Source organism: Pygocentrus nattereri, chromosome 5 (assembly GCF_015220715.1).
Source record: "Pygocentrus nattereri isolate fPygNat1 chromosome 5, fPygNat1.pri, whole genome shotgun sequence".
Taxonomy (NCBI): domain Eukaryota; kingdom Metazoa; phylum Chordata; class Actinopteri; order Characiformes; family Serrasalmidae; genus Pygocentrus; species Pygocentrus nattereri.
In genome coordinates, this window is record NC_051215.1 from 14,705,799 (window position 1) to 14,948,097 (window position 242,299).

The 242,299-nt window shown below is 38.4% G+C and overlaps 4 protein-coding genes across 7 annotated transcripts; 3 read left to right on the forward strand and 1 right to left on the reverse strand.

Annotated features, from left to right (window-relative positions):
• Window positions 1-25,395: 25,395 nt before the first annotated feature.
• ednraa (endothelin receptor type Aa) lies at window positions 25,396-56,122 on the forward strand. The gene is made up of 8 exons (XM_017701440.2): window positions 25,396-25,649; window positions 27,133-27,653; window positions 34,078-34,205; window positions 40,322-40,520; window positions 45,260-45,412; window positions 47,705-47,838; window positions 49,442-49,550; window positions 51,669-56,122. The coding sequence occupies exons 2-8, from the start codon at window positions 27,189-27,191 to the stop codon at window positions 51,801-51,803; spliced, it is 1,323 nt and encodes a 440-aa protein (XP_017556929.1). The 5' UTR covers window positions 25,396-25,649; window positions 27,133-27,188; the 3' UTR covers window positions 51,804-56,122.
• Window positions 56,123-64,568: 8,446 nt separating this feature from the next.
• On the forward strand, window positions 64,569-77,989 carry tmem184c (transmembrane protein 184C). The gene is made up of 11 exons (XM_017701441.2): window positions 64,569-64,834; window positions 65,975-66,136; window positions 66,263-66,393; window positions 67,246-67,282; window positions 67,642-67,847; window positions 71,506-71,580; window positions 72,149-72,242; window positions 72,864-72,976; window positions 73,994-74,093; window positions 74,618-74,789; window positions 76,729-77,989. The coding sequence occupies exons 2-11, from the start codon at window positions 66,020-66,022 to the stop codon at window positions 77,013-77,015; spliced, it is 1,332 nt and encodes a 443-aa protein (XP_017556930.1). The 5' UTR covers window positions 64,569-64,834; window positions 65,975-66,019; the 3' UTR covers window positions 77,016-77,989.
• A 1,865-nt stretch (window positions 77,990-79,854) lies between these two features.
• On the reverse strand, window positions 79,855-100,738 carry prmt9 (protein arginine methyltransferase 9). Of its 2 annotated transcripts, none has more exons than XM_017701442.1 (15): window positions 100,650-100,738; window positions 98,973-99,080; window positions 98,269-98,485; window positions 97,943-98,091; window positions 96,941-97,177; window positions 95,356-95,523; window positions 92,679-92,781; window positions 90,673-90,782; window positions 90,286-90,478; window positions 88,780-88,963; window positions 85,931-86,246; window positions 84,900-85,265; window positions 84,019-84,172; window positions 81,389-81,511; window positions 79,855-80,576 (listed from the first exon to the last, which is right to left on the reverse strand). In XM_017701442.1, the coding sequence occupies exons 3-15, from the start codon at window positions 98,473-98,475 to the stop codon at window positions 80,283-80,285; spliced, it is 2,604 nt and encodes an 867-aa protein (XP_017556931.1). In that variant the 5' UTR covers window positions 98,476-98,485; window positions 98,973-99,080; window positions 100,650-100,738; the 3' UTR covers window positions 79,855-80,282. The 2 variants fall into 2 exon arrangements, with proteins under 2 accessions (XP_017556931.1, XP_017556932.1); XM_017701443.1 differs by having other exon boundaries at window positions 100,574-100,738.
• A 71-nt stretch (window positions 100,739-100,809) lies between these two features.
• On the forward strand, window positions 100,810-228,039 carry arhgap10 (Rho GTPase activating protein 10). Of its 3 annotated transcripts, XM_037538884.1 has the most exons (25): window positions 100,810-101,351; window positions 139,222-139,317; window positions 141,035-141,096; window positions 145,269-145,340; window positions 145,541-145,642; window positions 149,974-150,084; window positions 150,702-150,806; window positions 154,411-154,540; window positions 156,480-156,586; window positions 156,686-156,780; window positions 159,584-159,665; window positions 159,954-159,993; window positions 160,189-160,239; window positions 161,069-161,137; window positions 164,764-164,838; window positions 174,065-174,149; window positions 181,665-181,723; window positions 183,518-183,623; window positions 190,049-190,208; window positions 197,405-197,540; window positions 202,978-203,146; window positions 220,163-220,282; window positions 222,666-222,757; window positions 226,302-226,359; window positions 226,833-228,039. In XM_037538884.1, the coding sequence occupies exons 1-25, from the start codon at window positions 101,198-101,200 to the stop codon at window positions 226,846-226,848; spliced, it is 2,352 nt and encodes a 783-aa protein (XP_037394781.1). In that variant the 5' UTR covers window positions 100,810-101,197; the 3' UTR covers window positions 226,849-228,039. The 3 variants fall into 3 exon arrangements, with proteins under 3 accessions (XP_037394781.1, XP_037394780.1, XP_017556933.1); XM_037538883.1 differs by lacking the exon at window positions 226,302-226,359; XM_017701444.1 differs by lacking the exons at window positions 160,189-160,239; window positions 226,302-226,359.
• Window positions 228,040-242,299: the final 14,260 nt, after the last annotated feature.

Sequence of the window (242,299 nt, forward strand, 5' to 3'; positions counted from 1 at the left end):
GGTAAAATACAACCCCATTTACAAAAAGTTGTGCAAATGCTGTGCAAAATGCAAATTAAAACAAAATGCAATGTGGAAATCATTTAAATCCTAGGTTTCATTATAAGTAGCACAAAGACACCATATCAAATGTTGAAACTGAGAAATTCTTTCATTTTTTGAAAAATATTTGTCTGTTCTGAATTTGATGCCAACAACACATTCCAATAAAGTTGGGACGGGGTTGCTGCCACTTTCTCAGGGCCAGAGCTCATTTAAAATAGACTGAGGGGAAGTGGAAAAGTGTCTTGTGGTCTGACAAATCAACATTTCTAATTATTTCTGGAAATCATGGACACTGTATCCTACGGGCTAAAGACCACTCAGCTTGCTCCCGAGTGGTGCAACCGTCTAAGCGTTGGCCCTATCATCAGGAAATCTCGATTTCGATCCCCGGTGATGCTACAGCCATCTGTAGCCGGGAGTCCAAGAGAGCACAATTGGCCTCATTATTAGGTTGTATATTGTAACTAACTAATGTGCCGATGTCCTCTTAATCATTGCTTCACAGAAAACAGCCACTACAAAATAAATATGTTCAACACTCTTCTAATGAACCCTTCTACTTTAAAGTGCATCCATTGCTGACACATATGTACATACACCTTATATAATCTTCACAGGAAAGCATTGCCAATGGAATAGGACACTCGGGAGCAGCCACACATATGGCCAAGGTCAACATGGCCAATGCCACCCATCGGTTAGAGGGGTACAAACCACCCAACATTAAAACTGTATTCTCTGGAATGATAGAGCTCTATTCAGTATCTTTGAGATGGCATTTGTGATCCAAAACTAAATATTTAACATCAGTATCTGACTTAATTTGTGCTTTTTTTGTCACTGAACGCAATCAAACCTGCACAGTAATGTTCCAACATCTAGTGTAAAGCCTTCCTTGATGAGTTTACTGCAGCAACAGGGGACAAACTGTATTAATACCTATGAATGCCATTGATTTCAGAAGAAACAGTATTTAAGCATTTGTCTACAAACTTTTGGCCTTTTAAAATGTAAAATATTTAAATATGGGCGCTTAAAGAAAAGTCTTTAATTGCTATTTCTGCAACCATTTTCCCTAATCTCCCAAATGATTCCAGGCCATTTATTTTTTAACTGGGACTAATTTTCCGAATATTCTCAAACCTTTGAGAAATAAACATTCAGATTTTTCTCAGAATGTAGGAGCTGTTAACATCTAAATGGTGTTTTGGTCTATTTGACTTAACTACTTTTTGGACTTTCATAGCATAGCACAGAGCATAAGTAGTGGTGATTAACAGCTCTTCTATTGGAAAAGAAATATGTGTGGTTGGATTTGTAAAGGGGAATTCAGACGTTTCAAGATTTCTACATAATTAAACCACTTAAACCACTAACCAAACATCATTTAGAGTGGTTTGAAGTGAGATGTTCAGTTCTAGAGAAATAGAGTAAGAACTGTTCACATTGGTGGTGATGGGAAAGCCTCTAAAAGCTACCTTGCAAAAATGCATCATATCAATGGTTATAAATACACTGTCTGATGCCATAAGACATTGCTTTATGATGCACTCTTTAAAAAGGTGGTTTTTCAAGGGTCCTGTAGTGAAGATAACAGTTATATTTAGAACCCTGAGTTCTATAACAAAATAATTTCTTGCTTAAATAGTCCTTTGCATGGAGAAATGGTTCTTCAGATTGATGGAGAATGTGTTGTATATAGTTCTATAGGGAACAACTTGAAAATGGTTCTATAGAGTACCAAACGTATGTGTAGGTTCACTGCTGGTTTTGGGTAGTAAAAGAGTCTATATTTGCATTGTAGACATCACAACCCCTGGTCCCGATCACCACCACTGTAAAGAAATCAGAGTTTCTCTACCATGCACCACTGCATATTAGAACACTCTGAAGAACCTCTGTGAGATATCCACTACTGCATTAAAAAGTGAGTAACCAGACTGGCTTAAAGCTTTTATTCATTTTATTTATTGATCTTATTGTCCAGGCAGTTTCAGTTTTTTGTGATTTTAGAGATTTAGATACTGCCACTATGAGTTTTAGTGTGCAGAGTTCACAGTTAAAGTTTAACAAAACTTCTAAAACATTGTTTACAGCATGGAACACAGTGTTTGCTGTTGAAGTGTGTGTTTAACATTCAGTAGCTTAATTGGCTCAGTCATCTGCTTGTTTATACCTTGTGTGTGTGTGTGTGTGTGTGTGTGTGTGTGTGTGTGTGTGTGTGTGTGTGTGTGTGTGTGTGTGTGTGTGTGTGTTGTTTTGTGTTGTGTTTCACCCTAAGATTACTGGACTTTTCTATGCTTCATTTCACCAGATCCACAAAGACCAGCCCAAGAACGAGAGAGAGAGAGAGAGAGAGAGAGAGAGAGAGAGAGAGTGAGTGAGTGAGTGAGAGTGAAAAGAGAGAAGGAAGAAAGCAAAAGAGAAAGTGAGAGAAAAAAGGAAAAAGAAAAAGAGAGAAAAAGAGAAAAGAATGAGAGAAGAAAGAAAGAGATAAAGATGGGAAAGCAATGGAGAAAGAAAGAGAAATTGAAGGAAGAGGAACAGAACGAAAAAAGAGAGAGCTTTTATCACGCTTTTAAATTCCTAAACTCACTGAGTGTCTATGAGGACTCAGGTAAACGAGATGATGCTGCTGCAAGAGGTTTTTAAGGAGGCGTTGGAGGAATTAAACAGTTTACAGCAGCAGCATCCCTCCATCTTTCATCCTTCATCCTTCACTGCTGAGATGTTCTCTACAAAGGCATCTGCTGTAAACACTAACAGGAAATGATGACTGTAGTTAGACGCAGGACATGAGTGTTTCTGCCCTAGCAAGTTCCTGAACTCTGTCTGGAAATGATAGAGAAATGTGTGTGTGTGTGTGTGTGTGTGTGTGTGTGTGTGTGTGTGTGTGTGTGTGTGTGTGTGTGTGTGCTTGTCTTGTCCTCACAATGAGGACAGCAGCAGTGCTGTCTGATCCACTCGTACCAGCATAACACACATTAACATCAGTATCTATTAACCAGAGTACTGCACAAATTAGAGATCACCCTTTATTTATTTATTTTTCCCCCCAATCAAAAAAGCCCCAAGTTATTATATTAGTTAGGAAGTACAAGTTGTACATTTTTTAGCATCAGGAAAACAAAGGCTCAATTAACTTAATTACACAGAAGCTTGGACAGCTAGATAAAATGTCACACTTTTAGTATTTAATATGTCCATCTTTTGACTTTATTGCTTGCAAGCCTGCAAGGATGTCTTTTCATCTCCAAAGTTCTGTCTTAGAAGTTGGTTGCAGTTTCATTTTCTTATGATCCAATCAATTAAATTTTTGAAAACTCCTGTTTGTTCATTTATTTTCCGTTGACTTTTGCAAGTGAAATATCTTATATCTAATCTCCTCAGAAATATCTCCTAAAAATGAATAACTTGTTCTTCATGGGTGTTTTGACTGTAGATTAAATAAATGACAGGTGGTCATTGCACAGTACTATATGGCACATCATTTTATCATTCGTCGGTGTCCAATGAAAAACAAGTATCTCCAAAATAGTAACTTTACAGGAGAAGGCAAAAACTCTCTTACCTTTTAATGTAAGTCAATATAAAGAGATTTTGTTCCAAGTGATTTTAGAGCATTTCTACTGGTCCATTCATCACACAATTTTACACAATGTAAAGGACAGCTGGTGTATTGAAATGAAGTAGAAAACTAAATATCAACAAAAATGGAGATACATGGATTTCATTGGACAGCGATGCATTACATATAGGTACTGACATGCATCTGTAATATGTTTTGGACATAAATATGATGCCTGTGTCCTGACACTGTTTTAAAACCAAAATCTCTGCCCTTTGTGTGTGTTTGTGTCTGTGTGGGGTTGTATGTGTGTGTGTGTATGTGTGTGTGTGTGTGTGTGTGTATGTGAGTGTGTGTGTGTGTGTGAGGATGAGTGGGTTCGTGTGTGTGTGTGAGCATTTGTGAGACATCTGGTCAGCTTACTCATGAAAGCCAGCATGTTTTGAATTGTCCTCTCACGATACAGAGGAGTGACGAGCTGAAACACATTCCCTAAAACTTCGAAGATAAAAATTTGACTGCTTTAACAAAAGACTGCTGTTATTGTTTCAGTGCGTAAAACTACCTTCACCTGTCCACTCTGCCTTGTACTTACACTTCCTACATACTTTATGAGCTTTATCTGCCTAACAGCTTCACTATACACACATTGTAGTCCATCTATTGCTGTACAGTTCATCAGCCTCATTTCCTCAGTTCCTGTATCTTATTCATCATTAGTCAGTTTCTGACCACAGGATCTCTGTCAACCAGACAGTGGTGGACTATGGACTCTGCTCAGCACAGCAGTTACACTGACATGGTAGTGTGCCTAGTTCAGACATGTATACTTCTTACTTGTTGATAGATGCTAGAAATGAAAGCTCAGCAAAACAGAAAGAAATGTGAGCTTTTTAAACCAGCAAATAAGAAAAAACCTGGTACACTGAGACCAAAAACGCATTCATTGCTGAAGGATTATTCAGTTCTACAACTATGCAAACACAAATCATGTTAAAAACTATGTTGGATTTTGCCTTATTTGTGAAAAATTCCTCTGCTTACCATACCAAATTCAAAAGATCAATCTGGTGGACATCTTCTATTTAGACTTCTCATCAAAAATAATCATAAAAAGTGGTCATTCTAAAAACCCAGATTGCCCATCAGATGTATTCTATTTGCTTAAAGGCCTAAATTTGCCTATAAGGCTTCATATATGTGTGTGTGTGTTCTTCTTAGACTTTAATGATCATAACTTGTAGAAGGTCCATTAGCTTTCAGCAGTTCTGTAAATACAACAAAAAAACAAGTTTAAAAGGCTTTAATTTCACACAAAAACTAAGTGAGAGTTTATTGTCTTAGTTACGAATAGTGCTGCTTGACACAGCTGTACATTTTGCACCAATCATTTGAAAGCCCTTGAAGAAATAAAGCCGCTTTACCGCTCACAAGACTCACCCATGTTTACCACTCACAAGATGCATGTTTCGAAACTGTTAGCATACCTAAGCATTATAATCTGGCAGGTTGACCTTAGCCAAAGTTTGATTAATAGCTAGTTGAACAGTAGAAATGTATGTAGCAGTAAATAAGAATGAAAGAGATCACAAACATAATCTGAAGACATGGAAAACCAGGGTAAATGCACCCAAACTGATATGACACATTTATCATTCAAACCAGCTAATTTTGATGCATTTGCTGTTTTTATAACTTTCATGAAACCTGATTACAGTCTTTTTTGTCTTACTGTAATGAAATACAGCAAAATTTTTTTGTTATTCTGAATATGTAATGTTGTGAAATGTATTCCATTCCTAACATGGTAGTAGCAAGTGAGTGTAACTTAGAAGAGAATCAAACAATTAATGATGTTAGTGGTAAGCTAACAGCATGCACTGTAGAAATAATGTTTTATGTGTTTATCAGGTACAGTAATCTGTAGCGATGAGCTACTTGGCCACCCAACAGCAAGAAACACACCAGTCTACCAGCACAGAAAGATCAGCGTGTACAGTATAAAGGCCACGATCAGTCACCCATGTTTCCACGTTCCAACCTGTACTGATGGCCCATGCTGAACCCTCTAGTACAGCTCCAACTCCTCTGCCAGATCTTTTATCTCAAAGCAGGTTTGATATGACAGAGCCACTGTTTGACTGATATGAGCCATTTCAGAGATGGAACAGGAGAAAATGAGGGTCTACATGCAGTCATTAGGAACAGCAATATAAACAGTGTTCTTCTGAGCCTCAGTCTATGAATCCTGTACTGGAGACCCAGAGTCTTTCATTTTCTCTGCTTTTTCTTCTGCATTTTGCACAACTGAAATAAATGACTTAAATGGACATGGTAAATATAAACTCTTGAATATAAAAGTGCCAAAAAAGTGGTCCTTTTGATACCATAGAAGAACCACTTTGGTTCACTTTAGTAGCATTTCAATTGGGTGATTTCAAAATGTTAAAGAACTGTCAATTGAAATGTTCTTTAGAGAAGCAAAAGTGGTTCCCCTATTCCATTCCAAAGAATTTCCTCTTTAAAATGTAGATTCTAACCTTTAGAATTTTAGTTTAGAAAGCTAACATCCGTTTTTATTAAATCACTCATACCAAGCATTTTGTAGCACCTGTCTATGGCATCTCTAGCACAGTTGGGTATATTTGGAGTGGTGTATTTCTGTGTGAAAGAAAAAAACTGTATACTGGCAAAATTGCAGATTTGAAAAGAAAAAAAAAAGATTTTATCAGGGCTGGCTTGGGAATGAGCCCAGGCCAAAATAGTAAACAATATGTACTCTAACTAGGGATACACATCACTATCTAATCTCCACCAAAACACAAACAATAAACAAATTATTCACTACCCTAACGCAATCTCCAAAACCCAACACAGCCAGTTCCTACCATTGGTAAAGTGTTACTCACAGTGCAAGAAATGCATTCATATACACAGTTTTACCCAAACATTTGAACACCTCCAGTCATGACATGCTTTGTTGATTTTATGAGTGAAAATAAGTTTACACATTCTCAGCTGAAAATATATAACAAAATATAAAATGAGCTTTTAAATTTTAACTAGTCAAAATCATATTAAACCTTGTGCATTAAACCCACATAAAAATTAAAGTTGATTGTGAATAAAAAATATGATAATTATGTAAGAAAAATTCTAATATGTTCACGGTATAACTTTATTAATGCACTTGCTATACGGTTATAAGGGTTCATCACAAAAAACAGATTTAGATACTACATTTTAATGATGTATATAATAAAATACTTAGAAAGTAGTACTAACATTTGAAAATAGTAAAGAAAGTACAAATCCACCCTAAATTTACAAACTTAATTTAACAAATATTGGGAAATTGGTGAAATGTCAATAAAAACACATAGCAATGATCTACAAATCCTTCCAGACTTGTATTCTATTAAAAACAATAGACAAGAGATTTAATATTTCAACTATTTAGCTTTATTGTTTCTATGTTTTTGTATCTATCATTGTCCAATGAAATCTCCAAAATAGTAATTTTACAGGAGAAGTTGAAAACACTCTTACCTTTCAATGTAAGTCAATGAAAAGAGATTTTGTTCCAAGTGATTTAGAGCATTTCTACTGGTCCATTCAACATGCAATTTTTACCCATTGTAAAGGACAGCCGGTGTGTTGAAATGTTGCAGAAAACTAAAAATCAATGAAAATGGGGTTTTCATTGGACAGCAATGATGTACACCTATTCTAAATTTGATGCCTACAACATGTTCAAAAACATTGAGACAGGGACATGTTTATCAATGTGTTACCTCACCTTTCCTTTGAAAAATGTTCAGTAATCATTTGGGAACTGGGGACACCAGTTGTTGTAGTTGTTTTTTTCCCTTGCTTGATATAACATGTGAATTGTTCCACAGTGCAGGGTCTATGCTGTTGTTTATTGCACTTTATAATGTGCCATATTTTTAATGGAGGTCAGGCCGGTCTAGTCTGAAGCCATGCAGAATGTGGTTTGTCTTGCTGAAACAATCCCTGAAAAAGATCTCATGATGCAGATGACAGCATACATTGCATTCAAAATGTTTTTTATGCACAGATATTTCTCCTGATTCTCTGAATCTTTTGAAGACATTATACATAAAAGAGAGCAAAACACCTGAAATCCTTTCAAAAACTCATTGAGGAACATTGTCGTTAAACTGCTAACACATTTTTTGGCAAAGTTACCCAAAGTTAACCCTTGAAAGGCCAGAACCCAGAGCTCTACTTCTATCACCTAAGAATAGCTCAGCCTGTTTGCATTCAAATCACTGTAGTTATAGAATAATAAGCTTAAAATTGTAATAAGCCTGGGATTTTATGGGGTTAAGATGTTTTTTTAAACATTTCAAACAACAGTTCTGGTCTTAAATTGCAACTTTCTTAGAATGTGTTGCAGACCACAGTTTCAGAATAAACATTTATTTACAAAAAAGTAGTTTAAAAAATAGTTACCAAAGGTTTGAAAGGTAAAACATTAAATACCTTGTCTTTATATTATTTTCACTTGAATAAAGCTCAATGTAAATTTGCTGTAAATTTACAAATTTACAAAGTAAATTTACAGTAAATTTTCACTTCATTTCTTTTTATCAGTTTTTTGTTTGCTTTTTGCCTCCTGTTCCAAGTTTTCTGGAACTGAGTTAGTACTTGAGTGCATGGAGCTGAGAAAAAGTAGCTAGTTATGGCCTGCCACTTAAGACACCTTCTGTAGCTCTCCTCCAACACGAATCCCATTTGTAAATGACAAATAGAGGGGCGTGGTGTTACAGAGCTTTCAATTAAGGGTCAAAGGTCAGACACGCTGAACCTTGATTGCTGATAGCATTTCCGTACCTGCGAGGCTAATTGATTAAACAGCTTGCTAGAATATGTGGGTGGTTTTTCCTGCAAGTGTTAAATCACTATGTGTTGAATGAGGCCAGAAAAAATATTGTTTATCATCAGAAGAGCATAAATGGAACAGAGCAGTCTGGAAAACAAATTCAAAAACAGAGATGAAAGTATGCTCACTTTTCAGTGCTATGAAAGGTTACACATTCATTTGAAAAACAAGTTGTACAGCAGTAGAACTACATAGCAAAACTGCAGCTTGAAGCATATGTCAATTTTAGCTTAATGACATATTTGAAATGTAAAAATCAATGTAGTTGATTAGTGTTTTCAGTCAGAGCAGGGCTAGTATATGTAATATTGCTTTTCATACTAGCCTGAAATAGTGGGTGTAATGTGACCGACTGACAGCAGACTAGCATAGCTAGCTAGCTATTACCACCTAAACCAACTTAAACACTCAGCAATAGTAGTAGTAGTAACCATACGACTATTTTCAATGAGTCAGCCAGTTATGAAGAGATGGAGGGTAGAGTTTTATTTCCATGGCATGTTCAGAATTAGTTTCAGTGTTAGCTCACTACTTTTCTAGATTTGGTCAAAAATTCATTTGCAATTGTACTATTAGAAAAGTAGATTTCATTGCACATTTTTAAGTGAGAAAATCTAATTTCTCATGATTTTTGTGGGTGTATATGATCTACATTATGTTCTGTTGCTCTTATTAAAAACTGTCATTTCCTGATCATGAAAACAGGTGGCACAACTTTAACCCAACTCCCACTATCTCCTTCCTGTCTGTCCCATTTCTGAGCTCCAGAGCTGGAGGGCTTATTTCTGTGTAGGGAAAGAACTTAACTGCAGCTCTTCTTTGTAACCACTGGAAAGACTGACACTAGCTGGCCAATTAACAGTTTCTCTTAAACAGTGATTGTAAAATCTGTTACTGGAAAATTGATTCCAATGTAAAGGTTTATAATATATATATATATATATATATATATATATATATATATATATATATATATGTATAGCTGAATTGCTCAGCTAGTTTGCACCAAAGCCCCTATAGTTACTAAATAAAGGGTTAAAATATTCTTTAATGTTCTTAAAGCAAAAAGGAGTTGACTTTAGCAGAATAGCCTAACTAGAGCTGCTGCAGAAAAGATTAAAGAGAGTCTCATTCTTTTTATGCTTAGTGACCTGTCTATTACTTGCAGCAATAAAAAGGTCATTCTAACTACTCAAATGTTTCCTTTACCTTTTGTTTTCCATGCATGTTTTGCTTCTGATCTGTTTAGACTGGGTGAGGGAAACTCCACTATGTCATAACTGTCCAAAGGCTCATTAATTACAGTGGAGAGTTCAGTAACTTGATATAGATATAATATAATATTTATACATATCAATTTAGTGTTTTACTTGGAGTCCAGGAATTTTCTTAAAACAACAGACAGTCAAGTTCTGCGGCTGTAAAATAATAAAATAATGTTGAGTGAAAGAAGCTTTCCTGCCATGGGCTGGGCCTCCTATGCCGTGTTGTCATTGGCTGAGGGATTTCGAGAAAGAGCCAATTGACGTACCATGGCGAAGCAGGCCCAGCAGCAGGAGCAGAAGAGAGCCGGAGTTGTTTAACTCTTACAAATGTTCATCACTGTAATAAAAAGTGCTGAAGGCAGATAAAGTCATCAGGAGAGCTTTCATAATGGGTCTCTAATGAGTCTGTGCAAATCGCCCATGTGGTAAACATCGGAGCATAATGTCACACTGTTTGCTGTTGCAAGAGATAGAGAGAGAGAGAGAGAGAGAGAGAGAGCAAGAGAGAGAGAGAGAGCGAGAGAGAGAGAGCGAGAGAGAGTATAGAGAATAAAATGATCTTGGTTGAAAAAAAAGCACTCAACAGGCTGGGATATTCACATGGGAAGCAACTGGGCATTGTGCCTGAATGGAGCTCAGAGGGAGGAAAATGGTGGCAGAGGAATACAAGAGGCCTTCTAGTTGTTTAGTCAGGGGACCGCACCCCGCAGACTGATTACACTCATTTGGCACTTGTTTGGAAACTGCGGCAGCAGCTCAAAGTATAGGAGGGGCGTAATTTGTGTCTAGACACCTGCTGATTGCTGGATTATGATACTTCATGAACAATTCAGGCTAAATGAGGTTTGGAAGATTAGGTGGTGAAAATGTTCTGCTTAAACATTAGGTCTCCTTCATCGTGATACATAGCTTTAGCCGCAATGCACAATCATCTGTCCAAACTTTTGTAGATACCTCCTTTCCCAAGGTTTTTTTCTGTAATGAAGGGTATTAATAGGGAGTTCATCCCCCAAGTCTTTACGTTTCTGGTAAGGTCTTACATTAGATTGTGGATCATTGCTATGACAATTTAATTATGTTCAGCCGTGTGGCCATTAGTGAGGTACTGAAGTTCTGGATCATAAATGCCACTACTATTCATCCCAAAGGTATTGGATGGAGCTCCATCACTCCAAAGAACATAGCTGCAACACTCCCCAGCCCAGGCCTAGGGGAGGTTATACCCTTCTAGCAGACTTTTGGCATTGGGCATGGTGAAAATAGGACCTGGTCCAGGATGTCCCATGCTATTGGCAATACTTCTGGTAGTACAAAAAATCACTGGGGCAGTACCCCTCTTGTCACTGAGGTGGTACCCTCAAGGGTACGTCTTCAGTCTTTCAGTTAGGGAACATTATTGAACCATATTTTATTTAAATTATATATTTAATTTAATGATATTTTTTAGTTGTATTGGCTCCACAAACCCTGCCTTCCCTCCAGTCTTTTTATTTTATTGTTGTTTTAAAACATTAGGTTTTGAAAAGGTACAAATATGTACTTTTCTCCAGGGACAAATTTATGTAGAGCACACAGTCAGACCTTAAAACCACTGTTGTACCTTTGAGGGTACATTGTTTATACTTTGATGAATGAAAAATGTACTTGTACCTTTTAGTTTTAACAGTAAACATTCAACTCGCAGTTGCTGGGTCAGCAATTGGTGCACCTTAAAGTATTTGCATTCACAAATATAGTGTATATAAGGGGTTTTGTAGCTAGCAAGTGTTTTAGCTACATTGCTACATGGTAACTTAGATAGTCTAACCTGCCAATCATATGCAACACATGGCATTATGTTCTGGAGACCAGATTATTGTCATGAAAATTACTCCAAAAAATAGTTAAATCAACAAATGTTGAAATGTTGTTATGTGGTACATTCACACAGCCACATCTGTAACTATTCAAAAACTCCCTTTGATGAGATCTATGCAAGGATGAAAAAAAAAAAAAACAGGAAGTAAAATTAATGGAGTGCACCAGAGCTCAGTGTTCAGCCCCTTGCAGCTTTTATTTATTGGCCTTTTCTCCTGTTTATAAATATCTGTTGTCTGCACAAAAATGTTCTTTGTTTACCAGATGGATGCAATTGGAGCGGCAGGCAAAGGCCCCCTGCTTAAAATTCTGTCTCTGCTCATCTCCATGCCTTCCTCTGTCCTGGAACTGAGAACGATTCTTTTCCTTGCACTGGTGTCCAGCAGCTGTGGTGATAGTTCAAACACTGCTTTCTAATTGTCTGCAGATGTATCAACAAGACCTGAGCAGTCAAACAAGTCTTGCAGCAGATCCTGTTTGTTAAAGGAGGACTTTTTCCCTGCAGTGGACAGTGATGAGTGAGTGTGGTTGAACTCATGCTGCTTCAAGCAAAAGAATGAATTTGGTGAAGAAAGATGGGATGTTGAAATGCTGTCTGGGGGTCAGTGATTTGCTTGCATTGATCTACTGATTTTATTCTAGCTTGGAAAGTATTGACAGTGTTTCTCTACAGGGCACTGTCCTAAAAGGGCAAAATTTCCTTGAATGATTAGAGGTCATGACGATGCTCTGGGGAAAGGGGTCTTGTTATGAACAATATTCGAAAGAAATATCAAAGACCTTTTGGCACATATATTGTTACTTTTCTTTAATTACACTTTGAACAGGGGTGTTTCATCCATTTGTTGCATAATGAGTTAATATGTGTAAACATAACACAATTTGAAAACTATTTCTCAACTACATTCAGAATTTTGGGTGAAATATATTTGTGAAATATGCAACTCTGTATTATATCACATGACCATTCACCTAAACCCAATTCCAAAAGAGTTGGGACAACATGTGAAATGCCATTAAAGAGAGAAAGCAGTGATTAAAAAATTCCATTTGACTTGAGAAGTATAAAAACACAACATTTGATGTTTGACCTTATGAGCTTAGCAATAGGTAAATACAGGTAAATGCTCTTTCCAAATTTGATGTTTAAAACACATTCTGAAAATAATGGAACATGAGTGTGTTTACCACACTGTTACTTCACCTTTTCTTTTAATAGCACTTAGTAAACATCTTGGGACTGAAGAAACCAATGGATTCAGTTTCAAAAAGCAGAATTATTTAACCATATTTCAATTGTACAAGTCTTCAGCTGCACAACTATGTGGGACCATTGTCATAATGTCCCACATGTTTTTAGTGGAAGTCAGGCAGGACAGTCTAGCTCCCGCACTTTTCACTACACAGCCATGCTGTTGTGACACCTGCAGAATGTTTCATGGCATTGTCATGTTTAAATAAGCATAGATAACCCTGAAAAGTATCTTGTCTAAAAGGCAGCATATGTTGCTCTAATATGTATATATATAATTTAGCGTTAGTGGTGCTTTCATTGATGTACAGGATACCTGTGCCATGGGCACTAATACGCCCCCCCCCCATGCTGACTTTTGAACTTTACACAGGTAACAAAAAGTGTTTAGTGCCAACAATTTGAATGTGTGTATATTGTGTTTATACACAAAAACACTTTGTATTATGAGACTAAACATATAGATCTTGTCTTTTGTTTCAATACAAGTGAAAGTAGATTTACAAATTACTGCATTTTGTTTTGTTTTTGTTGTTTTCTTTTCATATATGTGTGTGTGTGTGTGTGTGTGTACATTTTGTGGTATTATTTGTGTATTCAGTTGGTATTGGATGATATGCTTTATACTATTATACTGACAATATGTGGTGTCCAGCTGTTTTGTCACATGTTGTCACATTTTCTGTTCTGCCTGCTGCTTTGTCTGTCATTTTAAATGGTTTAAATGCACAGGTTCTACAACATTGGTGAGGCACAAGCTGTTCAGGGTGAAATGTGGGACAAATAGTTATGTCTGGTCTGGAATCTTCAGAGACATCAAAAAAAAAAAAAGCTTCAGCTGCTTCTTTTAAATATGTGGATCCTTTGAAAGGCTGCAGTGATCTGTTTGCTTCCTGACAGCCAGGAACAGCATAACATTTAATTATTTTACCACATCTTTCACTGCAGTAATCATCTGCAGTAACAATCCTCCACCTCTACACTGGAAATGAATGGGAAAATTCAGCAGTAGAGCAGTCATATATATCACGCAGCCAAAGGCCTCACAAAAACAGACAGTTTTCGTTTCTGCTTATTTCTGTATATAGACTGTAAGGACTGGTAAGATGTGCAGTCTATGTTAGAACTTAAATAACAAAAGAAGCTATTTGTTTTTCTTTTGTATGATCCTCTTAATTACTCTCCCATTTGCTTATCATTTATCCACAATGAAAGCTGAATCCAAACAATGAGTTCACCAGCTTTTCCCCAGGAATGTTATAACAGCCAAAGGCTGGACTCTCAAAGGACTAATACAACTATGCACTTTCACTTATGAGACATAGTTTACCGCAACTCTGCTTTACAAGAAGAAAATCTGTTAGTCACAATTTCAGTAACAATTTCCTGGATGATGTGCAGTTTGGGGGCTGAAGGTGTCTGCAGAGTGTTTGTATAGCAGTGACGCAGATAGTACACTCCAGACATGGACATGTGCTTGGTCCTATCAGGGCCAGCACACATCTGAGGAGAGGATGGAATGTGTGTCGAGTTCAACTACGTTCCCACTATCAGTCAGACTACTTTTAAAGGGCTGACAAGGCATTGAAAGATAGAAGATTAGAAAGAGTTATTGTAGGATGTTAAACAATTTATAGGGTGTTTATATTTCTGTGAATATTGTATTTTAAACATAAGCACTTTATAGGTCTATGGAAATGTTTATTTAAATAGCTCATATCATAGAAACTGCCTTTCCTTATTTTCTATTTTGGGGACTAAACCTAGAAGTGGCTGCCTGAATAAATCTCATTTTTTGACCCAATGCTTTTGTACTCCTAGAATACTTCTAGTAACAAAGTCTTTAAAATACCAAAGTAACAATACTGTTACTTAAGTGTGGATGGCGACTCTACCCACCTCTGATCTGATTTGACTCAGCGTTTCAGTAACACCAGGTAAGGAATAAAATTTACACATTATTAAAATATTTTCTATTTTTTCCTGTTCTATTTTTAGGAATTCTACACTGCTGTCTACTAAAGACCACCCTTTATTTACTTAATTTCAGTCAAAATGCCCATTTATTACAACTTATTCATTTTTTGAGGACAATAAAAGTTTCCAAATCAGAAGTTCTAAAATGATTGAAAGACAAAGAAATTGGGGCTTAAATCAACCCTGTCAGACCTGGCAGACCACCAAATCTGTCACCATCAGATAAGCAGTACTTAAAGCTTTCATCTTTGAGAGAGAGGAGAAAACCAAGCAAGCGAGAAGACAATTCATCTCTATAAGTTTGACAGAATGTATAGCTGTTAAGAAGCTGAGAAAAGGAAACAGACAAAAAAAGAACACAATTTGCTAAATCAAACAAAGAAGCTGCTGGTGTTCTCAGAGCAATGGACTCACCATCCCAGTCCAGACCTGAACTTCACTGTGAGGTGACTTGGTTCGTGAGAAGCAGAAAATGCAACCAACTTCTAAGACTGAACTTTGTAGGTGTTGGAAAATGTCCCTTCAGAAGCAGTAATAAAGGCAAAGTGTGGATACACTAAGTACTGAATAAATAATATTAAAATAAGTTTTTGAGGCTTCTGTGTAATTTTTACTTATTGGTCATTCTGACTGCAAATGTAATCAATTAAATTGAAATGCATGACATTATGAATAATAATTTTATTATATCATCATGCAGTCATTTTAGAATGACCTACATTTATCGTCATCATGGGTCATGGTGGTGCAGCAGGTAGGGCTGTCACCTCCCAACAAGATGGGACTGAGTTCGATTCCCTGGCCAGGTGACCAGGGTCATTTCTGTGTGAAGTTTGCATATTCTCCCCATGTGTGCGTGGGTTTCTTCCCACAATCCAAAGCCATGCAGTCAGGCTAATAGAACGTGAATGTATGTGTCTTTGTGTCTGTCTGCCCAGTGATGGTCTGGTAACCTGTCCTGCCAGGATAGGCTCCAGCTCCCCCTGCAACCCAGAAGGATAAGCGGCTTAGAAGGTGTGTGTGTGTGTGTGTGTGTGTGTGTGTGTGTGTGTGTGTGTGTGTGTGTGTGTGTGTGTGTGTGTGTGTGTCTTTATCATTCTGGGTCTAAAGTTGTCTTAAAATAATAGAAATATGTAAGTCTCACAAGACTAGCTTTTATATTATTAAAACGATAATTGAAAAGTTTTAAATGGCAGGGTTTTTATCTTCACTAAGCTCTAAGCACATGTGTGTCTGCCTTCTTGAGAATAATCACTCTGCTGCATTGTGAAAGAGATAACCGCAACACTTCTCATGACCTTTGACCCACCCGGTCTCACAGTGAGATAAATAGATACTAGTGCTTTCCTAGAGCACACACTAATGGAACGTACATCATACATCATGTCTGGATGTCTGCTCTAGGCTTTAGGAGGTGAAGCTGACGAATTGTTGGGGAGTTTGAGGAGGCAGTAATGTGGCTGATGCATTGTCTTAACATTAGCCAGCTGTTTTTCTCTTCTGCTGTCAGACTGCTTTACAGGAACTTTGATCTGCTTTTAAGGAATGTGCGTTTAAACCTTAAAACACTAAAGTTATCACTGTTATATGTATTATTGATTTTTTTTATGACAGAATTATTCTAGTTGTGTCAAAAGATCCACACTTTAATCATGTGTCAATAATATGTTAACATAATAAATTAATAACAATACAATCACTAATGCATTTTCCATGGTTTGACCTTTCAAAGCATCTGTATGTACACCCTATAGTAGTATGCGAGCAAGAGAGCTTATAATCACAGAAGAGTTGGGAACATTTCTCTCTGGTCTTTAATGGTAAGGACCCCACAGGATCACCACAGAGCAGATATTGTTTAGGTGGTGGAATATTCTCAGCCCTGCAGTGACACTGACGTGGTGATTGCACATTATTGTGTGTTACACTGGTACGAGTGGATCAGACAGGTCAGTGCTGCTGGAGTTTTTAAACATATCACCGTCCACTTTATTAGAGTAGCCTACCTTTCTGGTCCACCTTTTTTAAAGTCAGAGACTTTCTCCTTTGTTGCTGCACAGTTTGTGAGGGTCATCCTCTAGTCCTTCATCAAAGTACATAGGACATTGTTGGGTGGCTATTTTTAGTTGGTGGACTATTGTCAGTCCAGTAGTGACACTGAGGTGTATAAAATCTCCACTCTTACCAGCTGATCCAATGTCTGATCCAGTCTTACCAGCACAACACACACTAACACACCACCACCACCACATCAGTGTCACTGTAGCGCTGAATATGATCCACCCCTCACATGATACCTGCTCTGTGATGGTCCTGTGGGGGTCCTGACCATTGAAGAACAGGAGGGCATACAAATTATGCTGAGAAACAGGTGTGCTACAGTCTGTAGATATGAAGTGCACTTAATGAAGTGACCAGTTGATATATATTATGTATACAATGATCCCAACTCTTCTGCAATTGTAGCCCTCTTTGTCTGCTATAGTATATCTTCTGTGGTTGTCCTGGAGGTTCTGACCATTGGTGAAAGGGGGCCAATAAAGTATCCAGAGAAACAGATAGACTGCAGTCTGTAACTGAAACAAAGTGCACCTACATGGTAAGTAGAGCCGATAATAATGGACAAGGTGTGTAGAAACAAGGAGGCGTACATAATGAAGTAGCCGGATTGGTGTATATATGATATATACATTTATCAGCTGGAACATGCTGTCACATTTGCTCTGGCTGGATATTGGTGATAGAAATCAGAAACAGTGTTTACTCTCTGGAAATTCTGAGACGTTTACGCGATCTGGCTTCACATGATATAAATAATGTTACTCAGTTATTCAAAGTATATTCTGATCTTGATTTAATTTAGCAAGGTTAAAATTAGAAACTCTTTGGAAGGAAAGAATACTTTGAGTATTGCTTTGAGAGAATATTCACCATGATGCTATTCAACTAAAAACTAAAAATATATAATTGCATGATTAAAACTAGACTTAAATGTAAAAAAAAAAAAAAAATCAAAGAATTTTGATGAGTAAAAACAAGAACTAGCTCTGCTAGGTAGTGGACCATTTTGCTTTTTTAACCTTCAGCTTTTCTTGAACTCTAACTCTCTAACTAACATCTATCTGCTGATACATTCAGGGTATTTGCCTTTGGCCACTTTAACTCGTTAAAATCTGCCCACAGTAGTTGGCCAACGTAATATTTATATATTTATTGAGACTGTATTAATGAGACTGCTCATTCAGAGCTCAATTTGACTTATTATAGCTTTATTTAATCAGAGTAAGGATAAAACATGACTGAAGTTGTATGCCTATTAAAAAGTGTGCAGCAAAATATTTTATTTTTTTTTTAATCCTTGTTAGACTGCACTGTTTGCACAGCAACAGCATTGAGAAATCATGTTATTAACATAGCAGTGTAGATTTAAGAGCAGAAACAGCCATTGTCTTGCCTCTACCTTAGAAGTGAACCTGGTTAAACTGGAGCTGTAGTTGTTTCTGAAGTTATTACATATAGGATTATGTATAGTAACTACAACGTCCACACCTTTGTACACGTGCTCCACTATTACCTTTATCTGAGGGAGGTCCCAGTTGTTCTTAGCTATGAATTTACATTTGCAGTTATGAACTTGAAGAATGGGAACAGACCACACGTGCCAAACATGCAGGTGCTAATGTCTATCCAATAAAAGTTCTCTGCGCGCTGCTAATCATAACCTCCAAGCAACTGCTGAAAGCAAGGCTGTACATCAGTTGCAGGCGGCACACACAAGACAATCAAAATGGTCCTTCATATCTTCGTATCCATGCCCCCACCCCCCCACCTGCACCATCAACCCCCACCCATTCCCTCCACCCCCAATCCCCCTTTTTGGAGCAAGTGCCCCAGTTAAGAAACCGCTTACACCCCTCTCAGTCAGAGGTTTCAACTCTTGCTTTTTCCCACAGGGTATGTACCAATATGCAGGGAGCACATTTCGACAGATGCCATCAGAGAACAAGCATATGAATTACCAGGCAGGCTGCCATCTTTGAGTTCAGACAGAATGGCATTAATACCAGATGAAGAGCCCAAAACAACAACAGCACAACAACATGAAAGCCCAAAACAACTGGGACCAGGTAAAGGTTTCATCATTTTATATATTAATGGCTTGATTAACAAAGACTCCGAACTCAACCACCACCAGCGAGCAGCTCCCCCTCAACCCTGCAAAAGTTGTGACACCGCTCGCAACTGCTGGCAGAGTTGAGGGACTTTGCGGAGAGAGAGAGAGAGAGAGAGAGAGAGAGAGTGAGAGTGAGAGAGAGAGAGAGAGAGAGAGAGAGAGAGAGAGAGAGGGGGGGGGGAAAAAGATCCAGTCAGCAAATCACATCCCGATTAATAAAATATATGCCACTGTTGACCATGACTTATTCAAGAGCCATTATATATTCATGGCTACAATTAAAGAAAACACAATCGTTTTAAAATTAAATGGCTGTAAATATTAGCATTACCCAATTAAGTCACAATTCGTATATTAAGAAGGCAGATTAGCTGCTGAAGTGCATTCCAGCGAAACAGTTTGAGTTATCATGTTATGAGAGAGAATGCGTTCGTGTCGATGCGCTGTGCTGTTTATCCGGGTCATTTTTTTCTTTCAGAGTGGATTCTATTCAGCAAAAAAAGGGATGGGAAATACTGAAGTGATTGTAGTTTTTTCTTAAGTCTTATTTTTATATTTATATTTTACTCATGTATTATTAAAATTATTACATGGCAAACTTTTTTTACTGCTTAGATTTTTGTTTAGACCCTCAAAGCACTTTAGAAACCTTGAAGGCCATTTCTCTCTTTTTCTAGAAATTTCTCTTACCAGTCAGTCAACTTTCCACACATTGTTTTTTACTGTTTTCATGAAAACATCCAATCAAATTCATATCAGTGTAAAATGATGCTCCCTACAGCTACACCCTTAAAAAATTAGTTTGTCAAAGGTTCTTCAGTAAAGGCAAAGGTTATATGTTGCAGCATCTCACTACTGGCTCATGCTGCCATGGCAGCGTGGCCATGCAGGGTGGCCCACATGCTGAGACTCTCTAGTGTGGTAGGAGAGATATTTTTGTAAATAAGTTGTTGTTAGCTTAATCATGTGTGCATGTGTTGTTTATGCTATTACGGGCTGTGGGGTTGTTGGTGCATTATTAGCACTGTCAGGTAAAAGTGTATGGCTAGAAGTGACCAGCCTGCTATCTCAGCCATTTCAGTAGTGCTGAATGACGGATCTCCCTTGCTGCTGTGTTCAATAAAAGAGCATTCATCTTTCAAGCATGATGTTTCCCATATCTTCTTCTACGCTGACGTAACAATATCATCACTGTTAGAAACCTTGTATCTCCATAATGTTATTTCTACAGAGGAAAAAAAACTTTCTTAGCTTGTAATGGAAGTTGATGTAAAGGAAAACTAATGTAATAATTTGGACCATTTCTGTTTGCCTCTTCACACAATACAGAAAGAAACTATGCAAAAATGACATGGAGATACAAGGTTTTTGCGTGGTGATGATGGAATTAAGCAGTAACCACTCAAAGATGTATTTTAATGCTTACATGCGTCTCTATGATGGAGAGCCCCTTATATACGGCGGTGGTTCTCAATGTGGTCCCAGGGACCCCTAGATCAACCTTTTTTAAAAAGGTTCTATATAGCACAAAAACACTCCGCTGTTGTTATGAGTCAGAAAACCTTTTTCAATAATACCTAGAACACTTTTTGCTAAGAATGTATAATATATAGAACTGTTCACATATAGAACGGAATATAGAACTCTCCTTTTTTGCTATACACTTATAGTATATATACCATTTTTAAAGAGAAAGAGGAAGTGGACAAAGTAGCACAGGTGTTCCTTACTAGAACTATTTACATGGTTCGTGAAGGTTTGTGGTTTTATACATAATCATTGCTTTACTAAAGAACCCTTGAAGAACTATTCTTTAATGTAAGAATAATGTAATGTAATTACATGTAATGTAATGTAATTGTTTTTTTTTCATATCACTCATAGTTTTGCTAAAGGGTCATTTTTCTGGGCTTTTTACACCTCAGCAAATCATTTGTTGTGGAAACCAATAAAGAAATTTTAAAAAGGTCCATGAAAATCCCTAAAAAAAGTTTTCATTTTTCATAATCTTGTAATTGTGATAGGATGAAGGACAAACAAGACCGTAGTTACATGTTCTATGGAAAACAAAAGCTCTCCAAGCGCAGTAACATAGTGAATGGAATAAATTAGGTTCAACATGAAGCAGGGGTTACTCTGGCAAGAATACACAAACATCAACCCTGCAGGAGCGTCAGTCTTCTGCTGAAAATGAGAGAAATGGAAAGAGAGAGGGGGAGGGGGAGGGGGATGGGGGGTCATTCCGGTTTGATGAATTTGATGTTCAGTGCATATTCCCACATACTTAGTTTTCAGCAAGGCAAAACATACTGTTCATTTTTTTGGTTTAACCAAGATTTTGTTTAACATGAGACACTTTCTTGGGGAGCTGCATGTAGCGCCACATCACTAAACATTCGTCCTTGTTTATTTTACTTTACTTTATTTTAATCTAAGACATGAATAATTCATTTGAAACTGGCTTGATACCACATGAAGTAGAATCTTTAGGTTAAAAAAACTTTTTTTAAACAAAAGAGTTCTTTGAGAAATAGACCATGTATGCTTCCCTAAATAACCATATTTGGAGACATTTGTGACTATGGGGAAAATTTTACATTTTAAAAGGACCTTAAAAGAAAATTAAAAGAACTTTTTACAAAAATGATTGACCCATTCATTTGAAAGGTTTTCTAGGGAACCCAAAGATTTTGGCACCTTTGTATTTAAAGGTATACTGTAATAATTATTTTCAATTCTTTCAAAATATCGAACCTAAACAATGTGGAGTGAAGCAGTTTCATAGTTCAGTTCCGGCCAAATGAGTCCTTCGAATGAAATGAATTAAAGCAAAGTAACAAAAAGCTAGATTTTTCATCTTATAAATCTCATACACATGTAAAATCAACCTATTTTCTATTTATTAGAGTGAAATAGACCACACAGTATAATGGCAGTTTATAAATGATGTTTCATTTTTGACTTAAAGTTGTCTATTTCATGTAAATATCATGGCTATGACTTGTGTTATAGAGTGAGTGTTGCACCTTGTTTTCCACTGTGGAAGACTCAGCAGGGCTCTGTTTACAGCATGTGACGTGAGCGACTAAAACAAGCTTCATCCCTGCCTGATAATGAAGATGTAATGTAATGCAGTAATTTCTGCAACAAGCCCTTATAAATAAATAACAGCTAATGGAGCATTGTCCATATAGAAAGAGATGCCTCCCCCACCATACCCCCACGCCAGCCCCCACCTGGTGGTGTATTTGGGTGGCATGTCCTGTTAGAGAGGAATGAATGGTGATAAACAGGCCTTAGTGCTGTCTCAGCTGCTCAGCGTGCAGCAAGGCGTCTGATAGCTGCCTTCCTGCACTTACCTCCCTTATTGATAATGGGTCAGGCTGCTAAGGATTAATGCCCAGGTTGTGTAATGGACAACGATGCAGTCATGAAGGCGCTGAGCTTTCCTTGCTCTGTGTTCAATTCAATCAGCTTATCATCAGAGAGGATTGATTTTCAAAAAACTACAGCACCTGTTAAAGCTACTCTGAGAGCATCTAAATGGAAACAAGTTTCCATGTTCTAGAATGTCCTGAATGTTTTCCGTGCCAGTGAATTTGTCCCATACAAGTGCAGTGAAAAGTCAGACCTCTCATTATTTTATTTCCAGTCAAAATAGCCACGAGTAAAAGCATTTTTTCAGGAGATATTTTATTAGTTATAAGATAATCTACTTGCATAAGGAAGGGGAAAAAAGACAAGACTTTCTAGAGTTGGAGTTGAAAAAATGTTTTTAAAATGTAGCAAAAATTGGACTCCTAACAATCATGCAAGACCTAGTAGACCACCAAACTGGCATCATCAGATAAACAGAACTTTCATCCTTGGGAGATGGGAGGAAATCAAGCTCCAGTCTTGCTTCACAGCTGAACAAATCCACAGGTGATTCTTTCCATCCTTCCACTGTGAGAAGACGACTCAATGCTATGGGCCTGAAAGGATGTGTAACTGTCAAGAAGCTGTTACGGAGAAAAGGGAATAAACAAAAAACAATAAATCAAACAACGCTGCTGGTGTTCTCAGATCAATGGACTGACCACACTAGAATCCATACCTTAACTTTGTCAAATTATTTCTTACACTAACAACTATATTTTTTAGAACAACAAAAATGCATTTAAATCAGAAGTAACATTTTGTTATTATCTGTATATAGTCATTTATTTATTTACAAAGCTTTTGTATGCAGTGTGGATCCCACATTCACACAATAAACTAGGGCATAGGCACGGGACTTTCCATTGAATTTGACCACCCACTATCTGATATTTCGAGCAACAGAGGTTAAAGAGACAGTTTGGGTACTGGGCTATTTGGCTTGTCTTTGATTTTCTGGGATCAAACAGCGAGTACAGAGCATGCAGGCAGGCTTGCAGAAGGAACCATGAGAATTAACCCCTTATTGTTCAGTAAGTTTTAATCACTCGCTCTACTACCATACAACTCACATTTAAATACAATGAAAATATCTGAGAGCTCTTCCATGAGACAGAGTTCTATCTATAACCAATTTCTCATCCCTCTCTCTCATCTATATTAATCTCATACATCAAATCATTTTTACAGTGAAATAAGCCACACAGTATGCTGTGTTACACTGCCGTTTTAATCAATGACATTTGATTTTTCTTTCTGCTGACAAATTCCATAATGTAAAATAATTGCTCCTTTAATTGAGCTTTTAAACTGCATCCATAGCTTTTTGGTTATTGTTTTTGGTTATTAATATATATATATATATATATATATATATATATTATACATACATACATTTTCTAAGCCACTTCTCCCTCAGGGTTGCGGTGGGGGGGGGGGGGGGGGGGATGTTGGGGTGCTGGAGCCTATCCTAGCAGTCATTGGGCGGAAGGCAGGATACACCCGATACACCCATCGACAGGTTGCCAGTCCATCACAGGGCAATATATATATATATATATATATATATATATATATATATATATATATATATATGTGTGTGTGTGTGTGTGTGTGTGTGTGTGATCAGTACTTTTGTTCATTAAAGTGAGGAGCTCATTGGAATTGTTGTATGGTTCTAGGAAAACATAAAAGAAACGTTTTCAGGCACTTTTTGGCTTTGTTGTTTAGTATACCTGCAATGACTGTGTATTCTTAAGTAAAAAAAAATAAAATGTACTCAGGCGCCACAATTTAATACCATTATTATTTTGCAGCACAGCCTTTGTTGACTCATACATTTTGGAGATAATAAATAATCCACTTTTTGCAGCATTGTGTTTTAATGTTTATTCATTTCTCTCAGCAAACTGCCTTCAGTTGCTTATGAGGTTCCCTCTGTTTCAGAAGATTGACTAGGCCAAGCACTTTCACTTTCCTTTTATAAAACCTATCTTGAGTTCTTTTGGTTGAATATTTGACTGCGTAGTCCAACTTCTGCCCAGTTTCTCGGTAGCTGAGATTTAATTCTCCACTAATATGTTCAAGAACATTGCTCCATATTTCCTAAATGATGTGTAATAAGCCAGTCCTGTTTACAGAGAAGCAGACCCAGGTCATGATACTCCCACCTCCTTACTTCACAGTAGATGTGGTGTTCTTGAGATCATGTTTGCGACCCTTCACTTTCCAAACATGGCATAAGAATGACCAAAGGGTTATTTGTCTCCTCTGACCAGGGCACACTGTTCTAAAAGAGTTCTGATTTGTCTACTTGCTCATGTGTTAAGTTTTGTTGTGTCTTGTCTTATAAGAGAGGAGTTTTGCACTTGGCCTAGGAAGGGAAATGATTGTGGTGCAGTTCATTGCTTATTGCTACTTTCAGGTTGTCCTTATATGTGCACAGGACATGAATACTTGTATCCCTTCACTGTAAAATTATATTGCTTTAGGTGTCTTTTAACTTTAAAAAGTTCTTCACACTCCCACATCTCATTTATAGATATGGTCCTTTAAAAAAACATCTCAGTGAAATGTTCAAAAGTGGCTCCAAAGAACGATCTATAGTACCCTTATTTTAAGAATGTAGCCATGAGAGTGAGTTATGAGAATAAGGCCTTTAGGGTTTGAAAGGGATTAAGAGGAAAGAGGAGGGGGCCCTGTCTGATGAGGGGCAGCATAGTCCCCCCCTGCCCTGTCTCAGGCACACCATACACACACACACACTGCAAATCTCCAATGATCCTCATCAGCAGTAGACAGGCAAGGCGGGCTGTGAACCGCTGCCGTTTCCTCTGGGGCCTCCCTCCTGGCTGGGGTTGGGGTGGGGTGGGGGGGTGGAGAACTGCAATCCCACCCAGTCAAAGTGCTCACTCAGACACACGCACACACAAAAACACACACACACACACAGAGCAACTCTCCACAGGAAAAGCTGGAGACAGAATGCAGAGCAGCACCTCACAGCAGCCTCGGCGTGCAGTGGCAGCCCAAAAGGGATCCTCCTCTACTTTGATAGTTGCTTAATTACTCATGTGATGCCACACAGATGTCTGGGGGGGCTCCAGCCGAAAGTTTGCCCCACTCGTTCGCTGACTGACTGACTGAGTGACAGGATCCAAGGGAAGGCAGACATTTAAGGAGCGGTAGGTGAAAAACCAGGAGTCATTCATAATTTATCAGCGGAGCAGTTTACGGGCTGTCACGGATCCCTGTAGTGCCAGGCTGATGCTAAACTGTGATGCTACTTGAAGGGCTGTCTGCTAAATAGTTCTTTGTGTACCAGGTGGCGGCAGGGACTTTGAACAGGAAATGCATCTCGCCTCTGAAGTGTTTCTCTGCTGTCACCATTATGAAAAGAGGCTCGAAAGTAGTCTGAAGGAGATGGGACCTGATTAACTTTTGCTTTTAGTGAACGTTTATCTTGGTTTTACTCATGTGACGTGATTGCTACGAAAAATCTTAGATCAAGAATAAGGGTTTTTTTGCATGCTCTGATGGCTTCGCTACTTGCTTTTAGCCCTTAAATGGCCAGGACCAGCTAGCTTGTCCAAACTTTAATTACACACATCTATAATTTGAGAGTAACTCAGCCAATTTGCATTGTAGTTAGTGAATAATGAGCATTAGGGTGTAATAAGACTGATTTTAGGGGTAAATGTAAATGTTTATAATGGCTTGTGATTAGAAACAACTGTTGACTGGTTACTGCTGACATGCATGTCATACTTACTTGAACTTCAAAAGCTGTGTCTAGAAAAATGTTACAGGTTCAGAGATTCCCAAGAAGACTATTTCCAAAAGTTTCTGATTAAATAGATTTTTTTAATCCCTAAATTGTATTATCTACTAAAAAGCCACAAAACAGCTGATGCTAATAGCTCTTCACTCTTCCCTATTACTCATCACGTTGTTTATAGATTGGGAGACAAGATTGAGTTGTTTCGATCTTCTTCAAAACCTTGTGTTGTTGAGGACTATCAGTCATTGGAGTACTTTGTGACTGACTGGCTGTGCCTAGATTCACAAACATTCTACCCCCCTCCCCACCCCACAAATCCCTCTATTGTGTAACCCGGCTGCGGAGGGATCTAAAAAGTTTGCCTCTTTTATGTTGAAGTGGCCCTTTGTTTGGGAAACCGCCAGTCCGAAATCTCAAATCAGAACCAGAGAGAGAAGAAGCTGCAAAAAAGAAATAAATAAACAGAAAAGGAAAAGGAAGGGGGTGGAAAAATAACGCAATAGGCCTGCCACAGCGCATATGTGCCATTAGCACCATGCCAGCGCTGATGGGTATTTGCAGGGGATGATGGGAGAGGCGACGTCTCGTCCCGTAGCATCACAGTAACTCATGCTGGCATGCTCCATCTGTGCTCCTTCACTAAATCCCTTTTGAAGTTGCGAGGAAGTTTCACTGATCTGTTGTTGTACTTTTAAACAATTCTCTTTGATTTTGTCACATTCCGAAGCCCTTTCACAGCAGTGCTGCCGTTTGTCTTTGTGCGCATTGTTCCAACAAGAGACAGAGTCAAATTATGCTTATACAAAAGAAATGAAACCTGTCTCAAACTAAGATTTGCTCTAAATTAAGCCTATCTTACCTTCTCCTGTTTCTCTCCTGTCCCTCAGCCTTGCCGTGTCTATAATTGGACTCTTATCAGCTTATCTGCAGATCGGAGAGTGGAATGTGTTCAGCAATGGTCTCTACGACACTACATGTGTTGTTGCTAATGGCCATCATGGCCGCTGGTGGAATGGCTCAGATAAACAGCACAGAGGACCTTCCTGGCTCTTCCTGGCCTTTCTCCACCACCGTTCAGCCCAGGGAGAGCCACAGCGGGCCAGGGAACCTCCCAGGCCCAAGGCCCACTTTCAGAGTAGCTACAACAGGGAACAGCACCATGGGTATGAAGGACAGGACACGCCCCCCACCCTGTGTGGTTTCGACCTCTGTTAAGGCCGCTTTCAAGGTCATAAACACTATCATTTCCTGTGTGGTGTTCGTGGTGGGCATGGTAGGCAATGCCACCGTGCTAAGGATTATCTACCAGCACAAGTGCATGAGGAATGGACCTAATGCCCTCATCGCCAGTCTGGCCCTAGGTGACCTCATCTACATCGCCATAGATATTCCCATAAACGTCTACAAGGTAGGCACCAAGCCCTGAACTACTCTATCAACAGCTCTATCTGGTAGCGAGATCTAGCTCTGAACTCTCAAATATGTCCCCATTAATATTTACTTAGATTGTCTTGAAAGCCTAAGCACTCAAGATAATTAAAAACTCACTCCAAATGTGGCCAATCATCAATGTTTGGTGTCAAAGCTTCTTTAAGGACTGTAAGCTTGTACTTTTTTGATTAGTTTCATGCTAACCACACGTCAAATGTCACACATTTGACTAAAACCATAAGTCGTTAAGTAATCTCAATTGCAAATGCTTCTGTGATGTCCGCTGCTGTATGGCATACTGTTACATAATAATGACCTTTAGGTTTCAAGATGTCTATTGCATATTTTGGGAAAAATACTTTTCCATACTTTTCTCCATAAGAAAAAATCTGTGTTTGTCCAGTTAGCAGCATTGAAATCCCTATGAGGTTAAGTGTAGACTGCTATAATTCAGTGGTATGTGCATCTATATTGAGTGGACAAAATACTAGTCTTTATTATAGTCTACATTCTTTTTGAAAGACTTGCTTCCAGATATTTTTCCACAGTACAAGTTCAGTCTTAGAAGTTTGCATTTCCTGTGTACGTATTACAATCCAAGTGATCCTGAACATATTTCATCATATTGAGGTCTGGACTCTGGTGTGGTCAGTTCATTGCTCTGAGAACACCAGCAGCTGTTTGATTAGCAAATGTTCTTTTTTTTATCTATTTCCTTTTTTTAGTAACAGCTTCTTGACAGCTTGACAGCACATTCTTTCAGACTTTCATTCAGTGTTGAGTTGTCTTCTCACAGTAGAGGGAGTGTTCTTAGATCTTAAGCAAAATTGGAGCTTGATTTTTTAATTTCTTTAAAAGATGAAAGCTTTAAGTAATGTTTTTTTGATGGTAACAGTTTTGGTGGTCTACCAGGGCTTACATAGTTATTAGCCTCATTTTCTCTAAAGCTTTTAATGGTTTTTGGAACTCAAGTTTTGCTGACTCCTTTTTTTTACTGATTTTCTTTTTCCTTTTCCATATTCAAGTGAATGATTATTGGATTTATCTTCTAAGCTATTAATAACTTGTACTTAATGGATGTTTTGACTTAAAATAATAAAAAGTAAGGGTAGTTTCTGCCTTCTGTACAGTGCTGTTGGTCTCATGTTTCAGGAGACCATAACAAGTAAGTCAAATGAACATATTCTAAAATCAATTGTACAAGCATCGTGTTTGGTTTTACATCTTTTATTGACTTTCTTATGTATGTGATCCATGGTGTAGCCATTTCCAGATCCTGCTTGATTTTGGATTCCATGCTTAAATGATTCTTTGCATGGTGATGGAAAATGTGTTGTCTGTGGTTGTATATGCTGTGTATATGTTGTGTATGGTTCTATATAGAAGCTTTCTGCAAATGATCCTATGTAGCTCAAAAAACGTTCAACTATTGTTAAGATATTAAGAATGTAACAATAGAAGAACCCTTGCTTGGGCTGTATAGGACCATTTTCAAAAAGGTTTTATACAGAACCATATACAACACATTCTCCATCAACTGTAAGAAACATTTCTTCATGCAAACCATTTAGAATTGGTTCCAAACAGAACCATTCCTTTTACTAAAGAACCCTTGAAGAACTTATCAAATAAATACATAGTGCTTGGATAAAATACTTTTTTAAACCAATTTATGTAGGTGTCTAAAGTGTTTGCACTGTACAGTACATGCTGTACATGGAGAGAGAGGGATGACAAAAGGTTCTAGGACTGAGAGTCAGAGAGTGTAAAGCAGGAGGACACAGTGTGAAGTTTAACAGCTACTCAGAATCTCCCAGCACACTGTGCTGTGGCCACAGAGTGTAGTGATGATGGCAGCAGGGACAGGGCCAGCTAAAATAAGCACAGAGGTTTGGACAGAGTGCATCAGCCCTACATGGCCTGATGTGTTGTCACTTCTTAAACTCTGCTCTTATCTCCTCTCATCCTTCAGGCCAGCATTCAGCAACATCCGCTAAGCAAAGACCTGCAGTGAAAAAAATCATTCAGTGTTAGGAAGCTGCTTACAAAGGTTGTATTCACTTATTTTGAAGCAGAGTGGACTCAAATCTGCTCCAAAGGTCATTTCTTAAAGGCAGAGATCAATTGATTGTCATAATCTTTGAGTGTGAAATAGATGGCATGGAATAGAAGGGCTATTTTGGTTAGAATATAATTTTTTTGTGTCTGATAATAAAGAGCTTTTCCACAACTAATGCAGTAGGGAATTTGACACCAGGGATGCAAGCCTGGCTTTTTCCGATTTGCACCTTTACCAACAAGATGATTGGTTTATTTTGCTGAAACAATGTCCATGTTAACCATTATACACTGTTCCATTCAAATTTTAGCCAATGAACTTCCTTTCTTCCTTTCTGATAACCTTTTGATGTTTTGGTTGTGTCAATTTCCTTCTTTTCAATGATGCACACCCTTGGTGTAACGCCGGGGAGCAAGGAGGCGGATGCATATGCGGAGATAAGCGACGTTTATTATGGGCAAATCCAAAGTCAGGGTCGAGACAGTCCAGGGTCATAGAACAAACACATAGAGATCGCGGGACAGACATGACAATAAAGAACACAAAATCTCAAAGATAGAAACAGTACAACCAGAACATCAAACTCCAACAAATCAAACAAAGACCAGCAAAACAAAGGGCAAAGCACAGGGCTTAAGTAACAGGGTAAACGAGGGACAGGCGGGAAACAGGTGGAGACAATCAGGGATGGAGTCATGAAACGAGGGGGCTGGACTAGGAAACCAAATCAAACGCATATGGCCTAAACCAAAACAGGACTGGGAGGGGCCAATCGTGACACTTGGGCCAGTTTCCTCCTTTTCAATGATGTACCCTTTTTGGAGCATCTGCAGCTTTATGTTAATGGTTCACTGGGGATGCTTTGTAGATGCTCATCTGTGGCTACTTCTGTAAAATACCTTAAGTACTTATCTTGAGTTAAATACTTAAGAGCTAAATTTAAAGTTCATGTTTATACTTCTATGTAAATTTTGTAACTGCAAAAAAAAAGGTAATGTTAAAGCTTAAACTTCAGGTCTAAACCTCAAATTACAATTATATTTGTTTTTTGTTTTTTTTCTTCTTTCTTTGCTGAAGATATTTTATGTGGCTCATTTAAGGTAAAGGGACAATTTATGGCCAAAATTTATTTATTATTCATATTGTTAAATAATGTTAAATACACCTCATATCTGAACAACTTTTCCTGCCACTATCCTAAACTCAACCCAAAACCCAAAACCTTAAGTTCAAGGTATTAACCAGAGAATTGTGAGGTACAAACCTCAAAGTACTAGGTCATTATTTTGGATAACATGATGGTAAGTCCCGAAGCAGTCTAACAAAATTACCCTAGAATGCCCAGCAGGTTCTTGGCATTAACTTTCCAATTCGATTTCTTGCTTGAGTGTTTGGGTTTACAGTACAGTTTTTACACCCTTTATCAGTTTAATAGCTAGAACCTGTCAGTGGAGTTTATACCCCACTTCACAGTTTGGACCCAAGTTAATGTCTAGAATTTAGGGGACTGTAAAAAGAAAGCATTTAAAAACCAGGAACTAATCTTTACCACAGCACTAGCCTTAATCCTTATCCAAAACCACAGAGTTTCACAGAACAATTTGTTAACAATTTGAGCATATCGCTGCTGTCAGAACAAAATGTTGTCTCTCCATTTTTGCTAATTATGATTTTTACCTAATTTGAAAGTGTATGTTGGCCTTTGCATTGTATGTAAACTTCATGAAGGATGGACAAAAAGAAATGGCCCAAAATGATTTTGAAAAAAGTCTGGTTCTATTGACTTACATTAAAAGTAAAGTATGTTTTTTCCTTCTCCTGTAAAGTTATTATTTTGGAGACACAAGGTTTTGTCCCACCAGCAGCAACATGTAAATAAGTTGTAGGGCACTTTCAAAAAGTTATGACTAGATCTTCAGCTTGCCTGACTTGTGTGAGTGAATAAGGGACTGAGTAAGTTATTTACGTATGTATTAAAAAAAGTCTGTAAATTTGTAAAGTTACACATCTCAAAATGCTCTTAAATGCAGCAGTTTGTTAAAGCAAGATCATACGTTTTCTCGTCAGGCAGAAGTGATGAGCATGACCTGTTTTAGATTAATGACATCTGAGTGACTCAGTAGTCCTTCAGACACTTCTCACGCACAAACTCAGAGCTCTCCTGCTATGACACACCCTTCTATGATGAACCGCTGGGCTGTGTATAAACACAGGCAGTCAGGATGCACCCGTGAAGAGTTTCCTCCCCAAACTAGGGTATGATTCCTCCTTTCCTCCTATTTAACATAAGCCAGTTTCTATTCACACGCCACTGCCAAGACCATGAGACAAACAGAACACAGGAAGATACTTTTGTTCTGCTTGTGCTCTGCAGGAGCCTGAGGATAAAGGATGTGAAGCAGGTCCAGCGAGTGGATTTCACTCTTTCTTTAACAAACAGCTAATGGCATGTTCTGCGCTATCCAGATCAGACTAGTGAACATATGGACCATGGAACTGAGGAAGCCAATAAAGTTTAGAGACAAACCTGCATTTTATTCTGGTTTTTGGCTGATTCTCAAAAAAAAAAAGATATTGCACAACAGATGCTACAGTGCTTCTTTTTACATGTGTATTCACATATTAATACACTAAAATGGATAAATATTAAAGTGAAATTACCCCAACTGTACTTGTTCAGCTAAGACATGTTTCAAGACCAAAGTTTGCTACATTAGTTTTGCATTGGATCTATAATGGTAATATAGCTAAAAAAAGTTATGGAAATTTTGACTCTGACAAACTGCATGCCTAAATCATCACATGCTTACCTCAACCTACCCTGGGCCAACACAGATTGTAGCCTAGCAAATCAAATGAGGGAAAATATTTAAGTTTTTGTTGCAAAATACCACTTTTTGAATACCACATTTTCTCTTTATCCATGCTATATTATGATATGATTGATGAAATGAACATCAAAGTGATATTCTTTTCAAATTTCTAGATATCCTAAATTTGTAATTGAAATGAAACCCATTTATTGACTTGCATTTTTTGAAATAATGAAAATTGGTTTATTTCCTGAGAATGCTGTGGTTGTGCTATGGCAGTATATTGTATACATGTATATTAGGTTCTGCATCATTCCTAAATCTGCAAAATATAGTCCATTCAACCAATCTTAAGCTCTGTTTTACTTTCCCAGCCCTCTTATTACTCCTTAGTTTTCACTGCTATCTGTTGTTGCCTCAGGTCATCAGTTCTTTATAAACATGCCAGTGTTGGAATCTGACTCTGTGGTCAGAAGATGCAAAAGTGCAGTCCAGTCCCCAGTTGGGTACAGCCATTGGGTCTCATTCAACAACCATTCTTAACCCACTTAAATCTTCCAAGAGTCTTCTTGTTTGGGATTTGTTTTTAGGTAAAAACAGAATCTACACACACTCTAGAGCACCATGGTGCAAACAATTCTGCAGTTTAAGAATGTGTTTAGAATCTGACATAGACTTTTTCTTAAAGAACAAATTAAAGAAAGAACTTATGAATGTATTGATGTATGAGGCCCATTGTCATCAGTAGTCAGTAGTACCATGCTACTTTTATTACAAAATATAAATATTTACATCGTCATCAGTGGTGAGACATAAATAATCCATTAACAGGGTGGGGTGATGACTGCACTACTGTCTGGAAAAGGCTATAATCTAGTGTAATGGGAGTGTGGGATATAACACATTTGGCAATCGTATCTGTCAAGTTAGCCTCCCCACTTCTTCACAGGCCTACACAAAAATGTATTTCTGCCTAGTGAACAGCCCCAAACTGTGTTGACTTATTCAAGAAACTCACTTGCTTACATGGTTTCTGGCACTGTGTTAATATAGTGTATTGCATTACTAAAAATAATAGTAGCATCTGTCTTGAAGTCTATATTTGGTCTAGATTTTTTGCCCAGTTTTATAGATACCAGTATGCCATACCATGTCAAAAACCACATAAGAAAGTCTATTTGGGTTTACTTAACAATTTGATTTGTTGTGAGGACAATGTGTGACAATTTAGCTGTGCAGCTTGTACAATGCTAATTGGTGGAGTGTATTATTAGCTACATTAAAGTCTAGTGAATTCTTCAGTGAAAAAGTAAAGGAGAAAACCTCATACATGAAATATTATTGACTACATTTGGAGTGACAGGAAACCTGTGTAAAAGTGATTTTTGGTTATTGCCAGATACTCACATTGTATGCGGCACATTTGTCTTCCTTCACTGACTGAGCCTGATTCCTGATTAAGTTCTTGTTCAGCAGTGGTAGACATTGAAAGGGGATAAACCAGTTTTGTGCTCCTATCTTCCTTGCAGCTCCTGATGAGTGAATTCCCATTGGCTCACACCTCATTTGGTCAGTTCCTGTGTAAGCTGGTGCCCTTCCTCCAGAAAGCGTCTGTAGGCATCACAGTGCTGAACTTGTGTGCTCTCAGTGTGGACAGGTATGTCAAGAGTTATACCTCTGAAGTCTCTGCGTGTTTGTTGCAGCTTGTCTTTTATAGTACACTTTCATTTTGAAAGAGTGTGTTTTATACACAGTGGTTCATAATCCCAGTGTAGACAAACTGGTATACTGTTTAATCCCTTAACCTGCCAGCTAAATGTTCAGTTGTTCATCTTAAATTGCCCATAGTTCACTTTTTTGAAAAAGAGTTTGTGGAAATACGTCATTTTTTTCTATAATATGTCAAAACAAAGTTCACTTCACAGTCCATACAGTCCATATATGGAAACTTAACTGCTTATGTTTTGAGTTGGTTGTCAACTATCATATGTAGATACTGTATCATATGTAAATACTGACATATTCACACTACAGAAATGAAGCCCTGTCAATTCTCGCTGAAGTTATAAAGAGTGTTTCTAGCTGAACTGCTTTTTGGTGCAATACAAGGTAGCCAATCAGAGCAAAGTTCATTTGCATATATCAGTCTTTTTAAATCACAGTAACAAAAACACTTGTTCAATTCTGTGGGATAAAGAAATGTTGGGAAAAACTTAAAATGAATTATTATGTTTTAGTACGTAAAACCACACAAATGTAAGTGTACTTGTGACATTCCCATATAAATAAAAGTAATGCATGACCATGTTGTATAAATGCATGGGAACAAGATCCTAATGCATGTCCACGACTTAGTCATGGGGGCAAGATAATTAAGTCTTACTAAGGTATGGGAACAAGAACCTTATTAAGCTGTGGTTTTGTTGTGTTCTTTTGTTCCCATGCCTTACTAAGTCGTGGCCACGCAGTAGGACCTGAAGTAAATGAAAAACTGGCAAAAGTCCTCAGAGCAAACCTGTAGTAAGAACAGCAGTGGCCATTAGAAGTCAGTTATTTGCAATTTGATGATGTTCACTAATAATATCTAGACTTCCTGTTAACAAAGAATGTGAATCAAATGCATGTAGCTCATTGTAATTCATTATGTAAGTATGTGATTAATTATGCTTTCTTATAATTATGTTTAAACCACGCACAAGAAAAATAGTCCCTGACATGAGAAGGTTAAAATGATAGACTGACATTTAATATTTAGGCTTAGAGAGGCAGAGAACTGTGATTTATTCTTTCTGCCTTTCTTTAGTTTGGCCCATTGAACTTTCCCTCATCTGATATTTAACCCTGAGGCCAGGCTGAGGTGAAGGAGCAGGTTTTTGGGGATCAGGTTAGTGTTGGGGTCAGACTCAGGGCAAATGGTGGAATGAAGAGTAATGGTTTCAAACTGAGGTTTATATTGTGCCTTTTCACTCTTGTGAAAAAGTGTGTGCGTGTGTGTGTGTGTTTTATCCACACAAGAACAATGAAGGCCTACATAAAACCCTATACATCTATACGGATGCTTCCCATTCACTTCATGCAGTCTGTAGTCTTATGTGTCTTGTAGCTTGCGCTTTCTCATTTGCTCAGTATCTACCCCAAATCAGGAACATATGGCTCTCGCTGAGACGAAGGTTGTTTTCTCAACCCAACCAAATGGAATGCATGCCCTCTGACTTCATATATTTTCACTGTGACATCAAACATATGCTGTGCTGACATTAACATGGCCTGGAAATATTCACATGGAGGCATCATAGATGAATCTTTTGCAATAGGCAGCTCATTAGCTACTGTTTTTTGTTTGGAAATTAAAGTAAACATGAAAGCTGATTTATTCCAAGTAAAGTTAGGAGGCATTTTTTTTAGTTTTATAGTTTTGCTATACAATTTAAATATAATTACAATGCAATCACATATAATTACTACATAATTACTGTATAATTACATAAAATATATTGCTTTATAAAAGCAATTCCTTTCATATTTGCTCTTTTGACTTTTTTCCAGCTTTTCAAAGCATTCAAATCATAAAAAAACACTCCTTCTCTGCTGACAAATATGAATGTGTTGTGGATTGGAAGTTTTAACAGAAATTCACAGCCTCAAGTATGAAGCAATATCAAATTACACTTTGCTTTTGTTTTTGAAAATGCCTTAGGAAGTAGTAATATCACTGTGTACAGCATAAACAGATGAGTGCAGATCATCTTTTTTTCCCTCTGACAAGTTAAATGATAACTTACAAAACGACTTAATCTCAAGCTTTCTATGCAGTGGCTTTGTAAGAGCAGTTCCCATGAAATGCTCCGGAGGAAAGATTAATGGATTTGCTAATTTGGGGTGGGGTTAGGGGGGCAGGATGCTGAGTTGTCGGGCCTCTGGTTCAATCAGAGCAGTCCCACAAGTTTGTAAGGTCAGCTGTAATGGCCACCTCTTCCTCTTTGGGGACCAAACGTGCTCCGCACAAGTTTGAGTACATGCTTTCCGTAAAAAAAGTCTATGTTCAGCTTGTCTATTTAGACCAATAAAATGGTACATTTGACTTTTTTAAGATTTTCAACTTTTGTTGGATGTGTTTCTTCATTTGTTCTTCACAAGGTGTACTAACTTATCTGCAAATCACTTACTATAGACAAATGGAACATTCATCTAAGCAATGTTTGTCTGTGTTTTTGCTGTTTTAATACTTTTAAGATATTGTTGTTGCACTCACTCCATCCAAACATTATGCCAAAGTAGTACACCATCAATACATTCAGCTGTGTAGTATCTATAGTATGGTAGTATGTGGTTTTGGATGCAATTTTGTCAACAAATCACTATTTTCTTATTTTGAATTTCAACCATTATTACTTACGGCATGAGAATGGGTTTCTTCATACTTAGCACACTAAAAAATCACAAGGCAGGACAGACAAAGGCAGAAACAGAGCAAAACTATAGTAAGAATGCAGCAGGCTGACCATTTGCTGGTTTTACAGAGTGAGCCGTCTTAAGGATATTGACACATATGTAATCGCGCCTTGCCATTGGGAAAGAAATGCAAGACTGGCTTAATTTCGTCAGAGCACAGCTGCTTTTGATTTGTTTCCAGTCAGCAACGAGGAAATGTTGAGCATATCTTGTCTGATTCATGTCCCCGAGTAGTGTTAGTCTGGCTGCTTTTTCTCCCCCCGCTGTTCGAGCGTTTAAAAGGTAGATACAACACCACTTAGTAAAATAGTAATGCACCATTGTTGTTAAACAGGAATATTCAAGTGTGTCATGAAAAATATATACTTACACATAAAATCTTGATGCACCATTTTATGGAAACATGCACTCGAGAGGAGTTATTAATGAAACAGACAAGCAAACACGAGTTTGAGCAAAGGAAAAACAAGCAGACTCCTAAACCAGCCAGTAAGAGTCTTTCTCCAAACCATCACAACGAGTGAGCATCACCGCAATATTAACGCACAAACCGCTCTTTTCATTAAACTTAAATTAACCTTTTCTGAGATTGCAGGCTTGTTGCTGTGAGTCAAAGTCAACATTTGAACTGTGCTGCAGCTGCGTTATTCTGCTATCGGTACACTTGCTGCAGCATAAGTCCCTGTTTGGTTTCAATTTACAGATCTGATTGAGTCCTTAAACCGGTGCGCAGGTCCTGGACATCTGCAAAATTATAACAGCATGATACTGTTCAGGAAACATAATATGCGTTAAAATATTTCATTTTTTGGAGGTTTGCGAATGAGTTGGAACAGCAATGACATCGTTTTCAAGAGTTTCTCAATATCTGTGATGCCCAATGTCTATGATAGATGCTCAGAAATGTTTACTTTGATGTTTTATCATAAAAATAGCATATTGTCACATTGTCCTGCATGTGGGGCTACATTTCCATTGATAACTACAGTATTGTGAAAAAGTCATAGTGAGCCATCTCAGTGGTAAGCTCATTTTTGCTAAGACTATAATAACATTGGAAACATAACAAATTTACGTAAATATAGCAAAGTGTGTGAAATTCCCCCGGTACTGTGGGGGATCCCATGTTGGCTGGCTGCTAACTCACTTGCCATAGTGGCGCTGATGCTAGCTTCAATTTCAACAAAATGTTTGGTTTAACAATTCTTGTTTTTCTTTCTAGCCACACATTAATTGAGATTTTATACATTTCCCTTTTCCGTCTTTAGTTTTAGAAATAGCAGTTCAATCTTTTAACCAGTCTATTGGGAAACTGGGTTTTCAGAGATGCTAATGTGCAGTGGCATATCGTAAATGTTTTACAGTAATCTTGTTTGTAGTTACAGGACTAGGGGTTTAGGGTCTCGCCTTAATTTTTCATCTTGAGTAAAACAATAATACATTTAGAAGAACACACCCTTAAAACTCAGCTTTTAGTAAGATTCTGACATTCACCAATGTTTTCTTATTTGAGATTTGTTTTTAGGTGAGAACAGAATCTACACACACTCAAGAGCACAAAGGGATGAGCAATTCTGCAGTATAAGAACACGTTACGAACGTAGACTTTTTCTTAGGACCATCCTCAAGATGTGACACTGCAGCAGAAATCAGATGCTAGCAAATCGTAAAATTAGAGTTTTAATCTCATACTGGGGATTGATCAAAATCATAAATGGTAAACAGTCCACGAGTCAAAACACAGATCAAAAGGCACAGGGAACCGTATCAAAAGGACAAGGCAAAAAGACGGGAAACAGTTAATCCAAACAATGGTCACAAAAAAACACGAGAAGGCAAACATAACAAACGCTTAGCAAGATCTCAGAGATACAACGCTTCACAGCCTCTCTATACTAAGCCCGGGCTTATGTACAACATCTAAGAAGTCATTTGATAATGTATATAGGTGAACACGATTAGAACTCAGGAGACCTCGAGTGCTGATAGGTACGTGAATCAAGGTTAAGTGTCACATGACTCTTGGGAAATGGAGTCTGAGCTGGACTCCAGTTGTGGCAAAGCAGTCAGATGATCACCCAGAGTCTGATGGGAAATGAAGCACTGAAGAGAGTTCGACGGAAGCGTGACACAAGAACAGTTAAAAAAAACAACTTGGGAACATATTTAGTGAATGAGGCCAATTGAGTTTAAGGTATGAAGATAAACATGCCGGCGCTGATATTCTGACTCCAAGCTCTGTTCAGTTTATTGGTGCATCATTTTACTCAGCATTTCAATTAACCCTTTTAAATTAAGCCCAAAGACTTACAAAAGTACAGCAAGGAAATTGCCCTCTGATTTTGTTCTGTTTGACCAAGAAGCTTGGTTATGTTTCATAATTTTAATATTAAATATTTTAATTGTAATATTTAATATTATAATATATTTTAATCCTTTTTGTTGATTTTTTTTTCATAGAAAAAAAATTAAAAAACAAAAGTGGTTGGGATAGTGTAGTGGGTAACAACTCTGCCTTCTACACTGTAGACTGGGGTTCAATCCCCACCTGGGCAAACACCCTACACTATACCAATAAGAGTCCTTGGGCAAGACTCCTAACACCACCTTGGCCTACCTCTGTAAAATGATCCAATTGTAAGTCGCTCTGGATAAAAGCGTCAGCCAAATGCCGTAAATTAAGCCGAGGTTTTGAAAAAAAAGGAAAAATTCAGAATCAGGTGGTACCATTTTTTTATTCCTTTGTAGTTTTGTCATTTTCTTCTTGTACTTTTTTGGTCTACACTCCGAAAGGGTTACTTTACCTGTACATTTTGTATATTTTATATATATTTATTTTTGTATATTTTCATGAACATAAACGTTCCATTCATCTCAAATTGATCATTTCTTATGATGTAATAAAATAGGCCAATATCTCAGAAAATCATCATTAACATTTCAATTACACATAACCCCCCCCCCAGACACACACTGTGTCCTTCAGTAAAATGAGCAATTTCAGAAGCATTGCAGCTGCATATTTGTACAACTTGTGCTGTGCATGTGCTCGTACATCTCCCTTCTATATGTGCTGTTAGACTAAAACAGCTGATATCATATCTCGTATTAAACGAGAGGTTTGTTTAGTTAAACCAAATTGAGCTCATGTCAAAATATTTCAAACAAAAATGATCTAAATTTGTACAGTGTAAATGTGACTAAGCACTAAAGTTCAAGTGTATAGCGACAGTGTTTAAAAGCATGTCCCTAGTTCTAGAATGAGTGTTGCTCCATGATGTAGGTACATGTGTTCTAAGGAAGTGTTGCTCCCTGTTGCAGGTACAGGGCTGTAGCCTCATGGAGCCGTGTGCAAGGAGTGGGAATCCCCTTACTGACCGCTGTGGAAATCGTGGTCATCTGGGTGCTGTCCATCATCCTGGCTGTGCCAGAGGCCATAGTGTTCAACACGACGTCCTTCAACTACAGCAACACGCAGATTTACACCTGCATGCTAGTACCCACATCAACCTTCATGCATGTAAGGCTTTACTACTGAAATACAAGCAATATACTCTCTTCATAGTGTGTATATGGCAGATATATCATCTCAGTTCCATTCAGTTGTATACAATCATATTTTATATTGATAGCACTTTATTGAATCACTAATTAGTGGGTAAAAATATGATAATTGTACTGTAAAAAGAGGCGCTTGAACATTATATGCTAAGGTGTAGTTGTCATTAGATAAGTTATTAAATATTTGTGGTGGCTATTACTTGGTAATGAAAAAGTAATTCTAACAATTTTAACTACCTATAAATAATGATGTTGTTATGTCTTTAAATGCTCAAGCGCCATGGGGTGTAAAGACACGATTACAGGCTGTAGTTAAAGTGAAACTAAATGGTACAGGAGTTACTGTGTCTCACATGGTGATAACATCTGTTCTACAAAATAAAGTGGGTAACTGCACTGAACTGATGACAAAGCCACTGTGTTATAATCATGTGTGGTTGCTCTATTGCTTTCAGATAGAGGCCCACCTACAGACAAGTGTTGTTACCCAGATTAAGAAGAGATAAATATATAGATATTACACAGAAACATGGCTGATAAAAGCAACATCACATGTTACTTCTGCATAGCCTGTAAACAAAACACTGTTACTCTGTTAAAGAGAACAGACCTGGGCTCTGAAACTAGTTCGAAACTCAAATCACACATATATTTATACAGTTTAGTTTGGTTTTCTTTATTTTATTTTATTTATTAGCAGCTAGGAAATTAGCATGTAACATTTAGGTTAGAACAGTTGCAATTCTTTTTCCACTTTATTAAAGTTTTGTCACTCTTAAAAGTAGTGACCTATTATTTGGTAACAACTTTAAAATTAGTGTGTCAGTGTTTAGGGAAGTATAACATGTTACCATAATATTACTATATTATTACCCACCTATTACTGAACTGCAAAGTGCTACTTAAATATTTATGAAGTTGACACCAGTATTTGGTTTCCTGTTACTGAAATGTATTTTATTGATTCCAAATTTTGATTCTAAATCTTGATTAGAATTTTTTTTTACAAAGTATGTTAAGAACTTTTATAGATTGTAGTCCTTATTAATGATGATCTTCCAAAAACTGTGTGAAGGCTGTTTGAAACTGAAACTTGTTTTTTTTCCATAAAATCTCTTCAGAACATATAAAAAATGTGTTCACTCACATTTTTACCACTGTATATCAGTTATGTCAGCAATACAGTTTGAGTTGAGTTTACTCAAAAAATTGGATGTGTTGCCTATTTATATGCTAAAATTGTTTAGATTTTATGGCATTAGTGGGATTTCATGAAATTTTAGAAAGAAAACATAACAAAATGTTCAACATCATGATTTTTTAAGCAATTTGCTCTCCTAAAGAATACTGTCACTTATAAACACACACACACACACACACACACACACACACACACTTTCTAAGCCACTTCTCCCTCAGGGTCGCAGGGCACTTCTGAACATCCCCAGTCAAATTACATGTTTTGTTGATTTTATATTGAAAATAATTTAACACATTATCTACAGGGAACAAACTTTTTTGCGAACTTTTACTGCACAGTTATATTTATATCTGCTACGTTTAACATAGTGGAAAAAAATGAAATATTGTATATAAATATTTTTAACAAAATGTTTTTTGACCAAAACTATTGCACATGATTGTATGTTTCAGCAAATTCAATCACAGAAAAGACTTTTTCTGAGCATACAGACATTTTTGTTTGATCTTGGCCAAAAAAGTTTAATGAACTAATCGCTTGGTCATCAGTAAATTGTGAACTCAAATCCCAACAATTTCTCATGGGGCTGAGAAAAGAGGAGGGACTCCACCTGAAGTTAATAAAGGATAGTAAACGCTGCAAAAGCAATTAATCTGACCCTGTTTCACCATCACCTTGCACTAATAAGGAACAGCTCAGAGTGAATCATCTTCAAGAAGAAGGCTTGTTCTGCCGGTTTGTTTGTTTGCTCTTCATGATGATGCGTGTAGTTCATTTACGTGATGTTATTGATTAGGATGAATGCATGCAAGTCGTTTATCAACATTAATGACAGCTTTGTGAGTTCAGGCCATGCTTTTAGCATATGGCAGTAGTATGAAGGAGGACTGAGTGAGAACTCAGAGAACTTGGGCTGGAGCTCTGGGCAGTCTTCTTGCTGGAGCTGGAAGGCCAGACCCCCCCTCCAGTTTTTACTTGTGATAGGACCTAAGAAGGGGGAGGAGATGGGATGGTGGTGGAGGCTGTGAAACTTTGTCATGGAAAAACAGAAAGAAGAGACGAGAATTTATAGGGCACAAGATTGGAAGGAGCAGAGGTTAAAGACATAGCCCTGCTCCCAAATTTCAATTATTCCATAATTTCATTTTGATTCCCATGCCTACACGAATGTGAACCATCATCATGTTAGAAACATTGGATCTGAGCTAATCGGGTCTGTCTTTTGGTCTTTTGGTTTAAAGCTGCTTGAAGTCAATTATGCATGTGCTCTACAATTATGTACAGCACATACATAATTGTTTCCATGTTGTTGATGCATTTTTGTACTGTTATGAAATTTCTTTTAACAAAAGACAAAAGACCACATATGAAAGTGGCTCAGATCAAATTTGAAAAGATCAGACTTGTGTGTTCACACAGCTTGGAAAAATTCAGATCTGTGTCACATTAAAACAAATTCAAATTTGTACCACTTCAGGCTGGTACTTGTAACAGGGAGCAAGGAGGGAGACGCATATGTGAAGATAAGCGAGATTTATTATGGGCAAATCCAAAATCAGGGTCGAGACAGTCCAGGGTCAGAGATCCAGCACGGATTGATTGGGGGACAGACATGACAGACACCAGAATCAAACAAGCAAAACGATACAAAGACTAGTACAAACAACACAACCAATACAGCAGATAACACCAGCAGTACAAATCAAACAAAGACCAGCACTAGATTAATGAAAACACAGGGCTTAAATACAAGAGGGCTAACGAGGGTTCACAAGACACAGGTGGAAACACAGGTGAGAATAATCAGGGGAGGAGTCACCAAAACAAGGAGCCGGACTAAACCAAAAACAAATGCACACGGAAGATCAAAACACAACACGAACACATGGACAGGACTGGGAGGGGCCAATCGTGACATTATTGCAAATGTAGCCTTTGGGAAAATGTGGAAACAAAATAAAAGCCCCACAAAATGTAAGCAATTTCAGCAAATGTGGAGGCAACTACATTCACTGTTTATTTTTTGTTGTTGTTTTGTTTTGTTTTGTTTTTTGAGTACGCTCAAGCCATTAAATGGCCAGGGCCCACCAGCAATTCCAAAATTGTATTAAACCCTTCTATAATCAAAGATTAGCTCAGCCAGTTTGCTCTGAAGTCTCTGTAGTTACTGAATAATAAGCCTTAGTCTGGAATAAGTCTGTGATTTTAATGTGTTAAACAGTATTGCTGTCTTGACTGAGATGCAGTACTAAAGAATTTGCTTTCATCTAGACTAAGCTAGAAGCACTCAAAAGATCTTTTCAGTGAGTTGCCCTATAATGTTAAGTTGACCTAAAACGAACAGAAAACAACTTGCTTAGGACAAAAGGAAGATGAGAATACGGAAATGATGTGTGAAAGCTCAAGGGGAGTATCTGGAGCTGAGCTTCTTTGTTCACGAGCTTGGAGAAGTTAATTGATAGCAGACCACAGGCGCAATTACAACTTGCTATCTGCTCCAAAACACAGCCATATGTGTGGATTAGGAACACGTAGCCTTTTCTCCACATGACATCCACCATAAAACACATTACAGCCATTTACAGCCAGAGCGTTCATGGGTTTTACAAGACGTAAATATTCCCATGTCGGCCGTACCCATCATGATCAAAATCTTATCAGCTACTCAAGTTAAGCTACTCCAGTGGCTTTGTGTAGGGCTCTGATTGTATGGACGTTATTCAGTGTAGTATACATTTATACTGATTCCTTTGTTGCTTTATCATGGCTCATATCTTTCCAAGGACAATTTCAGCAGTTCACATGGTTCAAAGGGCTTGGAGCCAGTCTAATATACAGCACATAAATAATTGTTTCCATGCTGTATGATGCATTTTTGTACTGTTATATTTGTTTGCAGCTAAATATACACTTACTGGTCACTTTATTGGTTACACCATCCTTGTAGCACCTGCTGGAGACTGTCACTGCAGTCCTGTGGTCAACTAACCAGTGATGAATGGGTTGGAGGGCCGCTTACCAAGATATAGATATAGATATACCTATATATCTATCTATCTATCTAGATAGATAGATAGATAGATAGATAGATAGATAGATAGATAGATAGATAGATAGATAGATATAGTCAAATATGTAGAAAAATGCTAGATTCGAGTTCTTTGTAGAGCATGCAGAGATGAGTGATGCTTTAACATTAAAACGTGTCAAATGTTTGCACATTAATAAAACTAATAAACCACATTGATGTAAAATATTTCCTTTGCGTGCGACCATTTGACACTACACAATCACACACTACTGTTTTAGTTCATGTTCACTGAAAAGAATCAGCAATAATCACATCATTTGTCCAGGGGTATTTAAACTTTTGCATACAAATGTATGACCTACGTGAAGCTTATAAAGTGCCCAGTGAGTGAAAGCACTCAGTAGGGATTTGTAACAAGGTGCTTGTTGGATGACTCTGCACTGAAATCTGTTCTCTCTGTCTCCAGCATTACATTCAGTGGAAGGACTGGTGGCTCTTTGGCTTTTATTTCTGTGTGCCGCTGGCCTGTACGGCCTTTTTCTACACCCTCATGGCCTTTGAGATGCTAAACCACCGGAAAGGAAGCCTCCGAATCGCTCTAAGTGACCACCTCAAACAGGTAAAGCATGCTGATTTGTGTATTCTTCTTTTCGAGAAGGGCGGTTTCTGACTTTGTATCATAATGTAGGCAGAGCTCTCATGGCAGACTGTCTTTGTCCCACAGCCTTTATGTATCATCACATCTAAATGAATTCCAACTCAGACTGAACTGTAAAAATTCTCATTTATTTTGTAGCCAATAGCAATGGAGTCATTCTAGAACTGTGAGTTCATTTAATGTGCATTTTATTTTATGATGTGTGATATACAGTTGTGTGCAAAAGTGTAGGCACCCCATCACAATTACTGAGCAATTGTTTCTTTGCCAAAATTGTTTATGGCAAATTTTATATTTTATGTTTTGTTTTTTCAATATATTTAACCTTAACAAATAGGTAGAAATCGTGCACTAAAATTAGCAGGAAAATGCCATATTTAAATGTGCTGCCTGTAGAGAATATGTTAACTATCATCTATATCTAAAATTAAATACTTATTTTCATTATAAAAATCTGCAAAAAAATGAAAAGTAATTCATTTGAATGTTCAATTCTGATCAGATTTTATCAAATAGCCTGGCGACATATCAAATAGTCTATGGCTTATTCAACTTTTATTAAACATTTCATCCATGATGCAGGGTCCAGATTCTCAAAGCTTCTAATGGCAACTTACTAACAACAGCTGTCATAACAGCCTTATGACCTTTGTAACCTGAGACCACTCTGTGACAAGCTAGTGACCTTTCCTGGGCCTCATTCTCAAAAGAAGGATAGGATACACTAAGGTACTGCTGGTAAAACTACTGGGCCAAATCTTTAAAGGAAGGTGGCTGACAGCTTAAAAAGAATACAGAAAAAAATGGTTATTCTTTTATTTTTACTGCTGTTAAGCAAATTCAGCCTTCGTCTGGTCTAAATATTATCCTGTATGAAGTCTGGTGGCTTTTCAGGATATTTTCAATGTTGCTTACAATAAGTGGGAGTGTCCTCTTCATGATGTTGTTAAAAGATTACCAAAATTTCCTGTAAAATCTAGAATTTACAACAGTCGCACCTAAACCATTCCTTTTTTACAGGCAGCTTAACTTCTTAACATCTTCCTTAGTGTCTTCTTAAATATGTTCTTGAGAAAGGTCCTAAGAAAAGTCTATGTGAGATTCATGATGCGCTCTTAAACTGCAGAATTGTTCTCATCATGTGCTCTTGAGTGTGTGTAGATTCTTACCCCTCGAGTGTGTGTAGTTCTTAACCAAGAACAAATCCCATATAGGAAAACAATGGTGAATGTCAGAATCTGTGTGAAAACTGCATAAGTGTGTTTAAGTAGAAGTTTCTTTTAAAGAACAGTTGGTGGATGAGGTCCAGTGCTTCTTGTTATGATTGTCTTCTGACTGTTAAGGTAATTTCAAAACTTTATTTTGGGCAAAATTGAAGGCAAGACTTCATTAAATTTGAAAAGCAAGGGTTTGTAGTGAAATCCATCTTTCTAATTCGAGATGAAATTAAGTCGAGATGAAAACGTGTTATCTGTTGAACAGTGAGTGTGTTTACATGCACTTATTAATACAATAACAGAAAATCTGATTTTGTCAGTAGTATGATCAATGCGTTTATGTGCACTTGAGTAATCAGATAATGTGAAAACTCCAGGTCTGCATGAGTCAGACAGTAATCGAATTTCTGCTTTGAAACCGACCAATACACTCACAGAAGAAGACATCAGTGATGTAAATGTACTGTAAACTCAAACTTCAAGCCACAGCCTTTTTTTAAAACAATATCACGAAACTTTGCCTGAAAATATGAATGTACATCATCTAGAAGATGAAGAACATTTAAGTTCTGCATTTCATCAAGCATGTTTCAGTGTCTCTCCAAAGCTGTTTTGCTGCCATCTCACAGCAATGGTGTTTGTTTATTTCCAGTACTGCGATCTGTTTTTGCATATGCACAGTCTAAGAAATCCGAAAGAAATCAGAATAAGAGTTACATGCACTGATAAATCTGATTACTGAGCTAAAATCCAGCTCTCTTTATTGGATATTTTAATCAGATTTCTAGACCTTACAATGATCTAAGAAATTAGAATATGCTGTTTACATGAACATGTGAATAATCAGATTACTGAGTGCATGTAAACACACACCATGATTATGCAATAACATAATAACTATTAAAATTGTATTATTGAAAGAGTATTAAAAGTGCATCCCAAGGACAGAAATGACCTATTAAAGGAGTTTTTAATGTAATCTAAGTGATTATGTTTTTGAGGATGATGATGGAGTTTGGGGTTTTGTGTCCTGCAGAGGAGGGAGGTGGCCAAGGCCGTTTTCTGTCTGGTGCTGATCTTCGCGCTCTGCTGGTTCCCCCTGCACCTCAGCAGACTCCTGAAGAAACTGATGTATGATGAAAGAGACAAAAACCGTTGTGAACTATTAAAGTGAGTGGAAACTCCTTTGTCCACAAACCATACATTTCCTGCTGCTGCTGGTGTTCAGTACACAGAGTGACCTGGTGTACCTCACCCATTGTTTCTGAACACTGAGTAGCATCTTGGAGAAACTGCAATAGAAAATGTTACATTTACATTTATAGAATTTAGTAGAGGCTCTTACCCAGAGTGACTTATAAAAGTGCATCAGTGTCCACTCAGATATTCTATCATAGCTAATACAAATAGGTTAGAGTCCAAAATATCCTTGAGTTAAGACGCTGCCAGAAACAAAAGCCAGTGGTGATACCTAGAAATAAAGACAGAAAATGAAGACATAGCATAAGTGCAATTCAATGCATTTCAATATGTACTTAGGTTAGTGCTCACTTAAGTGCTCTACAAAGACATGGGTCTTCAGTTTGCATTTAAAAACCGCAAGGGAACCTGCTGTTCAGACAGCCAGTGGAAGTTTGTTCCACCATCTCAGTGCCAGGACAGAGAGGAGCCTTGATGCCTATCTTCCACGTGCCAAGTTGTACATGCAGCTCAAGTATGGATCAAGTTTTAACCACTGACATAATGCAACAGCCACTGCCATGAAGTAGAAGTTACTAAAAATATGATTGTAATTGGACCTTTAACTAGAGCTGACATTTTGGGAATTTTGTGTCCGAGCTTGACCCAAACCAACACACAGCCCTGTGTTTTTTGTCTGAACTCAACCCAAGCCAAACAAAATTCTCTCCAAACCTGAACCACATCATTGTAATGAATTTCAAACTGACCCAATACAACAAAGTTCTCTGCAAAGTTCACTGACCCAAACTGACCATCCACTACCCAAAGTGTAAAAGAAAATCTGACAGTACAGCACCGATTTCCTGGCAGTGACAACAATAGCCATAATTAGTACACATATGAATAAAATATAAAGCAATATGAAATGATACCTTCCCTCTCCAACATAGGAGAAGGAAAAAATACTCTTAATTTTCAGTGGACGTCAATGGAGAAATGATTCATTCCAAGCAATTTTGGACCATTTCTGCTGTGTCAACATTTTGATAAAACGCAATTTCAAATTAAGTCAAAAGAAAGATTGTGATATGTGGACAAAAATGGAGATACAAGGATACAAGAGAAGGGTAAACAAGGTACAATGCTACTTCAAGGTATTAACAAGATATGACTTACTTGCAAGATATTAGCTTCACCTGTTTAATCCTAAAGTTCTGCTTCTGCACAAAGAATGTAAAAATATTTTTTGTACAAATAAATAAAATGTACTTTCAGCTGTGCTAAATTGTACTTACTTAACTGACTCCCTGTTTATGTCCTGTTGTCTCATGAACATGGGCCTCATGGACCTCAGACTTAAATTAAAAGTGATGTAAGTTTGTGAAAGTAGTTAAGAATGAAGTAAAGACTGAGCAGATAATGGAAATCTAGATAAAAGCTGGTGAGAAATCTAGAACTAGAAGATGAGTGCCTACAGGTCCTGTAAAGTTTGGACAAATATGTTAAGCTCTAATACTAATATCCACAAAAAATAGTTGTGGCTGTGCAGCTGCCAAAACAATCAATAATAAAAAAAAATCTTTTTTTTCAGCTTCCTGTTGATCATGAATCACTTTGGCATGAACCTGGCCACTGTCAACTCCTGCATCAACCCCATCATCCTCTACTTCATCAGCAAGAAGTTTAAGAATTGCTTCAACGTGAGTTGCACCATTCACCCATTTGCTAACATGCTAACACTAACTGGCTAACACGTGCTAAACATTATTGCTGCTCCCTCTGAATGGGCCCCTCCAACCTGAAAGCTGCTGATCTGAAACATTCCTATGGGAAAAAGTAAACCAGTGCTTGATTCATTTAGAGATCAGGGTGGATCACATCATGCATTGTGCCAGAAGAGCTAAGAAAGCTAAGAGATAAGCCATGTCTGATGCTAAACCTCACATGTGACTCTAACCATCACAGGCATATAGAGAGATTAGAGTGAGCAGAAGAAGCTAATAATGGGTCTCATGTTATCAAGGCCATTGTGTCTTAAAGCCGCGATCAGATTACAGAACAAAGGGGCTCATCATTGAATTTTTAAATAAGCATAGATAACCCTGAAAAGTATCTTTTCTAAAAGGCAGCATATATTGCTCTAATAAGTATATATATAATTTAGCATTAGTGGTGCTTTCATTGATGTACAGGATACCTGTGCCATGGGCACTAATACCCCCCCCATGCTGACTTTTGAACTTTACACAGGTAACAAAAAGTGTTTATTGACAACAATTTGAATGTGTGTATATTGTGTTTATACACAAAAACACTTTGTATTATGAGACTAAACATATAGATCTTGTCTTTTGTTTCAATACAAGTGAAAGTAGATTTACAAATTACTGCATTTTGTTTTGTTTTTGTTGTTTTCTTTTCATATATGTGTGTGTGTGTGTGTGTGTGTGTGTGTGTGTGTGTGTGTGTGTGTGTGTGTGTGTGTGTGTGTGTGTGTGTGTGTGGTTGTTTGGCGTATATTTTTCCTGCAAATATGGATATCTGGTGTAGTCTAGTATGAAGTAGAGGTCATACTGAAATGATCTGATACCCCCCCCACACACACACACCCATATACATAGCTACAGATACAAGAATTGACTGCTATATGTTGCCCCACAGTTAGCAAGACCAGCTTAGCTAGCACATAGTAACAGAGCTAAAACTTCTTAACATTACATTTATGATGTTTTTACACTTTAAATATAAAGAGACCACTTTTGAAAGTAACTGAAGTATGTTTTTACAGATTTTCAGCATAAGTGTTTTCTAATTTTTTCACGTATGTCTATTTTTTATGATCACGCTCTTACTGGCTGTAAAATGACATGTACACAATGTTGTTCCGCAGTTGTTCCGCAGTTTGCCGGTAACAAAAAAAACACTCTGTTAAAGAAGTAAATACTCAGCCCACAGTGAGGTGGAAGCCAATGACGTGGGGGAAATTTTGGGGTGGGCCAGATTTTGGGAAGGCAGACACCACCCCAACCATCCCTTTAAAAACACGCATGGGTGGTACACTTCCTCTAGTCACAAAATATGGTCACTTAAGACACATGAGACAGGTGTAAACAGTTACATGTCTCGCTGTCCACTTGATCAGATCACTGGAGATAGATTTTAATACCAAGTGCACGAGGTCAGGGATGTGCAGGTTGCTTGTTTGAATAAACATTTAATCTTTTTTTAACACCCTCATTCAATAACATGTTTGTTGATTTTTTGGGGTTTTTTTAAGTGAAAATAAATTTTAATGCATTATTTTAGTTTAACATATTAAAGAAAAATAAAACATAGCATATAAAAGGTGCCATAACTTAACCTCTTATTCTCCAGGATATATTTGGTTTTTGTCTGAATTTTCATAACCACATCGTAAGGCAAATTATTCAGTAACTGCATGAAATAAATGTAAATTTTTATTGTATTTACTTGTAAGGTATTTTTTGTAAAAGCTCTCATATGACACCCACTTTTTGAATATAGCTTATGAAATATGAATGCTAGAAAGAATATGACAAAGTGCGTTTTGGAACCACTGGTGGTTCCAAGGAGTTGAAGAGGTTATGCACTGGCCACATTTAATGTTAAATTAAGCAAATAAACAGTTATTGTGCATTAAAATGTGCGGAGGTATGTTCTCTGTAGAGGATGTAACTTATGTTCACTTAGAAAATCAACAAAAACATGTTATTGAAGTTTGTGTATCATGTAGACCACACCTCTGGTAATGTCTTCATAATCCTAAACAAATTTTATTTATGTTTCAATCCTACTAGTCTTGCCTGTGTTGCTGGCGCCGCTCCAAGAGCCAAGGCACCAGCTTAAGCCCAATGAACGGCACGAGCATCCAGTGCAAAAACCAAGAGCCCAACAATCACACTGATCGCAGCTTGCGCAAAGACAGCGACTGATCTGCGCTGCACGGCGCTGCCTGTGGCCTGGAGGACCCACTGCGATTCATCTGTACCTAGCTTTGTTGACAGGATGAAAGCCACCACCTAGTTCAACTGCAGACCTTGACATGTGAAGCTTTAAAGACAAAAGTGCAGAGGAAACTAGCGCTTTTCTGTGCCGGGCACAGTATGAAAAGAAGCTGCTGTTATATATTTATATATATCTATATATAACCAACCACAGACTAGACAATGGGACTGATGTATTTAAGGTCATGTTCCCAGAAGCTTCTGGAGTTATGTTTTGCTGTGAGACAGGAGGCAGTGGGTGGAGGAGAGGGGGGCAGGATGCAGCTGAACGTCAGTTATAAATGAACCCCAATCAGGGGCTTAGCATGGCCCATGAACACACAAATACTAGGACCTGCACACACACAAACACATGTGTGGGCTGTTAACATACTTTCTCAAGGGGCAGGAAACTGAAGGAAGGAAGAGTGGAGTGGTGTGTATGACGTTCTCTCTCTGTCAATTTGGACTAAGCCAAAGAGGCCACCATCACAAATTTTCCTGATGCTGCTCAGGATTGAAACTCCCAATTGGTCTCTAAATATGGACCTAGAACATCTGATGGACTTTATATTGTGCCTGGCGAGCTTGATCCCACTTATTTAAAGTCATCCTGATTGCACCAGACTGTTGAAACAGTTGGTAAGATGGACAGCACTTTAGTTTATTGAGGTGGACTGAGTTCAAAGGGCTAAGTCTTGTTCTTTACAGTGCTTTGAAAAATGGATTTGCTTTTCTTCATTTTATCATGCTGTTTCTTCTCAGATCCTTAATGGATCCAGAGACTATCCAAATTAGAACAAGATGCAGTGTTCAGTTTCTGGATAACAAAAAAGAATCATCAATCTGTCTGTGTGTAGAACATTGCTGCAGAACTCAGTAAACATCCAGGTGCTTTTTTTCAAAGCTAACATAAGCTATTTCTATGAATTTTAACCCAATTTTCTCCTTCGTTTTAGTCATAATCAGTTCTCACCCAGCTAGGCCCCCCTTCCTAAACACATGCTATCCAGCAGGGAGGGTTTAGGCCAACATATAAGTTAAGCACCACCACATCTTTTCAAACTGCCACAAATGTAGCATCATTGGACGAAATGCTTGGAGGAGAGCTTTGATACTTTTATGTAGGCTAAGGGATGCCAACGTTGGCTGACATTGATTGGAGCAGAAAAGGAGGGCGATTCTACCCAAAGAGAGAGAATAAGGCCAATCATGCTCTATTGGCATTGCTTGGAAACTACTCACAATCTCCTAATGACAGGTTGAACGTTTAGACTAGTGGTCACCAACCCAGGTCCTGGAGGTCTACCTTCCTGGAGAGTCTGGTTCCAATCTCAATCTGCCACACCTGCTCCAGCTAATTCACTTGTTCTGAAGTTCTTGATTGGCTGAATCTGAGGCATTTGTGTTGAGTAAGCATGTTAGCTGGAGGTTAGGACTAAACTCTACAGGAAAGTTGATCTCTAAGAGAAGGGCCGGGTACCACTGGTTTTGATGGTTGCACCACTCGAGAGCCTAAAGTTAATATAAACATAAATGTAAGCTTTTAGATGCCAGAATTGGTATTTATTACTCTTGAGGTCCTACAGTTTTAGGTCGCCTTCATACCACTGTTGTAAATAAAAATTGTGCTTTGAGCCATCCCTCACAGACAGCTGTACACATGCATTTGTTGACAAGCCGAAGGTCAAGCAATCTGACTCCTCTTAGGTTACAGCCTACATTGCAATCATTAATATATAACATTGGCAGTGATGTACACTCTGCTGCTGGATTTTCGCCGTTCATAGCTCCATTAGCTATCCATTAACTATCTAGCATCCTTATATATCTCGCCAACAAGTAAAAGACTGATATTTAGTCTTGTTCGGTCTCTTGATTGGTCACTCTCTCGTTTGTCTTCTTCGCTTCCTCCAACATCTTCTTCAGGCTCTTTAATGTGTGATGTGGTGCCATAAAGCGTTGTGCGTTTATCGATAGAACTTTCGTGCCCGCTCCTCCAAAGCTACATAGCAGAATAGCAAGCATTCTGGAGTGAAAATGACAGAGATATGATTCTCCCAATTGTAAGTCAGTGTACCACTAAAATGATTTTGAAACTCTTATTTTAAGGTAAAATTGTTACATAACGTTGCAGCTGTTTGTGTCTAGCAACTTTTGAAGGTTCATAAACTTATACTCTTTACTAAGGTATGGTTTGGAAGTTGTATTTTGTTATTTTTGTCTCCCAGGTACCTTTTGTACCCATCGTCCAAATCAAACCTAGTAACTGACCAATGTTTCCCAGGAACTAAACCTTTTCATCCCTGTAACTGGAATTTATTTGAATTTACAATGACCTTTTCTTACGCAAAGAGCTGCTAGAGTCTAAGAAAATGCATCCATTCACTATGTAAATCACACAGAAATGCAGAAAACCTTTTTTCACTGCATTCTACATTTACGAATTTTACCACTTCAAATTGTTTGGACACTGCAGTATTGTGTTCTATATAAATACACTTGATCCATGCCCAAATAATGCGTTGCTATACTGCACCACATATTCCAGAAACATTTTAAACTTCACGTATAACCAAAACGAAAAGGTGCTTTTTGATCCTTCATAAGGAATGCAGGCCAAAGCTAATGCTTTCTGTCCCACAGCTGGGCTTGCTGACCATCAGCTCCAGTTAGCAATGCAGAGGCTAATGACTTCTGACCCTGTTCGAATTTTAGACTTAGCTCTAGGAGGCTGTCCAATTGCAACAAACCCTTGGTAATAACGTTGAAAAAAAAAGAAGAGAGAGAGAACATTTCTAAGTTCAGCGCGAGGGCTTGGGAAAAAGGGGGCCTCTCTGTCGAACCAAAAAACAACCACACCGTTTAAACATCTTCCTTTACTCGCAACACTGTGAATTCCCTATTCCTAAGTATTACTCATTGTGTATACATTAGACTACCTTAGTATGAACATTTGTAACCTTTCTATTGTCTTTATTTATGTCGGATCATATTATGTCACTTGTTATGGAATTTAGCAGCAGTCTGAGATGAACCAGCCTAAAGACCCTTTTCCAGGAATATGGTGTCATTTCTGTTTCTTCATATGAGCTTCAGAGACAGCTGGGATTGGTTTCAATCACATTCAGGAGGCTTCAGTTTATAATATTTTTTAGTGAGAATATAGTGGTTTATACAACTTTTGGTTGCATTTCAACTGAGAAAGGTCTGTGTTACTCAGATTGCAGTTTTAGATCAATGCAACACTTTTCTTTCATGCTTTTACATTATGCAAAAAGTGCTGAATTTAAAGGAATACTACAGTATTTTTCCTAGTCTATATCTGTAGTGCATCATCAGTTATGATTTAACTAATCTAGGTGTGTTTAGAAAAGAAGAGAAAACAATGCAATGCCATGTAAAATGCAGCACTGTCAAAACCCCTATTCATAAAGTCACCATGGTGATGATTTGCTGATGTCATTTTTATAATGCAGTTTTTAACAGCTTCCCAGGCAAAAGCCAATCAGAACTGACACGTAAATGAAGGAAGACATTTTAAGGACCCACACCATGTAAAGCTCTGGTTAGCTCCTAAATCAGATACAGTAAAAGAAATAAAAACAAAGAAAATTCTCATTAACACAACTGCAAACAGTTCTTCACTAAATATGGAGAAACACATGGAGATGATTGTTTATGTTAATGAGTCATATGCTAAAGATTTGACAGATGAGGCTGAAAAACACTGAAGTATTCCTTTAAAGTTACCAGAAGTTGTAATGGGCAACCTTTTATATCTCAGCTCCTCTTCTAAATGTACCTGTTGCAGCTCAGATTACTAGCAGTGGTGTTTGATGCGTCAAACTAATCTAGATAATCTGCTGCTCTGACATAAACATAACAGATGCCACTATTGATCCAGCCATTCAAGTGACGTCTAGAGACCCGTGAGAGAGCAGCCTGCTTCTGGCTCAGTTTCCGCTGGGAAGAAGCTCCAGTCTGGAACTTATCTGAGCCACATTTTGACCTGTTTGGCAGTAGAATTGTCAACGTCATCTGTGTCCAGTTTAACGACATGTGCTGCATTCGTGGAAGGGTCTCAAAATGTGTCTGTAAAGTGTGCTCAGCAAATGGTTCTTACAAGATAATTTGGCTTTTATTGGTGTGGCATCACTATGTCCTGACAAATGTGTTTTTAATTTGTTTAAGAATGTTTATGTATGTAATTAAAGTTCTTTTTCCAGTAAAGCTTATATAATATAAAAGCATTTGTATTGCTCCAAGTGCAGGCCATTGTTTTTCTGTGATGAGACATATTACCACGTCTGTGGTAGATTAGACAACAATGTCAGGATTATGAATACGAATGATAGAGGCAATGTCAGAAGGATTATTTTCAATTATGAAGTCATTACAATGCAAACTCCTAAATTCCTGTTAAAAACCCAAGCCAAGCAAAACACGCACTTAATCACTTAATCATATTTCTGCATTTTGCTGGTTGCAACATGTGTCTTTATCAGAGCCTAATTTATAAAGACTGGTGCAGCTCTCTAAAAGCCGCTTGTCAGATTTTAGGAACCCTTCTCTCTGGTGGCCTCATGAAATAGCTCAAAAGAGAAAAAGAAGAGCAGATTCCTGCCTTTCGGGAGAAGGGAGGAAGGCTTTAGGTCTGAGGAATTCGGTGGGAACGTTTACGCTTGCCAGAGAGGAACTGACCACAGCTCACACACTCAAAAGAGGTGAAGCTGTCCTTTAAAAAGCGCCATTCAGAGCAGAAGAGCTTTTGTTACTGCGCAAGCTTCACTCTTCACTGATCCGAAAGAAGCACAGCCATCATTATGTGGACTTCTCTATTTCCGAAATCTATCAGGCCTCTGTCTTCAGTCTGTCACGTTATGCCGAAAACTCTTTGTGCTAGTGTTAAATTTCACTTCAGATGCGCTCAATCCTGGTCCTGGAGATCTACCACACTGCAGAGGGTCCAACCCTAACCCAAACACACCTGAACCAGGTAATGATTGCCTACTGGGGCTTATAAAACTTAAAGCCAAATGAATTGGATTTGAACTCTTCAGAATAGTAGATCAGGACCAGGACTGGGCACCATTGATCTAGTTGAACTTTGACACTACACATTACAACAGGAGGGAAATGGGGACTCGCAAAATAGTGTTTAACCCTGGAAAAATACAGCGCTTAGAAATAGGTTAAGAACCCCCTGTAATATGCCGTCAGGCCTTAAGTCGCATGAGCACCTGCGCAAAGATTTCCTTGTTTATTCAAAATAAACCTTAAGTTTCTCTGCTTTAACCCCTTAAATGGCCAGGACCCACTGGCAGGCCCAAAGTTTTATGATACACTTCTGTAACCTAGGTGGGTTAAAAATGAACGGCTGTTTCTGCATGTCTCAGATTAGTAGCTGTGAGACACTTATGCAATTGCGGGACATAAAGCGGGACACAAAAATCTGTACTTATATTTTGTTTACCACTATTCTGAGAAGTATGATGTCATTATAATGCTGTTTTGAATTGGTAGATGAACTCTCCCGCTGTTCTTTTTCTTCACTGGGCCTCAATCATGAAGTTCATGGATATCATTTTTCTAATTCCCACTGCAAGTGAATGTGAATCAGCCTTGAATGATGAATTGCTGGAAGTTTGGAGAGATATTCCAATGTTCTTTCCTTCCAATAAGACTCTATTTTTGGATATACATTGACCTCATCTCTCATGCAAGAGATTTCGAAACCCTACAGACATGAGCAGCCTGCAATATGTGACTGAGCCAGATCCAAACTGACAGAAAGCAGAGGGAAGTGTGACTCACTTTTGGTTTGTACTATAAATATATATTTTATATAAAGCAGGTAAGATAATGGAACCAATTTCCAGACAAGCTGGAAGTAATGTTCTGTTCCTGAGCTTAACTCAGTATTTTTAGTGTTGTTTTTATATGCTGTTAATGTTATGTGTTCTGCATGAAAGCACTGCTATTAAGACTGCAGTTTCACCAAATGGAAACATTGTTAAGTGTGCAGAGCTGTGTTGTAGTTCTGATGCTCTAAAAAGGTGAGTTGATGGTAGGTTGAAGGTAGTCATAACATAAAGCTTCTCAAGCTTCTTCTTTAAACATCTTAAAAGATTTTTCCCATTGAAAGTTCTAGTGTATGATAAAGTGTGTGGAAGCAGCATCTTTCGGGATAGTTTGAAGGATAGGTAGTCTGAAGAAAAGCATCTGGTAGTCATTACAATACTACTTTAAACATGTAACAGAAAATATAAAAAAAATCTGCTGTGGATGGAAATAATATGAACATATAAATCTTTAACCTTTCTCAGCTTCAGATGTCCAGTTAACTCAAATAGAAGTCTATATATGTTACAGTTTTTATGCATTTAGTTTCTTCCAAAATCCCCAAAAGGTTCTCGAGAAATATATGAAAATGTTTCCTCTTGGAGTTCTGAAGCTAAAGTGCTTGATGGAAACCAGTCAGGTTCCTGCAAGAGCTCATTTGCTCTCAAGGGTTCCTTCAGTAACTTCATCATATGGGATGTTATTTTGAGACATCTGAAATCCATATTTACTTCCCAAGTGCCTGATTGGATATTCAGGCACCTTATATTTTCATAGAATAGCCTTCAGGAAAGTTAGTTCTGAGTGACACCTGCCAAACCTATCTTGCCCATGTTTGAATTAAAGGGGAATTCCACCTATTTCTCAAAATTTCTGCATAAAACAATCATTAAGATGATAAAACGTCTGCTGGAGGAGTTTGATCATCTGGAGCTTGATGAAACTGTTTGTAGAAACTTTCTGCCTCAGATTTCTTCACAGTGGTGGTGATGGGAACCAGGGGTTACAAAGCAAATTTATTTACTATGCAAATTTACCAGTGAACTTATCCACGTTTTCTGTAATGTTAATAATGGTAAAATAGTGGTAAATGGGAAAAAAATATATTTTCTTTGGGGGCGCCCTGAATGTACCTCTCCACAATGTTTAAAAACACATTTTAAGCCAACAACTTCTCTCAGAACCATTGTAAAACAACATTAGGCGGTGTATCCATAACTGTTTCATGTCATAGTTTTCTGTGAGAGAGCTTTTATAGGCATTAAACTCCTCAGACATCTGGTCTCATTCATCACCACTGTTTCTCTTGAACAGCACTTTCACAAATGACTGAATTATAAGAAATTTAATTCAAAAGAAATTTTCAAACATCAGTTGAGTTCCCCTTTAATGGGGCTCCTTATTTTTTTCTACCTTTACTTGTTTTGAAAATGTTTAAATATCATTCCTTATGTTCTCATTAGATCACTAAAATTACATAAATAAAACATTGTCACAATCATTTTGGGTATTTTACATTAAATTACTTATACTGTGTAGATTTAAATATTCTAAACAACAAGCGTCAATGTTATTCTGAGCCATTATCAAAGCCGCTCATCCTCCTGGGTCATTTGTCGGGGGGTGGGTTGTGGAAACAACAAGTATTTTGGAAACAACAAGAAATGTGAAAATGATAAACAGTTCAGGATCATTAACCATTTAAAATAATCTTCAGTTAGATTTGGTTTGTTGCATCACCACTTTTGAAATATGATGAAGAGTATAAATATAAATGTATTTGTCATATGCTTATATATATATATATATATATATATATATATATGAGTGTGTGAGTGACTGTCTGTGTCTGTCTGTCTGCCCTGCGATGGACTGGCGACCCATCCAGGGTGTATCCTGCCTTCCGCCCGAAGACTGCTGGGATAGGCTCCAGCACCCCCCCCGCGACCCTGACGGAGAAGCGGCTTAGAAAATGGATGGATGGATGGATATATATATATATATATTATACATATATTATATTTGGAATTCAATGGATTTCTCTGACATTATAGAATCTTATACCGCTCTGTTCATCATTCTGGAACCTTCTATAATGTCTTTTTTCAGATCTTCAGTTTATTATTATTATTATTATTATTGTTATTATTATTCCTATTACAATTGATATGAAACCTGTGGTTGCACAAGACAAGCATATTAGAATCATTTATGCGTTTATATGTTAATACCCACCAAATGGGATTTATATTATTGAAAAGATTGATTCCAAACGTTTAAAGAGTAGTACGGTTTGGTTTAGAGTGAGTTAAACCAGTGGTCCTCCTCAGGGAGAGAGCCTGTTCATTTACTCTATTCCTGTGTTGCAAATTAGGTTGGAGCAAAAATATGGACTGTCTAAGGGTCTCTCAGAACTGGTTTGAGAACTGCTGGGTTAAACCTCTCTGCATGTTCTGTGACGTTCACTTGTGTTTCAAACAAGACCCTGTTAGTTTGTCTTTAAACCATGACCCCCTGTTCTCTCTTTAAAACCCTCTCATAATGTATCAAACATGTGCGTACGAAACAGTTCTGTAAACACATGAAAAGAGGGAATGTGATCTTATTAGTTCTGTCTTATAAGTGGTGTCTCAGCTATGACCGGTTGTGGTGTTTTTGAACTGCTGTGAAACAGTGCACATGATTTTCCTGCATGTTGAAAAACAGAGTGCTGTTTCTTGTTTAAAGTGGAATGACTGGATTGCTTTAAATCTTTTGCTTACACAAACCATTTTCCATCAAACACCCATAAGCTGAATCATACACCCATAAACAGAGTCATAGGACTGTTCACTGTTCACATCAAAAACACTGCACACTTTGCTTTCTGCCTGTATATGTTGCAGCTCCAGTCCAATCCACACACACACACACACACACACACACACACACACACACACACACACATATATACATACATATGTGTGTATGTTATTTTCCAGCCACCTCTACACGCAGGCCTAAACACACTGCTCCTGTCCCGTAGGCCTCCTGGGAGATTAAGTATGGACGTCACGAGGCGCTTAATGTTTAAATGTGTCTCCAGTTTTCTCAAACAGAGCGGCTGTTTGTCTATCCCTGCCCTAACATGGCAGCACCCCTCGTGCGATTTTGCAGAGCGATCGCTCGCAGCCATCCAGCGAAAGGCACTCGCATGACTGTGGCAAGAGCCATTGCTAATTTATAAAAGCCAAAAGGATGGATTCAATATTCATGAACAATCTGTCCCACCACAACCAGTCATTTCTGAGACTTGGGGGCAGTGCGATAGCTGCACAGCGACACAAAGGAAAAGTTGTGCCTCCTTGCATTCAGAAACGAAAAAACGTCCCATCCCGACAGCGCACTGAAAGACACGGCAACCCAAACTCTGCCCCAAACCCTGCGCTTCATCTGATGTCTGCTATATCAACTGTTTCAGGGAAGAAGAAGAGAAGAAGCTGCAGAGCAAATTGCTGGTGGAGTGCCAAGCAGGGACTTGATTCCTTCCCAGGAAAAGTAATGAGAGAGTGAAGAGGAAATGCTGAATATTTTTGTTTTATGGGCCAGACCCCTGCCTCTGCTTATATCATGGAAAGGTTGAGCCTTTTCCATGTAGCACATCATTAAATTCTTCATGACTATTCAGAGCGTAATTGAAAGTGACCCCGAAGGGCCCTGTAAAACCACTCCGTTACATGCCTGGGTCAGGTCCTGAGACGCTGAAGGAGAAACAGCGGAAACAGACAGAAACAACTGCCAAACAAATTAGATCAGTTTGTGTAACATGCTTAAAGTCCCACCATATAAGTAGAGTTCTCAATGTGCTAGTTTGGGGCAAAGTTCTCTCAGTTCTCTGCTTTCTAATAAACAAAGGAGTTCACTTAACACGTCATTGATTCCTGTGGCATCACACTGCGGCTCCTCTGGCCGTTCAGACATTGTCTGTAAGTTTCATCCCAGTAAAGTGTTTTGAATAGTTGTGATTTTTCATTTCTCTCTTAACAGCTCTGAAAACCATGACTTCTTTTGTAAAGGACGGAGCTGCAGAGTGTATTTGAGTGAAAGGTAACAGAGGTGGAGCTGCTTGTTTCTGTCGGCTGAAACCAAGCACTTCTTCTTCTTGAAATAATTATTCATTTTTATATTGTATTGAAATGCATTGTGCTAAAACATACATTTAAGCTTATAGAAATTTAATAAATATAAAAATAATACAATGAAAGCAAGAAACTCCAGACAAAAAAATAGTAGTGTTGGGGAAACAATATATAATATTTTAATATATAATATAATATATTTAAGGAATGCAATTTTTTGCAATAATGACCTTCTTAGGAATATTTGTACACACACACACACACACACACACACACACACATATATATATATATATATATATATATATATATATATATATATAATTTTTTTTTTACTTTATATGGTATGTTTCATGCAGAATGGACCAAAGAAATAACTTTAAGGTTCCAGTGACTTCTGTTAAAAGTGATGCAAGTTTTTTCTTTTTCCTGTAAAGCTCTCGTTTTCTTCCAACAACAGTGATATATATCCTAACTATGACAGACCTTGTAAGTCAGGCTGCCTCCTGACTAGATTAGGTTTAATGTTTGATTTAAAAAAGGCAAAACTCTTTATTTTGAATTTGCCTTGCTAATAAATCTTAATCCTGAGTTTGGGCACACAAAGTGCTGCATGTGCATCTTTTAATTAAATAAACTAACTGGAAAATGTTTGGCTTTCCTCACTCAGTAGGAATGTTAACTGCTAACAGACTTCACTGGCTGTTCGGATTATGCTTCATGCTGTGCTTTTACAAATAGGATTATTTGTACATTGTGTGCCTTGCAATAGCACAGCATTACAAACAGACGTCATTTGTCTTTATTATGGTACCAATGCCAATTGAAATGCTACTCTTAACTTTTATTTTTGAAGAAAACTAGTTCTACGCTATACTTTAGAGGGCCCTAGGTGACATAAAAGGGTCTTTCATTTTACAATACTGATTTTATTCTTACAGAAAATGTAATGTTTGAGAGTGCACTGGAATTTCATTGCTGAAGCTTCAGTCCACACTGGTAAACTCTAAGTCCACACTGCCATCTTAAGGCCATCAGCTGAGATCGGTCCTGCTTTATCTCTAGCTCCTTAGCACACAGTGTACAAACTTTATACAAGGTGTATCTAAATTGAATTCAGTATTTAGGTAGATATTGTTGAAACTGTGTCATCTGCATTGTGTTTAATTTTTTAAGGTAAACCTTTTTTGTTCTCAGCTGCAGGGTAGAGAGCAGTAAAGCACTGAGCTATTATCATTTTCTTGCTCAGAGACTCATCTTTCTAAAAACCTTGTACTTAAAATGATCAGAGAGTCTTTATTTGCCAGTATATGTCAGGAACAGAAATTTTATTTGGGATTTATCAGAGATGAACTGTTACTTTTCAGGCCACAAGTGTTACAGAAAAAAAAAATATATATATATATATCCATTATAACTTCTGCTAGCACCTCTATGAGATTGTAGTAGTTTATTAGAGCTAACCCAGGTTCACATAAAATATTTTCTGGCTGCTGTAGATTAAACACAGCACTTCATTCTACATTATAGCACTCTATATAACTTTTTCGGTAGCGAGGCCTGGAATAAAGCTGCTGTTGCTCTTTTCCATTCTAACAACTTATTGATTAAGCTGCTGTCTTTTTTTGTTTGTTTGGTTTTTTTTTTGCTGGACTTTCAGGAAGCCTAGAGCAGTGATTGTCAGCCCTGCTCCTGGAGCTCTGTCCTCCTGAAGAGTTCACTTTCAACCCTAATTGAACACAACTGATCCAGATCAGCAGTCCAGTTAATTAGTTGGATCAAGTGAATTACATTTGGGCTGGAGCTGAATTCTACAGGAAGATAGCTCTCCATGAGCAGGGTTGGTGACCACCAGATCAGAGTGATGTTTCTTTCACATGAAACTGGTGGAGCCTATTCAAAATCAACATGTGATTTCTCTGTCATTTGGCAATTATGCTGATAGTCAATCTAATGCTTTACTGCTGTTGAGCTCCTCAATTCCTAACCTGTTTGAGAGCTTGCTATACAAGTGTGTAGTTGCTGCTGTGTTATCCGTTTGCATTTAAATACTAAAATATTTAAATGTGTCAGGGATCAAAACTGTCATTAATTTCATGCATGTGCATGTGTTTAGAATTTAGTTATGTAGTTATTATACTAATTTTCACTTCATTAAGAAACATGTCGCTGTTGTCGGAACAAAACCTTGTATCTCCAAAATGATAACTTTACAGGAAAAGGAAAAAAAACCTACTTTACTTTTAATGTAAGTCAATGGAACCAGACAATTTTCCAAGTCATTTCCTTTGGTCCATTCGTCATGAAATTTACACAGAAGGTAAAGGGCCACAGGCATTTTCAAATTATGTCAAAAACTGGAAAACGTCAAAAAGGGAGATTTTCTTCTGACAGCAGGGATGTGGTAAAGACACATGATAGTATTTGTTGGTGTATGGCTTGAATGTTGTCCAATATTTGAATATGACTATTTTTAAATAAATTGGCATATAGGCGACTAATATGAGTTGGACATAAGGGAATTTCATATATGCTAATGTATATCATGTATTTGAAATCCCTGTGGGCCATACAGCACATTTTTGTATGGGATAAGTGTCAAAGCTCAATTCAAATCTTTAAAAAAAAAAACACTCAATACAGTCAGAAGGGCAGAAACACGTTCCCCTGTAAACTATCTTGCAGGTCAAGTTCAGTGGTGATCGTCTAGTGTGTTTCACTCCGGACGCTAGGTGGCAACAATGCGGTCTTGCCGTGTTTTGTTTGCCGTAAAGCCCCAGAAAGAAGAGGGCGACTGCGTTGTTTGGGCGAGTTTTCTCTCTCGGCTGCTGTTTAAATTGCTGTTTCTCTGACCACTAAACGGACTAATTACACTCTTACGGAGCATCATGGACTCGCACATAGTGTGCAGTAACAGACAAGGAGGTGCAGACTCAGTTCTTTGAGAGCTTTGGGAGGCGGCTGCATTTGTTTACAGTGAATCAGCTGATATCCCAGCCCGACAAAACTCAGACGAATGTAAGTGCTGCTGCTCTATCTACTACACTTATTCCCTCACCTGACATTACTGTTAGACGCTGAACAGTAGAATAATTTAGCACCTAAGTGTCAGCTATATTGTGAGTGTGTTGCTGCTACACGCTGGGAGAAGACTGTAGCTAGGTTACCTTTCTTGGTGAAAACGCTGTCACTGTGGTGGTATCGTTACCCTCAAAGTACACCTTCAGTAGCTCACCCTTAGTTAGGGAACACGACTTAACCTCATTCCTTTGCAATTTTTAAGTTATGAGTTATGTTATGTTGACTCCACACAGCCTGTCTCGTCTCCAGCCTGTTTATTGTTCTGTTTTAAAATATTACATTATGAAAAAGTACAAATAAATACCTTATCCCCGGGACAAATGGTATTTTAGGTATACAACTGCCCCTCAGAACCATTGTTGTGCCTTTGAGAATACATTTAACATTGTTTGTGTCTTGCTGAATGAATAATGTACCTGTGCAGTGTTGTGTGTCATAGGGAACCACAATTTTATCAGGGCTGTGTCCTTTTTCCAGACAGTGTACTGCTGAATAATAGTTTGAATGTCCTAAACATCAAAATGTGGTCCCTGTAGTGGAGCCCTTAGCCATGGTCCACCAAGGAGAGTTGCTTGGGTCCCCTAGTATATTTTCATGACGTACAATACATTTCGTGTTTAATTGCTGAGGTTTAAAGAGGTGGAACAAGCAAAAATGCATTAATACAACTTTAAAAACTGCTGTCATATTTATACAGTGTTTCTAGAAGTACTGACAATATCAGTGCTAACCTATACTCCGTACACTGGAGTGTGATGTAATTTATCATGATAATGATAATATGTCATCACATTGCTTCATTCAGAGATGCAGGACACACTAAATATTCCACAGTAACAATCAGAATAATAAAAATATCCAGAATAGGGTGTCATAACTTAAAAACATTTTTCTTGATTCCTGATTGTTTTGTCTTTCTGAAAACATAGTGAAATCACATGCTTCTGGAAGAGAATTAAGGATTTTGCCACACAGAAACATTCTAAATTATTGGTTTATTATAATGACCGAACCTCTCAGTTCGAGAGATTGAGACAGTCACTAACTGGCCAGTAATAGGTGCCTTGTTGATTTCAGGTGCCTTTACAGTAAGTGAAGAAGCTCTGATTGTTGTGGGAGAAGATGCCATGTACATGTGGGAACTGGAGGAGGTGGATCCGGCCTCTCGTGGTTCTCCTCTATATTTTGCTCCTTTTGGTGGTCCTCCCTCTGTGTATATGGGAGCTACAGAAATCAGAGGTCAGTCTCTTTATTTGCTGTATTGGCCTGCTTTCAGCAAGGAAATATGCCCAACATTTAACCAGCCTTATCTCTGACTCTGACAATGAGCTGTGAGTTTTACTGACCACACTTTTTTGTGCTCAGGTTGGCACCCACAACAAAGCATGGTTCATCGCTGGCATTTTTGTCTTTATGACAATACCAATATCACTGTGGGGAATTCTTCAGCATCTGGTCCATTACACCCAACCTGAATTACAGAAGCCCATTATCAGGTAAGAATATGTAATAATAATAATAACAATAAATAATAATAATAATAATTAATAATAATAAAAAGGATAACTACACAACCTGGGTGAGTAAAACGAAATGCAAAATTTCCTGGTCTTTATTTAGTTTTTAATGGGTAATCTCAATCAATAAAGGAATATTTAAAGAGGAATTCCAATGATTTTTTGAAATCAATGAGATATAAAGAAAGTCGTTCAGAGTGCTGTGATTTGAAATGATTGATTGTAGACGAACTTACCGATTCAGATTTACCTTGCAGAGGTGGTGATAGGAACCAGGAGTTGCCATGTCTACAACACAGATACAGCCATCTACTTTCCAAAATCACCAGTGAAGCCACACATGTCTTCTGAGTTTTTATATATAATGTTGACAGAAGTACATGTTTTTTTGGGGACTAATTTATCTCTCCACCATAAATGGTTTTCAGAAGACACAATTTAGGTCAAGACAAAATCTCCAGCTATTGTAAAACAACATGTCAGGCATCAAGCAGCATATTTATAGCAGTTTTGTCTAATAAATTTCTCTTAGGGAGGTTTTAGAGACGTTAAACTCTTCAGACGTCTGGTTCCATTCACCATCACTTTGAACAATTCTGATTCTGTAAGTTTCCCAAATAGAAATTTTCACATCAAACCACTCTGAATGACTTTACATCTTAATGGTTGAGCTATGCAGAATTTCCCCTTTAATATCTGTTCTGATACACCTAAACCTAGTATTATATTAACAATAAACCCTTTTAAAAAACAATAAACCCATTTTAATGCTTTTAAAAATGTCTAATTTCAGTGTTTCTACTATCAATTCCTTCCTCTCTCCTTTTTCAGAATATTGTGGATGGTTCCTATATATAGCTTGGATAGTGTGAGTATCATGTTCTAATACTCTGAAATGTTGCCTCAGAGTCATATTTGTCATTCTATGTAATTACAAGGAATTTTACCTTTTTTACCATTTTACTTTTTTTAGCTTTGTGTGTGTCTTTGCTGTCATCCTTATCATCCCTGTCAGTAATTGAAGGCCTAACGTTGCAGAGGCACATGACTTGAAGCATCTTCAGTCATGCTTTCTGAGCTTTGAGCTTTGACTGAAGTCACATGCTTCTCTTCCTTCACTAACAGATGTTTTGTTGTTTTTGAACCTAACAGCCGCAGTAATCTCTTTAACCTGACCAATAGTCTTTCAGTGCCGCTCAGTCTGCCTTTCTCTCTTCTGCCCTGTAGTGGATAGCACTGAAATACCCCAGCATCGCTATCTACGTAGACACTTGCAGGGAGTGCTATGAGGCCTATGTCATCTACAACTTCATGATCTTTCTGTTGAACTACTTGGGGAAGCAGTATCCCAGTCTAGTGCTGATGCTGGAGGTTCAGGAGCAGCAGAAACACCTTCCACCACTCTGCTGCTGCCCACCCTGGCCAATGGGAGAGTGAGTGGCATCTTACATGGGCCTTTTCACATGCATTTTGATTCATGAACTTTATTAATGGTCATTGTTTAATAAATCAATAATAATCGAAAGTTGGGGCTCTGCACAAGACGTTCAAGAAAAAGAGCAACAGTCTAAATGAAAAGCAATGAAGGAATTTAAACAGAAACAGCTAATTAAAGAGCACAGTTTACAGGAACGCTCTGGCTAACTATAACTACTTGCTACATCTGTTGTAAACATGGTTGTGTACATCATACTGTGGTGCTACAGTAGCCTTTAGAGCGAGATTTTCCAGTTTGAAGATTCTCCTGATAATGTATCTTGAAGTTGGGAGGAACTTAGAAAAACTGAAACAGCTTTGGTGCAGAAGGAATGCAGATAGCAAAAATTTCAGCAAGGAAGCTGGATCTCTTCTTGCCATGTAACTGTAGCAACTATCTTCAAATTCTCTGTACATTGGAGAGAAAGGAAAACTCAAACAACAGAACTGTGTCATTAGATGTGGATTACAACAAGCTCGAAGCTGAAGTTAGCAAGATACCTGTCTAAATAAAAAAAAAAGCCTAAAAGCAGACAAAATGTCTGATATTATTTTGTGCTGATAAAGATTTGCTGTTTTTCACGTTTGTTTGACAGCCTAGGTAAGAGTTACACTACGGCTAACTTTGCTCTATTTATTAGCCTATAGATCACTGGTCAGGAACGGTTGACACAGCAGTGAATCCCAATGGTAGGGTGGTGTATTTGTGCAGTGCATGTTGGGTGTTGTTGTGAGAGAACAGTGATCAACAATAATAAATAAACAATATTTTTAGATTCTGTCAAACCAATGAGGCTGAGGGATACAATGCTGCGTTACAGAATACTGCATGATGTAACATGACACATTCAACTCTAGTTTAAGGCCTTGGTTGACTGAGTCTAGTTAAATGCAGTATTTAATAAATGTGGTTTAACAGTCTTTGTACTAAAAGCCCAGTCATACTTTACACTCAACATTACAAGTTTGACATTCAAGTTTGCATCTTCTTCCAGTAGCTTTGGCTGCCTTGACCCCTGAAGGGGTGGCTCTTCATAGCACTGCACCTTCAAAAAGGGAGGAAATGCTAATTTAACTGCTATTTTAAGGGCCTAAGCATGAGCCTTTCACCATTTCTTTCCCTTTGACTGTCAGTAAGTGCATAAAAGAGACTGCATGATACATTCTCTGTCAGAAGGCTATACTTCTGTGGTTTTACTGTTTGCTTTAGATACGTTAGCCACACAAGACACCCCAGTGCTGCCACAATGCCAGTTATTTACACTGTTTTGTTACTGATAAGTGCATAGATGTGATTATCTGATATAAATATATCAGTTTTGTGTGTTTTTTATTTATTGTAGGTAAGTTAGCCAGCTTGTTTATAGCTTAGCTGCTTGGCTTACCACAGCTGCACACATACCTCTCTGTCACAAACCATGGCAGTTATCTTCATTCTTACGTTTACATTTACATTTACTGCATTTGGCTGACGCTCTTATCCAGAGTGACTTACAATTTGATCATTTTACACAGGGGGGGCCAAGGTGGTGTTAGGAGTCTTGCCCAAGGACTCTTATTGGTATAGGGTGTAGGGTGTAGGGTGGGTGTAGGGTATAGTGTGTAGGGTGGTTACCCAGGTGGGGATCGAACCCCAGTCTACAGTGTAGACTGTACAGTGTAGACACTAACCAACCACCATGTTTCCAACCACCATTCTTCTGGTATGACTCCTATATTCCCATGTGTATATATAAGTATATTACACAATTATATGGCATTATTGTTTGTTGATAGCAAGTTAGCTACCGTGCGCCAACTAACTGCGCCAACAGCTTGCTAACTGCACAGATTTTTTTCATTGCCAATGTCCCAGACCAGTCTTGGTCACGTTCATTTCACGAGGTGACACAAATGACAAGAAAACTGCGTCGAAAGTGTCAGCTTATTGTTTTAGAACAGGAACTAATGAATAATGTTTCTTATTTTAAGAGAATTTAATAGGATGTTAATCTTGTAGTTCCAGTTGATACTACGACAGAGTATAGAACAATCAGTCTTGAGGCCTGTTAAATTCTAGAACGCAGAACAATCTGGATAGTTTATAAAGATGTGTCATAAACAACATAAACTGTGTCCAGATATTGTTCATGGTGTCTGGATTCTCATTAATGATGGCTTTATTGCAAGTTTCAGTGCATGACAGACTTAGGGAAGCTTTTTTTGCTGTGTTAGATTTTAGTTCCTGGATTGCCTTCAGTCTCACTGGTAGGACATATTGAGGGCTAATTTTCCCACTGCTTAATTATCATTGCGTTAAAACAAGGCCCTGGGAAAGTTCTTTTTGTTTCCCTTGTCTGTTTATTCCGCTGGCTGAACCCTTATAGCTGTGTGAATTTCAGAAACATGATGAGACAGTTTGTTTGTTTCTCAGTTGCCTGTAGACAGTAAGGAAACCTGCTGGAAGGTTTTTGGACATGTGGCGCTCCACAGCAGCCAGTTTTAAATGAGCTTCATTCAGGCAACAATGGAAATGCTTAACATGTTTTTCTGTTACTGATTAAAATCAGTTCTGTTTTGTTGTTCGTGAGAGAGTTGGTGGGTTTTGAAATAACATCTCATTCTGTTTTGTACTTCTCTGTTGGCTGCTTTATATTATAAATATCACCTTTCAGAATTTGTGCCAACCATTTAGCTTTATTACAGCTTTCATTCCTTTTCGGGAGACTTGCTTTAATTTTCCATAAAATCTGCAGGGTTATTTTTCCACACCTCCAAAGTTCAGTCTTATAAGTTGGTTGCAGTTTCTGCTTCTCACAATCTAAGTAATTCCAAACACATTCAGAGATGTTGAAGTCTGGACTCTGGGGTGGTCAGGCCATTGTACTGAGAACATCTGCGGCTTCTTTGTTTGATTTCTTCTTTTTTTTTCTCCCTTTTTTTCTTTTTTTTTCCCTTTCTCTGTGAGAGCTTTTTGGACAGAAACCCCTGTGGATTTTTATAGGTTCTAAAGCAAAATTGGAGCTTTTTTTTTCCCCCATTCTGTCAAAAATGAACATGGAATAAAACTGTATATCTAGTGCTGACAGTTTTAATAGTCTTGCACATTTTGCACGGTTGTTGAGGCTTATTTTCTTTATATAGTTTTATGTTGATTTAAACTCAGTTTTGGAGATCATGTTTTTTTTTGTTTGTTTGTTTTTTGTTTTACCCCTTTCACTTATTTTTCTTTGGTTTTCCACTTTCTTAATGCAAGTAAATTGTCTTATATCTAAAATATTTCCTGGCAAATGAATAGCTTGTACTTAATGGCTGTGTTGTCTAGATAAATGATGGGTGGTTCTGACTTTTGAACAGTAGTGTATTTGTAGGTGTAGGTCAAAATATTCTAGACTATTTTTCAATATCAGAAGTAATGTTTTGAGACCAAAATTTATTAAATGGTAACTAACATACTGTATATATGTGCTTTACAGAATCTAACTACTAGCTAACTGCCTTTGTCTGGGTACTTGAAGGTGAAATATTCAGCAGACTTTTAACCGTGTGTTTAACTGAAGTTAATCAGGCCATTGAGGATAATGTCTTAATATTTCTCTGGGCTTCCTATGTCATAAATAATGATTGTGTTTGCAGGGTGCTGTTGCTGAGATGTAAGCTGGGTGTTCTGCAGTATACTGTAGTGAGACCCGTCACCACAGTCATTGCTTTGTAAGTGCCCTATTTATCTCCTGGGTTCTGCTGGTCCAGTAATACTTTTCAGGCCTTGAACATACAACAGTCTGGTTGTGTTATATGTATAGTTTAGGCACAATGTGAACATTTATAAACAGTCATATGCAAAAGTTTGGGTTCCCCTGGTCATATTACAAATTTTGCCAATTTAACTGACAAGAATTTCAACATGTCCTCTACAGAGAATAAACCTAATATGGCTTTTTTTCCAGAGCAGACACAACATATAAAATGCAGCTTTTGCACAAGCCATATTTTTTGTTTTATTATATATTGTCTCCAATATATGAAAGTAAGCAAATAAACAGTGATTATGCATTAAAATGCATTAAAAAGTCTGTTCTTTGTAGAGGATATGTTTTATTTACACTTAGCAAATCTCTCATAACTACAGAACTTATGCATTAATAGATTAGTGTTAGTAATTCATAGTAGTTATTGAATGGTCTTAAACCTGCAGTTTAAGAGGTCAAGGATTTAACCTCAAAGTATTTGCAAATGTGTACACGATATCTCATTTATGCTTGTGTTTTAATGCTATTAGAATCTGTCAGCTTTGCGGGGTCTATGATGAAGGAAACTTCAGTTCCAAAAATGCCTGGACCTACCTGGTGATTGTGAACAATCTCTCCCAGCTTGTACGTTACTCTCCTTATTAATCTTCACTCTTATTACTGTAACACATTAAACAGATAAGAAGTGTGTTGTCCGATGCATCCTGTTTAGAATTGTAACTGAAGTAAACACACACAAACACACACACATACACAGATATACATATACATATATATATATATATATATATATATATAATTACATTTATTCCTATGTTATATAGGGGGTTTACTAGCAAAACCACGCCAGCCTAAGACCTTTGCACAGTGCTGTGTAATGAATAATGGTTAATGGTTAATGAATATGACCAAGCTTTGGAGAGGTAGGCTTTTAATGCTGTCAGTGAAGTGGTACTAGATGTTTTATGACTGTAGAGGTTGCAAGCATGCTATATTGAACCTGCACATTGGACCTGGAAGATTTATAACTGAGACTTATCCAGATCACTCTTTCCATGATTATCTATTGGAGCTTTCCAGAAGCTTACATGAGATCTCTGGGATTTTTCAAGGCCAACCACAAGCTAGTGCAGACGTAAATGCCCTGTTTTATTCTCAGTTGCACTTACAGCTGATTTAACTAAACTTTTAACACTTCTTTATTCAGCATGTATTTATATATAGCGCACTTATTTTTCCCCCCAGTTTGCCATGTACTGTCTGGTGCTGTTCTACAAGGCATTGAGAGAAGAGCTGAGTCCTATCAAGCCTGTGGGCAAATTCCTCTGTGTCAAACTTGTTGTGTTCGTGTCATTCTGGTAAGCCAGTTCACTATGCCATGCTTCACCAAACATGAAAAATATCAAACCATAACATTATTAGACCTAAGAGCACTCACGCATATTCAAGCATTTCATTTCATTGCATTTCACATGTGTCATATCTGGATAAGATTTATCTACATTCCAGTTGCAGATTTAAAGTGCTGGTTTTTGACATTACATGCAAATGAATTAAACAGAACTTAAGGGAAAAAGTGATCCAGTGTGCATAAAGCGTTCAGGGTAAAAGGCCACCAGCTTTTGTTTTGCTGCATATGATTTCGTTAGTGAAAGAGATGTGTATACAGTAGTGATGCGGATTATGTATGTGTCAGGCCTGTGACCAGTGACAGTTATCTGATTTACAGCGTTAACTGCCCTGAGTGACAGCAAACACTCATTTACACTTTCATGGTCAAATTAAAGACGAGTATATATTGCGGGAATTTTTTATTAATTTTTTTTTTTTTTTTTTTTTTTTTTTTTTTGGACAAAGCCTAAGCTTCAACTTGGGCACCTTGCTTGCTCCAATATTCATTTAAGAAAATGAATTTAAAAATTACCAGAAGAAAAAGTGTTGCTTTTTATTTTTTTATTTTTTAAATAGACATGGTGGTGAAGTAGCAGTAATAAGAGCTGAGTCCTATCAAGCCTCTGGAGAAGTTCCTCTGTGTAGTAGTAGTAGTTGTTCTTGTTGTTTTTGTAGTGTCTCTGTGATTGCATCTGGTAATGCTTCTTTACACAACAGATATCGTCATAGCCCCCAAACCAAACCAGGCTTAACTGGTTAATGTGGATGTTGTCCACACGGTTATTCAAATAAGATGATTCTGTTACTGGCACAGGTCTAGCGTGGCTTGAAGAGACAAATATTTACAACAATGTGTTGGTTGTCTTGGTTGCTTTTTCATGATCATACAGTCATCGAATCAGCTACATGGAATGGCTGAGTGTAAATAGACTCTTCATAACCACTGTATGTTATAATTCTCGACACACATGTACCACATACAGGCAGGCTGTGGTCATTGCCTTATTGGTGAAGGTCAGAGTGATTTCAGACTCTCATACCTGGGACTGGGACAGCGTGGAGGCTGTGGCCACTGGACTGCAGGTGCACTCTTATTTCTCTTCCACTAATTAGTATTTTCATTAGACACTTAAACAAGCAGAAAACTCTGTGGCGTTGAATTTTCTTGCAGTACCTGCTGATGTTAAATGCGTTCAGCTTAAATATCTTTGAAGGAAATTTTCTCCAAAGCTATCCATATCCTTTACAGTGAATCTTGTAATAGCATTTGTTCATTCCTTGCATCCCAAACTCTGACGGTCCTTTTCACAAAAAAGCTCTGGTAATTGGTGACTGTATCTGAGTCTGACTGTTAGATTCTTTTAGGCTGTTGAAGTTGCCAGACACTGTCTTAGTCGTCCAGACCTACTGGGGTCCTCTAGACAGTTCACATTTTTGATGTACTCCAACCTCCAACATAACCTAACCAAGCAATCTGGACCACTCAGTATCTATTAATACCTGAAACATGTTTGATAGCACTCACTGGGGTTCCGCAAGGATTGAATTGCAAAAAAAGAGAAAGGTTTACTCTTCAAAGTGTAATTATGGTTGCTTTGCCGTTGCAGGATTTTATAATCTGTGTAGAGATGTTCCTGGCAGCCATTGCCCACCACTACAGCTTCACCTACAAGCCTTACATCCAGGAAGCTGAGGAAGGCTCCTGCTTCGACTCTTTCCTGGCTATGTGGGATATCTCAGACATCCGGGCCGACATCTCTGAGCAAGTCCGCAACGTTGGTAAGTCAGACGTTTTCAGGTATTTCCCAGAGGTGTCACCAGAGTGAGAATTCTGCCGCCAGATGCCTGCAGTTGTTCATACACTGCATAACCCAAACAAAGCTCATTTACACCTTTTGATGCTCTTTAGAAGTTTGCAGTCATTTGACTGGTACCAATTACAGCAGGAATTGTTCAAGTGTTCTGTGATTGGTTGGCAGGCTTGTTAGAAGGTGATATGGCCATTGGTAATGCTGGAAATGCTAAGTAAATATGCTTTTGTCATGCATTTTCCATTCTGAATGATATTCAAACCACTGTGTGCTTTCCACATTACACACACGGCACTTTCTTTTGATACAGAAAATGATTATTTTTATGACTCAGATAACCTCCAGCACACTTGAGCTGGAGCATTTTACTCATGTCACACACATTAGCTTCCAGGTTACAGCTAACTTAGCTGCTTTAGAGTAACATCCTGTCTTTTTAGCTCCTTTTTTATTTTTTTTTGTTTAGCTACAGTCATTTTTAGGCAATTTTCTGTCTTAAAGCCCCCAGTTTTCATGAAGATTCTGATGTTCACCACTGTTTTATTTGGATTTATGTTCTTACGTCATGAATCTGATGTAAACTTTATTTTAGGACCTTTCTCAACAACATATTTAAGAAAAAAGTTAGGAAGATATGGGTTGAACGAGGCCCATTCATTTCAAACTTTTGAACAGTACTATATTGCTCAAAAAAATAAAGGGAACACTCAAATAACACATCCTAGATCTGAATGAATGAAATATTCTCATTGAATACTTTGTTCTGTACAAAGTTGAATGTGCTGACAACAAAATCACACAAAAATCATCAATGGAAATCAAATTTATTAACCAATGGAGGCCTGGATTTGGAGTCATACACAAAATTAAAGTGGTAAAACACACTACAATCTGATCCAACTTTGATGTAATGTCCTTAAAACAAGTAAAAATGAGGCTCAGTATTGTGTGTGGCCTCCACGTGCCTGTATGACCTCCCTACAACGCCTGGGCATGCTCCTGATGAGGTGGCGGTCTCCTGAGGCATCTCCTCCCAGACCTGGACTAAAGCATCCACCAACTCCTGGACAGTCTGTGGTGCAACGTGGCGTTGGAGTGGATGGAGTGAGACATGATGTCCCAGATGCGCTCAATCAGATTCAGGTCTGGGGAACGGGCGGGCCAGTCCAAAGCTTCAATGCCTTCATCTTGCAGGAACTGCTGACACACTCCAGCCACATGAGGTCTAGCATTGTCCTGCATTAGGAGGAACTCAGGGCCAACCGCACCAGCATATGGTCTCACAAGGGGTCTGAGTATCTCATCTCGGTACCTAATGGCAGTCAGGCTACCTCTGGCGAGCACATGGAGGGCTGTGCGGCCCTCCAAAGAAATGCCACCCCACACCATTGCTGACCCACTGCCAAACCGGTCATGCTGAAGGATGTTGTTGCAGGCAGCAGATCGCTCTCCACGGCGGCTCCAGACTCTGTCACGTCTGTCACATGTGCTCAATGTGAACCTGCTTTCATCTGTGAAGAGCACAGGGCGCCAGTGGCGAATTTGCCAATCCTGGTGTTCTCTGACAAATGCCAAGCGTCCTACACGGTGTTGGGCTGTGAGCACAACCCCCATCTGCGGACGTCGGGTCCCCACCTGCAGAACCACTCCTTTATTGAGTGTGTCTTGCTAATTGCCAATAATTTCCACCTGTTATCTATTCCATTTGCACAACAGCATGTGAAATTGATTGTCAATCAGTGTTGCTTAATAAGTGGACAGTTTGATTTCACAGAAGTTTGATTTACTTGGAGTTATATTGTGTTGTTTAAGTGTTCCCTTTATTTTTTTGAGCAGTGTATATCCAGGAGAAAATTACCTTTCTTTATGGTTTTGAAGTCTACTAAAGTCTCATTACCCTCTTACAGGGAGAACAGTTATGGGCCGGCCGAGGAAGAACTATTTTGGTGAGGAAGCAGAGCAGGATGAGCACACCGGCCTGCTTTCAGATCCTGCCCTCGAGTCTTCGTCCACACCCCCATCACCAACAGGACGCTACCAAGGCCTGGGCCGTACAGTCACACCCCACTCACGCTCCGCCCCTGCTGAACTGTGCTCCACACCATGGGATGGAGATGTGGATGACATCACACCCAGTGTGCTGTCCGGTGAACCTAATAAACAGCTGCATACAGACTACGCTGCAATCACTTAGCTAGGCTTTTACTTAAGCCACCAAAGCCAATGCAGGTAACTCGCACGAGCCTGAATGAGTGTTATCTGCTGTTTCAGATGTGTGATTACTCTGTGCCCCAGCAGCTAATATTCACTGGTTACTTGCAGTAAAAATATTTAAGCTAGGGCATATTTGGGATCTTTGTTGGCCACCATTAAGGCTAGGTCATCTGTTTTATCATGCCTTTTAAGTTTTTTGCTGACCAAAATAAACAGGGCAGAAAACAAAGCACATTGTAGTTGTAGTGCAGCAGTATACATTTTTCTCCATAACCCCTGCCTGATTCTACTAGACAGCTGTATGAATGTGAATGGTCAACAAATTGAGACTACATAGCCATTCCCTTCTGTTCAGAAATTACTTTAAGTTGTTGTTTTTGTTTTGTTTTTAGTTAGTTAATCACTCGATGATCTTATGACATTATTGTTATGGTCACAGTTTATCTGTCGATTGAGACTCTAGTGATGATTTCACGTGGCCCAAATCGGTACTGACCGCTTGCAGATTTTTGAGAGAACTGACTGTGACTCAGAAGGAACTGTGTGCATTATCAATGTTAAGGATGTGTTCAATTTTTTGACTCAGAAAATCAACATTCAGTTTCACTAGGAGCACCCAAACGTTTGCATATGACGGTACTTACATTTTAAAAGGATATTCCAGCATTTTAGTTTGTTTTATTCATTCTATTGTGAATAGTAATGTTTTATTGAGGGCTATGTTTCAGCCAGTATATGATGTGTCAATTTCCGTCTAATATAAGCTTTTATTTTATCTAAACACACATTGATGGACTACAAGAGACCAGAAATAGCTTTTTTTATGCAGAAAACATGGGATATCACTTCGATATAAAGTGTGCCTGACTGACACTTCATCAGTTTTTTGGTCCTGACTGGGTTATGCTGTTTTATGTAGGAGTTCATTAAAAATGTCTGTTTTTCTCTTCTGAACTGACATTTTAAATTCTTTTATAAAGTTATTGCAGGAATACTGTGGTAATGTTTATCAACCAAAGCATACACTTTCATGATTTTCATAAATTTTACATAAATTTAATGTCTTGATTTACAACCCCAATTCCAGTGAACTTGGGACGTTGTGTAAAACATAAAAACAGAATACGATGATTTGCAAATCCTTTTCAACCTATATTCAATTAGATATCTTGTCTTTATAGTGTATTCAATGTTGAAACAGATAAACTTTGTTTTCTGCAAATATTCACTCATTTTGAATTTGATGCCTGCAACATGTTCCAATGAAGTTGGGACAGGGGCATGTTTACCACTGTATTATATCACCTTTCCTTTTAACAACACTCAATAAGCGTTTGGGAACTCTGGACACTAATTGTTGAAGCTTTCTAGGTGGAATTCTTTCCCATTGTTGCTTGATGTACAACCTCAGTTGCTCAACAGTCCGGGGTTTCCGTTGTTGTATTTTGTGCTTCATAATGCGCCACACATTTTCAATGGGAGACAGGTCTGGACTGCAGGCAGGTCAGTCTAGTATCCGCACTCTTTTACTACGAAGCCATGTTGTTGTAACACGTGCAGAATGTGGCTTGGCATTGTCTTGGTGAAATAAGCAGGGATGTCCCTGAAAAAGACGTTGCTTGGATGGCAGCATATGTTGCTCCAAACCTGTATGTACCTTTCAGCATTAATGGGGCCTTCACACACCCCCATACCATCAGAAATGCTGGCTTTTGAACTTTGCGCTGATAACAATCCGGGCAGTCCTTTTCCTCTTTGGCCCGGAGGACACGACGTACATGACTTCCAAAAACAATTTGAAATGTGGACTCGTCAGACCACAGGACACTTTTCCACTTTGCGTCAGTCCATCTCAGATGAGCTCGGGCCAGAGAAGCTGGCGGCGTTTCTGGGTGTTGTTGATATATGGCTTTCACTTTACATGGCAGAGTTTTAACTTGCACTTGTAGATGGAGCGACGAACTGGGTTCACTGACAATGGTTTTCTGAAGTGTTCCTGAGCCCATGTGATAATATCCGTTACAGAATGATGTGGGTTTTTAATGCAGTGCCGCCTGAGAGATCGAAGATCACGGGCATTCAGTGTTGGTTTTCTGCCTTGCTGCTTACTTGCAGAGATTTCTCCAGATTCTCTGAATCTTTTGATGATATTATGGACTGTAGATGATGAAATCCCTAAATACCTTGCGATTGCATGTTGAGAAACATTGTTCTTAAACTGTTGGACTATTTGCTCACGCAGTTGTTCACAATCGCAGCTGTGAACGACTGAGCCTTTCAGGGAGGCTCACTTTATACCCAATCATTACACTCACCTTTCATCGTTTCCAATTAACCTGTTCACCTGTGGAATGTTCCAAACAGGTGTTTTTTGAGCATTCCTCAACTTTCCCAGTCATTTGTTGCCCCTGTCCCAACTTCTTTGGAACGTGTTGCAGGCATCAAATTCAAAATGAGTGAATATTTGCAAAAAACAATAAAGTTTATCCATTTGAACATTAAATATCTCGTCTTTGGTAGTGTATTCAATTGAATATAGGTTGAAAAAGATTAGCAAATTATCATATTCTGTTATTTGTTTTACACAATGTCCCAACTTCATTGAAATTGGGGTTGTATTTTGTATGTTTTCATAATGCCTGATGCAGACCATTAACCCATTTTCGTATCTGATATCAGCTCTGTCTGTACCTGCAAAGAATTTTATTTGTTTACTTCCATATATTTGCTGTTATGTCTGTTGAAGATGCTAATATATGGGGTAGCAGTGTCTTTAACACTGTCACAAATCAATAAATGTAAGAGGGGAGTCTGTGAGAAATGGACAGTGCTTTCAACTGTTTAATGATCTGACAGTATACAGCACATTGAAAAGGGTCAGTCTAGAGCATGAAATGAGTCACCGTAGCATAAACTGTATTGCATTTTCCAGAGAACAGTTAAGACAATTAAAAGGTGCAAGCCAATACTAAATTAATATCAATTTATACTGTATATACAGGAGTCCATGGCAACATGCCCAGCCTTCCTTTCGGTCAGGGGTACCCAACTGTGGTCAAGCAGAACCACAATTCAGTGCGGTCTGATGATTTCACTGCTCAAAACACACGTCAAATATTAGTTAGAGAATTACAGAATTAGTGAGTGCGTTAGAGCAGAGAAATCACCAAACTGTGCTGGATTTCTGTCCTAGAACACACCCTGGTTCTTCTGGCACTAATAACAGGTCCTGCCCTGCCCCTCCATGTCAACAAAGGCCACCTTGTGGATGGTCCATAGGAACAGGCTCTTCCTCAGCAGTGGCATCATCTGCTGTGACTGCCTCCTCTCTGACAGCTGTTATAGAGATGCTGCTTTTGTGTAGTTGTATGGTGAGCTGGACCCAGTCACCCGTATTTACCACCAAGGGGCACTGCAGGACCACAGCGGCCTGCTTCCAATGTGAGTCCTGGCTGAATGTGGTGACTGTCAAATCCGCATCCAGATAGATCTGGTACCAGAATGGGACGGCAGTTACTTTGCCAGGGGCACTGACACGTACCTATAACAGATGAGAGAGAAGTGAGAGTTTAAAATAATATAAATTTAAATTGTTTTTGATTGTCAAGTCTCAGCATGGCCTGTAAAAGAGCAGTACCCATCTATCTGTTCCTGTCACTACCCGAAGCAGCTGGAATGTGTGTCACCTGTCCACAGTAACCCATTTCCATTCAGCAGGTTGTGTCATAACTGCACACTACCCGCCATGCCTGCTTAAACTGGAGAAAATAAACACGCTTCCTGACCAGAAACCTGTAAGTAAACTTTGTTCTTGGTATGCTTTGCAGGTTTTTGCTTTAGGTTAAATAAACTGTGTTTACAACCTATAAATCACTTCTTGTTAAAATAATAAAACCATAATTGTTCAAAACTCCAAAAACAAGTGAAGTGGACTAAAGACTGTGTTTACATGTTAGCGTTGGGAAAGGGGGGAAAAAAAAAAAAAAAAAAAAATCTCCCATTCCACACCTCATAGGCTACATGGTGACAGGGTTATCAGAAGGATGCTCCGTAGTCTCATTTTTTGTGAAGTCATACTGGAATTCAACAATGTTTGGTATCACATCCAGTTTATTTCACCACTACGGTATATGGCAAAAGGTGGGAAAATGGAACTCGATGTAATGTTCTGCTTATTGCAGGGGAATTTTCTGTCATCACATGTTCTGCCAACATGTGAAGCCTGCATTACAGGAACTATGTGACTGATGCTATGACAATGTAAAAATCCTTTAACTTCCTGTTCATTTTTCATAGGCGAAGGCTGCTGCACAATCTTATTAGTTTAACAACAACACATCTAGATGGCCTTACTCTGATGCCTCGGCTGATGTAGTTGGCACTGCTGTTCATGAGATCGAGGGTGAAGAGCTCCACTGGATCACTGAGGTGTGTGCACTCTAGTGTAGACAGGTCCAAAAATACATGAACAGGCACCTAAAAAAAACAAACAGTACAGACAACTGTTATGTTAGCATTTAAACAGACTGAAATTATCCCTTTGAAAAGAGTGTTTTATCAGGTTAAATCAAAGCATGATTTATCAAATCTCAAAGTTTTATAACTGTCCACCTTGTATAGAACCACCACATCATGTCCTAAGCGAAAGCAACTTCAGAGAGAGACAATAAAATCAAAAATGAAGCTACAGCGACAACACAATGTTATTTTTGGCCTTCTACCATTCAAATTTCCACCTTAAAATGGATAACAAAAACACTCCTCATGAAGTGTGTTTCAAGCAGGAAGTATAAATAACACAAATATTTGCAGTTCCTACTATGCATGACATTGGCTGATTACCACAGTGCAGTTGTGATATGCCTTGCAGTACATACTAAAAATGTTATTGACCAAAATAATTTGTTTCATGTTAAATAAATGAAGATCACAATGATTGTTTAGAGGCTCATGGCATTGCAGCTCTCTGCATTATACCTCTTGTCATATCTTGATCATGATTAGCAAACAATATATTGTGCAATCACAGCGCATAGCCTTCATATCCTAATACAATATTTGCATAGTTTTGTTTTTTGCCTTAACAAAGCAGCACTTGAAGGAGGTCTTAAATAACGTCCTACAGGTGCTATCCTTTATATGTACTTTACACATGGGTTCAGGTCGACAGGCTCCTGCACAGAGCAATGCTGAACCCCTCACAAACCCCCTTTCTAGTAATGCTAAAAAGCACCATTGACTGAGCACTTTAAAGACCACAGGAATAAACGCACCTCTGTCCCATGAGTGCCCAACTGAATTTAGCATGTAAACACGACATTCAAAGCCTCTTTTCTGCTCCTGGTTGGACACTTAGAAAATCACATTAAAAAGAAGAAAGGGGACAGAAAACTTCAGGGCACACCTGGCAACATCACTGAAATGGTGGATTTCAGCACTGCAGTAACTGATGTTGTGGTGTTAGTGTGTGTTGCGCTGGTCTAAGTGGATCAGACACTGCCGTGCTGCTTGGACCTCAGTGTCACTGCTGGACTGAGAATAGTCCACCAACCAAAATGTTCAGCCAACAGCTTACTGCGGGCAGTGTCCTGTGATCACTGATGAAGGACTAGAGGATGACCAACACAAACTGTGCAGCAGCAGATGAGCTGTCGTCTGTGACTTTACATCTACAAGGTGGACTGACGAGGTAGGAGTGTCTAATAAAGTGGGCAGTGTTTAAAACCTCCAGCAGCACTGCTGTGTCTGATCCACACATACTGCAACACACACTAACACACCACCACATCAGTGTTACTGCAGTGCTGAGTATGATCCACTACCCAAATAGTACCTGCTCTAATAGTACCGCTAACAAAGTATGCAGAGAAACAGATGGACTACAGTCTGTAACTGCAGAACTACAAAATGTACCTATATAGTAAGTGGAGCTGATAAAATGGACAATGAGTGTAAAAACAAGGAGGTGGTCATAATGTTACGTATGTCTTATCAGTGTAAAATAAAACCTACACATCTACCATTTTACAGAGTTATTTTTCTTTATACCAGAGGTTATGACCAAAATAAGCCCAAATGCAATGTTAAATATTACCAAAGCAAAGCAGGAAAACAAGTCTTGAACTTTTTTCCCAGGCTGTTTTCAGTAGCCTGTCCTGTCATGCCCAACAAAATTAGCATACTTGGATATTCTGGGTTTAAGACATTGGGGAAAATTAAAACACATAAAATGTGCTGAATAAATAACTTTTTATACAGACATTTTATGGTTTTTACAATATGTGCAGAAGTATGTTCTCTGTAGATGTGTTAAATTATTTTCACTCAAATCAGCAGCAGATATCAGTAAACCAAGGGCGCCTGCAATTTTGCATATGACTGTATATGATATGAAAAAAGGCTACAGTTAACTGGTTGACGAAAGGAATGACAGTGAAGCTGCTTTTGTTCCACAAACGTTTGGAACCCCATATGTAAGAGTACTTATAAATCACACATCTTTGTTGGCTGTTTAGATGAATCAAGGCATTCAGATGATCCAACAAACATTAGTCAGATTGGTTAATTGATGAAGGGTGATGACACATCTAGGGTTCAGCCATGTGTTTTTAGTACATTGCAAATATGTTTTTATAAAATCTCTTCCTTCAAAATCGGACTGTAAATTACTTTTTCTACACAGTGTGTTTCACTCGCTTTTGCTGTCTCTCAGTAACGTCACTATGACCCAGGATACTACTGTCCTAATGCGGTTTCTGTTATTTGATGTGTAACATTCAATCACGAACTTCAATACAAAAGGCAGTATATGAAGCAGGGGGTCAAACTTGGTTCCTCGTGGGCCACAGCTTTGCATACACTTTGTATTCGACTCAGAGGCTTTAGTGATGAGCTGAATCAGTTGTGCTTAATGAGGAAGAACACTAGCGGTGCTGGGGCCTGCTTGAACTTGAGTGTGACAGGTGATATAAAGAAAAGCTTACAGTGAACTGGTTGATGAAGGGAGCAATATTGAATCCCAGCGTGGGATCTGTGCCCTGCACCGCACTCTCCTGAAGAAGCGTGTCTGACTCCACCAGCAAGCCGTGAATGACAATGCGCTCTGGGAAAATACGCCCACCGTCCTCCAAGAGACACCTGGATCACACAATAGTTACAGAAAGTTAAAAAAGCTAGAATATAACATTCTGCTCTACTAAAAAGAAAAAAGATGGACTCCATTCCATGAAAAATACGGTTAAAAGGGAATTACTAAAACTTAGGAGAAGCTTATAAAGTCAGACATGCAGGGCACGGTATTGCAAAAGTCCCCAAAGAAAACTTATATTGGCTCTTTTACTATTATCAAGAGTACATATAGAACTCAGAACTGTAAAGAAATTTGAAACAGTAAGTTTCTTGACAGTGAAGCATTTCATATCAAACTCTAAATGGCTGATTATGCAGAAGCTTTAAAAAAATCTGGAATTGTATTTTAAATAAGGAAAGATGAAGTGAAGCAAGCGTTGGCAAAAAAAAATAATAATTCTTTTTTTTTTTTTTTTCTTAATTTGCTACTTTGGATCTGCACTGGAGCCAAGTAGCTAACCAGTAACTGAATCTTAAAGCCCACCAACTGGCGTCCTAAATCATCACACACTTACCCCAAACCTTCTGTGTTGAGATGCTTACATTTTTTCCCCCTCACACTGTGTGTTACATAGATTAAAAACAGTGCTAACAGTCATCTTAAAGCCTGAATCTCAACTTTTTGAGAAGCAAACATTTCTATGCCGAAACATCACATTTTTGGTAAAGGGAACATTTTGCAAATGTGATCTTTTTGTCACTTTAATAATACCCATCTCGAGACAAATCTATCTACCTAGCGAGTGTGGCTTTCTCCATCAGCCTCTGTCTGATCAAGCCGCAGGTTTCGATGCAGTCCAGCACAATAGCGCTCCACAGCTTTTCTGAAGCTGGCCTCTGCAGCACAGCAGAGTCATCTTCCACATGGCTGAGCCAAAACTGAAGTGCGCTTTCCTCTACTCCATTACTTTGAGCCAGGAGCCGCAGCAGAGCCTGGTGCTGATCTTTCTCCACTGAGCTGTACGCCTGCACCAGGCTCGATCCTGAATCCTGCCCTAGTCGAGCTGTCAGCAGAGAGAGTACTGAGAATCCTTCTGACACGTCCAACATATAGAAGGGCTCAGAAGACGAGACCTCTGATGCCTGCATCTCCCGAGATGACCTGAAGGCAAAAATGGGAATTTTGGAGTTATAAAGCTATTCAGACAAAACACCAGTTTATAAAATCACCCTTTTTTATCCAAAGCATGCAACATGGCTCTTTCAGGGCATAAGTAAGCAATTTCAGGGCATAAGTAAGTCAATCAAATCAATCATTATTTCTCTAAATATACACTACTGTCCAGACAGAATGATGTCTGTACCTGTTGTTGCATTTGCAACAATATATATAAACTAATATGTTTAAAAGGTTTCTTTTATACACCTAATTGATGGAGACATGCAGCTGCTCAAATTCCAAACTATTTACAGCTCTTCTTTAACAGATTTTGACAACTGAGGACATCATCATAATCATAACCATGAACAAAAAAAACCCTTTGAAATAATTTGTACATTTATAAATTTATAGCAAAACAAGTACGTTACAACACCACTGATGTGCTCACTGGCTTAAATAAATAAATTATTAAAATTATTATAATAAATAAAAAAAAACGTTTGTCAATTGAAGTTACTAAATAAATAGCTAAAATATCTCAAGGTCTGTAGGTCCTATTATCTCATGGACACCAACCGAGTCGATGGAGTTCATTACCCATACTTGCACATGCCTCATTCAAAAACCCAGTTCAGTAAACAAATGCTAACCACAGCCATGCCTACCTGAGAGAGGTCAAAAGTTTTTCCACTGCCATTCGAAAGCTATTGTGGTAATTGACGTTGTTGAGCAGGGCGATTTCTGAGCACTCCAGTGTAAACATGTTAGATACTGTATCGTGGCGTGTCTGGAGGCTCGCCAGCGCACTGCACAAATCCACCTCGGGATTCGGCAGCGCTACAGTGGAATAATCTTCTTCTTCCATGCTGTCGAGATGAAACATTTGGCCATCTCTCACTATGGCAACGCAGCACAGTCTCAGGTAAGCGTCCCTGCAGGAGACTTCCAGCAACAGCTCGTCATTGCGCTTCACACTGCAATCTGGAAAAAAAAAAAAAAAAAGTAGGTCTCTGTAGTGAAGAGAGTGCTGAATACTTAACTGTAATTGACTGAGGGACTAGTTGTGATAGTTGCTAAAAAAAAGTAAAGATGTACAGTGATTTCTGAATCAGCAGAAGCTGGCTTTAAAAAAAAAATGTAGGCATTAGATGGATGTGTAGGTTTGACTGATATATCAAAACAACATTTCATGACATTTATTGTACTAATAACATCAATACGAGCAGAATATTTAAGTGATGCCTGGTGACTATGCTAACATGTATCCATAACAAAGTATGCAACATATGGTCTTCAGTCTGTAATTATAGAACTGCAAAGTGCACTTATATGGTGAGTGGAGCTGATAAAATGGACAATGGGCATAGATATAGGGAGGTAAAGATATCTTGAGAAATATCTGTCTGCTGTCAGAATTCGCTGATTATGTTGGGGAATATGAGAATGTCCAAAGCATGTTGTTCGTGAACTTCTGACAACACAAGAAGTCCATGTTACATTTTACTCCGTGTCAGGTTCTGTCCTACTCTCCACTACATTATTACTACAGCTTTGTAAGTAATTTGTCACCCTTAAACTTTTGTACTACAGTGAATGAATGAACACACAAACTAAATGACTAACTTTTTAACCATGAATTTAAATTGGCACGAGACAAACTGTGCTCTCCTGTGTCCCAAAAAGGAGAAACAGAAAGTAAGAGAGAAACTGAAAGAGCAAGAACGCCAAATGAGCTTAGGAGGTGCGTGAAGAGCAGTCCTGTAGGACCAGCATCTGAACGCATCCTACCAGAGGTGCATGTGTACATGCGGCTTGTGGCTGGGAGTTGAAGGAGCATGCATATTCATGCCAGATTAGAATTTCATGAACACTAAAGAGAGGAATCAGCGCTGGCGGGACGTCGGGGAAAGAGGATGTCAGCAATCACCAGAGGAGGAGGTGGAGAAAAAGGAGGATGAGGAGGGTGTTCCTCCCCAGACGCTGCTCTAATGCTATAGGAAGCTCTTATCAGCACTAAGGCCTGCTTATGACTGCAGCTGTGTCATAACAGAGCAACACTGATCAAAAATAGTCAAAAATGTCATGAGTCACAGACATCAGTCGGGCAGAATGTTTAGGGCTGCTCCAGGGATTAGAACATATGATCCGTTTAGAAAAGTTTGTTGGTGGTAGAACTTTTTAAACTTTAAGTATGCATTAGTGGTGAAAAATAAATTGGTAATAAATACGTCCTTTACATTGTGGACTATTCAGAAAGTAGCCTGCATTTTTAAATGTCTTCATTTTATTAACATTTTGTTCTATTAACACAGATACCAGACCATGCATAAATGTAAGGCTGTGGCAGGACATGCTGATGGCTGTCATTACACATCTTGCAGTGTAAATCCGATGTCGAAAATATTAAAGAGGTTAATGAAACCGAACATGTTCATGTGGTATTGCATCACTGATTCGAGCAGCCATGAAGATCAGGCTAACTTTTCTAACAGCTCTGAGGAAAAAAAAATCTAATTTCTTAATTTTTTTTTCTCAAAATCTCAGCATGATTTAATAGTTAAGATATAAACAGCCATTCCGAGTGGTTTGATGTTAAATAGTTCATTTTAAAGCCAGTGGGGGTAACAGGATCCACACCTCCACCATGTTTAATGCCTCTATAATAGGGCTGGGCAATATGACAGTATGTATTGTTATCATGATAAATGTCACAATACAATACAATATCATGATCCAATACAATATCCATATCATGGATATCGGCGGTACTCACAGAACACTGACTAACTGTATGTTTCATTAAAAAGAGAGCAAAATTAGTCAGTTTAAGTACTTTTAATGCAAAACAGTATGCCAGATATGCCAGATTTTTTAACATTCATTCAATGTGGTAAAGTGCATGCAGGGTGTTCTAAGGGTAAAATTTACTTTTCAATATTTCACCATTATCAACATATAAGAGGTTGGAAGAGATGCACAGGTTCCCTAGACATTTTTTGGATAGTAAATAAAAAGACTATATACTGCACTGTAGATATTGTGACCACTGATTCAAATTACAAATCCAAATTGTTTCTCTACAATGATCCATTTCACATCAAACCACAGTGAAAGACTTATTAGAATTATGCGGAACGTAAAGCAAAACATACAGCAAAGTTTTATAACACTTTATTTGCATGGTCCACTGCAGATGCTCATTCTTACTTTAACATTCAACTACCTATCTATCAACTGAACCTGAAGTTCTCTATGAAAGATTTTATTTAATCTAACCCTAACCTTAAGGAAAAACCTAAACTTACTCCTAGACCTAACCTAATGTTATTGATAACTATCTCCAGAAAGTTTGTTAAAAACAAGTTTCTGTACATCATCTATAAGAGATCATTCAAATAAAGCGTGACCAAAGTTTTCTAAATCTAAAACTCAGACTACTGCAGGTGATTTGGCCATGCTGCCATAGACTGTACTGTTCTGCTATGAACAATTTATTATTTGGAGACTGTCTTACGGGCTAGGCTTTGCACTGGGTAGATGGCCTGCTCCCAGCAGGTGTTCTCCTGAGGCCCGGTGGAGATGCTGTTCTCCTGGTCCAGGTGCAGCTGGAACCACACAGCCAGAGCATCCACAACACCCTCCTGGGTCACCGGCACCCGCAGACGCATCACCTTCCTGGAGCACAGGCTCTCCAGCTCCTGAAGGAAAGAGCATTCATCTGTTAATGAACAGTGTATGATTATCTTTACATCATTTATGTTTGTATGGTAACTAGATCTATCTAAAAAGGCTTTTTGCTGAATTAGGCTGAGATTTTGTCCAGCAAGTGGAGCTGTAGTTCTGAGGAACTCCTCTACTATTGGAAAGAATGCTTCAGAGTCCCTCTGGACCATGTAGTGCCAAGGCGTCAGGGTGAGTTACTTCTGAATCATTTGATTTATTTTGCAAGTCTAGTTCAGTGAGCGAACTGATACGCTACATCATATAAGGTCAGCATACGGTGATGGATGATGCCCAAAATTCCTTTGATTTTTGTGTGATATGGAGGTATTTAAAGGTATATAATGAAGGTATTTAATCACAGTACAACACAGACATGGCATGTTTTGTAGTAAGGTTTTATACCGCAAGGTGTGTTGAGACAGGTCTCATTATGTCAGAGATCAAAATCAGAATTATAAAAAGAGCCGAAAACCCTCAGGGCCTTTTAGGCTTTATGACCTCTGGGAACTAAAAAAAACAAATCTGCAATTATTAATGCATTTCAATAGAATCATGCCTGCATGTATTAAAATACTACCTTTTCTTTGATTGTTTTGGTTGGAAACAAAAGGTTTAAATAGTCTAATCATGAGGATGCATGGATCTGTGAAGATATAGCCAAGTGAGCTCTCCCACTGACTAGGCCTTCATAAACTGAACTTAAGGCCTTTTGAACAGGTCAATCACAAGCACAATCTTCCTTGCTGAAGGAGTCATTATAAAACTACCACATACAAGGTAAAATACATGCAAATACGGTAGGCTTCAATTCATATTCATAATGTCTTTTACAAGCTTTAAACTTCCATGTTTAATCTAAAATGGCCATTAGCTTAGTGCTAACATACTATTAGAATCTCATAAGGGTTGCAGCAGAAATTAGCATTACCACAAGAGGGGGGTTTAACTATTTTGACCTTTATGGCCCAAACTGAGCTCTAATAATTATGGTTCACCATTGCTAAACAGTATAATTAGTAGAGGTGGGCGATATGCCTAAATAAAATATTGCAATACGTCAATAATTTTTTACAATACACAAATATTGTTACAATATTTATTTTTTCATCTGATCAGTTGGAACTGAGAAAAACGTAGCACTACATATTTCCAAAATACCATCAAACGCTGCAAATACAATTATTTTTATTCGGTGTTTGGCATAATATATTGCACTAATTCCAAGACTAATTTTGCTCTCTTTATAATGAAACATGTCATTGGTCAGTATGGTGGTGCTAAACACAGGTGTGCATACCTGCACGTTATTGAAATCTATATCCAGCATTCTGCAGGGCCCTGTGAGGGCGGTAAAGCCTCCAGGCAGACGGCTCAGTCTCTCAGTAGTGTAGGGCTCTGCAGATTCATCTGCATCGACCGAACAGCTCACAGGACTGCGGATTTCTCGTACCGCTTCCAGATCTAATCCTCCAACGGCAGACACACACAACCTGCAAGCACATACATAAACACTACTACTCGGAAAAAAGCTCTGCGCTTCTGTTTGACAACAGCGGAGGAAGTGCATAACAGTTCAATAACGACACGCCAGGTCAAGCAATTAAAACTTCAGTTTTAATTTGAACTCTACGGGTGTTATAATTACATCTATAAAACATCATTAGTTCATGCTTTCACCTCTCACCTGTGGTGTCTGCGGATCTCTTGGCACTCAACAGCCATTCCAAATACAGTTGCTCCACCAGGAATGACTCGGCCCGTTTGGGAAGGAGCAGACTGAGGCTCTTCGGGATTCTTTAGGGAGAATACACGAGTCAATCACCTTTAAAAGGAGAATTCCACCACTTTTCCATCAAATTTGCATAATTTAATCATTAAGATTGTTCAGTCGTTTGTGAACTTACTGATTCAGAACTGTTCACAGTAGTAACCAGATGTCTGAAGGGGTTGTTGCCTTTAGAAGCTACCTCACAAAAATTAAATGACTAAGAATATGTTGACTGATGCTGAGACATTAATGATAGACTTGAGATCCAGTTTTGTCCTGAGATAAATCAGTTGTGAATGGAATAATATATATATATATATATATATATATATATATATATAATTCCATTCACAACTGATTTATATTTATCAGCATTACATATACAAACTCATAAGAGTGGGTTCAGTGGTCACTTTGGATAGTGAATAAAATGGCAATATTTATGTTGTAGACATCACAACTCACTCACTCCTGGTTACTATCAGCACCACTGTAAAGAAATCCAAGTCAGTATGTTTTTTTTACTGATTCATTCCAATCAAACCACTCTGAAGTACTTTGAGTCTAGTATATTATTTTAAACAGCACAGTATACAATATATTGATCCAAAACTAAACTTCAGCTGTGAGCCCTTTCATTTGGACTGCTTTGCTGCTTTCAAGTTGTCATGGTTTTACTGCAAAAATCAATTTCCTGCTCACCCTCTGAAATCAGTTGGTGACATTGAACTGGAACTGAACTGGCCAAACTGTGACAGCAACACTATTTTCATCATCATAGCCAAGGAAAGAAGTGAACTGTCCAACAATGGAAAACAACCAGACAATGCTAAAGTAAATGTTAACTATGCACAACTGACCCACGTGGGATTTCTGCTAGGTCTGTGTGCAAACATAACTGTAAAAGAGGCCAAAACTGGTATCTCCTACAAAAACATACACATTAGGTGAACAAACACTTCCTTGGAGAAAATTACTGGCCAATTTGCAGCTAAATTCAGTATTATTACCGACAATGTTGTTACCAAAGATAAGCACCAGGTGGCACTGTTGGTTAAATTAGAAATTCTGTGCTCAGTTTTTACTCAAATGAACAAACTTTTACATGGTCAAAACTTTAACTACAGTTGGTCTTGAAGTTTGGAATCGCTATTTTCATTAACATAAAACTTTCTTTTGAAGATCCGTATATAAATCAATTATTCAATTAAACTAATTTCTTAAATTTTTTTATATGAACCTACAAGGCATGTTCGAGGATAAGCAGAGCTCTAAATGATTTCATGAAAATTTAGAAATATGTACAGCATTGTAATGAACTTGAAGAAAGAAAACTGACACCCAGAATGCCTCATGTTTCAAATTCTATAATCAAATCTCCTTAATTAAACAGCAATTATAGTTTATTATTTAATAACCGTCTTAATAACAAACTATGTTGTTCCCAAAATACCTTAAACTGCGAATAAAGCATTGGTTTAAGTTTAGGAATCTAATTTTAATCTACACTGTACATATTATTAAATAACAATTATTAAAATGATAAGTGATTCTAAACTTTTGAGTGGTCCAAGCTAGTATTCCACTTTGGAGAAATTAAGCAACTGGCAAATTTAGTAGTAGATATCTCTTTAAACTCATGGTCATGTCATAAGCCCTAGAATTCAGGCAATTAAAAGTAAGCAGTGCATTTCTCTCACTCTGTCTTGTAACTTATAATCATATCTCCTAAACATTAGCAAGGTTGGCAAAGTGAAATAAATTTGAGTTCAAAGAAAACCAGGGCAGGAATCATATTTATTTTTGAAGTCTAAGCACTGACTGAAACCAGAGGATTTCAGATTACCAGCATTGCTGTAATGGAAAATGATGACAAAATTTTACCATCAAGACACACAACCTCGCTGAGAGGAATTGCTTACGGGTGGCGGTAGGAGCAGGTGCTTCCAGGCATGAATCAAACTCTCGATGATCCCCTCGCCGAGCAGGCCAGCATCCACAGTTTCTGTCACGACCAGAGACACCCTTTCAAAGAGAAACGTGACAAGTAAACAACTGTGCCCTCAAAAGATTTCACAGTATTTTCATAAAAAGATTTAGATAAAATCTGAGAAATGTAGCAAGTTTAAAAACAGTTTGCTCTTAAATAACTAAGTTTACTTTTAAATAAGTTCAGATTTTAATAAATAAATATACTTTAAATTAGGTTAGTTCACTTTAAATAAGTGAGCGAGTAAGTACACTCTTAAGTAGATACAGTTCTGTGAAAAAGTATTTCCCCCCACCCGATTTCTTCTAATTTGTCACACTTAAATGTTTCAAATCATCCAACTAATTTTAATACAAGATAATACCTGCATGATATAAAATGCAGCTTTTAACTGATCACTCTATTCACAGAAGAAAAAGCACAATTACTTTACAAAACTTTATCACTCATGTTAAAAAGTAATTGCCCTCTAAACCCAATACTTGGCTGCGCCTCCCTGGGCAGTAACAACTGCAATCAAACATTTGCAATAACTTGCGAAGACTCTTTTATATTGCTGTGGAGGAATATCGGCCCTCTCTTCTTAGCAGAATTGTTTTAATTCATCCTGTTTAAGGTTTTGCCACAGCATCTTAATGGGATTCAAGTCAGGACTTTGACTCGGCCACTTCAAAACTTTAATTTTGTTTCTTTTGAGCCATTCAGAGGCGGACTGTATTTCGGATCATTGTCCTGCTGCATAACCCAACTGCACTTGAGATTAAGGTGACAAACTGACAGGCAGAGATTCCCCTTTTCAACAGAGAGCAAAATCCATGGTTCCATCAATTATGATAAGCTGAAGCAGCCCAGACTACCACCATCAAGTCTGACTGTTGATGTTCTTACTCTAGGATGCGGTGTTAGCTTAACGTCAGATGTAATGGGACTTCCTAAAGACTAGATGAATTTTTGTCAAATGCAGGACGAGCCTTTGTGTTCTGCATTGTCCTGCATTTGAAAGAAAAAAAAAAAGCATCTAGATGACCCCTAATATAATATTCTGTGAACTGATGAGTCAAAGGTGGAGTCTTTAGGAAGCCCCATTTGACGTGGAGTCTTATACACCAGCCGCTGCCTGAGTAAGACCAGGAGGATTCTGAAGGGTTCCACCCGCCCAAGCCACTGTCTGTTTTCACAGCTGCCGAGTGGGAGGAGGTACAGAAGCATGAAGTCCAGAACCAGCTGGATCTGAGGCAGTTTCTTCCCCCGAAGGGTGCTGAACAGCCAGTAGTGCTGGTGTATTGGTCTGTAGGCCTGTCACTGTACCTCTTGAGTCATCATCTCCATGGACAATCTAAACCTCATCCACACCAACGAACTCACTCTGATCTTTACTACACCTTCAATCTAGCAATCTGTACTTACACATATAGATTAACATCTTGCACATCTATCCATGTCCTGTACAATCTGGAAGATTTCTATATCAGTATCCTATCCCTGTGTACCTGCATCTCATTTATTATATACCTCAGACTAACTGCACATACGCAATGGGTACAGCAGCACATTTCATAGTTTTATTTCAGAACGTATTACTGTACAGCTGTACATTAGAATAGTGCAGGACTAGTGTATATTGTGTATGGAAGTATATTCAGTGCTAGTGTATGTATGTATATATTTCGTATTTAAATTCTATAAGGGGGCTACGCACCTAAGATTTTCACTCACTTTCCACCTGTGCAAATGTGATGTGACAAAAACGTGATTTGATTTTTGATTTGTTCTTTTGAGTCAGTAGTGGTTTGCTCCTTGCAGCTCTTCCATGGATGTCATTTTCACCCTGTACCTTTCTTACTGTGGAATCGCATACACTGACCTTAACTGAGGTAAGTGAGGCCTGCAGTTCTTTTAGATGTTCTTTTGTGACCTTCTGCAAGAATCATCGATGCTCTTTTGGTAAATTTTTTTGGTAGGCTGGCAACTCCTGAGAAGGATTACCAAAGGTTTCTCCATTTGTGGATCTGTGGTTTGCCAGAGTTCCAGAACCTTAGCAGTGGCTTTTATTGCATCTGTATTTGAATATCTTTAGAACATAGCACCATGTGCTGCTTTCTAAGACTGTCTAGCCTGCTTCACATTGCCAGACCGGTTCTATTTAATTGATATTTAGATTCAACAGATCTGGCAGTAATCATGCTTAAGTCTGACTGGTTAAATTACACATAATAGTCAACAGAATTTGGTTAACCGGTTGATTTAAAGAGGCACTTACTTTCTCACATAGGGTCTGGTAAGGTTAAAAAAAAGCATTTTTCCTTCAATGAATGATCATTTAAAAATAGCATTTTGTGTTTACGTGGGTATAAAGTAATCTGATGACCCGAAACATTCAAGTGTGACAAATAGGAATTGAGAAAATACTTTTTCACAGCACTGCAAATAAGAACATACTCACATGTTTGAGTTCACTTTTAAATAAGTGAGTCAGTAAGTACACTCATAAATAAGTACAATTTTAAGTAAAGGAGATTGGTACACTTAAATGGTAAACAAGTAAGTACACTAGTAACTAAGTACTAAGTATATTAAGTTGTATTTCTATATAGAGATTGAAGAGTCACCTGGTCGGAATATCTTTTGGAATTTCCATCTCCAGTGATTTCATGTGTAGAATCCTGATGCTATCTGCCATGCCGTTGGCTGAAACCACCTCACATGCCAGTTCATACATAGTCTTAGACAGCTCACATGCGTAGACTTCCCTAGCTCCTGCTTTCTTTGCACACATCCTGACAAACACCCAGCAAAGACAGAATATACATAAGCTGAATACGAACACAAAATATACAACCCCAATTCCAATAAAGTTGGGACGTTGAGTAAAACATAAATAAAAACAGAATACAATGATTTGCAAATCCTTTTCAACCAATTGAATACACTACAAAGACAAGATATTTAATGTTCAAACAGATAAACTTTATTGTTTTTTGCAAATATTCACTCATTTTGAATGCCTGTAACACGTTCCAAAGAAGTTGGGACAGGGGCAACAAAAGACTGGGAAAGTTGAGGAAAGCTCAAAAAACACCTGTTTGGAACATTTGGAACAGGTAAGTGTCATGATTGGGTATAAAGGGAGCATCCCTGAAAGGCTCAGTCGTTCACAAGCAAGGATGGAGTGAGGTTCACCACTTTGTGAACAACTGCGTGAGCAAATAGTCCAACAGTTTAAGAACCACTGTCAGTGAACACAGTTTGTCGCTCCATCTACAAGTGCAGGTTAAAACTCTGCCATGCAAAGCGAAAGCCATATATCAACACCACCCAGAAACACTGCCAGCTTCTCTGGGCCCAAGCTCATCTGAGATGGACTGACACAAAGCGGAAAAGTGTCCTGTGGTCTGACGAGTCCACATTTCAAATTGTTTTTGGAAATCATGGACGTCATGTCCTCCGGGCCAAAGAGGAAAAGGACTGTCCGGATTGTTAAAAAAGAGTAAATTGTAAAAGAATGTGGGTACTAGACTGGCTTGCCTGCAGTCCAGATCTGTCTCCCATTGAAAATGTGTGGTGCATTATGAAGCCTAAAATACAATAATGGAGACCCCGGACTGTTGAGCAACTGAAGTTGTACATCAAGCAAGAATGGGAAAGAATTCCACCTACAAAGCTTCAACAATTAGTGTCCTCAGTTCCCAAATGCTTATTGAGTGTTGTTAAAAGGAAAGGTGATGTAACACAGTGGTAAACATGCCCCTGTGCCAACTTCTTTGGAACGTGTTGCAGGCATCAAATTCAAAATGAGTGAATATTTGCAAAAAACAAAGTTTATCTGTTTCAACATTAAATATCTTGGCTTTGTAGTGTATTCAACTGAATATAGGTTGAAAAGAATTTCAACATCATCTTATTCTGTTTTTATGTTTTAGACAACGTCCTAACTTCATTGGAATTGGGGTCGTATTTTAGAAAAACAAAAATGAGAAAGAAAGCCCTCTCCAAAAACAATGCATTTGGAAGTGCATTACTGTCACTCATTTTACTGTATAATTAACTGCTGCACAGTTGTCTGCTGATGTTTCATGTTAAATATAACACTGTGTTCTGGAGAAACTGTATTTTGTTCCTTTTTCAAAACATGTAATGAAATGAGTGTAATAAAAAGGCAAGCTGACTTGAGTCAATTTCTGTGTCAGATCTTACCCAAGTATGCCTGTGCCTGTTCCTATGTCCAGGACTGTGCTACAGCCTTCCTGAACCGCCCGCTGAATGGCAAGCTGGTACTTGCGGTTTCGCCCATGGTCGTTGAGCATTAAGAAATGCCAGCGCTCTACCAACCAGTTAGCCACACGATAGAAGTTCTCCTTCGCCTCGGGGAAATCTGGCCGCAGTTTGAGGGCTTTGTGGAAGTGTGCTGCAGCCTCGTCCCTGAAACCCATTCTGAAAAATAAGAAAAAGGAAATTACAAAATCACGTCCATTGAGTTTTCAAAGCAGATCAAGAATAATTTGTAGTAGTAACTTCAGGGTAGTTCTGTAATTTTATCTAAATGTCTACATAATTAAATGATTAAGATGGAAACAAAATCATTCAGAGTGGTTTGATGTGAAGGGCTCCATTCAAGAGACACTTACTGAGTCAGAATTGTTCTGAATGGTGGTGATAGTAACCAGATGTCCAAATGTTTAAATGCTTCTAAGAGTTATAACATGAAATATTTACAAATATGATGCCTGACAGTGAGCTTGAAGAGGTTTTGGCCTAAAACATATTTTTAAAATACATTCAGGTTTCAAAATACAATTAGATGGATAGGTCCACATTATAAGGCACAATAGTTCATAAATCATAAATAGATTTTTTCGCTACTTTTCCATTACCAAAATTACAAATAAGTGTAAAAGAAACATGTAAATCCTCTACTTATTGTGTATAGTAAATAAAATGGCTGTATTTGTGTTGCAGTTCCATTGTAAAGAGGTCTGTTGGCAAGTTTCTCTATGATAAAGTAATTAATTTTTTGACATACTGCCCTCAGAATGGCTGTTACACAGATATTATGGTACATTAACCTGTGAAGTTAATAAATGAATAATAAACCTGTAGTTTAAGGGGCTTGAAATGTGAGTGATTACATTTACAAAAGGCAAATCAGGGCAGCCATTTGAGCCAGGATGGCAAAAGACAAAACAGAGTATACAGTACCTGAAGAGATGCTCTCCCATGCTGTTAACAATCACCTCATCAGTAGGAAACAACTCCACAGCTTGCTCATAGCAGTCGAAGAGGTCCTGAATGCGTCCAAGAGAGTCCAGCTCATCAGCCCACTTGAAGAGAGTGAATCTGAAGGATTCCTGTTAAACCAAGCGAACACACATGCATACTGCAGCCTTGCTTTGAAGAAAACCACTGACACCAATGACCTCTTCAGTATCTGCTGAATAACTACAATACTCCACTGAGGAAGCATCGCTGAGCCTGAGAACAAAGAAGTATGGAGCAATGAAGTGAGAAGAAAACATTATGCTTACTCTGGCAAAGTCCTTTAAAACCGGGGCCAGGTTTAGGACAAGAAGGTAGTGGACAAAAGCAGTGCCATAGTCTTGTTGGAGCAGGCACTGCTGGGCACTTTCAAGTGACCTTGAAATGAGCTCATTTCTAGCAGGATCTTCCCTTGGTTCCCTCGGGCCTCTCCTAGGACGCCTCGCCTTCTTTGACCTCGCCATTTCATTGGGCATTTTGGAAGAACTAAACAGCACATTGGGAAGTGAGAGGGGAATTCAGAAGCTAGAAAACTGCCATTTTATAGAACTTTCTCAAGCATTCCTGCAAGATTAAGTCTCAATTCTTACCAAGAAAAAATAACCTGTTAATTTATGGAAAGTTATTTGCATTTGATGTAATAAATACCATGAAGGCTTCCAGAAATACTACACCACACTGTCTAGACAGCATACTACATGAGACCTAACATGCTATCAATTTTTTTCTATATAATTAGTTAGATAGTAAGAGATTAAGCCACTTGTGAAAGTAACTGTGGGTTATGTATTGTTGATGCTGCTACTACTACTACTACTGAACACAAGACCTAATGCAGGTTTCCTGGATGTGGATCAAACCTAATTTCAGACTAAATTTCAGTGTCTATGCAGACGCATATTCATAGAAATTAATTTTAGTTTAGGCTTTTTTAATCTGGATCTGGGAAATTGCTTTATGTAATGATCCATACTACTGTAAAACGGTGTTCCTATATCGAAGTCCCAGTCCCCTCAGCTGATCCCATCAGAGAGTGCTGCTTGAGTTCCTATTCCTGGAGAACATAGGTTGGGTGTGGTTCCTGTGTTCAAAGACAGATAAGCAGGACACAGCAATTTACACACAAAATGTGACACTTTGGCAGTGATGGATTAATTAACACCCCAAACTGAATATCTCCAAATCATAATAAGAACAATACAAAGCATCTGATGCTACATGGTGTGGACAGATGGTATTGGATGCTACTGAATGTCACTGACTGTCTAAACCTGCCAATGTGAATTTAAACTTAGTACTGCTTTGGGATCTCTCATGACTGCAGTGAAATATCAATAATTAAGCATTACTGAAGCATGAGAATATTAATGGACAAAAAAGTGGAATTCCCTTCAAAAATGTCTGCCTGATGAAACTGTTGGCATTCGGAGCGATTTCATGTGAAATGCTCAGCTATGCTCAGTTATGTGAACCAGATGCCTGAAGAGTTTACTGACTCTAAAGCCACATCACAGAAATGCATAAAATGGTTAAAGGGGGAGCTCCACCAATTGTTCAAAAAAATCAGCAAAATTGAAGATGTAAACAAAGTCATTCACATTGGTGTGATGTGAAACGTGCTATTCTAGGGAAACATACTGAGCCAGAAATGTTCACAGCTGTGGTGACAGGAACCAGACATCTAAAGAGTTTAATGCCTCTGAAAACTCCCTCAGAGAGAGTTAATACATGAAATAGTTAGATATCTGAGATATTGTTTTATGATAGTTTCGGGATGACGTTATGGCTTAGAATGTATTTTGATCCATTTATTCATGGCAGAGGAATACATACAGGTGTCTCGAAAGAATTTTTTTTTTTCCGATTTATGACTGATATTATTTTACCTTCATCAACATTCGATATAAAAACTTGCATTGTAGACATCATGAGCCCTGGTTCCTATCACCACTGTAAAGGAATCGGATTCAGTACGTTTCTCTACAATGAACCATTTTACATCAAATCACTCTGAATAAATCTGTTCACATCTCAAGGACTGATTTATTCAGAAGCTGCGGAAAACCCCCTTTAAGAATACTTTGCTTTATGTATTGTTTTATGAGACAGTTCTGAGAGAAGGTCTTCAAATGTACCTCTATTTTTATAAGCAACATTACACAAAAAATGAAGGGGACACGAGCAGATTCACTGTTCTTTTTGGACAGAAATCTAAATGGCTATATTTGCATTACAGAAATCACGACACCTGGTTCTTTTCAGTACCATAGTAAAGAAATCGGACTCTTCTCTTCTCTTCACACCAAACAAGGCTGTTTGTTATTTGACATCTCAGCCATTAAATTATGCAGAAATTCTTAAAATCGAGGCAATCAGCCTTTGAGGCTTTTGTTACGTGGCAGCGGCCAAATATGTCATTAAACTACTTTCGAGAAATAAAAAATAATAATAATAATAAAAAAACTATTCAGCGCCTTGTGCTAACGTTACCCACACAATAGCCGCTGAGCTAAAGCTAGCAAGCACTGACACGCAGTCAGTTTAACACCCGCAGTGTAAGAAAGGCTCACATACCTCCCGGTCATATCACCACCATCATATAAGCATAACTAAATCCAAATAATAGAACATTAAACATTAATTAACTCACAATTTTTTGCATATATGCATTAGCTTGTTCGGCTAAAGCCATACCCTGCAAGCGGCTGTTCACCGCATAAATAAATCCGGGAGGAAAACGGGACCAAAGCTGACCCTGAAGCTGAAGGTTCCGTTTAAGATTAAACCGCATGACGTCAGCACGCTACCACGAATCCCGCTTCAGTCTGACAGAGAGCGACTGTTTGGACGACACACTGTTTTATTTTGTGTTATTTCTAAAAGCCTTTTTTTGTTTGTTCGCATGTCTCGAAAAATATATGTTTAAACACAAGGCATGGTTTAGGTGTAGAAGTCCGTGTTTTTTGGGAACACTTTTATTCTCTTTCAACAGCTTCTCGCCCGTTGCTAAGTTCATCCACAGGACTTTGGGACTTTGAAAGGAGCTAACGGCCAAGAACTGAACAAAAAAAGAGGCTAATGCGGCTTTTTTAACGTCGGTTTTTTTGTTTTTAGCCCGTCATCTTGTTTGCACCTTTGCCACCGGACAAGTCACTGGCTCGTTAGTGACTAAACTAAATTCCGCAAAGCTCCACAAAAATGGGACTGCACCCTTTGGAGTTCAGCGAGTGCTACCTGGACAGTCCGAGTTTCAGGGAGAAAATTAAAGCCCATGAAGCGGAGCTGGACAAAACCAACAGGTTTATTAAAGAGCTTTATAAAGATGGAAAGAACCTCATCAATGCGACGAAACGTAAGTTTTGAACGCCTCTTTCGGTAATTCATTGCATTCGTGTTGAAGTGAGAGAGTCTAGTGGCGGTTAAGCAGTAAAGCTGCATGTGTCCTAAATTCTGCACTGCTAAAAATGGATCGTATGTCCAAAGTCGAGGTATCTTCCCCGTCAAGGTCATTTAAACCGTTCATTTAAAAGGAAGGCGTACATTTAGTTCATTTAGCAGCAGGACACCAGAAGAAGAAGGTCCTGCAACGTCAGTGTGTAGCCACTGCCTTAAAATGGTGTCCACATGATCTTTATCTCGAACTTTTGACCTGTAATCAGAGGTGGGTGGGTAGAAGAGCCTAAAATACCCCACAAAACATAAGTATAAGTATGAGACTCTGACTCAAGTGATAGTAAAAGTAAAATCCAAGCAAAATCTGTGATCAAACCAGTAGGTTATTGCAGTACTACACACTTGAAAAAATATGGTTCTTGAAGGCTTCTTTAATAAAGGCAATGGTTCTATTTACTGGTGCTAAATGAGTCTGTGCCTGGTTCTATGTAGAACATTTTTGAAAATGGAGTTTATATCGCACCAAAAAAGGTTCTACCCTTGTTATGATATCAAGCTTACAAGAATACAAGAACCATATTTGGTGTTATATAGAGCCATTTTCAAACAGGTTCTATATAGAAATTTGAGTCCATTCTTTTAGGTTTGCTCTAAAATTAAGAAGACGGGGTGACAGCAAAGCAGCTCAGGTAAATAGTGCAAGTAAATAAATGTGGCTATTATGTTAAAATGCTTCAAACAAGCACAGATCCATCATTATGTCAATTCAGTACATAAAACAGTATAAACAGTAAGTAGCTTCTACCACCTGTGTCTGTAATTTAGTATAATTGTTCATGGCTGGAGGGTATTCACTATGGCACATGTGATCAAGTGTAAATACTGTTTAGATTAGTATTGTCGGTTTTGCAGGGCTTGATGGCGAGGATCCGTCAGGTTCTTGTCAACACATACACTTTATTAAGTTATAAAGAGCTCATTGAAGATGCACACATAAGGCTGATGCCGTTTCAAGTTGAATTCTGTCGGTTTATTTCAAAATTTCTCCATAGTTAAATGTTCGGATGTGGGCCGTGGCCTTCAGAGTGGTTTGGTGTGAAATGCTTCATTGTAGAGAAACTTTACAAAGTCGGAATTGTTCACAATGGTGGTGATGGGAACCAGACTCCTGAAGAGTTCAGTGCTTCTAAAAGCCACGACACAGACAGTTAAATGAAATCTCCTGCCTCATACCTGAGACATTGATTTATAATAGTTTTATGATAAGAGCCTGGAATGTTTTTTTTAAATGGTGGAGTGATGCGTGCAGGGATTTCCAGAGGGAAATAACACCTTTCAGGGCTTTTTAAAAAATAGTTTAGCATTTTTTTGCCATTACAGTATCGCTTTATATAAATACTTAGCAGACATGTGCAGGTTAACTTTTGGATAGTAAATAAAACCAATATGTATTTCTGACTTTGCGGTTTATGGTTATGTCGCCACCGCTGTAAGAAAAGGTGAGTCGGTAAATTTCTCTACAATCAACCATTTCAGGTCAAACCACTCTAAATGACTTTGTTCACATCTCAATGGTTGAATTATGTGGAAATGTAAAAATATAGCGGTTTCATTTGAATCCAAGGTCTCAAATCAACTCAAACCAGTATGTCAGGTATGTGTCTCCAAAGAAGATAGTACGCTGTTGAATTTCTGTCGTATGGCCTTTTCTTTTACGTGTGCTTACATGGTGTATTGCAGGACAGAACTCACATTTCCTTGGGGGAAAATAGCAGCACAACAAATTGGCTAAAAATAAAATGTCCGTGACTTTCACAGGCCTTGGGTTTGCAGGCCTTTTTGGGACTTGCAGGAATGCTCAAGAACTTTGGGAGGAATGTCTGAAGCTGCTTTATATAAAGATATGAAGGGCAGCCCATGTTTTGGTGGGGAAAATGCTATGAAATTCTCCTCTTTTTAAGAAATCAACCTTTGACATGTAGTTTATGGCTGAAAGTTACATTTTACTGAGGAACAATAAAAGTGTATTCCATCTTATGGGGTTTTCTTTCTTGTTGCAAATATGAAGGGTTTGAATCAGGACCGGGTTGTGTGATGTTAAAATTATATTGCACTGTTTTCAGAACAACCTGTTGATATTATGTTGCTCTTGCTGGTTCGAGAAATGTCAGAACAGTAACCAAACTTTTCATTAGATGGACCAACATTGTGTGTATGGCTGTTGGGCAGCCCTAGTTTAAAGCACACGGTTTTCAGCTTCATCATGTAAACTTTCCTTGAAGTATGTAAAAGAAAGTTCTGGTGTTGTGTTAGTCTGTTGTATTGTTTTAAGATAATTCAGTTGCTCTTTGCTCTTGTAAGAGTGGACCGTTTGCTAAGGCATTAAATTATGAGTCCCTTTAGGTCCCTCCCTCTTTATGTGAGTCAGGGAAAGAAAAAAAAACTGAGGATAGAAAGCAAAGATGACCAAGATGACCATAGCATCATAGTTATGGTTCTTGATTCATTTGCCAAAAAGTTTAAGACTTTATAAGTAACTTTATAAGAGAAGGACAACAATCTGCTTTAAACATTTTCAACTTTTATTTTTCACTTTGATGTCCATTTATGATTTATGTGTAGTTTTATGGACCAGAAATAACCCCTCAGAATTCTTTTTTTTTTGGTTATTTATTTATTTTAATATATTTAGGCAAAATGACCTCTCTCTCTGACTCGCTGACCAGAACTGTGCCTTATTCAAGCCTAATCTGAAACATTCCTTGCTACTTCAGTAAGAAAGGGTGAGCTAAATTGCTGTAAACTAAAGAGGCAGGTATATCATTGGTGTCCAAAGAAAAACAAGTATCTCCAAAATGATTTGCTTTGCAGGAGAAGCCAAAAACGTAAAGAGATTTTATTCTAAGTGAATTTGGAGCATTTCTATTGGTCCATTCATCGTGAAATCTTCACACAATGTAAAGGAGAGCTGCTCAACTCGAATTATGCAGGAAACAGAAAAACTTAATTTTAGATACTTATAATGTGACGCAATATGTGAATATTATTTTTGTGACATAAATGTGAAATTTGAGCAAGAAGTTCATAAGATGTTTTGCAGCTTAAGCTCCGTTGTATCACATTTGTCGGAAGAAAACCTCCAAAAAGGTAACTTTACAGGAGAAGAAAAAAATGTGTTTAATTTTAATGCAAGTCAATGGAACCAGAGTTTTTCTCAAGTCATTGTGAGTCATTTGTTTTAGTTCATTCATCATGAAATTTGCACACAATGTAAAGGCTAGCAGGCGTTGTCAAATTATGTCAAAAACTGAAAAATGACACATGAGACAACAGCGATATAGACCATGTGGACTGGGATGTGAATGGTACATGTTGAAACATTTTGTTTACAATGTTTGTATACTACTTAAAAAAATGAGATTTTCCACAACATGAGCCTTTTAAGGTAAGATAATGTGAAATTAAAGTTAACAGTTAACATTAAGAGCAAGAGAAGGTCATGAATATGTTGGCACATTAGTACATGTGTTGCTAGACGACTGCTGTAGCCTCTTCAGAATATACTGAATCACTTGTTTTTTTGTCCATGACGGCTTTTTCCTGTTCGTCTTGTATGGGTCCCTTATTTATATAACGCCAAGCTGTAAATCTGCGGGATATCAAGAGCATGTGCGATATAGTCTGACAACTGATGCGGCACTAAAGTAGGAATAACGTTTTGTTTGTAACTGCAGTGAAAGCTTCTGTGTTTTATCCATTGTGATCTATTGGCCTTAGTGTCTTGTTTGGTTTAGCTGTGTTTAAAGTGAACTGTAATGTAGTTTGGACATCACATCAACACTGGCATGACACAAAATTAAACAAACGCTTGCTCACAAAGTACGCAGTGTTTTCCCTGGGCATGAATGCTAATACATGCTATTCATTTTTATATCTTCTGTTGACCAGGCCCACTCAGGCCTAATTCCAGCAGCAGTTTGGCTTGTTGAATATTGCATCAGTTCACTCACAGAATTTTAGTTTTGTTCTGCAGATTCCACCATGTTAATATTGTGATCTAGGGCTGTAGTCAAGAGTAATAAATAATGGATAATGGGGGAAAAAAGTTATGTTCTTATTGAATTGGTCATTATTAATGGGCAATTTAACAGGATTCTAGTTCATATTTTAAATGCTACTGTCTTTTACAGTAAGAAAAAGAGTCTCGTGGATGATTGCTATTATGTTTCTGCAACTACAGGCACTTTTGAGTGTTATAATGTTTAGGAAATGGAAACCTTAACAAAATTTTTTTTTCTCTCAATTTCTGCCAGATTCAGTGATTGAGAAGTAAACAAAGCTATTCTGAGTGTTTGAATATAAAATGGTCAATTGTAGACACACTGACCAACTTTGTTTTGTTTTTTTAATATAGTGGTGGTGGTGGTGGTGGTAGGAACCAGGGGTCCTGATGTCTACAACACAAATATGGCCATTTTATTTACTAACCAAAACCACAAGTGAACCTATACATGTCTTTTGAGTTTTTATGTTTAATGTTGATAATGACTAAATAGTGGTAAATCTAAGAAAAGGAATGTTTGAATGCTTTATTTAAGAGAGCTTTTTGAGGTGGGCTTCTGGTTCCTATCAAAATCACCATAGACAATTTTTGACTCAGTCAAGTTTCTCTAAAACTAAGCATTTCGCATGACACTACTCTAAACTTCACTGGTTCAATTCTAACTGTTTTAATATGTGATATAAATAATAAGCTACATAAAATGTGTGTGAGCTTAAAAACTTAATTCTGAATTTAAGTTGTCTTTACATTGATGTTAGGTCTTTACTGCAAGACTTTTAACAAGGCCTGCCCAAACATTTTTTGTTCTTGTGGGCCAAAGTGCAATGTAATGGGCAGAGGGCCAAAAAGACTGAACAGTATACAAATAAAGTAAGCTTTGAATAAAATTTAATTGATGTATCTTGTTACTAAAAAACTTAAAACATACAAATTTAAAAGGAAAGTAAGAATTAAGTAAGAAATAAGTTCTGTCCAATAAAAATAGTGTTGTTCTCTCACTGGGTGTGCGGTTGGGGTAACTTCTGGTGGGTCAATTCAGATTTCCTCATGGGCCAATTTTAACCTACAGGCCACACTTTGGGCAGCCCTGCTCTGAGCTGTTGCTGTAAGAATGTGTCTTGCTAAAGACACTTTCACTGTTTCTAAGTATTGATAGCAACAGAGTGGCCTATGACACTAGCTTTTGACATCTAATGTATCTGAATTTAACTTGAGTATGAAATATGGATTTCACTTTATTTATAAGGCCCCAGTAGATTATCTGTAGATTTAATTTAACAAACTATCTGTTGAAATGAAATTGATTAATAGGGTTATCAATAGAATTAGTGAGAGTCAGGGTTAGGTTTAGGTTTTTGGTTGAGGTTGAAGTTAACGCTAGGTTTTAATTTCAAGGTTTAGGGTTTGGGGAAATTAATAGACAATAAGTAGAATGTAAGTTAAATGTGAAATAAGCATCTACAGAGCATTTATAGCAGGCTGTCCAAATAATGTGTTAATTAACATTGTATTCAGTTGTAATTCAAACTACATTAGGTTTAAGCTGAAGGTAAATCAAGGACGTTAAAGTTACTTTGCTTTTCTATCAATCCAGAGACGCATACAACATGTTTTCTGTTGAAAAGCTCTAAATTTGTTAGTCACCAACTTTAACTTTTTGCCAAAATAGTCTATGTATTACTCAATTGCTAGTATAACCCATAGAGACCCATCTAGTTTTGTCATTTAATTTAGTGTATGTTTCCCTACACATCTCTCCACATTTTATGGATTAGATTTTTGTACGCTAAAGAATGACTCTGATTGTGGCTGCTGACGTCATGTGGTCTTTATGATTTGTTATTTAGTACTTATCAGACTGTATTTCAGACTCAGGTAGGTTGCTACATTAAAGGGGAAAAAATCATATAATTGCACATTATCACGACAGCATAGCCCTCATTAAAAGGTGTACCTTTCTGAGAGTGTTTCACAGCACTCATTCTGTGGCTCACAATGTATTATCTGTTAATCATTATCAGAGTGCTGGCTTTTGCAATGCTGATTGTGCGAAAGTCTGCAATATGTAAAAGAATCCATGTCTTACATCTGTTATGCCTGCTGAGGTCCACTTATGACTTTGTGTGTTTTTATCTGTTAAAACGTCATAGTTCATTTTCACATGACCTATTGTCCAACTTCTCTTTATTCCTTGGGTCAGAAGAACAGCCACATTAACTAGACATGTGAACATGATAGGATTGTCTGCTGCTTTACTTGTTCTATTGGAATGAAGAGGCAATGATGTGTCATATACACAGACCAGTTACTTTAAGTGACCTTGTATCTACCCTCTTTGTCCATTTTATGAGTTAGGCTCACCAATAAGGTAGCACTTTGTATTTCCCCAATTGTAATCTGTAGCCCGTGTGTTTCTCTGCATGTTTTGTTCGCCTCCTTTGGCCCTGTTCCTCAGTGGTCAGGACCTCTACAGGACCACCAGAGAGCTGGTATTATTTGGGTAGTGGTATTAATTCAAGTGTGTAATTGTGGAGTTGCAAAGAGCACCTTGGAAAATGTACCAGATAAAATGAACAAAGGGTGTAGATACAGGGGAACTCACTGAAGTCACCACTCTGTGTATATGTTTATAAGATTGAACCAGTTCTGGAAGAGACTGGTTGAACTGCTAGTTTGCTGTGACATTTGACTATACAGAAAAATGCTGGTGGTACAACACTGCTTGGTCATGCTTAGGTGTCATTATAGGCCAAATCAGAATGCATTTTGGCCGAACTTCTGGGTGTATAATGCAGCTCAACTCAGTCCGTGGTAGAAGCAGCTTGTTTTAAGTAGGGGTAAATACAAACAGAACAAATTTACCCATAATGTGGTCAATAATGGTAATGTCAAAGATTTTTTGGTGGGAGGAGGGATCTGTATGCCTTTCAGAAGTGTGAAGGTTCTCCATTGTTTCCTGCTACTGCTGAGAGGGAGAGAAAGGTGCTTTATCCACCTCATGCCCAAAACTCTGCTGAGTTTTGATAAAGAGGAGAGATAGTGACTGCTGAGCTCCCTATCTTTCTGTCCTGTGAGTACAGTAAGACTGACTGGCAGTTGTGAAGTTAAAACCTAACTTGATAAGATACTAGTGTAAATTACAGTTCTACTTGTTTAAACACTTTTCAGCACTAATTTTTAGTGGTATGGGTATTTTAGTGGTATTTCTTATGTTATCACAACAGTTTCTTATACTTGTCCAGTATTACAGGGAGTCAATTTATAGCAGATTTTTCTCTCACAGTAGCTGTAAAAGGTAACGTGATTTCAGGCAGTCTTAAACTATTATCTTCCATGATTGCCCTGCGGTGTAGGGAGTGTATAATCCAATCTTTTCCTTTCTTTTTTGATCTAAATCTTTCCAGTCTTTTTGATCTGCTCCAGTTGTTACCGGCCTGATTTCGAAAATATTAAACATGTTCTGTATTTAGAACTCATTGATCTGGCGTGTGTGGGGGAGCACCGATTCCCTCATATGAAATGTGTGCTGATGATCATGTTTTAAAGCCAAGCTTTGCTGAATGGAGAACTAAGCCGAGTTGAAGGTTAAAACGTTTTTTTATCCTAATCTACAGAGTACTCTGTACCTTGCTGTCATCTGCTTTGATCGTGTTTGTTTTGATCACTGAAAGGCTGGATCATTGTTTGGGCCACTGATTCCTGAGCATAATCTGAAAGAGTGAGGTGTTTTGTTCTGGAAAAATCTTCATCACAGCATTTGGCTTTTCTGTGATTTAATAAGTTGGGACACACAGAACGCAAGAGTGATGTCACAAAAAACAAACAAACAAACAAAAAAACTGCATACAGTCATTTGTGTTCACCTTTTCAGACAGTGCACTGCACTACATCCAAAACCAAAGCAGTTGTGCTTTCTTTGTAATAAAACATGAGTTGTCAGTCTTCTTTTAAGTACGGATGGAATTCTTAATTGAAACAATGTTTTTTTTTTTTTTGTAAATTACTTTTTATTGGGAAATTCTGTTCAAGACAATGGACAGTGACATTCAAACATTCATATGTCCTAAATAATGATCACACAAAACAAAATAGATAAATAAACAACTAAAACAAATACAAATCTTATCAAGAATTAGACTTCCATGAGATCACATTTTTCCACAAAGTAACATTAAAGTCACTGATTTGTCCCTAAATTTAGTTCCCCTTTTAATTATTTATTATTATTATTTATTTGACAATTTCTTTGTTATTTATTTATTTTGAGGTAAAAACTATTTACATAAAGATGGGGAAGCTTACTCTAGAGAAGGACGGGAGGTCATGAGTTCTACAAAAAGTCTGGTCGCTGGGGTCTTATATATGCTAGCCATCTAGACCAGATCCGATAAAATTTGTCTGCTTGTATTCTTAGAGAATAGGTGAGTTTCTCCATAATAAAAATTTCATAAACGACATCGTACCACTCTTGAATTTGGGGAGGTTCAGAGGACAACCATTTTCGAGTGATTGCCTTTTTACTTGCGGCTAACAAGGCACTCAGTAGTTTTTTATCACTTTGACACATATCCAAAGAAAGATTTCCCAAATAGAGAAAAGTAAAGTCAAAAGGTATGTTTAGTTGAAATATCTTACAGACAGCCTGATGGATATCCCTCCAATATCCAGACAGCGCAGTACATTCCCAAAAAATATGGAAATGGTTTGCGCCATCCGAGCCACGCATTCTCCAGCAGCTAGACCCTGAGCCCTGATGCCGTTTCTGCACAGGGGTAATAAAAAATCTAAGAATATTTTTCCAACAAAATTCTTTCTATAGTAGAGAACTTGTTGTTGCCCACTGATATTTACATATTTCCCCTCAATCATCCTCAGATAGTGACACAATTGAAACATATTGTGACATAATATATCACTAATAATTGTTTCATTACCTGCCTGGAATTTTCAATATCCAAGTGACATCATAATATTTGTTATGAGGAGAAGAGTTTACGCAGAAAAACAACAGGTCTTGGGCCCAGAAGTTTGATGTCCACAAACTTCAGAGGTGAAGGTCAGTGCTCCATATACTTGACTGAGATTCTAGAAATAGTTTTTGCTCTGAACATTTAAAATAACAATTCAGCAATGGGAGCTTTCTTTAGTGGATCATGTGGTAGTGCAGGCAAACAGGCAGTGTAAACCATCTATTTTACTTTGTGTTTGGGACAGTATTTGAGAATATTGTATCCAGTGTGTCTCAGACAACCTATTTGTGTTTATCCCTGGATTTGTCTGATCTAGAGTTAGAAGTAAATGTGGATGTTCTAAGAGTTGGGACTTACCAGCATTTATGTATGTATGTATGTATGTATTCATTTATTTATTCACTGTAAAAATGATTCATTTTTTAAAAACGTAAAATAAGTAAACCTGGTTGCCTCAAATGTTTTTTTTTTTTTGAAGTTTACAGAATGTAAAACTCAAGTTATTGGTCTGTTAACTTACTATTAGAAGTTCCATGAACTATTTTTTAAAGTGGAAACAAAATCATTTTTTTACAGTGTAGAAGACTTTGCTCCCTACTGCCTTATTCGAGCACAGCTTGCTCTGATATTCGAATGGGCCTTGCCTGCCTGATTAAGTGTGTTATTACGGCTGTTTGTAAACAGATCATAAAAGAATCATGCCTGTGGCCTGTTTACATGTTTTTCCGCTCAAAGATACATCATGAAAACTTATGCTGCATGCCTAACTCTGAGGTAGGTTACTTTCACAGATGGCATGCAGCTCTTAGACCAATCAGGGCCAGCCTTCTAGGACAGTCCTCCAGGCCTTTTCACGTTTTTTAATACACTTTTTGAAACATTTGCAAGGTCAGTCATATAAATTGAGAATAATATGCAATTATTATGCCAAAAGCATTAATAATGCACTAGTCTTAGAAGTTCTTTACGTTTTCTGCTCCTCTTGTTTCAGATAATACCAAACACGTTCAGTGATGTTGAGGTCTGGTCAGTCATTTGTTCTGAAAACACCAGCAGCTTCTCTCTGTTCTTTTTGTCTATTTTTTCCCCCTCACTAACAGCTTTTTAACAGCTGCACATCCTTTCAGACCCATAGCGTTGAGTTCTCTTCTCGTAGTGGGAGGATGGACAGAAACACCTATGCTCAAGAGCAGAGCTTGATTTTCTCCTCTCTCTGTGAGCTGTTTGCTTTGTTTCGGTCTTCTATCACGTTGTTAGGAGTCTGCCAGGTTCTTACAAGTCCAGTTTTCTTAATAGCTTTTAATATTTTGTTTATTTATTTTTACTTAATTTTCTATTGTCACTCTTTCTTTATGGAAAAAAACATCCCCTGAAAAATTAATAATTTACTAAAAAACATACTTTATGGCCATTTTGACTGGAAATAAAGTAAATGAAGGGTGGTCTCAGACCACAGTACCCCCCAGAGTTTAGTTTGTGTAAATTCTTGGGCAATCAGGAGTTAATTATACATGAAATAATCTTTAAGTAGATGTTAATTACTCCTTTGACTTGTGTCTTGATTGAAGTATGTGCAGCATTTCCACATGAATAAAAAAAATTACAACACACTACTGTTACTACTGAAAGATCAGGTACTCAGGTGGTAATTATATTACACACATGAATGAAGTAAATTATTATTTACATGAATTTTCAGTGTTTGGGTGCTGTTATTGTCTGAGGGTTGAACAGTAGCCAATGTGAAAAGCTACCACTCCAGTTTTCCTGTGTTTAGGGATCGGAGCGGATGCGTCAGACCACCAGTTCTTGATTCAGAAGGAAACGGGACTGCGAGCAGGAGTGGAACATACACAAACACATGAGTATGCCCCCGGTGGAAGAGGAGGGCACAGAGGATGTGCTCCGGTTACTTTCCGTTTCCTCCTTTGTGTAGTGCACACTCCTTGTCACACAACCTTAGGTTCTCTGCCGTATCCTCCCCTTTCTCTCTGAAAGGGTCATGAACCACAGCCTTGTCCATCACTTTTTAAAGGAAGCAGATAGCTTGTATGCATTTGTACAGATTTTTTTCTGTGGTACTTTCTGTAGATCAAAAGCGAATAAGAATAGAAAGCAGTGATTTGTTAATCAATGCATATTTAAGTTTGTATTTAAACAAAAACAGTCCAAAAAACAGATATATAATGTTTCATGTTTGGTAAACATACACTCATTCTGAAATTAATGCTTGCAGCATGTTCCAAAGATGTTAGGATAAGATTAAGGCATCTCTTGATTGTAGACTTTGACACTGATATGCTAACCTTCTTTAGAATGTCCTTGACTTGGCTAGATTTTGTGAAGGTGTTTTTCTTCATCACAGAAAGACTTCTGATATCATCCCCTGTGGTCTTCGAGTGTGTTGCTTAGCTCACCAGTGCATTCCTACCTTTTAAGATTGTACCAAGTTATTGATTCGCCCACTCTTAAAGTTTCTGTTATCTCTCTGATAGGTTCGTTTTGTTTTTATAGCCTAATGATGGCCCCCTTCATTTGTAGCGACACCTCAATGGACTGCATATTGCGAGCTACCAAATGCATATTTGGAATCAACTCCAGACCATTTATCTCCTTATTTTGTGATGAAATAACGAGGGAACAGTCTACCCAGGAGAGTACATGACTGAGGTGTCCTTGAGCAAGGCATCTAACTCCCAACTGCTCCCAAGGCACTGCGGATAGGGCTACCCACCGCTCCGGGCAAGTGTGCTCACTGCCCTCTAGTGTGTGTGTGCTCACTGGTGCGTATGTGTGTGTTTCATTTGACGGATGGGTTAAACGCGGAGGTGAAATTTCCCTGTTGTGGGACTAATAAGGGTCACTTAATCTAATTTAATCTAATCTTAAACAGGCCACATCTGACCATGGGATGTGTGCAATTACTTTTGAGCCTGTGAAAACGGTTAATGCAGCATTTTTGTTAAACCCCCTAAATTAAAGCTACACTTCAATCACATCTTGACTGCTTCATTTCAAATCTACTACAAGAATCGCATTACTGTCCAAATACTTCTGGACTGTTTATCTGAGGAATAGCAGTAAATTCCACTTTCAAGACTGGATCAATTGGTGTCAAGTAGTTACAAGCTTGACACGGCCAAGATTAAGTCAGATTTGGCATCAGAATGTGATTATACAACACTGCTAGCTTTTGATTATGACTTTACCTGTTTTACAGTGTAAACAAAACTAGGGTTGAAGTGACTGAAAATCAGGTTGAAGTGACTGAAAATCAGCTCAATCACATACAGTATAGGCTGTATGGTATCGGTCTAGCATATTGGCTGAGGGCGCTTGCATATTGCAGACTAGGACCTGATCACAGGGCCTAATATTAACTGATGTTAAAGTCCTCATTTAATGGTATTGGCAAAAACTCTGCTAATAAAGCACCTGTATTTAGTTGTTTGTTTTACATTATAAGGAACAGACATATCTGACATTAGGAAAACAGTTCATTTTATAGACAATAGTATGTAATTGGTGCATCACCTGATACTATCTGTCATTGTTATGAAATATCATATCAATCAGGCTGTGCTGGAGATATTATTGTGCAGACGTAATGTGTGCTACAGTATGGAGACAAACCAAACCTTAGTTACTTTATTTGCATTTATCAGCTGAGCCCGTATTTATCATTTGTACCCATCTGTCTGTTGTCTAGTACATTCTTATTGTTGCCTTATATTGTTGTCCAAAGTTGCCATCATAATAATATCATAATACAGCTGCGAAGCTAGCTCTGCATCTATTGTCTTGAGACTTTTCAGCCTACCCAGGTTGGTTTACAACTGCAAATGCGTGTTTATTCCTCTGCCGTGGCCATGTCAGTCTCACTCTAACATTATGCGGACCTGCAGCCTGCAGCACGCAAGATGTTTTTGCTCAGCTGGCAGGGCCGGAGAACTTCTCCACGATTGGGTCTGGCAAAGAACACCCTGTAATCACATTACTGCGTCTGCCAGCAAACATCAGAATCTTTCATTAGATTCGCATTACGGGCGCAATGAGCTCATGCAAGAGGAAGGTTTGCTTTTTTAGGAGAAGAAATGCAAGCTGATAATGGAGTGAGCTAAACTCTCCGTCTTTGTGCATTTCATAAGAGGTTTAAGACGTGGGCCTTTGAAATTATTTTATAGTTCCAGTGTTTTTTTTGTTTTTTTTTTTGTATGTGTGTTATTTTTTCATAGGCTGGCAAATTAGCAAAGCATGAATAAAGTAAGAAACTTTAGGCCCAAATTCATTTGTCTTGTGTTAAAATACTTTGCTTTTCTTCTTACTATTATACTCCCTAAGTGAACAGTCTAACTTGTCATTTGCTATGTAAATATAGGGATTTGAATAATCATGATTCTTGAACTCATTTATTTGAATACCACTGCCTGTCTGAAATCTCCTGCGATAGGGACGATAGAGATGTTTGATCCGCACTTTGAGTTCATGCCTGCCATATCTGCATTGCATTTTTACTGTGCAATATCTTTAGGATATATTCTAAGCTCTTAGTGTTGTAGCCAAGAGCCAAGATCCTGAGACCAGATATGGAATGGGGAGAAATCCCTATAATCCAAGTTTGTACTGACTGCAGTTTAGCTTTTTTTTCTACGCAGTCAGGGAGATGTAACCGTTTGCTGTCCTTCCTTTTGACTTTTTAAGAACTTGATGAATCTTGCCTCAAAAGCTCAGATTCTGCTTGTAGCTTTGGGCCATCAGTCACCACCTTTCCTCTTTGAGATCTGCACTGAAGGTTTAGACTATGTGTCATTCAGCATTCAGAAGCTGTGTTACAAAATCCAGGCTAAGAACTATTCAGATCACTGAAAGCAGGTGACTTTCACACCCTGCATTCAGTTTACAACCTCTTAAACAGATAAACAGCTAGAGAAATAGTGTACTGTAGCGTGTTATACTGTATATGTGGTCTATTTGGACAGCATGTGGTACGATTTATGCTTCACTTGTACTATTGGCTATCCAGTGGGCTTGCCCGTCTTACGACCCAAGGCTGATATTTGATCATCCATCATTACATATTTTAGAACACAAGCTAAACTAAGCCAGTATCCACATGTACAAGCTGGCATTTCTCTTAAATGTACTTCCTCAAATGAGTGTGTAAAGAATTACAGGGGTCAGTATACAGTGAAGGATACTCCACTAGTGTCCTAAAGAATTGACAAAATGTAGACTGCATTTCTTGGCTGTGTTTGAAGGATCCTTTTGATTGGACAGCCTTTAATAATGTAACAGTCTGGAAAGGTCAACCACGGAGACATGAAGGCAGTAATTAGACTAAGTAAAATATCTAAGGTAGATCTTCAAGAGCAAGGTAGGTTGGTGACTACTGCTTTAAGTAATTTCTTAAGGTCTTGCTGCAAAGAAGCTCAGTTTGTCCGGCTTTACTTTCCTCCTGATGGATGGATCACTTACTCATGGAGCCCTGGAGAGGATGCCGGTAAAAATAAAAAATTAATTCAAGTAAATGTTTTGCAATCTGTACGCATGATCTCTTTGATGCATAGTCACAATTTCTTAATTTGTTCCCACGATTAACAATTAGTTGTCATTTTTGTGAGCACGATTTCTTATGTTGCTCTCTCATTTGCTTTTAATCATAGTCATGTTTCTTTTTTGATTGTGCAGTTTGTTTGTTTTCTTTCTTCCCTATGCACAAACAAAATAAATGTCGTATATAGAGGCGGGCTTATTTGTCCCTGAAACTGTCTGATGGTTTTTGGTGTGTTAAATTGGAGTGGTAATGGACAGAGCCATGCTAATTTGGTTTGATTTTGATTTGAGTGTGTTATGAGGACATTGTAGCTCCTCTTTGCAGTGGAGCTCCAGAATCCGCCAATCGGCTTAGATTCAGTTGCAGTTCCGTGGTGAAATGAAGGAATAAACTACAACCAAATCCATCACTAAACTGAGGTGAAGCCACAGCACGAAACTTATCACGGTTTCTGCTCACAAGTCAAGCTGCAGTGTTAGAGAGCCTCACACAATCACAGGAAGAAATGTTATGATAATGCTCTGTCCATTATCACATCAATCTCACACACCAAGACTTGTCAGCTTCTGTTAGCCTACTTGCGCACATGACAAATAAAACTGGCTGTATCTACTACATTTATTTTCTTTGTGCACAAAAAAGTGCACACAATTAAAAAGAAAATATTAGAACAATTAAAAGAAAGTCAGAGAACAAAAAGAAAATGTGGCCATGAATAAAAGAAAATATATACATGATTAGACAAAAGGAGACAACAACTTTTTATTCATTGTATAAGAAAAATGTGCATATGAATGGCAAAATGTTCACTCAAGTTCATTTTTATTTTTACCTCCAGTGCTTACTGACTCCTTGGTTTATTATTGCTTAGGTATTTCTGTTGTTCCGCCTACAGGAAAAGGCCCATCTTAAATCTGTCTGTCCTTTCACTTTGGCATCACTTTATTTCAGGCCAGCTTCTCCAGCATCACATGCTGTTTTATCTGTACTTTTTATTCAAACCAGTCAGCATTCTCTGAACAGGTTTTCAGTTTAATAATGACTGCAGATCTTCAATGACTGGTGTCTGATTTGAAAACAGCCATGGGTATTGCATATGTTAAGAACAATTTTGCGCAACAGCATTTGCCAACAGTCAGCTCTGGAAATTCATGGTGCTGGAATCTTGAGATGGTTGTACAAAGACGGGCAGTGTACTCTCTCAGCCTCAGAATGGCTGAATATAAGCAGAGGTGTTCTACAGGAATGAGGGAGAGCTGTTAAAGGAACACTCCAACATTTTTCCGCCTGCTCTCGTGTGGTGTATTGTCGACTACTGTGGATAGTAATTTTGTCTCTGGACCTGTCACAGTTATTGCATGATCACCTGCTCACAATTATTTGAGCTGAGCACCATTACCTTTCATGGTTGTTTGTTTTAACAAGGATGTGTTTTTTCAGCAAGCAAAGTGTGAATTAGGCGTGTTGTCATCAGTTGGGCTGTGGCAAATAAGTAAATAAAAGAAAAGAGAAAACATTAATTGAGAGACATCTTGGGTCCGAAGTTCTGGCTTCTGACCAGGGTGACTAGAGTGATTTGAGGAGAATGTCTAATTGCAATTTTTCTGACCATTATTCCATCCATCCATCCATTTTCTAAGCCGCTTCTCCGTCAGGGTCGCGGTTTCTGACCATTATTGTGACTGTAATTTATGCTGTGATTTATTTTTCATAAAATCAGGACCTGGACTTGTTGTTTTTTTTTGCCAAGAAAGCCAAAATATACAACCTCTCAAACTCAGGCTCAAGTGTTGAACATAGTACGCTGGACTGGTGTACAGCTCACCAGTTGTGGTTGTGATGTCACAGCACATGAGTGTTTGGTTGCTTCTGATTGGTCTATCTAATCTGCAGGCAACTCACAAGCTCTGTGTTGTTAGGTTAAATATCCCCAGTTAAAGCTTGTTAAGACGAATGGTTGATGTAGGCTGCAGTAAAAATTACTCTCTTATTGCAATCAATTGCGATTTTTATATAAAAACAATATATTTTTCAATACATTTCTTATTACAAATCTTTCTTCTGACTGGTGCAATAACATGTTTAGCCAGCAGTGATGGATAACGTTTGTTTATTTGAGCTTGAGCTGAGTGAAAACCTATTGATTTGACTTGCAGCAGTGCATGCACGCCACATTTTAGTGTGTCCTTTTTTCTCCACACACAGTAATGCTACTTCTTTTAGTATTAATGCAAACATAGTGCTCTATGAATTTCTCAGTAACATCAACCTCTTATTCTAAATAAGGCTGTAAATTTGTATAATGCATTTTTCAATTAAGGATTTGAGGTGTGAATTTATTCACCGAATTCAGCAGCTGCCCATCTAATTATGAATGTTTTAAATCAACAGATTTTCTGTTTAAATACATTGAAATATGTAGAACTGATAGTACTAATTAATCTACTAGGAAGGTCAGCAGATACACTGGAGCATTCTTTCACTGAGACTCTGTTCAGGATGATGGTGATGATTGCCATGATAATGTAGCCCCACTCAGCTGCCCTTGTTACATAAAATGCTGTTGTGAGAAAGAGGAGAAAGATGCCTCAGGAGAGGAAAAAAGAAAGAGAGACATACAGTAGGAACAACTGGAAAATCTCATCACTGAATGGAACAGGAAGGATCTGGAAAAAGGATGGGCATGTAAACACCGTCTGGCTCTCGTGAGATCAGCAAGGGGTTAACCATGACCTCAGTGGCGAATCAGATAAGAGAGTTACAATAATAATAGCCATAAAAACAATAACAGTAATATTTATACATCATTCAAGCACATGCCAGAGTCCACAGAGTGAAGCATAGTGATAAATGTGGAACTTAATGAATGTGTTTAGATAAGAAAATGGAAAAAGATCTGGGGTCATAGTAATCAAGCTTCTATAACTGAGGTTGTAGAAGATATTTAGGAAAACATTAGAGCAGTGCTGGGTGATATATCACCATTTCTGGTATTCAGCTGTATTGGTTTTTAGTTTTAACACTGTTGATGGATGACAAAACTTTCACTCTAGTACATGCCATTTGCCGTGGACTTCAAAGAACAATTCAGTATGTTTCCTTTTTGGAAATGTACTGGCTGACCTAGACTTCCACTACATGTTACATTAACCTTGTGGCTTCAGTGCAAAACTAAAGAATCAAACTTTAGACAATGAACATGTCTTGGCTTATTGATAGGCCTGTCACAATCATGAAAATTATCTGATGATTACTTTATGTAAGTAGATAAGTATTTTTTTATTCTTTACTTATTTATAAGTAATTTTTGTTTGCCACTCTTAAAGTACAAGCCTAATGTGGCTAAATCGGCCGATTTAGCTATCTTGCGTCCTAGGCCTCCACTAGGAATTGCTACTTTGAGAAAAAGCACTGGGGTTCCCAGTTCCAAGCTCAACATATTACAGCATTGACCCACCATAAAGCACTACATACTCATAAATAAAGGTGCTGATCTGTCACTGGGGCAGTACCCCTCTTGTCACTGGGATGGTACCCTCAAGGGTACATCTCAGTACCTTTTAGTCAGGGAACATGATTGTACAATAATCCCCTGAAATTATATTTGTCAGTTCCACATGCTTTACACACCCCGTCTTATCTCCAGCCTTTTTGTTTTATCATTCTGTTTAAAACTTTAGGTTATGGAAAGGTACAAATAAGTACTTTTCACCTGGGAAAATATATTTAAAGTTCACTGCTGGACCTTAAAACCACTGTTGTACCTTTGAGGGAACTTTTTGAGGATTGTTTGTACCTTGATGAACAAAATTGTACCTGAGCAACACCTTTATTTCTGTACTTTTACATGAGATTTGCTTCAGATCAGTGAACATACACATACACAATATTTACACAGTTGACCAGAAAGTTCAGTTTTGAGAAGGTAAATACATAGTTCACACTGATGTTATCACTCAAGTCACAAATGTTTGCTGGCTGGCTTGATGCTAACGGTGTAGCTCACATGCAGAGGTTTGAAATTGGTGCAGTTTCAAGCTCTGACTTCCCGCCTCTGAGCCAAGTCATAGTATTAGTATCTCTCAACAGATGACAGTTTGAGTTCAAATAAACAAACATTACTCACTAATGTCCTCTATAAATGCTGTAGCACCAGTCACACCTTAGAATTTTTGTTGTTTACATGGACATATGACTGTTATTAGAGTGCTTGAAAAAGCACTCTATTGTTATCTCTTATACTTCTTATTCTTCCACACTTTTCTGCGATTAATACAGCCCGAACTGCTTAATGTACAGACTCTGTTCAAACTGTGTTTCGAAGGTCTCGGCCCTGTGACTTGTGCTCTGTATTTTTGGAGTCGATTGGATTGGTATTTTTTAATAAAATTAAGTTTAGAATGAATGGCGGAATGTTCTAGAACTTCAAATTCTAACTGACATCGATGATGTCACAGCAGGCCACTCAGTCTCACAGACACAGTTGATCACGTAGGGAATCTGCTTTTAAATCCTTAAACTTTCACCTAGAAACTCCATTTCAGTGTTGAATGATAGAGAAACTTGTCCTTTCTGAAACCTCAAAAAATCTCATCATTTTATCAATGAGCTTTAGAGTTATGAGCATTTGTTTGGCACTAGGCACAGAAAACTGCCCCATTCACTCCCATGTTAATTTCTCAAAATCTGAATCTGCTTATTACAAGATTTTCTCTGTGTTTAACTTGTCATAACTCAGACATTTTCTTCTTAATACACACAACATTACACCAAAATAATCCTCAAGGGGTCTTATCTCACACCATCTATCCGGTTAAGTGATAGAGTATGACTGTTTGTTCAGAGGGTGCAAATCAGACTCAAACAAGGCTTCTCCACTAAGAGCTGCATAATAACAGAGTGACAGTAAATTTGACTGACCCCCCCCCCCTCAAACACATACATCTCTCACCCCCACTCACACACACACACACACACACACACACACACACAGACATATACCTAAAGAAGTGTTGTTCACCTACACACAAACACATACAACACACACACACTTGCAGCTCTTTTCAAGCACTCTTGCAGTTCCTTCAGGAAATGTATTTCAAGTTAATAAATGTGCTTTTGTTTTCTTTTATTCACTTTAATTAGCCTTAAGTCAACTTCAATTCAATTCATGGTTTGTTGTGATGTAAATATATGACTGGGAAAGCAAAGAACTATTGAAAATAACTGCAATCAAGTGATTGTGTCCTAACTAAAACAGGCCAGCTGATCAGCTGTGTTTAAGGTAAGGGGGAAACCTGTGTAAATTTTTTTGGTATTTATTTAGTGCAAAATATCATGTGTATAATATCATAATGTGATATATTTGCAAAATATTGTGACGTAGAGTTTTATGTGTGCTACACAGCACTGTTAGCCACAGTGTATCGCACCAACAGCAAGAATAATGTATCTCAGCGTATCCCTGACATTCAGAGGATAGAATTAACCTGAAGGCAAACATGACCATGTCAGCAGAGACAAATATAGAAATCCCTGAGGTTAGGTCACTTTCAAAGCAGCAAGCCAAAGGCTCCTACTCAGATATGATCACAGCCTTTTCACTCTGAAAACAATTTCTCTGTTTCTCTTTCTCTTTTAACTGTTTACCCCTCTCTTTTCCCACACGCCTGCCCTTTACTGTTTTCCTTTTTTCACTTCCCTTCTCTCTTCCTTGCTTACACCTTCCCCCATCCTCTTCTGTTCTGTTTTCTTTGCTATTTCTGAGTCACAGTTGTCGCAATAAAGACATAACTGTTAATGCAGCACTGATGGCACATCACTGAGTGAAGCCTCAGACTGCCATGCCCTTATTAGCTGGATGGGTTGGGCAGTGGTGCCAAAACTGTATTGGATTAACAGTATGATTTAGCATTTTCATTATATTATATTATATTATATTATATTATATATTCATTTATAAAATCCTAATGTTTTTAAGCCACTGTCAAGTGATTTGCACATGGCAGTGTAACACAGTGGTTCTCAGTCCTAGTCCTGAAATAACAAATTTGTCAGTAAATGTTTAGATTTTTCAGGTAAAGTATTACATCATATTACATCGTAATACTTTAGCTTCATAAAGAAGGTCCGGCTTAATGCAAAGTCCACATTATACTGATGAAGTTATGATGACAACAATAGATGTTACACTTACATCCTCAGAGAACATGTCCTTGAAGTTTTTAGTAAGTTCTCCTTGAATATTCTGTCAACCAGCTTACGGTCATTAGATTTATCCACTTTGAGACGGGGTCTAAAGCACAGGTAACACACAGCATTTCTGCTTTCTTGCAATTACATGTTTTCTCCAGAGAGATTTCCAAATCCCCAAAACTTGCAAACACATAGAAAAGTCTGTCCACTCGATGGCTGCCTTTGTAATGTCCCCAGCCAGTTATTTCCACTCATACAGGATTCATACAGACTCCTTATTGAATGGGGATAGATCTACGAAACCTAAACTACCAGCCAAATTAACATTAAAAAATATATTTGAATTCAATTATTAAACCTGACAAAAGTGCAGTAGACAGTTTGTATCGTTTGGATCAAATAACATGGAAAAGCACTTCTTCTGGCCACTGCACATGTGCATATCTCCACAATGACAGGGGGCTTTTCCTGCCAGCTGCTTAATCAAAAAGCGTAGTAGCTCTTTTTATAGACGAGTGGGGCTTTCTTCATAAACAGATGCCATGATGAGTGTTCTGTGCCAACCAGTGAACTGTCTCCTCCTTTATAATGTCTTTGCTTATAGACATACAGCATTGTGCAAAATGCAAGCCTAAATAACCACAAATGGGAAAAATGGACCAAAGTGTAAGCTAAGAAGACTGTTAGAAGCCATCTTGATGATCAATTCTTTGTGGAGTTTCGTTGATTTAGACAGGTAATGCAAGTTAATTGGTGGGCTTCCATTAGCTACATTAACCCCTACATCACTCTACATTTAACCTCTAGAAGCAAACTTATCATAAAGAAGCTACATTCACATTTTGGCCAAACTGTCACTTAATGTCTACCAATAATGCTTGTATTAAAAAACAAGGGATGAGGTGAATAAGGCATTCTCTGCTCCAAGCTCTTGCTTTAATGGATTTTTCTGTTAATTAATCACAATGTTGTTCTTTGTTCCTTTTTACATGGCACAGACACCTGCCTTCACTTTGAAGGTGCTCTTGAACTTAATCTTCTCTGTCTGTAAACTTTACTTAAGTGTCTCTTTCTCTTAGATTACACCGCACTTAGAAAGGTCATGCCAGCTGCTCGCTTTCGTGTCCTGCCAGCTTCCTTCACTTTTAGCCAGGCACTGTTAGCATTTTTGCTTTAACTGTTTCTTTAGCCCCATAAAAATAGGCAGGACTTACCGTGGGTTCAAACAACTATTACCCAAGCAACTCCAGTTTGCATTGTTTCCATGTTTTTCCTGAGTAATAAGCTTTAGGATGTAATAACCCTGGGATTTTCAGGGATTGATAACGTGCCCACATGGTGGCTTTCAGTCCTCGTCCTTTTCCATGTGTTTTCCTGTGAGAGGAAACTCGATAATAACTGTATCAGATTAATAGAAGGTCGTGGCATTGTGACTATAGCAGGTCCGACGGGGAAATCTCCACACCGTCCATCATTTCTTCCCCGCATGCCTTTAAAAGGGCTTGAGGCGCAGTGCTGGGGAATGTCTTTGCCGAGTTCAGATTGCGCTGATATTGGTTCAGACCTGCAGCATTAATCTTCAATGTGAAGCGCGCAGCCAGCAGCCCTTTATCTATTTTGGTTCACAGGTGCCACTGATAAATTTGCTGCACAGGGTTTGTTTAACGTGCCTGAGAGTCGCAGACCAAGCAAAGGATTAAGAAGGCTGTGATTTGTTTAGATTTCAAAATAAGCTGTGAGGCAATTTGCGAGTATGCTGAGGCAGAATCTATCAACAAAAAATACAAACTGGCCTGCGTCTCAAAGAGGAGGTCGTTGTTGCCCTTCATTAAAGCAGAGCGGACTTTTTGTGCACTTCCAGAAAGGGAGATGAGATGGAGGTGGGAAGGCTCTGTGATGTATTGGTCTGCATATTTTGTTTTTAGGGCTTAACTGCATAGTGGAGCAGCTTCATCAAATATGTCCTGAGCTCTAAAGTTGTTAAAGAGAAATAGCCTTTTTCTGAAGAATTTTTCTCTAAGAGTGGAGAAGAGCAAATTAATTTCTGTCGAGTCAGATTGGGATTTATCTCTTTTACTCTAAACCTGAAGGTAGTGGTGGACAACATTATTTGTTCTCCTTATCATGATCCGTTTCATTATAAGGCCGTTTTTTATGTGTATCGTTGCTGTCGTCAGTGCATTTTTAAAAATTCAAAGGTACCAAAAATGGTTATTTGGAGCATTCACCATAGAAGAACCACTTTTGATTTCCTAAAAATCTGTCAGTTGATAGTTCCTTAGAGAACCACATTTGTAAAAGTTGGGGGAACTTTTTTAGGGGGGAGCATTTTCCCTTTCTAGAACACTGGTGACCTCCTGAAGATAGATTGATTCCCCAAAGGAGATTTAATTTGATCTTTAGAGAACCATCTTTGTAAAAGCTAAAAGGAATGTTCCAGTATGAAGATAATTTAAAAGTTCTAGAAAGAACATCTTCTATATCTGGCATGGAACCTTTTCATTATATGAAGGTCCTTGAACATTTAAAGGATCGTCACATTTGCAAATGAATTTTTCCAAACCTGATTCAGTAGATCAATTATAGAACGCCTGCGAACAACAACGTCTATTGTAGCTACATAGTGTAGTATTACATAGAAACCATAGTAACCTTGTTTCATATCAATTTTTACTGTCACACAAAAACGTTGTCTCCATTTTTATTTTTTTGCATAATTTAAAGGCTCCAGTTATCCTTTACATTGTGTTGAAATTTCATAATGGACAGGCTAATAGAAATAGTCCTTGTTCCATTGATTTCTTTATTTATTTAGAGATGTTTTTATCTTCTCCTGAAAATCTCATTTTTGAGATAAGAGGTTTTATTATTTTCAGTTTGATTAGTTTAGTTATCATTTGTTTTTTCAGTTTGGTTGATGTGGGATCGCTGGTGCATTTTGTCTGTTCAGAGGAACAAAACACGGTGATGCATGTTGTGCATTGTGAAAATACACTTGAACTGTATCACCCTCTCTTAGCTTAGGGCATATTTAATGTAGCTTTCCTTGCTCTAATGTGCAAACTTCAACCTTTAAAGGTTTTGATAATTAGCCGATGAATAGAATTGGGTGTGTTACACACTGCATGACTTCTCCGGGACCAGCATTTGGAAACTCTGATGTAGCATTGCCTTGGCCCATCCAATTCCATTATGCCTTCATAGACGAACCCCCACATATGGATGCAATCAGAGGGCGTCATTATGAATGACATCATTTTTGCTTATGCAGTGGGTATCATACTCTGAACATGAGCCAAGAACATGAGGAGGAACCTCTTTGTAACTTGCATAATCAAAGCCATTTGGCTCTGGGGCTCCTTGCCAACAAATTGTAAAAGGCTTTTTATTGTTTCCCTGGTTTATTTTAGAACATGATTGCATAATTTTTGCTTTCTTAAAGCATTTTGGGGGCAAGCTTTTATTCACCCTATCAATCGAGATAAAAGCTAAATATGCTCATGTAATGCTCATATAATACAGTAGCTAGTGGACTGTTAGTGATGTTTTACTCTTATTTTGTTCCTTCAGTGGATGTGGCACATAGATTTCTCCATAAGCACACACACACCCTCAGCCTCCAGCTGCATTATTCAAGGCCCCTTTATCTCTAGTTAAAGAATGCAGGCTGTTTTACAGTTGTCCTTTGAACCCACATGGAACTTTTTTGTAGGGAGACACCCTTGCCTTGACCATACTGTCATATCTGTACTATGACACTACCCTATTCTCATGTGTTGTCATAACTGTGCCCTTATATGACTTACGGTGTGTATGATAAATAAACTGTACCATAATGCACTGGCATATGCGGTATGTCATACCTGCACTGTAGGGTCGTAAATTGTTCCATTGTTATTATACTATTCCATAACAGTGCTGTCATGTGTTATGTCATAACTGTGCTGTATCATAACCATTTTAGCTTTTTCCAACAATTGCAGGTGCTTCTGACTTGAAATAAACTGGAGCGCACACAATAATCTGTAAGCACAAATGTAATATGAACTTTTATTCCTTCCTTTTCATTGTTTCTTTAGCCAGAAAGGGGATTTAATTCAGCAGATTATTCTATATTGTCCTTAAGCAGTATATATACAACATTAGGAACATTTTCAGTCATTCAGTATTTAGTGTGGTTGGTTTGTTTGTTTGTTTGTTTGTTGCAGCTTCTTTCATTTATTCTGTGTTCTTGTTCTTGAACACATGTTTTTCTGTTTTTACCACCACATGCACAGCATGTTTTTCATGCGTAATGAATACACATAATGAAGCAGTAGACTATTCAAGTCTCACACAGGAGCTTGAGAGTATTTTTAAGAAAGCACAAACATTTTGTTTGTACTGTAGAAGCCTGTAATGTCACATGCCTTGTTTTGTAACAATATTGTTGTATCCTATGTGTCATAACTGGACTACACCACTGCCATACTGTCATTTTATGTGTACTGTACTGTGCCTTAACTATACAGTCATGTTTTATATCCAAAATGAGCCATATCTGTACCGGCATATGTCATGTGTCATAATCGTTGTGTACAGTAACCGTGCTGTCACATACCATGTTGTGTCCTATGCTTAACTGCGTATCTTGCTTCGGTGCTCTGTCTCACAAATGATGCTTCGATTATGACAATATGTTTGTTAAGGCAAAGGAACTATGGAGGAATGTTCCAAAACCCTGCTTTTCTCTGATAAAGTCAGGGAGGGGTTCTCACTCGGGCTGCTTTTTCCACTCTGCTTGACTCACTGACATAGCTCAAATGCACAAAGCTCAAATGCACAAAGCTTCAACTGGAATTGTAAAGAAAACATTTTCAGTGTTTAGAGCTAGGCTACAAATCTCTTCCTGCAGGGTCAAAGCACAGCACAGGTTCAACACATCTAATCATGCTCATCAGAAAATCAAGGCCTGTGTTAAGCAGCAAATCAACTTTCTGCTATTTTCACCTTGCCTGAATGTGGCTGATCAATCAAGGCATGTTTTGGTGTCTGAAGGGTGCTTCTTTAGTTTTAGCACTGTACAACCCGCATGGCTAAATCAACACACACTTGTCTCAAACTCAAGTTAAGTAATCTCTAATAGACTTGCTTGTGTGGTTTCTGACCTTGTGTGACATACTGTAGTCTATAAACATGTACAGGAGTGCATAGAATAACTAAAAAGGGTAGCAACCATCTGGAAGACTGACTTTTGTCTTTATCTTTGACTATTTTCATTTTGTGCAGAAGTCTGAGATCACACTTTCATGTTTTTAATTCTCATTCAGAATGAACATTAAGTACAAGTAATAGATTTTCCAGAAAGTAGAAAGTACATTCCTAATTCACAGAAAGAAAACGCTGTGCTCGACCTGGTAGGCCACCGAAATTGTCCCCATTTTTCCACTTTGAGAAGACAACTCAATGCTGCGGGTCTGAAAAAATGTATAGTTGCCAAATTCTGTGGGGACAAGAAAATCTGTCGTCTAAAATGCGGAATTAGAGTTTAAATTCAAAACCTTTGGAAGTATCAGAAGGCAGTATGTTCGGCGCCAAAGCAGTCAAAGGTTGTTTGAACCATGTGGGCAACTGTGATGGAGGATCAGTGCAAGTTTGGGTATATATAACAACATCTGGGGTTGGTGATTTGTTTTTAAGTGAAAGTATAAGTATAGTGAGCGCAGATGAGTTTAAATCCTAATACATCATGCGGTATCCTCTGGGAAACTGCATGAACCATGAAGGGGCAGTCATGGGCTTGAGGTTAGGGAACCTGTGACCGGAAGGTCACCGGTTCGATCCACTCGGCGGACAGTCCATGACTGAAGTGCCCTTGAGCATAGCACCTAACCCCCAATTGCTCCCCGGGTGCCGTGGATAGGGCTGCCCACTGCTCCAGGCAAGTGTGCTCACTGCCCTGTAGTGTGTGTATTCACTAGTGTGCATGTATGTGGGTGTTTCACTACATGGATGGGTCAAACACAGTGATAAATGGTTGTTAATTCTTTTATTCTAAGCAAAGAAGCTGCTGGTGTTCTCTGAGCAATGAACTGATCACGCCAGAACCTCGACATCACTGAATGTGTTTGGGATTAGTTGGGTCATGAGAAGCGCCAAATGCAGCCAACTTCGAAGACTGAACTTTGGACATGTGTAAAAAAAAAAAATCTGTCCAGATTTGAAAGCAAGTCTCCTGAAAAGAATGGAAGCTATAATAAAGGCAAAGAGTGGGCACAGTAAATGCTGAAAAAAAAGATCATATTATATTTAGTTGTTGAATCTCCTGTGTAATTTACTGTTAAATATGTTTGGACATTTTTGGATTTTTTGTTTTCCCTTAAGCTGAAAAATTAGCCACCTGTATTTGAAGTCAGATAAATGAAAGGGTGGTCTATAACAAATGCCCAGTATTGTAATACATTGTCAGAAACCACATGCAAGTGTTTGTGAGATTACTTATGCAGTTTGCACAGTGATTTTTGATGTTTGCTTTAAGGAGCTGAGTTTGACACCTTTGGTTTAACTATGTAAAAAGAACTACAGAGGTTTTTGGCATCCTCAATTCCTTGCCTTTAAGAATATGCAATTAAAAGCAAGGGACCTGCATGGTGAGGCCTGCATTAAAATTACGCCCAGACCTTTCAAAGCTACAGCCTAATAGCAGCCTGTGTGCAGCAAATCCAAATGCATGGTGTTGAGTGAGGTAGAGTCGGCCTAAGCAGTACAGAAATTACAGAGGAGAGAGGTGTGTCTCCCTAAGACGTTTATAGGTAGCTACACACTGAGCCTTTCTGTTCTGCGGAGCACAATTCAGCTCGAACAAGGTGCCTCTTGTGTCCTTTTCTTGTGCTGCTGTACTGTCAGTGTAGCTGAATACAGCATACATTGGTTAAAAATGCAGGCTTGCTTTCTCAGAAATGATGAATGAATGCTTATAGAGACCAAGTGGCATGATTACATTTCCATACTGCAAACAGGAGCAGTTTTTCTAAATTTGTATCTAATTAATTGGTTAAGATGGGTAGTAAGCAGGGTAATTCATAGTAGTTTGATTGAAATTGCTCAATCTAGAAAAAATTCGTCAGAGTTGTTTACAGTGGTGGTAATGGTGAATGTCTTGCCTGTTGCTTAACATGTGGTTTTACAATGGATTTGAGAAGGTTTTGGCCTAAAACACATTTTGGCCTTAATACATTCATGGTGGACAGGTACATGCAGGGCATTGTATGGTAGAGTAGTTCCCCAGAAACACATTATTTTAGCTTTACAACAATTGTATCATTATCAACAGTACATATAAAAGCTCTGAAGACACTTGTAGGTTTACTAGTCATTTCACTTAAAAATAATGGACACATTTGCATTGTAGGCACTGCAACCTCTGGTTCTCGTAACCAATATTTTAAAGAAAATACAATAAAGACTTGATTTTCTTTATTATGAACCATTTTACCTCAAAACACTCAATGATTTGTTTGCATATCATTGAATTATGCAGAAGTGTTTTGTAAAAACATGGATGGAATTTTTAGCAGTTAAGTGGTCACTGTTGATCATATTAGTACATCTTTACAGATTATTTTGATTAATCAAGTAGAGTTCAGAAAAGTCCAAACCATGACAGTTTCCAAAATACTTTAATGCTAATACATAAAATAGGAAACCTGTAAAGCATTTAATTAAATATATTTTTAAAAAGTAAATAAATGTCTGTTTCTTACTGTAAAGGAGAGCTGTCAGAGAAATAAAATATGCATAATTCAAATTGCCAACTAATCATTGCTGATTAATATAAGGTAAATTTTAATAAATTTTATTTTATTATTATTTTTTTGTCAAACTGAATAATCAAGCTCAGTCATGACAGTTGTAGAAACTTTTGCTGAAATGTTCCAAGTTTACAGATCGACTTTTTTTTTTTTTAAAGATATGATAAATAGGACATGTAAAGATTAGACTTTAGATTATACTGTTTCACCAAAATCATATATACTGAGCAAAAACTGTAGGTTATTACACTCTATCCATCATACACATTTGCTGATGAAATGGGTTTCTTTGTTATGCTTTACATGTAAATTTACATGTCCTGTAGCCTAGCTTAAACTGAGTTTCAGGTATGGTTTGTCCCAGCTGGCCTAGAGTGGCTGAACTCTTCCAGCATGCTAGGCATCTTAAACACATCATCACTTTAAACATAGGCCTTCATGTTGGAAACCAAAATAAATACCTGCCATCATCTGCCGTGGCCTCTGTTATGACAATCCTGCACCAACCCTATATTTACCATCTCTGTAATTCATACATCATGCAGGGATTTCTTCAGGAATATTCAAAGTAATGTCTTCTTTAAATCTTCAATTTTAAAGAACATTAATGACAAGTTTCTGTTGATTGATTGATTGATTGATTGATACAGTGAACTGCATTTATGCATTTATTTTCAGATTAAATAACACAGACATGTAAAATTTCCCCAGTAAGTCGATGTGTCTTAGTCCAGCAGTGACACTGGGATGTTTACAAACACCAGCAGCACTGCTATGCCTGATCCTCTCCTACCAGTGCAACACACACTAACATACCACCACTACAGTCTTTGTACAATTCTGAGAATGTTCCACCACCCAGATAATACCTGTTCTATAATGGGCCTGTGGAATTCCTGAATATTGAAGAAAAGGGTAAAAGGGGGCTAACAAAGTATGCAGAGTACTACAATACTCTGTGGTTGTAGAACTACAAAGTGCAACTAAGTGGAGCTGATTAAAGAGGGTAGAAACAAGGTTATATACTTCATAAAGTTTGTGTACTCATGATGGACCTAAATCTTTCAACTTTAAAATAAATCAAAAATATCTCTTTAAAAGCAATATTTCATCTCAGTTATGACCTTCAGTGGTTTCCATAGATCATGACATACTCCTTATAAATATCTAAAGTCTGAATACATAGTTGTTTTTGAATAGGTTTTAACTTTGGGACTGGACTTTGAATTCAGTCTCTGAATGATCCACACATTTATAACTGTTCACAACTTCAGAATTTATAATGTAACTGTACTAACCATCCATTCCACATCTTTAATGATTTTTCATTGGAATAGATGTGGACACTTCCACTAATAGAAATTTTCTTGGCAAATAAAAATGTTTCTGATATAACAATGTACATTAATCATGTAACAATTAGAATCTGTTATTTAAACATATTTTACATCAGCATCTTGCCATAAATATTACTTGCTAATATATGCTATTACAGTTCATGATCAGTTCATCAAAAAAATATGCCACCCCCTCAATCCACTCCCACAATTTCTGAAAATCCACTGGGAAGCACTGAACCCTGTCCCAGTAAAGACTCCATGATTCTTGCTAATGTTGTATCAGATTCATGAGTCATGCAGGGACAGCTTATGCCCCTTCAGTCACACCTCTCTCAACCATCTGTCCTTCAGATTCAGCATTCTTCCTGAATGAGCACAATGGCTCATCACTATAAATCAATTACCCTTCTCTGACTAAGCTGTATTTGGCTGTGTTTGGATGATTTTGCTATGGTAGCTAGGCATGTAAATTGAATCTTATATTGTATTGTGAAATTACAGGCTGGTGGCATTTCTTATAGGTTAGTCATGGAAGTAGATTTCTCAGGGTGGGACTTTTACAACTTTACAGTTAGTTTTGACTTTCAGGACTGGCTGAGAGGGATTCTATGAATGCAGCATCATATTCCTCATACCTTATTCACCCCCAAAATGTAGAACCATTTTAATACAAATTGTCGTCCCAGTATGAAAATAAACTTTTTCAAAAGCTAATGATAAGTATAGCTAATGTCACAGTGTTGTGAATCACACTCATACTCTTAAGGTTGGACCTTACAGATATACTGGCACTGATCAAAATCAAAGTCACAAGTAGAATAGGACATTTTACACTGGAATGGTTTTGGATCATTTTTCTGTTGTAGAAGACTTCTTTTCAGCTTGAGTTTCTCTATTGACTGTCACAGATGCTTTGAGGATGTGGTTTTCAGTGTCATCTGTTCCATCTACATATGTCGTTTTGGCTGTGTAACTGTCTGCCACACAAAATCCCCCAAGCATTGATCATTTAGATCCAACCCCATTAACAGTTAGCAAGGTGTTCTTTTCGTCAAGTGTTGGCACCCCCCCCCCCCCCCCCCCCCCAAACATACCCTTGGTGACTGTGGCCAAATAGTACAATTTTAGCTTCATCAATCCATAGAAATTGTTCCAAAAATGCCTCTGCCTTCTCTAGATGCTGTTTTGCATACTTCTGATTCAGTTTTGTTATGCTCTGGAATTGTCATCGGCTTATAATTCTGAATCACCATTCTTGACCTACGTAGTCCTTACTTAAGTCACTTAAAGTCTAAGCAGTTAATTAAGTTCTGAGACTTTACAAGTGGGCAGGTATCCAGATGTTTGCATATGCAACAAGTATTATTTCTTCTGTAAAAGAGCAATCTATTTGCAGAAAATGTTTCTTGAAACACTTCACTTCCAAATTCAACAAAATAATTCAACAAACAAGAAAACTGCACTGCAAAAATTGAGCATTTAAAGTACTGTAGTAGTACAAATAGAGAACCATATAGCAGTGCATAGCACCAATCTTTTAGCATCATCCATAAAGTAACTTAAATAGAAGCATTGATAGTACATGCAGTTAGATACAGGACAGTACTGTCACTGTATAGCACTGCTTATGAAGCATTATTGCTATTATAAGCTGCTGCACATATTGCTTGAGAAACCTTCAAATAGGTCTTTGCAAAATGACATTTTTAATGGTATTGGAGTAATGGCAGTTGGTCTCTAGGCCATCTTGCAGCTCGTCCCCTCTCGGTTTTCACATGTTCTTGCACATGTTCGGGTGTGAAACCAGCAAGTAACCTCTATGCTAATCACACATACTCGTTTGTCATTACATGTTGCAGCATGCTCTTGTGAGCGCAGCTGAGCTCTACTCTGCCTTATGGAAAAGGAGACGTTACCTCACACATTCACAGCACAGAAAAACCGTTTCCTGCAGCTTCTATTTTGAGACTGGCAGAGGGAGCTGAAGCTTTGTAAACAATGCACCGGCTGTGTTCCGAATGTCAGACGGTGTACAGAATCTGTCCCGGGCTGCCAGCCCTTTGCAGACTGTACCCAGCTGATCAGGAGTCAGTTTTAACACCCTTAGAAGTGGCTGTAGATCTTTCATCAGGTGTCAGCGTTAGGATCGTGGGGTGTTTTCACAAAAGAGCACGTTAGGGTGAAGTACTGTTTATTGGTCAGTTGTATTTTACTTACTTAATGAAAAACTGATTTTAAGACTAGCGATTGTACATTCAACTGTTTTGTTGACAGCAGTCCAGGTGTGCAGGTCTTTATTAGAAAAGTCAAGTAAAGCCCTGAATTGGGGTTCTTAATGTTACTTGATTATAACTGATTTTTCAATAAAAAAAAAAAAACAGAAAAGAAGACTCAAATTTACCTTTCCAATGATTAGTAGGAAATTTGTATGACATTCTAAATTCTACTGTTCTCTTTTATAGTAAGAAATCATTTATATTCATGTTATACACCAATGAGCCGAAACATTATGACCACTCACAAACAACGTGGATAATGATGACTATCTCATAAAAATGGTGCATGTCAAGCTCTGGGATATATTAGACGTTATGGGTCAACAGTTGGTCAACAGTGTAGAGTACCTTCCAACAGTGGACAGAGGAGGTACAATCCACAAACTGGCGTCCACAATCCACAAGTACGATCCTCTGTGGTGCTACTTGGCAACTTACAGGACTTAAGGAATCTGTTGGTAATGTCTTGGTGCCAGGGACCACAGCCTTGTAGAGTCCATGTCTTGGGGGTTCAGAGGTGTTTTGGTGGTACGCCATGGATCAACAGCATGTTAGGCATGTGTTCAAAATGTTTTTGCTCGTCAGTGCGTTTTATCGTCTCGATTAATCATCAAAATAATAGGAAGATTGCTTGATTGCTGCTAAACTCAGGACTGTCTAATAGTGTCTCTGACAATGAAGAAGGGTGTGACCAGGAAATAAATGGTGGATCAAGATTAGCCTAACTAATCTCCTTTACTGATTCTCTGATTAAAGATACTGAGGAAACATCGCAGTTACATGAATTACTGAGACTATGCAGCTGTTTTGTATAGAAATAGCAACAACCAAGGACATAGTTGATTTTTATTATACTAATACTTGTTAATAATAGTTGAACTTTATTAGTATAGTATAAGCAACTAGTCTCTTTTCAGTGCAATTCACCACTACGATAAAGCTATTATTCTGCTAGCATTCCAATGAGATTTTACTTTGCAGCACTAAGCTAACACTGATCCTGTACAGCTCTAACCAATGTGAGAGCTATAAAATATAAAATAATAGATAATATCTAAAATTTCCTCTTGGCATGTGAAGAGTATAACCTATGAAAGAAAAGTTGGTCCGGACCCAGGTGTCCTTCGTTGAGGTCCTATTGCGTGGGGTCGCATGAATGTCCACTCCTCCATACTCATATGATTGGACTTTGTGCTCCAGTAATCCACATTTTCTGTGTCCTGCTCACATGGGTTGACATGGTGTTGGCCAGTAAGCAGCTTAATCGGCAGCCGTGTGTCAACAGATGAAATATGGGTCATACAGCAGTGTGCAGCAGTCTAAACATGGCAACTGAAACACTGCTGCTGGGAGTTTACTAATACTATACTTCTGTGAATGAAATTCAGTCATGTAGGTATGAACTACTGTTTTCAAATATGCTTTTACAAGACTAAAGAAGCTAAGTAGTCATGGAAGGTTCCACCCCAAACAAATTAACATCATGCAGACTACACGCCTAAATCATAATACCCATGTCTCAAACTGTCTAGTCGTTAAGTAATCTCAAACAGACTGGCTTATGTGGTTTCTGACAATGTATGACTGTATTATCCGTCTTGAAAACTACATTTTTATTTTATATTTTTAGTTAAACAACAAACAACATAAGCAGTTCTGTTTGAGACTGAAAGGGAATTCCACAGATTTTTCAAAATTTCTACATAATTAAATAATGTATATGTTAACAAAGTCATTAAGAGTGGTTTGGTATGAAATGCTCCATTCTAGAGGAACTTACCCATTTAGGATAATTAACAGTGGTCATAGGAAGCAGGCGTTAAAAGTAATGCTCCTAAAATCTCCCTCACAGAAAGCTGTTACAAGAAATAGTTACAAATAACCTGTCTGATGCCTTAAACATTGTTTTATGATTGTTTTGTGATATGTTTTATAGTTTTGAGATGATGTTTTGGGCTAAAATGTTTTTTTTTTTTTTTTCTGTGTTTTTATCATGGCAGAGAAGTACATAGATAAGGCAAAGTAGTGCCTGAAAAACATACTTTTTCAAATTTGTGTATATATTATCAACTCAGAAGACGTGTATTGGTAGTGATGGGCAATATGAAGATACAGTATTTCATCATTATTGTGATACATTTTTATATAGTGATAAGCAACATGCTTTTCTGAGCATATCATGAATATTGTCTATGCTGTGAACTCTGTCTAACTGCATATTCCATTAGATAGACAGCATATTTTGGCATGTTTAACTGCTTTTATTGCAGTGTATGAAAGGTTTTTGAGAGCTGTGGATTGTGTCTGTCAAAATGTCATAATGGGTGTTGTGTATCGTGGAAATGTGTTTAGGGATTGGGATATATTTGCCATATTACCCACCCCTATATGTCGATTCACTGCTCATTTTCAATAGAAAATAGAAAGGTTATATTTGTGTTGTGTTATTGGTTCCTTTCACCACCTGTATAAATTAATTAAAGTTAGTTTCTCTGCAGTGAACCATTTCACATCATATCACTCTGAAAGGCTTTGTTTACATCTCAACAATTGTATTAAATAGAAAGACCTGTAGAATTCCCCTTTTAAAATTAAACACAGTGTAATTTAACAGGCAATTGAATGATTTAAGTATGCAGTTTACATACATACATGCTAATTTGTGCATGTTTTTTTTTCCATTACCGTTACATCATAGAACTAAAGAAGCACATTTCAGACACCAAATGTGTCCTTGCTGATTGTCTACGTTTGAGCCAAAGGGGAAAACTGTATAATGAGACTTTTTTGTGGAAATATCATTCTTAATTTCATACAGCGTAGCTCTGCATCAAAACCATGGCTGGCTTATTTTGTACAGATGAGCCCAGTTGCCAAAGCTAATGATACTGCAGTGTTGGATACCTCTCATAATTCTCATCTTAAAATATCACATTACTTTCTCCCATGCACCCCCCATGGGATGCGGACAGTAGAGGGATTGCCCCTTGGGATTTTTAGAATGGAGCACGCCTCCTCAGTGTTGATACAGCGCTATCAGACCCCACACGCAAATTGTAGTCTTTCCACAATGAACGTTTGATGTTTAGTTTCTTGGAAAAAGGGCTTAAATGCTCCCAGCATGCTTTATTTAATGTAGGCTAATATTTAAATCCCTGCTGAATCCTCAGAGTCAATAGTCATGTCAATAAAATAGCAATTAACTCATTTTAAGACTCTTTCGGGAGTTTGTTTGTGTTTTTTTTTTTTTTTTTTAACTTTTCTTTATCCCCCTTCACAGGAGATATACCAATTAAACGGATTGCTTTCTTATACCTGACAAAACCCACATGTATAAGGCAAACTGCTTGTTATTTTTCAGCTCATTACTGCAGACTTGGCTGATGGCGTGAAACAGTATAGAAATACCTAAATGTCAGTGGTGTTGTTTCTTATTCTGTAAAGCTTATATTAAGCTCAGCCAATATTTAGACCAGTTTAGTTCAGCTCTTTTATACAGTGGTCATCATCAAAGCTTACATAATGTTTGCAAGGTCTCATGGTATTTGATTTTCCCAGTTGACCTCACACTTGGTGGAATTCTGTGGAATAGATGGATATTCCTGAAATGCCCATGCTTCAGAATATGTTTTATGATGTTGAATTTCTGAACCGCTTGACGTCATATTTGATACTACTGAGAATAAACATTTTGTCTTGAGAATTCACAGGCCTGAACAGAACCAGTCCCAAACACACATACACACGTTTACGCGCATGCCAGGTTTAGGGATGTTTACAGCTGATCTAAGAACTTTAGGCATATGTGCATTTTTTTTTCATTTTCGAATGTGATGTCTTGGGCTGCATCATGTCTTTGGAAGAGATTAACTAAAGCTGTGCTGATGCTATAGTTAACTGTTAATGCCAGTTCTTTTTGTGATTTATTTATTTATTTTTTAAAATCAGTATTCGCCTTACCTGTGCCAAGTATTGGTTATCCATGTTACCACAGCAACAGCCCACAGTCATGGTAAAAGTTTATCATGTATTGTTTTATTTCATGCAAACCATAGTATAATGTTATTATTCCCACAAGTGAACATAAACAAACCTTTAAACATGTTGGCTGATGTGATATCGTGCTTTAATACACCATTTATGGTACCTAGAATAGATGGGATTGTTCTAGAAAGGCAGATCCACTGGTTAAATGTGTTTAATACCATACATGTACAAAAAGCAGCTCCTATGGTACAATAAAGCAACATACTACAAAGGGCCATGCATTACTGCAATTTTGTTATGGGGAGGGGTGTTCGTAAGTGGCTTATTCCATTACTTTTAGTCTGTTAGCTAGCTGACCAACCTAGTTCTAGTTGAGAATTTAAGTAGTCAGCCCATCAGTTTAACCCAACAATTGGTTTCTTACTTCATCAGTACACTCGGTGGTCCATGCAAGCAGCATTAGAGTCAAAGATTATTCCATTGCAGCATTGCTGCTGTAATACAAAGTTCAGTTGTTGTGGGAGTCATAGGTGTGCATCTATCTTGAATTTATAACTGATTCAAATGCAGCTCAGCCAATCAGATTTTAGGACAGAAACTAACTTTATAATGTATTAGTAGTAACTTTATAATGTAATTAGGACATAATAGCTTCAGGTCTCAGGAAAAATGTGAGTAATGTCATGTCTCAGCTCTTGTACGTCAGGCGACACGGACCATGTCAAGTGGCCTCAGGTCTAAGCAGCTACAAAAGTTTGCATTTTTTTTGTCTTTCTAGATTAATTACATTTTGTGGCTAAATTAAAGATGACCTCATAGTATAACCACCACTTTTACTGAAAAGCACTATTATGTTTATTTGACAGGTTAATTCTCAGCTTACTTGTTATCATTGTGTTTTCACTGTGTCTTAAAATCACAGGACACAGTCATTTTCCACACAGTTACAAGTTCTAGCTGAAACCCCCAGTCTTCCCAAGCAAGGTATCAAGAAATGTCTCCCATAGTAAGACTGAAAAGAAATCATGCTCTGAAACATTACAGGATGCTAATTGCTTACTCAAGGAGGCAACAGGATATTTGCTGAACTAAAATGACCACTGTTGGCTTATGCAAGCAATTAGGAAGTGACAGTTTGATTGATTTGCTCTTTGTGTTTCTGCTGGACAAGGTCAGTTCCTCAAGCAGGCTGAGAATACCTGAAGAGCACGGTCAGCCTGCTTTACAGAACAGACTAGCTTAGTAACAACACACATATCCTATGTAATGTATTTTTTATTTGTGTTTAGTAATTATTTATTTGATTGTTAAAATCTTACACTACATTAGATGTTTATCCCCATCTAATCAGTGCCAGTTTCAACCCCCCTAGCAAGGTATTTACATTAAGGGCTGGGCCTGCTCCAAGCACCATGATACAGTATTATCATAGATGAACCAGGATATGATTTTGCTGTGGTATTTGAAGAGTTATGCTATGTATAGTTAGGTCATATTGCGCATTGCTTGTTAGCTACATTGGCCCTGCGGGTCCAAAACTAAGGCAGCACATTTACTGTCTTACAAAACTGTGTAAACTTGATTTTTTGCAGAACAGTTGAATTGAGCATTGTCTAAGTGATTAATGAATAACTCCATTATTTCTTTGTTCTAGAGCTGTCTCTGGCCCAGCGCAAGTTTGCTCAGTGTCTGGGTGAGTTCCAGTTTGAGTACATCGGAGATGCGAAGACTGACGATGAGAAGTGCATCGGTGAGTGTGTTTACATGTCTGAAAATTTGCTGGGTCAACACCGTATGATGCAGTTTTAGATAATAATGATTAAAACTGGGCAAACTCTGTTGAGCATGCCTAAAGATGGATCTGTGTGGTTAACCCCACCCTCCTTTTCAGGTCTAGAGAAGTCTCAAGCTTCAGACATCAACTATACGCAATACTAATGTAATAAACTTTGGACCTGTCACAGTTATTACATAATCAAAGTTATTTAACAGAATGAGCCTGATTCAGCAAAGTTGTGTAAAAAATCTAACCACTTTCAATGATATATGAAATATTTTGTGTGTGTGTGTGTGGTTCATGAAACTTTCATACAATGTGGAAATGTACAGTGATTGGAGTGCAATTGATGAAGCAGCTTCAATGCATCTAGCAGTGACTCATTTACGTGTCATTTACATGAAGCTTGCCTAATTTATACAGATGTTTCAGTAGGGAGCCAATAAAATGACAGCATTCAGCAACTCCTGAGCCAATGGCTGTGTTCATAAGCAAAGTTTAAGGTTAATTAGTGAGTGCCCCTTTAACTGAACATACTGTATAACATCAAAAAAATGACTACCATTGGAAAGAATAAAATGTGAAACAAACAAAATGTCTTTCTTTTAAGACCGTACAGTGATGTAATTGTCTGGTGCGATAAATTTTCTTAAATGACATTAAATACTGTGTTGTTACAGTCTGTGAAATTGGCTCATTGGCTCATTGGCTCAAACTGCACATGAGACTCAGCCCCTACCGACAGCTCTCTCTACAATAAAGCTATTTCATTCAGAATAAAACGCTGCGCCTCCGATGTCCTAATCAAAACACTGGCTGAATCTCCGATTGCTCCCTGCTCCCTACATAGTGCACCAGACTCAGCTGTGTGTGCACGGTTTCATAATGGACAACCAGTGAACTGTTTTGGTGTAGAAGCCAGATTCAGCCATTGACAAACCGCTATACCAGCTTTACAGACTTGTGCCACATTGTGCACTGAAGCTGAAGAACAGGCAGTCTTCAGGCAGCTCTATTAAGACCCACTGTATTTATATATACCTCGCAATTCCATTCAGTCAAGCGGAGCGAAGTCGTCGTATACGGACGCTGGTGCTGCAAATATGGAAATGTATGGTATGGTTAGGCCAACCGTTTGCCGTGCAGGAGCAGTGGTTGTAATTGTGTGTGGTTTTAGGTGCGACTTTGAGAAATCAGTTCATGAGATGACCAAAAATCACACTGATTCTCACTGCATCTCATGACACCTCTAACTTTTAAACATTCTTGGAAGTAATGACATTATCAAGTATAGAAGTTCATTATTCATTATACCAGCTAGTTTGCTTACTTCTCATTTGCATATCCAGATAATGGCTTATAAAGGCTGCAGAGATTTTGACCCCACCCCATCGTCATCCCTTCAAATATCAAATGTTCATATCGAGTTTTCATTTGTGGGTTTTGCCTGCGTTAACATGACTGGGAACAAAAGCAGTAATACAAATCAGACATAACTGGATAAGTGGGTTGCCGAGTGACTTTGGTGTTTAGCCTGAGGCTGTATGGCAGAGTTAGAATAAATACCAATGAAAGCATGGTATGTTCAAAGTTAACTGAGAGCAAGGAAGGGCAATATCATGTTACACATATATGTTATTCTTATTCTGATAAATTACAGATAAATGACTATTTTGTATTTGTGTTTCAGATGAATCCTTACAGGAGTTTTCGGCATTCCTCCGAAACCTAGAGGACCAGAGAGAGCTGATGGTAGGTGCAGCCTGTTGAGACCTGCATAAAACCTAATACACCACCCAAAATATGCAAACCACTCATGCTGCAGAACAGACCCAGTGACACAGTTTTACTGTGTTAGAACATACATGAATAGAGGCACTTGCTGCATCTGTCCAAAGGTTGCAGATAAACCACCTGAGAATGAGAATGATCCACCACCCAAATAGCCAAAGCCAAAAAAACTGTGGTCCTGTGGAGGCACTGACCATTGAAGATCTGGGTGAAGGGGGGGTAATAATGAATACAGTCAAACAAATGGACTACAGTCTGTAATTGTGGAACTACATATACAGAAACTGCTGAGCATGGAGGTTGGCCCTGATATTTATTTATTTATGTTACAATATTTTTTTTTCATTAAAAACCCACACATATTGGACTGTGGTGTGAGTGTGCAGTAGTGAGTAATGGTGCATTGGCCGTGTGCATGAGTTGGCAGAGTCTGAGGGCAACACAGGAAGTGAGTTGTTTTGCCGTCAGTTATTCATGCCCATTCTGTGAGCAGCGCTGCTGGCTGGGGTGATTCTATAGTTATGCAAGTTTGCAGGAGTGATTGTGGTGAGTCGCGTCTCCCTCAGCTCTGAACTGTACATGCAGCTCACTTCTTTCACTCTGCGTAGACACACAGAACAGATGGATCCTGTTTTGAAATCTGATTGACTGAACCATGATCAATGCAACTGTAAAACACCTCTACATACACACATATGACTGCACGTCAGTTCAATTCTGTGTTTAATTAAGACATTGTGCTCTACACAGACAAGTTTTTGATGATGTGGTTGGGTGACGACAAGTTATTGCTACAAACTACATTGTTTAGCATAAATGATTCATAGCCTTTATGAAATAGTTCCTTGCTTTTATGTGACAGTGAGAAATATTGTTAAAATATAGAAATTTTAACACTTCATTTGACTCCTGGTACCTACCATTGACCTAAACATATCATAAATGTGTCGTGACAGGTGTCATATGTGGTCATGAGTTGTCATGACAGACTTTATTCAGTTATGTAACAGCATCAAGTTACCATTAACCATTAATTGTCATGAAAGATGTCATAATGATGTTATGATTGCTTAGTAGAGAACATAGCAAAAATTAGCATGTGACTTCATGACAACAAACATTATTGCATCTGCTATTAATGGTAAGGGTAACAGATGATTAGATTACTGAATACAATATCTAATCTCATGACATGGTTACTCCTTTCTGTTGTTTAACATATTGCCTGAATAAAAGCAGTAATATATATATATATATATATATATATATATATATATATATATATGTAACAAGAATTTCTTGGGTCCATATTTTTCCTTGTCACCTTCACAGCCACCACAGAGACTTGTTAATATCAACAGTTACATCATGAGCACAATTTAATGAAGCACTGATTGGTCAAACCAGGAGTTGCTTTTTAACTACATATAATACTGGGCTTCCAGTATGACCTCCAGCAGGCCACAAATGTGCATGTGTCTGCACAAACGGTTAGAAACCGACTCCATGAGGATGGTATGAGGGCCCGACGTCCACAGATAGGGGTTGTGCTCACAGCCCAACACCGTGCAGGACGCTTGGCATTTGCCAGAGAACACCAGGATTGGCAAATTCGGCGCCCTGTGCTCTTCACAGATGAAAGCAGGTTCACACTGAGCACATGTGACAGACGTGACAGAGTCTGGAGACACCATGGAGAGCGATCTGCTGCCTGCAACATCCTTCAGCATGACCGATTTGGCAGTGGGTCAGTAATGGTGTGGGGTGGCATTTCTTTGGAGGGCCGCACAGCCCTCCATGTGCTCGCCAGAGGTAGCCTGACTGCCATTAGGTACCGAGATGAGATCCTCAGACCCCTTGTGAGACCATATGCTGGTGTGGTTGGCCCTGGGTTCCTCCTAATGCAGGACAGTGCTAGACCTCATGTGGCTGGAGTGTGTCAGCAGTTCCTGCAAGATGAAGGCATTGAAGCTATGGACTGGCCCACCCGTTCCCCAGACCTGAATGCGATTGAGCGCATCTGGGACATCATGTCTCGCTCCATCCACCAACGCCACGTTGCACCACAGACTGTCCAGGAGTTGGCGGATGCTTTAGTCCAGGTCTGGGAGGAGATCCCTCAGGAGACCATCCTCCACCTCATCAGGAGCATGCCCAGGCGTGGTAGGGAGGTCATACAGGCACGTGGAGGCCTCGTGTGTGTGTGTGTGTGTGTGTGTGTGTGTGTGTGTGTGTGTGTGTGTGTGTGTGTGTGTGTGTGTGTGTGTGTGTGTGTAATATTTTGGACAATTTCATGGCCTATGGATTAACCCTATGGATTAAGAATGGGATCTAACTCAATTTCATATGCGTGCCTGTATATGCTAAATAGCTTAATTACATTGGCTGTAATATAGATTTCATTGTACATTCTTCGTTTCTTATGAGGTTATTTCTATTCTAAAGCAGTTAAGTTGCTTCAGCCAGGCATTGACAATCCTGGAACCTCACAAGTACAACTGGCAGCCTGGTTTGCTTACTATAGTATATGCATATAAAAAAAGCTTAATTAGAAACAGGCCATTAAGTTTTATGGTGCTGTTTTTTTAATATTATTTTATAATATCAGTTAAGCCATTGTGTTCTCTGTGTTAAGACTTGATGTAATATTATTGTATCTTGTTTGTATTGGTAGAGGGCTTCATTACAGCACTGCTTATAGCCATTGGTGAATATGGGTCATGCTGCTCTGTCACGATTGGCCCCTGCCAGTCCTGTCCGTGTGCTCATGTTGTGTTTACTTCCCAGTCCTGTCCATGTGCTTTGTTTTGGTTTTCAGTCCTGCCCTCGTTTCGTGACTCCACCTCGATTGTCTTCACCTGTGTTTCCAGCTGTCCCTCGTTTACCCTCATATATTTAAGCCCTGTGTTTTCCCCTGTCCGGTTACTAGTCTTTGTTTGTTTGTGGTGTTTGTTTGATGCTTGATTTGTTGGATATGTTTGATGTATGGATGTATCTTGGTCTTTGTGCTGATCGTTTGATTCTGTGTTCTGTTTGTCATGTCTGTCCCGTGCTCTCTCCGTGTTGGTTATATGAACCTGAAAGTCGCTTGTCTCAGCGCATGCGTCCGCCTCTTCACTCCCCGGCGTTACATGCTCTTTAGTAAACAGATACGCTTTAGCCAGTGGTGGCCCTGCCCAAAACTAAAAGCGCTCCAGCTGGTTTGTTTTTAAAGCAAGGTCCAGGCCCCCACCCAATCACAACACAGCTGATGTCATCGTCCACGATGGAGCAGTGTAGCTGACTGAGGCAGAGCTAAGCAGGCTGTGACAAGCCAAGAGAGAGGCAGAGAGGCAATTTATTTTTTAAATGTTTTTTATACATTTTAAAGGGAGGTTTTTAAATATTTCCAAATAATTGTGTAATTCAGCCATCTATATGTAAACAAATCATACAAAGTAGTTTGATGTGCTTTTTTGAAGAGAATCTTACTGACTCAGGTTTCTTTACACTGGTGGTAATGGGAATGATTTAAGTATTCTCACTACAGATACACATTTTCTGCAATTGAGTAAACTTCTTGTGTTTTAATATGAACAATCTGCCTGTGTACTGGCTACCAAATTGTCACTACTTAAACAGCCACTACTGAAACTTTTAGTCTGTTGTGCTAGGATTGTTTTGGTAGTTACGAAATTAAATGTTCAATTATTTGTTTTAGTAAAAGAAGTTAAATTATAGGGTCAAGCAAAGTCATTTTAGTCTGAAGTCCAAAACTCTAAACATATATCTGTGTGTATGCACTTTTTGGTTGGAAAATGCAGCCACTGTTGCTCTCATTGGAGAGTTTTCATTTTATGGAAATCATATGATTTTTATGCTCAGGTTCATGTGTTTGTGTGATAAAATAGTGTTAGTGAAATTAATAAATTAATTCTGATGAAAATTATTTTGTCCACACATGCAGCTACAACAAAATACACTGCTTTTTCATTGAAAAGATCATTCTTTTTTTATTTATTTATAAGTGTTTTTATATTTTTTCCTTGTATGAAATGTTTGTTTATAAGTTAAAACATTCAGGACACAAATGTGTTTTAAAACATGTTTTAAAATAAAATTGATAGTATTGTAATATGTGCTGTCGCCCACAGATGAGGAACATCACAGAAACACTTATGAAGCCACTGGAGAAGTTTCGGAAAGAGCAGCTGGGCTCAGCAAAGGTAGCGCTTTATTTCCCTTATTTCTCATTCAGAGTCATTTCTTATTTGTGGAAGTATCTTGGGGGGAAAAATAGCCTCCAACGTCATTATGACTGCAAACAAGACTGACTCATTATTAGTAATGTTTTGAAACTTAGTAACTGAGTAATGCTCAAATCAGAAGTCTCGTTCTCATGAAATTTTTCTGGTCCTGTTTTTAGGCTGAGAGAAAGAAGTACGAGAAGGAAACGGAGAAGTATTACACTTCTTTGGAGAAACTTTTGAACATGTCAGCGAAGAAGAAGGAACCACAATTGCAGGAGGTAGTTCTGGCATCCAACTTTTATACACAAGCCCAAACAATCTGCAGGAAAAATCGCCTTGATCTTGTTGTTTTTGTTGTTTTTTAAGCAGCACTTTTTGATCTCCGCTGTCATGTTACAGCATAAATATTTTGAAGGTCTATCCTGACAGTTGGAAGATCTGGTCTTCAAAAAGCCACCCACAGCACAGAGTGAAACCTTATGCCTCTTTAGCCCTTGTCTGACAGCACTTTGGAGCACTTGTCCTTGGGAAAACATGTCCTTGTAAGACACACCCCTGTTGCCTCCATGTTGTATATACTGAATGCAGGAAGCTTTTGAAACTGTTAACGCTTTTCCGATAGGCCGTTCCTGGGGAGCATGTGACGTGTGTTTGGGGTTGATTTTGGTGATGTTATCGGCTCACTGTTTACATTGAGGTCTCAGTTCACACAGTGGCGAGTTTTCAGCTCACTACACTGCATACTTCAGAGATGGCCAGCGCTTTCAAAGACTCACTATCTGATCTTCTCAGGAGCGCTTTAACCCTGGGCTACAGGTAGTCATGGGACCTATGGGTCTAAGTTAAAATCCAGAAAATCAGTACAAATCAACATGACACAAGTGAGTGCTCTTCAAGCTGATGTGGACAAATTAAACCGCATTAAGTAAAGATGGAAAGATGGCACACAGTGTCCAAAAACTGAAAATGAATGTAAATGAATGAAAATGCAAACACTGGCACCACCAGTCAACAACTTATTGCACTGCCATTAATCATCTCTCCTTTACTGCTCTAACTTAACCCCAGAACTGTACCCCTTAAAACCATAGATGGTCACAATTAGAAACATTAATAGCCTAGTGACAATTTACTTTGTATCTGTTCTGAAAAAGGAAAAAATTAAATCCTGTTTTGGATTTTGAGTAAGATGGAATAAAACCTGTAAGTTAAGATAGAATTGAGCTGTGTTATATCAGCACTCTGTCTAATCTGCTATGCAAGTGCTGTGGTCTCCGATTTGCGGTAAAGTTTACTTGGTGAAGCTATTAACATCACCAAAACAACCAAGGTTTGTTGGCCAGTGTGCTGTATAGCTCCCTTTCCCCAACTAAAACAGTATAGAACTATTCAGATGGAACAATAAATAAACATAGCTTACCGTTCTCTCTTTCATCTCCTTCTCTTTGCTTACATTTTTTGGGTCCAGCTTTCAAGTTAAATGCATCTGATACAGCCACCAGTCAGCATCAGAGCTGACATTTTGCATAAATACAACCGATCAACAGTCGCATAAATATGAATAACATGCATATAAAGACAGTTATTGGTGTTGGAATTGGTGGGTGGAGATAAGTCTCTAATAAGAAAGAAAAAAAAAACAGCCAATCAAACGCTGTGAATTGCTCTGTACCCCTAAGTTTCAGCCAAGGTAAACCCCTGTACGTCCCCTTCCTTCCTTCCTACCAGGCATGTGCACCACTGGCACAGATGCATTACATTTTATGACGCTACCTGATTTGCCCTTCTTTTCACCACTTCGTACTGGCAGACTGACTTGGGGTGTCTAATGCTGAAACCACTATATCAGCAGTCTCCTTCTTATTCCTATTTTAATGCTACTTAGCCTTGAGTTTCTTTCTATGGGTAAAAACTTGCAGGTTAGAGCACATGGAGACTAGACGGATATGGACAGAAACCTGCTCGGTGTTACTGTCATTTTGGCTTAGTATGAGAACATATCTGTGGCTACATGTCAAATGGCTCCTTTCTTCCTATAATAGTGCACAGCATAGAATATGAAATCATGGCTTCTACATGCAAATGCATTCACTAAATGTTGTGCAGCTATAACTGAATGTTAGTTTTTTATTTATTTGTTTGTATTTAGAACCCATTATCTAATAGCCTATGTAGTGCGTATTATATGGGGAGTAGAAAGCTGTTTGAGATTGAACCTTTATTTTACCCAGCTTTCTTTATGCTTATCGTAGGACCCATGCAGGTGAAGAATGCTATCTTACATATCACTGTTAGATAAGCATACCTTAAAGCTCTGTGTTTTCACTGATAAGTAGCTTGCTCGAGTAGCTTGCCACTCAAGCAGGGAGGAGTGCACAATGCATAGATTAGTGGAGAATATGGTGTGTTGTTATGGTTCAACTATGGTTTCAAGCTGACGTGAAATGCTTACACATATGTAGTACAGGTTGGGTAGTGCTGGGTGATGCCAGCTTGAAAAAGCCAACTTACTGTTCTTTGTTTTCTTATTATTCTAAAGTCAAAACACTACACCTCCTACAGTTTTTAAGCTAGAACTACAAAACATAGAGCCTATACCCAAATAGATTACTTGTGCTTTTTAACCATTTTGGCTTATAGTGTTTGTGCACCATTCCTTGAAATGAATGGTTTTTCTCCATTGTAATTACATAGGAAATGCTAAAGCTGAGTCATTCCATTTTAACAGCATGCTTATTCATCTACCTCTGATTCCACCACAGTCAGTACTGTATATGCTCTTTAGCCAAATGTTTTTGAGCAATCCTCTTATGTCACCATCATGCAAGTAAGCTAGTAGCACCTTACCAACCACCTGGGATAGCATAGCAAAGACATTTCGACATCTTAGCAATTGCCTGGGATAGCATAGTAATAGCCTGGCAACCCCTGGAACACCATAAGCAGTGGCCTAGCAACAAACTTAGTATCCAGCAAGTATTCCATAGCAATAGCTTAGCAATACCTTAGCAACTGCACTGCTTGGGATACCATAGCAGTGCCCTACCGACACCTTAACATTTGCAGTGAGATGTCATAGCAACAGCTTAGCAAAGCCTTTATAACCACATGAGATACTATAGCAATGGCCAAGAAATGCCTTAAAAACCACCTGGGTGACTATATCAACAGCTTAGCAGTGCCATAGAAACTATCTGGTATTACTATATAAACCTATAGGTAACAGTCTAAAGTGTTTTGCAACTGTTTTAAATTTGAAAGTGTTATTTGCTGGATTTTTCACTGGTAGTAGCACTAGTATCTTCTCAGAGGTGGTCTCGTAGTGATCGCTTTCCATTGATGGGTGTAGTAGAGTGTGCTCATTGCCTGTGCAACAACAGATGGGCTACAGTCAGTAACTGAAAACCAAAATGCACCTATATGGAAGGTGTTTCTGTTATGATGGCCAATGGTTGTAAATACAAGGTGGGCACAGTATGATTACAAATCTGTGATTATACATTTTGTCATCATTTCCACTGTCAAGTGATCCATACAGAACCTGAGTACCCGAGCAGAGTTTAGTTACCCTGGGTGTTGAACCCAGACGTGTGGATGGAGCTTAAAATAGTGCAGATTGATGGATCAAATGCAGTCGTCACTGAATCACCACACATCACTGACATCAGACAACCACAATTTCTCAAACACTGCCTAGCCAGAATCACTATCTGTGGAGACTCATGTCACCAGTGCACTGATTTGTAACGAAGCAAAGATGGCAACAGTTTTAAAGAGGCTAGGAAATTAGGCTCTTAATACAGCTCGACACTCTTGAAACTGTGGTGATATTGACCGCCTCATCTTCAACAGCACTGTCAACTGTGGCATCCTTCAGGTTATCTGCAGGGACCTGAAGTGGGACACTAATTCAATCTCCCTCATGAAAAAAGCACAGCAGAGGATGTAATTTCTGCATCAATTAAGGAAGTACAATCTTCCACAGGAGATGTTGACTAAATTCTGCAGAGCTGTTATTGAGTCTGTCATTTGCACATCTATTACTGGTGGGTTTGACTCCAAACAAGACACAACAAGACTACAAAGGATATTTAGGACTGCAGAAGAAATTATTGGGTCTGACTTGGCCTCCCTCCAGGATCTGTACTTATCTCAGGTCAGGAATAGGGCAATGAAAATCATTGCAGTCTCTTTACGTCCTCGACACACTTTATTTGAACTTGTCCCCTCTGGTCGGCATTACAGATCGCTGGAAGCCAAAATAAGTAGACACAAGAACAGTTGCTTGCAACTCATCAGTATCCTGCCTAATATCAGTACTACATATCAGTATCTGTCAGATTCTCCTATCTCTTGCTTTATGGTTATGGAAGTGAGAATCAGCATGATGTTGAAGCGAAATACAGTTCTCCACTTGCATGCCGGGTATAGTGTCTCTTTTCTCCCACACTCCCTGCCTCAACCTTTCTTGCCTTCCCCTCTCTCTCTCTCTCTCTCTCTCTCGCTCTCTCTCTCGCTCTCTCTCTCTCTCTCTCTCGCTCTCTCTTGCTCTCTCTCTTTCTCTTGCTCACTCGCTCGCTCTCTTTCTCTGTCTCTCTCTGTCTCTCAGGCAGATGGGGCGGTGGAGGCAATGCGGCAGCACTTTCAGGAGGAGTCTTTGGAGTATGTCTGTAAGCTGCAGGAGATCCAGGAGAGGAAAAAGTTTGAGTGTGTTGAGCCTGTGAGTGCACACTTCAGCTTCTCACCATAGAAGAATTTTCTACAAGCATCCACCACATAAAAGTGCATATAGATACCCTTTTCAGTGGATGCAGTACATTTACACACTCAGAATTTAATGTCATGGGGTATATTATCTTCACAGACAAATTGGCTGATGAACAACTTTGACAGATTTTTATCAGACCAAGTGAACCGGTAGCATATACTACCACCAGTAAGGAGGGGAAGTTATTAGGTGGGTGAAGGTTAACAGAAGCCTTAACGTCCAAGTCATGTGAAGCCAGCCACAGTGTCTGTGGCACTACTAGCATTGCTTTTCCCTGTAGGGACTGGAATGTGAACAGTTTGGTTTAAAACTTGAGCAATGTTTTTGTATTGTTGTGTTTTGTATTGATGTGTTACACTCTGCACAGATTTTTAAGTCTTGAAACTATTGCACAAACACCCAAAAGGACGCTGCTGAGCATAAACAAATGCAAAATAATCTTTTATAAAGTATTTTTTATTGAAAAGATAACTGATTTGACTATTTATTTGTAAATAAGTGCAACTGCTGTATATATGAATGTCCAACACATGTAACTCTCTCTCTCTCTCTTTCTCTTTTTACCACAGATGCTGGCTTTCTTTCAGACTGTATTCACTTTCTATCATCAGGGATTCGAGTTGGCTAATGATTTTGACCATTACAAGAGAGCTCTACAGATCAATATTCAAAATGTGAGTGCAAACAGCAGCTCTTTGCTATTCACTTAAGCATCCTCTTTCTCAGTCCCCTGAGATTCGGTAATTGAATAATAATGTTTGGCAGAAGGGAAGTAATTGATTCCCTTTGAGTGGGAATTAAATTAAAGCCCATAAATAAAGCACTTGATGTAAATCAAAGAATGCTCCTGTTCCAGTAAATCTGAATGAGTGCAGTGGAAAGCTGTCTTTGGACTGTGTGAGTAAATACAAAGAAAGCTTCAGAGCCTCATTACAAACTCCTGCTGACATCTATTTCTTGTTTAGGTCTTCATCACTCACCAAGATAATGCTTCTGTACTACTTTTGTCATGATCATAACGCTAATTGAGTTATCCATGTTCTGCCCACAGATGTATCCTTTTATAGCAACTATTGATAAGTTGGAGAAGCTGTGCAGAACATGTGCAAAATCCCATTCAACTTAATGAGCAACTGTAACTCAGCTTTTTGTCAAATAGATTTATTTCATTATTAATTTCAAACTTATTTTATTATGTATTTTTACACCAATCAGTCATAAAATTATGATCTACACTCCTTGATCTACACTCATTTCTATATTTGCGCACTTTCTGCAGTTCCAGACTGTAGTCCATCTGTTTCTCTGCACTGTTTTTTAGCACCATTTTACCCTGTTCTTCAATGGTCAGGACAACCACAGAGCAAGTATTATTTGAGTGGTGGATTTTGAGTGGTGTTGTTGCGCTGTTACGGTCCTGCTATAGTTTTAAAACACTGCCCATTCACTGTCCACACCATGAGACACGCCTAACTTGTTGCTCTGCCTTCTACATGTAAGGTCAGAGACAGTAGCTCATCTATTGCACAGTTTGTATTAGTCATCCTCTAGTCCTTCATCGGTGCCCATAGGATGCTGTTGGCTGGATATTTTTGATTGGTGGACAATTTTCTTTCCTGCGTTGACCCTGAGGATGTTTAAAAACTCCAGAAGCACTGCTGTGTCTGATCCACTCATACCAGCACAACACACTAACATGCCACTATTATGTCAGTGTCCCTGCAGTGCTGAGAATGATGTGCCACCCAAATAATTCCTGTTCATTGTTGGTCCTGACAATTGTTGGTTAAGAATATATGCAGAGAAACAGATAGAGTACAGTTTGCAATTGTATAGCTAATAATTGATTTTTGTTCTGTAATTGTTTTTTTATGTAATCAGATTAATATTATCAAGAAGTGGTGGGAAAATATGTATTGTTTCTGTTGTGCCTAGCTTAAATAATTTGTAACAACATAGTCAAACTCAACAGCATAACCTTTTGGGGTTTATGATGAAAGCTATACCTGTGGTTTGGAGAGGATGGATTTGTGAGTTGTGCAGCTCAGCAGAGTTACATAAACGTTTAAATTGTTTCGTCATGTGCGCTAAATATTTGCTTTTTAATATTTAATTACTAACTACAACCCCAATTCCAATGAAGTTGGGACATTGTGTAAAACATAAATAAAAACAGAATTTCATGATTTGCAATGATCCTTTTCATGATCATGATCCTTTTCCCTAACCTATATTCAATTGAATACACTACAAAGACAAGATATTTAATGTTCCAACGGATAAACTTTATTGTTTTTTGCAAATATTCACTAATTTTGAATTTGATGCCTGTAACATGTTCCAAAGAAGTTGGGACAGGGGCAACAAAAGACTGGGAAAGTTGAGGAATGCTCAAAAAACACCTGTTTGGAACATTCCACAGGTGAACAGATTAATTGGAAACAGGTGAGTGTCATGATTGGGAATAAAGGGAGCATCCCTGAAAGGCTCAGTCGTTCACAAGCAAGGATGGGGGCAAGGTTCACCACTTTGTGAACAACTGCGCAAGTAAATAGTCCAACAGAATTTAGGGATTTCATCATCTACAGTCCATAATATCATCAAAAGATTCAGAGAATCTGGAGAAATCTCTGCAAGTAAGCGGCAAGGCAGAAAACCAACATTGAATGCCCATGACCTTCGATCCCTCAGGCGTCACTGCATTAAAAACCGACATCATTCTGTAACAGATATTATTACATGGGCTCAGGAACACTTCAGAAAACCACTGTCAGTTAACCCAGTTCGTCGCTCCATCTACAAGTGCAAGTTAAAACTCTGCCATGCGAAGCGAAAGCCAGATATCAACACCACCCAGAAACACCGCCGGCTTCTCTGAGCCCGAGCTCATCTGAGATGGACTGACGCAAAGCGGAAAAGTGTCCTGTGGTCTGACGAGTCCACATTTCAAATTGTTTTTGGTAATCCTGGACGTCGTGTCCTCCGGGCCAAAGAGGAAAAGGACTGTCCGGATTGTTATCAGCGCAAATTTCAAAAGCCAGCATCTCTGATGGTATGGGAGTGTATTAGTGTCTATGGCATGGGTAACTTGCACATCTGTGAAGGCACCATTAATGCTGAAAGGTACATACACGTTTTGGAGCAACATATGCTGCCATCCAAGCAACGTCTTTTTCAGGGACATCCCTGCTTATTTCAGCAAGACAGTGCCAAGCCACATTCTGCACATGTAACAATAGCATGGCTTCGTAGTGAAAGAGTGCGGATACTAGACTGACCTGCCTGCAGTCCAGACCTGTCTCCCATTGAAAATGTGTGGCACATTATGAAGCGCAAAATACGAGAACGGAGACCCCGGACTGTTGAGCAACTGAAGTACATCAAGCAAGAATGGGAAAGAATTCCACCTACAAAGCTTCAACAATTAGTGTCTTCAGTTCCCAAACGCTTATTGAGTGTTGTTAAAAGGAAAGGTGATGTAACACAGTGGTAAACATGCACCTGTCCCAACTTCATTGGGGAACGTGTTGCAGGCATCAAATTCAAAATGAATGAATATTTGCAAAAAACAACAAAGTTCATCCGTTTTAACAATAAATATCTTGTCTTTTTAGTGTATTCAATTGAATATAGGTTGAAAAGGATTTGCAAATCATCACATTCTGTTTTTATTTGTTTTACACAACATCCCAACTTCACTGGAATTGTGTTTGTAAATAATGAATGCTATTTGTTTAAATTGCTGTTGTTATTATAGCAGGTCAAGTTAATCTGCAGAGTCACTGTGAGCTTGGTCTCACCTGCAGTCTCACGCAGCTTACACGCTTATTTGGTCAGGAACTTTGCCACGAAGGAAGGGAGGTGGTGAGATAGGAAGCAAAAAAACTTTACGTAATTATGAGAGAGATGAAGTTAATAGGGGAAAACCAAAGGTCGTTGTTCTACTGGCCTTCCATTGTGTGTCTGACATATAGACCGGAAGGTTGAGGTCTGGCTTCTTATGTGTGTGCACATGCGCATGTGTTTATGGAACACTTCACTGCCGTTTTCTTAATTTGAATAAAAGGTGAAGTTATGCCACACTGTTGCAGCCTGATAGCAGGTAGAATTATGCGTCCCGGAAAACCAGGTGTTTGTTCAAGAGCCATTTCCCAAAGAATTCTAGGACTTCCTTTGACTTTCTTTGGACATCTACCAGACTTCATACTGTGGTGTAACCATTATACTGTGTGTGTGTGTGTGTGTGTGTGTGTGTGTGTGTGTGTGTGTGTGTTTTAGACGCGAAGTCGCTTTGAGGGAACACGCTCAGAGGTGTATGAACTGATGAAGAAGATAAAGGAGAATCCACAGGAATACAGACAGACCAGTCCAATCAGCAGTGAGGGCTACCTCTACGTCCAGGAGAAACGTATGGCCCTCCACTTAAACACCCCTATGTGTACACTTTTATCATTATGTTGGAGCTTCATTAACAGCTGTGCTCTGGTCAGACAAATAGGAACAGTTTAAATGTCCAACTTTCCCATTAAATGTCTTCAGGAAATGAATCGATAATTTATTTTTGAGGCGAGACACAGCATGTGAATAGGGTAGTATTTTGAAACAATGGATATCATAATGAATCTTTGTTAGCTTCTTACTGAATCCTAGTATTTGGTTTTGTACTGGATGTTTAGCAAAGAGTCACATTTAGGTAGGATTTAGGTATTAAACAATTTAGGTATTAAAATGTTTATTTGATTGTGAACAGCTTAACACATTCTCATAATTTTACAGCTATTATTAATGTCTTTCAGGTTATTTTGAAGTACCAGATCTAGCAGAACTCTGTAATATCTTTCAGGATAAGATTTAGAATGAACATGTAAAATTTTATGAATGCAGGAAATGTTTTGGGCTTCTGAATGTAGAGAAATACTGATTTTAGGGGTAGTGTTTTAAAATGAGTTTATATAAATGTTGTCGTTATTATAAAGAAAAAAATGCATCTTTTTAATGATACTTGACACATGATTGTGTCAGTGCGGGTGGGAGTAAGCCTCCATTTAGGCTGCAAAATGCACTTAGACCTGAGTGAAGCAAATGGACCCAGCACACTAAAAAAATACTGGGTTTAAATTTATCCAGAAATTGGAATAATTATCAATGAGAATAAAATAGTATTTTTTTTCTGCTCTAAAAAAGGAAAAATGATGGAGGAATTATTTTTGCAGTAGTGGAGTGTAGATTCTAGTGATTTGGTTATTAACAATATACATGTGCACTAGATCTGGGTGTGATTTAATAATATTTGGGATGAAAATTTCAGTTTAAAAAAATTTGATATGCGCAAAATAAAATCAGAGGTATTTTTCAGTGCTGTAGCAGAGTCACTCTGGAATTCAGATATAGATGCCTTTGGAAAACCATATTAAGCTTTCACAGTTTTTTGTGATATAACTCCTCTGAGAGTTGGGCACTTCAGCTGTAAATAACACATTATGTATACATATTATTTAATATTACTTTTCCTGTTCATTGGTAGGGATCAAAGGAAATTTCTTTACTTCTAAATGTTTCTAGACTAGAGGCAGATACCCAGTCAGTTTAGCTTGGTTTTATAATGCAACAAGTTCCAATTTCCAAAACACACCAGTATCTGTTTTCAGTTTCATGCACTCAAGAGCCATGCACAGGTAAACCTAGCATTACAGTATGTAGCAGTATGACTAACAAGCAGCTTCTTAACAGACTTATCTGTCTCGTAAAAAAAACAAACAAAACAAGCTGGCTATTGGGGGGGCATGCCTGCACACTTCTTAAAGGAACATGAATTCCAATTTTCCAACATGTGTAGTGACCCGTTTAACCATAAATCCTCTAAACATCATCATCATATTACTTGTCAGTCATCAATAATATATCCAGTTACATCACCTTATCAACCAGACCTAATACACAACAATAGTTTGTATTAGTGCGGTATTGCAACTGATCATGATCACGTAAACAGCATAGCTCAATTGTCATAGTCTGACTAAGGTCTTCGTAAACCTTAGCATAACTTGATTACAACATGTGGTCTGGGCTGATAGTGGTTGGTCACAGTATAGCTGCTTAGATTGCTCTACTAACTTACATGTTGGGCTTTTGGGACATTTGGGCCTGAAACTCCATTAGTGGTTTGGCAGAACATGAACTAAAGCAATTCTGAAGAAAGCAAACCTGGACAAAAATAATTTTCCAGTATGATTTTTTTTTTTTTCCTGATGTCATTTCAGCCTGTTTTGTGTACTAATGACTGAATAACAAACACTAAAATGTAACTTGCAGAAGTCATCACTTAAAGAGTTCTATAACCTCTGCAGGGCCTCCTCCATTTGGCTCCAGCTGGGTAAAACGGTACTGCACATTCGTCAAAGAGCAAAAAATTCTTCACATGATCACTTTTGATCCCAAATCCGGGGGCAAGTTTGTGAGTGATGATCTTATCCTTGCTTTTTTAATATTATTGTAGTGATCAGTTTGTTCGTCAGCATTTTCACATTCTGTTCATGGAAAAATGTCTTTCCAGGGTGAAACGGAATCGGTCACGCTCAAATCCTGCGTTCGGAAAACCACAGACACTCTTGACAGGCGGTTCTGTCTAGATATAGAGATAACAGACAGGTATGTCATCTGTGACTAATCAATATTTATGGACATTTTGGTAAATAGTCCTCTTGTCATTCTTTATCATCCAGCTAAAAAAATGTCCTAAGGCGTTCCTTGGTAGCTCTGATCTTAATTGCATGTGCTGTCGCATCTGCTTCTGGTCTAATCTGGTTTTCATTTCAGCCATAAACGCCTTTTGGGATTGCACAATATATTGTTTGTTGACTGTTATCACAATACTGGCAATTCTGATATCAGAGAACCTGCAAATCCAAAAAATGTAATTTGTCTTTACAGCCACATAGCATCTCAAGTGAAACCGTTTTCTGTGAATCCAAAGACACCTACATTAGAACTACGCAGAACATTGCAATTTAAACACATTACAATCTCAAAACAATCGCAACGTAGCATTTTATTCATATCATACTTCCCCAGTTCCTTGCACGCATGCATTCCAGTAACTGTTTCTGAAACTCAAGCTGTGGCATGTTAATACTGTCAGTTTTAGAGGAACAGAGAAAGAGATGTTTCTGTTTTCTCACAACTGGATTGTATAGCATTTTGGCAAGCTTTATACTTATACAATAGATAGTTCATTATGGCTTTCCAGGAATGCCCTGTGGTGGCATGTTAATGCTCTCTTTGGTCTTGTGTTGCTCTAGGTATTTAGATAAAGTAACTAAACTAGTTAGTCAGTCAATTAGTCAGTCAGTTAGGTATGTGGTCAGTTACTCAGTCAGTTAATTAGTTACTTAGTCAGTCAGTTAGTTAGTCAGTTAATTAGTCAGTTAATTACTCAGTCACTAAGATATGTAGTCAGTTAGTTAGTTATGTAGTCAGTCAGTTATGTTGTCAATTGGTTAGTCAGTTAGTTAGTCAGTCAGTCAGTCAGTCAGTCAGTCAGTCAGTCAGTCAGTCAGTCAGTCAGTCAGTCAGTCAGTCAGTCAGTCAATTACTCAGTCAGAAAGATATGTAGTCAGTAAGATATGTAGTCAGTTAGTCAGTTATGTAGTCAATTAGTTAGTTAGTTATGTAGTCAGTTAGTCGGTTATGTAGTCCATTAGTTAGTCAGTTAATTAGTCAGTCAGTCAGTCAGTCAGTCAGTCAGTCAGTCAGTCAGTCAGTTGAAGGAAAAAACGCAATCTTAGAAGAAATACAAATAAAGAATGCATTAGTGTGCTACCAGATTTCTCATTGAGGAAGTCCAGTTGAGTTTTACTGTTTTTGTGTTTAGTTGTGCTTTTATGAGCAAAAACGCTTTTGCACAGTAATATTTATGTTTAGATTTAGTCTTTATATGTGCTTTATCAGTTGATTATTATATTGGTAACATCAAAAAGAAAAAATAAAAGCTGTATAATACCAGAATAAATTGAGCATGACATGTTTGAGGTTGTGGCTTTCCCATTTGTAACCGGCACAAAAATAAGAAGGAGTGACACAGAATAAAACACAGATGGGTTTGGTTTATTTTTGGCTGCTGTTGTCATAAAACTTAAACAAGTTTGTGATTTATCAACATGTTTCTGTATCTCAATCAAGAATATAGTCAAGGCTTTATTTGAGGAGGCATGCAAGGGGATGCCACCCCCGTACTGGGAAAAAAATAAATAAATAAATCAAATGACCAAAAAAAAAAACAAAAAACACCCCCTTGTATAACTGCAGTCAAGGCACCTAACCCCCAATTGCTCCTCGGGCGCCATGGATAGGGCTGCCCACTGCTTCAGGCAAGTGTGCTCACTGCCCCCTAGTGTGTGTATTCACTAGCGTGCATGTATGTGGGTGTTTCACTGCATGGATGGGTTAAATGCAGAAGTCTAATTTCACCATGTGAAAACACAGTGACAAATGATTGTAAATTCAATTCATTCAACTGCCATTCCCCTTTCCTCCCTGAGAAATAAAGAAAGAAATAAAGAAAATTACAGTTGCACCGCACCACAATCCCCCTTGTTGTTTTTGTTTTGGGGGGTGGGAGAGTTTGACCACTGAGTAAACTGGTAAATAATCAAAATAATGGCATATCGCAATCACAGAATGTAGCATTATCATCACAACGTTATACTATGAGAGTTTTATTTATATATATATATATATATATATATTTATATATATATATATATATATTTATATATTTATATATATATATATATATATATTTATATATTTATATATATATAAAACTCTCATAGTATAACGTTGTGATTGCGATATGCCATTATTTTGACCAAACTTATTTACCAGTTTACTCAGTGGTCAAACTCTCCCACCCCCCAAAACAAAAATGCACCATATATACATATATATACACTCACTGGCCACTTTATACTTTATTAGGTACACCTTGCTAGTAAAAGGTTGGACCCCCTTTTGCCTTCAGAACTACCTTAATTCTTAATGACATACTTTCAGCAAGGTGTTGGAAACATTCCTCAGAGATTTTGTTTGGTTATTTGAGTTACTGTTGCCTTTCTATCATCTGGAACCAGTCTGCCCTTTCTTCTCTGACCTCTCACATCAACAAGGCATTTTTCACACAACTGACCGCTCACTGGATATTTTCTCTTTTTCTGACCATTCTCTGTAAACTCTAGAGATGGTTGTGCGCAAAAATCAAGTACTTTGAAGGTCTAAATGAAAATTTCATGAGTAAGAAGTAACTATTTACTCTTGGAAATGTAATTAAACAAAGTACTCTAGTATTCAGCTTCAACAATTATTCAGGAAAATGCAAAGGTCCAAAAATAATGCTCACAGTATGGTAACAAAGTACAGTGCCCTGTTAATGTTATTGTCTTTATTCTATCGACAGACCAGGCACTGTGCTGACGGTCCAGGCACTCTCAGAGGATGACCATAAATTCTGGATGCAAGCGATGGGAGGAAAAGAACCAGTGAGTGAATCAGTCCAGCTATTCAAGCTTAGACATTAAGGCTATATTCCAACCTCCATCCCTTTGTTTACTGACAAAACTTGTATTGGCTTCTGACTTGGGTCAAATTTAAATCATTTTTCTTTCTTTCTTTTTTAGCCCCGATGTTCCACATGTCCCTTAAATAGAATTGTGGATCTTGTGGTTTCAGTTAACAATAGCAGTTCCTTGTTTGGATAGCATGGCTTGTGCAGCAAAAAAAAAAAAAAAATGTTAAAAAGAGCTTGATGATTAATGTCGTTCATACAGGTGCACTATCTGGGGAGGACGTATTCAAAAGAAAGAGGAAGTAAGTCTCTTTTCACTGGCAGAAAAGTCTTTCTTCTATTCTAAATTAAATTTAGCATGCTCAGCACAAGAGAATATAACTTTGATAACGCTAGCAGCAGTTTTTATTTTCAACTTTATGAAATTGTTTAACTTAAGCAAACTGGCAGAATCCTGCACTTTTCCAACAAGATCCTGTTCTTTTTCAAATTTGGAGTTAGCACTCTTTCCAGCAACTTTTGGAGCAGCTCTGGACGTATTAGATCAGGTATCAGCTCTGAATATCTTAAAGTTATACTATATGTCCAACTGTGTTCAGATACCCCTACTAATTGGTGCATTCACTTGCAGTTTCACCCATTGCTGACACAGCTTTTGAGTTTCTTTACACATAAAGCTTGTATAATCTCCATAGAAAAACACTTACCATAGAGTGGAATGCTCTGGAGAAGCTTGGACCTGAACCTAAGGTCACCATGCCCCATGCCAAGCATGGCTAGGGTGTAAAGCCCCCCAGCTTTGGGCTGTGGAGCAGAAATGCTTTCTCTGATGAGTTGGGTTGGAGTTTGTCATCCAGAACTAATCACCCAACATCAGTATCTGACCTCTGAATGCTCTTGTAGCTGCATGTAATCAAATCCTGACAGCAGTGGTCCAACATAGAGACTGTTACTGCAGCAAAGAGGTACAAACTCCCTATTAATACCCTTGATTTCAGGAGATACATTGGTTAAGCAGGTGTCTGCACACTTTTGGACATACAGTGTGGCTTTGATCTGGCCAACAATTATGCCAAGTGGACAGTTCTGTCCAGATAAAATTGATATCCTGGACAGATAAGATTTACAGCCAAACAATCTGATAAATTTGCTTGTATTTGCACTGATATCAGCTGCATATTATGTACACCACCCCACATACTGATTCTGAAGCAGATAATTTCCTTCAACCAATGCCTCTGACCAATCATCAAATGCCAGTGCCAAGTACATAAATTCAAACAGGAGAAGCTTATTTGATCTAAGCATGTCACAGTGCTGTCTAAATGCATTCAAATGGCCATAAAGAGGCTAATACAGATTTTCCTCTTTCTGCAGTTGATGCCCAGCTGGATGAAGTTGGCGTGAATTTTGTGAGAAGCTCCATCAATGCTATTGAGACGAGAGGTAAAATTGTGTATTTAAATTCTTACATAACTGAAAAGCCATAAAAAATTGGCAAGCCAAACCAAGTGTTACAGTCAGTGCCACAGTGAGTCATAGCTGTGTCCTGACCAGTTCTCTGTAAAGGGGATGAAGCTGTAGACCTACAGGGAGCGAAGTTCAAAATGACGGGAAGCTATATCAGATGTGTATCCATGACCCATGTACACCATTTAGGAGGATTTGTAAACCACAGGATATCAGCCTAATTCGGTCTACTTTGCTGATTTTATAATGACAGAAATATTATTAAAGTTTACAGTTTTGTGCAAAGGTTTAGACACCCTTAGTCAAGTTACACATTGATTTAAAAAATGTTAGGCCCATATAAGGTGTGCCTTTAATGTCATTTCCAAAGAAAAAGAACAGTACGAAACAGTTCAATCAAAGCAAGCTTTGTGGGGTTTATTAGGTATTCTTTTACCACAAAGTGCTCAGGAAGCAAAAGGGCCATATCCTACATTTTTGTGCATTTTATTTTTGCCCCTGAGGTTTGCTTATAACCTTTGTGTGGTTTTATGTAACACTGGCATTCATAATTAATTTCATATGACTATTTTCAACACTTTCTTTATCGTTTGGAATTAAGCAGGCTGTTATTGTTACTGTGCTTTGGAGACTGATCTGTGTTATTATTATTTATTCCAATAAATTAGACTAGCATTAGAAACTAGGATTAGCACAAATACACTATATTTAAGTTTGTTCCCTTTTAAAGGATGTGTTATTTGCAGTCAGCAAATCAATAAAGCATGTAATAACCAGGGGTGCCCAAACTTTTGCATATGACAGTATTCTTAAATATGGCCTGAGTCATATTTTTCCTTCCTTTTTTATCCAAAAAAATCTATTAAACAAGTTTTCAGGTTGTATTGGCTCAGGAGGAGCTCAACTTTGGTATTTGTAAACAGGATTCAAGGATCCAACAAAAGGAAAAAAGAAAAAATCATAAATCAACAAATCAGTCACACACAGAACCACCTCAGGGTGTCGCCTCTGTCTGTTCTGGAACATTTCACACTAATTGTTTTTGTTTTTTTGGGTTTTTTTACCTGCATCAGTTTGGTTTCTAGCACACAGTAACTCAGTATAAAATGCAAATGCAGCAGCTGTTTGCTTATAGGATTATGCAGATGTGATGGTAAATATATATATATATATATATATATATATATATATATGTGTGTGTGTGTGTGTGTGTGTGTGTGTGTGTGTGTGTGTGTGTATTTATATTACATACATACATTGTGCACATACAGACAGATGACAAATGAAAGACAACATAAAGTTTCTTAATCAGGTGTTGGGCCACTGGAAGCCACGAGAAAGGCTTCAGTGCTCATGGGCATAGATTCTACACGTCTCTGGAACTGTACTGGAGAGGTAGAACTCCGTTCTTCCTGGAAGAGACTTTAGTGGTTTTGTCAGTAAACACTGTACTTTAGACTTTAATGTTTAATCATAAGATGATCGATCAGAATAACTTTGCATGAATTTGCAGTGACACTTCCCTCTAAGGGAACCTGGCCTCTGTTTAGACCTGTACCATTCTCTTGGTGTTCCCCGCACATGCATTCACCCACTTGTGGAGAATATTGTGAAGGATGACTCATCCGAGCATATTACTATTTTCAACATCTCTGTAAGCCAGTGCCCAATTTTACAGTGCTAAACTTTCAATGTGCATTAATCTTTCTAATAAAGAGTTAATGCACTACCACCCCACTATAATATCCCTCTCTGTGTAGTTGTGGATGGACTGTTCTTGCTGACACAGTCTGATCACGTCCTGCATTAACATTCTCAGTCACCTGAGGAACAGTTGTTCTTTTGTTTCTCCTTACGTATCACACTGGTGCTTGAGCACCATAGTCATGGAATGTTTGCCATCAATCAGAGTTTTCAACCTTATTTACTGATATTTCCCATAGATCGAACTGCAGACGTGACTTTAGTCACTGTTCCTGTAAAAAAATCACTAATTCAATAAAAAACCCTCTTTCAAAATCCCTTAAATCTTTTCCTCTTGTCATGTTGATCCAAAATCAAGCTCAGCTGGGCCTGCTTAGCGTTTTATACATGTTAATTGGTTGATTGAATCAAGTAGTACACCTGCCTGGAAGCATCTGCTCTCAGTATTTGACTCCATTAATTCGTTTTTCCCTTGAATTTGTCAGCCATCTGTACATTATGCACTAGACTAATCAGGCTTTTTGCCTTGTCAATTTTCATTTGAACAAACAGAGCACTCAGTACTGCTAAAGCCAAAAATATAAAGTTATTATGTCATGAGTAGGTACACCCTCAGCATCATCAGTAAAGCATCAGCAGACAGTTTATTAAAGGTAAATACTCCACAAGTTAACACATCCTATGTTGTCAGCTTGGTTCACTTTTCCAAACAAAGCAATACAAATGCTGTTTTTGTATTCTGCCCTCTTTTATTATCTATGCCTTTTCTATTTTTGTTTGTGTGAAAAAGCTTTTGATAAAGTAAATTGAAACTTATTTTTTAGTATATAATTTAGTAGTAATTTAGTTTTGAGAAGTTCCAAAATCACCACCAACAGCATTACTTACTTTACTTTCTCATTGTGCCAGGCAAGAATTACCACCCTCTCCACTGTTATTCACATTGTTTATGCAAACACTCACAGTGGCTAATCAGATATCGCTTGAAAAGTGGGCCGCTGACTTGCCTAAATTCTCTCTCTAGAAGTTTCTTGAAAACGAGCTTACTCACGTTCAAGTTGTCAAAAGCAGCACAGCTCCTACACAGAACAGATCAGAGAATCATTTTTCTTCACAAATACAAAGACTTCAACTGTGCAGCACTGCTCTTGCTATTTTGATGAGGAACTTGAGCACATCTGCTGTGTAACTGTAGCTGAGCTGTCCAGTGGCTGGATCCACTTGCATTAGTAGAGCATATTACCTTCCTTAAACAGGTTGATTCAATAACATTTTCACGCTTAGGCTGATATTTCAGATTATTTGTAAAGTAGAGCAAATTAATGCTGCTCTTACTCTGTGGATTCAGTTGCATTTCTGCATACTGCTTTCATCATAGAGAATCTTCAGAACTATGCACAGCAGTTATGATAGGAACCAGACATTTGAAGTGTTTAATGTGTCTAAATGTGTTGCCTGATGCCTGAGACATTATTTATTATATCCACTACTTAAAAGGCAAGTATAGATTCACTGGTCATTTCTGCAGTTACTGCGAGCCCTGATTTCTGTAGCCACCATTGTAAACAAATGTGGATTGGTAAGTTAGCTTGTCTACAGTCACATATTTCACAGCAAAATTACTTTGTTTCAGGGATTGAACTGTGTAGAAATCTTAAGCATTGGTGGACTTATCCTTTAACTCTATACTCAAACTTGTAATTGTGTGATTTGCCACTAGAGGGCAGAATCAGCTCATGATTCTGTATTCACCGTCAACCTGTTGTGCTCGGTTCACAGTAAAACACGTTTCGCTGTGATAGGCTGGCGAACGATACAATGCTGAGTTGGACTTGACTTTCTGACAGGTTTTGTTACTGAAATTGCTGCTAATCAGTGTGTTTATAATCTCCTTACAGGTATCAATGACCAGGGCTTGTACAGAGTGGTTGGGGTCAGCTCAAAAGTTCAGAAGCTGCTTAGTTTAATGATTGGTAAGTTATGCTCTTATTTGTTGCATAGAATCTTTATTTACTGAGAACTCATGCTCCGCCCACTTTAGTAGGTGCTGTTGCTGGAATGGGCTAGCATTACAGGACACTGTCAAATGAATAAATAAATAAATAAAATACTGTTGAAATTATAACAATGTCTGTAACAAAAGCCATCAGTGTAAAAATGAAAAAAAAATCTATAACATAAGATACCAATACAAATTATAATAGAAAATCTATAACATAGGAGCTATTAATACAAAATCTAACATAAAATCTATAACATGAAATCTATCTGTGCAAAATCTAACAAAATCAATAACATGAGAGCTATCAATGCAAAATCTAACATCTATAACAAACACTATCAATGCAAAATATAATGACAATGTATAACATAAAAACCATCAATACAAAATATATCGGAAAATCTACAACATAAAAGCTGTCAATAGTGGTTCTCATCATCGTGTTAAATCCTTGCATAATTCATTAAAAAATAATGTTATCAGTATTAGACTGAAGTTGAAGAAGTAAAGTTTGAATGGTCCTCATTGGCATTCAGACACTTCTCCTGTCTGTGCCTCCTCTCTCTCTCTCTCTCTCTCTCTCTCTCTCTCTCTCTCTCTCTCTCTCTCTCTCTCTCTCTCTCTCTCTCTCTCTCTCTCTCTCTCTCTCTCTCTGTTCCTGTGTCCTGTCCTTGCAGGTGACACTTGGCTCTATTGCTGCAGGCTTGCAATCAGATTTCCATCCGCTCTCCGCCGCTCCCTCCATTTCTTATTTCTCAATTTCTCCTCTACCCCACTGACTCCTTCTTTTCTGAGCTCTCACCCCATCCCTCTTGTGCTGTCCATGTTTGTAGTCTCCTCCTTGCTTTCATGCTTTCAGTTTTTTATTTTTCCCTTACTCCCTCTTCTCCCTCTCTATTCCAATCTATCTTTTATTGTCTTTCTCTCTCCTTCATTCTCAGTTGCCCTGTCTTTCTCTCTTTTTCTCCTTCAGTCTTCTTCATTTCTCCTGTCTGTGCCTCTCTCTCTCTCTCTCTCTCTCTCTCTCTCTCTCCTGCAGACAGAGCCCTAGCCCTCAGCTTTGTGCTGTGAATGTTAATAGCTGTGTTGAATCGTCAGGCTGCTGAGCCCCTACTGTTACCTGAAACCGTCCACTCCAGAGTTTAACAGACATTAGCCTTGTCCATGCATAGAGACTCGCATAAAGACACTTTAGTCTTAAATGTGATGTTGGCTGACCACCAAAGCAGCCGTAATGCTACAGCTTTGAATCTTGCTGATGTTTGAGATTGAAGGACATCTAGGGTCACTAAGGGTAGTTGTGCAAGTTGTCCACAGCTGACCAGTCAATCTTGAGGATACCCTTTGTTTCTTTGATTGCTCTTCTAACAGGCAGGAAGAGACATTTATTTTATTTTTAACTGGTTCCAAACACCCATAGCTGTACAACACGTAATGCAAAGATTGCCACAAACTTAATGTTTCATTTTTGTTGTTATATGGATTTTTATATGGATGTAAATAAGATTTTTAAAAATAATAAAAGATTTGATGTATACCAGGATTATGATATGAACTATTTAAACCCTGGTCATTAAATAAAATACGAGTTATGTAATGAACAAAATATTTACAAAACTATCATTTATAGGGGTCATTTATACTTGCTCCAATGGCTCATCAGTAAGTAGAGACCAAGTAAGGTTTCATTTTAGTATTCTGGGTTTCTAAAAAAATCTTGGTATAAAATAGATTAAGTGGTAGCGCAAGCACCACACTGACCACTATCTCTACCACTATCTCTACCACTATCTCTACCACTATCTCTACCACTATCTCTACCACTATCTCTACTGCTTTAGGGAAACCCAGGCATGATCGTGATACATGTGGATGTTAACCTTCTCTTTTTTCATGTAACATAAGGAGTAAGATTACACGTTTAATTAAGAAAATATTTAAGTGATATATTTGGGTTTTATCCTGTGAAAGACCCGTCATAGTTAAAATAAAAGTAGCAAGTAGTTTTGGTCGTAGTGAAGGCAGACGTGAAGTTACAAAGTGTGTTAGTAGAGTAATAATAAAGATCTCCTGTACATTTGTAGGTCTAAATGAAGTACTTTGTAGGTCTAAATGAAGTGGTAAGGAATCAAAAGTATGTTTCATAAGTAATTAGAAATACTCAAGTTAAGTAATCTTCCACGGTAACACAGTACCATTGGCGAACAATGTTGTATGACACCAGTATCGGTGTACTAATATATTCAGTATATCAAACAGCTCTAGGTGTTTTGGGTTTGATACTGGGTGGGGATCATGGGGAATGGACCTCAGACTGCAGACTTGACAGTTTCTTCCCACTGAGCACAGCTGTTTAAGCAAGGCACAGAAACCCAAGTTACCCCCCATCTGCCCCCCCAGCCCTCAGGGTGCATTTAGAAGGAAGAATATGTTACTGCAGTTATCCTCTCCTCAGCTATCCAGACAAACAAAGGTATAAAGTATTGAAGCACCCCTGGAACTGGGGGCAGATTTTTTGAGTTCTTCTTCTTCTCCTTCTTCTTCTCTTTCTTTTTCTTCTCCTCCTCATTGTCCTTTTTTCTCCTCCTCCTTGTCCTTCTTTTTCTCCTCCTCCTTGTCCTTCTTCTTTTTCTTCTCCTCCTCCTCCCCCTCCTTCTTCTTTTTCTCCTCCTTCTTCTTCTTCTTCTTTCCCTCCTCCTTGCCATTTACATTTACAGCATTCAGCAGATGCTCTTGTCCAGAGCAAGAAGAGCTTTGTCTATCTAGAGAAAGTATCTTTGCTAGTTACCATTAGGTTAGAGAGAAAGACGGTCCTGAGCTCAGATACTGCCAGAACCAGTCACTGTTGATACCGAGAGAAAGGGAAGGGTTGAACACAGAACTCTGCAGCACAGTACAATACAATACATTACAATAAACTACAATACAATACATTACAATAAACTACAATACACAGTACAGTACAATACAATACATTACAATAAACTACAATACACAGTACAGTACAATACAATACATTACAATAAACTACAATACACAGTACAATACAATACATTACAATAAACTACAATACACAGTACAGTACAATACAACACATTACAATAAACTACAATACACAGTACAGTACAATACATTACAATAAACTACAATACACAGTACAATACAATAAACTACAATACACAGTACAGTACAATACAATACATTACAATAAACTACAATATATAAGTGCAGCACAATATTTTGCAATCACACACACACACAATTCAATACTTGTCCTTCTTCTTCTCCTCCTCCTTCTTCTCTTCCTCTTCCTTCTCCTCCTCCTTGTCCTTCCTCTTCTCTCACTCCTTGTCCTTCTTCTCCTCCTCCTTCTTCTTCTTCTTCTCTTCTTCCTCTTCCTTCTTCTCCTCCTTCTTCTTCTTTTTCTCCTCATCCTTGTCCTTTTTCTCCTCTTCCTTGTCATTTTTCTCCTCCTCCTCCTTCTTCTTCTTCTCCTTCTTCTCCTCCTTCTTGTCCTTCTCCTCCTCCTTGTTCTTCTTCTCCTTCTTCTCTTTCTTCTCCTCCTTCTTGTCCTTCTCCCCCTTGTCATTATTCTTCTTCTCCTCCTCCTTTTTCTCCTCCATCTCTTTTCTTCTCCTCCATCTTCTTTTTCTCCTCCTCCTTCTTCTTCTTCTTTTTCTCATCCTCCTTCTTTTCTTCTCCTTCTTCTCCTTCTTCTCCTTCTTCCCTTCCTTCTTCTTCTTCTCTTCCTCTTTCTCCTTCCTCTTCTTCTTTTTCTCTTCCTCCTTCTTCTCCACCTCTTTATTCTCCTCCTCCTTCTTCTTATTCTTCTCCTCCTTCTTCTTCTCTTCCTTCATCTTCTCCTTCTGCTCCTCCTTCTCCTTCTTTTTCTTCTTCTCCTGCTTCTTCTCCTCCTTCTTCTTTTTCTCCTCCTCCTTCCTTCTCTTTCTTCTCCTTCTTCTTGTCCCCTTTTTCTCCTTCTCTTCCTCCTCCTCCTCCTCCTCCTCCTCCTCCTCCTCCTTCTTCTTCTTCATCTCCTTCTTCTCCTCCTCCTCCTTCCTCTTCTCCTTCATTTTCTCCTCCTTTTTCTTCTCCTCCTTCCACTGCTACTTCTTCTCCCCCTCCTCCTCCTTCTGCTTCTCCTTCTTCTTCTCCTCCTTCTCCTCCTCCTCCTCCCCCTTGCTCTTCTCCTCCTTCTCCTTCTTCTTCTCCTTCTTCTCCTCCTCCTTGCTCTCCTCCTCCTCCTTCCTCTTCTCCTTCTCTTTCTCCTCCTTCTACTGCTACTTCTTCTCCCCCTCCTCCTTCTTCTTCTGCTCCTCCTTCTTCTCCTTCTTCTTCTGCTCCTCCTCCTCCTGCTTGTTCTCCTTCTTCTCCTCCCCCTTGCTCTTCTCCTTCTTCTTCTTCTCCTTCTCCTCCTCCTTGCTCTCCTCCTCCTTCTTCTCCTTCTTCTCCTCCCCCTTGCTCTTCTCCTTCTTCTTCTTCTCCTTCTTCTCCTCCTCCTTGCTCTCCCCCTCCTTCTTCTCCTTCTTCTCCTCCCCCTTGCTCTTCTCCTCCTCCTTCTTCTTCTCCTCCTTCCTTTTCTCCTTCTCCTCCGTCCTTTACTCCTCCTCCTTTTTCTTGTCTTCTTCCTCTCCCTCTCCTTCTTCTTCTTCTTCTCCTCCTCCTTCTCCTTCTTCTCCTTCTCTTCCTTGCTCTTCCTCTCCTTCTCCTTCTCTTCCTTGCTCTTCCTCTCCTCCTCCTCCTCCTTGCTCTTCCTCTCCTCCTTCTCCTCCTTCCTCTCCTTTTACTTCTTTTTCTCCTCCTTCTTCTCCTCCTTCCTTTTCTCCTCCTCCTTCTTCTTGTCCTCTTCTTCTCTTCCTCATCCTTCTTCTTCTTCTTCTTCTTCTTCTTCTTCTCCTCCTCCTTCTCCTCCTTGTCCCTTTTCATCTTCTTCTCCTCCTCCCCCTCCTTCTTCTTCTCCCCCTTGCTCTTCTCCTCCTTCTCCTCCTTCCTCTTCTTTTCCTTCTTCTCCTCCTTCTCCTTCATCTTCTCCTCCTCCTTCTCCTTGTCCTTCTTTTTTTCCTCCTCCTCATTCCCTTTTCCACATTCTTCGTCTACACATTTTTCTTACTTCTTTCATCTTTTTCTTATTCTTCCCTACATCCTTCCCTACATCACCTTGTTCTTCTTCTCCTCTTTATTCTTCTCCTCCTTCTTCTTCTCTTTCTCCACATTCTTCATCTTCACATTTTTCTTACTTCTTTTTATTATTCCCTACCTCCTATATTAAGAGATTAAGATTAAGTTACCCTTATTTTCCCTAAGTTACCCTAAATAAGTTACCCTAAATTTCACCTCCGTATTTAACCCATCCGTGAAGTGAAACGCCACATACACACTAGTGAGCACACACACTAGGGGGCAGTGAGCACACTTGCCCGGAGTGGTGGGCAGCCCTATCCGCAGTGCCCGGGGAGCAGTTGGGGGTTAGGTGTCTTGCTCAAGGACACCTCAGTCACCTCAGTCTGGCGATCGAACTGGCGACCTTCCGGTCACGAGGCTGGATCCCTAACCTCCAGCCCATGACTGCCCCAGGCCTATCCTTCTTCTCATTCTTTTTTTTTCTCCTCCTTCTCAATGTTTTTCTTCCTCTTCTTTCTGTTGATCTATCTGTCTGTCTCATTTTTCTTGTTATCCTGATTTCTCTCTCTCCTCCTTTTTCTTAATTGTCTTCATTTTTTTTCTTCTCCTCTTCTCTTTTCATCTTTTTCTATCTTCTTTTCCATTTTTCCAAGTATTTATGTAAGATAAATGATAAATACATTGTTATAGAGACATTTTGCTCATCTTCATCAAAGATGCCGATATTACTGGAGAGCATCATAAATGGTATCATGTGTTGCACCAAAAAGCTTTATCAAGTAACTCCAGGTTCGCAAAGTGCCGTGACATGTCTTTTAGAGCTCAGAGCTTTCTCACAGGTTAAGTGTTAAATGTCTTCTTTCACACTTGTTCATTGGTATGAATTTATTTAGTATATGATTTTAAAAGGTTGCCTTTATAGCACAGAAATGGATTTTCTCTGACCGTGTCCAGTATGAATGAGCGAAAGCGCTGACATTACCATAGTAACGGCAGTAGCTCTGAGAAGAAGTGATCCTCTTCTGTAAACATCTTGGCCAGGCAGCTAGCATAGAAGAACTACACTGGGTTGAGTAACCACAGTTGAATGAGTTCAGCAATTTAGATGAAGTGGCATAGCGTTCATATTAAAACTTTACAGCTCCGTGTTTTTCAGTACTTTAATTTTATTCATAGTTTTTGTTTGCTTGAAAACAACTTGAGGAATATGAGGCTTTGTTACAACAGTGACAATATGTACTTTGTGAAAACAACATGTGAGTTTACCTGCTGTCTGCCAGTCTTTTTCTTGCTCTTCTTCTTTCTCCATTCCTGATTTATTCCTACCCCCTCCCCCCTTTTAATCTCTTAACTTCCTCTCACCTCTTTGTTCTACCACTTCACACTACCCACTGAATTGTGAAAAATAAGAGATCCTTGTGCTGCCTGTTTACCTTTTTCATGAATCTGCAGTGTTTTTTAATATAATTATTATACATATTTTGAATTCTTCTCTGCTCTCTTTTACAATGAAATACACACCCATCTATGTGCACTCATTGTCAAAAAAATAGTTGCACCCAGAAGGAATCAGTCGACAGGAATGAAGCTTTGTGCATAGGTTTGACATTATGAGACATGCAAATAAATCAAGTTTCACTGTCAGCTGTGCATGTGTCACTGTACCTGACTGACTGTATAAGGTCCTTCTATTACACATGCTTTCCATTCTGCCTCGTGCTGTTGTGTTGGTAGCATCCTTTGTAAGCATTCGAAGCGCAATTTGCTGCACTACACAACTATGCAGGACTACATGCCCACAGACTGTTATGATGACTGCCTTTAACACCACGTCAACATTGCCAAAGACTGCAGTGGTCAAATGCGATGCAATTTCTCAGCACATCACCGTGTGCCACTCAGCATTTTGCTATTACTACATTAAATTAAAGCTAAACTGATGCCACAGTAGATCACATATGGCTTTTAATGTGCCATTAAACCATCTCTTAGTTAGACAAATGCTAATGTCAAGTTACCTCAACTAACATAACTAGCCTAGCCCTTTTTTTCACCTCATATTTTTCAGCTGGACAAAAGCCAGTTTGTGAAGAGGTAGTAAACTAATGCCAAGAGTAATAAATTATGTTAATTTTTATTCCATGCAGTACAGCAGAGCTCTGCTATGTGATGTGAAGCTGCAATGTGTGCCATGACATGTCTGGTGTGCAGTGGCCTTGGAGGCTCTATTTTTCACACCCACACAAGTGCAGTTGTATAGGATAATGCCTGCATGGTTCAAATTTAGTTTAATTCAAGCCCACAAATATGTCACAAATAAAGGCCATTGCGAGAATGTGGATGGAGTAGTGCAACAGGAGGTGAGACATTCCAAGTCTGAAGGTGCAAGAGTATTTGTAAACTTATTTTGGTCCAAATACACCTCTTCAGACCGACTCTTAACACACACACACACATGCACACACATTTTCCCAACTACAGGCACATGTGTAAGGAAGTGTCCAGTTCCTCCCATTTTATGGATGAACGCTCTTTATATCAATCTACTTAGATATCAATGTAGGTAACTTTTCCTAATTGCTAATTAAATACAAGTGATATCTGTATTTTTGCAGAACAAATAAGAAAAAAATGTAGCTACTGAATGAGAGCCAGACATGGCATCATTACATGTGAACATAAAATCAATGGAACGTTTAACAGCAAAAATGTGATGTCTAAGCTGTGTTCAAAGCTGTACAATAAAATACTGTTTATAAAGTGGATAGTACTAAAATCTGATTGGCTGGGCCAGGTTTGAAGCTGTTGTAAAAAACATAATACACACACACACACACACACACACACACACACTTATGACTGCCTCACAATTACTGAACTCTGTTAATGTGCCTCTTCCTGAAAAGTTCATGTGCTGTTATTGGAATAATCTTTGACTCTGATGCTACTCGCATGGATCACCAAGTGTATTGATGAAATAAGAACCCATGTCTGTTAAAACGGTGGCTAACAACTTATTTTCTTAACTAGAACTAGGGTGGTCAGCAAGCTAACAGGTTTAAAAACACATTAAACAACTCAAATCATTAACATCACAGGCTTACATACAATATGATTCACTGTAAAACTGCTGTATAAAAGTCTAAAGAATGTCACTTTGAATGCATCTGTGTTTCAGTCAGAAGTAGCATCAAACCCAGGTTCGAGCTCAAATGACTGTCTTACCTAAGTAGTATGCAAGGGAACTTCAACAGTCAAATAGTGTACTATTTGTATTGAGTATGGATGTGGCTGAATCTCAAGTGACTTTCTTTTTTAGCTGGGTTGTGCTTTTTGTTGTAGAAGCCAGCATTTAAATCCAAATAGTGCACTATATAGGAAGCAGGAAGCCGTTTGAGATTCAGCCACAGTATGGGAAGTGCCGTTAGATTGATGCTAAACAAGATTTACAGTGGTAAATTGGTGACCAAAAACCGCATATAAAGCAAAGAGTTTTGTATTAAACAGTGCTAAGTTATAATGTGTTTGCTGTTATACATCAAAAAGTTAAAAAGCTCATGAAATGACTGCCATATGCAGTGATGGGCAAATGAAGGTTCTTCTCTGCTTTCAGCAATCCATATTTACATTTCTTGGTGGAATAATTGTGTGTCAATTATTATGATAATTATATCATATTTTATGTTGGCCCCTGTTTTGTGAAAACAATAATCCATGAGAGGTCTTGCATTACTGCAGTTTTATTACAAGGAAGGAAGTTGTGGGCACAGGGCTACCAGTAAAATATTTCAGGATCTTTGAAAGGCTGTACGTTTTGTTATTGTTTAGTTCAGTCCATGTTTAATGTTTGGCCTTTTGAGGAAAAACTTTTTAAATTTAAAAAAAAAAGTTTAAATTTGATTAATTGTCAAAATGATCGGTAGAGTGCTTGATTACTAATATAAGATAATGGCCGCCCTAGTTTTCGGTGAAGTAATTTTTTGGGTGAGTTGTTAATTACTGTACTGTCATCTCAGTCTAAGTCTATCATTTATATGTCCAGTTAACGTTTCATCTTTTCTTCTTTTTCCCTTCAGATGAAAAGAGCAATGATGTGGACTTGGCAGTGTGTGAGGAGTGGGATGTGAAGACCATCACCAGTGCTTTAAAACTGTACCTGAGGTAGGAGGCAGACTGTATTGAGCTATTTCAGGCGTGTGGTGTCCTTCTGTTTTCTAAAATGATAAACATTACAAGCAGGGCTGCAACAACTAATTGATGGTATTGATCATTTCAAAAACGAAAGAAAAAAAATGTTGACTATGAATCATCAGTTAGTTGGCATTATGATGGGCCCACCTTTAACATTACTTGAATGAAAAAAATGTGAATTTTTCAATTATAACATTATTATTAACATTGTCTAAGATAGACTATAGGGTTGCAAAACTGAGCTCACCTTTGACAAAAGCACAAGTGTCATGCATGAGGATCAAGAGAAACACACTCACAGCAGAAAATGACAAAAAAAAAAAAACTGCAGTAAAATTGTAGTCAAAAGTTAAAAAATAGCATGTTATCTGCTTTTCAGCTGTTCAGCAATGAACACTGTTGGCTTGTTGCTTTGTGTCTGAACTGCACAGCTGAATTATATTTATTCGTTGCTATTGCACTAATGCACACCGACCCACTCGTCCACTCAGACATTTATTTAAAGCACACTTTCATTCTCTGCATTTGGGTTTTAGGTCACTGAAATCTGCAAAATTTTCCCAAAGACAATAAATGTGAAGAGTCTCATGAGTAGTAGAGTTGGTTTCATTTTCACATATATGATTTCGTTCTTCAGTAGTTTTTGAATGACGGGTGAAAAATGCTAAAGTGGCTAATTCATCATTTTTAGTTACTAAACCACACCAGTATGAAGCCTGATGAGCCAGTACAGACCTTTTAGCAGATAGAAGACAAATGGTGGTCAGTCAGAGTTTTAGGAATGCCTAAAACATATATTCTGTCTTTCAGCTTCATGAAACAGTATAGTTTTCCTGTATGATGTGTATATGTATGTGTACTCTTTTGCAGTTATTAATTACATGACTTCAAAGAGATAAGTAATACAGATGTTATGGAAAGCACTCTGATTCTGTAACTTTAATACAGTAAACCCTACAGATTACAAATTTTAACAGGTAATCTGTAATCCGATCTTGAATGTATGTTTAAAGTAACCCTCCCAACTCTGGAAACATTTGACAGTCATTCTGTATTTAGTGTTTTACCCAACAAGTGCTGAGTGAGGGTCGGGTCCTGCTCTTCTCTTGTAAAGTCACACTTTTACAATTACAGGCCTTTGAGTGGATGCAGTGGTTATTTCTAAGTGTTGTTGCTGTCTGAAGTGTCATTGTTTGTCCTTTGTGGCAGTTTGTATAAACCCAACCATAAATCACACTTGTGGTTTAAGCAGACTGGGGACTTTAGTTTTCAAGCTAATTTTCAATTAGGTTTTACTTTGAGATAAAAGCAGCTCATTAACCTCAGTCAGATTAATTTTTCATTCAACACCAGACTTGATTCTCATTTTTCCAGTTAGGACTGCACATATTATACTGCATGAGAAGCATTTTACTTACGGTTATAAATACTTTTCACTGTTGTGAAGTTTGCACATTCTGTGCTGCATTGCTTCTGCTACATCTGTGCCCTTTAACAAACAGTATTATTTTACATTCGTTGCTATGCTGCACTTCTTCACTTTATTATTCACCTTACAGTTTATTGTGGACTTGCAGACACACAGAGCCGTGCTACATGCAGATACCACTAACGTTGTCGAGTGGAAATTGTTTCGAATCTTCACTGTTTGAAAGTAGTGTCCTGAAAAAGGGCAACAGAAATGTGAATTACTAAATGTAATGTAATTTACAGCACAGAACAGGTATATTTGGGTGGTGGATCATTCTCCGCACTGCAGTAAAACTGATGGGGTGGTGTGTTGTGCTGGTACAAGTGGATCAGACAGAGTTTTTAAACACTGTGTCCACTCACTGTCCACTCTATTAGACACGCCTACCTTATCAGTCCACCTTGTAGATCAGAGACGATCGCTCATCTGCTACTGCAGTTTGTGTTGGTCATCCTGTAGTTGATCATCCTGCTCACAGGACCCTGTTGTTTGGATATTTTTGGTTAGTTGTCTGTTCTCAGTCCAGCAGTGAGACTGAGGTGTTTAAAAACTCCAGCAGCACTGCAGTGTTTGATCCACTCAGACCAGCGCAACACTAACATGCCACCACCACATCAGTGTTACTGCTCACAGTCAGTGCTGGCTGACCTAGTAAACACTGGTGAACACATAACACCTTCATGGTTGGAATAAGGACATGTAAAATGGAACCAAACCGAATCTCTAGTGTCAGGACTACATGTTATAACACAACAAAAGGGAAGCTCCACTTAGATCGCTACGTTGTTTGAAGGGGTGTATGATATTGACATAAAATTCAGTGTTTGATAAAGCTGTTGGATATCATAGTCATGATATGAGAACTGATGCATTATTGTTAAAAAGTGTGCTTTTAACTGAAAGTGAAATCTGCGTAAACATGACTTTGTTCAAATAGAAAAAATATAAAATTACAAAAGCACTGTTCACTATTGTGCTAAATAAAAAGAAAATAATTATGAACAGCTGCTTCCCGCAGAACTGCAAGCACTTTTTGGCTACCTTTGCACAGCATGTAAAAGTCCAGTTGTTTTTACGGAATCCAACTATTTTGTAATGCTAATCACAACATCTTTTAAATGTGACTTACAGTCAACACTAGTCTGAACACATCACTCTCTTAAACTGACCCTCATGTGCAAAAGAACAGCGCTTCAAAATGGAAAAAGTCCAAATGGATAATGGTGGAGGTTTCAGTTTCATCTTGCTGTAAAAATAAATAAATAAGGGTAGAAAGAGCAGTTTATACGGCTACTGCCACTTCTTTGGTTCGCGTCCTTGGTTCCTTTACATTTTGCTTTGAGACTTAAATTGACACTGTAGCTGCTTTCTCCTGTGGCCGTGTTTGGCCGTTTCTTTCTAAATGTCTTTGAGCACAGAGACTTCGCGATAAGTGTCTTGTAATTTTGTTGTAACAGAAACATCATCGCAAATGTTTAAGTCCTGTTCTGTCTTGGCAGCCCAAAACTGTTAAAAATGTAGAGCTGGATTGACGTAAAACTCGCTTGATTTCTAAACTGGAGTCGTATTACACTGCTCGAAATAAAGGTGCTGTGCAGGTAGATTTTTTTGTTTATGGTACAAACAATGTAAATGTACCCTGAAAGGTACAACAGTGGTTTTAAGATCCAAATGTGTACCTTAAATAAGTTTTTCCCAGGTGTACTTATTTGTATCTTTTCATAACCTAATGTTTTAAAACAGTACAAAAAAAATAAAAGCCTGGAAACGAGATGAGGTCTGTGAATGCAACTTAGAAATAAGATTTTAAAGGATTATGGTACAATTATGTTCCCTGACTAAAGGTACTGAGAAGTACCCTTGAGGGTACCACCCCAGTGATGAGAGGAGTACTGCCCCAGTGACAGTTTTGCATCTTTTTTCTGAGAGTATACCACATATTGCATTTCAGTACCACATACAAAAGTGCTCCAAATCTGAGCTGAAAGTGACAGATTCAGGGTGTTCTTGGTGTCTGTACTGCTACACTGATAACACATCTGTGTAACATACGAAGAGAGAGATTGAATTTGGGCCACTTTTCCCTGCTGTGTGAATGTCGCCTTTTTGTCCACTGGAAGGCTGAGAAATTACATCAACAGGTTTTTGAGGCTACAAGAAGAAAATAAATGTTTTTTTTTATAGTGGAACACAAGGACATTTGTTTTTTTGTTTGTTTAATTATTAAACATATGTATGATATCTCGTACACTATAAACACAATACTCATCCTCTCATTAGGCTTCTAACTATTTGTGCACCATACAATGAGATACAGCGTCTCACTGGCACTGTGTATATGAAATTTGATCTGTTCTGTCATTACAGCCTTTAATGATGTGTTTATTGCAGAAACTCGTATCGCAGTAACAATAAAAAAAAAAAAACTATTTATTCTGCAGCTCTAGTTATTTGTATTACTTACAAATTTCGTCAGTTTCTGGTGTTCATTTAAAAACAAGTTTAACAAATGTGACATTAGAGAACTGACACATACACTACATTCCCTGAACATCGCTTCCATCTAAGTCCACATCTCTGTCTGGAGCTCATTTAGTGCATGGGAACATTGCCATGCTGAAACAGGAAAGGGGCTTCGCCAAACTGCTGCCACTGCTTGAAGTTCTCTAGAATATCACTGTATGCTGTGATATTAATATTTTCCTTCCCTGAAACAAACGGGTCCAAACCCATGAAAAACGGCCCATTATTCCTCCACGGCTGCTTTTAAAGTTGCCATGCATTCAAGCAGGCTGCATTCACACTTAGCATTGCGCATGGTACTCTTAGGCGTGTATTTGGCAGCTCAGGCCTGGAAACCCAATCCTAAATAACGGTTGTTGAGCTCATTGCTTCCAGAAGCAGTTTGGTACTCGTTAGTGAGTGTTGCAATCGAGAATAGATGTTCTGTGAGCTTGTGTGGCCTGCTGCTTCACGGCTAATGCCTGGCCCACACTACAGGGTAATTGAGCTGATTTTGAGGCCAATTTGCTCCTCCTGACAGTTGCAAAAGGTGTTCCAACATCAGGATGTCCTTAAACAACGATCTCTCCAGATTATCCTGCGATGTGGGGTTTGTATACAACAATCTTTACGCCTCCAATCTACTCCCAGTGCAGTTGGGGCTGTCTCAGTTGTGAATCATAAATATTAACCATGTTCATTATTCACGATTCAGTATCCTGAAGTATGGAGTGGACGCCAGTTCCCTGGTTTGAAATGTGTTAATGTCGTATCTAAAAGACTGTCAACTAATGAGAGCTAACCCAAGTTGTCAGTGTGTATGAGAGAAGTTGTAAGCGTGGCAGCTAAATCAAAATGTAGTCACCTCATTTGTGTATGTATATGAATATATGTATTCACGTTAAACTTGGGTTCCAGCGTGTGTAAGTCCCCTTCTTTTCAGCTTCATCCAACACCTGTTGGAATTGATTTTTTTAACCACATAAAATGACCATATCAGCTGATATCAGTTAAACTTGGTTTCGGGGACACATCAGTTTGGCCCTCTTTGAGAGCCATAAATGTCTTTTGTCTCTGAACTCACTGCGCCTTTACTCAGAAAGCAGAAGAAAGCTGGGAAATGAGCGAGGAAATATTTATGCTCCTGGATGGAGCACGAGGAGAACGTGGGAGCCACGGTTCGGGCCTTTGTTTTTGATGTGTGTTTGGTTATGTTGACTCAGCGTCGTGAGAGCCAGAGCAGAATCACACACTCAGGCCTATCCGTCCACTGCTGGTGAAGAGAGAGAGGTTCCGGAAGCCACAGAGAGCCGTGTTGTCATTGGCCTCTCTTGACTGAGCCTTCACACAGGAAGAGCTTTGATATCGAGGTTGTGAGGTCATGGGATACAAGGCTCTTTCCATCTAAAGTGTCTAAGAACTAGACACATTCATATAAAAGCATGAGCTCGATTTGGTTTCTTTTATCTTGAATTTTGAACATGTTGAAGCAATTCTGTGTAGACTCATTAACCCATTAATGTCCAGTGGTTGTCCATATGTCCATAGACCATTTGGCTAAAATTTAGTTTTTATTACTTAAGCTAGTATTAAATTCAGATCTAAGGAGTACTGATTAAAAAATAGAAAGTAACTAAAACTATCACTAAAACATAAACAGTGACAATGTGCTTATTAGCTGTAATAGAAAAATAGAGTTTTCAAAAACACAAGCTACATCTAAACTATAATGTCTACTGTAAAACTAAGGAAGACTATATGGAATTTCTGAGATTTTTTTTTCTTGTATGAGGATCTCTTCTGTGTTTGGTCATCTTTTGGAGTCAAGCTCCGTCTACTCTTTTCATTTTGTTCCACCCTCATCAAATACCTACTATCACAGCATTCGTAATAATAATAGTAAATAAAATCTAAACTAAAACTACTATTTTTCATAAAATAAAAACAAAACTAAGACAAAACACTTAAGACTTACTGAAACTAAACTCAAATCAGCCCTATTTTCAGGAGATCATAAGTACGGTTCCTGGTGATGCTACAGCCATCCATGGCCGGGAGCCCAAGAAAGCACAATTGGCCTCATTCTCCCTTGTTTCTCACTGCGATGCTAGTCAGGTGTCTGTTAGCTGATGTAACAGATCTGGCAGTTGGTACGTTCCTCCGAGTGTGTTTGGTTTTTAACAGTTTGAGAAGATGCAGTGGCGCTTCACAGGTTTTGGAGGAAACTTCTGCTAGGCCGTCCTAACGCAGGTGTTATCATGTCACTGGGGGAGTCCTAACTAGTGGATGGAATTGGATATGACTAAATTATGAAAATACACCCAAACCCCAACAATATAAAAAAGCAGATGTTGGTAGATGTTCATCAAAGATATGACAATATCATTTTATTGCTTTAGATCAGTCAGGTCATGGTTGTTGGACATGATGATTTAATAGAAAACCATGTAGAAAGACATAACTAGAGAGTAATGTATAGATTTGTTGGATAGTTGCTTTTTACTGCATGAGCTTTTATTATTTCTTTATTTTGTTTATTACAGATCACCTTTTCTAATTAACAAATATCTTTAAATGCTCACACAGAATAAAAAGGTGCCTCATGCCTCACAGTGAGGTTCCAAAACTTTTTATCCAGATGCTGAACATTTAGGCTCAGGTGTATTTATGAGTGCAGGAGCAGATTACAGCATGCCTTGATGTGACCAAAATGTGCCTGAATTTAATGTTAACTTTACTAAGGCTGCAACTTATCACACATACTGTACATATCACCACCTAGACTGCTCACTCGTGAGGCGCAGGGTTTAAAAGGAGCAGTGAAATAATGGAGTCGTCAGCAAGCCTGAAACAAAACAGAACATGAAAGCTCAGTGAGGTAGAGAATGGTACTAATAAATGCTGTTCTTTTCTAGCTTTTCCAAGCCGACAGGAGTGTTACATCATTCCAGTTAAGAAAACAGAGTTTGTGAAACAGTAACATGCACTGCACTCACACATATTGTCACACGTCTCAAAGAGGCATATTTAATGTTTTTCCAGACATAAAGTGCACATTTACCCTCATGCACCATTGTCGTACATAACATGCAAGCAGAATTGATTTTGCATCTGAAACTGCTGCAAAAGGCTTGGTACATCAGGCTTTCAGTCTTTTGAGTGTATGTGTGATTGAGTCCCGCTCCTCTCCTCCAGTGGGCTCATTTAGGGTCCAGCTGTGGGTGACAGAGTTGGCTGGCAGCCAAACGCTGAGCAAACTACCTTCAGATGAACTTGGTTCTCACTGTGGAACTGTGGAGTCCAGCCGCATTAATCACAGAGAAGTGTGTATGTGTGTGAACATGTTTGTGTGTGTGTTTGTTCACTTACCCCCTCTCTCTCTCTCTCTCTCTCTCTCTCTCTCTCTCTCTCTCTCTCTCTCTCTCTCTCTCTCTCTCTCTCTCTCTCTCTCTCTCTCTCTCTCTCTCTCTCTCTCTCTCTCTCTCTCTCTCTCTCTCTCTCTCTCTCTCTAGGAGTCTTCCTGAGCCTCTAATGACGTATGGCCTATATAAAGAGTTCATAGTTCCTGCAAGTAAGTGTTCCTCTAATGTCTAATCTAGCATAACATTTAGCAAAGACATTTTGTTTGCTTATGTTTAAAATCAAAGTCATATTTAACTTGTATCAGATTCTATTTAAATTTTGCAACATGCAAATAAATGTGCAGTTTGTTTGGTCTCTTTATGGAGACCATGTGTCCACATGATGAAAGGAAAACTCTGACTCTTAGGCCCAGTGAAGAATGCTAGTCATAACAAATAAAAGCATAAATAAATAAATATTTTTTTCAGTACTAAAAGAAGAAATAGGAAATGTTTACATGGAGATATAACATGGAGAATGTTTACATGGAGTCTTACACAGCTACAGAAATTGCAAGTACATATAAAACCTTTCTTGATTGCTCTGATACAAGTGTAAGTGTGTGTGTGTGTGTGTGGGAGATAGAGGGGGAGTGAGCACAAATGTATCCCTATGTGGTATTAATCACAGTAGCTGAAGCCCAGGCCGTGTTCTTTGCAGTATGTGTGAGCAACAGGTAAACAAACTCATCTCAGAGTCATGGTAGCGGCAGCAGAACTTGAGCTCTTCTCACTTGTTCATCTCAGACACCTCACTGACCATCAGCAGCCTGACTCCAGCACCCTCTCGCTCAGCACACACCTGATAGCCCTCAGTTGCCTTTGTTTTAAAAGCTCATTTCATGGAACGTTGTCTCAAAGAGGCGAAACATTTCACTAACTTCAATGGAAGGGGGTGTGGCTAAACTGCTGTAGGATGTAAATGTGAATATATGCATTAGTAACGTCACGGAAACAGTGAATTCAAAACATCCAGTTTTTACAGCTCAGTTTTTACATATTAACTGTATAGACTGAGAAGTGAATGCGATATTTTGGCATTGTGTACATACTACATTTAAACGGGGGGGGGGGGTTGTTTTTTTACTATATTGGCATTTTCATATTTGTTGATCTGCATCTATACATCTAAAAAAAAAATTAAAAAAGCTTGTTTTGAGAACTCAGTTACATTCAGTCTACAGTAGTTTAGCTTCACCCTTGAAGTGATGTGGAGTGTTGTTTCTGCAGTCTGTAACAGTTATTGAAGCAGAAACAGATGATTTATTACAGCTTTCCAAATGTGCCAATGTTTTTTGTTTTGTTTTGTTTTGTTTTTTGTTTGTTTTACGCTTCAGATGATTTCAGTATGAACTTAGCACAGTTTGTTTTATATGTTTCATCCGGACAGCTTTTTGAATGAGGCACTATACCGTGCAGCCAATCAGAACAATTTGTGTATCATTCTTATCATCTAAAATGTGTGCTCGTTTGCATAGATCGGTCATAGATCAGATTAGAAAGTGGTCACACTAAAATGGTTTGGGACAGAAAACTGCCTAAATGTTTCAAGCAGATGGGTTTAAAAAAAAGGGTAAAAAAAACCTAACTAAAGTTTAAAGAACCCATAACCTACTTTTTCATTGTGTTTAATTGTTTTTCCCCTGATGTCCATGTTCATATAAGCATGAACACTCCTGTTAACTTCAGTGTCAAGTGGATAGGGCTAAAATACTGTGGGCAATAAATTCTTTTATTTAAACTAAGTAACAAAAATGTAGTTTTCCAGGAAGGGTGCCCTTTAAAAGGTAGTGTAGGTGTAGGACATGGACCATTTAAATGTGCCAACATGGTTAGCGGTGAAGAGCTTGTGTTTATGTAAGTGAGGATGCTGAGTGTATTTACATGTACATGTGTATGTATGTGGTGTCTGAATCCCCTCAGGGGGACTGAATAATGTAAACTATGTTTGTGTGTGTGAACAGAAAGTGGCAGTCCGGAGGCTCGTGTTCAGGCCATTCACTGTTTAGTACACAAACTGCCTGAGAGAAACAGGGAGGTGTTGAGTCTGGTTACCAAACACCTGGCCAAGTGAGTGACTGCATGTTTCTACTCCTCCTTCTCTTTCTCTTTCTCTGCTACTCCACCTTCTCTTTCTCTTACTCTGTTACTCCACCATTCTATGGCCTCACTCTACTTTTTTCTCTTACTCTTTTCTCTCATTATATGCTGTGTATATGATGTCAGACAGCAATATTAGTTTTTGTCTTCAGTGATTTTGATACATACATGATTATCTATTAGCCTTAATTCTGTGCTGGGTTCACTGAACAGTTCAGAATGCATCAAAGCTAGACAAATAATAAGATTCCTAACATTTCTGGAAATTTACTTTGTGTCTGGATATGGATTATGATACTGCGTATGGCCTTTGGTGTAATTTTAAAAGGAGTAGAACAGAACAAAACAAACATTGTCAGGTTGGTTAAGCATAGAGCAGCAGTTCTCAACACAAGGCTTGTGTGTTTGATAGTATGTGTCAATGTGCAGCCCTCACCCTCCCACCGCGCCCCCATCCACAGTCATTACTGTAAATTAATGAACAAGGACTGCGTTTTACCAGAACCTTGCCCATTTTGCTAACTGTCCACCTGCATATGGAGGTTGGTTAGTAGGCATGTTATGGTTTTGAATTGTGATTGGCACAAATTGATTTTAATAGCCTTTAATAGCGTACCATTTTTAAACATGTTTATAGATGTTGCTGCAGCACATGTAATAACTCACTAAAGAAAACTAAGTAGAGATACAACTCCTGAGACTTTTTTGTGCCCCCTCCAAGCCTTTAGTGAAAGCCACTGGCATAGAGTACAAGCATGAGTTAAATGAAATGTATTTTTTTTTAATTTTAAACAAAAATTATTTTAAGGCTTCACCTCAGAACAGCACTGCTGCATTAAAATATGCCTCATTTGTGGGAATGGTGTTGTTTTTTCATGGGAAATAAACATATATAACAACAAGCCTTTCAAAGATATAACGTGATGTAACAAAGTTGCTAACTTTTGGGAAATGCAGTTAGACAAGTGTGCATGTGAATTGGCTTATATAAACAAAAAGTAAACACAAAGTATATTTGTTGAGTTTTGACATTTTTACGAGTACAGTTAAAGAGACGATACACGTAGTGTATCTTAAAAATAATTGACAGGACCAAAATTGTCATTAAATGCAGTGATATACTTGAAGAATATTGTGATGTTGAATTTTATCAACATTGCTTAGAGCTTGTCTTTATTCTGTGTCTTTCTTCTTTTTCTCTCGTCACTCATATTCTTGTGCTGTCTCACTTTCTTTCCCTCTTTTTTCCCTTCCTCTCTTTCTTGCACTCTTCCCTCTTTCACACACTGAAGGAAAACATTGTCTCTCCATTTCCTGCCCACTCTTTTTCACTGCAGTATCTTTCTCTTGAATTCACACATTATCTCACCCTAAAGCCCTCTCTTTCTCATTGTATCTCCATCACTTTCTTTTTTTTCCTGCCTCTCCACACATATATCACACACACTTTCACAAACACGTGTTAACCCTACATGAGTCCAAGACACACACACACGCACACACTATACCAGCATAAAGACCTTTGGCTTTCTGTAGCCTTACCTCTGTCGCCAAGGCAACGGCACACATGGGCAGACAGCTAAGGGAAGAGCAAAGCAGCAGCCCACTTCTCCAGCTGCAAACGCTCACTCATCTCATAAAAACAAAAACAACAAAAGTGCCATGATCTAGATTAAGCCCTACTTTTTTATTCTAAGGATTAACCTCATCCTCCCTTTTCTAAAGCAGATCAGTGTTATGTAACCGCGCCTTCTGAGCGATTATGTACTATAAGATACTTCTAAATAACGTTAGCTAACATTACAAGGCTTTTCTCCACGCCCAGAATTTTTATATAATCTAAATGGGAGCAAATTGAAGATAAGTACATAATCTCTCTCCCTCCCGGCGATCAAGCCACCGGGCAGCCTCGTCTCAGTCAAAATATAGAGCTGGAATCTGTGCCAGTGGACGCAGCATTGGAAATGAAATTTGGGTTATCCGCCATGAAATTCCTCCCCAATCCAGCCCTTCGCTCACACACTCCCCAGAGCTGGCTCTGAAGACACACTCCTTACAGACTGAAAGAAGCAGCCAAAATTTCCACCCTGCTATCTGAAATTGGATTTGCAAGGTGATTAATTGGAGTTATCAGTGACTTTCAGATTTATTTATTTATTTATTTTTTCTCCACACAAAATGTGCCATCTGAAAGACAGATCTGGTTGCATTCCAACATGAGAAATGTATGTCAGACTATCGAAGACTAGGCTGAATTTAAATCATGTTAATAGACTTCATCACCCACTTAAACACACTTAAGACATTATCCTTCACACCCACAGTGCAGCATGGAAGGCCAGAACCTAACAAGGTAAACAGATAAACATCAAGGACACGCAATCATAATAATCCCACCGGCCTTTCATATCTCACTTAGGGATACACCCTTAAAAGAGATGGTTCTTAAAGGGTTCTTTAGTAAAGAGGATCTAATAAAGTGGCTCTTTACATGATGAATTTGTTCTTCAGGCTGTTGGAGAATGTGTTGTATATAGAATTTTGGTGCTGTATAGAACCATTTCCAAAAAAGGTTCTGTATAGAACCATATACAGCACATTTCCATCAAGCTGAAGAACTATTTTACCACGCAAAGAACAATGTAAGCATAAAATCGTTCTATATGGAACTCATGGTTCTAAGTAGAATCATTCCTTTTACTGAAGAGCCCTTGAAGAATCATCTTTTTTAAGGATGTGAATTAACACTGGCACAAGTATCCACTATAAAAGTCTCTAATCATGTTTTGTGCCATCGCCAAACCCTGCTTAGGCGTTAAACAGGGCCTTTCACTGTTTACTAAATAGGTGCAGCCATCCTTTAGCGGTCATCGTAAGAGCAAAGGTTTGCTCGCTGCTGATTTTGAGCTTGCCTCATTGCATATCCAATTTTAAGGACATGAGTTTCCTGGGAGGAGCTGGATTAGTTTTACCAGAGGAGATTTAGCATTGTAGTTTGTGCATGATTTCACTGGTCGAGATATACAGGAGAAAGGATCAGTGTCATTTCCCTAAATTACCCCAAATAGCCCAGATAAATACATCATTGCGTTGACCATTACATCAGCATTACACCACATGCGCCACACCACTCCACAAGTTGTGTCTGATCTTCTCAATATTTTAACTTGGCATTATGAAATAATGGCTTTGTTTTCTTTGTATTTTAATGAGTAATAACTCATTATTTTGACATATAGTGTAAAAAAATGTTAAATCTGTTAAATCTGAAAAATGTTTTTATGAATATATGTGTGTATATATATATATATATATATATATATATATATATATATATATATTTTTTTTTTTTTTTTTTTTTTTTTTTTTTTTTTAATATATATATATTTAAACTGTTACATTGACATAAATCATTATATTTTACATGCAGACCGGTATTTTGGGCTGACCAGATATTTCATTTGCATCAAAGTTCTAAGCTTAAAACAAAAGCATGGAAAAACAAACATTTCCTGGCAGAAATGGATTTCCATACCAAAAGGACATGCACAAATTTAACTGTGAAGTTATACATTTGTATACGTATTACAAATTCTTAGTACATAGGGTGGGCTGCATGAGCAAAGATTAAATTAAGCATGGTTACAGCTGATCAAAGATTTGTTACCCAGGATTTTATTTTATTTTATTGGGTTTTGTTGCACCACTTAATTTGAACAAATCTGCAATTAAAGTTGTAATCTGTGATTAAAACTTTAGTAAATGTGTCTCTGTGCACATTTTGCAGTATTTCTTACAACTGCTGCTACTATTCTGATAATAACACCTTATAAATGTACTTATTTATTTATTTGTTTACTTTACTTTACATGGGCCAGCTGGCACTCTTGAAATTGCTATTTCTCCAGCAGAGCCATCCAAGTCACAAGTCAGCACGCTCATAGTAAGACTGTTGTAGAACTTTTTTCAACTTTTTTTTTTTTTTGCTCAGGAAAGATCTCTCATTTTAGGCAAAACAATCTGGTCCAGAACTAGAGCATTATTCTGGGCTGGTTCTAATCCTAGCCACACACATATCAGTACCTTGTGGCCTAAGGGGGTTACATGTTTCCTGTAGCAAAAAAAACAAAACATAACCCTTCATGCCCTGGGGCATTCCAGGAGAAGTGCCCACCCCATACTTGGAGTGTCCTTAGACATTGCTGCTCAATCCTGAATAAACTCAGACTGACAATGTTTATTCTTAACCATTTTTAATGGTACATTAAATATACATTCAGGTCATAAACTGAGGCTGCTGATGTTCAGCCTTGATTATTTTTCCCAGCTGTATGTAATAAAGCAAAGTCTAAATAAACCAGCCCTCAATCAGAACATTTCTAAGATGAATTTCCACAGGCAAATTATTTTATATATAAAAGCTTTGGCTTTTCATTTTTGTTTATAGTTTATTTACTTGTTTGTTGCTTGCCCAAGCCTACTTGCTTTTTTGCTTTTTGGTGTTTGTTCTAAATAAGAGTCCCTCCCCTACAACTGAAGACATTTGCTTGTTTGCTCTGCAAGAAGTTCCGTGTCCTACAGGGATTCAGATTCACAGTATTCTGAGAACTAACAAAGACAACAATATTTCACATTTCATGTTTAAATATTGTTGGTCATCAGAATGTCATACCTTTAAAATTGTAAGATTTCTTTTTTAGATTTATTTGTTGTAAGTGCTGGAAAAATTGGCTGAACAGTCATTTGAGCTGGTCAGATGCTTCTGGTTGCATTGAATGAATACACATACAGTGCTGCCCAGAATAATTACCTTCAGTAAAGACAAGCAAAAATGGCTACAGAAGGTCACATAAGTGACCGGGAGTCCAAGGAAGCATAATTTACCTTGAATCCTATGGGTCTGTAGAATGATCCTCCCTCTCCCCAGTCACTCAGCATGATGCTAGCCTGTTTGCCGACATAACAGGATTGACATAACATTCTACTCCAAGCTGTCCAGTGACATTGCATTAGCAGCAGTTTGAAAAGAAGCTACCAGGAACCCATTATCTTCCAGTTCTGTCATATTCCACAACTGCAACCTAGCTGGAGTATCAACAAGATTTTCAGCGCTCAGAGACATGGCCAAGGTAAGGAAGGCTGAAACCTGACCACCACTGACCAAGACACATAAGCTGAAGCGTCTACACTGGTCCAAGAAGAATCTGAAGACAGATTTTTCAAAGGTTTTATGGACTGATTAAATGAGAGTGACACTTGACGGACCAGATGGATGGGCCCGTGGCTAGATCAGTAACGGGACAGAGCTCCACTTCGAGTCAGACGCCAGCAAAGTGGAGGTGGGGTACTGGTATGGGCTGGTATTATTAAAGATGAGCTGGTTGGACCTTTTCGGTTTGAAGATGGGCTCAAAATCAACTCCCAAGCCTACTGCCAGTTTTTAGAACTTTCTAAAAAACACTTTCTTTAAGCAGTGGTACAGGAAGAATCTGCATCTTTCAAAAAGACAATGATTTTTATGCAGGACAATGTTCCATCACATGCATCCAAGTACTCCTCTGCATGGCCAGCTAGTAAAGGCATTAAAGTTGTGGGCAATTCTTAAACGGGAGATTTACAGTGAAGGAAAACAGTACACCTCTCTGAACAGTGTCTGGTAGGCTGTGGTTGCTGCTGCACAAAAAGTTGATCGTCAACAGATCAAGAAACTGACAGACTCCATGAATGGAAGGCTTATCACTGTTATTGAAAAGAAGGATGGCTATACTGGTCACATTTTTTTTTTCTCAGAAATGTTCATTGGAAAGCTTTGAGTTGTTTGTTTATAATACTCACTTGAACAGATGAAAATAAAGTGAGATGGGATAATGTGTGATTTTCATTTAGCTGCATAATAATTCTGCACCATTATAGTTGCCCAATAAATGTGCGCATATAGATATTCTCCTAAGAAAGCCAAAACTTCACTTTATTTTTCTTAAACATTCATGTTTGAGGTTTATTAACATTTTGGATTAACCGAGAGCACTGGAGTTGGTCATTAATAAAAATAATCCTCAAAAATAAGACTTATTAAGCCTAATAATTGTGCACACAGTGTAGTTATATAGTCTTAAACTAATGAACAAACCCAGAGAGATCACTAAGAGAGATGCATATGAAATAAGTGTATTAGTATTACTCCTGTCACACACACACACGTGCACACACACACACACACACACAAAACATGCATTAACACAGCTACTTCCATATAACATCATCTTGAATTATTATCCCGCTTCAAGTCAGTCTCAGTAGTTAAATATGACACTAATTTCCAGTAGAGTTGAGAAATTGCTCTCTCTCCCTCACTGTTGGTCTCATTCCGTGTGTGTCTTTGTGTGTTTGTGCAGTGTGGCGGCCCACAGCAAGCAGAATCTGATGACCGTAGCCAACCTGGGTGTGGTGTTTGGCCCCACGCTCATGCGGCCGCAGGAGGAGACAGTGGCTGCCATCATGGACCTCAAGTTCCAAAACATTGTGGTGGAAATCCTCATTGAGCAACACGAAAAGGTGACTCATCCTCTTTTTTCCAGAGTGATAATAGCAACAGTATTTTCCAGCCTAGTCTTTATTCTGCACTGTGCCATGCAGTCTTATCACCAGAAGCAAAATTTACTTATAATAGAGGCCAACTGGTGCTCCAGAGCCAGAATTCTTTTTAATGTAGAAACTACCTCACAGATAGCTGTTATGGAAAATGGTTGTGAATACACTGCCTGATTTATGAGATGCTGTTTTATGATAGTTTTGAGAGAAAGGCTTGGCCTAAAATATTTCAGTTAAGAGTTGTGACACAAAATGGTACCTTTTTTTTTTTTTTTTTTTTAGATTTACTATTTTACCATCATTAACACTGCATATAAAAGCGCATGTAGGTTAATTGGTTGCTTGGCTGTTTTTGCGACCCCCTGGTTTTACCACCACTGTAACAAAATTTTAGTTACTCTACAAGGAACTATTTCACATCAAACCACTATGAATGACTGTTTATATATCAGTGTTTGAATTATGTCGAAATTTGAGGAAGAAAAACAGTGGCATTTCCCTTTGAGTGAGTGTTACGGTGAAGCAAGATGAATAGCAGCTTTTGTCATGCTCCTTAAAACCACTAAGGGGAGCCCTGTGTGTTCAAGCAGTATTTCAGAACACTTCACTGTGGTTTACCTTAGGATGATCCACTCTCATTTGACTAAAATGCTGGAGAAATCATTGATTCAAGCAGCATTAGATGATAAATAATCTGGGTAATCCCTAGATGGGGTTAACTCACAAATCTACATGAGAGGTCGAGATGAATTCATAATCTATCACCTATTTTGCCTGGTGTATAAAAAGGTGGAAGCATTACCTTGTTGCATAACCGAGCAACCTGCAGGCATATTCCAGGTCAGTGATTGAAGCTGAGTGTTTTGAATCTAGTGACCCATATTTACGGATTTGTCTTTTCACCGTTATTTTCCAGGGTAGGCATTTCTTCCATGAATTGATCTCATACAGGCAAATATGCAGTTATGCCTGAAGCTACTCGAAGTGTATTCATTTAAACATTTCTGAGGCACAAGATAATTTGTTGGTGTAGGTTAATTAGGTTACAAGAGAACTGCTAGGCTAATTAGAAGGCAGCAATGTAAATGTTTGAGAGGGCAGCAGCACCATATTGAAGCATGTCACAGTTTACAAAGTCATATGGAAACATTTGGCCACTCCTGGACAAATGACATATTTTGTTGATTTTAGAAGTGGAAATAAGTTCAGAGAACACACTTCTGCACACAGTTACTGTTTATTTGCTGGATTTAACATGTTGGAAAAGAACATAAAACATAATTTGCCCTGTGCCAAAGTTATGGCGTGTGTGTGTGTGGGTGTGTGTGTGGGTGTGGGTGTGGGTGTGGGTGGGTGGCGGTGCGGTGGGTAGCGCTGTTGCCTCACAGTGAGGAGGGCCTGGGTTCGATTCCCGACCGGGGTCCTCTCTGTGTGGAGTTTGCATGTTCTCCCCGTGTCTGCGTGGGTTTCCTCCGGGTTCTCCGGATTCCTCCCACAGTCCAAAGACCCGTAGTCAGGCCAATTGGACATGCTAAATTGCCCCTGGGTGTGAGGGTGTGAGTGACTGTCTGTGTCTGTCTGTCTGCCTTGCGATGGACTGGCGACCTGTCCAGGGTGTATCCTGCCTTCTGCCCGATGACCACTGGGATAGGCTCCAGCACCCCCCCGCGACCCTGACAGCTTAGAAAATGGATGGATGGATATATGCCTTTATGGATGGATATAGGCCTTTTCAGTTTAATGTTAACACAAATAGCTAATCAGCCAATCACATGCGACTGCGACTCAATGCATTTAGGTATGAAGAGGTGGTCAAGACAACTTGAAGTGTAGACCGAGCATCAGAATGGGGAAGAAAGGTGATTTAAGTGACTTTGAACGTGGAATGGTTGTTGGTGCCAGACGGGCTGGTCTGAGTATTTCAGAAACTGCTGATCTACTGGGATTTTCACACACAACCATCTCCAAGATTTATAGAGAATGGTCTGAAAAAAAGAAAATATCCAGTGAGCGGCAGTTGTGTGGATGAAAATGTCTTGTTGATGTGGGAGGATAGAGGAGAATGGGCAGACTGGTTCGAGATGATTGAAAGGCAACAGTGACTCAAGTAACCAACCAAAATCTCTGAGGAATGTTTCCAACACCTTGTTGAAAGTATGCCAAGAAGAATTATGGCAGTTCTGAAGGCAAAAGGGGGTCCAGCCTTTTACTAGCAAGGTGTACCTAATAAAGTGGCTGGTGAGTGTATACATACACAAAGACACAAACATCCATAAAATCATATATATATATGTGTGTGTGTGTGTATAATTGCAGTACTAGTATTGTATCCGTTCTGTGCAGTCCTAGCTATTTTTCTACACAAAAAATAAAATACATATGTACAGTAGAGTACAAAAAAGGAATAAAACAGTTCTCAGTTCTCTCCAAGCAGTGCCAATATTTTACCATTTCTACACCAACAAAACAATAATAATAATAGGCAATTATTTTAGTTAGAACAAAATTAAACTGTCGTGATTGGCGATTAAGTACTGTGTAAATAATTACATTTAAAAATGTAAATGTGTTTTGTTCATACCCTGCTCTTAGACACACCTGCCTTGTTGGTCCTGGTTGACCGTGTAGATTTAAAGTCATTAGCTCATCTTTTGCTGTACAATTTTTTAGTGTTAGTCATCGTCTAGTCCTTCATCGTCTAATCCACAGGAAGGCGTTGGCTTTTTTTTTTTTTTTGGTTGGTGGACTATTCTCAGTCACTGACACTGAGGTGTTTAAAAAAAACTCCAACAGTACTGCTGTTTATGATCCGTCGCCCTCTATCTTTGTCATAACACAAGTTAGAAATTGTGTGCCCTTTTTATTTCTAGTAATAGTAGTAATTTCCTGAAATATAATGAAATTCAAAATGGATATTGTTAAAAATAGAATATTAATATACTTGGGTGGTCATCAGTATACTTTGTGGGGGTTTACCTCAGATATTGTCTACGCGTGGGAAGCACTGACCCATGGTCGATCTCAGTAATTCCTCATTTCAACATTTACTGCTGTCTTTTATTTACATGTTTTCACTCAACACTGCTGATAAAAGCACACCCACTTCGTGTTCTGTTTGTTGTGACATAAACATTGTGGATTAAACATGTGCTTGTGAAAGCTAACAATTGTAGAAAATAATTGCAATCAGGTGGTTATGCAGTAACTGTGATGCCTAATTACTAAGCTGACTGTCTAATGCATACTTATATTCACAGTACACTTAGTTCTCTTTGTTTCCCCATTTATGAACTGTGGATAAATATAAAGACACGAAATTATGTCTAACCTGTGTTGCACAGTGCGTAAGATAAACTGAAAGAAATTATGATACTGTTCCAAAGACACTTGTATGTTTGGAAGTAAAACATAAACAATCAGCTGTTTTAAATTCTTAACAAATCTTGGGAACAAGAAACCAGTGTCATTAGCCGATAACAGAGACTTCGTATTAACTTTCCTGAACAGTTAACAGTGATTTACCTTTTTAATTTTTGATCTGCCAACCCGTTCAGAGCCCTGCAGTATAGCCAAAGATGGGAGTTACTGGACAGTTGTGACCTTGAGGGTTTTTTCCAACCCCTTAAGAAAAGTTGGAGCTAGTGTGGTGTTGAAATTCAAGGTATGGAGTGACTCTGCAGACGGGTGAATATTAGCTTCTCTCTCAGGCTGAGGCTGCTGCACTCCAGACTGGCGATAGCCCCAGATGCTCTCAGCAGACAGTGTTATGCATTCAGGTCCATCTGTAGAGGAGCAGAGAGAGGGAGAGAGGGAGGGAAAGAAAGAGAGTGTGTGTGTGTGTGTGTGTGTGTGTGTGTGTGTGTGTGTGTGTGTGTGTGTGTGTGTGTGTGTGTGTGTGTGTGTGTGCGCGCGTGTGTGTGTGTGTGCGTGTGAGAGAGAGAACTGTGAGAAGAGAACAAGAAAGAGTAGAGAGAGAGAGAGAGAAAGAAAGGGTGGTAAAGGCTGGAGAGATTGAGAAAGAAGCAGAGAGTAGTCTACCATAGAGTGAGAGAGAGGGAGACAGAGTTTGAATTAAGAAGAAGAAGAACAAGGATGGTGATAAGAAAAGACGGGGGGAGCAATGTGAAGTGATATTGTAATTGTATCACGAAAATACAGTGGATATTGCTCAGGGAGGCACCAGTACAGCATACACTGACCAGCTAGTTCATTAATTACACTTCCTTGTATCTACACTCATTGTCCATTTTATCAGCTACACTTACCATATATGTGCACTTTGTAGTTTCAGAATTAAAGACAGTAGTCCATCTGTTTGTCTGTCATTTTTAGCCCCATTTTACTCTGTTCTTCAGTGGTCAGAAACCCCACAGGTCCACCACAGAGCAGATATTAATTAGGTGGTTAATCATTCTCAGCACTGCAGTGACACTGACATGGTTGTGGAGTGTTTGTGTGTGTGTTGCGCTGGTGCAAGTGGATCAGATATAGTGTTGCTGGAGTCTTTGAAACACTGTCCACGCTCTTAGACACGCTCTTATCTTGTTGATTCTGGTTGACAGCGTAGATGTAAAGTCAGAGACAATAGCTCATCTTTTGCTGCACAGTTCGTGTTAGTCATCGTCTAGTCCAGGGATCTTTAATTATAGTTCAATAAGGTCCAGTTAAAGAAAATTTCCTCAAGCAAAAGTCTGGAACATCATAATGTCCAACTTGTATTATGATTCAGTGCCATATATAGTATACTGAAGTAGCCTAGTAGGTATATCAACATTTAGAAGAATTAACAACCATTTGTCACTGTGTTTTGCACACTGTGAAACCTCTGCATTTAACCCATCCCTGCAGTGAAACACCCACATACATGCACACTAGTGAACACACACACTAGGGGACAGTGAGCACACTTGCCCAGAGCATCCACGGCGCCCAGGGAGCAATTGGGAGTTAGGTGCCTTGCTCAAGGGCACTTCAGTCATGGACTGTCAGCCAAGGGGATCAAAATGGCAACCTTCCGGTCACAGGGCTGGTTCCCTAACCTCCAGCCCACGACTGCTCCCAACATCTTATGTAGTCAACAACTGAATATCAAATCAAATCAAAGTAAAATTCAGTAATATATCAATAACATTTATTGTCAGTTTTCTCTTTTTAGAGCATGACATGAAAAATAATCTGGCTCACTTACTTTTCCAACTGTGTCTCCTCGTCCTTTACCTGTGTGTGCGTCACTCAGTCCAGTCTCAGTGCTCATCATAATGGACAGATCTGATTAGCTGAGTAGCGTCATATGTAATATTTATATGTATGCGATTGGTCTGTCAGTTTACCGTAATGACTAGAAATCATATGTTGATTAAAATTGGACCCCGTCGAAATTAAATTATTATATGTAGTTTATCGGTTCTAGGTCCAGGTCCGCATAGGACAGCCTCTGGTCCAGACTCGGAACGTGTTCCACCTATTAGTGACCTCTGGTCTAGATCTTCATCAGTGCCTACAGGAAGCTGTTGGCTGAATATTTTTGGTTGGTGGACTATTCTCAGTCAGTAACCCTGAGGTGTTTAAAAACACCAGCAGCACTGATTTATGATCCACTCATACCAGTGCAACACACACCACTACCTCATCAGTGCCAGAGAATGATCCACCACCCAAATAATGCCATATTAATAATATCATACAGTTTGTGGCTACAGCATTAGATTGAGGCACTATAAATCACAATTTATATTTCAAATGTTGTCCTTGTGTACTGTTGAATGCTCTAATAAACTGAAATGAGAACATATAACCTAAGACACATTTTCAGCCATTCCTTATGTTTGTAAAATCTAGACACTGCTATATGGAATTGAATAATGAATTCTGTGAGTCATTAGATGCTGTTATTGTCAGTACTTCTAGAACACTGAACAGCTGTTTGCGCCATGACAAAGACAGATATGGACCAATTATAGAGAGTCTGTAAACCACTGCATAAACCACATAATAAGAAGTATCTGATTGGATAAGTATGAACATCCACTGTAATGAGAATTCATGAGCTGTCTGAATGAGAGCAAGAGGCTACAGTTGCAGAGGAGATGAAATAATTTGACAGTATATATGAAATAAGATAAATACACTCATGCTGCCACTGTTGGTCTTACTTGGACATTGGTGCTGAAAATGGAAAACTTGTTCATGACATTTTCAGGGTCAGATGAAAACAATGTTTATAATGAGAAATTTAATCATTACTCACGATTAACTGCATGAATTATTTTAATTGTCAGCTGTAAAAAAAATACATCCTGAAAATGTCTTCATATATCGTGCTACATTCCTCTTCATGAGAAAGAAGGAAACCTGGGGAAAAGGTGGTGCAGTAGAGATGTGGGCAGGTGGCCATGCACGTGAAGATGGAGAGAGATGAAAAGAGAAGGAATGAAGTGGTGCTGGCGTCTGAAGTTTTTCTCAGTACTATCAGATTCTATTGCTTCTACCAACTCTGTGATCCCCGACTCGCTCATGAGACTTCCAAACTTCTGCTAGTTTCAGCTTTTTCAACTCTCTTTTTGAAGTCTGGATGTAAACACTCTTGATTCGCACATAACTCACCCTGCTACTACGAAAGCATGTTTATTAAAGCAGATTTTCCTTTGTAGCAGCTATTTCTGTGGGATGTGTGTCATTCGTTCAAATGCCTTTCAGTTAGAGACTGTTTAGAGTATTTCTGCTCTTTGAATGATCTTAGAGAGCTCTTATGAAGGAGAAATTTGATGTCTTGGTTTTTATATGCTTGCTGTCACAACACCAAATGTGTTTCCATTCATGGAGTTTGAAAACTCTCTTGTCTGGAGATGCAAGCCTTAAACACTCGTCTATTGATTCAGGACATGTTCAGTCATAAGGAGACACTCTCACACAAGCGTTGCAACCCTGCAGACATTTACGCAGTAACACACGCACACTAAAACACGCGTTCACTCACACAAACTCACAGGTCTCCACAGTCCTCAATGGAGTTCCTTCATACTTATTTATACACAAGATCTAACCCGGATTCTTCCATTTCTCCTCTTTCTCTTCCTCCTACCCTCTTTCATCTTCTTCTTCCTTCTCTTCTTCTGCTATTCCTTTGTCTCCTCCTTCTTCTTTGTCTTCTTCTTTTTTAGATATTTGGAGATATTCCAAGTGTCAGTCCATCCTCGGCTATCTCTCCCCTCGCTCCAACCCGCCAATCCAAGAAGCAAACCCGTCAGAGTCGCCCACTGGCTGTGTACAACCCTTCGGTTCTGGACATTCACACAGGTACCAGAGATGGGATGTTAAACCAAGGGAAGCTGGGATGAGGCACCTACAAAAAAAAAAACATTGTGACTGGATAATTGACTTCTTACTCTGAGGCCTGTCCCAGCAAATTCACACTGCAGGATGGTTAATCTGTGTGGTGCTAATAAGCTCCTCATTCAGCATGGGTTAGTTATGAGGTATATAGAGCTAATTGGGCACCTGGTTTGTGGTTTGCTTGCTCTTTCCTGGTGTGATCCAGAATGATCCAAAGTACGACAATAATTAATAAGTGTATAATTCTCTTATATAGTCCTCTTCCAAACAGCAGTGTTGCATATTTTTATTTTGCATTGTACAACAGGCACACACTTGCATAGACTAATCAGTTGGTGAGATAGTTGACTAAAACATTTAGTGTAGGCTTCTGTAAACTAATGAGGAACAGTGCCTGATTTTAGAAATGGTGGCAGAAGAAAAGGTCAGCAGGAAGGAAAATGGACCAGATAGATAACTTTCTGCTAAAATTAAAGGCTAACATACTTCATTAGCTTTGAAAAGATGGAAACTATACAACTCTCAACTGCAGTTTGTGAAATACTATCCAGAAACGCAACAAAAAAAACTTGGATAAGTGCATAGCCATCTCAAAGTGAAGCATCTGGGCAAACGACTTATTTAATTATTTCCATTCATATGTGGGAGGCTCTCCTGATTTTTGCTTATTTATCTTGTGCAAGCCCTAGGATTTGCTTGCAACTGTGATGCATCAAAAAGTGATCCAAGTTGGTTGTTGACTTCTCCCAGCAAGTGAAATTAAGCTACGATTCCACAGTTCAAACAGTCTATGAACTACACATTTCAGGAGGTACAGTAAAATAGGAAAATTGAGGAAAATTGCCAGGATCTGCTGAATCCATTTTTTTTTCTTTTGTATGAATGAAAAAGTATCACCTAAACTCCACTATTTGGCTAATTCATTAGCATATATGGTGGAAAGACTGTGTGAAGAATGGGGGTGGAATTAGGGACCATAATTTTTTTTGTCATTATTTCAGCCAGTTTCTTAAAAACCTTAATGTGAAGGTAGAAAGTATGTGAAGAGACTTGACTTTTCTAAGAGAACATCTCCAATAGCCTTCATTGAACCTCAGTCATACAGACATATGGTGAAAGGGAGTGAGTGTGTTTGCATGTGCATGTCGAGTTTCCTTCTTCAGCATAGTTTTACTGCTATGGACTTGACCGAAGTGAATTAGCACATTGTCTCTCCAACACATTTAAAGCAGTCTCAGGTTTCAAGAATGCTGTGGTATTCAGCACTATCACTCCTTCCTTGCTGAAGGTTAATTAATGCTCTGCTTAGATCTTTTAATAGGGTTTTATATCGTATTTCAAGTAATACTGTACAGTGGAAATGTGATCCCTGCCAAGAAAGGAGGTGAGTGAAGAGAGAAAAAGTGTGAATGGTATGTTGGTGCTTGAGGTTTTGGTTTGTTAAATATCCAAACCACACCGTCTGCAGTTTACTGTTTATCTTTAGCTTCATTCGTTTCCTTGCTTGATGAAAAACATTTTGTAATTTTTTGTCATCCAAGCCCTCCCATGGTCATTGAGTCGGGTTAGCTTGGGTTAGTTTGTGCTATCACTTGATGATTATACAAGCTATAGTGCTCTCCCAGAATTACTGGCAACCTAGGTAAGAATAAAAAAGAAAACAAAGACAACCTAGAAAACATTTGTTTAGTAGTTTCCTTAGACTGAAGTAATGAAAGATATCTCATTAAAAAAAAAAAACTACAACATATTTAAGTAAATATCACAGTTTTGGCACGCTTAGACATTCCTGTAACAAACTCTAACTGACATGGATTGTTGTGCCTTAGTCTTGAAGAAGTAGCCATTCATGAATTCCTTTTGCTGAAGTATAAATATGAGCTCACATTCAGATCAAACATAATTTATCATCATGAGGATGATCACAGAAAACAAAATGAAGTGAAACTTTCATAAAAAGACCTTGTTGACCTTTATAAAACTTTGTCTACCCATCTCTGCTATGAACAATAATCAAGAAGCTTCACGAATGATATCATACAGTAGGAGTTGACATGGACCTGAGTTAAAGGATGAAAGAACACAGGGAGGCGTATAGTTTGAGAGACAACACTTTCTCTGAGGATCACTAAGGACACCTGTAGGAACTGGTTGCATCCAATTTGAACAGTTGCCATGCTAAGAGACAGTTACAAAGGTTTGCCAGAAGAAAGCATATGCCGTTATCAAACCACAAATGTAAATGCTTGGAATTCCCCAAACATTACTGGAACTATGAAACTGGGTTCCAGTGCCAGAAATGAGTTTGGTGTTAAAAAGCCTATGCAGAAAAAAGAACCCAAATCACTCTATAAAGTTTGGTGGTGGAGGTTTTTGGGCAGTCTTTTTTCCACAGGTTCTGGGAGTCTTGTTTGGATACATGGCACGATGGACATCAAACATCAGGAAGTTTTAGGTCAAAACTGCTGACCTCCACCAGAAGGCTAAAACCTAGTCATGTTTAGAGCTTCCATTCCTCAAATCCACACAAAAATGGTTCACTGACCACAGAACCAATCTTTTAGAGATTTATTCAATGGCCTCATCAGTCCCCTCACCTTAACCCCTTTAAAATCTGTGGGCTGAGCTAAAGGAGACTGTCCATTAGTACTGAGGACTTATAGTTTTGTCTCTCAGAAAGTTTAGATTTCTCTCATATTTTTATGCTAGTACTGAGAAAAAACAGACATTTTTCATAGCCTTTTTGTAGCGGTACTTCTAGAGAGCACTGTAATTTAAAACTGCTTTGCTGTATGTGTAATGTGAGTTCTGACCGCTGATGTTCTCTTATCTCAGAAACAGCGGCTGTTTTAAAGAAGAAGCTCCATGTTACTTTACAAATAGGGGAAGATGTTCAGATGGAAACAATGGAAAACAGTATTAAAATATAAGTATTTCCAGAAGTGTTGGACTGAAAGACCATTGTGCAGTTTTTGTTTGTTGCTCCAAGTGTCATTAATGATATTTAACATTGTTACTGATTAGGGAAAACAGTGAAATATGTTGCACAGCATCTGTTATTATTTACAATAAGTGCCTCGGGGGGTATTGAGGCTTCTGGTTTTGAAATAAATTATTTTGCTGGCTGCAGCGGCGTTTGAGTTTGAGTCTCAGTAGTGACGTCAGTCATAAATGGTGCTGACAGTATTGTTATCCACCTCCAACCAGGTGGGAAGGTGGACAGAACAGACTTATTTTCTTCCCTTGGCTATAAGATATGGCTGTCCCTATTGATTCTGTTAGTATCAAATGATTATTCAAATGATTTGTCAAATATTATGTCTGTTAAAAAAGATCAAATGGCCTTTAAAATATAAAACTTTTATTTTGCAGACAATGTACAAAAATGGTGAATAAAGCATACGGTAAAAGAGCAGTTGGGAGAATTATAAAAATTTTATTGTCATGTGCCAAATCACCCATCCATTATTTTCAAGTCAGAATGGCCGTTGAGTTTGATCGGTACAGGTTATTCATTTTTCAGCGTCAGTAATATTATGTTTGACTGAAATTTTACAGATTCCTCAGCAACCAAATATAATAGCAAAATTGTCAGTGTTTGTGTCCGCTCTTTATTAAAACGTCTTTTTTTTCTCCTTCATGAGACTTGCTTTCAGTTTTTTAAAAAAAAAACTCTTCAGGCATATTTGGAAACTCTTCAGGCATATGTGGAAACAGCTGCCAAGTTCAGTCTTAGAAGTTGGTTCCATTTACTTCTTTTCACAATCCTAGTAATCCCAAACACGTGCAGTCATTAGGTTTGTGCTCAGGGGTATGGGTGTTTCTACCTTTGCCCTTGGACAAGGCAGCCAACTGCTCCAGGTAGTGCAGCTCTGCTCTGCTGGCAGAGATGTCTTGGGTGTAGTTAGGCAGCATATTTTCCCTTGTAGGATCAGAAATATAGAAAAGAATCTCATCAGAAATATCTCCTGTAGCCATTTTAGATGCACAAGGAAAATGGGGAAATGTAAGGTGTGTTTGGGTGGTTGTGAATGTCTTTTTGAAGTATGCAAATATAATGTCAGTGAGATGTGTGGAAACTCTTTTTGTTGGGAGGACACAGCTACAACTGGTTGGTTTTAAGTTCGGAAGGACTGAAGACTAAACCTGTCAGTAGGGTGCACAGAAGTAAAGAACAGACGAAATACTAATTGACTAATTGTGAAATGTTTATTTTGCATATTCTGTTGACACTGCAAAAGAATATCTGTTGATGTACAATATATTAACCCCCCTCTACCCCTTAGCTAAATAGGACCACATAGGACCAATAGTGACCAGACATTATTTGGGTGGTGGAAGATGCTCAGCAGTATTGCTGGAGTTCTTAAACATTGTATATACTTACTGTCTACTATACCAGATTCAACTGTTTTCATATTAGTTCCACCTTAGATGTAAATAGATAGATGTACATAGATGTAAAGTTGCACAATGCACAATTTTTGTCCTTTAGCCCTTCCTCAGGGGCCAGTTTCTGACCACAGGAACACTGACTAAAAATGATTGGATAATGGACTCTTCTCAGCAGTGACACTGTGACATCAGTGTCACAGCTATGCTGTAATGATCCACCACCCAAACCCAAATGTCTGGACAGCGCTAGTCCTATGATTGTTTTTAATCTTCCTAAATCACTGGCGCTATAATACAATAGGTTAGAAATCTAAAAGTGTGGGAACCAACTAACATGGAGAGAGAACATGGACTGGTGAATAGTGGCATCAACAGGGGCCACTAAAAACACACACAGTCTATCACTAACAGTCATTCACTCTTGTAGAATTGGAGAATCTCGAGGACTAATAGGATCATAGTTATGTCATGTTGTGCTTCAGAGATGTTTCTGTTTCTCTGATTTTGCTCCATGTGAATTTAATTCACTTGGAAAACCCACACAAGTGCACGTGATATGAACTGTTTTAGCTCCCTCCCCCCACTCATTTACTTAACTTCCCCCACTTTATAATACATTCATTAAAATCATGACTGAAAGTGTTCTCTCACTTGCATATCCCTTTCTCTCTCTCCTCCATCACTCTCTCATCGCTCTCTTTTGTCTTTTTGTCTCCCTATCTTCCCTCCCTGTCTCTCTCTCTTATTTCTCTCTCTCTCTCTCTCTCTCTCCCTCTCTCTCTCTCTCACTCTGTCTCACTCTGCCCCTTTCCACATAAACGACAAGGTTATAAGGAATTTACTATGGCGTGCTCAAAACACAACATAAAAAGAATTTTAACAAATAAAACTTACATTCATAATACCAATAAAATAGTAGCATTGTAAATTTCAATATCTCTTTGTCTTTCTGTCTCTCCGTCTCTCGCTCTCCCTCTCTCACTCTTATTTTCTCTCTCTATCTCAGTCTCTCCATCCTCAGAATTCGTATCCCTGACCCCTGATGAGGCATCTCTAGGCAGTAACGAGTCCGTCTCCTCTCAGTCATCCACAGCATCGACCTCAGAAACCCCACCAGAGAAAGCCAAGAGTCCCCATGGCGACACACTTCCTATCACAACCCCACAGAATTCTGGGTAAGTGATAACCAGCTCCACCACCAGCTGACACCTTACGTTCATAGGAAGAGTGTTGTTTGATCTTTACACGTGTACTTACTAAAGAGCAGAAACATCATTGCCCATGTAGTTAAATTAGTTAAATGTTTTCCATGTAGCAGGGTTAATAGAGTAAACTGAGATTGTGTATGTTGGCTACATATTATAGACACAATTAAATATAAAGCAGGTCTTCAGATCACTCTGAGGAAAAAATAAATAAATACATTTTAAAATTATTTTTATTAATAATTTATTTATTTAGGTAAGTAGCCCACTATTTTATTATTTTCAGTACTATGGAAAAGACAGAGACCACCTTTTGTCACGATTGGCTCCTCCCAGTCCTGTCCATGTGTTCGAGTTGTGTTTTGATCTTCCATGTGCATTTGTTTTGGTTTCCTAGTCTGGCCCCTTGTTTTGGTGACTCCTCCCCTGATTATTCTTACCTGTGTCTCCACCTGTGACTTGTGAACCCTCGTTAGCCCTCTTGTATTTAAGCCCTGTGTTTTCATTAGTCTAGTGCTGGTCTTTGTTGGTGTTATCTGCTGTATTGTTGTTTGCATTATTGGTTGTGTTGGATGTTCTGTTTGTTCTGTTCTGTTGGATTCTGGTGTCTGTCAGGTCTGCCCCCCGATCTATCCGTATTGGCTCTATGGACCATTTTGACTATGACCCTGGATTTGCCATTAATAAATCTCGCTTATCTCCACATATGCGTCCACCTTCCTCGCTCTCCGTCACACCTTTCCATTATGCAAATTATTAATTTCTCAGGAGTTTCTGATGAGATTAAATATGAGAAAGCTTTCATCTTTGCCTCAGATCTGAAAAAAAATCCACAGGTGTTTCTGTCCATTCTTTCACTGTGAGAAGACAGCTCAGTCCCATGGATCTGAAAGGATCCATAGCTGTGGAAGCTGTTACTAAGAAAATGTAATAGCCCAAAAAATAGCAAAGCAAAGAAGCTGCTGGTATTCTCAGAACAATGGGTGTGACCACCCCGGAGTCCTCAAAACGATTGAAATACTGAAAAACAATGATATTTAGTTGTTAGAATAATTTTCTTTTCAATTTATGTTTCAGCTTTGAAAACTTAATAACTTTTACTTTATTGTTGGTTTGACAGGAAATAAAAAAAATTAAAAGTGGAAGGTGGTCTCTGAATTTTGTGTGGTATGATATATTCTAGCTGTTTCATAGCTTTCCAATCATAGTGTTTTATTTTATTACTCCTACATATCGATTGTGTAAAAGAAACCCATTTTGTCGTTACCGCTTTAAGACATGTTTGAGTTAGAATGTGAGTACAGATACATAGAAATAATGGTTCTGCTCAGAGCAAAGTGGTTAATTTTAACAAAAAGAACTACACAAAGCTGTATATCACTGGTGTTACTGTTGTCACTACTTTACTGTTAATGCAAATCAATGGAACCAGACTTATTCTAAGTCATTTTGGGCCATTTCTGTGGAAACAGAACAGGCATTTTTAATTTAGGTCCAAAGCTGAAAACCTGCAAAAATGCAGATACAAGGTGGTTTTCTTCCGACAACAGCGACATATATTAGAAGCTATAGAATTTGCAGACTTTACAAGCTGCTTACAAGAGTGCTGTGGATTTATAAATGTGAGCTTGAATATAGCTGAATGTTTACTTATAAAATAACTTGTAGTCAGTAATGGAATTTAAAATATGCAGGTGAATTTTGTACCCACGTATGAATTGTTCATGGTTTGTACTCTTATGTTCAAAAGCATTTTTTGCTCCTGGTAATAAAAACAAGCCTTCATATTGCAGTGGTCCCAGATTCCTGAAGATTTCTCTCTGTATGCTTGGCTTTAAATACATATTCAGGAGAGAAATTGCTTAGCCCTGCTCTAAAGGGTTTTTCTAAAAATCTTAGGCATTATTTGTTTTTAAGGTGCTCTGCTGGCATTGGCCTTACAACTACTTTGTTCAGTTCTACAGCGTTATACATAATAAAGTGTTTTCATTGTCATCTCCAGGTAGCTCAGCTCAAGAGCTGAAGGTATTAGTGTGCATTCCTGGCACTGTTTTGGCAGAAGTTTTGAGTTTCTCTAGCTCTCTCTCTCTCTCTCTCTCTCTCTCTCTCTCTGTCTCTCTCTCTCACCTCTCTCTCACTCTCTCTCTCACACTCTCACGCTCTCTCACACTCACTTGCTCTCTCACACTCTCTTTCTTGCTCTCTCGCTCTCTCACACTCTCATTCTTGCTCTGTCTCAGTCTCTCACTCTCTCCCGGTCCTTGAGCTGCTCTGCGCTTTGGGCAGCTGGCTTGTGCTGAATGCTGATGTGGGAGATAATAATATTGGGTTATGCTGGAAAATTCAGCTCTTTGCTCTCTGCCATGCCTGCAAGAATTCACCTTGAAATAAACTTTTTCTTTGTCTGTTCTCCTCCTCAGCACCTCCATCCTTGCCCCCCCACACACACACACTTCTGCTGTTAAAGTAATATCACCAGCCCCCTCATGATTATTTTCAGTGTCTCACTCATTTATTCATATATTCACTCTTTTTCTTTTTCTGTCTCTCTCCCTCTTTCTTTCTTTGTTTCTTTCTGTCCTTCTTTCTTTTTCTTTCTTTCTTTCTTTCTTTCTTTCTTTCTGCCATAGGGGTCAAAGATATGATGATATATTTCTCTTTTTCTGAGTGTCTTGTGTTGTATTGTAATTTTATGCATCAGTAAAAGGTTGATTCTGAACAATTAACCTGTCCATGCTCCACCCACAAATATGTTCTTTCCTAGTTTCCTAGTTTCCTAGTTTTCCTAAGTTTGGAAAGGCTCTGTGGAATTTTGTGAAAAATTTTGGTCAACCTATTGAGAAATTTTGGCAAATTGATTAGATTTAGGGTGTTAATTTCAAATGATATTAGTTTAGTATGCCTACGAATAGTTACACTGTTAGGCAGGTTAAACATGAGCTGATCACATGCTGTGTAACCTAGACTAGCGAGCCCCCCAGTCTTATCTCTTTTCAATGACTTTTGTATGTAGTGTGCAACTAAGAGGCAGATTGATACTCACTCAAAGATGAATTTGGATAGTTGTGGACAGTTAAAATAAATAAATAAAATGCACAGGCAAGAGAAAAGAAAAATATATGGAAATCCGATGGCCTTTGGCATTGCTACACACACACACACACACTTCAAAGGCTGCTGGAAATGTAATTGTACAAGTGCTCAGTTTCAAAAATGCTTAACACACTGTCCAAAGTAATACTTAGTAAACCTTAATCCATGTTTTCTTTTTAAGTAGGTTAATTTTGCCCTTGTGGGAAGATAATATGCATACAAAGAATGTCCTTTCCAGTATCTGCTAAAAGGTTGATGTATTTTGCCAAGGTTCTCCTCTATTGGTGTAAACAGGGCAGTCTTAATCTTGCAGCACACATTTGTAAGCAGCATCCTCACCAATCAGAATGCTGATGTGGCTCCTCCTACCCACACAGCTTTAACAACATTGTGTTCCTCTACAGCAGTGGTCACCAGCCCTGCTCCTGGAGATCTACTCTTCTGTCAAATCTAGTTCCAAACTACAGTCTGCCACTGCTCTACAGTCTCTCTCTGTTTGGGCTGGAGAAACCCGCTGAGAGAAGGCTAACCACCAAGCGAAAACTAACCCAGCGAACCTAACTGAGCCATCAAGTTGCCCTCTTGTCTGTCTCGTGTGTCTTCTGTCCGTCCGTCAGTACATTTGTCCATTCATCTGTTCGTTTAAGCTGCCACGCCATCCTTCCTTAAATGCACATCTTGCAATAAAGTGAATAAGAACCTTACTGTCTTCAGGATGTTGCCATATACATAACTGAACTGGTGCATACCACCTGCGTAGCCGGTTTTACTCATGCTCACACTGTTGGCTTTAGTTTTGCTTCAGTGGCATTGCAGGATGGAAGTTTTGGACAGAGGGGTGATTTTTCGTTTCATGATGCTCCAAATGTTTTCTATTGCTGAAAGTTCTGGACTGCAGTCAGGCCAGTTCAGCACTTAGCCTCTTCTTCTGCAAAGCCATGCTGTTGTGGACGGAAGCATATGTTGTTCTCAAACCTCTATATACTGTTCAGCATTGATGGGGCCATTCCAGATGTGTAAGCTGCCCATGCCATAGGCATTAATGGAACCCCATCACCATCAGAGATGAAGGCTTTTGAACTGTGTGCTGATAGCAAGCCGAGTCTGTGTACCTTCTGTTCATTTGATTTTCATTTTAAAAACAAGTGTTGAAAAACTGCAAATAGGTCGATTCTAATTTCTGGTTCTGTTATTGTCAGTGGAAAAATCAAGAAATAGCTTTGCTTTACAATTTCACAAACTAATCATAAAATCAAAGAAAAAAAAAACAAATAACAATAGAATACAGGCCAGCCTCTTAGCAATGAAGGTCACCTCCACTCCCTCCACTTCATGGTAGACACTTGCGGTGCCAGGTGGTGAAAGGTGGAGGGTGACAAAGCCCCCTTGAAAATCGTTCAACGGCGACGTAATCAACCCTGAAAATTGTTGAGTTCCCTTGGTTGATTCAGACCCCCAACGCAGCTCTAACATGCCTATAAAGCTCCTTCCCCCCACAAAACGAGAGCCAGCCCCATCACCACATTGTTAGAAGATGACTATTGGACACAAGACGGTGCAAATATTGAGAGTCGTCTCACATGTCAGTGCAGTTGTTTGCTAACAGAATAAAGTCAATAAACACATATATATAGCCTTCCATAACGCCAGATCTAGGCTGACCTTCTCAATACTCCTGCTTGATCTTTCCTGGCCTCATAATTTCTAACTGTGATCAACTGATTTCTGAGCTCCTGCGACCATGGATGCACTTCGTACATTTATTTTTATTTAATTTGAATCAGTAAACTCAACCCGTTATTCCATTGCTCTTTGATTGTTATTTGAATTTTTGATTAGTTTGTGAAATTGTCAAATTAAGCCATTTCTTCTTTGTTGACCAACAATAACAGAAACAAAAACAAGAATTAACCCATTTGCTGTTTTTCAATAATGGATTTTGAAAAGAAAATCAAATGACCAGAAGGTACATGGACCAAGCTGGATGGTCCCACTCCACTTGAGTCCGCAGGACACAGTGTCCATGGTTTCCAAAAAGAATTTAAATTTTTGATTCATCTGACCACAGAACAGCTTTTCATCTTGCCTCAGTCCATTTTAAAGGAGCTTTTGCCCACAGAGATGGCAGCGTGTCTGGATTGTGTTGACATATGGCTTCTTCTTTGCATGACGCAGCTTTAACTTGCATTTGTGGATTGCACAATGAACTGTGTTTACAAGCAGTGATTTCTGGAAGTGTTCCTGAGCCCATGCAGTGATCCAGTACTGAATCATGCCTGTTTTTAATGCAGGACTCTCTGAGAGCCCAAAGATCACAAGTACTGACTGTTGGCCTTGGCCCTTATGTACAGGGATTTCTCCAGATTCTCTAAATTTCTGGATGATATTATGTACTTTAGATGGTGTGATATCCAAAGTCTAAACAAATTTACATTGACGAACATTTTTCTCAAATTGTTCCACAATTTTAGACACCCAACTTTGTTGAGATGTGTTGCTGCCATCAAAACCTTAATGAGTTAATGTTTTTCATGAAATGGTGAAATGTCTCACTTTTAACATCTGTGTTCTGTTGCGCTGTGAATAAAATATGGGTCTATAAGATTTGCAAGTCGCTGCAATCTGTTTTTATTTACATGTATTTTTCACAGCGTCGCAACTTTTTTGGAATTGGGGCTGTTTTCCACCCCTTCCACAGACACGCCCACATATTCCGTATCATTCACAGGCTTTTTAACTCTATGGCTTTCTCTCTGTCTTAGGCTTGTTCCAGTTTAAGGCTTGTTCCAGTCAGTTATTCATACACCCTCACTCTCTCACCTATTAGCACAGAGACTTTTTCACTCTCACATACTCTCTCTAACTGACTTTTCTAAGTTTCTCTCCTCTCAACCAATAATATTCCAATCTGAATACAGGCCTTTCTTCTCCTAGTGTTTCTCTCTTTCTTGCTCTCTCACTTTCTCTCTATCTCTTCGTCACTTGGCCTGGAGTCATGGCCACAGACGGGGCTTAGCTTATGTAACGCTCTGTTGCGTTCTCTCTCTCTCGCTCTCTCTCTCTCTCTCTCGCTCTCTCTCGCTCTCTCTTGCTCTCTCTCTCTCTCTCTCTCTCCCTCTCTCCCTCTCTCTCATTCTCTCTGTCTCCCCTCCTCTCTCTCGTCGCCAAGCAGGAAGTGCTGCAGTAAGTCCTGCACTGCGCGTGTGTGTGTGTGTGTGTGTGTGTGGAGGGGACAGGTGGCTGCTCTCTTTCACTGTAAACACTCGCATGCTCGTTCTGTGGGGATATTTAGTTTATTTACTCATCTAACACACGCCCTGCTGTCCATACAGCCCTCCATATCTCCCATACCATCCCTATATCACAGCTACAGTGAATCTGACCCTGTATGCAATACCATTATTTACGATTTCTCGTATTGACACTTTATAACTCTGTTTATTTTTTTGAGGCCCATTTTGAAAATATCAGTTGATCTTTACACTGTGCAAACATCTCACGATTTCATTATAAATGGACCAATAAAAATGCTATATAATAAACATACTATCAAACTGAAGCTTGTTAGTGCTAAGCACTAGTGTTTTGTGACAACAGCGATAAAATATACATACCGCATCATCTTGTCCAATACTGATACCGAAACACTCAGTATAGGTTCATTCATTTTTCTTAGAAATTTTTTCTTAAAATTTGCCCATTTTAATTAAGTAAGTTCATGTAATATAGCCACCACCATGAATTATATAGCCCACAATGTTACAAAATTAGACAATATAAAATAGACACATAATTCTATTATAATACTCAACCAACTACTTGTTCTTACATCAATGGTGTTCAGCTGTGGTCCTGTAGGGCTGGTCTGCTGAACAGTTCTGTCATATTGCTGCTCAAACACTCCTGATTCAACTCAGCTATGTATTACTATTAAGTTTTACTGAATTTGGAGGTGTGTTTGAGCTGGAAAGCTGTCAAACTATGTGTTGGACCAGAGTTGAGCACACCCATCTTATGTTGATGTCAAGTTGATATTGATATTAAAACATTTAAGCTAAAACTAGAACTACGTCATCATCCACATAATGTCCACTGTGTAGTATTAGTTCCATTTCAAACTGGACTGTGAGAGGTGTGTGGTATGTCAAAGAATCACTACCCAGGTATCCTGTTATGTTTGTTAGCATAGCTAAGGCTCCATGAGTCTGTATCATTGTTTTGATATTCTAAATACATTAGCTTGGCTGCTTGGCCAGGTTATTTGTGTGCATTTGTGTGTTTAGGAATTCACATAGCCTCACATAGACTCACATAGTCTTCTGTCATCTTATGTGGAGTAATACCACTTATTATGCTGAGAAAAGTGGTTCCAGTTACTCACAGTGGCTGTCCTGTTGTTTTGGTGGTGAGTCTGCGTAAAACAAATGAAGATCTGGATGAATTTTGAGTGGATTGAGAGATGTTTTTGGGCATTTACAAAGATGAGATTGATCAAAGTCTAAGTCCAATGTTTGTTAGTAATATTAAACTAGCATCCCCCATTGTCAACTAAAGAAGTAAATGTCTGATATCAGATGTATCTTGACTGATGAACTGCATCTGGGGTAAGTCAAATAAATCATGTCAGTTAGATTTTTCCCTGAACTAATCCTTTATACGGTTTGCTTATTATTTTGTTAATAATCTTAAGACTTACTATTTGGTAAGTACTATAAATTATTCAGTAACTGCTTTGAAACTGATGTAGTACAGTTTATGGAATGAAGCTTACATCTTCAATACAGAGAAAATGAGGGCTGTGATCATTCACACTAATGAATTATTATTGTGTGGGTAAATGAGCCCTGCTGTATTGCTCTGCTTGTTTGTAGACTTATTTATGGTGTGCGTTATATATTAAGTAATGAGCAAGTATAAAAGTATGTGCAGTTTCCTTTTATAGCTTGTATATCCCATTTTCTGCACTGCTGTGTGTAAGGATAGTCTAAAGAGACAGTGGCTCATTTGTATGGCCTTTTTTTTTGTCTTTAATCTTTTCTATAATCCTAGCTGGAATTGGGTGTGTGTTTGAGGATGGTGATAATAAGGCTTCGTTTGCGATTCCAGCATCAGTGCTATTTTTGCAGCCGCAAAATGAGGGCAATTTTCTTCGGTTTGGCTTAGTTGTAATTGTAAAAGCAATTTTAGGTAAAACCGTTTTTTTCCTTATGTTCTGCTAGTTGCTAGGGCAACTGTATTGGATTATATATATATATATTTTTCCCCACTTGATTTAGCGCTGCACTGAGAGGTAGAGCGAGTGGATAAAACTCACAGCTGCTTGTGTGTGTTTGGAGATCAGGAGTGTGTTATTTCCACACCTGTTCTGAGGTGAAGCTCTGAGATGAGCTGATTAGAGAACAGCTGACTGAGTGTGTTTGTGTGTGTAATGTGTAGAGTGTGAGGTTTTGAAGCTGGGTAGGTTTAGTACAGTCGCATGCAAAAATTTGTACGTCTCTGGTCACAATGCATGTGTTGTTGATTTTCTGAGTGAAAATAAGTTTGTATTAGTGTTTATTTGCCGATTTGAAAAAAAAAAGAGGCCTGTGCAAAAGTTATGACGCATGTGCTGTTTTCTGTTTTCCATTATGTTTAAAGCAGCAAATACACACAAAAAATTGCATTATTTTCACTTGGAAAATGAACAAAACAAGGAATCTGACAGGGGGCATTCAACATTTTACATGCAACTGTGTGTGTTTGTACTGGGTGCTTTCTGAAGACAAATGAAAACATTAGGATGTTTGGACATTTGACTGATCCTCATTAAAAAAGAAAAGTATTCGCAACTTTTTGGGGGAAGAAAATAGAAGATAAGGTAACACTTTTCTGTTCATAAGACTACATGACACCTCCATAAGCCTGTTATGGCATCTGACATAACCCTACATAACAATTTATATATGGTTATTCCAATAGGCGCCATCTGTCGTAAAGGCTAATTTAGCTAACAAAACTGGCAAATGTAAATTGCAAATTATGCCTGTTGGAATAAGCATTTATAGACATTTATGTAGGATTATGTCAGTTGCCATGGGTCTCATTATGGGTTTTATTTAATGTAATAATGCTGAGTGGCATGCTGTAGAGAAACTGAACAGTGCTGAGAGTCACTGAACAGCACCTCATGTTGGTTCCTGCCTGTACAGCTTCATGAAAAACAATGGTTTCAGTGTGTCAGATGTGCCTGAAGCCTTTGTAAATCTATATATAAAGTTTTGTGTGTTGTCGTGAGTCTTATGAAGGTAGCCTTACGAATGCTGCTCTGCAGTAGTGTTACCAAAACGTCTTATGACATGCATATAGGTACATCCATATAGGGATGGATCTAGTTGTAGCATTAATAAAGTACAGTATTACAGAAGTGCATGGAAGGTTAATGAGTGGATTTTGTGTGTGTGTGTGTGTGTGTGTGTGTGTGTTAGAGGTTAATGAGTGGATTTGGTGCAGTGCAGTTGGAGCTCTGTGCTGATGTGCAGCAGCTGAACACTCAAAACTACTGCAGAGCAATAAATCATCACACACACACACACACACACACACACTTATACACACACATAAACACTCTTCAGCCACTATATTAGGAACACCATCTTAATACTCAAAATTTCTCCAGTTTACCTTCTTGCCTTGTTGAGTTTTGAATGCCATTATTCTTTTCCTTACAAAGGCTTCACATCGCTACAAGATGGCTGTATAGAATAAGTAGACTAGTGTATTAGTCATCACAATCATGGATCACATGTTATTTCTTGGAATGCATAGATACCAATACTAGTATCGGGCATCTGTCCAATACAAGACTCATTTACTCATAAAAATTATTAAATACTATTAAATTAATCAATACTAACATACTAACCACCTGATACTATAATGTAAGCCTAATATATTGGCTGGGCTGGTTTTGGTTGGTGTGACTTGGAGGGACGGATGCTATCAAATCACCTCTTGAGGTTGTTTGAGTGACCGGTTTTAATGCACTTGGTCAGCCACAACACTCAGAGAGGCTATGGCATTCAAACAATGCTCAATTGGTATTGGGGGCCCAGTGTGTGCTGAGAAAACATTCTCCACATCATTACTCCACCACCAACCTGGACCGCTGACACAAGGCAGCTTGGGTCCATGGATGCATGAATTCTGAGCCTATAATCTGCAAGTCACTACAGAAATCCAGATTTGTTCAAATGTTTTTCCCAGTCTTCAACTGTCCAGTTTTAGTGAGCCTGTGTCCACTGTTGGCTTTTATTCCTGTTCTTGGCTGACTGGAGTGGAACCTGATGTTCTCTTCTGCTGTTGTAGCCCCTGTAGTGCATTCAGTAAAGAGTAGTTATTTAAGTAACTCCTATTCTCCTCTGACCTCTGTCATCAACATGGTGTTTCCACTCACAGAACTGATGCTCATTAATTACCGTTACCATGGATGAGATGCGTTTTGAGTAAGAGATGTCAGATCTGTCTGTGTAGCATTGATAAAAGCTAAGTGAGGTTATTAAGGATTTGAGTCTTTCTGTGAGTCGTGGGTCATCATTAAGATTTTAGGGGACCCAGTTGCCACAGGCCCTCCAGCGCAATGTGCTGTGACAGCCAAACCCCTAGACCTTCCAGTATTTACACCAGTGGGAACTGATCCTTTCAAAGAGGCTGAATATCGGATAATATGAAAGTTAAATAAGTGAAAGTGTAAATAAGTGTAATATTTCAGATTAATTAAAGAAAACAATAGAAAAGATGTTAGTCTTTGTTTCACTAACTTTAAAAATTCTCAGTTTGTGTGAATTGTAAATGAATAATTCACAAAAATAGGACACAACATAATTTTAAACCATTGTAAAACTTAGTTGTTTTTTCTGTTAATTATAATTTGCTTTTCATTTCATGTATAATGGAAAACTTTCCATGAAGCATAGTGCAAATAACCATCAACATTTGGTCAACAAAGATGAGTTTTTATTACTGTTGTTATATCATTATTTTGTTATTATTGCTGTAGGTATACGCAGTAGTCCTTAGATCTCACAATTATTTCATAATTGAATCAGTGCCTGATCACAGTTTTTTTATCAGAATTTAATTGAATGTTTATCAGTTGAGTTAAGGTTAAATCATGTAAATGAAAGCAATAAGTAGGAATTGCATTTATTAAAACATCATAGGTCTTATGTAAGCAAACAAATAAATGAACTTCCTACTTGGTGCTTTACCACCTTTAGAGGGCAGCAGTGAGTAGTGTTCATTTATTTGACCTCCAGCTGATTTTGTCATCAGCTGACAACAACAACAAAGTATTATCTAAAAGTATTTAAGAAGGAAGACAGCTATTCAGCCAGTTAGGCTATTTTAGATTTGTTCTTTAATATAATTCAGTTGTCTTAAAAAAAAAACTATCAGTTAAATTAATAATTGCAAACATTTTAACGTCAATTAATCATCAGTTAAAATTGTGACAGGCCTGGTTATAGTGCAGTGTTTATCATCTAATAATGCAGAAATTAGTCAGAATGTTCAGCAGGTGCTGGAAAGCAATAGAATAATGGATAGGACTATAAAGACAATATAGTTTGATGGATATGTTAGACAGCAGTCAAGAAAGGAGTTAATGAACATTTGTGGTGTGTGTGTGTGTGTGTGTGTGTGTGTGTGTGTGTGTGTGTGTGTGTGTGAGTGAGAGAGAGAGAGAGAGAGAGAGAGAGAGAGAGAGGCAGTTAATGTTGTTTGTGATGTTTTCACTGCCTGAAGTGTTTTCATGTGTGTTTCATATCCGGGCTGTGATGCTGCAGTGCCTGCAGACTTTTACACACAAAAGTCTTCTTTCTGTCTCTGTGTCTCTCTCTCTCTCTCTCTCTCTCTCTCTCTCTCTCTGTTGTTTTCTTTGTGTCTCTCTCTCTTTCTCTCTCTCTTTCTCTTTCTCTTTCTCTTTCTCTTTCTCTCCCTCTCTCTCTCACTCACTCTCTCTCTCTATCTCTCTCTCTCTCTCTCTTTCTCTCTCTCTCTTTCTCTCTCTCTCTTTCTCTCTCTCTCTCTCTCTCTCTCTCTCTCTCTCTCTCTCCTCTCTCTCTTTGAGAGACAGCCTGGCTCACTCAGAGCTGCACAGATTTCGTAGGAGGAATAATTATGAAGGGAGATCGCAAGTGTGTGTGTGTGTGTGTGTGTGTTCATGTGCATGTGAGAGAGAGAGAGAGAGAATGTGTCTGTCTGAGTTTGATCCAGTTCTCTTGCCTTTTTCTGTCTGTCTGTATGACCTTGAACTACTGCTTGCATTTGTGTTTGTGTGTGTGTGTGTTCATGTGCATGTGAGAGAGAGAGAGAGAGAGAGAGAGAATGTGTCTGTCTGAGTTTGATACAGTTCTGTTGCCTTTTTCTGTCTGTATGACCTTGCACTACTGCTTGCGTGTGTGTGTGTGTGTGTGTGTGTGTGTGTTGTAGTAGTAGTAGTAGTAGTAGTAGTAGTAGTAGTAGTAGTAGTAGTAGTAGTAGTAGCAGCAGTAGTAGTAGTAGTAAAATAGAATTATGTCTGTAAGTGTCCTCTATTAAAGCTGATTATTATACTTAAGTCTGCTATAGTCACTGTAATAGTATTAACAGTAATAATAGACTGCCAAATAATACTTTACTTGCTATTGTGCAAAAGTGTTGGCCACATAAGGAAATTGTTTAAAGGGTCTGTATTCTACATTTGTCTTGTATTTAATACATTTCCTTGAGGTTCTCTCATGACATTTGTGAGGTTTTATGTATCAAAGCAGTCATTAATTTTCACAATTTTTCCAACCTTTGTTTAGCCCCTAAACATGCTGCTTTTGTTACTGCACCAAGACGTATATATATATAAAAGAGTTTTGTTCTTATTAGCTATGTATTGTGACTCTCAGAGATGAAACACTTCGGTCTGAATGGGTGGCACTAAACTGCTATAGACTGAGTTGGTGGGTATATGCAAATGTGCTGGTTGCTGGACACAATATATTACATATATGGACTGCATAGACTGAGAAGTGAGGGGTACATTTGGAAACTTTTTGAACTTTTTTGAAAATGTTATCTGTGCAATACATGATAAAACGTTAGAAAAGCAGTACATACACTATATGAACAAAAGGACTGGGATACACTTCTTAATCATTGAGTTCAGAGCTCCATGAATTTGAGTGTGTTACTGTAATAGGATGCCACTGTTGTTTCTTCCCTCCCAAATATTCCACTATCAGCTGTGAGTGTTATTGAAAATTGGAAGTGGAACCACAGCAATTCAGTCATAAAGCAGGCAGAAGTTACAGAGCGGGCTGAAGCGCATAGTGTATAATAATCACCAGCAATCTGCTGACTCAGTAACTGCACATTTCCAAACCTACTCTGGTGTTAACATCAGCACAGAAACTGTGCGCTGGCTTTATGGCATCAGTTTCCAAAGCTGAGCAGTTGCATGCAAGCCTTAGATCACCAAGCACAATCCCATGCGTCGGATGGAGTGGTGTAAAGCATGCCACCACTGGACTTAGGAGCAGTGGAAGCATATTCTGTGACATGATGAATCACACCTCTCTATCTAACAGTCTGATGGACCAGTCTGGGTTTTAGTGAATGCCAGGAAAACGTTAACTGCTTGACTGCATTGTGCCAAGTGGGAGGGAAAATGCTGTCCCCATGGTTTTCGGGAGTTGACATAGGTCCCGTTGTTCCAGTGAAGGGAAATCTTATTGCTTCAGCATACCAAGACATTTTGAATTGTATGCTTCCAACTTTGTGGGAACAGTTTGGGGAACGCCCTTTTCTGTTCCAACATGACTGTGCCCCAGTGCGTAAAGCAAACTCCGTAAAGCCATGGCTGGGTTCTGACCTCAACCTGACCTCAGCCTGACCTCAACCTGACCTCAACCTCATCGATCAGTTTTGGGAAGAACTACACTGTGTGCACAATTATTAGGCAAGTGAGTATTTTGACCATATTATCATTTTTAGGCATGGATAAACTTGAATGCTTAATGGATTTAAGCATAGCAGGTGATGTGTATCTGTGAGGGAGGGTGTGGCCTAAGGAGGTCAACACCCTATATCAAGGTGTGCATAATTATTAGGCAGCTTTTGTCTTTAGGCAAAATGGGCCAAAAAAGAGATTGAACTGACTCTGAAAAGTTAAAAATTACCAAAAGTCTCTCAGAGGGATGCAGAACTCTTGAAATTGCTAAGATATTGGGGCGTGATCACAGAACCATCAAATGTTTTGTTGCAAATAGTCAACAGGGTCGCAAGAAACGTGCTGAGAAAAAAAGACACAAATTAACTGCCAAGGATTTGAGGAGAATCAAGCATGAAGCTACCAGGAACACATTATCTTCCAGTTCTGTCATATTCCAGAACTGCAACCTAGCTGGAGTATCAAGAAGTACAAGATGTTCAGCGCTCAGAGACATGGCCAAGGTAAGGAAGGCTGAAACCCGACCACCACTGAACAAGGCACATAAGCTGAAGCGTCCAGACTGGTCCAAGAAGAATCTGAAGACAGAATTTTCAAAGGTTTTATGGACTGATTAAATGAGAGTGACTCTTGACGGACCAGATGGAAGGGCCCGTGGCTGGATCAGTAACGGGACAGAGCTCCACTTCGAGTCAGACGCCAGCAAGGCGGAGGTGGGGTACTGGTATGGGCTGGTATTATTAAAGATGAGCTGGTTGGACCTTTTTGGGTTGAAGATGGGCTCAAAATCAACTCCCAAGCCTACTGCCAGTTTTTAGAAGACACTTTCTTTAAGCAGTGGTACAGGAAGAATCTGCGTCTTTCAAAAAGACAATGATTTTTATGCAGGACAATGCTCTGTCACATGCATCCAAGTACTCCTCTGCATGGCTCGCAAGTAAAGGCATTAAAGATGAAAAACTTATGACGTGGCCCACTTCCTCACCTGACCTGAACCCAATTGAGAACTTGTGGGCAATTCTTAAACAGGAGATTTACAGTGAAGGAAAACAGTACACCTCTCTGAACAGTGTCTGGGAGGCTGTGGTTGCTGCTGCACAAAAAGTTGATCGTCAACAGATCAAGAAACAGACAGACTCCATGAATGGAAGGCTTATCACTGTTAGTGAAAAGAAGGATGGCTATACTGGTCACATTTTTTTCTCAGAAATGTTCATTGGAAAGCTTTGAGTTGTTTGTTTATAATTCTCACTTGAACAGATGAAAATAAAGTGAGATGGGATAATGTGTGATTTTCATTTAGCTGCATAATAATTCTGCACTATTATAGTTGCCCAATAAATGTGCGCATATAGATATTCTCTTTCACTTTCACTTTCACTTTATTTTTCTTAAACATTCATGTTTGAGGTTTATTAACATTTTGGATTAACTGAGAGCACTGGAGTTGGTCATTAATAAAAAATAATCCTCAAAAATAAGACTTGCCTAATAATTGTGCACACAGTGTAGAACGGAGATTATGAGCCAGACTCTCTCATCCAACATCATTGTCTGACCTCTCAAATGCTCTGCTAGATGAATGGGCAAAAATTCCCAGACACACTTCAAAATCTCTGTGAATTTGTTCAGTCCATCTGCCTGATTTAATTTAAGGAAGAATTGATTAGATTAACAGGTGTTGGATAATAATGACATTTATTATTGTATCTGCCATTAGAAGAGCTTTGGAAATGGTTAAGCTAACACATAATAATATAAAAACTCAAAATGATTAAAATGATTTATTAAAAAGATGTTAAATGTATTAAAATGATTTGGGCAGTGTATTTTTTTCTGAGAAAATAATAATATAAACAGCTTTTAAAAACATTTAGCAACTGTTTATTCACTTAAAAAAGGAAACTACAAAAAATGATTTGACCTTATTGTAAGACAGTGCTAGACACCATACTGTGCATCAAGTGAAGTGGTTTGAGGTGGAGGATGACCAGATGGCCAGGTTGACTAGATTTAAATCCCATTGAGAACATGTGGGAATGTGTTGGAAAATAAATGAAGAAGAAATATCCCTGATTATTGGTATGAAAGCAGCAGTGAAGAATAAACAAGAAGCAGTTCCTTTAGATCACTGGGTTTCAACCTGTGGGCCACAGGGGTTAGACTTATTCCTGGACTGAATAACAGGGCCTAGAGATTCTAGTGTAAGTTTTGGAAAAACAAATAAAGCAAATCCCTCAAATGTCAAGAAGGTTTGTTTGTTTGTTTGTTTGTTTGTTTGTTTGTTTTTTTAAGTAGTTCCAGTACAGTAATGCAACCTTTGTTGTCGCTTAGTGGTGGTCAGCGGAATGATACCAGTATGGTGAACAACATGCTGGTATCAGATATTAAAACACACCGAGATCTGTTTTCAAGCAGTCAGGTGGTTGAAAGTAACTGTTAAACAAAGGCTACACTACATCAAAACCTCAGAATTCTTGCCTTTTTGTCATAACAAATAATAGAACATATCCAAAACCTAAGCACAAGTATTTGTTTTAATACAAAAAGGTGAAATATCACAGAAAAAACATTTGACAAAGGTCACTTAAGCACAGTTTAGAACATTTGATAATAGATATGTGGTAAGATTTGTTAACTGTCCATTCTACACTTTAGGGTTCTGTTTTCATTATATTGTCCAGGTCTGTCCTCCTGTCTTTATTTGTGTGTATTATCTAAGGAGAGTTGCATCATATGCCCCTCTCCATTGGCAGTTCTGCTGTGGTGAAGCAGCAGTGTAAAAATAAGCTGCCTATGATCCAAGATGACCACAACAATCCAAAAGCCAGTTCAGAAGTTCATGATTCACATATAACAAAACCACCGTGGTCACTGTTGAATGGACGTACTTTCCCCTGGGTTTCTAAAATGTGTGCTTTTTTTGTTTTCTACAGTGTGTGCACTGCCATGGCATCATGGATGAATTCAACTCTCAGTCCCTCACCGTCTGAGGTCAAAGCAGAATCACCACCAGCAGCGGCAGTCGGAGGCCCAGAAGATAAACCAAGTGAAAGGTTTGTTTGCTTTGTTTCTTCACTGCCCAGTAATTTTGCTTTTTTAAGTGTAACGTTTGATTTTCACTGTTAATTTTCAGTTAATAAAAATACATGCAAATGTCTTGTTATAATAAAGCAGCTGCGTCCTGATCTTTTTGGTGTGTGTGTGTATATATATATATATATATATATATATATATATATATATATATATATATATATATATATATATATATATATATATATATATAAAATGTATAGTTTCTGCCTTGGTATGAGAGCAGCTTTTGCCTAAATAATGATTTCTATTTCAAACTAAAGCACACATTAAAGCTGTCCAATAATTATTTAAACACCTGAAAGGTTTCAGTGCTGACCTTTCAAGTAGATAAAATGCCCTGGTTGCTTAGAAAAATGTTATCTACTCTTCTAATGCTCAAGGAGAGAAAGACAAAGGCTCTGAATCTATACTACATAATATGTATACACAGTATGTGGAACCAAGCATTATAAAATGGAAGTAATATTTTTTTTATTGTAATCCAATGAACAAAACTGACTTAATTGTGAAAACATTTCAAAGAACTGAGTGTCCCCAGTTAGGGTTTGCATCTCAGCTGTGCTGAATGTGTACAGTTGTTCATTCATCCACTCCTGACTCACCCCCCACCGCACACACACACATACCCCCCCAACACACAAACACAAACAGGCCTCGACTGTCAGAGGCTTCACATCTTATACTTGTTTTTTTTCCTCCAACTTTCCCTTTCCCCCCGAAGATTCACAAATAGCCACACATTCCGTTCACCTAAGGAAACACACACATGCACACATTACAGTCATTAGGATGATCTACAGTTTAGCCCCAGACAAAGAAGCCATATTAGCTTTCCAACTAAAATGACTGATGCCCAGTGGCAGCTGTTCAGATGCATTCGATTCACAAGCCATTAACACGACTCATGCAAACAGGTTCCAAAAAAGGTTTGGCCTTCGAAAAATATGATCTTTCTTTGACTCCATTGTTAGAGTTGGAGAAATTTTGCATCGTATCACATCCACATCCAAACTTTTTTCGGTCTATCCATCTGAGTGCAGTGTTTTGACTCCAGCTCTTCCCCAAAAAACACACCACTGTTGCTCTGAGGCAGTGTATGAAATATTTATCGCACTGCCAGGTGCGGAAGACTCGCTCTGTGCTTTTCACTGAATAGCAGAGAGATAAGTACGAGTGGGGTTAGCCTGGTCCAGTCAGCTATGACATTTTAACAGCACCTTCTTGAAAAAACACCTCACTTTGTTAAAGAAAAGGCGGCTTTTGTAGTAAGCCTTAAGTGCATTTGTACTCTTCTCTTAGCCCTTTGAAACTTTTACTGAACTGCAGTTATGCGCCTTTTTATTTTTTCAGGGCTGAGAGTGATATCCAGGGAAAGACAGGAGTGCCTAACAGCCGCCAGGGCCTCTGGGCTTACTTTTACATTTCTCTTCATTGTGAATCGTAGCTGGTGTTTCATTGTTGGCTCAATGCTTCTCTTATTCAAGCCATGTGTGTTGTCTACATGTATGTACATTTTCAGGTTTTCTCAAACCAGAGAAAAACAGGACTGCGGGATCAACAGAATAGTTCTGACATTGTCCATGCGTTTTGGAGTTTACTTTGTTTAAGCTTATTTTTTGGTTACCAAGATTAGCTTTAAGGTTAGACGTTTTAGAACTCTTTTTACATATATATACTTATACACTTGCAAAATGTCTTCTTTCTTGCCATTTTTCTCAGTAAGGGCTTGAAAAAGGCATTGATTTATCTTTGCACAGTGGAAGGATGGACAGGATTTTTTTGACATCTGAAGCAAGATTGTCTCATTTTTGAATGTCAGCTTTGGAAACTTCAGTTTTTTCACTTATTTTTCTTTTTCTGTCTACTTCTTGAATCAGCTGGATTGTTTTGAATCAAAACTTTTCAGAACAAAATCTTGCATCTCCAAAAGAGTAACTTAACAGGAGGAAAATGGAAAAAAAATATAAATTTTCAGTATAAGTCAAAGTAATGAGTCTTTATTGATGCCAGTTTTTTTCCATTCATCCTTTTTTTTTATTGTGTGTTTAGATGACAGATGATATTTTCAAACTATGTTACAAAATAAACATGGAAAAAATAGAAATTCAAGGTTTTATTCTGACAGCAACTCTCTTCTGTGTGTAAGAAGTGTTTTAAAAAGATGCAGATTGCTTCCAGTGACGCTGCCTCTCTGCCTTGTTCTTCCTTTTAGAAACAATACACACACACCCTTTCTCTGTCTGAATCAAGAGCAGTCATCAGATTGAAAAGCGTCCTAGTCCCCCCTCCTTTTTCTGAAAAGGCGAAGCAGTCCACTAACTGATTGCCTCCATTTTTCAGTGTCACCCTGATGAAAGCCAAGGCTGTGTACCCGTGCGAGGCTGAGCACGATTCGGAACTTTCCTTCCAGGTCGGAGCAATCTTCCATGCCGGTAAGTGGGAGTGTTATCGGCCACTCGCTCACTTGCTCGCCCCGAAACCGCCGGGATATTGGATTTGCCGGACCAAGCAGTTGGCTGACTGAAAATCTGATCTCATATCGCCATAGAGAAGGGGAACGGGGGGACGGGGTGGAAAGGGAGGGAGAAGGAGAGTGTCCTGCTGAATCAGTCCACAGAGGACGAGACAAAGTTATAATCATGCAGAGAGGAAATGAGGGTTTCTGGCTGCGAGTATTGTTTTTCACTGCTTTTATCACACAAGCAGACACGCTCTGGGACTTGCTTTGTCTTTAACTTTACCTGTGTGTGAATGTATTAACTGTTCCTTTCTCAGGAAAGTCTTTCTTTGGCAGGTGAGGGATGGTTACCAGGTTAATGATATCGATATACCAATATAATAATACATACAGTTGATGCATTAATGATACTCATATAATCAGATTTTTATAATTCAAGTAACATCTTTTTAAAAATATTTATAATAGAAGTAAATAAAGGATATATTTCACTCTCCACAGATGCTCATCTGAATGCTTTTGCTTCATCAGGACTTTCTCAGCTTTTAAGAAATGAAAATATATTGGTGCGCCAGAAGAAAATGCAAGAAGTATTTGATATCATGAAAATGAGTTGATACAAGAGATTACAAAACTTCTATCAGTATAAAGCTTGTGGTGAAACGATGTCAGTGGTCCTTATTCATCAATATTGCCTAAAGAATGCAGATTTGACCACCTTTAATGATGTAAAACTACTGTGTGCGATTCATGAAACTTTTGTGTGATGTGGAAGATCTGAGCACAACTAATGAAGCAGCTTCAGTGCATGAAATGAAGCATATTTGAATCTCATTTGCATATCATTTACATGAAGCACATCTTAATTCGTTCAGCAGCTCGTGAGTTTATGCTCATTGTCGCAGTTTGAGGTCAAGCGGTGACTGTACTGTTCCCCCTACTGACCTGACTTTACAGTATTAAAATTACAATAACTGGAAAGAATAAAATGTGAAATAAACAAAATGGCTTAGTTTTTTAAGATGGTAGAATAATGTGACTGTGTTGTGTGATTCTTTTCCTAAAATAACATATTTAAACACTGTATTATTGCAGTGTATGAAATGCTTCTACACAGTTTTGTATGTGTTGTTATTTGTTTGAAAGTGAACAAAAACACAGTTTAATACAACCCTATTTCTAACAAAGTTGGGATGCAAAATGTAAATACAAATAAATGCAATTTATGTGCAGATCATTTAAACCCTGTATTTCATTTAAAATAGCACAAAGATAACATATCAAATGGTGAATCTGAGAAAATGTATTGTTAATTGAAAAATATTTGCCATTTTAAATTTGATGCCAACAACACATTCCAAAAAAGTTGGGACAGGGGCAACAACATGCTGTTAAAGTTGTGTAATGCTAAAAAAAACACCTGGTGGTTAATTGTCAACAGGTCAGTACCATGACTGCGTAGAAAAGAGAGAGAGCCCAGAGAGGCTGAATCTTTCAGAAGTAAAGATGAGAAGGGGTTCACCACTCTGTGAAAGATTGTGGGGCAAATGGTGCAACAATTCAAGAATAATATTTCTCGCTGTAAAATAGCAAAGAACATTTGATTTTCATCATCTATGGTACATAACATTTAAAAGATTCAAAGAATCTGGAGAAATCTCTGTATGCAAGGGACAAGACCAAAAAACAGTATTGGCTGGCTGTGATCTTTGGGCCCTCAGGCAGCACGGCCTTACAAACCGACATGATTCTGTAGTGGAAATCACTGCATGGGCTCAGAAACACTTCTGTAAACCACTGTCTGTAAACACAGTTCATCGCTGCGTCCACAGATGATATTTGGAGGGTTATGAAAGGAAAAATTCAGCAAAGGGGTAATAAAGGCATGAATTCGATCATACATATATGCCCAAGATGAAACTGTTGAATAACAAAAATGTCATTGAAATTTGCGAGTTGACTTTATGGCAAGATTTGTTTATACATAACAGTGATGGAATAATGGCCAATATGTGTTAGTGCTTTTAAACATTTTCAGTATTTTGTAACAATACAGCAGTAATACCAAAACCCATGATATTATGATTTTACATTTTCCTACTGTCCTATAACTGTTTTTTGGCATTCATGGCAGCTGCTTACTGCCCACACAAAGTTTGCTGAGACCCTGAGTGCTGGCTATTGTAATTATCATTGAAAATGAAGAATCATAGTGTACTCTGTACTTGGATGCTACTCTAACCAGCCTTGCAGGTGAAACAAATACCGTTGCTCTTCTTTAAAGCATCTGACTTTCTCGTGGCATCTAACCGAGCCTTAGGCCTTGGTCATTGTGGCAGCATTGCTGCAGGTTGAAACTTCTCTTCCACCCACTTTGGTTAAAGGTCAAACTCCCTCGTTCTGGCTTTTAACTTTACCTAGCTGCACCACAGACCCATGCTAATGGCCAGCAAATTAGCAAGCTTTACACAGTAATTATACTCTTCAAACATTAACCCCTGAAACTGTAAGAGTCTGCATGTGAATATGTTGCTCTCGGAGCTACAGAACGTAGAAAAATGTTTCATATCAGGACTTAAGATCGACAAGAACTATAACCCTGCAGTTTAGCTTAGGTGTGCATGATATATTGGGTGATATATGGGGAAAATGTTACCATAACTACAGCCAATAATTGCACTCCATGTTAATGATTCTATATATAACCATTTTCTTTACTAAAGAACCCTTGGAGCACCATCTTTTTTAAGAGTATTTACTGAATACTGGGGGCAGTCATGGGCTGGAGGTTAGGGATCTGGCTCTGTGACCGGAAGGTTGCAGGTTCGATCCCCAGTGCCGACAGTCCATGACTGAGGTGTCCTTGAGCAAGACACCTAACCCCCAGTCGCTCCCAGGGCGCCATGGATAGGGCTGCCCACCGCTCTAGGCAAGTGTGCTCACTGCCCCCTAGTGTGTGTATTCACTAGTGTGTATGTGGTGTTTCACTTCACGGATGGGTTAAATGCAGAGGTGGAATTTCCCCGTTTGTGGGATTAAAAACGTATCACTTAACTTGAACAACCCTGTAAGCCAGGAGGGAAATGGTTTAGAAAGTGTGTGTGTGTTACTGAATAATGCGTCATAAAGGAGAACTTTGCAAAACTTTGCATTTTCAGTAGCTAATATGTGGTTTAATGTGAAATGCTGTGTTCTAGAGAAGTTGTTTGGAATTGTTCACAGTGGTGGTGTTGTGAACCAGATGTCTGGAGAGTTTAAGGCCTCTAAAAGAGATTTTATTTCTAGTGGTAACATCAGAGACATCGTTTTATGACAGTTTTGGGAATTCATTTTTACCCTAAAATGTCCTTTATGTGCCATTTTTGAAGGAAAGGTACAGACAGGGTGTTGTAAGGTGAAGTAGCATCTAGAGAAAATTGAATTTTTCAGATTTACCACTATTTTGCCCTCAACATTACAAAACTAAAAATGTACAGGTTCACTGGATAGTAAATGAAATGGTTATATTTGTGTTGTAGACAGCGAGACTCCTGGTTCCTGCCACCACCACTGTAAAGACATCAAGAAGTCAGCAAGGTTCTCTCCAGTGCACCACTGACATCAAAACTGCATAACTTACACATTACTAATGTAGTAATTCCCAGTAGATGTGGGTAGAAACATATGATTCACAGTACATATCATGGTGTTTTGACACACCAACATGCTGCACTGGTACAGCCACATTAAAACTATGATCAAAAGTAGGAACCTTTTTTTTTTTTTCAAAATATATTTTTTTATTTTTTATCCAAATCATGTTAATTACTCAATTACGTAATTAAGTACTAATTATGGTCAGTGATCTCTACTGATGATACCCACAATATGCTCAGAAAAGCATATCACACGCACAAGTCATATTGTTGCCCTCTACTACCCAGTAATTCATAGTACTTACTGATTAATAACTGAATAATAAGCCTTCAGTTTACTGATGTAGACTGAAATGGATGGTGTTGTAACTTGTCTGGTTTCTGACTTATTTGTGGACCTCCCCTTTCTTGCAGTGACTCTGTCCCGTGAGCCAGGCTGGCTGGAAGGAGAACTGGAGGGTAAACGAGGCCTCATCCCTGAAAACTACGTGGAAATACTGTAACACAGGACAAAAAGAAAGAACACTCTATATTCATGGTATCCATGGTGTGGCCCTGGCTTTATATACCTAATTTCTCCCACTTTCTCCTCCTCATCTATTCTGAGTGACCTATCTAGGGTTTTTTTTAGGACTAAATATGGATGTGGCAACCTTTGTTGTCTTAAAGTATAACGCAAACGAATAAGACTCTGATCCCATGCATATGGTGCAGAGTTTGAAGCTGTACATACCAAGTGCAGTGGAGGCGAGAATTAATGCCAGAGTCGTCTATATACATATATATATATATATATATTGTCTTCCTGTATTCTGCTCTTTTTTTGTGGTTTTAATTGGACAATTTGGATTTACTGCATGGGTGTATATTGTATTTTATATTATTTAATTGACACAGTTGGCTTATTTGAATACCTAATGTGCATTCAAGTGAAATATATGTGTGATAATCAATACAACATAGCTTTGAGAAGGGTTGTCTTGGCTATACATTTTTTTTTGTTTGAAGCACTCCTGATGTTGAGTTTGATGGTGTTTGTTGAGCACGTTATGCACATAGTTATAAGTACGTTTTAGAGTTTGTATTGCATTGAAATGCTGTGCCTTAAACTCACTTTGCATCCTCTCTTTGACGTTGTCCAAGGGTTTGGTTCGAACTTATTTTTATTGTACATAGCGTAAAATGTTTTTTTTATGGTATTAAAAAACAACTGCCCCATCGTCCAAAATGAATAAACATGTAAACAGAATGATTTCACAGTGAGCATAGATGCAGTATTGCCAGGTCTTACATTTGTGTTGTATTGTATTATCACTCTTTAGTAAAGGTCAAGTGCATGTATGAAATCCTCTACAGCTGGGTAAAAGATTTGTGCTGCTCCTCTTGCCAAGACACTCGCAGAGACAGCCATGCAGGAGTCACTCACGCTGCAGTTTAATGAGGCAATCTCATTTTTCTAAGAGCATTTTATTCATCTGCTTCATATTTGTAACTGAGCACCACTGCAGTAATTTAAGACAGTGATTTATAACATCTGTAAAGGTTTTGGCATTGGTTTGATTTTTGTATTGTTGTATATCCTGTTGATCAATGTTAAATAAATAAAGGCATTTTATTGTTACGTGTATTTTATTCCTATTTATTTGGACCCTGAACGAAGCGTCCCTCATTTAGGGCAGCTGAACACTGCCGACTGTGTCATTTGATCAAAAATAAAAGAGCGCTTTCAGAATGGATGTAGACAGAAGACACTGCGTCCAAGCACGCAACATGAATATGGACAATATTCCACATAAGGTCGTGTTTACCTGCCTCGACAGCATGATTTATGTTTCTGTTTTACATGCATAGACAAGCCGAATAAACGAGAGTGGCACCATGCCTTTAGTCATTGCTTTTCCCTGTGTAAAAAGATGGTCATAATAGGCTCTAAACAGCTGAATAACAGTAAATGGATAAATTAGAAGCTTTTTAGCACTTAGAAAATCCAATAGCACAAGAGATCTTTTAAATTTAAATTGAGTTGGTAAAATAGTTGTGTTGTTAATATAATGGTAACATCTAATCTTGGCTTTTATTATTTTTGAATACTTTGCATGTTCTATTAATACCTGGCATGAGTGATACCAATTTAAAAAGGCTAAAAATTACAGTACTGGTAGAAACCAAAGCATAGTTGCTTGATTCTTCTGTCAGTTTCTAATCATTCTAATGGTTAATCTTTGATGTTAGGCCTTTCAGCTCCTGAGGACCTAACAAATGGGAGTTTGGCTGTATCTACCTAGATACCACAGAGGAAAAAGTCCTAGGCTTTGTTTCCAGCCGAAACCTAACATTACTTGGGTTTCGATTCAATGTTTCACAAATTTGCTTAAAAGTTCATCAAAATGTGAATGAATCTATATTTCCATCAGCTGCTCCTATACCCAAATTTTAAAAAATCGCATCACTTGTGGTGTTTGGCAAGCGGTCCGCTCCATTTGTCTGCTCCAGTTTGTAGCTCATTACAAAGTGGCAAGGTCAAAGAAAGTAGAAACTGCTGTAACTGTTGAGGACGGATTGTCACTTGTGCATTCAGAAGGTACATGTTAATATTACCATTCTCTGCTGTGATTCCCGCATGGCGTTTGTTATGATGTGCTGCACCTTCGCCAACCGAGCCAGAGCTTTCAGGTGGGAAAAGCAGCGTATGCTGGATCATGTGCTGCTTAGAAATAGAGAGGAAACAACGCCTACACGGCACAATCAGTGTGTGGGGTAGATACCAGTGCGCACCTAAGAGTTTCACATACTATGCGTGGCGTATACAATAGAGGGGAATAACCCTTTATTAGCTTTCAGTAGGGCAGTTTTACTCTGTCAGCTGCACATGACTGTACCCTACAGTTCAGAAACACCAGGCCCATTTAACCAAGGTTGGAGTTGCTGTTCCACTCCACCCTCACCCACTAAATCCAATAAGGGCAAAGAATTCTGATAGGATAAACCAACTTTTCCACCTTGTCTGGTGTTAAAACTTTTTTCTGCCTTTTTTTTATTCTTTTTGAATTTCTGGCTTTTCCATCTGGGTTTTTTATGGCTGGAAGAAGACCCAAAAATAGATTACAGTAATACACAGTTTAAGCACCACAAGCAGTGCTTGTATGATTAGATATGATTATATATGATTATAAATAAACAGAATCTATAAATTACAATCACAATTTTTTTTTATTTCACAGAAATCATTAGGCCTCTGAAGGACAAGACGTCCCTGAAGACTTTCCTCTGATGTCATGTATTTAAACAGGGGTGACTCATATTGGCTCCCTGAAAGAATTTGTTCTATATTTGGAAGATCATGTGTTTGAATAGTGATTTTGAAATAATAAAATAAGAATAAAACAAAAACTGGGGATCAACAATACTGGCAGATATTAACAGCCAACCAATGTATCAGTCAGGTGCAGCTTCCTGTGATGTTTATTGTCTTGAGATGAGTTTAGTGTGTGTAGAAAAATTATTGTGGTAACAGTCATGATGAGTTTTACTGGTATAACCAACTGAAGTCAGATATACACTGTTTTATTTGCTGTCACAGACAGTAAGTGGAAATTGTGAAAGAATTCTTTGGTCATGCATTAAAATGACCAATTTAAACAAAATTGATTGTGTTTTTGCAAAGACAGCCTGCAATTTTAAAAAAATTGAAATGCCACTACTGTTACAGCATTGTTTACAGTGGCTTTAGCAGATTTTCCAATGTGTAAGGGGGAATACAATAAATAGTAATAATAATAAGAATAATAATGGTCATGATGATAATAATAATAATAATAATAATAATAATGCTATTGTTATTATTTGAGAGAGGATTTTATTGTGTATTGTGTGGATAACTCATCCATTATCCACTGTTTTTTTTCCCCTGAACACCTTAACCCTGCATCCTTTCACCACGATAACCGTGTCCCCCTGCAGCTGTTTTTAGTTTCCGCACACATACAGAGTAGCAGGGTCACACTATTACATTACACCACATGCTACACACTGCACTATCCTCTCACCCTCTCTCTCTCTCTCTCTCTCTCTCTCTCTCTCTCTCTCTCTCCCACACATACACAGCTGCCCCTGAAGCAGCTATGCACTTTTTCCATTTCAGCCTCTTTTTTTCACTACATGGATTAAAGCATCGTTTCCTGTCGAATTAGAGTTGCCTTGCCACAGCCTGCTCATGGTGTGGGCAAGCGGCTGGCCTAGGTCTTGAATGGTGATCCACACCCAGCTCCTGCACAGCTACACTAACACTGCCTGTTAAAAGTTCAGGGACACCTTACCTTGTTTTGAAACTCTCCAAGCAATGTTTCTAATGTTCCATTTGTCTCTGTTACAAAATACTCCAAATGTTAATACAAAGCAGCTGTGCACTAATTTCTTTGGGTATATTTAGCTTCATGTTCATTGAAGGGTCTGGGTCTGAAGAGCAGGTTTTACATAAATAATGATTTGAGAGTTGCCTGTATTACACAAAAGCACCATACAACCGCTGGGAATCCCCAGGGGTAAATAAAAGCACTGATGCGGAGGTTAATGAATACAGACAGGGTATTTGGCCTCCTTGAAGTTAGCTCTCTGGCTTTCTTCAAAAAGCATATACAGAAATAAGTGAGTTTTAAGTAAGTTTTATAAGTTTTAATAAGTTTTAAATAAGTTTTTCATTTTAAGGTGGACTTTTAATGTAACATTTTTTGTAAAATGTAATGCACATTTTCTGTTCATTTAAAATATTTGCTCCAGCCACATTTGTTTGAAAAAGTTTTTTTTTTCTTTTGTAAAATTCAGCAATTAAGTAGTAAGTGAGCGCTAAAATGTGCAGCATGTGTTTTCGGTAGAGGATTGTGTATCTTTTTATTTAGTAAATCAAACCAGCTGATTGACCAGCTTCTTTAGAGAACTTCATATATTCATGAAGGAAATAGAAAATTCAGTGGTTATGATTATGGCCCTTTGAATATTGTGGCAGCTACCACTTGCCTCCATGCTGCAGAAGGGGTTTTAGGGGCATGGTATGCAGAGCTACACCACACATTCTGCCCTTCCCTCTGCTGAGATATTTGTTGTTGTGTTGGTTGTGTTTATTGGTTCAGATGTGTGTATGTATTGACAGTATTTTGTGTGTGTTTTTTTTGTGTTGGTTGTGGGTAAGTGGGGATTTATGTAACTGCCTTAAGGAAAACATGTATGGCTTGCAGTGACCTGCCTGCTCCCTGGATGTGTTTGTTTATGCCTTGTCTGTTTGTGTAAATAAAAGAGCACTTCATAGCAGCAATAATCCCACTTCTGACACCATTGCGTTTCCTTCTACATCCACACCACAATAGCCTTCCTTGGAGGCATGGGTTCGAATTCTACTTCTGACACCATTGTGTTTCCTTCTACTCCCACACTACAATAATCTTACTTAGAGGTGTTCAGATCCCACTTCTGACACCATTGCATCTCCTTCTATGCTGACACCGCAATATGCTTGAAAAGCCACTTAAATACAGTAATGAAGTACATGTACTTTGTTACAATTCGCCACTGATCTTTATCCAACATGCTGCTCTGACCCATGTGATCATAGATATGGTGTAGCCAAGAGCTTTACACAGGAATTCTGAAGTTACATTCTCAGATTTTGCTGAAAGTGCTTCTGGCTCTGTCTGTAATTTTAACTAGAATGCTGCTCCAGCACACTAACACTTTTTCTTTCTGCTTTCTTTTCTTCCTTTTCTCTTGCATGTGTAAATGTGTTCTGTCTGTGTAATTAGTGCACAGATCACCCCCAGGCTTCAGCTCACCGTGTGTATGTGTCTGTCTGTGTGTGAATGCTATTACACATTGGTGTGCTGTACGTATCATTAGTGTACAAGTGTCTTCCAGGCCGCTGAGAAATGTGTCTCAGTGCGTGTCTGTGTCTGTCACGTATTACATAATTATGGAGCGACGATGTAGCTGCAGACTCTGACTCCGTAACAGGGTGAGTCTGGTCGGGATGGGGCGTGGGAGAGACGCTAAAAATAGACCCAGTGTCACAGCACCGCCTGCTTACATAATCAAATGAGCCACGGCTAATGAGGTGGGCACACACACACACATCCCTTCTCTCCATCCCTCCATCCCCATCCCTCCCTCTCTCCACCCCCTCCCACTCCACACACACACTTCATCTGCCACTGCAGGAGCTACAGCCAGATTCACTCTCACTCACTCACTTTTCCATTTTCTCATCATCTCTCTCCATCTTTTTTCTTTATCTCATTCTCTCTCTCACACACACACATACACACACACACACACTCACTCTCTCACTCTTTCATTTTCATCTCTCACTTTTTTGTTTTCTCGTGCTGTCTCTTTTCACATTATTTTTTCTTGCGCTCTCTCTCGTTCTTGCTTTTTGCCTTTTTCTCATTTGTTCCCCTCTTTCCCTATCTTTATATAACTCTACCTTGTTTCCTTATTAATAATAAAAATAAACAAATTAATGAGTGAACCAATGAATGAATGAAGGAAAACCCTCTGATGACTTGAGTTGGAACCAAGTGATTATTTTCATCACCAAACAGACTCTCTTGTTCCCGCTCTCACCTGTTATCTGTTATTATATCTCCTGTCTCTCAATGACTCTCTCAGCATGACTGTGCTCAATACGAGAGAGAGAGCGAGAGAGCGAGAGAGAGAGAGAGAGAGAGAGAGAGAGAGAGAGAGAGGTACAGTGCAGTGTCTAATCTCCCTTGTAGATGTTGTTGTGTACTCTAGTATTATCTAGCAAACTCTGTTTTTATTTCATTTTCCCCAGAGCACCCGACAGCCTGCCAAACCTGCATCTCTCAGCCTTTGCCCCTTCTCTTCAATACTTTGCCATATCCTCTCTTTTCTTTCTCCTTTCTTCTCTTCTCTCATCTCTTCTGTGTACTATTTTGTTTGTTTCACCTTTGTTCTCCTCCTTCCCTTCTCTCACTCTTCTCCTCCTCCTCTCCTTTTCCTTTTTACTCTTCTTCTTTCTTATTCTCCTTTCTTTGACTTTCTCTTCTCATTCTGTGTTAATCATCTACTTTCCCATTTCATCACTTTACTTTTCTCTTCTGCTCCTTCATTTCCTTGTTTTCCACTGCAGACTGATATCCTCACAACCTCTGCTGAGGCAGACTCAACCACAGACACACTCAGCATTTATATTACTATGAACTGTCTACACTGACACAGAGAGAGAGACTGAACATGCTGTCTGATGGTTAACTGTAGAGATGCTGTAATATCTGTTTGATGGTTAACTGTAGAGATGCTGTAATATCTGCTTGATGGTTAACTGTAGAGATGCTGTAATATCTGCTTGATGGTTAACTGTTGAGATGCTGTAATATCTGTTTGATGGTTAACTGTAGAGATGCTGTAATATCTGTTTGATGGTTGACTGTAGAGATGCTGTAATGCCTGTTTGATGGTTAACTGTAGAGATGCTGTAATATCTGTTTGATGGTTAACTGTAGTTATACTGTACTTTCTGTTTGATGGTTAACTGTAGAGATGCTGTAATATCTGTTTGATGGTTAACTGTAGAGATGCTGTAACATCAGTTTATGGTTAACTGTAGAGATGCTGTAATATCTGTTTGATGGTTAACTGTAGAGATGCTGTAATATCTGTTTGATGGTTAACTGTAGAGATGCTGTAACATCGGTTTATGGTTAACTGTAGAGATGCTGTAATATCTGTTTATGGTTAACTGTAGAGATGCTGTAATATCTGTATGATGGTTAACTGTAGAGATGCTGTAATGTCTATTGGATGGTTAACTGTAGAGATGCTGTAACATCGGTTTATGGTTAACTGTAGAGATGCTGTAATATCTGTATGATGGTTAACTGTAGAGATGCTATAACATCGGTTTGATGGTTAACTGTAGAGATGCTGTAATATCTGTATGATGGTTAACTGTAGAGATGCTGTAACATCGGTTTGATGGTTAACTGTAGAGATGCTGTAATATCTGTATGATGGTTAACTGTAGAGATGCTGTAACATCGGTTTGATGGTTAACTGTAGAGATGCTGTAATATCTGTATGATGGTTAACTGTAGAGATGCTGTAATATCTGTTTGATGGTTAACTGTAGTTATACTGTACTTTCTGTTTGATGGTTAACTGTAGAGATGCTGTAATATCTGTTTGATGGTTAACTGTATTTATACTGTACTTTCTGTTTGATGGTTAACTGTAGAGATGCTGTAATATCTGTTTGATGGTGTACCCTACTGTGTCTTGAGTTAGACGTTTAACAGTAGAGATACTGTTACTTCTGTTTGGCTGTCTCTCTGTTTTCTTTCTCTCTGATCGCTTTCTCCTCTCTCTTCTTTTTCATCACTTTGTCTTCTCTATTTCTCTCGTTAATGTTTTTTTTTTCAGTTTGTGTCAGTTTTCTCCCTCTTACCTCTCTTCTCTCTCTTTCCATATGTTTTTCAGTCTTTTTCTCACTCTCTGTATTTCTCCTTCTCAGTCTTCTTCTTTTTTGCTTTCTTCATTCTTCTGAATTTCTTCCCATCCCTTTCTCTCTCTCGACTTTCTATTTCATTGTTGCATTTCTCAGTTTCTTTCCTGGCTTTTCAGTTCTTATTTCTGTCTCAGTGTTCCTTTTTCTCACTGTTCCATCTCTCACTCTCACTCTCTCTCTGTCTATCTCTCTCTCTTCCTTCTCACTCTTCCATGTTTTTCAATTTGCTTTTCTCCTCATCTCTCCTTCTCTCTCTAGCACTCTCTCCATCTCTCTGTCTCTATCCTAGTTTGTTTCTATCCTTCTATCTTTTTAATTTTGCTCAGTAGAGAGAAAGAGAGAAAGTGGGGCAAAGAGAGGCAGCATGTGTGAAGCTGTGCTCTGTGCTGAAATCTGCCTGATCCAATAGATTCTGTTTATCTGGCAGTGCTCTCCAGTCTGGGGAAGATTTTGAGTGGGCCGCGGATTTGCGCAAAAGAGCAAAAGTAATACAGTCTCCTCTCGCAGGCTGGCGAGCACCACGCTTTCAGCTTTCGCCTTCTAACAAGGTTAATGGGGAATTTTCTCTCCGGAGGCAGGGAGGTGTTATATTGTTAATGCTTTTGTGCGTTTCTCTCTTGCTCTTTCTGCAAGGCACTTTCACATTGCCAACTTTCTGCTGCGCCAATGAATGCAGATAAGAACTTTTTTTTAAATGCCCCTCTCACACACACATACACCCTTTTTTGCTCCAGATACACACTCTATAAATACAATTTATTTCGTTTAGTGTTTCTTTTCTTCAGAGCATGTATTTGCCTTTAAGCAGAAGTTTCTCTTTCCTCACTTTCTCTCTCTCCTTACTCTTACTCTAGCTCTCTCTCCCTCCCTAATACATGTGTCAGAACACGTTTTATTTGCCCTCATCTTCATTTTCCGTTGGACTTTGCCACACACTTTATCAAGGTATTTTTTTTTATCCATTTTCCTTCCCCCCCCCCCCCCCCCCCCCCCCCCTCTCTCCAATGGCACATCTTCATTCTTGGCTTCTCCTCCATTTCCTTTATTCCTTCACCCCTCACCACCCACTCTGACTTTTCCACTGCTGTATCTGTGGATCAGATAGAGCTGCAGCCCAAAATCCACCAGCATCCCCGCCATCATTCACACTCAGCAAATCCTAGTAGAAATGCACACACACACACACACACACACACACACACACAAACACACACACACACACACACACTCATGGACACACAAACAACCAACTGAAACTTGAATGGAATGTGAAATTGAACAAATATATAAAGCTGCCTGATTTGCACATTTACAGCTCTTATATGTTTGGATGTCTAGACTCTAAAATTAAGTATATTGTTACATTCCATTTTTTAAAGAATTTGAAAAAGTCAGCTCTCTTTGGCAATGTTTTAACATATCAGGATGAATGAAGCAGTAAAAAATCCTTGGAAATAAATCATGTTCCATTAAATTCCATTTAAAGTTATGAATGTTTCTCCTTCTCCTCTGAAGTTACCACTGGAGAGACAAAGTTTTGCAGCAGCAGACATATTTTGCATTTAAACTTCACAGATTGTGAATTATAAATGCAAATATAGTATAATAAGAGCTATGCAGAATCAAGACATTTAATTCTGAATACAACACTGACATCAAATTGAATCTTGCCCTTGGAATTTAACCAAACTAATTACCTACCTACTCACATCCTTGCTTCAATGCCAACCTACCAACACACATTCCTACATACCCACTTCCCTGCTTAAATGCCTACCTAAAAATCTATATAACTATATCCATACATTCTCACCTACCTACCTACATTCCTACCTACAAACCTACTTACATACGTACCTACCTACCTACTTACAGACATACCTACATACATACCTACCTGTCTACATACCTACCTACTTACCTACGAATATACTTACTTACATACCAACCTACGTACAAACTTACATCCTCAGCTAACTACCTACATACATACCTAGATATCTCCCTACCTACTTATTTATTTATCTACCTACCAACTTAAATATCTACATACTTACCTACCGACATACATACCAAGATCCCTACCTTCCTACATGCTTACTTACCCACCTATGTACAAACACTATATTTCCAAAAGTATTCAGTGGTCTGCCATCACACACATATGACCTTGAGTGACATCCCATTCTTAACTCATAGGGTTTAATATTATGTCAGCCCACCCTTTGCAGCTATAACAGCTTCACCTCTTCTGGGAAGGCTTTCCACAAGGTTTAGGAGTGTGTTTATGGGAAGTTTTGACCATTCATCCAGAAATGCATTTGAGAGGTTGGACGGGAAGGCCTGGCTCGTAGTCTCCGCTCTAATTCATCTCAAAGGTGTTCTATCGGGTTGAGGTCAGGAGTCTGTGCAGGCCAGTCAAGTTCTTTCCCACCAAACTTGCTCATCCATGTCTTTATAGACCTTGCTTTGTGCTCTGGTGCGCAGTCATGTTGGAACAGGAAGGGGCCATCCCTAAACTGTTCCCACAAAGTTGGGAGCATGAAATTGTCCAAAATCTCTTGGTCTGCTGAAGCATTAAGAGTTCCCTTCACTCGAACTAAGGGGCCGAGCCCAACTCTTGAAAAGCAACCCATAATCCCCCTCCACCAAACTACACTTGGCACAAAACAGTCAGACAAGTACCGTTCTCCTGGCAACCGCCAAACTCATCCATTGTATTGCCAGACAGAGAAGCGTGTTTCGTCACTCCAGAGAACACGTCTCCACTGCTCTAGAGTCCAGTGGTGGTGCTTTACACCACGGAATTCGACACTTTGCATTGCGCTTGGTGATGTAAGGCTTGGATGCAGCTGCTTGGCCATGGAAACCTAAGAGCTAATCTGGCCACATGAGTTTGGAGGTCTGCAGTGATTGACTCTGCAGAATGTTGGTGGATCCGCTGCCCACGCTCTGTCACATTACATGGCATACCACTTTGTGGCTGAGTTGCTGTCATTCCCAATCGCTTCCACTTTGTTATGATACCACTGACAGTTGACTGTGGAATATTTAGTAGTGAAGAAAATTTCATGACTGGACTTGTTCCACAGGTGACATCCTATCATGGCACCATGCTGGAATTCACTGAGCTCCTGAGAGCGACCCATTCTTTCAAAAATGTTTGTAGAAGCAGTCTGCATACCCATGTGCTTGGTTTTATACACCTGTGGCCATGGAAGTGATTGGAATACCTGAATTCAATGATTTGGATGGGTAAGTGAACTATATTTGGCAATATAGTGTACATACTTACAAATGTACACATCTAATTACTTACCTACCTACATACTTAAATAAATAGTTATTGTGGCATGTGCATTTGGACAGCTGACTAAGTCAGTACTGTGTAATGCCCTCTTGTGGAAACGCTTCTTGTAGCCTTCTAGAATTCTTTCTACTCTTGTTTTAGGACTTTTCACCCACTCTACCTTGCAGAGCGCTTCTAGTTCTACAGTATTCTTGGGCTGTTTTGCATCCACTGCATGGTTGAGGTCTTTAATGATGTTTTTTAAGATTCTTCAGATATGTTTAGATGATTGTTGTGTTATAGAAGCCAGCCTCTTTCCAGCTTCAGGTTCTTGACTGTCACACGTGCTACTAAAATTTGCTAGTATTTTGTTCCTCAATGCAATGTTTTCTGTGTCACTGACTGCCGCACAACCCCAGAACAAAATACATCCACATTCATGCTTAACAATGGGCAATGTGTTCTTTTCGTCTAATGCTGTTTCTTTTTTAAGCATATCTTTGGTAATTCTAACCAAAGCGTTCCATATTTACTTACTCAGTCCACAGCACTTGTTTCCAAATGTCTTATCTAGATATTGATTTGTCCACTAAATCTACATGCATGATGATTGTTAGATATATTTGTAAAATGTAGAAATTAAAGACATATATAGAGGTTCCCAGAAATCATTAGACTGGAGGGCCCAGAGAGTTCTCACTGATTGTGATATACATGGTATAGTATCATGAGGACAAACATATTCACTCACACAGTTTGTTTTTTGTTATCGGATTTATTGGAATCCCTTGATATTTCTGCAAACACAGTTATGGCAATATCTGCATCAAGATATACAGTTTAGAGGAACTAGTTGCATCTGTCTTTTGCTCAGGTTGAATATTTCTGTACTGTGGAGAAGTTGCTAACAAGTATTGTACAAAGCATCGGATTAAAAAGTCCTTTAGAAAAAAAAAAATCAAATATGAACAGGAAATGAGCTTTCATCATAAAGAGATATGGCTTTGTCTCTTTCAGCTGGAGTCGTTATCAAAAACGCACGGCCAGCTTTTGTTTTCTTTCTTTTTCTTTTTTCAAAAAATCAACATCTGACGACACTGGACAAAAATAATGGAGTTTTTTGTTTGTTTTTTTTTGTTTTGTTTTTTTAAAAAAAACATCCTTCATTAAGAGCCTTGCGCAGAGACAACATCAGCTGTGGCTTTTTAACATTTAAGCTGCTTTTTAATTTAACTGTGTGTGTTCGTGTGGGTCTCTCTGACCACGCCTTGCCCTTACTTTGACGAAAAAGATGCTGCTGGGTGAAAATGCTTTTATACAAATGCATAGTATTATTATCATAGATTTATTTTTTAAAAATGTACAAAACAAAGCGCTACCTCTGTGCAAGACTAGATCAAGTTCAACATGAAACCGTGAATGTTTCCCATAATTTCTGGTTCAGTCATCGCAACTCAATGGTTCCGAGACCCAAACAGTGAACGTGTCGCCTTGAGCACCACAACTGAAATGATTCTGTTGGAGTTGCCAAGCACATTATAATTAAACTGACCACACTCCACCCACAAATGAGCTCTTTCACGGTGACTGTTGCTAAACTGGACAAGCTTTACAGAACACTGGCAAAATCCAAGTCAATAAGACAGTGTACCTATATTTATAGTGTGATATTAACCCATTCATGTCTATACTGTAAATGTTTCTTTTCCTTTGGTCTAGGCATTCTCTGAGCCCGTCTGAGAACGTTTTTTTTTTCTCCCAAAGTTTGGTAACACTCTACTCTGCAGTGTTCATAAGGCTAAATGACACCTACCTAAACTTGACACTGATGTTGGCAAATGCAACCTTTCTGACAAATGATGCCTATTGGAATAAGTGTTTATAGAGGTTTATGCCAGGACTATGCCAGTTGTCATGAAGCACCTACGGAAGTGTCGGGGTAGACTTATGAACATTACAGTAAAGTATTACTAAAAGCTCTTATTAGTTATTTTATCATATTAAACCAAGTTGTTCAGTCCAATGACTACAGATTTTTAATAAAACAACAGAAAATCTAAATCTGAAAAATGAGGAGCATGAAATTTACAGATGTAAATAAAATGGAAATATAGGTAGTGTTAGATATTCATCCCATTTCAAAATGTTATCAGCTTAGAGCAGTGGTCACCAACCCTGGTTTGGGTCTGAATGCAATCTGATGTGTATATATACATATGTTATATCGCTGCTGTCAGAAGAATACCTTATATCTCTATTTTTGTTATTTTTCAGTTTTTGGCATAATTTGACAATGCCTGTTGACCTACACATTGTGTGTAAATTTCATGATGACTAGAAGAAACAGTCCAGAAAAAAAAGCAAAAAAGCCTGGTTGCACTGACTTACATTAAAAGTGTATATAAGTATGTTTTTACCTTTCTTCCAACAACAGCAATGCATATATATATATATATATATATATATATATGTGTGTGTGTGTGTGTGTGTGTGTGTGTGTGTGTGTGTGTGTGTATGTGTGTGTGTGTGTGTGTGTGTGTATGTGTGTGTGTGTGTGTGTGTGTGTGTGTATATATATATATATATATATATATATATATATATATATATATATATATATATATATATACACATTTGGCAAAGCTTGTCTAACCTGGCAACAGTTGCTAAGAAAGAACCCTTTTGAAGGATGAACACAGGTCAATTCAACTTCTAATATCTTTAAAAAAGCTGTGGTTCGTTTTCTTCCAGATACTCATTTTTCTTCTCTTTACACCAAAACATCCTCTCAGTGGCACATCCGATACGTCTCATTGGTGCAAATGGTCGTATTAAAAGTGAACCAAATCACTATCACCCAATCAACATCACAGTGTTTCTGCACAGTCCGTAACCACTTTCCTTCCACTTTGACCTAATCCAAAACCAAGGAAGCATTGAGTGTATGATTGAAGTCTTCAGTTAAATCAGAGTAAAAAATCATTCCCTGACGCTGAATACAGAGTGATTTAAGTATGGCGACTGTCTTTACGCAGGGTGTAGCGATGTTTGGCAACTGTAACTACACTATGATTTACCATGCTGTATCTGCCAGCTATGGCTTCTACATCTTCCTCAGCATTAGTTGCATCAAGGTGAAGCAAAAGAGGAAAAAAGGGGAGGGAAGGAATATAGAAACATAAAACAGTAAAGAAAAAGTTCACATTAGAATAGAACAACAAAAAAAAAAGACAAAATGAGCTGTAGTGAATCTAACATTCAGATAGTAAATATCTCACACAATATACATTCGCTTCTTATACTCATAGGGCCTTTTCTGTATTCTGTTGTCTGTATTAAGGGACACGACAAGCGAATTAACAAAATGAAGGGAGTCACAAATGACTTTTTTTTTATCAACACCCAAACATATGGTTAAAGTAGAAATGTTCCATACAACGCAACATAATAACTCACTGATTTATTTACAATAGATACTGTAAAATAGTAACTGACGTGAGATAAAAAGGCACAGTTTCCCTTCTTAAATACACTGTAAACATCTTCGTCAAAAAGCATGCATAAACATTTCACTTTACAAAAAATCTCATATACTCTTTTTAGACAAAGTACTAATATATATTTTTTTTTCCAGCAAAATAGAATTCTCTCAAAAATACTTTCCCATACGTCCTATGAACCTTTTTAACCTTTTGAACATTTATTCTCATATATGTAATATATATATATATATATATATATATATATATATATATATATATATAAGAACTGGGGGAAAGACAACAGCTTATTTTCAGGTCCTTCTCAAACATCCATCAGCACAGAGCAGTGTACAGATAAGATGACTGAGAAACAGGACTGATTGGGTCAAAAGAACCATCTGCTCCTCTACATGGCTACTTTACACATCTACAACGATCATGTACTGTAAACCAACGACGCAAAACACACTGATATTCAAAGTGCCTCCAGAACACCCAAACCCCCCCCCCACCTCCCCACCCCCCATCCCATACGTCACATTACACCACCATCCAGCTACTGTCTTAATTATCACATTATTTAATCCGTGCAAGT

Coding starts and splice junctions, on each gene's coding strand:
- ednraa (XM_017701440.2), top strand. CDS start 27,189: ATGTGTTCAGCAATGGTCTCTACGACACTACATGTGTTGTTGCTAATG. Junction 34,206..40,321: donor TGTGCTCTCAGTGTGGACAG/GTATGTCAAGAG, acceptor TCCCTGTTGCAG/GTACAGGGCTGTAGCCTCAT. Junction 40,521..45,259: donor CCACATCAACCTTCATGCAT/GTAAGGCTTTAC, acceptor CTCTGTCTCCAG/CATTACATTCAGTGGAAGGA.
- tmem184c (XM_017701441.2), top strand. CDS start 66,020: ATGCCATGTACATGTGGGAACTGGAGGAGGTGGATCCGGCCTCTCGTG. Junction 71,581..72,148: donor GTCACCACAGTCATTGCTTT/GTAAGTGCCCTA, acceptor TAATGCTATTAG/AATCTGTCAGCTTTGCGGGG. Junction 72,243..72,863: donor TGAACAATCTCTCCCAGCTT/GTACGTTACTCT, acceptor TTTTCCCCCCAG/TTTGCCATGTACTGTCTGGT.
- prmt9 (XM_017701442.1), bottom strand. CDS start 98,475: ATGCCCAATGAAATGGCGAGGTCAAAGAAGGCGAGGCGTCCTAGGAGA. Junction 98,092..98,268: donor TTTTAAAGGACTTTGCCAGA/GTAAGCATAATG, acceptor TTGGTTTAACAG/GAATCCTTCAGATTCACTCT. Junction 81,512..84,018: donor CCTTCATCAACCAGTTCACT/GTAAGCTTTTCT, acceptor TGTTTTTTTTAG/GTGCCTGTTCATGTATTTTT.
- arhgap10 (XM_037538883.1), top strand. CDS start 101,198: ATGGGACTGCACCCTTTGGAGTTCAGCGAGTGCTACCTGGACAGTCCG. Junction 145,643..149,973: donor AGGAACCACAATTGCAGGAG/GTAGTTCTGGCA, acceptor TCTGTCTCTCAG/GCAGATGGGGCGGTGGAGGC. Junction 161,138..164,763: donor CAATGCTATTGAGACGAGAG/GTAAAATTGTGT, acceptor ATCTCCTTACAG/GTATCAATGACCAGGGCTTG.